Below are 283,668 nucleotides of genomic sequence, written 5' to 3'. Positions count from 1 at the left end.
TAGAATTGTCCAGTTTGAATAATTGGATTTTGGGCTATAGGAGTGTTCTCTAGTTGCTTGGTACTTGGCCCTGGGTTGCATTAGAGCGGTGGAAATACTGGTTTGATTTGTGTGAGATAGAGAAGAAGGAAGTTAGGAATATAGATTTGGGATTGGTTGGTTTGCATATCAAAGGCATGTTTGTGGAAAAGTTGTTAATCATCTTTAGGATTTAGCTTGCCTTGGTAGGCTTAGTCTTTCTCTGGGTCTGTAAGGCCTCAAATACTTGAGCATCAATAATACAGAAAATAAGAAAATATAGTTCTATAACTGGCCCAATGATAAATGGACCCCAAAGAGACAAATACAGAAGCTAAGAAAACACAGAACAAATGGATATCCTATATTAATCTATAAATTATCTTTAAAAAGGAAATAGAAAAAAAGTACTTGTCAGGCCACTTGTGACCATCTCACTTTACCTACACCCACGTGTAAGAAGGATTTTGGGGATTCCCAGTAACTTTTTTTCTCTTGGTTTTATAAGCTCCCATGAAACTATGGACTTCAATAGAAATTTTACCATCTCCTGTAACAATATTTGCCCCAAGCTAGTATATATTAGCTTATTAATATAAAAACAGAAATGCATAGGGGAGACAACATGTAATACTCATTAGCCTCGCCCTAATTTGTTCCCCAGCCTTTCACAAGTGACTAGGGATAATTTCATATTGGTCTCATTTTCTAATTATGTGCTCCCTCTGATTAACCATGACAGTGGCTTATATTATGTGAATAAAGAGACAAGGGGTTCACCTTTGATTTTTTTGGATAAAAACTGCACAAGAAAACACACTGTATTGTTTGGACTTTGTTATATTTTCAAGAAGCCAAGATTTTTTAAAATGTAATATTCCCAAAGAATTTAGTGTTGGCTGAACATTCAAATGGAAAACTAAGTAAAGGAATTTTACATGAATCTGAGAGCCAGTCAAAATAAAGAGCAATGATCGTTTACCAAATGCTGAGAATGTGTATGGAAACTTCTTAAATCTTGTTCATTTTTGTTCACCTGAATTATATACTGAACTCCATTTAATGCTAGTAAATATTTACATTTGGAAGAGGGAAAGGAAATAGCCTAAGGAAAAGATGATAATTTCATACAGACAGCTTTTTTTAATGAATATGTCTATTCTATGAAGTAAATCAAGTTTTAAAAAAAGTCTGTTAGAAGTTTTCTAAATTTCCACTGAATGTAAAACTTCTAGTTTTATAAGCTAGCTTCTAGTGTTAGTGGATTTAAAAAATAAAAGTTCAGTCCAGCCGGGCGTGGCTCAGCGGTGGAGCATCGACTTAGGATCCAGACGATCGGGGTTCGATTCCCGGTCAGGGCACATGCCCGGGTTGCGGGCTGGATCCCCATTCAGGGGCGTGCAGGAGGCAGCTGATCAATGACTCTCATCATTGATGTTTCTATCTCTCTCCCTCTTCCTTCCTCTTTCTGAAATCAATAAAGACATATTTAAAAAAAAATTTAAAAAAAAGTTCATGTAATTCTATTATCTACTTATAAAGCAGCTGAACAGATTAAGTTTCCATAAGAATCAGATCCAGAATCAGGGTAGTGATGCGTAAAAATAAAGCATGGGTATGGCTCATAATGAAAATTTAGAGTATTCTCTGTTTAGATCTCTTGGCTTAACCTCATTAAGACCAGCTACATTTTTTTAAAAATCCTCTCCCAAGGATATTTTTTCCATTGCTTTTTAGAGACAGTGGAAGGGAGAAAGAGAGAAAACCATCGATACGAGAGAGACACATCACTTGGTTGCCTCCTGCACACACCCTGACCGTGCCGGGCCGAGCCTGCAGCCGAGGCACATTCCCTTGACCGGAATTGAACCCAAGACCCTTCGGTTCTCGGCTGATACTCTAACCACTGAGCCAAACTGGCTAGGGCTAGCTACATTTCTTTGTGATGTTTTCAACTTGAGCAGTTAAAATTTGTTTAACAATTCCTTTAAACCAGTTGACTCTTAGGATGCTAAAAATAAAACAGTGCAAAAACTTCTCTTTGATTTGTTTTTACCCATTTGAATTGTGCATTACAAATATCTAGAAAATATTTGATGCTGTGAAGTAGAAAACATCAGGCTAACTTATTTTTCACACTCTAATTCCAGATAGTGTAGACGTCTTTATAGCTGCACATCAGAGCTCAAATTCGTCTTTGTACAGACCATTAACTGATTTGGAAATTCTATGTGGGAGTCGGGAGACTTGAGGACATGGCTTTAAATGTTTAAATAAGTAAATATATATTTTATAATCTTTACTACTGATAATTTTCTAAAGTTTTAACTAGCGTGTGATTTCTCCCTTGTAAATTAGCTAGTTTCTTCAAAATTAGACATAACCAATGCCACTGATATTTTTATCTTTGATATAGTGACAAAAGTCAAGCTACTATGATAGAAAAGCATTTCTCCTTTATTAAAATCCTCCCTTTAACCTACTTTTAATGTGTATTGTTTCTGAAATTTCCATTGTCCTAGGTAACAAGAATTTTATGAAAACATAATTTCTAACTTTTCCCTAATTTATTCACAATTCTAGAATAAATACTATTCTGTTAGTGGCTGTGCATCTTTTATTGTTGTTAATCGCCATCCAAAGATATTTTTCCATTGGTTTTTAGAGAGAGTAGAAGGGAGAGAGAGATGGGGGGCAGAGGGGAGAGACATATCAATCAATTGCCTCCCACACGCACCCCAACCAGGGCTGGGGATCGAACTTGCAACCCAGGTACGTGCCCTTGACCAAGAACTGAACTCATGAGCCTTCCTAATGCGAGCTGATGCTGTAACCAATGAACCACACCGGTCAGGGTGGTTGCATATCTTTTATGCTCAGAGATTTTAAGAACAGGCTTTTAAAAATCAGCTTTCTCTTTTTCTGGAATGAATCTTCTTAATTGAAGATGTTAACAAAATTCATTGTGGTTGTTTTGTCATTTGGATAAATCGAATTACCGGGATTTAACTTCGAAACGCAGTGGTTCCTGAAATATCCTTGTAACCACGTACTGTAGTTAGCAACATTTATATGCCTATCAAGTTTAATATTGTAATTCTTCAACCAATTGAACAAACTAACTTCAGGTATTTTAATTGCCTGTCGGGGTGATTTTTAAGGAACATATTTATTTTCATGTCCAAATTAGAGTTGATTAAACCATAAAGAATTTGAAATGTTAATTGATAATCAAGATGATATGTCCAAATCAATGCACAGGTCTCATTTTTATGTACATGGTTGTAATAAAAGTAGCTTTTTGATGTGTTTGATCAGTATTTTAGAACATTTAATATAAAATAATTTGTATTTATAAACTAATATAGACATCTACCAAAGTTAGAAATTAATTTCAAAGCCAACTTAAAATAAATGTATAAATTAATTTGTCTAAGAAAAGAACTACTGGAAAAAAGATGCAAGCACAACAGAGTTTATGGGCTTGAGAGCCAGTCAAAATAAAGAGCAATGAACCTTTATCAAATGCTGAAAATGTGATTAATTATTTAACATGTCCCTATCAGGTAAAAAAGGGATGCCTAGGTTGACTGAACTAAAAATGAAAGTATTAGTATGATATTATTGAAATTTATGGTAATTTTCTTTCAAACTGGTTTCAAGATTCACTTTTTCAAAAATCTGAATATAGGAAATTTCTATTCTGCATTTTATACATTATAAAACTTTTTTCCATCATATGTACCAGAAAGGTTGGGTTATATTGGTGGGTCTAGTGTTGATCCAGTTCTTCACTAACAGTATTTGGGGAAGAGCAATGACATCAACCCAGTTAAACAGCACGGTGACTAGTTTTCACAACTCTTCAAAAGTTCTTTTACTAGTATGGTATCCATGCATTTTTCAGAACATTATTGTACCTATGATCTCATTTCTACCCCTACCCCCGCCCGTATCTCTATAAGGTAAGTAGGGTAGGCAGCATTATTTTTCAGAAAATACGATCAACAAATTCAGGCTCCGTTGGGTATTTGAATATCATGCAATAAGGTAGTGGCGAAACCAGTACTAGAACTCAGATGTCTCAAATCTTAATTTGGTCAACATCTTTCTGTTACTTTGTGGAATGGCAGAGTTCCCTTATAATTTCCTCAGGTGAGGGTGCAAATGTACTTTCCCAGACAAGTATTTTATGTAGTTACTTGCTCACTCATTCACTTAATTGTTCACATGTTTGTTGAAGACATACAGTATGTGCCAGAGTGTGTTAAGAACTTGGCTCAGCTGGTTTTAGTTTCCCATATGAACTTGGTGCTTCCTTGGTTAGATCTTTGATGGGATGACTGTGATATTTATTGGAGTATTGTTATTGCTGAGACTCTAATAATTGGTAAGTAGGGCTAAAATGTTCTTAAAAACAAGAAATTCCTAAAGTTTAAAAAATTAATGTAATTTATTTGTGAAAAATACAAGGCTTAGGTTTCAGTTGATCAGCACTCTGAGCGCTCCTCCATTCTCTGCAGAATTAACCTCTGTTTTCAATTTGGTGAGCATGCTTCCAGACCTAGCAAGTACCCGTAGATAATACATGACATTGTGAGTGTTTTCAAAAATGGCATCATACAGTTGCTTTATAAACTGCTTTTTTAAGCAATATATTTTAGAGACCTATAGCTGTTGGATGATTGATCTACCTCATTTCTTGTTTGCATTTAGGTTGATTTCAACACTTTTTCCCTTTATAAAAAATTTCTCTGTAGTAGATACTGAGATGCTTAATTGCATTAAAAATTTTAATAGGTGCTGAGAAAATTACCCTCCAGATTGGCTGACCCAATTTTTATGCAGCCCTTGATACTTTTTATTAACCTATACCTTTTTACAAATATATTATAAAGACTTGCTTTGCCAATTTAATAGATAAAAAATATTAGATTATTTAATAAAATTTGCATTTTCTTATAATATATTTTGAAGTTTATTGTCCTTTCTTCTGTGAATTGCCTATTTATTCTGTTTTCCCACTTAAAAAAAACTATTTCTGTAGATTCTTATAGAATTCAAATTCTTATTGATTGTAATATTTGTCTATTAAATACATTACAAATTTTATTTTTAAGGTTTTGCTTGTTTATTTGTGGTGTTCTTTTTATAGAAGTGTTTCACTGTGATGCAAATTTATTAATCTTTTTGTTTGTCAATTTTTGCTTTTTGTGTTTTACTCAAGTTCATAAATATATTTTCTTATATATAGTATTAAAATTTTATTTTGATCTTTAACCCAACTAGATTTTTTTTTTGTAGTATTATGAGACAGATATTTGACTCTATTATTTCAAACCAAATGACTAAAAAAAAAATCTAACCTTTTTCTTTTGGTATAAATTGAGATTTACAAAAAAGATGCAAAGATGCAGAGTCCCTGTATATCCTTCACCCGTGTTCCTGTTTGTTTTCTTAAAAATGTATTTTATTGATTCCAGAGAGAGGAAGGGAGAGGGAGAGAGAGAGTTGAAACATCAGTGATGAGAGAGTCATTGATCTGCTGCCTCCTGCACTCCCCTGACTGGGGATTGGGCCCGAAACCCGGGCATGTGCCCTGACCGGGAATCGAACCCCAATCGCCTGGATTCTAGGCTGATGCTCAACTGCTGAGCCACGCACGCCCGGCCGGGCAACCTGTATTCCTTTAATAGTAACATCATAAATTGTATATTTGTCAAAACTAATAAATTAACATTGATATATTGATTTCAACTATATTACAAAGAGTTTTTTACTTAATAACATGGCTATTTTCTATTTATGAGAGTCTTATGCCATAACTTATTTTTTTCCTTTCCCTGCAAGCAATGTGTAGTTTTAGATATTTAACTGACTTGTTAATTTAGGAGATAGTCACTATCCTCAGAATACTTTTACATTTTTTCCCAGGTTATCAAATTTGTTGGCATATAATTATTTGGAGTAGTTTCTTATGATCCTAAGTATTTCTGTAGTATTAGTTGTAATATCTCTGCTTTCATTTCTGATTTTATTTATCTTCTCTCTCTTTTTTAAGTCTAGCTAAACGTTTGTCAATTTTGCTTACATTTTTGAAAAAAATTGACTCTTAGTATTATCAATCTTTTGTTTTTCCGGTCTCAACATATGTTACAGATTCTTTTGCCAGCTCAGCAGTGATATAAGGTTCTCAGTTGTTTGGTGATTTTTTTTTCCTAATTCAAAGTCTGTTTGGCCTCTTGAAATGTGACTTGATGCTTTTCATTAATTTGGGGAAATTCTTAGTAATTATATTTTCAAATATTGCCTCTTTCACTTTTTATCTCTTTTCCTCTGGTATTCTAATTCCACTTAAGTTGAACCATCTCACGGTATCTTTGCTAGCTCTCACTCCAGTGTATTTTCTGTAGATTGCCTCTTTAACCCTTTTTTCTAGATAATTCCTTCTGAGCTATCTCTCATCCATTGAGGTCTTAGTTTTAGTCATGATAGGTTTTAGTTCTATATTTAGTTCTATATTTAGTTCTACCTAGTTGATTCTTTCATAAATAGGCAATGCTACTTTTAATAGTTTTAGTTCATTGAAAATTTAAGTTTGACTTTTATTGCCATAACTGTAGTAAATGCATTTTTTTAAAAAAATTCTGTCTCTGATAATTCTTTTCTATGGGTAACTGGTGGGTCTGTTTCTGTTGTCTATTATTTATGGAGGTTCTTATTTATGTTATTGTAGCTGCAGATTGTTTGTAAAATTATTAATAGATAATTTACTGTCTAGAATGATGTTATAATCATCTGATATGATTTCCCCTCCCCCCATCTGCTACAGCCAGGCATCCAGAGAGCCAGCAATTCTGGATCATCTTAATCTGATTTCAATGTGTGAGATTTTCTGTGACATTCAGATAATTTAGTGCATGACTGAAGTCAATGTGAAGGCTGTTTTACTGCCAGTTTATCCTTACAACTAGGTTATAGCCTTTTGACATCTCAGTCTCAACTGCAGGTCCTCCAAATTTTGCTAATTCCAAGACGCTGTCAGAAGTAGTTTTAGCCTCTAAACCAGATCAGACCAGCTCAGAAAAGCAATTCTACTCTTTATTCTCCTGCCTGGTTTTCAGTCTATTTTTTGCCCAGTAATTCCTTACTGTTTCATTAGCTCTTCTGTGCTTTTAGAAAGATGTTAGTTATAGTTCATCTCAATTTAAAGAAGTTTTTATAACGAATTTTAGAGTTATTAGTGGGAGATTGGTCTGAAATACCTAGTCCACTATTACCAGAAGTACAGGTCCCTCTACGATGCCTCTTTGGATTGAAATTAAAGTATATCTCTAGGTGGTTTTTTGTAGGAAAAATGGACATAGAATTAAAACTGTATTCTATACCAAGAATTAAAAACAAGTCCCATGGCTATTTTTTGTTGCTTGTTTGTTAGTCCAAATTGAGATCTATTCTTACTCAGAATTTCTCAGAGTGGATGACTATATGTAAATTTAAAGCTTTGTAGAAATCTTCATTTCTGTAAGTAATTAACTTTTAAGGCAAAGTGTGAGTGAGTATATAGATGGCCATGCTGTTTTGATAGAAATAAAATTTGTAACACCTGTTTAAAACTTTGAGGCAGATTTGAAACCCATTTTTCTACAAAACTTTTAAAAGATGAAATAATGTTGTGTCAGAAAATAGCACTGTAGTAACTAGATTATATCTAATAAAAAGATTTAAAAGGTTAGTTCTTACCTAAGGTGTAAAATTTGATTTTATGCCTTCCATTTGACAGCAATCATCCATATGCATTATAACTAAAATATCAAAATCATGATAAACCACTCTAAAAAGGTGTATTTAAGTTTTAAAAATTTTAAAGAAATTTTAACAATTTTTTTTTTTAGGTATAAGAGCAGTAAGTAGTATTGTAAATATTTCCTTAGTTGGTCTTTGAGAGAATCCTGTTCATTAGCTTTTAGAGGGAGAGTATCTTTAAAAAGAACTTAGTTTATTACCAAACATGTGCTCTTTGTTCCCTCTCCTGGGTCACACGGTCACCATATATTTAGATTTCAACAGGGTTTTATGTGATTACATCACTTGGCTTCACTAGAAGAAGTGATTCTACTGATGATTTGAGGGCAGAGGCAATCAGTGAGGAGTGTCTTGTGCAGAAAGGGTTTCTAATATTGCTCAAGTTGTCTTGGTCACGGTGCCTCTGTACATCATGCATTTACATTGGGGACCAATGAGTAGTGAACTGAGTAGGGCATACAAAGAAAGGACTAGCAAGTGATAGTAATTTGATAAAAGCTTAGTTAGTTGACATCTTGGCATCACGAACATATTTACCATTTCAAACAGTCTAAAACCCATTTATTTTTAATAACAAAATATTTGCCTTTTTTGTATTATTTTTCTTCAGAAAAAATTGAAATATTAAAAAACATTTTAATCCTATATTACAGATAATAATGATTCCTAGAGGCCTGAGGAGGGCTTTCAGAACCATGTACTGCTGTAATGGGACCATCTGAATCTTAGTAGAGGAAAAGGAGAAGATAATGGGGTTAGAGGTCCAAAGGAGTTGGAGAGAGTATGTAGCAAACAGGAAGGAGAAATGTTTAAAAACAGCTGTGGATTGTGCAAAAATTGGCAAAGCATATGAAAGAGCCAGATTAGAGAAACTGGGGCGGTCAGCTACGTGTGTCATTTTTGCGGTAGGCTGGAGGGGAATAAAGAATAACAAAGGCAAAGAATATATGCCAACAGATCCTGCAGGCGACATTGTGTTTGCAAATTGCATCTACTTTTTCAGGATTACAAGAAAAGAAAGCCCAGCATAGACTATGAATGGAGAAAATTTGTGATTGATGGAAGTAACTAGATCCTTGATTGTAGAAAGTGGGGCTTTATCTCTGTTAGAGGATGGCTTTGGTTAGAGCTACAGATATGTTTTCTTTTCTTTTTTGCCTCCCCTTCTTAAATTCTGTCCTTGCCTCTTCTCTGAAGTGTGTGGGGAGAAAATATTGTAGAAAAGATAAGAGACCAGGCATCTGAACCAGGGTCTAATCCTCATTCACTAGTTGAGCAGTAAGTCACCCTCTGAGTGGTAGTTTCTACAGCTAAGAAGTAGAAATAATAATAACTATACTATTATCTTACAGGGTCGTTTTAGTATAAGCTAAAATATTTTAGAAAATACTTTGAAAAATATGTAAAATGTAAAGTTTTATCTCACTAAATACTTAAGAAAAGCAGTATTTATTGTCTTAGAAATCTAAGTGTAAATCTTGGCATTCCCCTCTCCATTTTAGTTTAGTTACTTAATCTCTCTGATTAAAAATGTTCTTACTTATATAATAAGGATATAATAACTCCACCTTACAGATTATGAGAATTAAATATGACACTATATGTGAAGAATCTAGTGGAGTACCTGACATACAGTAGGTGACAAATGTGAGCCCCTTCCTTTACATAGTGACCTTAGAAACCTGATTGTTGGTTGATTTTTATGGCTCCACTTTACTCATTATTTATACCTACCTCATTTGCTCTATAATGTACTTAAAAAAATGTTTCTTGCAGCTTTTATGCCATGTACTATAGTTACATGTATATTTTGGACTCGGCTATAGATGCTCAGCTGCCGAAGGATGGAATGGGAACCCGTCGTGTTCACTTTATATCTCCATCATGCACAGATCACGGCAGTTTTGCAATAAATGTTCACTATATTAGAAAGGTCGGGTCAGCAGTTAGGTTCTGAATGAAGCTTCTGTGCTTGGTAGTGTCTTCAGTTTGACTCTTAAGAATGGCTGACATATATGTTACATAATGAATAGTTACTTAGAAAGTCACACATTTATTTATTCATCTATTTTTGGATTTTGTCCTTGTGCACATACATGTAAGCAATGTCTTCAGTGGACACTAGAATAGGTGCTGGGCTTCTTTGTAATGTTGCTGCTTCAAGGCTCTTATCCGTAGATACTCTTTTAAACAGTTCACTTGATTAGATTGGGCCTTCCCAGAATAATCTATTTTGATTAACTTATTATTAATTAAAAACCTTAATTATAGTTAAAAAATCCCTTCACCTTTGCCATGTAACAACATAATAGCATAACAACACAGTAACATAATGTAACAACATGACATGACATAATCATGGGAGTTTTATTCCTACACTTTCGTCATATTATTTTGGTTCGAAGCAGTTACAGGTCCTGCCCACATTCCAGGGGAGGGAATTATACAAAGATGTGAATACCAGGGTTGGGAATTATGGGCTTTCTTAGAATTCTGCTTATCACAATATTGGTATAGGTTTGTGTCTCCGTTTGTAAATAATGTTAACAAACAAGAACTCCTATGACTTGAGAGGTTCTACTTTGTGAATGCATTGAAACTTTGCATTAGAATTGTTTAGACTGAATCCATTACCTTTTAGATTCAACATTGAACCTCAACCCAGAAAAAAGGTCAATTTAAGGAACAATCCAGATGAATCAAACTATTTAGAATAAAACAAATGTCAGCGTTTGCCTTGCTGTTCGATAGCTTCATACCTTTTTGTTTTAGTTGGTAGAGATCAGGAGATAAGAGTTCTTGAAGAATTCCTGGTTTTGCATCTCTTGACACTTAAATCTGGTGATTATTTTAATGGGTAGTAATTTCAACTAAAGTTAATCAGTAAAGCATAAGGGAAACTGGAATTGCATATTATATGATGAACATTACATTTCATTGATGATTGTAAGGTATTGGGGTACTTATAAAATGTTTTTACTATGTGTTTAAGAAAATACTTTTATGTATCTTTTATAAGTGAATATTCAAAATGGAATGTAGAGGAGAACATATACCCTAAGAAAAACTTGTACAAGAATGATTATAGTAATATTTATTCATAATAGACAAAAAGTGGGAAAAGCTCAATGCCCATCAGCTGATGAATGTTAAATAAAATGTAGTATATCAATATAAGGGAATGTTATGTGGCAATAAAGAGGAATGAAGAAGGGGGAAAAGGGGACATTTGTAATACATTCAACAATAAAGATAAATTTAAAAAGAAAAAAGAAAAAAAAAAGAGGAATGAAGTACTGACATGTGTTACAACATGAATGAACCTTAAACACATTATACTAGTTGAAAGAAATCAGTCACAAAACACCACATATTGTATGATTCCATTTGTATGAAATGTCCAGATTAGGCAAATCCATAGTGACAGAAAGTAGATTAAAGGCTGCTTAAGGCTGATGACGGGAGGAGAGTTGGCAAGAGAAGGTAAGTGACTGCTAACAGGCACAGGGTTTCTTTCTGGGGAGATGAAAATGTTTTGAAATTAATTCTAGTGATGGTTATACAACTCTGTGAGCACACTAAAGGCTATTGGATTGTATACTTCAAGGTGGGTTGTATGGTATATGAATTATGTTTCAATAAAGCTCTAAAAAACATGAAATTGCATGGCATTCTACCATTTCAATGCAGTCAAATTATTTACTGCTTTCTTTATCTCTCCTGACTTGGTCCTGAGCATTTTATTGTGTGGCATGTTCCATCTCCTAAGTCATGAGTACCCCAAATTGAAATGTGATTCTGTATTGACGAATTTTCAGTAAGAATCAGTGGAAGTATGTGAGAGCATTATTGTTGTTAGGACTTTGACTATATTTGGTCAAAAGCCATATACAATCCTTTTGGATGAAGGTAAAGGACAAAAGCACTTTGTATATTTATTAAATACTTTACTATCCACTTTTATTGATTTAAATTTAGATATAAGCTCTGATCTATGAGTAAATTTCAGGCACACCCCAAATCACATGTTGTCCATTTAAAATTGTAGCCTGAATGATTTTAATTTATACTGTATGATTTTCTTTTCTTATTGCTGCTTATTAGGATATTTTAATTTAATTGTTTCTCTTCTATTGTATCATAAAAAGTCAAATAAAAATAATGTTTAATGACAATGTTGATGAGACAGAGTGGGTGGAAAGCAGTCTTCTGACTAGATTCTGGATACTTAGCTTCCTTTTGAAAATGCTTCATGAAATTTTCTTAGAGATTTTCTTCAAAGACCTCTGAAAATGTACTGCTTCACCTTTTAACAATATTTGTTTATGGATTTCTGAAGAATTCATTAATATTTTTAGGCTTTCTATTTGCTGGTTTCCTTCCCATTTTGCAGATTGAATTACTCAAAATGCATAGTTAACATGATTTGTCCAAAACTGAGTAAGCAGTAGAAGTGTTGAAACATAATCTTTCAGCAACAAATGATATTTTTTCACAATAAATGAGCATTTTAGTACATCAGGACAGCTTACTTCAGGCAACAGAATTTCATTTAAACTTGCTATGTTCATAAGCTAAACACAGGATCTCATATCTGTTACTTTAAAAAGTAAAGATAGTAGTTTTATGAAATATAATTTATGAAGATAGTTTACTTATTAATAATAATTAAAGTGAATAGTATGTTGACTATAAGGAGTTTCAATTTATTTCTAACTCTGTGACACAGTATGAGTGTGATAAGCGGTAGATACATTCTTGATATCATAGAAAATTGCTAGAGACCCTAGGGGATCAGCTAGGCTCTTTCCTTATCTTTAATAGATTGTCTAAATTGTTTTAGAGATTTTTTTTCTATAGTAAAAAATATTGCTTGAGTGTTCATTTCTTTTTTAAAACTATGTCTAAAATAATCAAACCTCCTTATTCATTGTTTGAGGTAGTAAATACAGAGTGGCTCTCTAGCTTCCTTAAAATTGTAATTTATTATAATTAGTTTGTATTTAAAAGAACTTTCTAAGGAGATGCAGGATTTTGTAAAAAACGTTATCTGCCAATAATCCCTGTAACCAGAAATTATTCTACCCTGTCAAAATAGGTAGGCTGTGTTGCAAACATAATACAACTATAATAATAGTAATAAAAACCAACTACTTCCCACTTGTTCCTAATCCCCTTGTTTCCCTGCATTGTTCCCCTCGGGCGTCTTGACCTGCGGTTAATCAGATTTCCCTATGATTTGCTAGTCAAGTGAAGGCCCGAATAGTTAACAATGAAACCAGCACATTGCAGCCTTGGCCACAGTCGGATCTTTCAAAGCCATATGTATATTTTAAAATTTAGCTCTGGGCCTTAGTACATCCATATTCCAGGAATTGAACCCGGAAATATGGTCAGTAACAGCTACCTGTTGGTCCCTAAACTGAGAAACCATTGTTATCTGTGTATATCCTAAATAAAGCTCCTTAGAAGTAGCTATAGTGTTTCTTAGTGGATATTAATTAACTAGTTGATGAGGAGGATTGTTAGGTTGATAACATTTCTCTTTGACTTATATTTGGGAGGAAAGAGGCGTGAAGCTGGTAGTGTGGGTGGAGCGCGCTGCTCCCTCGCTCTGTGTCTTTGTGGGGGCCCCGTCGCTAACTGATCATTTGCTGTTGCCAGTTAGATGCGGACCACAGATCGTGCTACTCCTCAGTGCCTCGCTTGCCTCTTAGGAAGCTCTCTATCACAGTTTGTTTTCATTGTTTATATCCTGCTTTATTTCTGAAACAATTTTTAACATACTAGAACTAAGGTTTCCAGAGAAAAACAGTCACTTAGTAAACCAATTTAAGAGAAATAGAAGTACCTCCCAAAATATACTCATATCTCCCCGAAACTGAAGCGAAGAATGAGATGTTTACCTTGGCTCATTTTGTGCTTACACCCCCTTGTCTTTTTCTTGGTGGCTCGGTGTTCGAGTTTCATTTCTCCTATGCAGTTACTACGGGTGGCTATTTTCCACCATCTTTGTTCTTTTTGGGTTTTTGCTTTACCTTTTAAAGACCATGTATTTAGTTGTAATGCGAAATGTTGATTATTGTGTCCCATTAGAATGTAATATTACCTAACATTCCTTTTAACATATTTGAATCTAGACTTAATCCCTATTAATGGAGAAAGAAGATACATATGAGCGAGTTACCTCTGTTGTAAGGAATTAAAAAGTTGGAGCGGTGATAAAAAAATTTGTTTTATCTGTACATTATTTTTATTTCTATTTGTTTCCAGAGATGTCGATAGAACAATATAATCTTGTCAGTTTATTACTATATTAGAATATGAATTCTTTTAACAGCTGCTGGTTTAATGAGAGACCTAGATATTTATGCAGAAATGTGGAGGTTGTGTATACATATTTTGTTAATAGGTATTTATAACATTGTGTTTCAACCTCCAAGAAATTTTCTGAGGCAAAGAAACATGATCATGAGGAGCATGTCTCAGTCAGATTTGCTTTATTGCACTAGTAAGATGTTAGGTTTCATTTAGGAAGTATTTTTAATAGGGCCTATGGCCTATTGGACACAGAAAAACTGGAAATAAGCAGCTTTGTGATTGTGATGATTCTAACTCTCATTTCTCTTTTTTGATCTTGCATGTTTTCTTAATAAAATACATGAGAGTTTTGGCTGTCTCTATCACTGTTTTAGTCCATTTGGGCTGCTGTAACAAAAATACCGTAGGCTGGGTGGCTTATAAACAGCACAGATTTATTGCTCACAATTCTGGAGTCTGCAAAGTCCAAGATCAAGGTGTTGACAGATTCAGTGCCTGGTGATAGCCCACATTATGGTTCATAGAGAGCCATCCTCTTGCTGTGTCTTTATATGGTGGAGGGGGCAAGGAGCTCTCTGGAGTATCTTTTATAAGGGCACTAAATCCCATTCATGAGAGCTCTTCCTTCATGATCTAATGACCTCCCAAAGGCCCTACCTCCAGTTACCCTCACAGTGAAGATTAGGTTTCAACATATACGTTTTGGGGGAACACAAACATTCATCTACTGCAATGACGTGTTACAAAAGTTAATATGCAGCAATGAACAGAATAGTTGAAACTTTTGTGTGGTGCTATTGAAATAATACCTAAGCATTACTTGTGCTAGAAAAGAATCAGAACAGCATTTGTGCTTTAACCTTGATAAATTGTACAATGTTGATACAAACCACTGGATATTTGATATCTAATGAAGGAAGCAAAGGAAAGCATTTTTAGAATTTGTAGCCAGAGATAATAACCCATACAGGAGCTGTTATATATTCCATTACAATGTCTTTGTGTAAATGAACTTCCTGTAGTATAGTAAGAGGCTAAGATATCCATTGCTAGAGCAAATGAGATCACTTAAATATGTAGTCCATATTTGAAAACAGCCTTTTTCTATAATACTGCTCTTTTAAAAATGTAATGTAGAACATTAAAAACTTACAAAAAGAATGAAAATATAAATGGGAAACATTGACTTTTTATTGTCTAAATTTAGTGGGGATTTTTTTTTCTTATGGTTTTTCAAATTTTTTTAGAAGAGTTGATATAACATCAGAAAATTATATGGTACCATAGTTGCTTTTATGGGTGAAGTTAGGTCTTTTAGCTGACCTGCTGTTCATATTCATATGGACTTCTTTGTGGACACATTTTTTGGGGTGAATATTTGAAGTTTTGGGAAACAGTTTAAGAAGTAGCAGCAATACCCAAAATTTCTATTTTTATTTCAACATTTATTTCACTTTAATGAATATACTACAATTAAAATTTGAAATATATTTCTATAAAATCTTGTACGACATTTAATATGTGAATTATTTCAGAAACTGAAATAATTTTTCAGTTCTGTAAGCAGAACTGAAAGAGCGTAACTGAAATAATTCTATGAAAGACAGATTTAATCCCAAAATAGTAGCTGCTTTTGATAAATGATACTGTGATAAGTCCTTAGAATGAATTCATTTTCCCCTGGAATTAATGATAAATGAGATAATCATGCACTTAAACTTTCCAAAAGAAGTTATTTTATTTTATTGTACTTTTCAGGACCATATATCTGAGAGACTATGTAGTATAATGATGACAAAGATAGAAGATTAATATTCTAGTTGGCCCGTGGGCTGGGTAGAGTCATATTTTGAGTGGAGCCAGCTGTGGTGTTCTGTGTCACTAACTAAATATGACATATATGTTCTAATCTAGGGTGAATCATTTTGTTTATGTAGTTAAATTCTGTGTATGAGGTGGCAGTGACTTTCACGGAAAGGAGAACTAGAAAAAAAGATAGGGGTTCCCGTGAAAAAAGAAATATTGGCTTCACCATTCATGTTGGATCTGGGGATTTCAATTAAAGGCTAAGTATACAGTAGTAGATACTTTGGATCACTAAACTCTCACAAAAGGACCGAATTCTAAGGTATTTGGTGATGGAAAGAAACATTTTTATTTTTATGAATATTCTCCATTTTAGTATACAAATTAAGGATTCCACACAAATAAACTTCCACATAACGCTGACCCATAGGAAATCTGTTTGTATAATTTGAATGGTAGCTAGATAAAAGTAGAAAGAGCCCAAAGGCCATCGTTTAGGCTAGTTTGTGTGTTGGTGCGTCATGAGCATCCAAATGTTTGCATGTTCTTTTGTTCAAATTCAGGTCTTTCTGTGGAAAACTCTTACTCTAGCCTTCAAAAAGCAGTCATTTAGTAGGAAATTATTTTATTTAAATGACACTGTAATTTTTTTTTTACCTTACCTGCAAATAAATGTGCATGCTTTTAGCTATGTAAAATTTCAAAGTAAAAATAATAAAAGGACAAGCATCATATCCTTGTGATATAGGCAGATCTAAATTGAGATAAAAAGCTGTATTAGTCCTACAGTAATTACTAACAATGAAATATTTTTGAGAATATAAAAATTAACACATAATTTTCTCATGACAAATATTGTACCAGAGAAAATTTCAGAAGCTTTGAAATGATACTCTCTTTGTTAGAGTGCCAGTTCCTTTGGTATGTATTTCCTTTTGTCACCTGGGGCAATTTTTCCAACACGTAACACATGTGATGTTTTTTCTGCCTTTGGAATAATCAGCTTTTCCCTGTGCTCATTAAAGGGAAAAAAACTGCAGCCAAGGTATTAACACAAAGCAAGGTATTAACAGTGCCCAATCTCTACCAAATACCAAGTTTCTTTGTCTATTACCTAATTAACATACTTTAATGAGTTCACCAAGTTTAATGAATACTTCATGTAAAACTAAGCACTTTCTACCTCCTAAATTAATCTGACACCTGATGTAACAGATCTGGCTAGCTATATGAATAATTCATGAGCTAGTATTTCTCAAATAACAAATAATAAAGAATATAAAACATTTAATATGGAAGGAGTTCTTAAAGATTTATGTTATACTTACTTGGATATAGTATAATTCTTTCCAGCATCTATTGAAATGCATGTTCTAGTTAACAATAGCTTGAAAAAAAATGTAATATATGTAGATATATTTCTGTTCATGCTTATGATTTAAAAATGCAATGAATCTTTTAATAGCAAAACTCACTGTTTATAAGTTATATTCTAAAAATAGACTCAGTTACTTGGACACTACTGGGTTGGTCTGCAAAGTCTTACTAGTTTTATGATGTGAATAACAAACATTTTTTTTCATAAAAAAATTGACTTTTGAGCTGTTGAAGATGGAAAGAGTAGTCACAATAATATTGATAATTTTTATTGATTTGTATTGACATATAGTTTGTGTATTTACATCTCTGTGGAGCATTTCATTTACCGTTATATTTTGGGGATGTAATAAGTCTGAGAATTTTAAGCAACATGTCTAAAGGTAACATCTGTGTTTTGGGATCTGTTTCCCCCCCCCTTTTCTTTGGCCTATTGGAAAAAAAAAGAGGAGCAGAGAAATTGTATAATTTTATGATGATATTTTTGTAAAATTAAAAATGTTGGCAAGTATTATGTCCTAGGAGCTGATGAAACAGATGAAAACCAACATCTCTGCCCTCAAGGAACTTAGACTCTAATAGGGAAGACAAGTTAATAAATGATTGCAAGACAGTAAGACAGGGCTTGTAAAAGTGGTTATTATGTAACACTTAACCATGTATGATTCAGCAACAAGAGGAAAGGTGTAGTTTGACACTGCACAAAGTAGAACAGAAAGACATTGTGGCATTCACCTCTTACCATTTCAGCCATACGTTCAGTATAGTCTAGAACCATAAGCTAATGTGGAGTTTTTAAAACATATCAAAATATGCCTGCCACAATGAGTTGATATCAGTTACTTAGAGAAAAAAATATTCAGGTAATACTGCCATCATTCAAACTATTGTTTGCTCTTCTTTGGACTTCTGTTCAGGGCCTACAGCAAAAATGTTTTGACTCTAGTAACAGATTCTCGTGCTTTGAGAGTAGATTTAGTTTTTCAAAAGAACCAAAGATGACCTAGAACAAAATATGTCAAATACGGTAGCTGAATAACAGCACAAAATTATTTTTGTTGTTTAAAAATAAAAATAAAAGATACAACAATCAAAGAGTGCAACCACAGCAGTCAGTCTAATTGTCTTCTCTACGTGTAAACTGACTCCAAAAGCACTTTCAAAAGGTATCAAAATATTTTGCATCGAGGCAGCAATGCTGGTGCATGTTGCTTCGGTGACAGAAACTTCGTAGCTGCGGTATGTATATGTTAGATGACTAATAAATGGCTCTGATTAGAAAACTTTTAAATACACCACCCATCAGAGTAAGGACTGTCAGGTTTTCATGAGCCCTCTTCAGGTATTGGAGTTTTGCATTGAAGAGGAGGGCAGCTGGGGTTGAGGAGAGGAAGAAACCTGAATGTGCCACTAAAGGATAAGTGAAGGAATCAAGAAAATTTAGCCTAGAGAAGAGAGAATTCTGAGAGAATATGACAGCTGTTTGAAATTATCTGAAGGGCTCACACGTAGAAGAATTAGGCTTATTCTGTGTGTCATGAGAGAATAAAGCCAGAGCCGAGGAGCGGGTGCTGTGGAGAAACAGTGCATTTGCAAACGGAGCAGGCAGCCTCAGCAGTGAGTTCCGCATCACTGGAGGCATTCAAGTAGAGAGCATGTGACCTCTTGATTACATTGAGAAGGGAACTGAAATGTTAGATGACAGTGTTTTATCAACCCTGTGATTTTATCCTTGACAGCTGAAGATTTTCCTTTCCAAAATAGACTACTGGTGAAGGGAATTCATAACTTTCTTTACATATGTTTCAGTTCTCATCTCTTGGACTATATTCAGGTTATAATATAGTCTTTGGAGCACATTACTTGATTTTTTTATACACAGAAATATGGATATGTATAATTTTTCCCCTTTTAGAGGAGTTCCTTAAAGATTTCCAAACGGATTGATTTATCCTTACTCCTGGTTATCTACATCTAATTTGTGTACAGAAAAATAAGGCTGCATTTTCACCCTTCAATTTGTTTCGTTTTGAATGTTCTACAAAATGCCATCTTTCACTGTTAAATGAAAGCATTGTGTCATGCTATTAAGTTCTAGCTTTTCATGGTTTATGCTGAGAATTTCGTGTAGAAGGTCTTTCCCTTGCTTTTGAATGAATGAGTTTCCATCTGCTTCAGGTTGAAGCTTGCCTGTTGTCATTATCTATGATAAATTAGCTTCTGAATATCATTTGAAATGCGAGACAAGCTATGTGACTGTAAAACAACTTCCATTATATCAGATGAAACCATTTGTTTTTAGCCCACTAGGTGGACTGTCTTTTATTTTGTGAAGAAACAAGCCATATTCAGTGTCTTTGTTACCAAATTGGGATTATGGGGTGGGGTAGAATTTGTGACCTTTATAGACAAATATTTTCTACTCAGGAAAACTGAAGGATGTATTTGAGTGAAAAGGCACTTAGTCTGTTTCACTTAGTTGAGGTTATATATTAAAAAAAATTACAGATTAGTGTTTTCTTGGACTGCCCCTTTTCAAGCCTAAGTAGATTAATTTGGTAATTAAATGTGCCATGGCTACGTTTGGTGCAATTAGTTTGGTGCACAGGTCTGTTATACACAGTGCTAATGTGAATGACACACTTAGATTCATAAATCATTTATAATGATGGCCATCTTTCATAGTACAGCATGTTCTCAAATATGTCATTTTGTTTAACATCATTTTGTTGTAACATTATGAGATGTTATAGGAATTTAACTCCTGTTTGTATCAATTGGCCTGTGGTAAAATTTGTTTAATTATACATTGTTTCGCTTAAAGTCACAGAACCTATGGATAACATTAAGTGAGGACTTACTGTATTAAATTGGTAATAAGAATATTGTGATATGTAAACATAGGGCACAGTTGATATTTTAAAATATGATTAACCCTCACCCTTCATCTAAAGTAGGCAGAGGACAGTATGTTACTTTTATTTTTATTTTAAAGATGAGGCAACAGATGCTCATTGTTGCTGTAACTCTGTAAAACTAATGTGGTCAAATTTTATTACCAATTAAGGCCTTCAACTAGGCAAGTCAGTAGAACTGACTAGACTCATTCTGGAGCCATGGTTTAAAAGATTTTCCAAAAGCTGAGAAAACCTGACCTCCTTTTCAGGGATGTAAGTGTAGGGTCTGGGGTCAAACGGCCTGAGTTAAAAATCTTGGTTCTACTGCTTGTCCTCTGTGTGTGTCTCGCTGTCTCTCTCACCCTCAGTTTTGTATCCATAAATTTGTTAAAATGCCCTAGCCAGTTTGGTTCAGTGGTTAGAGCATCGGCCCTTGGACTGAAGGGTCTCGAGTTGGATTTCAGTCAAGGGCACATACCCCGGTTGCAGGCTCGATCCCTGGCGCAGTTGGGGCGCATGCGAGAGGCAGCCAATGCACGTGTCTCTCTCATATCGATGCTTCTCTCTCCCTTTCTCCCTCCCTCCCTTTCACTCTCTATGAAAAGCAATAGAAAAAATATCCTTGGGTGAGGATTTAAAAAAAATTGTTAAAAATAATTGTACCTATTACTTGGGTGCTGGTGAGGATTGAATGAGTTAATACACATAATGTGTTTATAACAGTGCCCGGCACACAATAATAAATACTATCATTAATATTTTGGACTCTAGGTTTTTTCACAGCATCTAGTTTTCTGAGAAACAGCCTTTTAAGTTTCTACTATTCAGAGCTCTTCCTCCTTCCCTCCCCCCCTTTCTTCTTCCTTCCACAAGCACTTATTGAGCATTTACTATACTCCGGGCATTGCATATGAGGGGAAGAAATTTTCATTTTCTCTGTTTGTCGGATTGAACAGCCTGCTGGTATAGATAGAGGTCACTTGCTTTGAGCCGTTTAGCCATCCGGAATGAATGAGGCAATGGTATTAGAATGTTTGATCCCTCAACCCTTTTTATCTTTCAGGTTTTGAGTCCTTGCTGCTTTTGGCTAGGTTTTGTTTTATGTTCACATAATTTACTTTCCTATGAACCTTGCTTTCAGATAGTTTTCAAGGTCACAAGATTTACTCTGTCTGCAAAGGGTTTTATACATGCTTCTTTCTACTTGAGTATAGCATTTCCTGCAGTCAGGAAATTAAATTCTGCAGGGTCCAGATCAAACGTCACTCTTCCGTAAAGCTTTCTTAGACCACTCTAAGTGTCAGATGTCTCTTCCTCATCTGAGAGCCTATTGTATTCAGCTGAGCCTCTTACATGGTCCTTGCTGAGTATCCTTTGAATGCAGAAATTATTTTAGTTTTTTTTTGTATTCTTCCTGACAGCATTTGGTACTGAACAGGTACAATAATAATAAATCTTCAGTAAATGTCAGTTGATTTGATGACACAAGACATAATTTCTTTATATTATGCATATCAGTGTAAAATATAATGTAAATTCAAAAATTGTCTGAAAATAATTAAGCTGTTAAATCATTTTTATAGCTTTTCAGATCTTTTTATTTCAGAGTTTAGGGAATTTTTATTTTATTTTATTTTTTTAAATGTATCTTTATTGATTTCAGAGAGAGGAAAGGAGGGGGAGAGAGAGAGATAGAAACATAAATGACGGGAGAGTCATTGATCAAGTCTGCAACCCAGGCATGTGACCTGGCTGGGAATTGAACCCCGGTCGCCTGGATCCCAGGTCGATGCTCAACCGCTGAGCCACGCCCGGCAGGGCTCAGAGTTTAGGGAATTTTTAGCTTTTATTTTTATTTTATTTTATATTTTATTTTATCCTTGCCCAAGGATATTTTTTCCATCACTTTTTCAGAGAGAGAGTGGACGGGAGAGAAACATTGATGTGAGAGAGACACATCAATTGGTTGCCTCCTGCACGTACCCCGACAGGGACAGAACCTGCAACCAAGGTACATGCCCTTGGCCAGAATCAAACCCAGGACCCTTCAGTCCGGGGGCCGATGCTCTAACCACTGAGCAAAACTGGCCAGCGCTTATTTTATTTTTAAATTAAATATATAGGGGTGACAGTGGTTAATAAGATTATGTAGGTTTCCAGTGTACATTTCTGTGATGCGTGATCTGTATGTTGCATTGTGTGCCTGGCTTTTACATTATAATCATAATGCTAGGTACTAGGGGGGACTTGTAGGTAGAGAAAAATGATCTTTGATCTTAAGGTACTTGTAATTCAGAAAGGGGGGGAGCATAAATCAAGGCAGTAGGAAACGGGCTCTTATTTGTGGCAGTGTATCTTGGTGGTGTGTGGAAAACACTACTTAGTTCTGACTGGGTGGATCAGAGAATGCTAAAATCAACACAGTGGCATTTGCACTGGTCTTTGCCTCCTGAAAGCAATTTGGGAGAAGGGAAGGCGGTGCAGACAGAGTGCCCTGATGAAGGTACAGTACTTGGTGGGATGTGCTCAGAAGGGAGGCCGCTGATGTAGCCTGCAGTCAGTTTATTAGAGACCTGATGGCTTTGGGGAAGTGAAATAACATGGGCCAAACTGTGTAAGCATGATGGTCCTGGTGGCCTTTTTAGAGGTAAATGAGGTTTGAATGATATGAAAAGGAAACTAATTTTATAATAAGAAGTTTTTCTGCTTTATGCATTTTTAGAAACTTGAGATATATCTGGAGTGCCTTTAAAAATTTAATGTTGTAAAACCCCCCAAACTTCTATAAGCAATGAAGTAACAAACACCCCCCTCTTTTTTTCAAATTAGAGACAGCAGCCTTTCTGAGCAACAGTTCTTTCTTTGCCATATGGATTTTCTCCATCGTCTTTTACTTTGAGGGGCATTAGAAATATGGAAACCTGTTATGCCGCATTACTTAGCTTTTTGCATATAGATGACTGTGCTTTCAAGATGATGCATAAGCAAGCAGTTCACTATTCAGTGAAATGAATTGTGGCATTAACAACTGAGGTTAATAGGCATTGACCTCACGATCCAAATTATTTGATCTGATTCTCAGTCAGTATTCAACCCAGTGCTAAATTGTACCAAAGTGAATGTCTAATTTTATACTTCTCTAAGCACCATAAATGCTGTGAATGTTTTCTTTTCTTTCTTTTTTTTTTTTTTTACTTTTTTACTTAATTGTAGTGATTTTGGTTATTGTAAAAATATGTGTTACAGAGGTACAAGATAAAAAACACACATCTGAGATGGTGCAGTTTGGAAAATGAGGACAGTTATTTTAGGTTATCAAATAAAGGTCAAACCATCCTGGAATTTTCTGAGTACAGGCCAATGCTTGTATCATCCGGATATGTTAATGTATGTTATTGCACCAGGAACCTGCTTTGGGCAGGGAGCTGAAGGATGAATTGTATACTAACTGATGCACTACACTGTCCAGCTAAGAATGGAATTAGCAACATGGGATTAGTTACGCTTCTTGGATAATGTTGAAAGAGTCCGAGGTTGTATCTGGACTCTTTTCCTAACTCACTGTGTGACCCTGGGATATTAAATAGCTTTAGAATAAAGCACGCAGTGCCTTGATTCCAGTTGATGATGGATTGTCATGAGAGTTAGTTTCATCAGGTCAAGGTGTACTTTGAAATATTTTATAGAAATACCTCAGTGAAATGATAATCACTCTTTCTAGTGTTGGTAGTTATTTTAAAAAGAGAAATTATCATTAATTTTGAATGAATGGCTGGAGTTGAGAGTGGAAGAAGGGAATAAACTTTTTTTTTCAAAATTCTATAAAAGGTACAACCTGGTGAGATTTCCCTAGCAGGGATGAATATGATCTTACTGTAGCAGCGTAAACAAACACCTATTCACTTCTATATTTCGTTACAATGCCATATAGAAACTTAAAAAGGTGGCCTTGAAACGCAAGAATATTGAGTATAAAGCAATTAAGTAGCAATATATATTTTAGGTGATCAACTAGATGTCTCACTTTACATTAGAGCACTTAAAAGTACGACCCTGAGAGTATTATGCTAAGTGAAATAAGCCAGTTAGAGAAAGACAAATATCACATGATCTCACTCATATGTGGAAGCTAATGAACAAAGTAAATTGACAAACAAAATAGATCCAGAGACATGGAAGCGTGCAACAGACTGAGGATTCTTAGAGGAAAGATTGGGGGGGGAGGGGGGAGATCAACTAAAGAATTTATATGCATATATGCATAACCCATGGTCACACACAGTGAAGTCCTGGGGAAGGGGTGGGAGTGGGGAAGAGGGGATCAATGGATAGGAAAAGGGGAACATCTGTAATACTTTCAACAATAAAGATAAATTCAAATAAAAAAATAGAATCTATTTCTAAAAACAGGTAAGTTTCAGATGAATGTATATCCTGTTTGGAAAAGTGTCCATTCAGGTCTTCTGCCCACTTTTTAATTTGGCTGGTTGGTTTGCTGGTGTTATCTGAGTTCTTTAGAAATTTTGAATATTAACCCCTTATCAGGTGTATCATTGGTGAATATCTTCTCCCATTTAGTAGGTTGTCTTTTCATTTTGTTGATAGTTTCCCTTGCTGTGCAAAACCTTTTTGTTTGATGTAGTCCCATTTGTTTATATTTTTCTTTTTGTTTCCCTTGCCTGAGGAGATATGTTTTATTGTTACCTCACATTTAATTTCCTATCATTTCAATATGAATGGCTGCTCATTCAGGTCTTATCCAATCTGCCTTTTTTGCAGTTAATTTAAAATTTTTTAAATTACTTTTAGTTTTCAGTAACAGTTTACATTTAATATTACTCTGTTTTAGTTTCAGGTGTACAGCATAGTGGTTAGACAATCATGTACTTTACAAAGTGGTCTCCCTGATATTTCAAGTACCAACATGACCCCATACGTAAGATTGGGAGAAGAGATGTTACCTTTTTGCATTATTACCCTGAAACTATCTTTTTTAGAAATGAGGATTCTTTTGAAAAATTAGGTAAGTTTCAAGAGGATGATTACATTTAGTATCAGCCAAAAGGAATTAAAAAATATTTTTAAGAGTTATTAATTAGATAAATATTTATTTCATGGTCCTAAGAAGGCAGTGTGGTGTACTAAAATGATGGGGAATGTGGTAGTAAGCAGGTCTGAATTTGAAACCCAGATCTATTACTCCTGGATGTGAGACTGTAGGAGAGTACTTAATCTCTCTGAACCTTAGTGTCCTTATTTATAATACGGGACAAAAATTCCTACTTCACAGAATTGCGTTTAAAGTGCCCGATACCTGGTAGGTACTAAGTAAATGTTGTATTGTAGCAGGTATTTAACAGATGATAACTATTGTAATTATTTCTGAGGCTGCTTCTCCTGCTAAGCACTGTGCTAGTAGCTGAGAATAAACATCTTTCTGTACCAAAGAGAAGGCATTTTCTTTCCCTTTTGAATACACTGTTCTAATGAAAGGGGAGGCATCTAGTTGATCACCTAAAATTATATCACAGATGTTTTGATTTTTATATGATTGGGAATAGATGACATTGCGGTTAAGAGAATAAATATATACATGCCCTGTTTCTATATACTCTAATTTGAAAGAAAATGACCTTCCTCCCTTCCTCACTACCTCCCTCCCTCCCTCCCTCTCTTCTAAAAATATGTAAATACTTTTGTTGAGCACCTACTTTACACAGCTACTGTTATGTCCTGGGAATACAGCAGTGAACAGGACAGAAATGACTCATGCTATTAAAGAGCCTATATTCTAGTGAGACAGACAAACATAAAGAACTGAGGAAACCAACTTTGTTAATTCAAACACTTAAAAAAGAAAGAAAGAAGCTAAATACCCCTAAGCATGACATTTCTTGAAATGGGCAAGCATCTAGTACTTGTTTCTCTTTCCAAGTTATAGCAGCTTAATGGGACTTTTAATAAAAAGTTCTTAACACAGCAGACCTATTCCATTTCAATGATCTTAGGAAAATAAAATCCATTTCAAGATTAGAATTGTGAAGTTGCAATCGGACCAGCTTACTGAAGCTGTAATTAACTTTGTGTGACAGTGGCCTGGGAGGCCAGAGCCTGCATTGTGTGATGAGGGAGCCACTCCCACTTGGCCACTGACTTCATTGTGCCCTTGTGGCCATCTTGAAACCTCACAAGTTTTCTCCCATTCTATTCTTGTATTTATTGCCCTTTCCGTATGCCAAAGATGACCTTCATCATGGTGAACATCTTTCTGATGGGAAGGACGGACCTGACTCCTATCACCCAGTGCCTGCCCAGCTTGGAGGTCTCTGAGTGTCAGATAGCACAGAAGTGGCACCCAAGTGCTCCCAAGACCCAGGTCTTGCTCTGGTAGCTTTTTTCAAATAATAATTTTTCTAAGAATAAACAATAAGCTTCATTACAGTGTGTTTTTATTTTGGAAGACAGAATATTTTTAATACTAAGATGTAAAAGTAAGGAGCTGTAATATATGCCACTCTTGTTAGCTATGTGCCTGTAGCAAGGCTCTTTACCTCCTTAGTGTTCCCTTTTCCTCATCTGTAAAGCAAGAGGATTTCCCTAGATCTCTTCTAAGCTCTTTTTTTTTTTTTTAAATATATCTTTATTGATTTCAAAGAGAGGAAGGGAGAGGGGGAGAGAGAGATAGAAACATTGATGATGAGAGAGTCGTCATTGATCGGCTGCCTCCTGCACGCCCCCGACTGGGGATCGAGCCCACAACCCGGGCATGTGCCCTGACCAGGAATCAAACCGCAGCCTCCTGGATCCTGGGTCAATGCTCAACCGCTGAGCCACGCCTGGTCAGGCCTAAGCTCCTTCTTAACTCCCAAAGAATTCTGTACTTCTATAATTACATGAGCCCCTTTTTCTTATATTGCCTTTTACATGTCTACATTTTATTTATTTAAATATAAAATAGCTATTTTCTGCTCCAATTCACTTTTGACATAAAATCATGAAAAATAGTTAAAGCATATGCTGTTTATTTTTTTAAAATTTGAAAACAAAATTTTGAAATTTTGGCTTTGCTCTTCTGTTCCTATCTTTTTACTCTTCTGTCACAAGTACTTGATTCCTTCCATGAAATAATGTACTTGTTTCTTTCAGATTTTTATTCAAAATTAGAATCCTGTTTTTTTTAATTAAATAGTCTGGGAAAACACCCTTTATGCTAAACTTCTAGATTAGAATTTGAGGGTCAGAGACCATGGATATGTTTCAAGGGCTCCATGAATTACTTGAAATTGTAGGCACAACACTCTGTGGATATGCTTTGTATACTTATGTGAGCAGAGAGCTGTTGTCAGATTATCAAAGGAGACCATATAATCCCACAAAATTAAAAAACTACTTACTGCATCAGGTAGATCAACAAAAGTATTATTTGAGAAAATATTTATGATGCAATCATGGGATTAGGGTGCATAGGAATGATCAGCTCATGTCCCCTCTGAGAAGATTATGGGCTCTATCATGGACTGTGGATGCAAATGCTAAAATGCCATTTAAAATAAAAAGAAAGGTCATTCCTTGCCTTTTTTGTTGGTCTTTTGTTGAGAAGTTTGACATACAAATACCATTTCTTTTCCTTACTCTCTACCTCAAGTCTTATATCAACTTTACACGTATGGTGATGTTGGGTTGTCTTTGCTATCTAAGAACACCAGAAAAAGATTACAAATAGATTTAAGCAGCTATCATATGCTTGAAGTTCAGAATGTTATGTACTTTGAAATACGTCCGTTTAAATGATATGGGCAGAAACTGAAACATTTTAGCCAGAATTACTATAAAGTTTTGGTCAAGCAGCATTTATGATGCATAATTCATTACCCCAGTTATTTGATAGGTGCTATTGCTGTATTTATTCTATGTATGAAGAAATAGGTGACTTGACAAGATTAGACACAGTTCGCCAGTGGTAGAATCAAAAATAAACCTGGATGGCTTCGCTATTGCACAGAGAGAGTAATCCATTTGTTTTGTCCCCCAAATCTTTGATTCTTATCATAGCAACAGAATGCTACTTTTAGAAGAGGTCATTGCTGCCAGGTGGGCACAGGGTATGTCCTGGAGTCACATGCTCCTTCCTTTCCTCATTGGTTCTATTCATGGGGTCTCAAGTTTTAAAGGTTTGCATGGGAGGCATTTTTGCTTATTACCTTCACCCATTTTCTTGCTTTTCTCTTTTTCACTGTGCGTTTTAAAATGTTAACTTTAGGCAGATTAATTTTTCCTTATAACCTGACTTCCATTAGATCCAAATGAATTCCTTTGAGGACCCAAATCTTTCCTAATCTGGTGATTGGCTTAGATAATGAATCTGGGGGAGTGACTGAGTACAAAATGGAAACTGAGCATTGCATTCAAGCTCTGGTTACTTTTCAGTATCTTCTAAGATATGGAGAAAGTACTGTACCTGCTTAAAAACATGCTCATTTTTATAATTTATAGAAAGGAAGCACTGTACACATGAAGCCAGATGCTCATCAGTTTCTCTCGGACATGACTTGAAAAATGAAGGATTATACAGATATTTTAAAAAAATTTTAATTACAATATATGCACAATAAAGTGCATAAATCTTAGGTGTACAGTAAGTGAATGTTCATATATACATAAGTCTGTGTAACCACCATTCTAATGAAGATATACAGCTTTTCCAGTACCTATGAAGCTTCCCTCATGCCCCTTCTCAGTCGTTGTTCTTTCTTACTCAGATTAACCATTATTCCAAGTCTACTACCATAGATTAGTTTTACCTGTTCTTGAGCTTCATATATGTTGAAATCATATAGTATGAACACATTGGTGTCTGATTTCTTTTGCTTATCAGTATGTATGTGAGATTCATCCATGTTCTTGTATATAACTAAGAGTGAAATTGTTAGGTCATGGGATATGCATACATTTGCTTTAGTGCCTATTGCCCTCAAGTTTTTCTAAGTGGTTTCATCAATTTACATTCCCACTAGTAATATATGATAATTCTAGTTGATTTACATACTTGCTTACTTTTGGTATTGTCATTCTTAAATTTTAGCCATCCCTGCGTGTGTTCAGTGACATAGATATTTCATGCATAGTGAGGAATTCATGACTTGTCTATTTTTAGTTTGTTTTTCAGTTCAATAAATATTTATTTCAAGCTTATTGTGTTCAAGGTACTCAAATGTAATTAGTCTAAGCTCATAGTCTAAAGTAAGTTATGTTTTGCTTAATGGAGCATAAAATCATTTTTTCAGTGCATATTTACTTGCTTAGTACTTAACTGTGTGCTTAGTTCTTGGAAAGATACAATAAGTAAAAGTAGAAGCCTAATCCTTGCCTTTAATGATTGTACAGTCTGTGTAGGACACTAAAGACAGCACACATAAATGAGAAATCCAAATTACATGGTAGCATGCGAGTGCTAAATTGTATGCAATAGAGTGTAAGTAATATAGGAAGAAGGAATTGATAATGCTATTCCTTTGGTTACCTTTGGAAGCTGTCTTCCTCAGCTTCTCATATTGAATCAGTGACTACATGAGATCAGTTTTACTTTCTAAATATCTGGAATAGCTTTGCATCTTCTACTGTAACTGTAGGTCAGCATTTTTGGTTTCTTTGTTTGTTGGCGTGTAGTGTATTAAAATTGCCTTGTAAGCCGTCTCTCCACCTTCATTTTGCCTTTCTTTTTTCCATTTTCCTATTAGAATGGTCTTCCTTTAAATTTTAAAGGCTAGGTCTCATCTCTCGAAGTCACTCTCCTACCTAAGATTCTTCAGTTTTTCCCCCATTGGTTTTAGGGAAAATCAACTCTTTAGCATGCTACATTAGACTTGATTATACTCTAGCCCCAGCCAATATTCCTAGCTTCATATCTTGTCATTTTTCTCAGGTATGCCTACAATTTTCTGTATACCCTGAATTACTTCCATCTCCCTGAACCCACTAACATATTCCATGCTTTTGCATATGGTATTTCCCTTTGTACTTCTCTTCCTGAAAGATTTGGATGAAGGCTCACTTCCTTTAGGAAGCCATTTCTGATCCAACATCTATGCGTGGTTTAAATGCTCTTCTCTGTGCTTCATATATTCAGAATCCATGCTTTGTGCTTATAGAGTATTGTAATTGTTGATTCATTTATTAATTTAGACTGTGACCTGCTTGAGGGCAAGGCTTCTGTCATTCATAATTAATAGATAGTCAGTAAATACATAGGTTAGCTGGAATTTTAGCCCCTGATTATATAGTATTTTTATAGATGAACAGAATGAGATAAAGTATTTCTAAGAGATGAAACTTACAGCAAAAGCATGGAGCTGGGGATCAACATTATGTGTATGAGAATAGGAGAAATAAGTGGAGTGGTGTATGGAAAGGGAGGTCTGTGATGGAAGTACTTGACTAGAGGCATGGTTTATGTTGAAAAATACAGGAACAGAGACTGAAGAGGTGGGATGAAGTCAGACTATGGAGGGCCCTGAGAGTCTGATAGAGGCGTTAGGCTGGATACAGAGAGCAAGAGGTAGTCATTATAGGTTTTTGAAGAGGAGAATAATGTGATGAAAGCAAGTTCTAAGTAATATTATTTCATAGCAATCTGCAGAATGGATTTCAGAGGACAGATTAGAGCCAGTGAGATCAAACGGAAGGCTTTCAAGGTAACAGGTGAGATGAGAATTTCGGCAATAGTAATGGCTGTGCAGAAACAGACGAAGAGATAGATGCAAGTAATATTTTAAAGGACATATTGATATAACTTAGCAATAGATTGGGACAATTAAAAAAACAAACAAAAACCTCTCCTCAGTTCAGTGAGAAGCTAGGGTATAGGCTTAACCCAATTTTACTTAAAGAATATCAAATTGCAGCCTCCTCTCTCCTTCATCTCGTGAAGTCTATGCCACTTGCTTAAAAATCCTCATTATTATTTACTACCCACCCAAATCTATTTGTCACCATCACACAGAACATAATGGACTCACAGCCTTTCTTTCCCTGCAGTTGGCTGCTAACCTTCATGCACATGAGTCACATAATTCCTCGCTGTCAGCACTTCACAGCAGCCGTGCAGTTTAAGACTTACTCATCGTGTGGCATGAATCCACCTAGAATCCGAGGCTCGCAGAATTCTAAAACCAGAAAGGACTGCACTGCTCATATTCATTTTTCAGAAGAGAATTTGAGGCCGGAAATATTAAGTGAGATCTATTGTGGCACAGCAAGTTAATTCTAAGTCTTTTGAATTTTAGTCCAGCATACTTTCCATTAAATTATATCATAATGTATTTTCTAACTCTAAATTTCCATGTTCTGAAATATGCTTAACCCCTTCTTAGATAAAAAAGTTGGTGACTTCGCTCCTTGTATTCCTGGACACACTGAACAAACGCCTCATTTTTACCAGGATTCCTATATTCAGGAGGTACTTTACTCCATTAAACACCTTCTCAGTACACATGACTGCTTGTTTGGTGTGCAGGACATTTATAGCTATTTTAATACTCTTTTCTAATATGCTAAGTGCCATTCACATTGTTGTGCAACGATCACCACTGTCCGTCTTTAGAACTTTGCCGTCATCCCATTCTGAACTTCTGTACCCATTAAACATTGACTCCCCATTTCTCCTGCTTCAGTTGCTGGTTATCACCCTTATATGTTCTTTTCTGATTACTATAGGTTTGTTATATAAGTGCAGTCAAACACTTGACTCATGAGAGGTTAAAAATAAAATGAAGTTTCTGTGTGTTGTCTGTTCTTGCATCACGGATGGTGGATTTTCACAAATATAGGCCAAATGTTTGTGATGACTTAACATAAGATACAGGTTTGTTGCATAATCATACAGGGGGCTGAGAGTGTAGTCAGAACTGGGGAGTCATCCTCCAGAGTTGCTGATTCTGAGGTCCAAAAAGAGGCCAGTTAAGGAATCACTTGCTATGGGTGTGCAGATGCTGTAGAAAGAGAAGCTAAGCAACAGGCTCACATCACACCCGACAGCGAAGCAGAAGCGCAGACGGCCTAGGTGCAGGTGTCGACTTGCATTTGAGCTGCTTGTCACCTGGGCAACCCAATTTTGCTAGATCCAGGGTGATTCCCAGCAGGGATTTATTTATTCAGTTATGGTTAATGATTCTTCTAAGCAACACTGGTTAGGCCAGTTAAAAACTAATAATAGCTACCAATGATTATTTACTATGTTCTAGACCCTGTGTGAAGTGAATGACCTATGTCATTTCATATAATCCTCACAGTCATTCTGTGAGGTATGTACCATTACCAATCCCATTTTATAGATGAAGAAATTGAGATTTAGAGAGATTAGTAATTTGTCCAAGATTACAAGGCTAGCAAGTGGTTAAGTCAGTATTGGAGCTCAAGCACTTTTACTTAATAGTGCTTTTAACTACTACACAAAAATTAACTTCCCCTTTTCTTTTTATATCCTGATTCTAATTACATTTACACAGAATTTATCAAGAAATTTATCCATTACTAAGTATTAAAAGATATAATCAGGAAGGTTAAAATGAGAAAAGAATCAGTATTTTATTCAGTGTTAATTTTCTCTTTGATTAGGAAGACTAAAGGACTTCGTACATTTCTACAAAGAGAGGTCCTATACAAGAAAATGATTCCAGGTCAAAGATGCTGCAGTTAAGCCTAGAGAGGATGTTACGAAGTCACTGAATATTATATTTTTCAAGTAATAGTGTTATTACTAGCACTGTTTTCCCTCTCAGGAGATTGTACCAGAGGAGAGGGCTATCGTTTTATTTTATTCATCTAGTGAATATTTGTTAAAATCTACTATTAAGATTTGCAATATTAAGAAAGGCATAGTCCTGCCTTCAAAGAGGTCATAGTCTGATGGTGAGAAAGGACAACCAAATACTATAATATCAGATACAAAATCCTGGGGGCAGAGGAGTTAGCCCCCAATGAGAAGGTGGAGAAAGGAAAGGTAGAGGAAAGAGAATTCAGTTGAATCTGGGGAGCCCAAGGTTCAAGGGGAAATGATTAATCAAGGGGATAAGATAAATAAAATTAAAAAGCAGATGATGGATTTGGAAAAAGATTTACAGCATATGTGATACTCAATTCAAGCATTAATATTTTTAGTATGTAAAACACTTTTATAAACAATTTTGAAATCAGATCCCTTAGACTAGAAAGCGAAAGAGGAAGTTTACAGAGCACATTGTCAATACCCTGTGGAAAAATAAAGTGAACAAGCAATTCTCAAAAGAATTACAAATGGCCTCAAAAGTAGTAGAAATGAGAAATTGGTATAAAATTGAGATATACATTTTCAGTGATCAATTTGTTAGCATTTAAAAGATTAGTCATAACCAGTATTGATGAGGGAAGGGTAAGGGAAAGGGGCACTACCATTCACTTACAGGTACAGATTAAATAGTTCTATTCCTTTTAGAGGGCACCTTAGCAACATGAATTGGGAGCATTAATTTATTCTGCCAGAGAAATTTTACTTCCAGTATTTCATTTGAAGGAAACAGAGAATCAGAAATCTGAGCAAAATTGTATCACAGCACAGTTTACAATAGCAAAATATCAGAAACCATGTTGGTTAATTAATTAGGTTGTCTTTGCGATAGATTGATGTCCTGCCATTAGCATTAGGTTGTAGAAAACTTAAAGAAAATATCAGTAAACGTGCATGATGAATTCGTATGTGGGAAAAAAGGTGACAAAAATCTGTATATTATGATTCTGTATGTATAAGTATTGGATGGATATATATCAAAATGTTTTCAGGTGCTTTTCTCAATGTGTTAAAACTGCAGGTAAGTTTTCCTTTTTTGTGCTCTTTATTTTCCATGTTTTCTGTAATAAACAAGCATAATTTAGTAATTAGGAAAAAAGAAATAGGTATGCTTTTAAAATAATGTCTTGGATTTATAAATTGGTATGATCATATCAGCCAATTTAGCAAATGTCAGTTCATTTATGTAATTAAGTGAATTGTGATAATTTAAAACTTTAATATAATCTTTCCTAATTTCACTACTTTTCCTCTCTAACCTATCATTTTTTCCAAAGAAAATGTCTTGTAGGCTTTTGTTAAGCAATGTCTACACATTAAGAAACATGGTAAGCAGTGTTCATCTTTCTCCCAATTATTTTATTCATAAAATAGCAGTATAGGCCTGGCTGGGTGGTTCAGTTGGAGGGTGGTCCCCTGCACCAGCAGGCTTCCGGTTCCGTTCCAGTCAGGGCGCATAACTAGGCTGCAGTTCGATCCCCAGTGGGGACGTGTTCGGGAGGCAATAGATGGATCTTCCCCCCTCTAAAATCAATAAAAATTTATCCTTGGGTGAGGGTTAACCCCCCCACAGTATGATTATATTTAATCAATGATCAGAATAATAGGAAATGGATTTAAATTATAGTAAGAAAATTACTTTAAAAATTTTTAAAAATTTTTGTTTTCAAAGTAAGCGTTAAGTAGTTACCAAGGAAAAGCTTGCCATTCTCCGTCAAGTCTAAAAATAGGTTAGAAAAATCATCTAAAGAGATGATGAATCTTCAGTGAAGGTTGAAGATTAATCTTCAATGAAGCAAAATCATTTGACTTAATGACCCTTTGCTGTTGCTTATAATTTTGTAATTTTATACCCTTAAAAAAGAATATTTTCTTCATTTTTTGTATCTAGAGTAATTAAAAGTATATTTTAGGGTGATTAGGAAGTTATTTATTATTTTTCTAAATTTATTAACTGAAACTTCTATAATCAAAACTATATTTCAAAAAATTGTGTTTTGGAACTATTTCTTTGATGTTATGGAAAAATAATTTTTTTATTGGGTTGGGACTGACTAAAGTATCCCTTTTGCACTTTTATGTACTTTCCTTAGTCTTCCACTAACAACTAAAGAAAAACTTATTTTCACAATGCTGTTAATGTAATTTAGTGGTTGGCTTCATTAATCAGGAACACGTAAAGAGAAAGTTATGAAAATAAGTAAAATGCTGTCTTACCAGAGATTATTGACTTGCCGGTAATTAAGATTTAGAAATCGTAGACTTTTAAAAGGAAGATCTTTCCAGATGTTATAGTATATTTTTTATTAATGCTTTTGGACAGCAAAGTTTTCTCCTAGTTAAATCAACACTTTAGTGGGCAAGTCAACTATGCAGTAAGTACAGATGGCCCTTGGCAAGATCATGAAGTAAAACAAATGCATCTTTGGACTTTTCACCCTTTATTTTGGTGCATTTCCATTGAGATGCTTTATCCAGATTGTTTTTGGCATACTCTGCCTGAGCACACCATGTTCCTAGACTACTTGAAACTTTCTTGTCCTCTAAAGAAATTAGTGGATTCATGGCATATCCTAATCTTCAAAATGAATTTAAAAGTTCTATCTAAGAAATGTAATTTCTTAATCCAGTAAAATATGGAATGACAGCTGAGGCTGAGAATTTTAGGCACTGTTAGCATTTTTCCTGTGTCTTAAATCACAGTGTGTGAGTTTGCCCAATCCAGCTGCTCTGTGCATGGGACTATTCATGTAGAGCCCAGCTTATTTGGTGTCCTTTTGTACTATGGCAGGTGCCATTTATATACTAAAAGGTCTGGAATCAACATCATAGAATTAATTCTCTTAAACTGAAATATGAAAGAGGTGATTACCACATTAATATAAATATTATATATATATGAATATAGACTATATATGTGCGTGCATAGAGAGGTTATATAAAGTATCTTTTAAATTGTGCTTATTTGTGCAACCAAATACGATGCAGTGAGATATAAATACAAACTTTCCTTGTACATTGAGAAAATCAAAAGTACATTTATACAGATTTAACCTGATAGTTCATTTCCCTTGAAAAAGAGAAAGTTTGAAATCTAATTTTAAAACTGAGAGTCTATGTTCCTATAGATATGTAATTATTATTGTCACTGTTTGAAAAAATAAATAATATAGAGCACTTATGCAGTCAAGTCTATTACTTTAAAGAATAATAAAATATGTTTCCTGCCTTCAGGAGATTTATAATCTCATTGAGGAGATAGCATTTCACTCTTTGTTTAGCAAACATTTATTGAATGTTTATGTGTGCAAATTAAAGTCTTTTCTCTTGAGGAGTTTACAGTCTAAGACGCACAGTCTATCAAACATGCACATAAATATAATGAAACAAGTTTGTAAATGGTAAACTGGCATAATAGTAGTTCAAATAAAATGTCATGTGTTTGGAGGCCACAAGCATAAAAAGAAATATCAATGTGAAGTTGCATAAGCGAAATGCCAGATGAGTCAGGTTAATAATAGAGCTTTGGAGGAAGTTGTATTCACCTAGGTACAGGGCAGTTGAAAATTTCACTTATGAGGTAAGACTTAAATTCTTCTTAAAAAAAAAAAACTATAAAAAGAAGTGAAGCAGACCCTGTGGGGAAGACACTCCAGAAGAGGGACTTGTAAACAGGTGGTTCTAGACATTGGAATGTTATCCTTTGCCTTTGCATAAATTAGCATTTTTCAGAGACTTAAAAACTTTTTATGTAGGTATATAGAAATAAAAAATTATAAAATTATCCAAAAAATATCTATAAGGATAATTATTTTGGTACATTTTCCTATGGACTGAAATTTTGAACACTGAACATATTTGATTCATTTCATTGTGAGATAAATATTTATTGCCTGCATTGTGATAGAATTTTGTTTATGGAAAGTTGTACCCCAAGTATTTTTTAAAATAATACTTTATTAAATTTATTGAGGTGACAGTGGTTAATATGAACATACAGGTTTCAGGTGTGGGTGTCTGTGTTACAAGATCTGTATATTGCTCTGTGTGCCCACCACCCAAAGTCATATCTTCTCCCTTCACCATATATTAAGACCCTCTTCACCCCCTACCCCTTTCCCTCTGGCTACCGCCACATGGCTGTTTGTGTCCATGAGTTTAGTTTTATATCCCACATATGAGTGAAATCATATGGTTCCTAGCTTTTTCTGTCTTGTTTTACATACCATAATGTTTTCAAGGTCCACCCATGTTGTTGCAAATGGCAGTGTTTTATCCTGTCTCATGGCTGAGCAGTGCTCCACTGTACATGCACCACATCTTCTGTACCCCGTCCTCTATCGCAGGACACTTACGTTGCTTCCATATCTCGGCCAGCGTGAATAATGCTACATTGAACGTAGGGGTGCATATGTTTTTGTGAATACATGTTTTAGAGTTTTTCGGGCCTATACTCAGGAGAGGGATTGCTGGGTCGTATGGTAGCTCTACTCTTAATTTTTTGAGGACTCGCCAGACTGCTTTCCATAGTGGCTGTACCAGTCTACATTCCCACCAGCACTGAATGAGGCACCTCAAGTATTTGAAGGTAAGATAGTGAGAGTTCTTTATGAAATGTAAACTTTAAAGCCAACACTTAATATTGAAAGATATGAAACATTACATTAAGGAACCAAATAACTTCCAAACCTAAAAAAGTTTATTAAAACCAATTTGAGTATTAACATTGCTAAAAAAAAAGAAAAAAAAGAAAAAGACTATTCAATCAGGAGAAATAATCAGCAGCCAGGAGAGCGTGGACAAATGAGGCCATGGGGAAAACACTGATAGTGTCCCTCAAGTCCAATGCAGAGAATCGAGTGCTTGGCCAATCTAACAGCTCTAATGACCTATCTAGATATAGATGGGGTATCTTTACTTTGAACTATCAAATATTTGAAATTTATAACTAACCCATCTAAATTTGATTACATTATATTTCAACTTCTGATTACAAGTTGGCTTTCTAAGATGATGGATTGGAGAGACAATGGTACCCACAGCTGTCACATATTATGAATTAATAAATCTTGGTAAACAAACAAAATTGTATTTCTTAGGATGCAAGTTTAAGAGAAATCCAGCTTGGCACATATACTAAGGTAAAATGCCAGTCTTTGAGGACTCTTTGAGACACAGTTGACCTTTTCTTACAGTATTCACTTTATCTACATTCTCCAATAATTTTGTCTAGAACATGTGTGACTTTGAGACCCATCATTTGTTACATGTGACCTGGTATTAGAGCTGCTTAGTGTAAATAAACAAATCAGAACTGTGGAGTTGGGGCAACAAATAAACTGAATTTAGCAAGTAACCATGAAAAACCTCCACAAGGGTTCAGACCCCTCAACTCCCATAAAACTTATGTGTAAACTTACATGCTTGCACTGTTCTTACCTGTGTACAGGTTTCTTTTTCTCCAAACACACTTCAAGTTGCCTAAGGCCAGAGACCATATTTTACTTCTTATAGACCTCATAGGGTTTAAGCAGCATACTGTAAAATGAATAAATTTCAGAAATTAAAGCAATTGTTGAAGGAGTAGAACCTTTCTGTATCTGTGTATACATTTTATAGAAAGGAATTAATATTAGAAGGAAAAGGGAGAAAGAGCACTGCAAGGACCAAGGCTTTATTTACCACAGAAACGTGGGGCGTGACACACTATTTTGTTCGTGGGTGTGGCCAGAATAGTTCAGCTGCTTGTTTAATTTATGTTTCGAGAAAGAAGTATGTTTGATATGTTTGCTAGTTCACTTAATTAATTTAAAACAGGATTTAAAAATCATCTTAACCCAATTTAAAACTTAAGAGGTAACCAACCATTAGCAACAGAAAATGTATGTGCAGATTTTCTCTTTGGAAAGCATATGAATATTTCATTCTGTCAGGATTTTTATGCTTCTAATGTAGGTAATCATTTTAGTTTAAAATTGCTTTTGGATTTGGATGATATTGAGATAGCTTATTGCAAAAATCTTAGTATGTCAACATTGAATAATTTTGTATATCTCTGTGTCCTGTAGTAAAAGTCATTATGGCCTTAAGACTGGATTTCATTAATCCATTTAATTCTCCTGGTATCTGTACACAAAAAGAATTAAATGTGAAATTGTAACTAAGGAAAAATATTTGTGTATGTGAATATGATATAGCAATTACTTTTTGTTCTCAAAGTAATAACAGCGAGACGTCTGAAGTTCAATAAAATGGAGATTGAATAAATATTATAACTTTCAAATATAGAGAAATTAAGATCCTAAGGTCAGCTGAGTAGAGAAGAGATTGCTTTTCTTCTTTCCCTTATTTCTATGTTTCTGAAGTTTTCTGTCCTATGCCACAGATTGCAAGTGATTTTTAGTACATTTGTTATCAGTATTTACTTTTATTATTATTTACAAAATGACTCTCGCTACTGATATTTTGTTTATAGCACTTAATTAGAGGGAAAGAGAATTGTGTTGGTGATTTTTAAGTTTCATTTTCTTGATGTTTTGTATCTGGTTTCATTTTCTACTTTAGGTCTGATTCTGGAGACAAATCCACCCTTGGCCATCCTCTCAATCCAAAGTCCCAGTGATAATAGCTGTTATCAGTTTAGTGTGCTTTCTTAAAGACTTTTGCCTATGTATTTATAACCATTTATGTTTAACAAAACATTTATTTGCTAACATGTAGAGTTTTTCCAGTATTTTGCTACTATATATACCAATGCCATAAACATCATTGCACTTATTATATCTTGGCGCTCTCATTTGTTAGGATATTTTAATAGACTAAATTCCCAAGAGTTAAAAGTTTTATAATTATTACATTTTTTTTTTCCAGTCCGCCTTAAGGAACACCCTTTCATTAAATTTACTGCTAATTTCTGCATTCTACAATCATAAGCACTAAAGAGATCAAGAATTCAGCAGAACATATATTTGGTGACAGCAAATTGCATGGCTGCATGACATTTATGATATGTACCTTATTTGAGTCATTTTTGAAACTGCTCTATTATTTGCCATAAGATTACCACTTTTGAAACAACTGTTCCAAAAAGAAAGGTATATTTTAGTGGTGTGAAAATAACATTGGATTTCATTCTTTCTCTGATTCCCATAAATATTTTCAAGTACATATTAAATTCAGGGAATTATATTAGGTGCAATAAGAAAACAAATCATACATAAATTTTTGTGTTAAGGAGCTTCATAATTGAGAATGAAAAATATGTTAAGGCCATTTGTAGCTCCAGAAGAAAGCACAAATGTTTCTGAGAAGTCAAGGAGGAAATTTAGGATTAAAGAGCTGAGTGAGAGAGAAGGAACACCAAAGCATGTAACCAGGGAAAATTTCATGGAAGATGTGTTTTGTTAAATTGTGAGGGGTAGATAGGATCTAGACCTATGGAAATGAGGGAGAAAGGCATGCATTCTAACAACAACATTTAGTAAGTACTTACTATATTCTAGGTAGGTCCTGTGTGAATTAAACACTTTATATTTTAATTCATCTAATCCTCAAAGAATACTATGTAGATAGGTACTTTATCATCTCCACTTTACTTATTGGGAAACTGAGGTCCACAGAAGTTTTGTAACTTGTAAAATGTTCAGCAGTTAATAAATGGCAGAGACCTGAACTAAGATGAATATGTAATAGTAAGAGCAATGCTAGGGACCTTAAAGTACAGAATGATTGTTGGGTATGGTGAGCTGTTGGGTTTAGGTGGAGTATTAGACAGCTAAAGGAGAGGACTGTTGATAAGACTGGGTAGGTCTGTCAGGGTGAGACTAGGAATGCCATCAAATGCTCGAGTAGAACATTTGTTGTGAGTTTTTGATTAGGTAGCAGGTGCAGCACTTTCAGATAGAGACGAAAAATGTTGCTGGATTTGGTAACCAGCTGGTTAATATATCTACCACATTTGTTCAGGAGTTACTCTGTGTCAGGATTGTGAAGCAAATGCTGCTAAAGGAGAGCAGTGAGGGCAGAGAGAGCCCTTGGATGTGGCAAGGGGAGAGGAACCTGTCGTCTCCATTATGTACTTCCCCCTGCCTTTAGCTTATCAGCTCCTTAAATGATCCAGTAATTCTTCTCGCCACTGAACCAATAATAATAATAAATATTATTTATTGTGCTTATAGACTGGCAGATCGTGTTGGTATATTCTCTTACTTAATCTTAAAGAACAGCTTATAAAAAGATAACATTATTACCGGTATTTTACAGTTGAGGAAACTTCAGCTGGGAGCTTAAGCAACTTGCTCATGGTCACTAGTTGGTGAATCCAAGATTTAATCAAAGTTTTCTAATTCCAAAGCCACTGCAGTATAGATGTGTTATTGCCCCAATTTAACAACAACAACAACAACAAAACATTCTATTCAGCTAGGCCTGAGATCAGCTATGCCATCCTCAGATCTTAAAAACTCTGCTCAATCAGAGTTTTTTTTGATGCTATAACAAGCCTGTAACCATAACTGTATCTTTCTTGGGATGATAATAGCAATATTTATTCAGGGATCACTCTGTGCTGGGCACTGTTTTAACCGCTTTATATGTATCACATTGAATGCTTACAACAACCCTGGTGGAATTATTTTACATATAAGGAAACTGAGGCAGAGAGTGCATAGAGAACCCAAGGTCCTAGAGCCAGGCTCTGAACTCTGTAGTCTGACTCCATAGCCAGTGCTCTTAGCCACATGCCTCTGAGTTCTTTTGACAAGTAAAGGGTGGATTTTGAGGTCTTTTTATTTTTTTAGTCCCCCCTTTTTTTTGCTGCTCAAAATAATATTTACTCACGGTTTTTATTTATGTGACTCATTCTACCTTAGAATTAAAAAGGGCAGTGCCCTTCGCAGTTTCCATAACCACAATTTTAGAAGTATTTTAGGATTGCCAAGATTGCATTTAATATTAGCTGAATCTATCAGATAATTTCACTAAAAAGATCATTATTTTGTTGATTTTTTAAAACAATGAAAGCTTTTGAAGATAAAAATGTTGTAAATTTGAATTTATGTCTGCCCCCCTCTTTTTACTTAGCACTGGGATGAATGGCATTTGGAGAGAATAAATTTACACAAAAAATACTGTCTTTACACCTGGTGTTTTAGAGGCTTCGTGGTCCTCTTGAGGGGTTCCTTAGTTGAAGCTATATCTGACGACTATTTGAAAGGTTTCTTAAGGCTATAAAAATCTGTTTTTCTGTTTGTATGTTTCATATTTTGTATGAATAAAATGGCATTGTGCTGGGTGAATGATCCCCCCCCACGTAGGTTCATTCATTCCACAGATGTCACAGAGCAAAAATAAAGACTACATTCACATTTACAATTATATTGGTTTTAAATTGGTCTCCTTTGCCATCTTCTAGTAGCTTCTATTCAAAAGCTGTTGCTAGGTATATTTCCTAAGGAACAGTGTTATATTTTTGACAATAAGTATAGAAACAAGGAAAGTATTTTTAGTGTGTAAAGATAACTCTATTTGTTTTTTGTTTTTTTGTTTTTTACAAATATATCTTTATTGATTTCAGAGAGAGGAAAGGAGAGGGAGAGAGATAGAAACATCAATGATGAGAGAGTCATTGATCGAGCCCACAACCCGGGCATGTGCCCTGACCGGGAATCGAACCCCTGGATCCCAGGATCCCAGGTCGACGCTCAACCGCTGAACCACGCTCCACCCGGCAAGATAACTCTATTTGGTTTAATTATCCTTAGTTTAAGCCTCTGTCTTACAGAGGTGGGAAACTGGACCTTGGGCCCTGTATACAGGGCCACAAAATCATTTGGCGTGGCCCTGCCAAGGCAACTGCAGGCAGGACTCAAAATTCAATATATCTAAGAGATTTTTTCATGGCCAATTCTTAAGTTGATAATATTGTATGTTCCTTGAGTGATGTTATAAATATCCAAATGACCCTTGGCAGAAAAAACGGTTCCCCCACCCCTGTGACTTAATGCATGCCCAGTTTTCCTTGATTTTCACATTAACTTACCGAGACTATTAATCTACATAAAGTCTGTGAGATAATACCTTGTTCTGGAAAGACAGTGAGGAAACAGGTTTTTATTTTATAGAATATAAGTGGATATAATCCTCTGTAGGGTAATTTGGCAATTTTTATCCAAAACCTCAAAAAGTTCATACCCTTTGATCCAGTAAATTTACTTACTGGAGTTTAACCTAAGAAAATAGAAGATATGTGTAAGGCTTTGTTCACAAAGATGTTCATTACACTATTATTTATAATCAAAAACAGAAAGAAATGTGTCGAAGAAAGGTATTGGTTAAATAAAGTGTGCTGCCTCTCTCTCTATTTGATAGAATACCATTTAGCCATGAAACATTATTATAGAAAATGCTTATTGACTAGGGAAAGATTCATAATTTAATACTAGGAAGAGACAAATAGTGTAATGTAGTTTTAAGTGTATATTAATTAGAAACTAGAAATAAAATATCAATATTGATTATCTCTAATGAAATTTTGTAAGTGATCCCCCCAGATTTTTGATCAGGTTTTCCTCTAAGTTGTTCTGTGCCAATAGGAAGTTCTGTTGTAACTGGTATAATTATTAAAATACAAAGTAAATGTTATCTAATAAATTGTTATATCTTTTATTTTCCTCTATTGTGTGACTCACTGTACAGATTTACTACGAGAACTGGTAGAATGATGATAAAATTAGAAAAAATAGTAGAAAATAAAGATGATATATTATTGAGGTTTGGTATTCAGACAGCTGAAGGTGTTTTTTAATGCAAACACTTTCTCTGAACTGAAATTTAGTGTTGTGGGCCCCACAGAATTTACCCCATCATGCAGGAGTAGTTATCATAATAATTAGATTTTCAATGGGAATAGTCAGTTTCTTCACCATCTATAAGGTCTTATTTTCTGATATGTTTGCTATATATTATATATAATTATTGATCTATGTTCTCAAGTTCAACCAATATTCTTTGTAAAAGTGAAAATAAGACGGTTTTCACTGCCTGTCGAGAAAGAGAAGCAGGTGCTCTGTGGTGCTCTCAGTGCGTCCCATTGTCCTGCTGTTTGTAACAACCCACTGAGATTACACCACGATGACTAAGTGACACAAATAGCGATACAAAGTCATGATGCACAGATTCTTTTTTTTTCATGTAACATGAAGCTGGTGTGAGAAATTATTACCAAACAGTGTGTACCAGTATTAGCCCAGTATAAATAGTGTGAAAACAAAGACTCACACACAGATATAATAAGTGATATACAAGACACATACGAAGTGATTTTTAAAGCATAGATCATCTAATAGAAGTAGATTAGAATATTTTAATGTTAGAGCAAAAATACGAGTAAAACAATAGAAAGACTGAACTTTGAAGCACATAAGAAACAAGCACAACTATAAAATTCTCCTCAGAAACGTTCTCTTATTTTATTACAAAAACATGAACTCAGGAAGTGTGTAATTGTAAGATGAGTCACATTGGGGGCTATCTTTTGAAATTCAACATTTTGTCTGTTTTTTCAGTGTATATTTTAGATGGTTGAGATTGTACTACACAGACATATTGGGGTCTTGTTTTTCATTTATATTCTATGATAATATGCATTTTCCTTAGTCACTAACGTCTTTCGTTGATAGTATTCAGTGGTTACAGAACATTTTTTGTTTTGTATCATAATTTAATTAACCTTTTTCTTATTGTTCCTATTTTTTCTCTTCTAATAATATAGCACCACACATCTCTGTGTGTAAACCTTAATCTGCATTTTCCCTTCAGACAGTTTTTCCTAACTGGAAATACTAGGAAGCATTGAATATTCTTAAGCATCTTCATACATTTTGCCAAATTACTTTGAAAGTTGAGCTAATTTACACTTTTTAAACCAGTAGTATATAAGACAAAATGAATTACTTAAGTTTTCAGAGGTAATCTCTAAAACAAGTTCATTTCCTCCCCTCCCCCCTCCCCCTCCCCTCCCCCCTCCCCTCCCCCCTCCCCCCTCCCCCCTCCCCCCTCCCTCCCTCCCTTCCTTCCTTCCTTCCTTCCTTCCTTCCTTCCTTCCTCCCTCCCTCCCTCCCTCCCTCCCTCCCTTCCTTCCTTCCTTCCTTCCTTCCTTCCTCCCTCCCTCCCTCCCTCCCTCCCTTCCTTCCTTCCTTCCTTCCTTCCTTCCTTCCCTCTCTTTAGGGCTGAAATAAGTTTTCTTTAAATAAAAAAAAAAATGCTTTATGATAAAATAACTAATGTAAAACACTTTAGATTCTCTTGGATATATTTTTGAAGTATTTACTGCTTCTCAACCTAACAAAATATATTAAAATAAAAGTAATTTTAATTACTGAAAATAAGGTATATTGTTACAAAGATATAATTAAAACACATAGTGATTGCTGTTGGGAAAATCTCTGAAAGTAGGAGACAGGAATTCTGTCCATAAGGTCTTATTTCCTGATATGTTTGCTCCATACTATATATATAATTAGTTATACTTACCTGGCAGGGGAGATCATGAGAGAGGGAATATAAGATGAGTCTTCTCACAATTGTCTGACTATTTTATAAAAACTGAACACATACACATGAAAAAGATACACATCACAAAGAGCATGTGATGAAAGTATATTGATTGTCAGAATGAAATCTGATATATAGGAGGTTAGGCACCAGTCCCGACATTTCTCTCTCTCTCTCTCACTTCTCACATTCAATCCCCGAATCCTGGCCCTTTTAACTAAAACCTATACCTGGAATCTATTTCTCTCCATTCCCACTGTCATCGTTATCCCCTGCTCAAAATTCTAGCACTCGTCGCTCTTCCTCCAGTTTCGTTTTACTCAGTTAACTCTCCACTGTAGCCAGGATCATCTAAAACTCCAAAACTGATTATGTTGATGGCCTCTCATTCCCTAAAGATAAACCTCAGACTTTTTAAACGGCTTCTGAGGTTTCCTCCGTAATTGCACTTTGGCCTCCCTTCCTGGCCTCGTCTGTCCCCTCTGTCCTACTTACACTTTATGGCGTAAACTTGCTGTGTTTATCATTCTTGAATGTGACCTGCTCAGGAACTTCTCCGTTTTCACGGTACCCACTCAGGGAGATCCTTTCTGAGCTCTAGATTAGGGTCAGACGCCCTTTTATTGCTCTCATATCACCTCTTAATTCTTCTGTCACAATAAAACATGCTTGTTTAATTATCTGCTTTTGTGGTGGCGTATTTCGTGTTGTCATGTAGCCTCCAGCCTACAGAGTACCTGACACAGAGAAGGTGTTTAATATGTTATATGTGAATGTAGGAAGGGCGATGGTGCAGTTTAGGAGAGCCCTATTGAGAAGATAGGGCTTCCAGAATGAGTACCTCTTTTTATTACAATAAGAGAATAAATACTGCATAGGTAAGATATTTTCCTGCATGTGATTTTTCATCCAAATGTGTCATTGTATGCATTTAGGTAAAAAACTGAACCCTTTGTCGGAACTTGTGCAGTTAGAGAGAAATTACTACTTCTCTAAAGGGACATTGTGGATCAGGCTGTTAAAGAAGCCCAATTTCTTTATTTTGTAAAATGAAAATTGTATACTTTTAGGGTATACTTTCCCTCAGATTTATTGTGATACAATTGACACAACACTGTAAGTTTAAGGTTTATAATGTGATTTGATACATGTATATTTGACACTTATACATTGCTAAATTATTAGTACTATAGTGCAGTTTCTAGATATTTAATAAAATATTGTCAACTATAATCACTATGCTATACATTAGATTCCCCGGAACTTATTCTTCTTATAATTGGAACTTGTACTCTTTTTGAACAACATCTCCCCTTTCCTCCCACCTCCCAGCCCCTGCGAGAAGCCAAATCTTTAAGACTCATTTTGACTGGCCTCCATGATGGTACATATTGTGCTCATCAAATGTTGTGAGTGGGAGAAGGGAAATTATATGGATTTGTTTATTCGTCTACAATTATCTAAAACATTTTCTGTAGAGCACTTTAGCTAACATTAAATTTCATTTAGTTTATTTCACAGGTATATAAATAGTGTTCTTAGGGATACAAATAAAGTGTTAATTAATTTAGATTATCCATAATGTGAAATCTGTTTTAGAGTGATATGTCGTATTTGGTGTTTTAATTTCAAATTCAGTTGATTATAATTTTAGTATAATTTTTGTTGTATTTTTAGAACAATCTTTCGTCATGTGGTAAAGTATATTTTTATATACAATTTTAGAGAATATTGGTCCTCTGTTATCAGGCTACTTTATCATTCTTAAAATTTCCTGATTCTACTATGTTGTGGTAAATGAAAGCATAAGATCCTTGATGAACGCAAATAAGGCACAGTGAGAAATCACAATTAAAATGTCAGTAACTTACATAGATTTACTATGCACTTTTGGAATTTAATACTAGCACATTGTCTTTTTCAGAAGATATTAAATAAACATATAAAAGGTATTTTGATTTGAAGCATATGGTCTAGAGAATATGAAATAAAAATGAAAGTTCTGAGAAAAGTGAAATGCTTTTACTTATTTATCTATCTACTGTTATATACAATTATCAAAGACTGCCAGAATAAAAATTTTTCAGTTTTAGGGACTTCTAATTGTAATGAGTTGGATGAGTGATGATACACAAGGTTTAGAGGGAAGATTCCTTTAAAAGAGAGTACAGCTCGGCCTGGCATAGCTCAGCAGTTGAGTATAGACCTAGGATCCAGGAGATCGAGGTTCGATTCCCGGTCAGGGCACATGCCTGGGTTATGGGCTCGATCCCCAGCAGGAGGCTTGCAGGAGGCTTGCAGGAGGCAGCCGATCAATGACTCTCTCATCATTGATGTTTCAACTCTCTCTCCCTCTCCCTTCCTCTCTCTGAAATCAATGAAGATATATTAAAAAAAATATATAAAAAAAGAGTACAGTTTTTCTTGTTTAGTCATACTAAAGCTTAGTCACACATGGAGAAAACTGCCTAATAATTGCGATTTTAACATGGTATTTGCAACACACACTGACAATTAAATAGAATATTGCTTATTTTTAAAGAACTGACAAAAAGTAAAACTCTCCTTGGCAAGTGACATCTTTATAGTAGCAGAACTGGGAAGCTGGAGGATGTGGATCGTTCTGTTTGATGATGCAGGATTTCTCTAAGCAGCAAGCTTACTATTTTCAGAGAGCATTAGCAGCTTCAGCAAATAGCAAATACAGCGATGTCATCCTCTCTTAGTACGGGGCGTGTGTAACTGCCAAGGGGAGATGACAAACAGTCTATGGGATCTGATATCTTCATGGTGGCTTAAAAAGATGCTGATGGACAGACCTGCTGCTCGTTTTCTTCACTGGCCCTGAAGATGCTGAGACATAGAGATGGCTGTGATTACCTTTTGTAAGACAGAAAATGCACTCTTTAGGGGTTTCTGGGCATAGAAAGGCCATGCAGTCTGGAACCTGTGAGTCTTTTCAATCGCTAAGTCATCAGGTATGACCTCATGAATTATGATTAAACTATTAGATTGCAGAGTTATGGCTTTTTCTGGCTTCTGGTCGTTTGGAATATGTTAATCTATGTAATTGTTTATTATTAGATTTTCCTTAGGATATTTGAATGAGTAATATTTAGGGTCATGGGCACCAGATAAGCAATCTGAGTTTTAGAAATGTTTGTGTGTATTTGAGTTTGTGTTTACTTTTGCTTTTTGGGGGGGAAGTGAGGGTTAAGGAAAATATACTTTGTATGTGATTAAAAGCAAGGTCTGGGGCTTTACAGATTTTTCCAGATTAAACCTGAATGCTGCATCTTTTATTGGGAATGATAAAAGTAGCCCACATTGTTCAAACTGATAAGGATACTTCGTGGCTAGCTGCTTATATATAGTGACATATTAAAATATTTTAATCTGGAATTTCTTAAGCATAAAGATAGATGCAGCCATTGTAGTGTGCAACCACATAGCAATACGAGTGTGATGAGAGGAGACATGGTTATTAGCATCTGAGCTATAAGCTAATTTCCTGAAATGTATGTTTCAGTATCTGAACTGTCTTAAAAGGCATTGGTTTTAATAATTTCTCAGCTCTGTTGAAATGATGATATTCTTGGCCCTCTTAATATCGATATCTGCTAAGGCATTGCTTATAGATGAAAGCAGATGATAAGTCTTTTTTATTTTAAGGAAAGCTTATGACATTTAAGCTTGCTTCAGGTTTTTGACCCAGAGATATTCTGCATTTGTTTACTTTCATTTTCAAAATGAAAAGATTTGACTATTAGACATACTAACTACAAAGAATGGAGCATCATCACAGCAAAGAATTTGGATTTATATATCCATTTTATCCTGAAACTCTTATTTTAAACTATTTCTACCAACCAAGTTATGATACATTTAACTTTGGCTTGCTGTAGCATATTCTCAGAATTACATGTTTGGGAAATTACTAACTGTGCCTGGGCTTGACATTCAGATTATGAAGGAAATATATATATTTTTTAATTTTTTATTATACATATTTCTACCTCAAGTTTAGAGGATACTTGACCAGGTATTCCATATTAAAAGAGCACAAAGAGATAAAATGTTGCAACATTTCTCAACAGAAAGATAGTTTTGTGTTTCTGATTCTGTGGCATGATTAGGATTTAATGCTTTATTAAGGCAAAGTGATATAGTATTAAAAATGAATATATTTATCAAAAGGCTGAAGTGCAAGTCTGAAACAGTGATTTAATTCAATTCTCTATTTTAATTAAAACCACATTGAAAAAAATTATACCTACTGATATTGGCTATAATTTATATGTTATTCAGGCTACTTAGCCAGCTTACATTCTTATTAGTGGGGAAAATTGCCATATTTTTAAGCTTGATTAGTTTTGGAATGATGTGAATATACCTTTTAGTTGCTACAAAACCTGTTTAATCTGTTAGAATTTATTTTCAGTATTTGCATGTATTAGTCACTATGAGTACATTCTGTTTCTTGGCATTGCTTTGGGATTCCACTAAGTATTGGTTTCACAGCATTCTGCTATTTTTCACTGTATTTATGACCTTTCAAAAGAACCAAACCATAAAGATTTTTTCAGTTACTTTCCTTTCGGGGCACTCAAATGAGGATATCTCAAAAGATTTGTAAGGTGAAAAAAATTACTTACTGTTTAGAGTTGTTATTTCTTTTACAAACAAGAGAGGTTCTCTCCATTGCTTTGTCAAAATACATTACATTAAGAAGTAAAGATTGGTTGGAATGTCGCAGACATTTAAATGTAATGTCAAACCATTTTTCCTGTCCAGTAAGATGATCTTGACCTTTTGAACCGTGAAATTAATTGTAAATCTGCCCTGTAACAATTGGTCATCTTCTTTTTACAGTGGTTGTCTCTGTCTGTACCATTTTATAAATGCATTTCATTATACATCATAAAGTTTTCTAAAGGTAAGCTTCCTATAAACAACTATTTGAGTAACTGTTCAATTCAGTAAACATTATGTGCAAGCCGATCATTTGCACAAGACTGTATTTGGTGTTGTGAGAAACATAGAAAAGAAAAAGTTGATTCCTGCTTTGAAGATCATGAGAAAATGTGCATGAGCTATGTTCGCATTTTGAATTGGCCTTCCAAAGGTGGTATGCTACAATCAGTTTTCATTTATAAACCAATCAACCCTAGAATGGCTTATTTCTCTTTTTCTCATGTAAATGTCTTAGTATTAAAAAAACAAAAGCATGAGTTAAACTATATAATCAAGCATTTTATAATTTTAAAAAGCATATTACATTATTTATTTCACCAGGGCATTATAAATTGAATCAGTAAAATAACCTTGTAAATTTTATAAGCCATAGTTAATTTGTTTTGAGAGTGAAAGTGGATATAGCTCATTTGTAGGAGGCAGAAGCAGGGGCCCCAAGAATCAGCTCGAAATAGGAATATGACCGATCCAGTCTAATACCAGGCCAGGCACAGGTAATGATGCATTATGGAAGGGGGTTTTGACTTCATAGGGGTTAAACTGTAGACATAGAGAAGCAAGTTTGGGAGTGTTTGATGCTAACTAGGTCATTTGGGGAGTCCTTTGTATACAACAGGGTGGAGGGGCTAAGATTCACCTCAGGCTCTGAGGAAGGGACCTGGAGGAAGTAGTATGGAGGACGCCCTTAGCCTTATGGCTGTGGGACACCCAGGCACTGCTGTCTTCTCTGTCATAACAGTATCCTGGCAGAAAGAAGCAGGGTGGTGGGTAAAGCATATGCAAAACCTTTGTTTTCCCAGAACCCCTAACTGGGGCATGCTGCCCCACAGTGCCTCCAAAGTTCCTGTTTTCTTGTATTAGAGCAATAGAAAATTGATTTGCAAATTATTCTGGCCTGTATAGTATGATAGTTAAGCACCGGGACTGCCACGTTCACTGTGTTCAAATCTTAGCTCTACCACTTGCTAGCTGTGTGATCCTGGGCAGGTTACTCAACCCTGCTAAGTAATATAGGGATAGTAATGGCACCTACCTCAAAGAGCTGTTGTGAAGACCAAGTGAGTTAATGCATATAAAGCACTTATAAGAGTAGCAAGCACATGATTGCCAACATTAATTATTAACAGACATTATTATAGACATTCAAAGAGAGAGAATGGGTTATATGGCAGGTGTTGGTAATGGTAGTCATGCAGTTTAGTTTTTCCCTTCTCTTTCATTCTCCTTATCAAATAAGAAATGGAGTCGAAAACCTATTGTACACTGAATAAAGATGATTATAAAAAAGGCAAGCAAAGGAAAACAGGCTACTCTGATTAAATTCTAACATTTACTGACTATAATAATTGTGACTTGATGAAAAGTTTCGTGTTTAAAGTGTTTTTGAATCTGCTTACTAAGCTGATTTAAGCTCCTAGTATTCTATGTGTAGATCCTTTGCTTTCCTATGTTATTACCAACTATATTCACATTCAGAAAGATTATTGGGCCTTTGGACAAATTTAATAGCAATGTTGGTTCTTTTTTGGTTATAGATAAAGATTAAAGTTAAAGAGTAAAATAAAGGTTTAAAGAAAATAATAGAGACAAGTTATACAGCTTAGATTTCATGATCTCTGGGTTATTTTTGAAATCGTAAAAAAATACCCAAGACAAAAAACTTCACTGAAAGTTAAGTGCAACTTGTTTTAGTAATTTTATTTTTTAATGAATATTTTTATCTTACATGAAAGACTAAAGTGAAATATGTTAAAAAGACAGTATTGCATATGAATAGAACATTTCAAGTTTCTTTTTGATAAAGTATAATATTTTGAGTCACTGGTGATTATTTACTGTAAAAACATATATTTGCTGAAAAAATTGTCATGCTTCTAAGTACAACTGAATAATTTGGTATTTGGATGAAGTCTAAATACTTAAGTGTTACAGTTTGTGACATCCTTGCATTTTAGTTCTTTTCTTAAGTAATTTTCTCAATGTGCAGCTCTTTCCCCCAGACTGGCACAGGGTCAGGCAAACCTCAGCATAATGCAGTTTGTTAAAGCAAACAATCCTACAAAACCCGACAGTGTTCTGGTCACAGTACTGGGCAAGGATATAAAGACCAATGGGTTACTTCCTTCAGGAGCTCACAGCTGGTGAGTCATACACTCTAAGTAACTACAACACAATGTGGGAAGTGGTGAGTGCCACAGAGATTCATAAGAGAGATGAAAGAAGCACAGATATTCTTCTGTGAGTACAAGGGGCAGGATATTTCCATCTGAGAGGAGAGGAGAGGAGAGGCAGGCTAGATGGGGTGTTAGGTAAGTATGGAAAAGGTAGCATCCGAGGTAGACCTTGAAGACTGGCCAAGATAGAGGAAAGGTCATTTTGGGCAGAGGAAACGACATGACCAAATGTAGGGGGGGCAGAAAGCAAATAATTTGCCTAAGTAATACGGAATAGTTCATTTTGGCCATAGCCTACTGGGGTATTTTAGACTATCACAGGGAAAGTTTGTTGGGACCAGATAGTATAGAGCCTTGAGTATTAGATTATGATTTCTAAACTAAGAACATTCTTGTGCCTGTCTACTTATTCTTGGGAGAAATAAAATAAAATAAATGAAAGAGCAGTACCTATATTTTACAGTCATTTTCAGAGCTCTAACCCTCCTGAGACTTTGGAAATGAAAATTAAATTCCTGAGTAGATTATTAGTAGTTAGTAGACAAGGTAGGGGGTAGAAGCAAAATGAAGGATTTTAATAAAATTCTCTATCAAAATTGCACGTGAGAGCATTTCTCAGTCTATCCGCAACCACTCAAGTCCTAGATCTCAGATCCTAGGAGACCTCCTGCTTGTCCCTGATGTAAACTCTGTTTTATTGTAGGTAATCTGATTTAGCTTTGGCTTTATTTTTGACATTTCCTAGACCAAGGACAATCTAGAGGGATCATTTTAATACATTGAATGCCCATGTCACTATGGTGAATATTTGAATAATGAGGACTTTTTCTTAGGGAAAATTGAAAATAGAAATTGCTATTTATAATCGTGGATGCCATAGAGATATTTTAGTTTTGTTCTTTTTCATTTAGAAATGATAAAATAAACCATCATCGCTAATACTTTTTATATGACCTTTAAATCTACTCCATACACCAGTAGCATTTCAGTATTGCCTGAGGCTAGTTAAAAAGCTGGGTAACATCCAAGAGCAGATTTACGTTAGATGTGACAGCTGGGATGTGACTTTTGTTGTCAGGCCCAGGAAGATGGTATTTGTACAGAGGAATTGTACAAGAATTGGAATTGAATACTCTCATTTAGTACATTGCCCGTTAAAGTATGTCAGAAGTAAAACTCATGTGAATAAAAATGAAACCAGACACGCTTGCTCTCCTCGCTCTATATTTAGAGCAAGAGCAGACCCATAGAATTGGGACTGCTCTGTTTCTTCCTGTAGAAGTCTGCATTATTAGGAAACCCCATTTTCTAGAAGTTCTTGTGAGATTGCTTTTATTTATTTTATTTATTTTTATTTTTTAAAATTCTCACCCAAGGGTATGTTTTTATTGATTTTAGAGAGAGGAAGGCAGAGAGGGAGAGAGAGAGAGAGAGAGAGAGAAGGAAGCATCAATTGGTTGTCTCCCATACCCGCCCTGACGGAAGATCGAACCCACAACCTAGGGATGTGCCCTGACAGAGAATCAAACCCCAAAACTTTTTGGTGTAGGGGACGATGCTCAGACCAACTGAGCCACATGGCCAAGGCGAGGTTATTTTTATTAATCCTTCTGTCTTCATATTGCCTGGGAATTAGCCATACATCTGGTAGGGAGCCTACAAGTTTTCAGTTCTTGTTAAAAATCGTAGACCCATTTCTGGAAAAATCCTTGGAAATTGTTGGGCTTTGGGTTGCTTTAATACTTTTAAACATATTTTCCTCAAAAAATAGATAAAAGACTGTAGTAAAGTGACCCCTTCCCCATCTAAGCCTTTTAAAAATGATATAACAGAAATATAGATCAGAGTAAGTTAAAAAGATAATCGAATATTTATCAAGCTTCTCTTTCTAAAAGACAGCAGAGCTCAGTTTCAGTGCAGTACCTTGCAAAATGTGCTGCATATAAATGTACACCGCCTATTCCTGTGAATTTTTTTCAAACCTTATTCAGTGTAACTAGAATCTGAGGCTGTTGCATAGCCTGGAGGGAAGCAGTATAGCACGGTAGCTAAGAGCTAGAGTTCTGCAGTGGACTCATTTGGATCACATATCTTCTATTTTACTGGCAATGTTTATTTCAGGGATGTTACCTAATCCCTTGTTCCTCAGTATTGTTATCTGTAAAATGGGGATACTAATATGCTAATTTTTAGAATTATGAAAAAAACTTCAGAAAATATAAAACAAGTCTATCCCTTCAAGGGATACATTATCCTATAAATAAAGTATTATATATATATTCACATTATACTTCATTATATATAATATACTAAAAAAGAAACTAAGTACCTTGCCTAAGATCAAAATTACCAACAAAGTAAAGGATGATATAGGATTCAAACCTGGAAACCTAGCTCTAGAGCTCTTGATTTTAACCACTGTGTTATACTACTTAGAGTTATATACACTTGAATTAGATAGCGACGTATAAGTTAGTATATTCTAAATGCCCATTCAGATGAGAGACATCAGTGTAAATTGAAACTTCCATGGAAGATACCACTGAACAGGTATGACTTGGCTTTCATTATACTCCATTCTGCTTTCTCTTTCACTACAAATAATATATGTAAAGTCATTAGTACAGTTCTTGTCATAGGTGCCTAATAAATTATAATTGTTATTATTATCATACTCTTTCTGATAATTTCTTCTCAATATCCCCTAACTGGTGCAGCATACTATTTGAAAACCATGAACCCAATCTATTGTCACGAGTTAAATTACCCATCAGTGATCCTTAATTGTGGTTATGCATCAGAGTCATATATTTAGCTTTTTAAGAACACTGATGCTCCAAGCTTATCTTCGAAGTACTAAACAAAGTCTATGAAGATAAAACCCAGGCTCCTATATTTACAAAAACTTTCCAAGTGAACCTGATGGGCAGTCAAATGGAGAACTGTTGCTTTACATGGTGATGAATTCCAAATCTATAATTCAAATCCACATTTTAACCTCTGTCTGGGGTGTCAGACATTGCATCATGATAGACATTTCTGCTCATTTATCTTATAAATATCTCAAATGTGACATGTCCCAAATTAAACTTATTATTTTCTCTTCAAAGCCTCTATGTCTTTCTTGGCATGATGACCTCATAATCATTTTCAACCTCTTTATCCCAACCTTAGATCCAATTACTCACCAAATTATGTAGATTGTTTCTCCTAAGGAGCCCAAAATGTATCCCTTCTTTCCCCTTTGTCTTGACCTCAGCATGAGTTCACATTCATTTCTCTGCTACACCGGTTCCTTAATTGGCATTTCTTTTTCTTCCCATCACCTATCCCCAAAGCAACCTACTCACCACTCAGCTGCCAGAGTACTGTTTCTGAAATGTAAACCAGAAACAGACATTTCATTACTATAATTCCCCGTTAGCTTCATAATAATTTTCAGAGTTAAGAACATACAATATTTGCTTCTCTTTCTGACTTATTTTACTTAGCATAATGTCCTCAAGGTCTGTCTATGTTGTTGCAAAAGACACGATTTCCTTCTTACTCACATGGCTGAATAATATTCCATTGTATTAATTTTATCCACTTATTCATTGACAGACTGGTTGTTCCCGTATCTTGGATATTGTGAATAATGTGGCAATGAATGTGGAGTGCAGATATCTCTTTGAGACAGTGATTTTATTTCTTTGGATATCCACCTGGAAGTGGGATTGCTGGATCATATGGTAGCTATATTTTTACTTTTTTGAGGAATGAGGAAGTGACATTTAAACTTAGTCTTTAGTTCAACTTAGTCTAAATTCTGCTAGTTAGGAAGAGACAGGCTCTCTCATGCTTTTAAAAATGCTGTCCTCCCTGCCTAAAATGATTTGTTCTCTCATTTCTCTTTGTTTTTGCCTGCCTGATTCTTTCTTATACTTCAGGATTTATTTAGATTGAACATCACCTCCTTTTGAAACATTCCTTTGTCCCTTTAAGTTGTTTTTTTCCTTTTGTTCTCCTGGATTCCAATACTTACCTTACTTGAAGCACAATACATGCTGAATTGTAGTCATTGATTTTCCTGTCTTTACTGTGAACTGTTTAATGGCAAAGGCAGTATTTTTTATTTAGTTATAACCAGCCTTAATACAGTGCCTGACATGTGGAAACAACTTAATAAATAAATTTTTTCATTGAATAATAAGTATGAAATGTTCATGGAAAAATATGGCCTAGGTCACTTAACTAACCATTAGGAACTCATATTAGCTGAGGTGTATAAATAGACTTGAACTAGAATCTGAAGTGTTTGAAGTTAAATTAAGGAATTTTAGATTTTATGCTTAACTAATATAATACCTTTGTAGTGTAGCATATTGGTTAAGAGTATTGACCTTGATTCAAACTTAGTCCCTACCTCTTAGTAGCTGAAGGTTCCTGGGAAAGTATCTTAGCTCTTTAAGTCTCAGAATACTCATCTGTTTTGAAGATTTTTAATGAGTATATGTGTGTAAAGTTCTAGTACTTTTCCTGGCACATTGTAAACCTTACAATCAATGTTAGTTATTATTATTACAGCTACTATAGCACTATTAAAAGAGAAAAAAAAAAGATACAATGAAACAGAAAGATATTTTGTGTTCATGGGTTCAAAAAATCAACATAGTTAAAATGGCCATATTACCCAAAGCAATATACAGATTTAATGCCATCTCCATCAAAATTCCAATGCCATTTTAAAAAAAAGAAAGATAACAAAAAATCATTAGATTTGTATGGAACCATAAAAAACCCTGAATAGCCAAAGGAATCCTGAGAAAAAAAGAACAAAGCCAAGGTATCTCACTGCTTGACTTCAAATTATACTACAGAGCCAGGATAATCAAAACAGCATGGTACTGGCAGAAAAACAGACACACAGACCAATGGAACAGAATTGAGAGCACAGAAATAAAACCACAGGTATATGGGCAAATAATTTTTGACAAAGGAGCCAAAAACACACAATGGATGAAAGAAAGCCTCTTCAGTAAATGATGCTGGGAGAACTGGAAAGCCATATGCAAAAGAATGAAATTAGATTACAGTTTGTCCCTTGTACAAAAATGAATTCAAAATGGATCAAGGACCTAAATATAAGATCTGAAACAATAAAGTACATAGAAGAAAACATAGGTGCTAAACTTATGGGCTTTGGGTGTAGAGAACATTTTATGAATTTGATCCCAAAGGCAAGGGCAATAAAGGCAAAAATAAATGAATGGGGCTCTATCAAACTAAAATGCTTCTGCACAGCAAAAGAAACTGACAACAAAAAAGGCAATCAACTGAATGGAAGATGATATTTGCAAACAATAGCTCTAACAAGGGGTTAATATCCAAAATAGATAATGAACTCAAACAACTCAACACCAAACAAACAAACATTCCAATTAAAAAATGGGCAAAAGACATACAAATGGCCATCAGATATATGAAAAGATGTTCCACTTCACTAGCTATTAGGGAAATGCAAATCAAAACTACAATGAGATACCACCTCACACCTGTTGGAATGGCTGCTATCAACAAGACAAGTAATAACAAGTGTTGGAGAGGCTGTGGGGAAAAGGGAACCCTCATTCATTGCTAGTGGGAATGTAAACTGGCACAGCCACTAAAACAGTATGGCAATTCCTCAAAAAACTAAGAATAGAGTTACCATATGACCCAGCAATCCCTCTTCAGTGTTTTCACCTGAAAAACTTCAAAAAATTTATTTGCATATATATATATGGACCCCTGTGTTCATTGCAGCATTCTTTATGGTGGCCAAGATATGGAGACAACCAAAGTGTGCGTCGGTAGAGGACTGGATAAAGAAGAGGTGGTACATGTACACAATGGAACACTACTCAGCCATGAGACAGGATGAAACACTGCCATTCGTAACAATGGATGGACCTTGAGAATATTATACTAAGATAAATAAGTCAGACAGAAAAAGCTAGGAACCATATGAGTTCACTCATATGTGGGATATAAAACTTAAATTTATAGACGTAGACAACAGTATGGTGGTTACCAGAGGGAAGGGGAAGAGGGGTTAGTAAAAGGAAAAGGGGGTCAAATATATGGTGGTTGATGATGATTTGATTTTGAGTGGGGAGCACACAACACAATATACAGATCATGTATCATAAAAGTGTACACTTGAAACCTATATGACACTATTAACCAGTAAATTTAATAATTAAAAAAAAAGTCATTTGCATACCTATGTTTATTAAAGCATTATTCACAATAGCCAAGAGATGGAATCAACTAAATATCTGTTGGCAGATAAATGGACAAACAGAATGTGGCATATACATATAATGGAATATTATGCAGCTTTAAACAAGAAGGAAATCTTGTCACATGCTGCAAAATGGATGAAATTGAGGACATTTGCTGAGTGAAATAACCTGATCACAAAAAGAGAAACGGTGCATAATTTCACTTAAATGATGTATCTAGAGTAGTCAAACTTATAGAAACAGAAGGTAGAATGGTGGTTGCCAGGAGCTGGAGGAAGAGGGAAGGGGAAAAGTTTTGCAAGATGAAAAAGTTTTAGAGGTCTGTGGCACAGCAATGTGCATATAGTTAACACTTCAGTACTGTTCACTTAAAAATGATTTAGATGGTGAATTTTATGTTGTATGCCTAGGAAGCGTAAAATTGGAACTTCTCATTGAAAGAGATGGGAAGAGCTAATGGCAGCCAGATAGAATTAGAAACACATCTCAAGGCATAGTTTTGTTTTTCATAGATAATCTATTATACTACTCAACCTGGTTTAAACCATATTCATAACAAGTGGCAAAGAACTGTGAAGGTTGCCACATGGGAAATAATTGATACTATTTTATTTCACTTTGGCATAGTGACCTATAGGACATTATTAGGTAACTATTGTGGGGTCCTAAATCCAATAGCAGTTGGTGAACCATGAAGACATACATTGCTCATCATTTAATAAATGCAATTATAAATTGAAATTATGTTTTAGTTAACTTGTTTGATCAAGCCATCAATGACTGTATGAAAATAAAGAGCCATCTTTATTTTATTACGAATGCATTTCTTTAATTGCATTTTCCCCATTGTTTAGGGTATTTTTCTTTTCTTTTTCTATATCCCTTGAATTTTTAGATCATTGGAAAATTTAAGAGCAAACGTTTTGTTGTTGTTGTTCTTTATTAGATATAAAGGGGAAAATAAATAAAGCAGCCCTTCCCCATTCCGTCTCCCACATTTTTGGCATTTGTAAAATTCGAAAAATCACTTTGCTTGAAGTTGCTATTAAATGTAATAGAAGTCAATTTTTTAGAATATTGCTTGCCTAAAATTCCTAGTGATATGATAAAACGTATCACTAATAAGCAATCACTGAGGTTTAAAGGGGAAAAAATCAGCAAACTTTAGTTTTAAAATTATTATTTTTTCACTGCATATCTTATCATTAAAGTTCATCTTTTAATGTTTTATTTATCTTATTCCTCAGTATCATTTTAATTATCTAAAAATATTTTGAAATTTCCTTATTTATTCAGTTCATAATACCTTACATATATTATTTCATTATATTTTTTGTTTTTTCAAATATTAGGAAATATATGAAATATATTGGATTTTTGTTTTTCATATATTAGGAATCTTCTTTCCATTTTCAGGTTGCAAATTATTCAATATTCCAGTCCAATTCACCTATAAGTCTTTAAAATACTGACATTAGGGGCTTATTTCAGTTTAAATAATTTATATAATTGACTGCTGTATATGTAGGCCAACTCAGGACTGTCCTAATTTAAGAGAAGGCTAACTACTTGTGCAGTACTCTAATTTTGTAGATTCTTACAAAGTTGTAAAGAACAAGCCATTATTCAAGATGAAAAAAATAAAAATGCTAATTTTATTTTAAAATGTATATGTATACCTTTATTCTCTTCCTATAATTGACACTGACTCCTACAAGTCTATAATATATCAGTAAAAATATCAGGGTTTTGGGTGGCAGGAAAGGAGAAGGGTATTGATAATATGAGAGGATTATAAATGTTACTATCTTATGCTAAAGCAGAGATAGGTACTTGAATAGAGATAAAAAATGATTCTTACACTGATGTAGAGACAGCTTAATATAAAAATTCAAGTACTGTCCAACTAGAAAGGACCTTAGAGATCAAGGAGTTGATTTTTAAACTCATCTTATTTTTATTTTCTTTATATTTGTTTATGTCCTTTAGTTTCTTGGCTCAGGATTCCTTCTTACATCTCAGACATCCTTTATAGAATAATTTTATTTCTTTCTGAAGTATATAGTTAGGAATTACATTAGTAAGAGTGCTATGGTAATAAATTGTCTCAGTTTCTGTTTCTCTTAAGTGTCTTTCAAGAATGTTAGCTTAGCTGGGCATTTACTTCTAGATTAGCAATTGTTTTTTCCTTAGTATTCTGATGACAGTATTTTACTCTCTTCTGGCTTCTATTTTGATTAGTTTATCATTTCTTTTTATGTGATTTTTTCCCCCTTGCTGTTTTAAAAATGTGTCATTCTGCAGTTTCACATGATATGTGTAGTTGTGAATTGTCTTTTACTTTTAGTGTTTGTAATTCATTGTGATTCCTGAATCCAGTGATTCATGTCTATAATTTTCACCCATTATTTTCAATCTGCACTCTTTCTCATTTTCTCTGTTATTATCTCCTAGAACTCTAATTGGCTAAATGATAGACTTTATCATATTATCCTGCTTTAAAAATTATCATATTTTTCACATTCTTGTCATTCTGTTTTATATTCTATGTAATTCCTTTCAGATCTTTCCCCCAGTTTCTAATTCTTATGTCATTTGTGCAGTCTACTGTTTTACCCATCCATGAAGTATTTAATTTTAAGAATTATGTATATCATTGCGTGTTGTACTTAACATGAGATCTGTAAGCTCTTTGAGGGAAAGAACCATGTCTTACTGAATTTTGTTGCTCCAATAGTAGAAATAATAATGTAAATATTATTTTTTGAGAACTTAATACATGTTTGGCAAACTCAAGAGCTTTATATGTACTAATAAGTCACCTGAGACACAGATAAATTGCAGAAGATGCCTAAAGTCACACAGGTATGAATGAAATGAAACAAAATTTCAATCCAGGTAGTATGTGGCTCCACATACCTCTCGGCATTGATCCAGCACTGCCTTTTGTTGACTTCCTAAATGGGAGCAGCAGCAGAGGGATAGGTCACACGTATAAAACTCGTACCTGAACACGAAACAAGCTCGTGGGGGTGTGGCAGGTGCTTAAGGAATAAGCGGGAATAATGAAGAAAGGCTTATAATAAGACTGGAGACTCGTAGAGCATTTATGAGCTAGCAACATGAGGAGACTAAAGACGGCATGAGGCAAAAGTAAGGAACTGTAGTAGTAGTTAGCATCATTTTCTGAGTACAAAGTTTGGTCAATAGGCAGAACTGAGGCTCTAGAAGGATTTTTAAGAACAAGGTAACAATCAAGTCCAGAATTCAAAACAAATCTAGAGGATCAGGTAGGTGAACAAGGCAGGAACTCAAATGTGAGGTATCACAACCCTTTGAAATACTTTTGACTGATGAAAACTGTTCTTAATTTCTCAAACACTTTTTATTGTTAACCATCAGATGTTAGGCTCTCTAGGAGAGATCATATTCTTTATGTCACAGTGACAGTAAGAAGTACAATGCTGTATGTTGTGATGAAATTAATGCTGAGCCAGAATGAGCTTAGCATCGGAAGGCTTTCTCCCCTGAGCCTTTCAGCCCTGAGCTGGACTCTGGAGGATTTCATGTGAACCAGTGAACTTCCCTGACCTGACTGTACTCCCGGCTGGCCTTTACATGAAGTTCTTACACGATGATTTAGCTTATGCCTTCTTACCCCTATTCCTATGACAGAGGGTTTTACTCTCCAATTCTTATTCTCAGCTCTATTTTTTCTTATATGTGTAAAGACAAAATAACACATTTACTTTACATAAGTAAATGAAACCTAATTGCCACCTCCCCAATTAGATTCTTTAGAAAGGAGCTCAACTGCTTTCATTAAAAAAGCATAGGAAAGGAGACAGAGTGGTTTATTAAGCTACTTTAAAATAAATATATGATTTAATTACTACAGTATATATGACATTTAATTTGTATGACTGGAGGTGCTATAATCTATGTTTTAGAGTAGATACCAGATTTTAAATACCTAATTTCAAACTAATATGCTAGTGAAAATAGATGGGCTCATTTATTTTACGAAAATATAATATTCTAAGTGAAATTCAAAGTTATGCTTGACTTATGATTAGATTTCAGTTCAGCTAGTATTTTATTGAACTCTTATGATAATCTCTGAGCTTATGCTTTCATATCTAATGTCCTATTTAATACAGCATAATACAATTAGAGGTTAAAGCTTTGACCTTTTATATTTGCATAACACCTTAGTTTACATGGTAATGAAAATAAAGGAATGCCTCCAGAATAAATGTGGACATGTATGTTGAATATTAACATAGAATCTAAATGTTAATGTTCAATTTTCTTTATTTCATAATTAAAAATGAAAGGTAATGAGGATATGGGCAAAAAAACTAAGAAGTAAAAACCCTGCATCTATTTGGTAATGACAAAAGGAAACTTTTATAGATTAAATAATGGATTCATATGATGAGTAGTAACATTGAGTCCATGAGTTAATATCAGTTTCTTAATTTCATAATGGAAAATAAAAGGTAATGAGATGAATGAGAAAACCAAGAAGTTAAAATTCTGTCTTTTATTTAATGAAATACATAGTAACAACACATTGTATTAAAGCAGAGTATGTAAATAATGTGGTGAAATAAGTGTGGAAAATACATGGTTTAATGTTAGTGAAATGAATAGCTTAGCTTTCTGTGAAGTATTTTAACATTAATGATAAGTGACAAGTTTGGAGGCTTTGTAAATAATAAACACTTTAAAAACTAGCTCTCAGGTCATGTTTATAAAACACATGTGTCTATGTATTTGTACTACTCTGGTCCTCTCTTTGTCTCTCATTGGCTGAACTCAGTTGGATGCTGGAAAGCAAGGGGTCCTGGCAATGCGACCCATAAAGATACAGAGCGTGGAGGAGGGTGGAGAGTGGATCTGTTATGACTAGTGGAGATTATATAGCACAATGAAGTTTCTGATCCCTAATTCCTAATGAAAACGCAGAAAAAGTGGCTGATTTAAAAAAAAAGTTATGATAAGTACTTCTAGGGAAGAAAATTCTGAATTGAAAATAAACTGCTTTCTTCTCTATTAATACATCCTCAGATGAGATGAGACTTAGCAAAAAGACTGAAAAAGTGAATCTTCTATTTCCTCTTTAGATTCCCTTCTGCTCTTCTGCAAAATTTCATTTTGTCTCAGTATTATTTACATTAGCTAATCAATAGACTACCTTTTGTATGTGAATGGTATACATGCTTTATATAAATACAGAGAAAACTATTTGTATCAGTTGAAAACAGTTCAGGTCGGTCCTTGAAATAAAAATTAAATATTTTATTGTATAGGGGAAAACATCTTATATTCCATATAAAGCTTTCCATTTTGCAATTGTTTTAAGAGACTGCATTGTAAAGTATAGTGGAATAGTCTTCCTTCTGACCTTTGCAGATGAATGAGTGACTTAGTTTTTGTAACTTATCCTAACAACACCCCAGAGGGCAGAGATGCATTCCAATGTGATGTATATTTGAATATGTATTGCACAGAGGATACGTTTGATTTGTAAATGTATCAAGAATAGATTGTAAATAGGCTGAAACTTGCATTTGCCTGGTTCAGTAATATTATATAAGTACTGTATTTTAGTTTTTTCTATGGCTATTACTGCTCAGATCAACAGATTTTTAAAATTTTGCCAAATAGAAGAGCAATGGCCTCTGAATTCTATCTTCATTTTTATTTTTTCTCTCATTCATAGTGTAGGTTTCATTAACTCTGATTTCAAACACTTTGCCCTGACCTTTCTCAGCTCATGTTTTTAGAAAGACAAAGGACTACAAGGTTTAACATGCCCTTCACCTATATACTATGATAGGCTTAGAAATAGGTCTTGGAAGATTCATTCATCTTTAGTCTACCTTTTCATCTCTCCTTTTGTGCTTAGTCTTCATGTTTAAGGCAATTTTTACATAGGTGTTCATAATCATATAAAAGTTGGAAATAATCTGCATTTTACTTCATTCAGTATTTTCTATTTTGTGCATTTCTGCATGATCAAAATGCACTATACCCACCCTTCTCCGCATTATTTTATTGAGAATCAAATCAGTGAGCCTACTGCTTTGAGTGTGTACAGTATGCAGACAATAGAACCTCTGCTCAGCCATTCTGAATAGGTTAAAAAGAAACTGAATGAAAGTTTAATCCACATGAATGTATTTTACAGTTTAGTTTGAATAAAACACATTACACTGAAGCAAAATAATTAGAGTTGTAGTTTACTTAATAATTGCTACTAATTGCTTTCAAGGGATTAGATCCCCAACCCCATTTTTAATGGCAGTGGAATTATGTTACCCTACCATAGCATTAGTGGTGTTAATACTAATGATTTTTATATTTTCCATGTATAGTTCAAAATGTCTTCTTGTTAAGAATTCTTTATCGGAGATAAAAATGCATGTTACTAAATTGAAAAGATAACTTTATTTTCCGTTTTTCATCTCACTAACAAATGATGCCAACTGGATTGTTTGCCTTTGATTTCATGGAAAATTGAATGCTATTTCTCCTCTAAATATTAATTTTATTAATACTATTTTATTAATTTTATTCTTCTCCTTAAATTAACACTTAGTAATCAAATAGAATAGCTATATACAAGTAAGCTTAAGTGACTAAATTAACCCCCTAAAATATTAGATCAGATTAAAAGTTTATTTTCTGTTGTCTATGTCTATGAGTTTTTGTTTGTTTGTTTGACTTATTTGTTCATTTGTTGCTTTCAGTTTTATATCCCACATTTGAGAGGAATCATTTGGTTCTTGACTTTTTCTGTCTAACTTATTTCACTTAGCATGATATTATCCAGGTCTCCATCCATATTGTAGCAATGGCAGTATTTCATAGACACAGACAACATATGGTGGTTACCAGAGGAAAAGGGGTCGGTGGAGAGGCTACTAAAAGCTAAAGGTCAAATATATGGTGTCAGAAGGAGATTTGACTTTGGGTGGTAAACACACAATGCAATGTACAGATGATGTATCATAGAATTCTACTCGTGAAACCTATATAATTTTATTAACCAACATCGCCACAATAAATTTAATTTAAAAAATGTTGGAAACAAAAACCAGAAGAAAATACTCTGAGCTTTTAACCTTAAAAATACCTTTATTAATTTTAATCATGTTGTTATTTCTTTAACAGACATATTTTGTAAATAAGTGATTTTTTATCTCTGAAAAAAGTTTATTTTCTGAAATTCAGAGAATATATGTACTTCCATTTAGTGTTCTTGTTTCCCCCCTCTACAGAGAAATGATGAAGAGGCCGTTGTGGATAGGGGTGGAACTCGTTCTATTCTCAAAACACACTTTGAGAAGGAAGATTTAGAAGGTAAGACATTTTTCCCTGCTTGGAATAGCTATTCCTATCTTTGTTTCAAAGAGAAATATGAAATATGCCTCAATGTGGAGAACTGCATAAACTGATATCAGAGTCGTGGTGGTGGGCAGTGGATATGATTGTTTTGGTGCAGCAGGAATGCCAATAGGCAGACCTGAAAACAAGAACATGCATCCAGCAAAATTTACTGAACCTCTGCTATGTTCCAGGGACTGTGTTTTGTGTCAGTCTTTCAATATTCCTTGTTTCAGTCGAACAAGGGGAATGAAAAGAAAAGAGATGATTACCTGGCCACTATCAACAGCTTGGTGTATTAGCTGCCATATTCACATGTATTATGCATTCTGATGAGTGATATGTCAAATTTTCTCCCTCTAAATCTATGTAGTCTTTTGTTTTACATATATCATGTATCATTTTTCTCTTCTCCTCTTATTACATAAAATCAAGAATATGCAATTTTATTAGCTTCTGTTCACTTCCTATTTTTCTACATTATGTAGTCAGAAAATTCTTTGTCTTAGGGGTGTCTCTTCTCACTCCTTCCTTTCTATACCTATTGCCTCTGTTCTAATTCTTTCCCTTTCTGTATCCCGTGTACTATGTCTTTCCCACAGTCCACTCTCTTTAGTGTTGCTAGTGTTCTTCCTAAGCGTACTTCTGCTTCTAATGGTAAAGTGTGGTTAGCAGCATTGAATCGCTATAGTTAGACCACTTCAGGATCCCGAGTAGAACAAAAATTGTTGAGGTTAACTGATTTTCATTTTTGGTCTCCCACATCCTTGTGGAATTAGTATTATTTAAAGTATAAGATTACAAAAGGACTAATGCATTAATACCCTTGAAATTCTTTCTTGTACTTCCCCTGTAGTACTTGTGTAGTGGATACAGGGGACAGATAAAATGCACAATGCTCAGTAAAATTTGAATTTTACATAAACAATAAATAACCTTTTAGTATAGGTATGCCAGGTAATATTTTTATTTGTCTTTTTAAAATTTCTAAATTTGGCAACCCTAGTAGTGGATGTTATGATGAATCACCAATATCCCTTCTTAAGGATTGAGGCCCTTATTTCCCCAGTTGCCATGGATGTGTCCTGCTGTTGGTTCACACCTAAATTATTCCCCAGAAACTACCTTTACTGAAGGGAGCTGCCCCTTGCCTATGGGCAAATTCAATTCATGGGCAGTGAAGGAGTTTAAAGCTTCCCCCCACTCCCACCCCCTGCCTCAGTTTTGTATAACTTTAAAGGGTTGTCTCAGCTTCAGAGCCTCCTGTGGAATCAACTGAGGCCTCTATTGCCTCAGTTGCCTAATTTGTCTTCTTTCACCACCCAATGCTGCTGCCCATATTTCCTCACAGATGTTATTGCTGACAGCTCTCTTCAACAAACCCTTTGAACACTCCTCAGAGTCTGTTTCTTGAGGAAGCTGACCCACTTATTGATCATTTCCTTGGCCCCTCAACAGTACTAATAGACATATTTGGTAACTGGCAAGAACCTTCACATTGGTTCCTTAGCCTGGGGGATTGAGAACTATTGTTAGTGAGTGAAAAGGCTCTGAAACTCCTTGCCTTGGCCAGGATAGTAAATGAAATTCAGTATTTCATCTGATGGGAAATGGCAGAGATTAGTGTCATTTTTATTTATTTTATTTTAAAATTTATTTTCTTTTATTTCTTTTATATTGTTGACACTATTACAGATATCCCCCTGCCCCTGCCATTCTTGCCCACCATTTTAAAGACCTAAAGTGTGTACTAGTTTGGCCACCACAGAAACTTGTCAAATCCTAGAGGAGTTAGTGGACAATTGCAGAATCAGCCAAGTGGTAGCATCAATTGCAGTTGCTGTATCCAATGTAGAATCTTAGAGCAGGTGAACAGGGCCTCAGGTACAGGGTATGCAGCTGTTGATCTGGCAATTGCATTTTTTATTACTGTCAAGAAGGAGCACCAGAAATAAACATTCCCTTTGGGAAGTACAACAATATATATTTATCGTTTTGCTCCAGGGTTGTGTTAACTTTTCTTCCTTGTGTCATAATGGAGTCCAAAGGGATTTGGACTGAGTGGATGTTCTGCAGAACATCACATTGGTTCACTATATTGATTAAATGAACAAGAAGTGGTAAGTGTGTTGGAGGACTTGATAGGAGGGGAGCATCTCAGAGTCTGTTTTCCAGCAAATCGGATTAAAGGGTGAAAGAGTGTGCAGCACTGTACTGAACCTGAAACTTCAGCGTGGGTAGGTGGTTAGATGGGGTCAGTTTCCACATGGGCCCAATAAAAATAACCAAGTGTTCTTTTCCTTACTCTTACTTGCCGCAGTCCTCCCTCTTCATTGTTCATCCTGGTCCAGCTTTTCTCAGAAGGATACCTGTACTTAAAATTAATGAATGTTTTACTTCAGATGTGACCATTGTTGAATCTTCTGCAGGCATACAAGTAAATTAATGACAAGTCACTAAAAATAGTAGGTCCTATTAATAATTAGATGATAGTAAAGAGAAGAAAGTTAAATAGCTAAACACATGCTATTATTTTAGCCACTTTGACTGAACTGACACATTTCTAGTCAAGGCGATACTGACAAACAACTGGATTGTTTTTTTTGAAATTAAAAAAAATATTTTTTTTATTGTGGTAAAAAATGCATAACATAAAATTGACCAGCTTAACCATTTCTAAGTTTGTAGTTCAGTAGTATTAAGTATATTCATATTGCTGTGTAACTAATCTTCAGAACTTTTTCATCTTGGAACACTGAACCTCTCTACACATTAAACACAACTCTCCGTTTCCCCCTCCCTCTACCCCTTTGCAACCACTGTTCTACTTTCTGTTTCTATGAATCTGACAGCTCTACATGCCTCATATGAGTGAATCATGCAGTATTTGCCCTTTCGTGACTGGCTTATTTTACTTAGCATAATGTCCTCAAAGTTAATCTGTGTTGTAGCATGTGTTAGAATTTCTTTCCTTTTTAAGGCTGAATAATATTCTATTGTATGTAAATACTACATTTTGTTTACTCATCTCTTGATGGCCACGGCTGCTTCCATCTTGGCAATTGTGAATAGTGCTGTGTTTACCATGGGTGTGCAAATGTCTCTTAGAGATTGTGCTTTCACGTCTTTTGAATAAATACCAATGAGTGGGATAGCTGGACCACAGGGTAGTTCTATTTTTTATTTTTAGAGAAAGTGACATACTGTTTTCCACAGCAGATAAACAATTTTACATTTCTACCAACAGTGCGCAAGGATTCCAATATCTTCACATCCTCATTAACAATTGTGATTTTCTGGTGGTGTTTTTTTAAATAGTAGCCATCCTAATGGTTATGAGGTGATATTTCATTGTGGTTCTTATTTGCATTTTCCTAATAATTAGTGATGTTGAGCATCTTCTCATATGCTTATTGGCACTTGTGTATCATTGGAGAAATCTCTGCTCAAGTCCTCTGCTCATTGTTTAATTTTTAATTTTTATTGTTGTTGTTGAGTTGTAGGAGTTTTTAAAAATATATTCTAGATATTAACCTCTTGTCAGACATATAATTTGCAAATATTTTCTCCCATTCTGTAGATTGCTTTTTTACTATGTTGATTGTGCCTGTTGATACACAGAAATTTTACTTTTGATGTAGTGCAGTTTGTCTGGTTTTACTTTTGTTGCCTGTGCTTTTTGTGTCATATTTAAGAAATATTTGCCAAATCCAATGTAATAAAGATTTCCCCAATGTTTCCTTCTAATTTATAGTTTTGGGTCTTAATATTCAGGTCTTTGATAAATTTTGAATTAATTTCTCTATGTGGTGTAGAATGCCTACGTTTTTATTCTTCGTGTTTTTTTGTTGCCTAACATAACACCTATTTTAGCTCACGTTCCTCCCCACAGGTTAATTCCCACCCCAAATCATTGATATATAAAGAACATATTTAGTGACTATTATTTTTCCTTTTTAGCAAGTATTTCTAACATAATACCTGCTATTTTTCTACAGTCTGAGAACATGGAAAAGGTAGTAAAACCTCAGTAAAATTATTGAAGACTTTCTGTTCAAACCTTTTAGGTCATCCCATACCAAATTGGTGCCTTCTCATCTCCTCCATGTATTAGTGATTTTCCTCTAATCCTAGAAATAGAATGCCAATTCTGCCCATACATTGGCATCACCTGACCCCTTGGAGTTTACTTCTCTTCTTGATTTTCTTACTTGATTTTATTCTTGTTGAGGGACAAATCTTCACCCTACACATATTTATATTCTCCCATGATATCCAGCACTTTTTCTTAAACTAGATAGGTGCTAAAAATGTATTGTATTGAATTGCATTTATATATAATTCAATAATATGTCACTAATCATGTAAGAAATTAAATTTATATAATGTAATTAGGTGCATAATTAACACTCATCAAATATTTAATTACCTTTCAAACATTTAACATGTAAATACAGTAGTTTCTAATTATGTTTCACTGTATTAAGTTAAATCTGGTTACATTTTATCCAGTTACTGAAGAATTCATAAATGTAAAACTTTAACAGAAAAGTTAAACTAATCTTTAAATCTGGCCTACAAATTAAATAAAAGTGATAGTTTCTTTATTATATGTTGCTTTTAGCTGATATTAAATACTTTAAAGTCAAGGGTGAAATAGAGAAAATTATACCCCATTCTTGATATTCTTTTGCTCATTTTATTTGAGGGGAAAAAAGTTGGTCAACTAGTTTATTTCCTTTGGGGACAACTTAATGTATAATGAACTGAAAGTCCAGAGATAATGTAATTAAAGCACTACCACTAAGCTATCATCAATGTAATTCTGACTTATCAATGGTAACACCCTCCCACTTTCTCCATTTCAGCCAGTGCATTCCTGAGCTCTTATGAGAACTAAAATGGTTTTCTTACCATAATTATTGTAATGTCCTAAGTGTTTTTACTAAAAAGACAAAGATGAAAAGTGCTGATCCTATAATTATAATACAGTATTTTGCAACCAAAGTAATAAATAATTTGGGGGGAAAAAAGAAAAGAAAAAGCAAAAAATTAGGTCTTGACTTTTTCTTTCTAATCTTTTCTCTCTCAAAGTTGCCACTAGAAGGAAAAAGTGGAATTTGCTGAGACCAACCAAACATGGCTTCACAGAGCAGAGTGGGCTTTAAAGGATGAATAGGAGTTCTGAAGGCAAAGAAGAAAGGATCAGTTATATTCAGGGAATGGCAAATATGGTGTGGCTAATGCCTTGGGATAGTGTGCATGGGGGTAAACAATGACTAGAGATGAAGTTTAAATATTTGCCTGAGGTAGATCAAATAGTGGAGAATGAATTAATGCTTGAATTTACTCAATGAGGTAACTACTGTTATGATCTCCATTTTACAAATGAAGAAGCTAAAACACAAAAGATTGACTTGCCCAGTCCACATTACTACTAGCAAGGCATAGAGCAGGGATTCAAATTCACCTTGTTTTTCAGATGACTGAATGCGGCAAGATAACTTTAATTGGAAGACTGGAGCACGTACTCACTTGATCATGACTATTTAAAAAAGTTGGTACTGTCGTACTATGAAGCAATAAGGAATTTGATAATTCATACCCATGCCACAATAATTATCCAAATGATTTTGCAAACATTTGAAGGGTTTTATAATTATTAATTTCCCATTAGACAGATTCATTCGCATAAATAGGAAAGATTCCCCTCTTCCACTGGAGACTATTTTATTATATCCTCATGTTCCCTTATTTTAAATTCCTGTCTCTGCTATACCACAAAATAAATAATCTTATTGCTTCTTTATTCCAAATCTCTTTCCTTTGAAAAAGAAAGAACCATTTTTCCTGCTCTTATTGGTTAACTTTTGTGCAATTTAGTGTTGACAACAGGATCAAAGTCAACTGATGGGGCAATTCTAAGTCGTATTTGGTCCACTGTAATAATTAGTAGAGTTAATTAATTATACAGAATCTACTTGAAATTGTACATTTTGCATGCCAAACACTTTGGATATTTGAGGATGGGAATTAGGCAGATAGACTAATACTGAGGATTTCAGAAAAAACATAGCCAATAGTAAATTTCATTCCCTAATTGAGCTATCTTTGCCACCTGTGTACATTGTATAATGAACTGTTCTATTTTTTCATGGGTATCCTAAGAACCAAGTGAGAGAATATTCTCTTAAAGTCTTTAATCATGGAATTTGCTTTTATTCCTAAAATTAACTCTTAGGTGAGTTATACATCATTTCCATGTTTTTTCATATTAATTGTTTCACATAATTTTTGTATGTGACCCACGTCGGTTTTTCTGACACATTATTCATGATATTCAGCTTATTTGAACTGAGTGGCAACTTGATATTTAGAGTCTGCTTTTACAGTATATTGTAATTCTAAGTAAATTTGAAAGTTCTGAATTATTTTTCTAAATTTGCACATGGTTTCTTAGATGTTTTTGCATGAGGATAGTAACATATATTCTAATGTATATATGTGGCTAGGAAGTCCTACAAATTGATACTTTCATAACTTGGGGGTCCTGGTTATACATTTTGCATCCCCACCTGAGCATGTCAGCTTTTAGGCAGCCAATTTTAGAATAAGAGCCTATATTGTAAATCTGTCTCCATGATTCCTTATGAGTCAGGCTCTGTTTAATACTATTCTCTACGTGTCAAAGACACAGTACAGTATTTGGGGTATTTGCTATTTATGTGACTTAAGGACATACCTTCTGTGAATGAGGATAACTGTGTTTGTGTATATATGTACATGTAACATTTTCAATCAGTTACTATTTCAGAGATATAATAGGTGAAAAATTCTTTTTCATTACATTAAATATAATCCTATAAATATTAAAAGGGAATTTTACAGCAAATAAATTATTTCTTTATTCCTTAAATATTTTTACTGAAAATATATTTAATACTTTGAAGATAAACCACAAGTTACCAAGCTTCTTAATACAGGGTGGAGCAAAAGTAGACTTAAAGTTGTTCATATGGAAAATAATACAATAATTAATAAATAATAATACAAGAATAAACTCTATGTTTCACATACTCACAACTGTAAGCCTACTTTGCCACACCCTGTATTTATTCTATAGGATTATGGTAACACTATACTTTTGTTTTGAGTTTTCCAAATGTCTGAGACTTATAGGTTCATTATTTAGTTATATAGTTTAATAGTGTGGGAGTGGTCCTATGAAGGTGACATTGTGAAGGAGATAACTTAATCTACTTCATGATTAATTTCTTAAATCTCTATTTCAGTTGCTAATTTTTCCCACTAGGGTGCTCCTAATTTAAAGCTCCTTGGCTGCATGTAATCATAGGCTCCACAGGTTATCTCCTTTCTACAGGATCTTCTCGCAGTATAAGCAGGAGTAGACTACCAATCAGTTAGGACTTTGCTCGTGAAGTCATCATCATTCACCAATGTGAATTAAGTGCTGATGGGATACAAGCACCAAGCCAGGTTTCTGTTTCATGCTGTCCATTCTCCAAGGAGGTTTAGATACCAGTGCTGTCAATAGGGCACTTGAGTCTCCCTTGGAAAAAAATTACAGTGGCCACTTTGTGCATAAGTGTTTACACTTAAAGTTATCAATGGATATTAATGCTGATAATCATAAATATGTATTAAATAATCAAAAGAGGCCATGTTCTTGATTTTTTAAATAACATACGTATAATTTTTTGCAGTATAGGTACCACTGGAACCTTAATAGAATTGATTCCATTTTGGGTACAAGTATTCTAAGATTACTTTTTAAATGCTCGAGTGCTCTCTTTTACATTTTCTCTCAGTGACGTTGTGTACTCCCCCTTCTGCCTTCTCTCTATCCTGACTACATAGTCATTCCTACTGCCTTTAGTGTGCCAGAACTTCTAACAGCACAATGAAAAAAAAAAGATTTTACTTCCTTCCTTTCTCTATCATTTCTACCACTTAATGAGCTTCAGGTGGGAAGATAATAAAGGAAACCAAAATGATTGAAATCATAATTAGGAAAAAGTAAAATTTTAACTTTCTGCTGATAAATTAAGCTTTTGTTTTGTCCCTGTGGCAGGAAGCTTATGAATATTCTTCTTGACTTCTCTAAAAACTGCTTTTAAATTACCTTAGGAGCATTTGTAATGAAACTATTACAGTCTTATTAGCAAAAGATTTCTAATTTCTACCTAAAGTATTTATAATTATACCTATTTTTCTCTGTGCATAGCTCAGTTTTTTTCTTATAATGACAAATTGCCATGATTTATTTAGATGATAGTATAGCAGGAAAGCATTTTATGACATCTCGGTGATTAATACAAAACTATAGTGTCAGCAATGCAGTTAATAACAATATTGATCATGAAAATGAAAGTCATGTTTGGTAAGTTGAGATACTGACTGTTTGTAGAAATGACTTTTCTCCTGCTATCTCACTTTAATTTTCTCTTAAGGTTGATTAATCTGCATTCTATTTAATTATTAAAAAAGCACACTTGCCCTGGCTGGTATGGCTCAGTTGGTTGGGCATCGTCCTGGGCACCAGAGCATCACCTGTTCAATTCCTGGTTAGGGCACATGCCCAGGTTTTGATCCCTCATAAGGAGTGTGCAGAAGGCAGCCCACCCATATTTCTCTGTTACATCAATGTTTCTTGCTCTATCTCCCCTCCCTCCCTCTCTCTAAAATCAATTTAAAAACATAAAAAAGCACTCTTAATTGCCAACTACAGTGGTTCTCTCTTATCAGCCTCTTTGAGTTCTCTATTGCTTTTGTTTTATTAAATTTTTATTATTTTTATTGAGTTTATTGGGGTCTCATTGGTTAATAAAATGATACAGATTTCAGGTGTACAGTTCTATAATACACCATCTGTATATTGTATGGTGTGTGTTCACCACCCCAAGTGATGTCCTTCCATCACCATTTGTCCTTCCCAGTCCCTCTCATACCTCCCCCATCCCCGTTCCCCTCTGGTAATCTCCATGCTGTTGTCTGTGTTATGAGGTTTTTGGGTTTGTTTTGCTTAATCCTTTTACCTTTTTCACCCAGCCCTTCAACCCCCCTTCGCTCTGACAGCTGTCAGTTTATTCTCTATTTATGAGTCTGTTTCTATTTTGTTCATTAGCTTCCACATATGAGTGAAATCATACGGTACTTGTCTTTCTCTGATTTGTTTCACTTAGCATAATGCTCTATTGCTTTTAAAACTTTCGACTAAGCCTTTGTTTTTAGATCTCTCTTCTTTCAACTCTCTTCCCTTGGATTCTTCTCTTCTCAATCATGTTCCTTGGTATTTTTAAACTTTATCCACTGGCCCCTCTTACTCTGTCTGACATTTCTATATTTTTCCCCCAAATTAAAATAGTTTTATTGTTTTAAAAGTTATTAAAATAGTATAAATTCAGTTAGAAAAATCCAAGAAATATAAAAATGTGTAAGGAGGCAAACAAAACAAAACGACCCCAAATCCCTCCACCTGGAAATGAAAATATTAATATTCTGAACACAATAACATAATTAATACAAATGAAATAATTTAATTATATGCATTTTAACAGACGTGTAATGATAACTAAATTACATGTAAATGGAATTATAGTTCATTTTTATCTTTTAACCTATTCTATTTTCATTAAAAGAATTCAACACTTTTTCATGTTAATATAGATATTATTCATTTTGATTGCACTTAGTACTTCATTGCATGGTTGTATGATGCTTTATTTAACCAATCCCCTATCAATGGACATTTTGACCATTTCTCATTTATTTCTTTTAAACAAAGCTGCTGTGAACAAGACTGTATATGTATCTCTGTGTACTTGGCTTTCCTGATAAAATTCTCAGAAGGAGAATCACTGGGTCAAAAGATTATAAAGTTAACACTTTGATCCATGTTTTTGCATTGTCTTCCAGAATTACTGTACTCAAGTATACTCCCATTAACATAATGTGGGAGGTTCCATCTATTTCTTCAAACCTTTGACAAGTCTGAATATCTTTTAAATGTTGGTTTCTCTCCACATGTGTCCTTGATTTTTTCCTTGCTCTTCACACTCTTCCTGGTTGACTCTCTTCCTAGAAAGTTTCTTCCACCTATGAGTAGTACAGGAGTCCACATGGACTCCAGGTATGTCCCTTTGTCATCTCCCGGCTGCTGTCCTTGGGGAATGGGCCAGACTCTCTCCCAGCAGTGGTATTTCCTCCAGATGGGATGGGCCTGGGGGAATGTTATCCGTTCCTGCTTGTCTTCATTTAGGGCACCACACTCCTTCAGAAATGGTTTAGTGACTCTAAGTCTCAAAGCAATTTTAGCACTTTCAAGATATCTGTTTTCTGTATAGAGTCGCCACAGTCATGTGGCCTTTGTTTAGTATTGATTACAAATACAGCCCTAGGGTCAAGTGACTATGACCAGCACTGGTGTTTGCCTTTCTTTCTTTCAGCAAAACACCAGTGCAGTAGTCTAATAGTATCTCTTTGCTTTACACACACACACAGTCACTCACACCCTCTTGGTCTCTTTTCTTTCTTTCGCTTTCTCTCAGTAGAGAATTTGTGTTGGACTTAGAATTCTTTGATATGTTATGATAAATGATGCCTTGTTGTGTTTTCTGACTGTTAGAGTCTCCATGGAATCAAAGATCACATGCTTGTTCAGCTTAATGTACTCGACCTTTTCCCGTGATTGACACATCTAAATAAAATGGCTGTAGCAACTCACTAATTATGCAGCAGCTGTGTCGTATTAGTTGCATGGAAAAAACAGACAGTTCTCTTCAAGAGTAGATAGCTTGACTCCTGCCAACTACATAAAATAGTTTATTAGTATTTTTAATCACAGTAAAATTCCTTTCCATCCCCAAATGCGTCTCTTTCCTTGCCCGTTTTGTAAACAGTATGCTATGACCACAGCCAAATCAGGAGTTGTTTCAGTACTGGTACCTCTTATCTAATGAAAATATTTACAATAATTCTGGACCTGCTCACCAAGATAATAGAGGCAAAATTTAAGTATCAAAACCCAAGATTTGTTAGCAAGATTTGTGCTAAAAAAGCAGTGTTATCTTTAATGAACCCTTTGTTTTTCTGATGTGGGTTTTCTTTGTTTTCCCTCAACTGGCATACAGGTAAATTCTGAATAAATTTTAGTGTTCTGTGCTTATCTCAAAAAGTCTTTTTCTTAGTATCGCTGTTTGATTTCCCCTAATATTTTCAAAATATATTCATATCCCAGTGATCTGTATTTTTATTACTTTTGGGGGTTTTATTATGATATAAAGTTAATTTGTTGAATGTTTTGACTAATTTAAAAAATGCTCATTTGAAAGGCTTCCCTCTTTAAACTAAAATTTTGGCCTTTATCATGAAATAAAAATTATTCCTATATAATCTTTACAAAATAATTTGGATTAATAAATGAGAAATCATTTCAGAGTAATGACATTTATCACTAAGTTTCTTGAATTATTGTTCTTCTTAAGTGATATCTTTGAGAATAGAAAATTCAATTTTAGGTATAATGTTATATTATATAACAATATTATGTAAATATAATGTAATATTAACCTGGACATGTTACTTAATTACATACTGTTTTCCACAGGATCTGAGATTAGAATCTAGACAGATCTTACACCTTTTATAGTAGTTTATTCAAAACGGATCATAGACCTAAATGTAAAAACAAAAAAATTATATAGCCTGTAGAAGATAACATAGGACAAAATCGAGGTGACCTTGAATTTGGTGATGACTTTTTACATACAACATAAAAGCACAGACCATGAAATAAAAATGGATAAATGGGACATCTTTAAAATTAAAACTTCTGCTTTGTGAAAGACACTGTTATAAGAAGGAAAAGACAAGCCACAGCCTGGGAGAATATACCTGCAAAGGACATATCTGATACAGGGCTGTTCTCTAAAATATACAAAGATAAAAATAAAAACAATAAAATGAAAAGTAAAATAAATATAAATTAAAAATCAATAAAATATACAGAGAACTCTTTAAATTCAACAAAAGAAAATAATCCAATTGCAAAATAGGAAAATATCTGAACAGACATCTCATCAAAAAAGATATACAGATGGTAAATAAGCTTTGAAAGGATGTTCAACATCATATGTCATGAGGGAATTGCAAATTAAAACAGTAAGCGTACCACCACACACCTTTTAGAATGGCTAAAATCCAAAACACTGACAACACCAAATGCTATCAAGACTGTGGTTCAATAGGAACTCTCATTCATTGCTGTTTGGAATGAAAAATTGTAGAGCTACTTTGGAAGACAGTCTGCAGTTTCTAACAAAGGTAAACCTAGTTTATCATATGATCCAGCATTTATATGCACTGTTATTTACCCAAATGTGTCTTGACTTTTTAACTAGCCCAGCAAGATTTTGCCTCTGGAAATTTCTTCAGCCTAGTCTTCCTTGCATTTAATATCTTCAAGACATCAGTTCAGCTGTGTTTCTTGGCATCTTCTTCTTACCTGATTATGTTTGGATATGGTTTCAGATTGTTTATTTTAGCCTTGACTTGGCAACTTCTTAGGATGTTACTTCTGGCAATTGCCCATCAGATTCGTATTCCACAAACAAAGGCAATATTCACTGTACCCAACCAACCAGGCCCATTGGACTTGCCAGCATTTTCCATGTTGCCTCTTGTCTTTGTCTGGGAATGATTACCTTAATCAGCAATTGTTAGAAACCTTTAAGGTTTGGCTGAAGTACCACCTCTCTGTAAAGCTTTTATTTGCAACTCTAGGAGATATTCACTGTCTAAACTTCCTCAGTTTTTATTTATTTCCCCATCCACTCAAAATGTTGTCAAGAAGATTACAGATAAACATTAATTTCCAACTGTAATGGCTAATGTTTAGTCTTAATCTTGTTTGAATCCTTTATAGCATATAAACTGGTATCTGCTCCCTTCTTGAAACTCTCCTTATTTGGCTTCTTTGAAAATATTTTAAATTGTGAAATGAAGCATACATACAGAAAGTCACAGAAAGCTTATGTATAAAGTTTAATAAGTATTTGTAAAGCAAAAACTTGTGTCAGGAAATAGATAATTTCTAGCATCACAGAAGCTCATGTGACGCTCCCCAATTATAACTCCTACTCTTTTTGCCAGAGGTTACAATTATTCTGACTTTTATATTGATCTTTTTCTGTGTATACATCCTTGGATAGTTTTTCTGTTTCTAAAGCTTTATAAAGGGAACTCAATAGTATGCTTGTGGGATTCATCTATGTTGTTGTGCATATCTGTAGTTTTATAAAATTACTACTGTATCCCATTGTGTGAATACACTCTATTTATGTGTTCTGTTAATGGATTTTTGGGTTGTTTTGAGTGTTTTGTCTTTATAAGAAGTGCTGCTTTAGATATTCATATATATATATATATATATATGAAAATACACACACATCTACATGCATTTCTCTAGGGTCCAAAGAAATTATTATATCATAAAGTATGGATATTTTCAACTTCAATAGAAAATGCCATACTGTTTCAAAGTAGAGCTTCCAGTCATATGCTCCTGCTAGTACTATAGGATAAACTTGTCCTATTGATCCTATAGGATAAACTTTTATATTGATCTTTTTCTGTGTATACATCCTTGTCACACCAAAACATAGACTTGTCAACCATTTCAATTTTTGCCAAGGTGGTAAGAATATAGAGAGATCTCATTTTGGTTTGAATTTCTATTTCCCTACATTTATTAACCATTTGGATTTTTTCTTCCATTATATGCCTATTCAAGGTTGTTTTTTTGTTTGTTTGTTTGTTTTTTGCCTACTTTCCCATTGAGTTTTCATCTTTTTCTTAGGATTTGTAGATTTCATACTTTGTGGCCTCCACCCCGCACTCTCTTATAATGAATTTTCTGATTTTAATGTGATAAAATTTATTAATCATTTATTTTATGGTTAACAAATTGTTTTCTTACTTGGAATTAAAAAGACTGTTTCCAGACAAAATAGAGATAAAAAGCAGGTGTGTAATCTTACATGTTTAATTGGAAATTCATGACTTCATCTTTTTATTGTTTTTAAGCCTTTGCTGTCTCTTTTTCTGATTCTTAAGTGCTAGTTTTATGTAAGACTCCATCTGAATTCTCTTTCTTGCTCTATATCTTCTCCTTGATTGGTACCTTTCAATTTATTAGAGTAAAGGATTACAATATAGTGATAGTTCAAGTAATTTGAAATTACTAATGTTTAAGATGCCAAAGTTTGTGAATTATTTTAATTATTCAAATTTGTGGTATGTCTCAATATCTGATAAGGTAAGTTCTCCCTTACTGAGCTTCCTCAGGTATTATTGGTTATTTTTCTTTCAAGTTTTTCTTTATACATTTTAGGTTATTTGTTCAAGTTCTGTTAAAATAGTGACATAGAAAATTTGCAATTGTGTCAACTGTATAGATTAATGTGTCTATCTGGGTGAGGGGGATTACATCTTCTCCTCATTGATTCTGATACATATGTCCAGGGGATACCCAGGGCAATAGATCACACTTATGAATGATACTTTTTATATAATTTGGGAGAGCTGAAACCTGATGATATGTAAGAATAAAATAATGTCTTATTTATATTTGTATCTCTGATAACTAGCGCAATACCGCTCAATAAATGCTTCATATCGGTAACCATTTGCTAGGTATTTGCTCTATGCAAGGCACTATGTCATGTGCCCAAGATACAAAATGAGTAAATACGCGGGCTTACCCTACAGAAGATCCATAAGAGAAACACTTCTTATAAATAAATAATTACAAACAAGAGTCGTTCTTTGGTGTATGTGATTAAGGGAAAAAAGTGGTCAACTATATTTGGAGTAAGGGGGTATGGGAAAGTTTTTAAATCCTTGAACTGAGACTTGGGAGATGAGGAAGTATTCATCAGATAGATCGGAGAGATGATGATGTTCCACTCGGTTGGAAGAGTAAGGCAGCATTAAGTAAAAGGAGAGACTGGAGAACGTCTGGAAATTCAGGAATGAAGGGGCACACATGGCCTTGTAGTGTCGGTGGCAGAGTGTATTTAGAAGCCTGGCAAGAGAAATAGGCAGAGGTCAAATATCGTTTGGCTTTATAGGGTACTAAAATCTTTATCCTATAGGCAACAGAAAGCAATCAGTGAGTTTAAAGCAGGGGGGTAATGTAGTCAGATTTTCATTTTTGAAGAAAAGAAAGCCAGCAGTAAACAGGATAGATGAGGTGGGACAAGATTGGAGTTAGAAAAGAAAATGGTAAGAAGAATGTTCTAATGGTCCTGATGAGAGATGATGAGGGTCCAAACTAAGACTGTAGCACTGGGGATATTAAAGAGGGGGTGGATTAAAGAGATGTAAGGGCGAATCTAGTGATAAATTGGATGGGTTCTGAGATGACTAGATAGATAGCGCACTTACTGAGATAGATGATAGTTACTTCTTAGGGAACAAAGGAAAGGATAAATTCCATGGACATGTTGAGTTTGACATGCCTGTGGGAAGGATGTCTGCACTCTGAAAGAGAGAGATCAAGTGTCCTGATATAGATGTCAGAGCCTGCAATATACAGGGTGTCCCCAAAAATGTATACACACTTTGAATAATTATAAAGGCGGTGTTTATTAAAATACATTTCATTTTCAAAATGTAATAGAAATCAGCTGTTAAAGTGTGTATACATTTTTGGGGACACCCTCTATATATGTTATCTATCATCTATCTATCTACTTATCTATCACCTATCCATCCATCTGCCTACCTATCTATCTATTGGATGAAATCGTGAGGTCAAGGACAGAGTTCTGGGGATCCCAATCTTGAATGGGTAAATGGAAGGAGAACCATCAAAGGAAACCACTATATATAAAACAAATGAGGGAGGAGGGCCAAGAGAAAGTTAAGTCATAGAAAAGAAAGTGGCCAATGGTATCGAGTGCCACAGATAGGAACAGTAGAGCTGACAAAACTCCACAGGACTTGGCGTTACTAGGGACCTTGGTGAAATCTGGTTTATTAAAGACTGGTTGTTTCACACACTTAACTGAAAGGAAGGGAACTGATGAGATAACTCATTAGTTGAGGGTAGATAGAAAGTAGAATGAATTTTTAAAACAAGAATAGTATGATTATAAACTATGGTAAATAGACACAGAGAGATTATTAAGACAGTTAATAAATTAATGGTGATTATAAAATATATAACCAAGTAATTAGTATTGTAAATCTTTGTGACAGACCTGTGCTATACCCTAAGATTTACACACATCGTAAACACAAGCACTATGTGCTGGATGGAACTGAATTGAATTTGCATTGACATGTAAGTCATCATCTTCTTTGATCTGGAGTAATTTAGAGCTTAATTTGTGCTTTTACTTTTGATGAAGGTCATCGGACACTCTTTATTGGAGTTCATGTGCCCCTGGGAGGAAGAAAAAGCCATCGACGTCACAGGCATCGTGGTCATAAACATAGAAAGAGGGACAGAGAAAAGGATTCAGGATTAGAGGATGGAAGGGAGTCACCTTCCTTTGGTAAGAGTTCCCTTGTTTTTATTAAATTTGTGACCATAATATGTAATATTATACTTGTTTGTATAATCCAAATTAGCAATAATACCTTGTAGTCATAAAATTGTTTATATTTTTCTAAAATATATTGTGCTGGACAGATTGGGGAGGAGTGGGAGAGAGAAAGCTTGATCTTTATTTTCCTTTTGTGCATCTGCTTTGTGAAGGTGAGAATTGTTTTAGGTGTGTGGTCGAGGAAATATACTTATGTAGTAAAACTTAGTTGTATAAACCCTTGATAATTTATGCCAATAATAGTCATTGCTTTAAGTAGTTTGAAAATCCAGGAGGATATGCTTTATTAAATTCCCACTTATATTGCTAATCTGCTCAAATTTCATTCTTAGAATGTGAAATTTCTACTATTTTGAATGTTCTTCCTTTGAAAGTAGATATAAAATATCAACATATAGTGATATGGTAGTTGTTAATCATATCTGAGAGGCTTGAGAGCCTGTATACATGACATAACCAAGAACCAGGCTTTCAGTTCCCATCTCCTATGACCGTCTTCACTGCACCCAGCTCACCTACTCATCCATGATTACTTCACCTCTGACATCACCAAGGCACTCACCTTGCTCTCTGACCACAGCTTCTCTTCTTATTTCTGACCACGGGTTCTCTTCTTATTTGTTTGTGCAACTATTTGATCCCTCTACTTTTATTTCTGTCCATGTAGTAATTTTTATTTCTTTATCCTACTCTGATTTCAGAACTTGTAATCTTAGTAAAATTTTTGCTAATACTTTATATATCTGTTATAATTTTATTCGTAACTTCACCCCCACTTTAAAATCCATACTTATGTTAGGTTTTCCCCATGGCTCTGCTTTCTCTCTTCCTTCCTAAGTAGGCATGCTCTGCGGGACATAATCATTCAACTGGGTGGATTGTAACCATTTAAACTCATGACTTACGTGGATCTTCAACACTTCCTCCCAATCCTATTGCATTTCTTTGAGTTTTAAAAAAAATGATTTTTTTCAGTTTTCTTCCCCATTCTCCAACATCCCCCCTTTCACCATCACTTAGCAGATGCTTTGTACTTCAGAAGGAAAATATGTCACCAAAAAAGAACTCATTCAACGTCCCTCCTATTAAATATACAGATCTATGTGCTTACATCTGCAACTGTCCTTTTTTCCCTTTTAATACCAATAAGGGAGTTTTTTTTTTTTCAATTGTTTATTTTTTGTTCTTTCCCACCTGGTAACTTATACAATTTACAATCTAAATGTCCTCTTTCGCTCAACTGGATTATTCTCACCAGCTTTTAAACATGATAGAGTCTCTCCTATTTTAAACAGTTCCCCAACCTCCCTCAACCTCCCATTCCTCCATTCAGCTGTACAGCTAGTGGCATATGAAATTTGGGATAACAATTCTACTTGTAATGCAAAGAAAATATTTGCAAATCAAAGACTTGTATCCAAAAGAGCTATAAAGAGCTCTCAGAGCTCAACAGTAAAGAAGCAACCAACCTAATTAAAAATGGACAAAATATTTCAACAGATATTTCACCAAAGAAGACATATGGATGACAGATAAACACATGAAAAACTGTCAACAATAGACATCAGAGAAATGTAAATGAGCGCCACAGTGAGACAGCACTACATAGAATGGCTAAGCCACAACTGACGCCAAGTGCTGATGAGGAGGTGGAAGGAGTGCAGCTCTCGCACACTGCTGCTGGGGATGCAAGAGTGCACACACTCTGGAAAGCAGTTAGGCAGTTTCATAAAGTTACACATACACTTAACATATAACCTAGCAGTCCCACCCCTAGGTACTTACCCTAGAGATGTAAAGACTTAAGTTCAACTCAAAAACCCAGAGAAGAATACTTATCTCAGTTCTCTTCATAATTGCCCCAAACTGGAAACAACCTAAATATCCTTCAACAAGTGGATGGATAAGCAAACTGTGTACATTTCTACAATGGACTATTACTCAACAGTAAAAAGAATGAACTACTGATATACTCATGACACAGATACATTTCAAAATCTCAAATGCGTTCTGCTAAGTGATAACAGCTTGAAAAGGTTATATATCATATTTTTCCATTTATATGACATTTTGGGAAAAGAAAAACTATAAGCAACAGAGACCGGATTAGTCGTTGCTAAGGGTTGCGGGGAGGGTGTGAATGTGACTATGAAGAAACATCACAAGGGAGGTTTTTTATTCAGCATTGGTTTAGTATAAGTGAATTTTATTATAGTCTATTTTTCTGAATATTACCATAAAATATTACATATATAATGAGAGACGTGTTTATGTAAATAGTTTCCATGAGTGTTATAAATAATCCAAAATAATTATCACATTTGGTTTGACTTTTGATAATATCTATACATTATCTACTTACCCTTTTACATATGTATGCTCTTATATTCTGCTAGACTTAATGTAATGCTAAATTTAGTTTTAATTCCCCAAGTTCACTTTAGATGAGTGTGGCAGTGGAGGCAAGGGAGGCGTGAGTCTGGAGTGGTGATGGAGGAGGCGGCCGGGACATTTTCAGCTTGAAGCCCCGGTCATACATGCTCGTGTCTCTGACCTTCCACAGACACCCCGTCGCAGAGGGTCCAGTTCATTCTCGGGACCGAGGATGATGACGAGGAGCACATTCCTCACGACCTGTTCACAGAGCTCGACGAGATCTGCTGGCGCGAAGGTGAGGACGCCGAGTGGCGAGAGACGGCCAGGTGAGGAGTCCTGCTGGAGAGGGACACGGACTAAGGAACTGCCATGCTATTGGAAAGCAGGTTGCCGCTGCCCTGACCTTGCGAACAGCCAGGAGCGCTGCTAATTTCTGAAATTGCTCCTCTGGCCTGGGCATATCCTGTAGTGGGGATGGGTCAGAATGAACTCTGAAGGCGCTAATTATAGTAAATACTGACTCCGGGCCAACAGCAGCTGCAGTCTTAAAGATAAACAGTAGCATAATTTGTGTGTCATCAGGAAAACAATAGAAATCTAAAAGTAACTTCTTTCTTTGCGATTGCTGGCTTGTGCCCAAACTAGTGATATTATATGATAATTTGAGTGGGGGGATTTTTAAAAGGAAGGGCAAACATTATAAGAGGCTTTAGGTATAGTCCTGGATTTATGTACTATTTGGTGAAGATAAAAGTATTTTGTAATGTGTTTCTAGGATAACTATACATTCAAGCATAGTAGTTTTTCAAAATAACTTTATAAAAATTACTTTTCTATCATTTGTGATTAATATGTCTATATTGCATATAGTTGATAAATTGCTGTAAAAGAGTAGTAAGCTAAAATTTGCATTTAATTTTTATTCTTGCTCGTTGGCTCATTTATGTAGCAAACATTTATGAAGTATCTATTATGTGCCAGGTGCAATGGACATAAAACCCTAATGGAAAAAACCTTAGAATTTGCCTTTAAGAATCTCACAGTCTGATTTGAGGATTTAAACAAGTAAACAAAGTTATCAATAGTCTATAATGAATGCTGTGATAAGTATGCACAGCAATTGTGGGCACACCTAGGATTGTCACTTACCCATTGCTTCTCAAATTTTATTGTGAATGCCAATCATGAATCTTGTTGAAATGTAGATTGAGTGGGCCTCAGGCATAGTGTCAGATTCTAGCAATCTTCCAGGTGGTGTCACACCAATGTTTTTGGGTTGAGGACCACATTTTGAGTAGCAAGGATCTAAACCACAAGGGTGAATGGGAGGGAATCAAAATAGTTTCCCACTATCACTTAAAAATATATTTGGACCATTTTCCATGTTATCAGTGCAGATTTATATCATAATAACTGTGTAAATTATATGGATGAACTTTCATTTATTTATTTAGCCAGTTTTGATGGTGATTTAGGCTGTTTTATTTTTTTGCCATAATCATTGCTGCAGTGATTATTTATTCATATGTTTGGCATTATTTTGTTGGTATTTATATAGGGTGAATTTCCAACAGTAGAACTTAGGTACCAAAGAGCAAGCAGAGATTTTTACTTTGGAAAATATTGAAAAATTGTCTTCATAAGTTGTTTTGGTAATTTATACTTTAATTAACATTGTATGAAAACACTCAGTTTGTCCAAATCCTTGCCACGTTAAATCATCGAACTTTATTTTTATAGATGAAAAATAAATCTCATTGCTTTAATTTATACTTCTTTAATTATTAGTGAGATTGAACATATTTTCATATGTTTTTATTAATTAATTAGCTTATTTTAGAGAGAGAGAGAGAATATTATGCATGCATTGGTTGATTCTTGTATGTGTCCCTGACTGGGGATCAAACCTTCAACCTTTACATATCAGGATAACACTCTAACCAGCTGAACTACCTGGCCTGGACCTCATGTTTTTTTTTTTATTCCTGTGAACTAATTGCTTCTTTTCTCTACCCATTTTATGTAAAATCATTATTTTCCATATTTGCCTTTAAAAAATATATATATATATATCTTTATTGATTTCAGAGAGAGGAAAGGAGAGGGAGAGAGAGAGATAGAAACATCAATGATGAGAGAGTCATTGATCAAGCCCACAACCCGGCCATGTGCCCTGACTGGGAATTGAACCCCGATCGCCTAGATCCTAGGTTGACGCTCAACTGCTGAGCTATGCCCGGCCAGGACATATTTGCCTTTTTAAATACCTAAAATTGGTGGAATGTTATTCTGTATGAATTACCTTTTAAATAAAATATTTACAAAATCAATCAATTTCCTTATGATGCCTTCTGTTGCAATATTTTATATATAAAACTAAATTTGAAATAGTTTTTATATGACCTGGTTAATTTCAAGATTAAGAACCTTTACCTTATATTTTTCTTCCAGTTGTATCAAAAACTAAATACTTTGGAGTTTTTAATACACATGACATATGTAATCATCTTCTTTACTTGATAACACAGTAATCTTCACAAATTAGTGATATAACTATTGATATGACTTGTTAATAAGAAATTTAAAGTGCAAACCTCCCTGTCTATGGCCAGAAACATTAATCTTCAACTGGTTCTAAGAAATAGGTGTTCCTGTTTGTTCATTAAATTCCACATATGAGTGAAACAGGAACACCTATTTCTTATAATTACCAAGCAAAATAGAGATAGACTCAGACAAAGAGCAGGCAGACAGCTCCGGTTTTGGGGTGGGGTGTTGGTAGGTGGAGGGATTGAGCAAAAAAGAGAGAGAACTCGTGGACATGGACAATAGTGTGGTGATTGCAGCGGGGGTGGGGAGTTGATGATGGAGGGGGTGTGGAGGTGGAAGAGGGCATAGAGGGGATAAATGGTGATGGGGAAATAAGAATAGAAATAGGTGTTCCTGGATGACTAAAATTATTTCTTTTATATTTTTTCTTTACTCTCATCCCATATAATAAAGCTGAGAAGTAAGTTTGGAATATGTGTTTTGGCGTGAGAAACTCTCTTATTCTAAAAATGCTTGTTGATTTTTCACCTCCCAGATCAGATAGTCATCTGTTCCTTTTAACCAGTAACTTCTTGTAACTTGCCCAGTGTCATATAGCTAGGACGTGACAGTGCAATACTACAATCTAGTCTTTCACTCTGTCACAGTTGAGCAGATAGGGTTTTTATCATGTTCCAATGGATTGGGTTGAACAACGTGTTTATCCTAAACCACCAAAATGTGTTGCTATTTATTTATAAAGAATATGATGGAGGAGGGCCGATGGGGGGGGGGGGGGGGAGAGTAACCAAAGAATTTAGATGCATATATGCACAACCTAAGGACACGTACAATGGTGGGGAGAGGGAGTGGGAAGGGGGATGGGACGGGGTGGAACGGGTCATTGGGGAGAAAAAGGGACATCTGTAATATTTTAAACAAAAATAAATAAAAAAAAAATAATAAAAGTGATGATCCAGTTAATTATTAGTGTACTTGAATATTACTAGATAGGACGTGTGTTCTTAGCCATGCTTCTGGAACCTTATGCATGTGAATGCAGCTGCTTGGGGTTCAGGGAGACATCTGATGAGCAATCAGATAGTAACAGACATTGAAGAGGAGGAGAGATGAATTTTGGCTGAGACAATACGTCAGGGAAGAACAGGACGTATTTACTGAAGACTTAGATATGTAGTGGGTTTTAAAGTGGCAGAAGAAATTTTGTTCTGGTGGCCCTAATTCATTTGTGTGTTTTTAAAATTTTATTTAAAAAAAATTTGTTTTGTTTTGTTTTGTTTATTTTTGTTTAAAATATTACAGATGTCCCTTTTTCTCCCCAATGACCCATTCCACCCCATCCTATCCCCCTCCCCAGTCCCTCTCCCCACCATTGTCCGTGTCCTTGGTGGCCCTAATTCATTTCAAAAAGCTGATTTAGTTAATTCATTAATCCATCTAATTTTCAAATGCAACTTAATTCTAATAAATCATTATCATAACTATTTGAAGCGCTTCACTCTTTTGATTAGTATTCCAGGGGGATTAATAATTTCTCCCTTAATAGAAATAAAAAGCATATTTTATCAACACATTGCACCTGTCATATATTATATCTTGAATAATTCATTCCCACTGTTGTTGCCAAGTAAAACTTGAGCAAAGTTTTAGATTTTGAAGCTAAATTTTTGAATCAAAATTACTTAATAAATGTTTGTGAAAACCAGCTGTTCACTTTTAAAAACCCTAAAAGAAACCATATGACAAGGCCTAATGAAATCAACACAATTAGTATGTTCTGCTTATAAATAACATATAATGTTATTAATAGAAAAGTGCTCAGAGATACCACAGCTGTGCAATTGTGGAGACAACATGCTTGACTCACTGCGGTTGCCCTTTAAAAGTGCTTTCCACAAATGAGCTCAGAAGAGGCCAAGCAGGGGGTAGCAGTTAGGCCTCTGATACATACATGGTAGTGTAGAAAAGATTATTACTTCAAAATGATTTTATTGATGTTGTGAAGCATTTGATATTCAAAATTAGCAAAGGTTCAAGTCATCACGATTTTTCAGTGCAATGTGAGGTGGAAAGATAATATGGGTCAGGAACAGCTAATGTCGCTAAACTCTAGGTTTGGATCTATTTCATTTTCCTCTTTCTCTTTAAAATAGGCACTTTATGATTACATATGTTATTCTCAGGCCCCCACCCTAACCATGTCCCCACTCTAACTCTCCACATCCTCAGCTTTACCCAAAAGAGGATGTTTTTTTCTTGAGAATCCACAACTTCCCCCAACAGTATAATTTTGGATGGGATAGTAACCCCTTTACTTCCTATATGAGTAGAATCAGAGACTAACATTTATTTGGGAAGGCCAACTGAATTAGTGGGAATAGAATAAACAGAAAGAGTTAATGTCTTTGGAAAACATCTATTTCTAATTTGCAGAAGAAATTCATTTTGTAGATTATTAATATGAGTATTATAGAGATTATTATCAATTTAATCCTCAAGGAATTCATGAAACACCTATATTAAGTTGTTGTTTAGTACAAAGAGATTCCAATGTTTTAATCATGGATGAAAACAGATCCAGACATACTGGACATTTCTAAAGGAAATGAAGATATTCTCCTCAGTTTAATCTGCCCTTCCCCCATAGGAAATATTGTGCATTTGGCCTATAATCTTGATTTTTTTCATTGCCCATCACTTCTCATTCATGCCTGTGAGACTCTTGTTTGCTATGGTTTGCTATGCAAACAAATGTCAGCTGAGTTTATTTGAAAACTGGAATAAATTGCAGCACTTTAGGTCATTAACTGCAATCAGGCATTTTGCAACTGACAGCATATTTGGTGACTACAAATCTTGAAACAGGATTTGGTGTGCTCCTGGACTTGTTAATTCCTACTTTGATGTATAAAATGGAATGAAAACAACCCCCCCCAGAAAATAGCTATACTTATATATTTGTGTGTATATATATATATATGTTAATATAGTCTTTAAAATGTTTAAGTATCTTAGAGCTTTGGCGTTATTCTGAAGCTGGCATGAAGCACTGAACCTTGAAATGCTTAGTGACTTGCTATTTGTAACTTGTGGGTTCCTTTTTATGGAAAGGATCTTCCACTGCCTCCTGTAATGGTCGTGAAACCTGTGACTATATCAAAGCATTCATGCATATAACTTATCTGTGGTCATCTTAACAACCAAACTGCTTGGAACTCCCAGAGACTCCATTCTTTTTTCCCCCATAAGGCCAAGGGCCCAGTTTGAAGGAAATTATTCTAAAGGAAAGAATATACCTTTTGGATTTGTTTTTAAAATGTCTTTTCAGATAGACACATAGATCGATGGAGCAGAATAGAGAACTGAGAAAGACTGACACAAATACTGCTGAGTTTTGACAAAAGGAGCTATTATAAATAGAGGAAGATTTGTCTTTTCAACAAATGATACTGGAACAATTACAGATCAATAGGTAAAAAAAAAATTAACTTCAATCTAACTAAACCTTGCAGTATATACAGAAATTAATTGACAGTAAATTACAAATTTAAATGTAAAACATAAAGCTATGACAATTTTAGAGAAAGCATAGGAGAAAATCTTCAGAATCTGGGGCTAGATGATGAGTTTTAAGACATAATAACAAAAGCACAATCCATAAAAGAAAATGTTCATAAATTGGACTTAAATTAAAAACTTTCCTGTTGTGAAAGACCCTGTTAACAGGATTAAAAGACAAACTACAGATACGGAAAACATATTTGCAAACCACATATTTGACAAAAATATTATATATAGAATATAGAAAGAACTCTCAAAGTTCAACAGTATCAAAACAAACAAATCAATTCAACAAATGGGCAAAAATGCAGACATTTCACCGAAGAGGAGATACTATGAAAATTGACCACATAAAAAGATGTTGAACATCATTAGTAATTAGGTAAATGCAAAATAAAGCCACTATGAAATATCACTACACATGTAATAGAATAACTAAAATAAAATAAAAAGTAGTCATAAAGCAAATGGTGAGGCTGTGGAGACACTGGATCTCTCATCCATTGCTGGTATGGATGTAAAATGGTATAGCTACCATAGAAAACAGTTTGTCTGTTTTTTATAAAACTAAACATGCATTTACTATATGTCCAGCAGACAGAGTCTTGAGCATTTATTCCAGAGAAATGAAAACTTACGTTCACACAAAAACCTCTGCATGAGTGTTTATAGGCTCTTTATTTGTAATAGCAACAAACTATAAACAACCTAGATATCCTTCTGTGGATGAACAGTCAAACAAAGTCTGGTGTATCCATCCATACAATGGAATACTACTCAGCAATTAAAGCAACAAACCGTTGTTATGCACAACTTGGATGCACCTCAGAGGCATTATACTTAGAGGAAAAATTTCAAAAGGTTGAAAACTATATGATTCAATTTACATTAACATCCTTAAAATGACAAATATATAGTGATAAAGAGCAGATTAGTGATTGATGGAAGAGAAACAGGGTGGGGGTGAGAATATAAAAGGGAAGTATGAGTGAGATTCTTTGTGGTGATAGAACAGTTTTGTATCTTGATTGTGGTGGTGGTTACTGAATTTATCTTTACATAGTATAAAAATGCACGAGACTACATGCTCACATACCCCCCCACATACATTTTTTCAGGATTCTCAAATTTTAAATTTTTACTTTCAAAAGAGCCATGATAAAATGATGTAGATGTTTTGTTACTTATTTAATCATCTTCACTGTTACCTGGAAGTATAAATTTTAACTGTAATATTCCTTATTACAAAGGGTTTGCTAATATATATAGATCCAGAAGCCCACAAGTATTTTAAGAATGAATTTATTATTAGTGTTATCACAACTCACAAACAATATTATTGTATGGTTTAGTTTATAGCTTTATAGTTAAATAATTAAACAATATAATTCTTTAGTAATGTAGAAACATTTTTCAGGATTTCTTGCTTGAGTAAAATTTTTAAATACAACATTTTGGAAGTGATTTTATATATAGGGAAGATAGAATGTACTATAGTCAAGAAACATTAATTGAAGACATTTTTCAGTTAAGAGAAATCTATAGTCCCTGTCTTCTTTACTACCCAAGAGCCTGGAAACCAGATTTCAAATCTAACAAGGTTCTTCAGTCAAAATTACACCAGAATAAGTGCTGCTCTATAAGCTCCTTTCTTTTGCCCTTTTTGTCTAAAAACAACAGCATATGTGAATAGTATACAAGGTGATAAAAGATTTAATAAAAGTTGTATCCACTCTCTTGGTGCCATGTTTGTGGGTAATGTAAAATGAGAAAGAGAACAGAGAACATTTTTCAACTTGAGATTTGTTTGAGTCAAGGATGAAAATGAACGACAAAGCCTGGATTTCTTTTTATTCCCAGTTAGTCCAAGGCTCTTTCCACAATTCTATACCACCTCAAAATGTCTGCCAAGAGCTTGATCCTTTGAAATACTGACATTCATGATGTGACCATAGCTTTACTTCTGAACCTGGCAAGAAAGATTAATTTATTGTATTTATTAAAATTATATTTGCCCTCATGATTCATTTTAATTAAAATTTTTGGTGCTGGTATGAGTAGCTAAAATGGTAATCTGTATCAGTGTAAGAAAGGCTAAATTCTGTTAGAAAAAATATCCTGCAGTCTTAATAGTTTAAAATCACAAAGGCTTTTTTTGTGTCTCGTGATACATGTCCATCATGGAGCAATGGGGGCTCTGCACATCTGTTCATTGTAGTTGCTTAGAGGCCCCAGCTGGTAGAGCAGCCTCCGTCTTGAACATTTCTGACTTCCAGGACTCGTCAACAGTCACTTGACCTCACTCAGGGAGGCGAGGGAGCTAGATAGTAATATCTACTCTTTACTAAGAAAAGGGAGAGAACCAATTATAGTTGATGAATAATACTCTGCGATGGCCATCATATGATTTATGCAGTATTATGGCCCTGTTAAGGGCTAAAAAAGTTAAAAACCACTAATATGGAAAATTCCTAACTGTGTAGACAAATATTCTCTAAAATTGCTGTCAGTTTTAGAGGTGCTGTCAGTGATTTGGGGCTTAAATATAAGTTTTTTTAACCTTCAAGTGCTTTATAAACTCCTGACAGGCGTAGTTATTCTTCCCTATCTGTGAACTTTTGGCCGGCTTGACTTTTCTCCCCTATTGATTTTCTTTTCACTTCCCCAAAAGTTTTTGCTCCCTGAACACTGAGGACAGATCCATAGCTCTTTATAGTTCTTGGAACTCTGCACATTAATCATCCTGACTAGCCCTTTGGGTCAGTTATTTTTGGCTGATCCACTGTTTCCCTAACTAGTTACTGCAACATATTTGTCCTCTGTTGGAGTTGGATCTTTTGGTTACATAAAACAGTAATATAATATCATATAGAGAATTTGAGTGGTATTGCATGGAGGGAGGAAGTTAGGGCAAAATAACTTAAGTAGAGAATGAGGAAAATGGTGGGGGATGGGGGAGGAAAGGTAATTTATGCTGGGATTCATTAGAAATGTTGGAATTAAACTGGTCCTCTATTAGTATTAGAGGGCAGGTCTCTAAAAGAATGAAAGATTTGGTGCTTATGCCAAAGCCGTAAAATCAGTTTTCTCTTTATTCCTTGCATAATATCTTTAGAAACAATCTTAGATATTACTGTTTATTTCACTCCAAGAGGGCAGTGGTGTCCATTTGGCACCATGAAATCAAGGTTCTTTTATTCTCCGTTCCTGGCAAGAAGGCCCAGGGAATGGGGGCTGAGCTCAGTTCTCGTAAGTTTAGTTTCTAGGATGGGACTGCAATCATCGGATTGAATCCAAACAGGCCTAATAAGTATTTTCCCTATAGAATAGGCCCCAAATTAGGCTAGCTTCTCTAATTGAATGGAGAAATTATTAAGGGACTCAAATACTCAGTTTTAAGGCCTAAAACTAAATATTTCCACTAAAGAAAAAGTATTCTTTTAGATTTTCCTTTGCATCTTTTTTTCAATTACTGTTATTTTTTCATGAAGTACATGTACTCTTTCTTAGTTCTATAACAGATTTATTGTGATCACTAATGAAACATTTATATTAAGGTAACTTTTCAGAGCTAGACAAACTAATACAAATAATATATGCATTTTTTGTTTTAATATGTTATTCAATGACAGAAAGAATGCTTGTTACATGAAATAAACCAAATGACTTGGGCTAGCCTTTACTTACTTTCACAGCCCGTGAAACCAGGAAGCAATGTGAATATCTTTCTATTTCTACTTTTGATTATTATTGGATAAAGCACCATTGATCTACAATGTAATATTCAATGTTCTGATAATATTTATTTGTGTAGGTGGTTGAAGTTTGAAGAAGATGTGGAAGATGGAGGAGAGAGGTGGAGCAAGCCTTACGTGGCGACTCTTTCATTGCACAGCTTGTTTGAGTTGAGAAGTTGTATTCTGAATGGAACTGTGTTGCTGGATATGCATGCCAATACTTTAGAAGAAATTGCAGGTATATATTTTTTTCCCCTTAGCCTATTTCACTCTTATGGCTACAGATGATATGTGTTATTACCTTTTCCTTATAGTTCTATACATGTGTGACCTTTGGAAAATAAATTCTCATGATCAGCGTATGACATCTTAAAAATGTTTTTTCTTACCTCCTTATTTAACAAAATAAGCTGAATCTCAGAAAAATAGAGTCTAACTGGTCCAGTGGCAAGTCTAGAACAAGAAGATAGATATCTTGACTCCCATTTATATTTATTGTTTTCACTATTATTCGTAATTAGACTCCCACCATTAGAAAATTTAAGGGAAAAGACTCATAAAGCTAGAGATTGATTTTTTTCAATATTAAAATATATGAAATAACCAAAATGAAAAAATTTTATTCAGTAAATGGGAAAAATGTTAGTTTAGAACAGAAAGGTATGATCACTTTTTTTAAACTCTTGAATTCCAGAAGATGCCAAGTGATGCAGTTGAAATTAGTTTGTAATTTAATACTGTGACTAGCCCCTAGGGTGAATGATTTGTACTAGAAGCCTATTATGGCTATGTAACACAAGCAGTGTTATTTAGGAAGCATCTTACTATTATTCTAGAAATAGAGGCAAAGAGCTCATGTATCTTTTGGTCTGGAAAACAAACACATTTTAGTAAAAACAAAATAATACAAAAAACACATAAATGAGTTTTGAAAGAATATAAATAAAAAGGTTAATGGTTGGGGGGGAAGAGGGGGACATCTGTAATACTTTCAACAGTAAAGATAAACTTAAAAAAACAAACAAAAAAATAAAAATAAAAGCAAAGCATGTACTCAAGCAGTTTTTAAAAACTTCCCAGTTTGGAAAAAATATAAAAGGAGTTCCATGTGTATGTGGAATTTTTTGTGACGTAGAAAGACTTAAGGGAGACGTCAATGTCCTAATTATATTGTAGAGATGAAAAGGAAGAAACAAAAGCAAACTGTTTTTATCACATAAGTGAGATGATGTTGTATTAGAAAAATAATGTATTTAATTTAATCTTCAGAATAGCCTCATGAAGTGAGTGTCATTCCCATTTTTCAGTGAGAAAATAGAAATTCATGGCCCAGGTTCCATCTGAGGGCCTCTGACTTTAGCCATGTGTCCCTTTTGTTACACTATAACTACTCTCTGAAGAAAGAGCAGGCTTCCAGTGGATGCTGCCCAAATTTTAATGGCAGTTTGATTAATTTAAAAATTCTTTATTTGGTTGTTGGTGCTGATAGACATGCATACATTTCTTCTAGGAATTTGATGGTTTCAGGTCTTATATTCAAGTCTTTAATCTAGGTTTAATATGTTTTTGTATATGGTATAAGATAGTGGTCCAGTTTTATTCTTTTGCATGTAGCTGTTTAGTTTTCTCAGCACCATTTATTGAAGTTACCTTTTCCCATTGTATATTCTTGCCCCTTTATCATAGGTTAATTGACCATATATGTGTGGGTTTACTTCTGGCTCTTTATTTTATTCTATTCTATGTGCCTGTTTTTATGCCAGTACTACATTATTTTGATTACTATAGCTTTGTAGTATAGTTTCAAATCAGGGAACATGATACCTCAACTTTGTTCATCTTTCTCAAGATTGCTTTGACTCTTCTGGGTTTTTTGTGGTTCTGTACAAATTTTAGGATTCTTTGTTCTAGTTCTGAGAAAAATGCCATTGATATTTTGATGACAGTTTCTTTGAATCTATAGGTTGTTCTGGGTGGTATGGACATTTAAACAATATTAATTCTTCCAATCCATGGGCATGGTATACCTTCTCATTTATTTGTGTTTTCTTCAATTTCTTTCATCAATGTCTTATAGTTTTCAAAATATAGGTCTTTCACCTCCTTTGTTAAATTTAGTCCTGGTTATTTTATTTTTTTGATGCAATTGTAAACGAGACTGTTTTTAAATATCTCTTTCTGATAGCTCATTATTAGTGTATAGAAACACAACCTATTTCAGTATGCTAATTTTGTATGCTGTCTTTACTGAGTTAATTTATTAGTTCTAATAGGTTCTTTTTGTGTGTGTGGAGTACTTAGGATTTTCTATATGTGGTATCATCTCATTTGCAAATTCTGACAATTTTATTCCTTCCTTTCCAATTTGGGTGCATTTTGGTTTTTGTTCCTTGCCTAACTGCTGTGGCTTTGTCTTCCAATACTACACTAATAAAAGTGACCTGAGTGGGCATCCTTGTCTTGTTCCTGATCTTACACGAAATGCTTTCAGCTTTTCACCAGTGAGTATAATGGTAGCAGTGGGCTGGTCATATATGGCTTTTATGATATTGAGGTACATTCCTTCTATACCCACTTTGTTGAGCAGTTTTTTTCATAAAAGGATGTTGAATTTTGTCAAATGCTTTTTCTGCATCTATTGAAATGATTATCCTTTGTATTTCCACTGGCTCTATAAAGATGGAGGGAAAATGTAAAAAATAGCACGCACTTATGCCTCTGATCCTAGAGAGACTTCCAGTTGTTTTTTGCCTATTTGGAGGATACTCTAGGACTAGTAAATGGATTTCCTTCACAGGTAGTCTAGGTGCTTTTAATTGCTGTCTTCTTGCTGTGCCCCAGGGCTGGTGAGTCTTCCTGGAGGCAGTCAGTGATATTTTCCCCACTTCAGGTCACTGTGTTGGGGGCGGGTTCTTTTCTCTCTCCCATTCTTCTCAGCGTGGTTCCTCTATCATTAGTTGTGCAGAAGCTGTTCAATTAGTGTCAGTTCTTTAGAAGGAATAGTTCTTCTATATGTAGGTGTATATAGGTGTGTCGGTGGGAAGTGAGTTCAGGGTCTTTCTGTGCCTCCACCTTGGACCCACTTCCCCGAGGTTCCCTAATGAACATTTTAATTAGGAATCGAGTAACTGGATTTTTCATAGTATTTTGAAGTTTAGGAAGCTCTTTGCAGCTTAGAAAGCTCTTTTTAGTAATTCTACACTATCTTTTTGATACTAAAACCAAACTTGGGGCTTAGTATTATTATTGTTATCTTTACTTCATAAATAAAGATACTGAAATTTGGACGGTTAAAGGTCATGCCCAAAGTAAGGATTTTATTTCTGCTACTTATGTTAGTGATGGCATTACTTTTGAAAATGGATTAATCCAAATGAATGTTTGATTGACTACATGTAATGAAGCTGTCAAATTTCTCAGTCTGGCAAAATTAACCTCAGAAAATACCTTATATAGTTTTACTAGGCTTTACATTTCTTAAAACATACAATTTCTTCTGCTTTCTTTAGGAATTTATTCCTACCGGGAAATCTCCCATTAATTTGGCTAAAACTCTCTATTTTATTACCTTAGCTCAGTTTTATTGTCCAAATTTATGCTTCCTTTCTTCAACCCTGCCCCCTTCCCCAAACTCAATTCTATAGAATATGTGAAGGCTGTTAACTGTGTTAAATCTAGCTTTTAAAAGCAAATTATAGTTTCTAAGTCTATCCTTACAAATGGAAGTAGTTCAGTGGAAGTCTCAATATCCCAAATAGCTTTTTAGTATTCTTTCTGCTCTTCTAATTAGTCTGTATTTTCCTGTCTCCAAAGTAGCCCAACTTGAATGTCCCATTTTCAATGTAGATCAGTCTGTAAAATGTCATTCATAAGATGTAAATAGTTTAGAGCTAACACCACATAGAAAAATATTATTACAGATACTTGCATTGATCATTATGACCTTAGATTTCTTTTCAATTATTAATGAAACAAGACTCCCTCTCTTCAAGTAATTTTATTTTGATTTATTGAATTTAAATATATTTATTTCTATCCTCAATAAAATCTCATTTAAACTCTTCTCCCTATAGCTTGTAATTATTTTCTTATTGTTTACTTACTACTATTTTACTTTATGACATGCTGTATTGCTAAGTAATATATCACAGATACCACTTGCAGAGATGGGAATAATGTTTTTATTAACCTATAATTATAAATTTTGTTTTATTTTATTTCATGATAATTTGTGACCATAATGATTAGCAATAAGACCTGAAAATTTCTCTTCACTCTTATTATATTTTTCTATATATTAGGCAGTTACTAAATTATTAGTCACCTGTTTCAGTTTTCTAAAAGCTGAATATAACAGCTTATCTTTAAGGGCTTTAAACCTGAGTACTTTGCAAATGCCCAGGCTCTGCAGCATTAATGTTTTTTAGACATTTTCTAGCAGAAAAATATGACCCAGATATTGCTTTAGAATGATGAAGGATTTTTATATCAATATTCTGATATGTTTTTAATAGACTCTTAGATCATTCTCTAAAGAGATTTTATAGGCTTAACAGGAGAAAAATCCCATTTATATCTGGCAGGTCTGTCAAGAATTCCTGGTATAATTAAAGTAGGATTTTCTTTTGGATAAAGTTAATTTAAAAATGTCTATTTCCTAATGTTTGGGGGAATTTGGAATAAATGTAAACTTCTTTCTTCAAAATATTACTTAACTCTTTCAAATCCAAAATTCTCAAGATATATTTTCTTAGCATTATTTATTCTGATATGGAGATTAATTGTTTTAAAAATTATTCTTAATTAAATTTTATAAAAGGCAATTTTATGGTTTATGTTAATCTCTTTGAAACAGTGCTGTAAAGATGAATAATGGAAATATTCTTTCTGCAGTGTGTATACTTTAACCTGATTCTGTCAATGAGAGTAAGAAATTAAAACTAAAGCAAATGTAGTACCATGGAAAGGTTATTAATCACTGCTCTCAACTCATTAAAATAACTTTTATTGTCTTAAATCTTCATTGAAGTAAAAATCCATAGTTCCACTGAATGTAATATGCAAATTTAGAAGTATGGGAATGTTATACATTCTTTAATATCCTTGGTCTGCAAAGTAAGTATTTTCGTAGTAGTTTACATTTTTAGTATACATTCCTGTTAGTGTTGCCAACCACATTGTAGAATTTAAGCCCATCCTATTTCCCACTCCTCCCCGAACATCTCTTAAAGTTAAGACAGTGGGTTTTTATGACAAAACATTTATATGATAATCTTTAAAGAGTTCAGAGATTTATATAGAATCTGTAAAAATCTCATAGTCTCTAGAGGCTTTCTTTCATTCAGTTGTCAAATGGATTGATCATAATGAAATAATTGCCTGATTTGACTTAGAGGTTATTATGCTAAGTGAAATAAGTCAGTCAGAGAAAGACAAATACCACATGATTTCACTTATATGTGGACTCTAAAGAACAATATAAATGAATAAGAAAAACAGAAATAGGCTCATAGATATGGAGAAATGACTGATGGTTGCCAGAGGGGAGGCGATTGAGGACTGGGTGAAAAAGGTGAAGGGACTGAGAAATACAAATTGGTAGTTTCAGAACAGTCACAGGGAGGTAAACTACAGCATAGGGAATATAGTCAATAATATTGCGATAACTATGTATGCTGCCAGGTGGGCACTGGAAATTTGAGAGACTGAATTTTAGTCACCCATTTCAGTTTTCCAAAAGCTAGATATAATAGCTTATCTTTAAGGGCTCTGAACCTGAGTACTTTGCAAATGCCCAAGCTCTGCAGCATTAATTTTTTTTAGACATTTTCTAGACACTTTGTAAAGTATATGATTTTCGAACCACTGTGATGTATACCTGAAACTAATACAAAATAATATTGGATGTAAAAAAAAAATTAAAAAAGTCATAGTTTGAGTCAAAAAATAAATAATTGCCTGATGAAGATGAAAAATAATTTTTCATTTTCTTAGGCCTTTTTACACAAATGCTACTAGCTTTTCCAGAGCCAGCTCAGTGTGAGAAGAACAGGACCCATCTATCCCTTTTCTTCTTACTTCTCCCACCCAGATCCTGGCATTGTGCTTTGGCAGACTAGACTGTATTATTCAGGCAAGACAGCCTGCTGAGATTGTAGGCCTTGACTCTGAGCCCAAAGCCATTATGGTCCCTTATCCTTTCCTACTTTTCAAGGTTAATGCTAGCTTATATTATAGTGGTGAAGAGAACAATGTCAGTGGTTAGTGGATCAGACTCCCTTTGTTACTTAAATATCACCTCAATATAACTTATATTCTTAAGCAAGATAATTAACTTTTCCAGTTCATTAAGATATTATTTGATGCAGTTATAGCTCAGAGGAGTTTGCTGTGTATGTCTGTATGACTAATGAGCAGATGAGTTTTGTTTTTTTCTATTTGCTTTCTCTTATGTAACTCTTTGAAATAAAGACCTTATCTCTGAAACTTTGGGAAACTAGTGACTTACAGGTTTTTATAGTGCTCAAGCCTGGAAAGACTGTGCTTTAATAGGAATTACATATCATAACTATGTGCGTGGTTTATTACGTGATTCATTTTGCTTCTGATTAGAATATTGAACTGGGGATACACATCACAGATTATAGATGAAACTACCTTACGATGACATACCTTTGATGTTTTAATAACCTACTTTACAACTCCCAAAATGAAGTATATAATGTACATTTGATATACTTTTCAGTCTTAGTAAGGTTTCAGTGTAAAGTCACGTACATTGACAATTTATCCTTTCCTTTATTTCAAATTATTCCAGGAGCATTTATAACTACTGAGCTCCAAAGAACTGAGATGTAGATTTATTATTCTATACTATCATTCATTTTCAGAATTGGGAGGGACTTTGGAGGTAATTATAGAGAATGTTACATTACAGCTGACTTGCGAACACGCATCCTACCTCTTTCCATTTTAACAGCAAAGTGACAGAGCAAAGGTTGGCAAATTATACTCTATGTGCAAATATGGCCCACTGCTTAGTGCTGTCAGGCTTTTGAGCTAAAAATGGTTATTACATTTACATGATAGAAAAATCATAAAAAGATTAATATTTTGTAACATGAAAATTATATGAAATTGAAATTTCAGTGTCCATAGCAAAGTGTTATTGAAGCACGACCACGCTTATTTGTGCACATGTTATCCTGGACTATTTTTGTGCTGTAAGGCAGAGCCAAGTAGTTATGACAGAGATTGTATGGCCCACAAATCCTAAAATATTTATTATTTGGCCCTTTACAGAAAAAGTTTGTCTACCTCTGGTTTAAAGAACTGACTCTAGAGTGAAGGGCAGCTCTTGATTAGTTTAAGCTTTCTTGGGCCCATCTTTTTTGCCAGTGATTGGCTCAGCATAGGCAGGGCTGTGACAGTTGACATAGAATTTTTCCTGGCCAGGGGAAAAAAATAACTTGTTTTGAGAGACAGTCACAAAAGAAGCACAGAACCTATCGGTATGAACAAAGATATGTATTTCCTTGTTGTTCTTGGCAGCCACCTTGACAATAAGGAAAATCAGCCTGAGGTTAAAGGTCACACCTACAGAAGGGGAACTCTAACAGAATCACAGAAAAATGGAACCAAACGCAGCCTATCTTTGATCTTCTTGTTTTGTAAGCCAGTGAAATTCATTGCTTTAGTTTGATTTGGGTTTTCTGTTATTGATAAACCCAACTTTGCCTCCACTTGATATACTCTTATAAAATAAAGATGGAAAATTCAAACCAGGCACCCATAACCTACTTAATGGAAATTGTGAAGGAAATCTTGTACTGGAAGATATTTACCAAGGACCTCAATATTCATTCAGTGCATCATGTGTCTTATGTCCTTAGTCATGGCAACAACATATGAAATAGGTATTATCTCCGTCTTACAAATAAGGACCCTGAGATTATTCAACTTTATAAGGCCACACAGCTAGAATGTAGTACAGTTACCCAAGTCTGTTTCCCTAATCCATTTCCCTTTCACACTGAAGGAAAACATTGTTTATAAGGGGGAATTTTGCTAATTTTCAAATCTTTGGTGTATTCAGTGAGGTAATGGAAGGTGATTCATTGTTCTCTGCTTGCTTCATAGGAGTTACTGTCTCAAAAAACCCCAAAACCAAGTAGAGTTAATATTTGATCATCTAAAAGCAGATTAATTACACTGAGGTTTATAATACAAATTTTCCCAATTCTTTCTTGTGCAACATTTCTACAATGACAAACTTCTAAGAGATTTTTAAAGAATTTATTCTAAGGTGAATAATATTATCTAGAGTATGGATATTTGGACCCAGTGGTTCACTGCTGGCACACTACAGGAGAGTGGTGCTAATCTTCCCGCCTTCCTTCTTCAGATATGGTTCTTGATCAACAAGTGAGCTCAGGTCAGCTCAATGAGGATGTGCGCCACAGGGTCCACGAAGCATTGATGAAACAGCATCACCACCAGAATCAGAAAAAGCTCACCAATAGAATTCCCATTGTTCGTTCCTTTGCTGATATTGGCAAGAAACAATCAGAACCAAACTCCATGGATAAAAATGGTAAATGTTTCTTTATTGTAGTCTTTATGTTTATTAAGGTGTCTGAAATCCTTGTAAATCCTTTATATTTTATTTGAAAATAATCTATTGAAATTCAGATTGTTGTTATAAAATTGTTTCTTTTCACATACATATGTAGTCTTATTATCAAGCATTGGATTGTAGACATTTTAACAAGTATTTAGGTTTCCTGAAAGGCTCATGAAAGAATGCAAGGGAAACTTTGAGCTAATAAGTTATAGACATTCAAATGCACCAAACATAAGGTGAGCATCAATTGCACTCCAAACAGGGTCCTCATCTTTGCCTCATAGCTTGAGAATGTAGTGAAATGCTTTGACTTATGCTCTTTTAGTTAAAATGAGTATGATCATTATTTAGTGTCTGTGGAAAAAAGATACTGGTTTCATGTTGCTCGTAGTCAGTAATTCCATTAGAGGATACGATTGAAAAGACCAGCATTACTTGTGGCTCTATATATATTAAGCCTGATTTCCAGTTCATGGGCCCATTGCTGTTGGCAGTGCTGCATCTTCAACATCCATAGAGCTACTGCACTGACCATCTTCACACACAAACACAGAAGATGCAGACCACTGAGTTCCAGCAGTCATGACTTGCTCCCTATGGTTTGTGCTTCAGATGTTTATCTTTTCTATTTTGTTCCTTCTTTGCATCCATTTGGCCCTTCATCATCTACACTAAGGAAAATGAAGTTATCATGAGGATAATATGAATTTGTTAAACTTCCATCAGTTATAAGAATTACCAATTTTAAAAGATAAATATTAATGAAAAGTAATTTCAAATGCTTTACTAGAAAGATTCTGATTTTCACAAATGAACTAAAGTATGTGTATTGTCAGCATGTATTATTTTATGTAATTTCACTCTTATTTTCAAGCTTCAGAGATGCCTTAAAACAAATGCGTGGAAATGAATTTTCCTCAGACTTTAGTTTATATGGGATTTTTTACCAGTTTTCATACTATTGAATCAAATATACTACACAAACAAGTTGAATAAATATTTTAATAAATCAATCAGAACATACGACCAGTTCTTAATGGCAAAATGATTTCTGAAATACTCATTGGAGTTTTAAAAGACCCTCCAATGACTGAATGTAAGTCATTGTTATATAGAAGAGCCTGTAGTTGTGCATATATTAAGTTCAATAAAAGTGTTATGAGCACTTTATGGTCTATACCAAATTGTATTTGTAAATTTCACCAAACATCTTTAGAAATTATAACTTGCTTCATCTCCTATATTTAAAATATATTCATATTCTAAGTCATAATTTGCTTTAAAATATGTTATACATAAAAATGTCAAAATGAAGCTCTTATATTTTAGACAATATAAATGTAGTACCTTTACTATGTTTGCAATATTAGTATTTATTTAGCATGCTGATATTAAGAAAATTACTAATTTTGACTACGGGCTTATGTCCACATGATTCCAAAGACCTTATTAAACTATTACCATGAGTTAACTCTCAGTGAATGCAAACACATTAAAAAAATAAACACCTGCCTTCACTTCATTATTTTTCCTGAAAAGCAGACTATAAAATATATTCTATAAGAAGGATATGCATTTATTCAAAGATGCAAGGGTTTTGGGCTGTTAACTAGCCATATTTTATATCTCAAATTTCACTGGGGATAATGTTTGCTATAAAATAATTTTATTGCACTAAGTTTTTGGAGGAAAGAGGGTGCTGAATTTACTAGATTAACCAATTTATTGTAATATCATGTAAAGCTAGATACACTATTTGTTACTGCTTTAGACTTTTGTTAAACATAGAGATGATAGAATTATATAGCCTTGAATCACAAGTCCACATACAGATTAAAAATTTTCTGAGAGCCTGCTTTTTTGTCTTGTTCAAGCAACTGCTTAGTTTTTCTGAAAACAAGGAAGTGAGGAGTTCTGAAGTGATTCTGTCACTATCTGCACAATCAGCCTCTACCTCAACATTTACAGATCCCTTTGAGGCATATGTTAGGGTAATAAAAACTAGGAAACATTTCTAATAAGATTCATACATCCAATTAAGTGTTGTAGACTGTGCTGTCAGAAGTGGTTTTCTAAGCCTAAGCCTATAACACCTCCATGTGACTCTGTTTTTCTTCTTCACACACTTTGCACAATTATGTGTATTGAGAATTCTGAAAATATATATAGGCTTCACCAATTTAGAAATAAATTTATCCAGAAGTGAAAAAAGTGTGAAAGACCTTTATTACTAAGGTTCTCAATCTGCCTATGGACTCTAAAAACTGACAAACTCTAGATAAACAAACATATCAAAATTTATAACCATAAAACATAGATTTGGGATTCTGTTTCAAAATACAAAATAGCAATTTAATATTTTTCTGTAGTACAGATAGATGCAAAAAGATTTCAAAATGTACAAAAGGGAATAATAATACTCTTATTATTTAAAAAAAATCTCTTCAGTAGAGTATTTCATGTAAAAAGATTGACTTTTTATTTAAGATTATGGACTAGGGATTAGAGTGAAGATTTTCTAGAAACTTGAAAATGGAAAACAATTTCCTTCCCAAGCACAGGATAGAAATAAGCCCTCTCTTCTTTAATATACTTTTATTTTAGCGGCAAAGCAATTGAGATTTCCTCAAAAATGAACTGATGCTTATGTAGAGTATGAAAAATGATATAAAAGAAGGTTTTTCCTTTCTTAACTGACTTGCTCTTATAATGCTACCTTTGTAGTAGTCCCAAGGGTTAAACATTCAGGGAAGTCAATCTGAGTTTCAAATATGGATCTTTCCTAGTGTAGATTTTATATATTTGTAAGATAGTGATTTCCTTGCTCTTTCTTCCACAAGTGTGAATTATTTTGTTCCTAACTTTTTTAGTGATTTGTGACAATGTATTCAACTTCATCTCCAAATCTACACTAATTTTACTTTTTTTGTATAATTGTTTTCTTGGTGTTCTACACATTCTCTTAAGGGCTAAGATGCAGGATGCTATGGATTCACCATGCATTTTTAATGCCACCATGCTGTGTTTAACTTTCACTTTTCATTAAGCATCAAAACTGTGAGCATTAAATGTCTGATTCTGATGTTTCAATAAAAAGTGACAGTTACATTTGGCAAAACAACAGCAAAAAATAATTAAGAAACAATATCTTCTTTAACATTAGAACCCTGAAAAAGATATGGGTGGAAAAATACTCGAAATAAATATATCAAGAATAATCAAATAATTCTTTGAAACTAGAAGGATTTTCTAAATATAAAAAAATCCTTTTGTGTTAAATGATCCAGAAAAAAATAATTGGCATTTGTATTTATAATTTACGTCATGCATTCCATTATATTTTGAGACATTTAGATTACAAACCTATTATAAAATATAATTACTTTGGTGATAAAGTTTATATTTTAAAAAATAATTTAGGACTCTTAGTTTCTTTAGGTGTGTAGGGTGTCTTCATTCCACAGTGTCTTTTATTAATAATTTTAACTCTAATTCTTTTTCGGAAGATAGTTTTTCTCCTTCCTATTCTGAATACTTTCCAGTTGTATCTTTTATTTAAGATCTCAAAAGGAGTTACAGAGCAGAAGGTCTCTGACTTACTTTCAAAACCATAGGTTCCTGGAGAACATTTAGATTCGGAAGGATGGGATATGTGATGGCTCTTCAGGCCTGCATAGACTCCAGCCCTTAAAATAATGTATGCATATACATTGTGAATGATTTTTATTTATGGCTTTTGGAAATCAGTTTTATTGCTTTGTAATCACTACTTTACAGATGCTGGACTTTTTATTTATAGATGCATGATGTTTTTATGTGTGTTTAGATATTTATATATGCTTTCTTTTTAAATACTGTGGTCTCGTAAGTAAGATACCAAGAATTTAAAAATTATCTCTCATAATGTTCTACCTTTGAAGAAATAATACTAGAATAATAATTCTTAGAATTACTTGAAAGAAAACATAGTAAAAGATTCATTTAGATGACAGAATTAAACATTACATAATGAAGGTATTTGTCATTGTTCCAAAAAAATCAAGATGACATTGTTGACATAATTGATGGGTCTATTCAGAGGTTGTATGATTGCTACAGAGTTTTGGAATGTCAAGACTAGTTTTTAACAACAAAACTATTTCTAGTATGATATATTTAAATTTATTATTTCTTATATTACATTAATTATTTTCAGGCATAATAATTTTTGCAGGTTTAATTACGTGCATACTTCTTATGTTTTTGAAGTGCAGCTCGCTTAATCAACATTTTCTAAATATTTAGCCTTTCTTTCATGTTTTCTATTTCCATAAATTAATGTATTGTTACACATGTTTGTAACTTTGTCATTCATCTTTATATTTCTTTATTTTGCTCTGTCTTGTGTCTGTCTCTAACAGGCTCATCTCATCTCTGTACCTCCCTCATCTCCTACCCTATGGGTACTCTAAATGCGTTGAAGGTTTCTGAGGTAGTGTAACCCAGCTTGGTCTCTAGGGGAACAGTAATGTACCTCCATGTCTTCATCCCAGTTTCCTTCTATTACGCATGATTTTCAGTACAGTGAGCAGGAGCAAATAATGATATGCTTAAGTGATATATTCTCCTATTGGTTTGAATTTGGCCACATAGAAATTTAAACGGTGCTGTTTTACGGTACTTTTGTACATAATTTATTTAAAGAAGAAAACTATAGGTAAGGACTGAATGAGTGAATATAATGCTTAAGGATTTCTTGACAACCTATTTTACCGTTGTGTTTCAATAATAATGATACCGATTTTATTCAAAGTAAAAGTAGTACTTTGGACATAATCTCACGTTACTCCCCTACAACTTTATGGTAAGAGAAATGTCTATGCCAGTTGCACAGTGGACTTAGGGAAGAATTTATAGAGTAGTAAGCAGAAAGGCAGAGCGTCCATATTCTAGTTAGTAGTCATCCGAGTTACTCTCAGTTTTCTCCTGTGCTTGCCCCACGTCTTTTATGATTTGCCTTGGAAAAATTTATGTCTATAAAAACTTTTTATCTCACAGATATATGATCCATACATGGAGGTCCAGGGGACAAAATGAATTCATGATTCAAAGGAAAATTTATTCAAGCAGTTGCTAATATGAATATTACATAATATGCACTTTAATTGATAAGATGGATGACATATGTTAAAATGTATAACATTAAAAATGGTGAACTATTTGAGTTTAAAGGTTTGGGAAAATAAATATATATGGTAACTATATAGGATGATGTTAGGTTTCTCAAATGTTTACACTTAAATAGTCATGAACTCTTCCCAGTTCATACTAATGGTGTCCATTTTTCATCAGTTTCTGAATAATTTACCCTGACTGTAATAAGGTTACTGAGTTAATAAGTGTCTTTTAAAGTTGTTTTTGGATAGTCATCTTCATGCCTCATAACAGATGTGATTAAACATTGCAATGACATTTACTTATAGAATATATTAACATGAACAGTGATCAGTGAGTGAAGAGCTGGTCATATAAAGTAGGCAAAACACGTATGTTTACAAGCATTGTGGCATAGTGATTAGACAAATTATCATAAAAATTAGCATTCATAAAGCTTTTACACGTATATGTGAGTTCTATATCCTAACTTTATACTATTTTGTCTTGGAGGGGGAAATAGCCTAGCAAATTCTTTGCTATTTTTTTAGGAAACATATTCACTCTGTTTGAAGGTAAAATCCTGTACTTGAAAATTGTCATTCTCTGGACTCTAATTGTTTTAGACATTAGTAAGAAAATACGAGATGCTCTTTTAAAACCTAAATTTACTGATTCTTCAGTAAACCTAAATTTACTGACTCTTACTCAGTTACTGCTTGAGTTAATGAAAGTCATTTTGAAATTCAAGCCCATCACCTTCTTTTGAAAGGCAGCGACAATTGAAATAAAGTGAATAAATTAGTGTTTAGATAAAGATTATAGTTGATAAGAGAATGATAAAAATTAATTTATGAGATTTCCAGTAGTTCAGTAGACTTTAATTCATGTGTGAATTTTAGTTTGATAGATAGAGAATAAAATTTTAAGCTTTGTTTAAAGGCTTGTACTTTTTTCAAAATAACCCAAACCAAACTTGTCTATTTAATTTTAAAATAATATTACCTCTAACATTTTTCTGTATCATGCCAAATTTTCAGATACTGCTTTGAAGATACACACATTTAATGTGTATTGTTTCATTTTAACAAATTAATGTATATATTGATAAATAAGTTTTGGAGCACTCTTTAAACTTTGCAAGACATTTGATGTATGATATTTGATATTAAATATATTTAATTATTAGTATTTACTACTATTATTTAACTATTACTGCTAAAATATAAGAGATACCAAATTTGTGGTTTATAGTCCTATATCATAGGCTGGTAATTTTTATGCCTTTTTCCTGATTAGCATACATTCTATGTACATATCTAGAATCCAGAATTAGCAAGGAATTTACTACCGCCTATTATGTCTCTTGCTAGTTAAATACTCTCCACAAAGTCACTATCCATATCCTTAAAATATTCATAAAAAATAGTTTCCAAACCCCATCCTGATTATCAGCTTTATGAGGTAATATTTTGTAAAATTTTCATCATATTAGAACAAGAATATCATAGAACAAGAAATCTCAAAATACATCAATATTTACAAGAAAAAATGCAAGTGTCAATGTTTTAAACATATCACGTGAACTGAAAGTAATGTGTGAAATGTTCTGCTTTATTTTTTAAGTTATAGCATATTTCCTATACAATTAAATTTCTTCAAAGCTGATTACTTTGCATTTGATTACTCTCTTTTTGAGTGGTTTTTTTTTTCTGATTGAATTAAATAGTTGTTCTTCCATGTAGTTTTATACCACATTAAATAAATTTTTATAAGAAGGCAGATGTATGTTTATTTAATTTTTTCATGCCTTGAATTTCACCACCCAATTTTACAGAACAGTCAGTAAATTTATGTTTAAATATATCTAATGTTCTAACTCATGAAAATATGGAGAAATGATGTGAAACTGGTGATCGAAGACATCTGTTAGAAGCACAAATGCATTATGTAAAAGGTTTTTTTAAAATTGCAGTTATTATTTTGGGAATGATAAATTAAATGGCTGCTAATGAACTATTCAAAGTCATAGCTGCACACTGCAGTTAGAAATGGGAGAACGAAAATAATCGCTGCTGCTCAAGTCTGTTATTTCTCCAAAGTTTATATATGTTTTTGGAATATGCTATAATCAGAAAATTTGTGTACATAGTTTGAGGCAAATTTGCTTAAAAAAATCATATTAAAAATCTTCACCAAATGTGTTATTTTACTTTGTTCAGTGAAAGCAAAGAACTATTTCAGATCTAGAAGAATCTTAAGCCCATTACTTTCTGGCAATATAACAATTTTAAAACATAAAAATTGTATCTATTGATAAATGGCCCATTTGAGAGGCTTAATAGTGCACAAAGGAAAATTCTAGTAATAGTTGAAAGTAAATTATTAGTGTTTTAAATCATACTTGGTAATTTCTACGTAGCGAAAGATAAGTGGGATTTCAGGAGAGAAGTGAAAGAAACTTTTATTTGTATATGCACTAGTAGTTTATGGAAGTTCAGATTAGTACCAACTGCAGTAGCTGGAGATGAGACTAAAGGTGAACTCCGAAGAAAGCTGGGATTTAGGTAGGCAGAGAGGAGAACCAGGCAGACACAAGAGGGTGTATTCCTTATGCATAAGACTAATGAGAACAAGAGCAGCAGTTTGGGGTCGGTTATTATAAATATGGTCAAGGCTCTAAAGCTGGGTTGTCATCATTCGTTTCACAACAAAAGGAGCAAATAAGGATGGGGAGAGGTTAAGGAAGCAGAGAGATGCAAGTGAAATTATGCAGACCTAGTTAATTTTTATCATTTAATTGCTAAACATGGAGAGCTTACAGATAAGTTTCAACTGAAAAAAAAAAGTATTGTAATTAGTAAGTAATGGAATTTAATTACCCTTTGCTAATCATTGTCATGTTCCCAGGTCTGCTGTCCACTTAACTAATGTCAGAGTCTTCCATATATCTCGGGAAGAACGACCAAATAATTAGGTTGTTGGTTAGTGTTAATGGAAAACTAATATAGTTCAAGTTGATGGATCTTTTCTCTGCAGACCACTCTCGGTATGTTTGTGCAATCAAATAGCAACAAGCATAAAATCACATCCACAGTGTCTGGACTGTGCGAGGGAAGGTGTGCTAGCGGAACCTCTCCTGTAGAAATATCTAAAAGTTATTGCCAAAGAATTTTCTCTCATTAGTTTGTTTTGCCAGATGCAATAGAAGCTATAAATATGCTGTGTGCTTTTCAGATAAATATTCACCCTTTAAAAAACTATACATTTAAAATTCTTCAGTCTGAGCTTAAATCATAATGTCTATCTTGTCTTTAAAAAAATACATATATTCAGTTTTGGATGAAATGTAAAAATCAATGATATTTCAAAACTATGACTAGTTTTAAATATTTTTATAGGCAATCTTTCTTCAAAAGGAATAACTATTTAGTTATAGAGCTTTAACCTGAGAATTGGTTTACATTTTCTTGACTGAGTTCTCCCATTTCTATCTGTAACTGATAAATAAGCACATTTTTATTGATAGTGATCTATTTATATTGATCCTTCATGCTTACCTCATAAACTCATTAAGAAACTTGAATTAGTCTAGTTAGTTCATGTTTCACTCAACGTGTCTGGAATTATGTAAGTAATTGTTTGTATTCTATAATAACAATCTCTTTTAGCAGGTCAGGTTGTTTCTCCACAGTCTGCTCCAGCCTGTGTTGAAAATAAAAACGATGTGAGCAGAGAAAACAGCACTGTTGACTTTAGCAAGGTAAGCTTTTCTCCCTCTCGTTTAGTTAAGCTGCTGAATTATTACTAGAAATCACTACACCTTTTAAGAGGTGTTGACACAATTTTTTGCATGCACATTTTTTTTGTTACTTAGCCAAAGCTGGGTATTGTTATAGGTAGTGTTAGCATTTAAATTCACACATTTTAGTTACTCACAAAACCAATGTGTAAGTTTTTTGCATAGTGTTTAGGTTTGAGCCACTTGGTATAATGTATCCCTTCCAGTAAAAAGAATAACTGGACTTCATAGAGAATTTAACAGAAGTTTATTATTTGAAATTTTCTTATTTTTTTAAAAAATTATTTTTATTTATTTATGGAAAAGCAAATCATATAAAGTTTCATTTTTGTGATTCAGAGAAAGATGTCAGTGTAAGAAATCACTAGAACATGGTGGAACTGAGCAAAGCTTCCAATGAAAACATAATAAAGCTTACTGTTGAGGGATACATCTAATTGGAGCCAATTCAAATGAAATCACTTAAATTATTCTAAGAAAATAATGAGTCTGAATATGATGGGATTTTGGTTAACAAGTTCCTGACGTTGTGTGTGTGCCCTTGCGGGCCATGGCAAACTAACAAACAGGAAAGAGGAGTTTCAATACTGACCCAAAGTAAAGAGGGTCAGCCATTCTCATCTGAGTGGCTGGCGCGGGGGCTCCTGTTTTGTTTCCCCCTCACCTCAGCTCGGGCAGTGGGAGCAGCGGGAGGAGGTGGGGAGGGGCAGCGGCGGCCCGCTGCCGGTCTCGGAGGAGCGCCCGCCGCGGCCGCCTGGGCGTTGCTGGCGGGCCCGCCGTGGGCATGCTCCCGCTCGGCGCCGGTGGAGTCCGTGGGCGCGGTGTACCAGCTTAAGCCTGTTAATTATGCGTGCAGGGACTGGGAGGCCACCAAAAGGGGCACACTAGTCCATGTGGGATGAAACAAAGGCATGAAAAAGGACCTCCACACCAGCAAGAGAGAGAGGTGAGGGGAAACTCGGGCTCTGTTTCCACGCCGGCTCAAAGCTCATTTCACTGTACGGAGGCATGCGATTCAGACATGAAGCAAGTTCAAGTGTAATCCATTTGCTGTCCCCCAAAATACCTTTTTAAAGCATTGCATCGTCATTCATCTGCAAGTTGGCATAAAACTGTTGCAAACTGTCATACATTTAATTACTTATATTCTTCATTTGGGACAATATCTTAAAAGCAAGGACGGTTCTGGCCCGGGGCTCAGGTGATTGGAGAGTCGTCCTGCACACCAAAGGTTGAGGGTTTGATTCTGCTCAGGGTACCTATGGGAGGCAACCAACTGATGTTCCTCTCTCACGTCAATCTTTCTTTCTTTCTCCTTCCCTCTCTCTAAAAATCAATAAAAACATATCTTTGGGTAAGGATTAAATAAATAAATAAAAGCACTGACATAAGAAATTGCTTATTTATTTACGCAGGCATTAACAGTACAACATGGGCATATATCAAAAACATCTTTTCAACTAAATTACCTTTTAACTTTTTTTTTTTTTTTAAAGATATAACCCTTTCAAACTGTTATAAAATTCAGTTCCACTGTGATCTTCTGCCCAACCTTGTTCCCTAGAAATATAACTATTTCTCCCCGACAGCTTACACACCAAATGCCCAGAATGAAGCATCTTTCTCTTCTTAGCATAAAGGTCTGGAGAACCCAGAAACAGGGCTGTAAATCCAGATGCATCAGAGTATACCTTGATTTCTTTATGGTCCTATTCAGAGGAAAACAAAATTCCAGGATTCTTTATGTTCATTCCAAGTGTTTTAATCTACTTGAGGATTGTCTTAGGGATGTATTCAACCTAATTCCTTCCTCAGAGGTCTTTTAGGTATTTGTAATTTTATTACAGGTAAATTGTGGTCCTTAAGTGTGTCCTAAAACGTGACCTTATGTATTAAAAGATAGTTATAGTACTAAGTAAGGTTTTTTAATGAATTATATATTAACACAAATACAAAAATATAGGGTTGCCCCAGGAATAATATAATATATAATTGCAATATAATAATATAACTAGATAATATATAATTAATCTGTTACCCCCTCAAGTATATAACTACTTCAAGAATAATATAATGTAATGAGTATAGTATAATGGCTACTCCAGATATATGTTAACTATAATTTATTAAATTTAAAATAAAAAGATAAATTTGCTAATCCTAAAATAAAATTCTGTATATTTAATGTGTTTTTTTTCTAAATTACAGATGTCAAGTAATGATATATTAGGTATTATGTAATGCAAAAATAAAATCATGTGTAAGGACCATATATTTCCTTTTATAAAATTAAACTATCTTAGCATACTATGTACTTCTTGATTTAATTAAATTGCATCTTAAGGAAGTTGTTTGTATAACTGCCACCTGCCTGAGGCACAGACTTCAATAGTGAAGACTATGGCATTTTTCAAGCAACAAATGAGTTTATAGAAAGTTTTTCAGTTGGAATTTAGACTTTTCATTAAAGTTATGATAGGTATTATCAATATTTATCAATTATAGATTTTCTTATACAGCTATTTTCTTATTTTAAATTTTGTTCCAGTGTATTAACATTGTATAATTGTTATTTCCATTGGGGGAAAACTTAATTGTTTAATCTTCTAAGCTTTGAAAGACTTTGGGCTAATAGTGTATAGTAATCTTTTGTTGCCTTCTTGAAAATTTACATAATGAAATGATAAAGCATTAATAGTTGAAGACATTTTCAATGTATTTATATCCCCTAGCTAGAAAAATAACTACAAAAATATGCTAATAATTCCCATGAAATATAGCCTCCTAATAGTAAGGTAAATAAATAATTTTATGTCTATAAATTAAAAAGTTAGATTCTATAAATGGAAAATATTTACCATATAATATCCTAATGTATATGGTTTATGAGTTTACAATTTATATTTGGAAATATATTTATAGATTAGAACTTTGGAATTTTTAATATTATAATTTTTATAGGAACTTTTGCTTTATTAAATTTTTCCCCTTTAAAATAGAACATTGGTTCTATTTGATATTTTAAGTGGAGTACTGCAGAGTATTTTTATATTTAATCCTTAGGATAAAATGTATACTCCATATAATGAATTTTATGTTTTGTGACATCCTTGTTTTACACATAAATTTAGTAGTTATAAACCTTCTAAATAGCTGTGCTGAGGTCTTGATTTCAGAAAGCAACATATTTAATGTAATCACTAAAGTCTGGCTATGGACTTTCAAAGGTATTCCTAAAAGTTTTAATTTTTTTCATTTTAAACTTCTTGAAAAAACTATTCTCAAATCATTAAACTTGCAAAAGAACTATATGTCCTAAAAAATATATATATATCTGCCTCACCTATATTTGCCAGAGCTCTTTTTTTTCTCTCTCTCGGCTATTTCCACTTTGATTTTGGGCCCCATTTCATAACACCAGAGCATGAAACCAATTACTAGAGCAGATAAAAATCTTATTCTCCCTACAAAGTGATTTCCATAAAAAGCAACTCAGATGAATTAGAAACAAGAAATAGACCTTGTAAAATTGACTTTACAGTCACCGCTTGGTTTGCACTGAGGCCCTGTGCATAAAATTAATATTTACTCTTAAGAACAGTTTACATTCATTTTTCAGACTTCACCCTTTACTCTAAGCATTTCTTCTTGTTAATGATCACTTTTGTCTTGTGTGCATTCATTTCAGTCACAGACATCTCATATCAGAAATTCAACTACGGCTCTTCAGCCACCCCAAATGTTAATGCTTTTATTCTTGTTTTCTTTACTCTGCCAGATTTAAATTCTCCGATGAGAAATTAAAATTGAAGAATGATCAGGCTAAGTATAGAATGGGAAGGATGTAGGATAAAGATGAAGACTAGAGTCACAATTACCACTACAAGGAGAAACGTGTATATATTTTTTGAAATAGGCATATTTTGAGAATTAATTAAAATGTATTGTGCACAAAATTTAGATAATGCAACCTAAAAATATTTAAGTCTATTGGAAAATACTAATTAAATTATGACTTAAGCATGTTAATTTAATTAAGCACATGCTCTCTTCTCCCTGAAAATTTTAAGATTACAGATACTGAGGAAATTTCTTTTAAAGATACTGGATAGAGAAATTAGAGTATTCAGCTTATTGATGACAAGTTAGAAAAATACACAGGTAAAGGGAAAAAGTTATTCTTAAAGGGCAAAAGGCATGTTTAACTATTGAAAAAAATCTAAACTCTATTTATTGATGGATTACCATATGTGAAGCACAGTACTAGGACATAATTTAGCAAATTTTTCCAATTTTGATTTATCTTATTTTACTTTGTGGTGCTTGCAGGTTGATCTGCATTTTATGAAAAAGATTCCTCCAGGTGCTGAAGCTTCAAACATCTTAGTTGGGGAGCTGGAGTTTTTGGATCGAACTGTAGTTGCATTTGTCAGGTTGTCTCCAGCTGTATTGCTGCAAGGACTGGCTGAAGTCCCGATCCCAACCAGGTAAAAAGTATAACACCATCTCTTGCATTTTTCTTAAACCATTTTGTGTGTGTGTGTGTGACAACAACCAAACAAATAAAACAAAAACAAGGAGTAAATATAATTTACTCTGAGAATTTTTTCTAGAAACGAATTCATGAAATTTGTTTTTTTCTTGTGGTGGAGGAGGGGAAAAATTCTTTAAAACTTACCCAGTTCTTTCCTCCTTCCTCTTAAACTTTTATGTTTGGTAAAAAGTGATAAAGTGTTAGGCTTTTCTTAAAGATTGCATTTAAGTATGGGCTAAAGAGAATCCTGTATATGACTGTGGTCAAACACAAAAAAAATCAAAGTTTCAAGCTTGGTTTATGCTTGAATGAGTAGGCCTCCAAAGTACATGTAAGTGCCACTGTTAGGCTAGTTCCTGCTTAGCTAATGTGCATCATGGTCCTGTGGTTGAATCCAAATCAAAAGCACAAACTTAATTTGCTTATCAGAACTTGTTTCTCATTGAATTATGCATAAACTAACAACTTAGGGATAGTATAAGTTGAATTATAATTATTTATAATTTATCTCTATTTTATAGGTATAAGACTGTCCACAGGCAAAAATGTGCAGAAAAAAATAATTGACTTCAGAACATTAGGTTCCTAACAGTTCACCGGGAACCTTGTTTTCCTTCCTGTCTCCCTCCATCACATGTGATTTCTGTATAAAGACAGCCTTTCACTGTGGTCCTCTGCTCATAGCGAAGCATCTCTCTCTGGGCCCCGCCTTTCCATGGCGGGCGCCTGTTGTTTGATGTGCTTTTCAGATGCTGTTAGTGCGCCTCCTCTTCCAAACATCACATACCTCAGCCAAGGCAAGATGACGTAAGGTTCAGGTGCTGTGGCATCTGGGTTTATAGAGTGTTTTCTCGCTGAACATTTGGCCTTAACTCAAAGCACAGCAGATTACATCACTCTGCGCTTTGATTATGGATAAGACATCCCCAAAATATGGAATAGTTTTGTCAGGAGAGGCCCCATTTTGTAAGAGCTCAGCTAACTGGAATGGGATTCAGTGTTTGAATACCTGTGCCTGAATCTGGTTTAAAGAAGGAACCTGCTTACCATTCAGGTTACAGAAAGAAGTTCATCCTTTTAGGGGGCAACTGAGACTTCTGATACTTACCAACTTTTACTGAAAAAGGGGAAGAATGAACTGAGCACATTAATGGCACCTGACTATGATTAAAGCTAATTTTTCTACACACTATTCTGTAACCTATTCAGAGTTTCTATGAATTTGGGGGTTAGATTTAAGATGTCAAAGTTACTAATTGCAGAGGTATTATTTTAGTAGTTTAGAATTCCTTATTAGTTTTCCAAGCCATGCATTCTTGTTCCACCATTTAGGGTAGTGTCTGATGAACTCTGAGTAGATGATGGCTGTTCCACCATTTAGGGTGGTGTCTGATGAACTCTGAGTAGATGATGGCTGTTCCACCATTTAGGGTAGTGTCTGATGAACTCTGAGTAGATGATGGCTGTTTGTGACCATGAGAATTCCTGTCTTTCAAAGGAGAGAAAAGAAAAATTCCCAGGAGTGAAGTCATAATGGGGTTATGCACCCTCACTTTGAAAACTGTCAAGGTTTAGGTGACCTCATTTCATACTGAGATAGCAAAATATGTGCAGAGAACAATGGAGGGGAAATTAGGGGCTTGGTAGAGCCACTGTATAGGGAGAAACTAGAAAGACTTAACTGGTTAGGAAAGGGAAAAATAGATTTGTTAGACGAATAGAACAAAGAAAGCCATGGGAGGTTCCCAAATATCCTTTCTTAGGACAGAAGGGCTCACCACGACTATAAGAGCAACACAGCAAAGATGTGAGAAAATAATCTTTTAGGACTCTGTAAATAGCCCATGAAATGGAAACCTGAAAAATAACAACACATACATAGGTTAGGAAATTTCTTTAAAGTATTATAGTTGATAAAGCATCTGCCACCACATTAAACTCTTCCACTTTTAAATGTATAGTGTATGTTTCTGTATAGTAGAAATGGACTTGGATTCAGTTTCAACTGACACAGAAACTTAATTTCAGACCTTATATAGGACTGTATAATATATGCTTCATGTAAAAACATGTACAATTGCTAAAGTTTATAAGTAAATGAAGGGTAGAATTATAGTATCTATTTTCATATACCTTACAAAGCTATCAGTCTTCATATTTGAGCATAAACCATTTAACAAATGAATATTGTAGAGTTATATTGCAGAATATAGGGCATTTAAAATTTTCACAATTTCCTCATAGTACTGACCTTTTCAGAGGCAGGACAATCACCAGTCCTGCAAAGTTAGAGCACGTATTGATTTCTTAAAAATCTCCAGTTGTGACTATGAGTTTGCCAGACCTTCAACCTATTTAGATGGAATATCACAGTTCACCTGGTATTTTTATTCCTCCAACATTGGAATGAATAGATCTTTAACTCCCCTTTTTTTCTGCCTAACTGGTTTTTGATTCCTGACAGCAATTTTTTTTTTGGTATTTGATGTACATTTTATATGCACCTATTGTTTTTTGACCATGTGTTCTTTCTTTGTTTATACAGCTGTATTACCTTTCCTCCCTTTTACCCCATTCTACAATTTGCTTATTAGTGAATTCTCTTTTTAACAATTCAGAAAGTTTTAATAAGATTTTTCATTTGTCACCTTACTCCTCTAAGAACTATAGAATCCTTAAAATTCTCACTAACAACTGTGTAGGTCCTACCAGTAACTCTGAGATCAAAATAACCACAGATTCCCAATGCTTAAAAATCTAAAGCATAAGAGGTCAAGCATTATAAAATGTTTCAAAATAATAATAAAATGTGGAAAAAATACAGAAATATTTTACATAGCAATCCCCATATTCAGTAATTCTTTGAGATGAGTGATTCTGAACTACTAAAATAATTTTTGTATTTCTACTATAAAACATTTGTTTTATTTTCTTCTCAATTACAGATTTTTGTTCATTCTTCTGGGACCCCTGGGAAAGGGTCAACAGTACCATGAGATTGGCAGATCAATTGCAACCCTAATGACGGATGAGGTATTTATCCAAGTTCATTGGGAACCTTTTTTTCCACTAGGTACACCTAACTTTTGGAGTTCCTGTGTATTCATGACAATTTACTGTGAATTAGATTTCTCTGTATTGAGTCCCCTTCTACGTTTTCACTGTAAAATTTCCTTTGGAAAAATTTGTTTAAAAGGGGTAATAAATTCACACATAAAAATATAATGCTTTAAAACCTCATATTCTAAAAAATAATTTGTTAGCGACATTTAGAATATATTTATTAATATTCCCCTTACATTATATGTGTTTTCAGAGAAAGCAGCATTATAACTATGATTGCCTATCTTGTTTTGGGCAAAGTGATTTTTTTGGAAAAAAATTTTAACAACTTTATTGAGATAAAAGTCCCATGGCACACAATTCACCCATTGGAAGAGTATGTTGCATTGGCTTTTAGTATGTTCAGAGTTGCATGCAATCACAGGGAGTGAGTAAAATAACTGTAAAGTCTCAAGAAAAAACAGTGACAGTTTATCTGAATAGTATACATGACAATAAAAACCATGCAATATCTATCAACTTTCTTTACAAAGGCTTGTATGTAGTTGTTCTGAACCTGGGAGTGTTTGAACCATTAAAAGAACTATAGATGGATTTCATGGGGCCTGTGATCTCTGTGATACAGCACATGAATTTGTCTTTATAAAAAAATTGTATATAGATTTTATGGACTGAAAAAAAAACTTTCATCAGCTTCTCAAAGAGCTGTATATTTTAAAAATGTAAGATCATAAAAATAAGAAAATAAAATGTAGTGTCATGTAACTGGTTTCTTATATTCCCCAACACCTTATGGAAATTTATTTTTATTGTTTTATTGTTCTTATTACTAAAGAAGAACAGATGCAAAAGATCACAGAAGGGCCATAAATTGAAAATTTAGTAGTAAATAATGAATGGGATTATGCAATTTTAGAATCTCATCTAAATAATTTAATGATGTTTTTACTGACTTTATGACTTCAGATACTTTAAAATCTCTAAAAAGAGCAAATTAATATTGTGTATAACTTTTCCTAGACTTATGAAATCTGAAAAATTGAACTTGTGTTTGGGGAGTTGATAGGAATTATTCTATTGTATCTGTTCAATTTCTGCTTTATAGTTTTATATCAATTTGTTTTTGATATTTACACATAGGAAACCAAAAGCTAGAAGAAACATATTTTTCATCAATTTCAGAAAAGCCAACTTATGGAGTGTATTAGCTTCCTATGACTGCCATAAAAAAATTATACAAACTGGGTGATTAAAAATTATACAAACTGGGTAATGCATTTTCTCATATTTTGGGGGGCCATACTTAATTCAAATTAGGCTAAGGCAACCTCCTAAGATCTTCCTGACATAGTTTCTCTCTGAATCTCTTGAGCAGGAAGCAGGGAAGGATCAGAGTTTCTTTCTGAGTCATTTGTTTCTTAATAAATATCTTAAAATCAATATCCCCCAAAAGCAGCTTCAGGGTGGCAGAATTTTGGCCCTATCACTTCCATCCCCCTTTCCTTTTCTCTTACTCTTGCTTCCAGAAATTTCAACATTCATTCTAGCATTCTGAGAAAAATATATATCTGTGGACAGTCATATATTAAATGAAATTATAATATTTTACATTAAAAACTCCTATTTCTTCAAATTGTATAATCTCACTGGGAAATGGAAAACACTGAACACATTAAGGTTTTATATATTTTTAAAACCTATAAATGAGATTTCTTTTCCTTCTATAGGTATTTCATGATGTTGCTTACAAAGCTAAAGATCGTAATGACTTGGTATCAGGAATCGATGAATTCCTGGATCAGGTTACTGTTCTCCCTCCTGGAGAGTGGGATCCGAGCATTCGTATAGAGCCTCCAAAAAATGTTCCTTCCCAGGTATGTATATTTGAAAATACTGTTAAAAATCCCAGTTTTTCTTGTCTTTTAAATAATCTACCAAACTAGTATAACCCATCAAAAGGATTGAAATGATTTAAATTACAACCTCTGTGATATTGTGCTCGATAATAAGAAATATGTATTTGGTGTTCCTCCTGTTTCTGGCACAGAGCTCCTAGAACCTTTGGAATTTCCTATAATGAGAGCAACAAAAATGTCTTTTGTTATGTTGAGGTGGGTTTTGGAACTCACTTAAGGATGGGGCTGATTGCCAGTGAAGCCAGCCGTGTGATTAGAAGGTTGGAACTTTAAAGTTTCACCCTCTCCCCTCCAGGGAGGGGAGAGGGGCTGGAAATTGAGTTCAATCACCAATGGCCAATTGTTTAATCGATTATGCCTATGTAATGAAGCCCCCATAAAACCCCAGTGGGGTTCAGAGAGCTTCAAGGTTGGTGAGCACATGGAGATTGAGGAGGGTTGTGCACCCGCTGAGGACATGGAAGCTCTCTGCCCTTTCCCTGTATGTTGGTGTATGCATCTCCAACATAGGCTGTTCCTGAGTTATATCCTTTTATGATAAACTGGTATTCTAGTAAGTAAAATGTTTCTCTGAGTTCTGTGAGCTGCTCTGTCAAATTAGTTGAAACCCAAAGACAGGATCTTGGAAACCTGAGCTTGTCACTGGCATCTGAAGTGGGAGTGGGGCTGAGAGGGCGGTCTTGCAGGACTGAGCCCTGGGCCTGTGGTATCTGATGCTATCTGTGGGGAGATAGTGTCAGAATCGCGTTGAATTGTAGGACACCCAGCTGGTGTCTGGAGTATTGCCTGGTGGTGCTGGGAATCCTTTCTTCCCTCCGCATGGAATTGGTACCAGAATCTATTTAACCCCTAAGAAGGCAGAGCCATGAAGTTACAAAGTCTTCCTTGATCTTATCCAACACTCCTCACTGAGAAATTCGGTGTATTGATGATATGCTACTAAATTAAACAGGCCCATACCTCTGGAAAGACTTTAGACCCACCTTAAAACATATTATACTGGAGAAAAATTAAATTTTTAATAAAGATGTAAAATATGGCTTAAGAAAAAGTCCATTACTGTCTTCCTATATTCTGATGCATCACTTTAAAGTTAGCAAGTATTAGGAAAATTCAAAGGTATGGTTTAATCTTATTACATAGAAAACTTCTTATTACTGCTAATCATATTAATGATTAGGAAATTTTTAAATTAAAATTCTTATGTTTATATTACCTTGGCGTGAGTGTATGGCATAAAAATTATAAAAATTCTGCCTATAAAAACCTACTGTGCATTTACTCATTTATATTATACATATAATCCCGAAAGATAGAAAAAAAGATTGTTGCTATTATTTGGGGTAATTTTCTTATTGTAGGCATGACTTTGTTGAGAGTGGTGGCCAAATGTTTGTTAAGCCCACTCCTCATAGTGCCACCTCTATTTCTACTGAATCTGCACCCTACAATTGTCCCAGTTGTCATCTAGTCAGCCTTGTTTTTGGCTCTTGTCCCTGTGGAGTCCAGATGGCCTAATTGACCCACCCCTGGACATAGAAGTTTTCCTGGTTAGCCAGAGATGTGCAAATGAGCAGTTATACCACTAAAACATGAGTGTTTAAAAAAGTCATCTTAAATCTCACCATCAATTTAAGGAAAATAAGCTGACATCTGTCTCATTTCTATATTTTCATTCTGAAAAGATAATTTTCTTTTCTCAGCAATTATAATTTTGTCATCCTATAACTGCAGCCACATAGTTTCAGTTGATCTACTACTAAAATAAAAGAAGTCACTTAAGGGGTAATTTTAAGGGTTATGCATTGTCTTATTTTTGTATTTGTGTGCATCTTTGCACTTACCATAGTAGAAAAGGCAATATAATGCTTCCTGAAGTACTAAGAAACTCTTGAATAGATACTATTTGGAAAATTTAATGAAAATATTAATACATTGAGACTTTAAAAGTCACTTTTTAATACCATTTAGTGTGTTTTTTTTTTAACATCAATTTGTTTTTCAAACATTAAACTGAAGTCAAGCATTTTTGAAAACACTTTGCCTTTGAGGAATGATGTTATTGAGGCAAGTTGAAGCATGGAAGCTCTGTATTTTTAAAATTATTTTTATTAGACTCTATTAGAATTTATTGGATTCTGGATATTGGGAGGCCATAGGAGAAAGAACATTGAGTTAAGAATCAAGACCCCTGGATTCTGCTATTATCTCTTTGTATGACCTTGAACAGACGCCCTAACTTCTCTGTACTGACGTTCTGAGTCAGCATGTGCAATAGAACTTTCTGCAAGAATAGAAATGTTCTATATCTGTGATATATAAAAGCCAAGCCACTATTGAGCACTAGAAATGTGCCTATTGCAACAGAGTAGCTGAATTTTAAACTTTAATTAACTTAAATTTAAACAGTCACATACTTTTAGTGGCTATCATTTTAGACAACATACTTTTGTATGAGTTTGAATTAGAGATATGCTGTATGTTCTGTACATTAGTATTTTTAATGTATGTTATAATTAAATATCATACTATGAAGCTGTTTTATTAGATGGAGCAAAATAAATTCAAGTATATTAAGCACTCTGACTTCATACTTGTTCAAATAATATTTTCCCCTGTGGGATAATTTCTATCGTTTTTATTCTTTTGACATGTATAAATAATGGAATTTTAAGTACTTTTTCCTTTCAGTTAAGAGAAGAACAACCAGTCACCTCAAGCGATAACACTGAAAATATCATTAGAACTTGTATCAGTCATTATAATCACTTCCTTTTGTATACTCTCAACTTCTTTGCTTTTCTCTCAGGCCATTTACTTGCTTGTCAAAACTAAAACCCAGTGTGAATTCAACTCTTTAGTCTGTACCTGCCTTGGTACAGCTGAATGTGGTTAAAGGAAAACATATAATTACACTGACTGATCTCACATAATTCTGAACCATATCCCTCAAGTGGACCCTTAATGTTGCAAGTTCATCAGACTACCTTAGTTCAATCATTCTCTCTAGATGACATTTCACACCTGTTTTCTCACCTCAAACCCTCATCACATCCTTTCTGACCTTCACTCTCAGATGTTGACTTGCTTTCTACTTCCTTAAGAAATATGAAATGATTAAAAGAGAATTTCTCCAGACTCCCCCCACCACACCTATCTGCCTGCCAGCATCTGCACCCACATACTCTGCCTCCCATATAATACTATTGATAGATTATCCAAAGTGCAGTAGATCCCATCTCTTCACACCTACTCAACGACATTATCCACCAGTTCTCCTCTTTCTTCTCTATATCATCAATTCTTTTTTTTTTTTTTTTAATATATCTTTATTGATTTCAGAGAGAGGAAGGAAGAGGGAGAGAGAGATAGAAACATCAGTGATGAGAGAGTCATTGATCGGCTGCCTCCTCACGGCCCCGACTGGGGATCGAACCCACAACCCAAGCATGTGCCCTGATTGGGAATCGAACCACGATCTCTTAGATCCTAGGCTGACGCTCAACCACTGAGCCACACCCGGCCGGGCTATATCATCAGTTCTTTTGTTCTGTATTATATAGTTTTTATTAGCATACAACATTGTTAATTTTCATATCTTAAAAAAAGAATTGTCAGTATTGTTACCGCTGCAACCAAATACCATAGAAGAGTTCCCTGTCCTTCCTGCCTCCAATTTCTCTCCTCCAATTCTCTCTTAAACCTACTCAAATAAGCCTTTTGCCTCCATCACTTCACTAAAATTACTTCCATGAAGGTCACCAAAGATCTCTACAATGTGAAATTTTATGGTCAGCCTCAGTCTGCATTTTATTTAGCCTATTAATCAGCAGCATTAGACAGAGTTGATAACTCCTTGATATACTTTGTTTACTTGGCTCCGAAACACCATATTCTTGGTTTTCCTTGTAGTTCACATGACTTGGTTTTCACTCCTTCCTGGTCTTCTTTTCTGGCTTCTCCTCTTCTCTCTGGTTTCTTTATGGTGATGTGATATAGGACCCAGTCCTTAGTCATTCTCTCTTCTATCTATCCTCATTCTCTTGGTAATATATTCTAATTTTATAGCTTTAAATCTCCCAAATGTATTTTTCACACTGAACTTGAGTTATTTATCTAAATGCCTATCCTGTGTCTCCACTTGCATGTCTTACAGATATCCAAAACTTAACATGTCCTATAGTATTTGAACTGAATTGTAAACTATCTCATTTCCATACCAGTATACATCTTTGCATTCATATTAGAAGAGTCAATATAATGCTTTCTGAAGTAAATAAGAAACTGATCTTTTTTAAAATTGTGTACCATCTGCACCTTCCCATCTTGGTAGGGCTAACTCCACACTTACAGTTGTGCTAATTCCACATTTACAGTAGATCAAACCAAAAAATGTACTGTTTTCTCTTATATCTGACTTCCATTCTGCCAGAAATGCTCTTGGCATTGCCTTCAATATTTATCCAGAATTATACAATTTCTCACTATTGCTATTGCTATTGCTACCACCCCATTTCAAGCTACCATTATAATGCTCCTCAATTACTGATCTAGGCTCCTAAATGGTCTTGTTTCTACCCGTGGCCCCTAGAATCTGTTCTCAACACAGTAGCCAGCGTGACTCCAGGTTAGATCATGCTGCTCCTTTCCTCAGAACCCTGCACAAGTGCCTCATTTCACTGGGAGTAAGAGCCAGATACTTACAATGGCCTTGTAAACCTGCACAATCTGGCCTCCCTTCACCTCTCAGAAGGCATCTTCTACCACTCTCTCCCTTGCTCGCTCCTCTCCAACCACATTGGCTTCTTTGCCCCTTGTTCTTTAAACCCTACAGTCACGCTCCTGCCGTAATTCTGTCCCACTGGCTGTTCTCTCTGCCTGGATATCCTCCAGTTATTCTTGTGGATGACTCCCTGACTCCTTCAAGTTTTTCTCAAATCACGCTTTCTCAATGATCCTGCCTGACCACTATATTTATAATCACCACTCCCTCATCCCCAGCTATCCACCCTGTACCTCAAAACCCCCTTACTCTGCTCTAAATTTTAATTTTTCCATAGCTTTTAATCTTTCTAACACATTACAGAGTTAATTGACTTATTTGTTTATTGTTTGCCTTCCCCCATTCAAATGTAAACTCTGCAAGCCTGATCTCTCCACTGGTCTTAAAGTGGCAGGGCCTAGTACCTGACACAAATGGACTCTCAATGAGGATTTGTTGATTGAGTTAATAAATTGTATAATCTGAGTAGTCAAATGTCTGCTTACCAATTGATTTGTTTTAAAACATCAAAATATGTGTGTTTCTGAACAAAAGTTGATTGGTACTGTTCATACAAACTTCTCTTTTCAAACAGTTTTACCCCCCTTACTACAAAATGAGCACTTCTTGAGGAAATTGGCTCTTTAGACTGGCACATACCCTTCATGGTTTATCATTTGCCTTATCAGTGTATAGACTTTTCCATTCCATTGTAAAACAGTGGGTTAACTTATCCAGTAAGAGAGAATCTCCCAGAAGACCAAATAATATCACTTAGTTTGTGAGACTTGTGGAAGCTAAATATGTTTTCCTAGGTGATTATCAGTTAGTGAGGGTATTGAGGATCACTCTTTTAAAAAAAAAATTTAATTGATTTGAGGGAGAGAGAGGAAAACGTTGATTTGCTGTTCCACTTATCTCTGCATCCATTGGCTGAGTCTTGCATGTTCCCTGACTAGGAATCTAACCTGCAACCTTGGCGTATTGGGATGACACTCCAACCAACTAAGCCATTTGGCCAGGGGTGAGGGTCACTTTTACAGCCCTTTACTAATGTACGCTAATCATTTACCTGTAAAGGCAGTTCCTTTATTCGTTGACAGAAATCCTTTCTTTCATCTTTTCACTTCAGTTCACTTATGTTTCTGGGAAGTGGTAAAAATATTAAGCAATAAACTTTCCTATATTTTGTGCATTTCAAAACCTATTTTTCTCATGTTTTAACCCTGTACTATTTTATCTAAATGTCTCTTGTACATCAGATCCTTTGATAATTCACTTTTGTTCTTCATGTTTACATGTTTACACTATTTTGGAACGGCAATCAAGTAAAAATTTTAATTGCATCACTTACATTTTTGTTTTTGTTTTTGTTTTGTTTTTAACTATTCTTTTAGGCACTTTTGAATATATTGGTATGCTCTAAGTTCACCAATAGCTAGGATTTTTATGGTTTTCAAAAATCTCTGTCACTGACTAAAGTAGGTGGGAAAACAGCACTTATATAAACCTCAGTTAATTTGTCATTGGCTTAATCAGAAGCTCCCTTTTGCAATAGTCTTGGATTTCTATGAGTCAGAAAAGACCATATTATAAATCATTTCTTGGGTAGGAAGATCTCAGCCAGAATCAAAGAGGCAAATAAAGTTAAAAAATAGCTAATGGTAATAGTTAATATTTTTTGAACTGTTGAACTATGCCAGGCATATTACATTGCCATAACTAACACCTCCTCACCCCAGCCTACCCTAGCCCTGGTCTCTCTGTCCCCTTCTCTAGTTCCATTTTTTCATAGTTTTATCTCTACCTGACATTACAGGTAGTTGTCTTCACTAATGGAATGCTATTTCTTGCTCACCTTTGCATCTCTAGCATCCATTACAATAAATGGCACACCCTAGGCACTCAATAAGTATTAGATGAAAGAATGAATAAATTTCCAAAACCCCATTTAATTTTCAGGATCACATTAATGGGTATGAAGCATTAGGAAACTAGATAAGTTGCTGGAGGCCATGCAGCAAATAATTAACAAAGCCTGGGTTCTTAGCTACTCTGCATATTGCCTCAAGGGAGAAAATTGGTTTTGTTATTTATAAGTAGCACCTGATACTTTAAGGCAAAAACACTTCCAACAGGAGAAGAGGAAGATTCCTGCTGTACCAAATGGAACAGCAGCTCATGGGGAAGCAGAGCCCCACGGAGGACACAGTGGACCTGAACTCCAGCGAACAGGAAGGTTAGTGAAAGCACGTGTACGGGGCTTCAAAGACAAAATTCTTGTGTATCAGGAATTGCTGTTTTGAAACCTTTTTGTTTAATACTTTGAATACTTATTTTTGGGGGGTAAAAATGCCAATTAATTTTATTTCTCTGTAGTTACCAATGATTGTCATTACCATTAAGGCAGAAGTGTTTGCACCATTCCATTTTATCTTGTCCAGTCTTTCATTTTGCTGTGTATAAAATGCATTCGCAGATTCTTAGAATGAATAAGAAAACTGTCAGTTGCCCCTTCCAAAAGAGCCCGTCGAAAGCTTCAAGTTCAAGATGGAAATAAAAATAAATACCAAGAACTCAGTCATGTAGACTCTATCTCATTACATGCAAGTAGGATGTATATAATAGCATTTTTTATTTTTACGGTTGTAATTTGAAAGAGCTATATGATTTATTTTTCTAATCACACATTTTTGACGAGATGAAAGCTTCAATTTATTTCTTAAAATGGTTCTTTATGGTTTTTTGACAGCTTGTCTCTCTCCAAGCAATGTGTGAGCAGAAAATCAGAACCCCTTGGGTGGGTCTCCCTTCCGAGAATATGTGCACACAGCCTCCGTTATAATTGGAGGCAACTGCAAGGGCTTTGCAGGACTGGGGCTCCTTTCCCCTCCAGGCCATTTCCTGTACTGTTTTCACTGTGTTTCCTAAGCCCACAGCCCAGTTTCTAACAACTCTGCGTTTTAATTCTCCTCTGTTCGCTCCCTTTATCTCTGAGGAAGTGTCCTGTGACATCTTCCTCAAGTTCCCCACTTAATTTGAGATGGTTCAGTTTTTTCCTTTCTCTTTATTAGAAGCATTATTACTTCTTCTGTTTGCTTTCATGTTTTCAAATGCTGTCTTATTATTTTTGGTGGCAATATTTTCCTCTTTCTCAGATGTGATGTGCCACATAGCTTAGAGTTTTTTCGAAGTTCGTTTTTCCTTACCGCTTCCTGAACCCTCCCAGGTCACCAGTGTCCCGTGTCCTCGCTTCTCCAGCGTTCTTCCACAGGTCCTGTCGCTGACGCGCTGGAAGTGGCCGTTACTCACCTGCTCTCCTGGAGTTGCCAGTGCACATCCTGCCTCTGGGCTGCTCTTGCACTGTTCTCTGTCATGGCCTCTCACTTCTGGATTTAGATTTTTGCTGCTAAAAGCACATTTATTACACAGTAATATAAGAGCTATTTAGACTAATGAATGCTCTAATAAGTACAATGGTCTAACAGAAAGTGCTATTAAACCTATAAATATTAACTACTGATTAATATTTCATAACCGCCTCAAATTCTTTTGGGGATTAGATGGGATGGGATATAAATCATAAGTGAATGACTAGACTAATAAATTAAACCTACTTTGAATTGTGACTTTGACAAGTTAACAGATCATTCAGAAATGATCCCCCAAATAAATATGCATATGTTTTACAAAGCACAGGTGGAGGAACCTAAGATGATTCTTTTGTGTATGAATTTCACAGGTTCTCTGCAAGAGTTTGAGTTTCAAATGCCTTTTTATTTTCAATGGAAATTTACCCTCTCAGCCTCTCCTACTTCATATCCCTGTGATGGAAGTAGTCACTAGGAAAACAGAGTGATTTTCTATCACTCACATAATAGTCACAAAGTTACTAGTATGTTACTATTGTTTGCATGTCAGCCAGAGCAGGGAAATTAAAAATAATAGTCAAAATCTTCAGTTATACTGAAGATGTACATTTTTTAAGGCAAAGTAAATTTGTTTCTCAAGAGCACAGTCATTTTTGAGGTGATTGTTAGATTGCAAATGAATATTCCTTTTTAGAAAAGAAATAACAAAAGTTTAACATTTCCCCGTAATTTAAGTAGATTCAGCATACTGGCAGGATAATGGAACATAATAGGTTTTATTTTACCTCCATGTAGGAACTTAACCAATAGTCCTATTCATTTTCATATGGTATCTTTATTCCATGGAGCACAAAGAGCTTTTAGTAGTCAAGTGTGAAGTCTGCATATTATTTCTAAATGTTCAAAGAATGAGAATACCTGTTCATTAATATCCTTATTCCTAATAGATCAAAAACATTTTAGCTCTCAAATTTTAGGCAGTATTTCACAATTTAATACTATTCTCCCCTCCCCAAAATGCTCTTTCAAGTGTTTCTGTTTGGCTATGGATGTATTTGAAAAAAATAAATACATTTATGCCAAGTAAGGTCATTATTGTCTCGTGAATGACAAACATTGAGATATATTTAGGCAATAATGGGTACAAGTTGATGGTTATAAGGTCCTCCACTTAGTTGCCTTTGCCTAACATTGAAAAGAACTGTGGAAGCTGTCTGTCTCATTCAAAGGCCATTTAGAAGCCTGCCTGGAACTGTATCTGATGAGCGGTGCGTTGTTTTTTTTTTGTTTTTTGTGTGTGTTTTTTTGCAGAGAGAGTAGGTAACTGGAAACTGGAGCCATGTTTAAACACTGCTGCTTTTCTCTCAGCTGATGTTCACTATAGGAGTATACAAAAGCCAGTTTACCTTCCCTTCGTCACTTTCTGCTATGCTAAATAAAATGTAAACAATTAGAAAATACTGCCAACAATTGTGAGTAGTAGGCCTGAGTTTAGGAGTAGGTTGATGGAGTAATGGCACAGAAATTAGAGTAATTCTAAATCTCATTACTTGAAATTTGACTGATGAACAGCTCTGAACCTTGTTTGAACTGGAGGTTTTTTGGTCATTGACAAAATAGTTGGTTAAGAATTGAGGAAACATAGTGGTACAAAGCCATCCCTGTAGATGGTAATAATGCAATGTAGCAGGTTAATATTGGGTATCATCTCAGCTGATGGAAAACCTATACTGGGACCTGGCAACCAAAGCTAATGAATATTTTGCTTTGTATGTTTTTTATATTTGGATTTCACTATTGTGTTTCCCCCCCTGTCTTAGGATTTTTGGGGGACTTATTTTAGATATCAAAAGAAAAGCTCCATACTTCTGGAGTGACTTCAGAGATGCTTTCAGCCTGCAGTGCTTAGCATCTTTTCTCTTTCTCTACTGCGCGTGTATGTCTCCTGTCATCACATTTGGAGGACTGCTGGGAGAAGCCACTGAAGGTCGTATAGTATGTATTATACTTTTCTCTGAACTTTTGACATTAATCAGTTTTTAAGATTCATAGTAGATCAGTGAGGGTTTAATTTTGGATTCCTTTATGTGGAGAGATTTGATGTATGGTCTGGCAGATAACTTCATATGTATTTCCTGGATGACTAGTGGGACTGGTGATCTGGGAGTAGAATATCACAAAGCAATTAATTCTGAGGCTTCCACAAGCTTCTGATCTCATCTCTGGCCCCCATCCTAGGCTAACTTTAGGCTGTGATTCTTACCTCACAGGAGGTCCATTACAAGCCATGCTTCTGTCCATTCACTTATAAAATGTGTAAACTTTCAGTAAGCAAAGGAAAAGCGAGATAGGAAGGTAGAGAATACACACCTCCATTCACTACCATTTATTTTCTGCTGCCTGCCTGCCTCTTTTTAATTCTCCTATCCCACATCTTGCCCAGGGTTGCTAGGATTTCATAGCAATGGAAAAAAATATATACCCATGTATTTTGAGCATTTCCCCTTAGTTATAATGGCCGCCTGTACAGCTTAGATAATGAAATAATTTATATCTCTACACAGAGTGCAATCGAATCTCTCTTTGGAGCATCCATGACTGGGATAGCCTACTCTCTCTTTGGTGGACAGCCTCTTACCATATTAGGCAGTACAGGACCAGTTTTGGTGTTTGAAAAGATTTTGTTTAAATTTTGCAAGTAAGTATTATATACTTTTGGCCCTTAGCCCCTTTCTATTTTTCTACTGTATTTATACTTCCCCCAACATTGAATTTGGAGGTCTGCTGGGAGAGGTGGAAGTGGTTGATTTGATTCAGTTTGTCATTTTTGCCTCTCCATGAAAATAAAGGAAAATGAAAAGATTTGTGTATAATGTTTTGTGATGTTTGTAAAAAATTATATTCAGTTCTCAACACTGAGAACCGCTGTTAGTTTTATCCCCTTAGATGTTCCCGTTAGACAGTTTTGAGTTTAGATACAGGATGTGAAGCTTATTTACTTTCACTTCATGAATTGGACTTATTTCCATCTGTTTAAAATGGTATCGGGTTGTTAAATGACCTTCCTTCTATTATTCCTTTTCTCCTAGAGAATATGGGCTGTCATACCTGTCTTTAAGAGCTAGTATTGGACTTTGGACTGCAACCCTATGTATCATACTTGTAGCCACTGATGCAAGCTCCCTTGTTTGCTATATCACCCGGTTTACTGAAGAAGCTTTTGCTTCTCTTATTTGCATCATTTTCATTTATGAAGCCCTAGAGAAGTTGTTTGAACTCAGCGAAGCATATCCAATCAACATGCATAATGATTTGGAACTGCTGACACAATACTCGTAAGTACCATTTCCCCTGTTGGCTGTGGGGCTTTCCCTTTTACAAATATTGCTATTGTTATAAGAAATATGAGGAACTTACTCAGCAGATAGAGTGCCTTAAATTGATTCATGACCTAAATCCTGGACTCTGAGTGGAACAAGATTTTAAAAGTAATCTAATGAGCTACTCATCTGATACTTGAGTTCTCAATTCAACAGCTCTGCCAAGAATATCTTTTTGGAGTTCTATTTGTCACGAATTCCCTATTAAGTAGATAGTGAACCAAGGTCAATTTTGCTAAATAGGCATTCTTTTTTTTGCAAAATATATATGATTTTTGTTTTTCTTTGAGGCTTTATCAATTTACTATAATCCAAAGGAAAAAGTGAAAATATAAGATTTCCGATTTAGACCAGTGAGGTAAAAGAGATCCACTGGGTTAAATTGTATTAGACTGATGTTTGAAAATATGATAAAAACATAAACAAAAATCACTGAATTGATATGTAATATTGCTTTTGCAACTTATGACATTTATGATAGAAGTACTCAGGTATTGCCTATTGAAGTTAATATACAGTTTAGGATTAAAAACAGGATCAGACCTATTGCTCTTTCTAGTTTTAGTATGCCAGTAGTTTAGAATTTTTCTAAGGCTGTGTTTGTATACTGTATGTGGACATTATATTTGTACTTTCTTTGATTTAACTTGAGGATTTTTTGTTGCATTTGTATAGACATTTTTATATAGCAAGTATTTGAAGCAGTGTTTTTTTTTATTTTTAAATATGTCCCTATTGATTTCAGAGAGAGGAAGGGAGGGGGAGAGAGAGAGATAGAAACATCAATGATGAGAGTCATTGATTGGCTGCCTCGGGCATGCCCCCTACTGGGGATCAAACCCGAAACCGGGAATCAAACCTCAGTCTCCTGGATCATAGGTTGATGCTCAACTGCTGAGCCATGCTGGCCAGGCAAAGCAATACATTCTTTACAAGGCAGTTATAACCTCTATCTCAGCCACCATTGCTCTTATTAACTGCTCAGATATGGCCTCAAATGTTTGAAGATTTATTATCTTTCTTTGTTATTATTAGAAATTGAAATTGTTGAAATTAGACCAAAATAGTGCAGTGTTATAATTTTGTTAAGAAAGATGTAGTGATGTATCTAAAAATAACTGAAAAAATAAAAATAAAAATAAATAATGCCTATTTATTTACTTATTTATTTTTAATTTTTCAATTACAGTTTAAATTCAGTATTATTTTGTATTAGTTTCAGGTTTACAGTATAGTGATTAGACAATCATATGCTTTACAAAGTAATTCCCTTAATGTTTCAAGTACACACCTGGCACCATATGTAGTTATTATAATATTATTGACTATACTCCCTATGCTGTACTTTATTTATATCCTTGTGACTTTTCTGTAACTACCAATTTGCACTTCTTAATCCCTTCATCTTTTTCGCCTAGACTCGAACCCCCATCCCTTCTGGTACCATCATTAGTCTGTATCTATGAGTCTGTTTCTATTTTGTTTTTTCATTTATTTGTTCTTTAGATTCCACATATAAGTGAAATCATATGGTATTTGTGTTTCTCTGCCTGACTTATTTCACTTAGCATAATACCTTCTAGGTCCATCCATGCTATTGCAAATGGTAAGATTTCATTCATCTCTATGGCTAAGTAATATTCCATTGTATATATGTACCAACACTTTTTTCCATGCATCTATGGATGGGCACTGGGGTTGCTTCCATATTTTTGCTATTGTAAATAATGCTGCGATGAACATAGGAGTGCATATATTGTTTCAAATTAGTGTTTTAGGTTTCTTTGGATATATACTCAGAAGTGGAATCACTGGGTCTTAAGGCAGTTCCATTTTTAATTTTTTGAGGAGCTTCCATACTGTTTTCCATAGTAGTGGCAGCAATCTGCATTCCCACCAGCAGTGCACCAGGGTTCCTTTTTCTCCACCTCCTCGCCAACACTTGTAGTTTGTTGATTTATCGATGGTAGCCATTCTGGCAGGTGTGAGGTGATATCTCATTGTGATTTTAATTTGTATTTCTTTGATGATTAGTGACATTGAACATCTTTTCATATGTCTATTGGCCATCTGTATGCCCTCTTTGGAGACATGTCTACTCAGATCCTCTGCCCATTTTTAAAGTTGGACTGTTTGGGGGTTTTTTGCTGTTGAGTTGTGTGAGTTCTTTATAAATTTTGGATATTAATCCTTTATCAGGTATATCATAGGTGAATGTCTTCCCTCATTCGTAGGTTGTCTTTTTCATTTTTTTGATGGTTTTGTTTGCTGTGCAAAACCTTTTTTAGTTTGATGTAGTCACATTTGTTTATTTTTTTCTTTTGTTTCCCTTGTCTGAGGAGATATGTCAGAGAAAATATTGCTAGAGAAATGTTTGAGATTTTACTTCTTATGTTTTCTTCTTGGACTTTTATGGTTTCAAGCCTATCATTTAAGTATTTAATCCACTTTGAGTTTATTCTTGTGTATGGTGTAAGAAGGTGGCCTAGTTTCATTTTTTTGCACATATCTGTCCAATGTTCCCAGAACCTTTTATTGAATACACTCTTTTTTACCCCATTGTATGTTCTTGCTTCCTTTGTCACATCTTAATTGACCATATAGGTATGGGTTTGTTTCTGGGCTCTCTGTTCTGTCCCATTGGTCTGTGTGTCTGTTTTTATGCCAGTACCATGCTGTTTTGATTACTATAGCCTTGTAGTATAGTTTGATATCAGGTAGCGTAATACCTCCAACTTCGTTCTTTTTTCTTAAGATTATTGTGGCTATTTGGGGTCTTTTGTGGTTCCATATAACTTTATGGATTATTTGCTCTAGTTCTGAGAAAAACGCCATTGGTATTTTGATAAGAATTGCATTGAACCTATAGATTGCTTTGGGTAGTATGGACATTTTAATGACATTAATTCTCCTATCCATGCACATGGTATATGTTTCCATATATTTGTACCTTCTTCAATTTCTTTCTTCAATGTTTTATAATTTTCCAAGTATAGGTGTTTTACCTCTTTGGCCAAATTTATTCCTAAGTAATTTTTGATGCAATTGTAAATGGGAATGTTTTCTTAATTTCATTTTCTGATGGTTCATTATTTTTGTACAAAAATGCAACTAATTCCTGAATATTTATTTTGTATCCTGCTGCTTCACTGAATTCATTTATCAGTTCTAGCAGTTTTTTGGTGGAATCTTTGAGGTTTCTATATATAGTATTATGTCATCTGCAAATAATGACAGTTTTACTTCTTTCTTTCTAATTTGGATGGCTTTTACTTCTTGTTGTTTAATTGCTGTGGCTAAGGCTTCCAGTCCTGTGTTGGAAAAGAGTGGTGAAAGTAGACATCTTCACTTTTTTTAATCTTAAGGAAAGCACTTTATTTTTTGTTGTTGTTGTTCAGTATGATGTTAGCTATGGGTTTGTCATATATGACTTTTATTATGTTGAAGTAGTTTCCCTTTATTCCCACTTTGCTGAGAATTTTTATCATAAATGGGTGCTGGATTTTGTCAAATGCTTTTTCTGCATCTCTTGACATGATCATGTGATTTTTAATCTTTCCTTTTGGAAAATAGCATGATTTTTAGTACTTTACTTTTTCTTGGTCTTCACAGATAGCTTTAAACAGTATACTCTTGTTTTAGGACAAGAAAATCAGAGTGGAAACAAAATAACTTTCCCAATGAAAGCAAAATGTGAGGGTGTTATACACAGGGTTAAGAATTGGATGAAGGAGGTGTCAGGGACACTGGAAAGCAGGCAGATGGGAAGAGCAGTTTGATTAGAGTGAGTGGTAACAGTGATACTTGCCTTTTCATTTGTCTTCAGTTGCAAAAAGAGCAGTGTCCCTTGATTTGGATATTTTTGCTAAGATACATACTTATCTCTGCTTGGACATTCAAACCTACTACTTGCCAGACCCTATGCTAGGTGCTAGGAAATCATGAATAATATTCTGTTCTCAAGGAGCTTCCAGTTCAATAGGGAGTGCAGACAGACAGACAGCATAATGAAATAAATGCTATGTTAAGGGGTTGGTACAGAATGCTATGGTACTACATGAGAGGAGCACCTAAGTCAAATTTTGGGTTCAGAGAAGACTCCCTGGATGAAGTGACATAGAAGACCAAAAAATCAATAGTAGTTAGAAAGATGCTGAGGAATAGGGCAGCAGAGTGGTTCAGATGGAGGGAATGACACAGGCCGAGATGCAAGCAGTTCATTAATGCTTTACAATATCTGTCCAAAGTCATACAGATAGTGGTAAACAAGAGATCAGAATTAGGTTTTATGACTCTGATATAATTTTCAGTATACTGATGAATACAGATAAGCTCTGCAAAGGAAACATTATGGAACAAATGAAATAGGTAAAAGCAGAACTATTCTGTTTGAAGTGGTGTGGAAGCAGCAATTGTCCACCCTTTCAGCTGTTCCCTGCACCCTTAGTGGCAGTTGCTAAGGCACTTCAGATTGAGGATTGCAGTTTAAAAATCCCCTAGTCTAGAAAGGAAGAAGCTCAGATAAGCAAGGATTGAGCCCTGGATAATGGTAACAGCTTGAAGGTAGAAGAATGAAACAATTGTAGCCAATAGATAAAAAGTCAGAGACAGAAAACAACAAACCAAACAAACCACATGAATAATATCAGGTTATAGAAGGCAAGGGACAAGATTCTATCAGGAAATCTTTAGAGAGATTTGGTATAGAGATCAAACAATAAAAAAGAGATCATTGTCAACTTTAAGAAACAGTATTGGGTGGAGAGGAGAGGCATGACTGGAAGCCAGTGCAAAAAAATTACGAAGGGTGTAGGCAGTAAAGAAATGGAGAAGGTATGCGTAGGCCACCTTGGTGTCAAAGGAAGTGAAAAACAGTGCCTGCTGGAGAGGGCAATGAGATCACTAGAATGATAATTTGTGATAGAACAGAGTTGTGTGTGTTTAAAAATGAGGACACAGAGACAGAGGAAAGAGACATTAGAGATGATGGAGACAGAGTGGATAAACATGGGATCGTAAAATTCCAGGAGTCTAAAAGTGATGAGATCAAGACAAATTGTGGGGTTAAGTAAAACGAAAGCTCAGGAATAACCAGAGATAAAAAATAGCTTGATTTGTCCATGATTCCTGCCTGTCATGGTGATCAGGATGAGAGGGCACAGGTCCTGACTTTCTTAATGTTTCCATCTCTGCTTTTTGAAAAAAGGTCCCCAGCAGTTTAAGTTATACTTTATCACAGTGTGCATATCTGAAACCTAATTATCTGAAGGCTGAGCAGGAATGTGAGCTAGTCACTGTGTGCCATTGCCCTAGTGCCCTTCCCAACCAAAATTAGTGAGGTAGGAGGTATGGAAAGATCGATTCATCCTGATGGCTCCTGAGGTTTTAATGTCTCTTGGACCTGAAATGGGTGTAAGAGAAATACAGAGAATAGCAGTCTCTGTGGAAAAAGGGGTTACTGTACTGTCTTAAGTTTATTACTCACTGTGATTGACTGGTCTCCTGCACCACTCACTGTGTACATGACTCTGATCAAGTATTGCTATTACTTGCTCTTTGGAAAAACAAAACCATTTTTTTTTTTTGCTCTGCATACAATGCATGTATTTGTTATCATACTTTTAGTCATGTGCATTAAAGAAAATAAATCAAAGTCATTGCTAACAATAATGGCTTCTTTAATGTGTTGTATAACCTCACCTTTTGCATAAAACATTTTGTGTTTCATGAAGTTCACATGATGCTTTTAGTGGTTTTCTGTTCTTATCACTGTGACCTAATCAGTTTTAAGTGTCATTATACTCATGCTCACCTAAAGTTTTCGACTGATGTTGGTGGCCTCATGCTTGCACAGTTTTTATCAGACAACTTCTTAGAAAATCTCAAAGCTAGGATGCAGTACATCTGAGTTACAATTTTTGAAAACTTAATATGCCTATGTGCTCACATATTTTGCTTAGGTGTAAGATACTGAAAAAGAGGCCTCATCTACTTTTTAAAGCTATTCTTTATACTTGGGCCACTTATATTCAGATTTCCTTAAATTCATAGTTTTACCAACCAAATAACGAAATGTCTTTGATTTCTTTAAGACTTTCCTAGTACCTCTGGCATCCTAATCTTATAATGTAGTAATATGTAGACCTTATATTTGAAGCTATAAGCTTTCCTTTCATTGTGCCAAGAGCAAGTGTCAAGATAATCTATTTAATTTCAAGAATACATACATTACACCAGATGATCAAGCTGAATTTGTCAAGTTAGCAATAAGTAATGAGTTTGTAGAAATAACTTTTTCTAGGTTGCTTTGATTTTAAGAAATGGCAAAAATAGAATAAAGCACTCTGCTTATGGAAGATAAAATGTTTCTTCAAATATATTTTAATAATCTAAAGCTCTCAAAGATGGCAAGCTAAGGAAATATCAAGATTGTATTTACTCTTTGCAGTTGGTTGGATCAAAGCAAAGAGCAGGGTCTGACCATAACTCTAGATTCCAATATATTAGCATACTGGAGTTGAATAATATCCAATAATTACCAGACTGTTAGAAAGCGTGATCTCACTACTAAGTCATCAGAAGGTTTTGATTTTGGTTTTGGCCCTTTTTCTATCTCTTTGTTGTTTTATCCAGCTCCCAGCCCCTCTGTATAACTCAGGACAGTGATTTGTTATGGATAAATGTTTTTTACTGCCTGACTTTATATTCAAAGAAGTATATTATTTTTCTCCTTAACTAGATCCAAGCCTCCTTTAAAGCAGAAAATGTAACAGTTTTATCTCCCATAGTCCCAGCATAATACTATAGAAAATAGTAATGCTTGAAACATATTGATTAACTGAATACGTTGTAATATAATTGACATCACCTGACCAATCACGTTTGACAAGTAAAGACAATTGCTCTCTTTTCCAGTATATTTAACACTACTTTTAAAGATTTCAATTAGAAGTTTTGGATAAACTTGAGATGCTATGGGAATCTTAATGTGGGATAAAAATATACAAACTGAATTAATAAAACTAATTCTGACTACGAATTTAGACCAGGTGCCAGCATGGTGAAGAAGTCATCTGGAAGAGAGGCGGGACTGCAGCCTCCACCAGAACTCCAAAAACTGATCAGAGATGTGGGGACAAAGATGATGAAAGGGAGGTTACCATAGCTCATTGCCCTGTTAGTCCTCACTAATCAAAAACAAAAGAATAAAACTCAGATTTAGAGAATCCCCGGTATTTCAACTTTTTAAAATCACCTTTTTACTACATATACACTTGACTAAAATTATCCAGAATTGCCTGCAACATAATTTTATAATTGTATTTTTGTATATTTATTTGTATAACCATTAGATTCATCTCCATAATGCTGGGCCCGTGACTGTTCGGCAGGCACACCTCTGTACCCCTTCTACTAGCAACGTCCTTGGCACATATCGTAAAATGAACATGTTTGTTCATATTTTTACATTTCTAAAATGCTTTTTACAACTCACATGCACATTTAACATAGAGTTTTTTCCTCTATTAAAAAGCTGACATTAAAATTGGATTATCTGACATCTTAGAACCAAATAAATACAATAGTAGGCACTCAATAAATCATTATTCAATAAACAAACTTCTGGCAACCCATCTTATTGTTGATTCTTAATCCAAACACTTGCTATCTTTGCTTTCCCTTCCTGCTTCTGAACTAAATTCTTGTTTTAATGGTAAAATCTTATCTCCAGTTACAATAGTATCCAGTATAAATTTATTATTTACCTGTTTTATCCTCACTGTTCCTAATGGATTATGAGCCTTTGTGTACAAAATTAAAGTATCTTCATCTTTCTGCCTTCAGAGAGCCAGGGGGTTGGTAGATGCCAGTAAGCCTTTGTTAAGTGTCTTCTAACAATGTTACTTCTCAGATCTACCTCCGGCTATTTTCTTTCTCTGTAACTATAGATTTGCAAACCTTAAATAGATTTATCTTTCATACTTTCTTCTCAAATAGCTATGAAAGGGCAGAAATTTGCATGAACATCTCTATTAGAAAGAGAGTACTAAGCAGGGATTGGTGGTTTTTTCTTTAAGATGCACTGAATGGCCACAGGTCATGTGTTTGTATAACAAATACATAGCATTTTGCTTTGTTGAAATGTAATGACCATTCTCAGAGAGAATGATTAGTAGAAGGCTAATTTTATTTCTTCATTTTGATATCTAAAAGAATTTAGCACCGATGTTATAATTTTTTTCAATTATAAAAGCAGACTTTAGGGAGTAAGAGAGGTGGTCTTACTCACTATGAATCATATCACTTGCTGTCATGGGTTGAACTAGGTTTCACCAAAATTCGTATGTGAAAGCTCTAACCCTCAGTGATTATATTTGGAGATAGGCCTTTAAAAAGGTAATTAAGGCTAAATGAGGTCACGTGGGTGGGTCTTAATCAAATCTGACCAGTGTCCTTATAAGAAGAGGAAATTTGACACACAAAGAGATACCAGAATGCACACACATATTGAAAAGACCATGCAAGGACACAATGAGAGCGTAGCATCTGCAAGCCTAAGAAAGAGGCCTCAGAGGGAATCAACCTGATGACACGTTGATCACAGACTTCCAGCCTACAGAACTGTAAGAAAATAAATTTTAATTTTTAAGCCACCAGTCAGTGGTATTTTGTTATTGCAGCCCTAGAAAACTGATATACTGAGTAAACACTTATATATGTTTGGAGTAGTAAGAGCAAACTCTCTGCAAGTCTTTCCCCTTGTTAATGGCAGCCCCATCCTCTTAGCTGTTCAAATGAAAAAAACACACATGGATTTATTTTTGACTACTCTCTCACATACCCAGACTTTTCAACAAATATAATGGCTCTCACTATAAAATTTAAACACTACTTACCACCCTCTCTACCTCCATAATCTCTTGTCTAGATTATTACAATTGCCTTCCAACTGGTGTCCCTGATTTTACACTTGCTCTTCCACAGACTGTTCTCTATGAAGCAGCCAGAATTATTCTCTTACAGCCCAAGTCAGATCATGTCACACTGCGTCTCAAAGCCCACTGATGGGGCTTAAAAACACTGTATGCTCATAAATATGTTGAAAACATAATAAGAACTACTGAAAGAAATATGTCAAAAATTATAGTAACTGGTGGACTGAGAGATTTTCTTTTTGTTCTTTTATTTTACAAATGTCCTATAGTGTGGTTTTATTATTTTGGTAATTCAAAATACTTTTGAAATTGAAAAAAAGAATAGGCATAAAAAATATGGTTGGCTTATACAGATAGATCTTAATTCTCTGATTTTATGCCATATATTAATACGTAACTTGCTACACAGCACTCTGGGGGTAATTTAGTCAATAAAGAGACTTTTTAAAAAATGAATCACAAACCATTACTGCTCAGCACACACACAGGAAGGTACTGATAATAACTACAAAGACAAAAGAGATCATCTGTAACCCAGGTACTAAAATTAGTAATAATGTTGAAGGCAGTTCTACCAAATTATGTTTTCCAGAAGACAGCCACAGGCTCTTCTCATGTAAGGAAGACTGATCACCTCCATTAGTCTTGACAAAAGCAAAGACTTCTGGATGAGGGCATTTAATTATAGTGTTTATCTAATCACTCAGTAGCCATTTACATAAACGTGATGGCTTAGAGCACTCACATTGTGGGGCATGGGGGAGCACCAGTAAAACATAGTGTTTGGTGAAGAGTGTATTTTAAGTCAAACATTTCAACATCACAAGTCAGAATTATTGGCATTTTATACTGGTGTTTTTAAAAATGTAAAAAGTGCAAATACTACCCGCTTGAGACAACAGATTCAGGCAATATGTTACTAAATTACTTAAACAAGAAAGAGACTATTGCTCCTAAGGAATGATATTTACAGTGTTTTTTTGGGCAGCTCTGTTTTGCAGTAGTCACCTATGATATCATTATTCGAATTCATGACAAAGCTGGGTAAGGATATGAGGCATTTTCTTCTGTATACTTCATGAGCAGAAACATTGGGCTCCTTGAGAGTTCATCGATGAAGAGAATATTTCTAAGCAGCTTCTGAGCAATTTTATCTTAACCAGTTGATCCCAAACCTGGGATCTTCACTCCTTATTACAGTACAATCTTTTTAGCCCCTGTGTTTGCACAGTTGCGGATAGTGTCAGGACCATCAACCTCTATGTCTAAAGACAGGAACTGTGTCCTCAACCAGTGAACCTTTGGCATCATAACTTCCATGAATTTCTGCCCTCCAAACCCAGGTTCCACTGACATAACCAAGGCCTCTTCTACCTGATTAGCCCATGGTGTCAAATATTCAACTGTAGCTCCTAGTTTGATGGCAAGTCCAACTTTCATCCCATTCTCCCAGATGTCTTTAATAGAAGCCCGTGGGTATATTGATGGGCTTCTACTGCAGCCATTGGCTTTACCCACTGTTCCAACCTGGACACCATCCTGTGCATGTCAGAGAAAGGACCCTGGTCTAGCTGCTTCTGGTGACTTTTTGCCACAGGGTGACCAAAGGTGATGTTTTGAACATAATGTCCAGGTGCAGGTAATTGGCCCTTGAGGCCAGCAGAGGTGAGTGGCCAGGTCGATGCTGAGGAAGGACAGGCCAGTCTTATAGCTGAATGCTGTGGTACTGGCTCTCAAGAGCCAGGCTACCCCATGAGTCTCCCTGCAAGAGGAAGGCATCATCCTGATGTGTCCCTTTTTTTTTTTTGAGGGGTTAGTACCTTAATCTTTAAGCAGTAACTAAATTTTCTTTTGAAAAAATGATTCGTTTTTAGTAAAGACATGAATTAGAGCTTTTAAGAATTTATTTTAGAATCAATTATGTCTTAAGTAAATGAGTCAAATCTAGCACTTTGCTTTGTTTTTGTTAGTTGGGTGGGTAAGAAAACTTAAAAGAGCTGGTTTGTTTAGTGATTTGCTAAAATATTATGCAAATGATAAAACCCCAAATCTCCATTAATGGGCCTTCTGGTGCCAATGGGATCAAAGGGCTAATAAATGTTTTTATCCCCAACTTCCTTTCAAATAAAACTCTATTTCAAATAAAGTTCTTCCTTTTAAATAAAATTCTGTTACATGTATGCACATGTATATGCATACATACACACTCACTTGGATACATCTACTACAATGCTAGTTCTGTCTTATGATATTACCTTCATAAGAAATTTGACATTTTCCCTATTTTGCCTTTTAGTTACCTTTTATTAACAATAAATTTACTTTTACCAAATTTTCAGAGCATGAAAGTGTTTTCCCATAGTGTTGGGCCTTTTTTTCCCCTGAAGTAAAGTCACAGAAAGATCAATTTGGGGGAATTTCCCCATCATGGAAACATACTACCTCTTATTAGTGAACTAGATTACAGGTGGAGGTTGGCAGGTTAGTATATGTGTAAGCAGAAGAGTAGCAAGACATTCGAAAGCCTGTGACCCTTGCTTTTTTACCTAATGCTTCTCCATTTAACCCTGGAATAACTAAAATTGGAGCAAGAGATTGGAGCAAGACACTGTAGACCCAACTGATAGTGTTTTGGGAGTTTACTATGGGTGTAATCGCTAAGCTTTCACTGGGGGAGGACCCAAGATCAATGCAAGTCCTTAGGTTCTACTTTAAAAAGGAAAGAAAAGGAAGGAAGGAAGGAAGGAAGGAAGGAAGGAAGGAAGGAAGGAAGGAAGGAAGGAAGGAAGGAAGGAAGGAAGGAAGGAAGGAAAGAAAGAAAGAAAGAAAGAAAGAAAGAAAGAAAGAAAGAAAGAAAGAAAGAAAGAAAGAAAGAAAGAAAGAAAGAAAGAAAGGGAAGAGGGAGGGAGGGAGGGAGGGAGGGAGGGAGGGAGGGAGGGAGGGAGGGAGGGAGGGAGGGAGGGAGGGAGGGAGGGAGGGAAAGAAAGAAAGTCATCTTATTTCAAACTAGAGACATGCTACCAGGAGCTCTACTTTTAATTCTTAGTCCCTAGAGCAGTGCCCGCGTGTCTTCATAAGTATGGGAAGGTTGTTCATATTAGTATTTGTCCCTGATTCCAAGCTGGGACTCAGAAATCAGACCAGCTCTTATATGTGTGATAACATGGATTAGGCATCTGTGGGGGCTCTGGAACTTCAGGCCTCACCTTCTCCCTCTCTGTGTGTATAACCTTTTAGGATCCACTCTTTCCTTCATTCCATATCTTCTTTCTTATTTATTAATTTGCTTTCTAATTAATGTGTGCAAGAAAAACTGTAAAATCTACAAAACAAAAAAAATCAACAGTTTTGGGTTTTTTTTTACTCTCCCTTTCATTTGATTTGCCTGTTTGACTCAATATGGAATTATAGGTTCAAAATAATTTTGCCCTGTAACGTTGATAGTATTTCTGAAAGAAAATCTCTGATGCCATTCTATGAAGTAGTATGTCAATAAGTATGTAGTATTAGGGGGAGGATTTCTGAAATTTACTGTAGTTAGTTTCCATGTTTTCAGCTCTACTTCTTACTAAATCCTTTGTTGAATGTGAGCCTTCCTCTGAGTCCAGATCCACTTTGGGATTCTAGTGGGTAGGCCAGATCCCTCCTCCACTGCAGTTGGTGTTTAAAAGTGGATTGCCTAGGTTCAAATTCTGGCTCTGACTTTTCTAGCTGTATAACCTTGGCCAAGTCACTTGTGCCTCTGTATTTTCACATGCATAATACTAGTATTTTAAGGATTATATGTACAAGTACTATTATTCTCGTGTTCTGCTTTTTAAGACATCTTGATTTTCATATTCCATTGGTTTACATACCTCTTTTGTTGATGTTCCCTCTCATGTTTATTTTTATATTATTCCTTTGCTTACTGAATTCTAGGTAACGAGAGAAAATAAATATGTGAGTTCAATCCTCCTTCTTAAATCAGAAGCCAGATCTGATTCTTAATTTTAGTAAATGTTCAGCAATTTAATAGTTTTAGTGTTATTTCTTTTAAAAATAATTTATATCCTTAAAAAATTATGTTTATATCTTTAGTATATTTTCCCAGTGATCAGATGACCCCGAGCCAGAATTAAACAGGAATTTTTTTCCTATGGATTCTTGGCAATAGTAGCAAAACTGGTTTAATGCTGGTCAGAGTTTAAGTCTCTTTAAAGCATTAGAAGCAAAATGAAAAGAGCATCAGCATGTTAGAGAAAGCTTAGTGTTCTTTTTGTGTTATCTCAAGGTGAAAATTAATAGTTTTACTGCATTTTGTGAAAGACTAGAAAATGAACCAGAATTAATACTGATGATTGCAATGATGATAGCATGCACAATTTCAAAACTGTCCAAATGTTTACTGGGCAATTAGTATACATCAAGTTACTGATTTTTCACAATAGCTCTTCAAGGTAGGCATTTTTGTACCCATTTTACATATGAAGAAATCAAGGTCTAGAGTGCTTGATTAATTTGCTCATCGCCACACAGCCAGTAAAGGACAGAGCCTTCTGACACAAAGGCCTGTCTTCTACGACTATGTAGGGCCAATCTGGGACTTAGGGGCCTAGAGCATTGACTAACTTGCATTAATAAATGTCTATTACTGCGTCTTAGGTACTTTTGTTTCCCTTTTGCTATAGTTCCTCCTTCTGTTGCCATGGAGGTCAGTGCAACTATCCCTGGTAGCTAGTGTTTCCGTATTCCATTCCCTTACAGCCCTTGCCACCAACTTTCTCATTAGAACCCTCTGCCCTCTTAGTGAACCCAGCTCCAAGTGAGCCCAGCTGGGGAATCCTCTTACCTCCCTTAGTGAGAGCAGGAGCCATGCTGTCCGTATTGCCAAAGTCAAGTAGAGTTTCTTGCAATACTAAACACTCAACTTTGAGTGTTGAAGAATAAATGAGTAGTGGTAAAAAAAAACAAAAACCAGATTGAGTTCCTAGTGTAAAAGACAGAAGAATGACTGTTGCTTAGGCAGAGGGATTTACCAAGTAGAAACTGTAAGATATTTTCCTATAGAGATAATGTTAGAAATGGTAGTTAGGTCCTGCAATTCTGTTAATATCACTAAAACTGCAGTCCAACTAATTTTCAACTTACGTAGTGTATGTGGGTTAATCTGGGAGCCCAACCACCATTTATTAAATGTTTCTATAAGAAAATGCTGTCTGAAGCACAAATAGCAGGATTATGAATGAATTTTTAGAAACAAACCATTGTAAATTGAAGTTAACTTCTAACACCATTAACTTATTGGTCATCTTTGCTTATGTCTTCTTACTGATTAATAAAATTATAAAGAATATGAAATCAGAAACTATTTTCTATTACATAATATTATCACTATGCCCAACTCTTTATTCTTCTCTCTGCCGCTACCTCCATCTAGCATTCATTATGGTTCTTTATATGTAGTAGTTACTCAAAAACTTTTGCATACTGATTGATTTTTAACAAGACTATCACTCAGAACAAAGAATAGTATGTCCTGAGATACCTAGGGTTCTTGCTTCAATTTAGCTTTAATTTTGAATTACATAGCAAAGTTATTAATGATATTTAGAATATGAATTAAATAACTCCAACTTTAAGTGATGTGGTTTTATAATATTAATAAATATAAGTAAATTATGATAGTAGATTTGGATGTTTAGCATTTTTCCACTTGACTTATAATTTAGGGGCAAATAGTCCCTTTAAAATGTAGAAGGCATCCTGGTTTCAAAGGCCCCCAAAGCCCTGTATTCTAAAATACACTTTAAAAAACTTTCTCTGACTAGGACAGAGAGGGAATGACCTCTTTCCTGGAAACACTATCAAGCAGTCTAGTGCCCTGGTGATGTATCTATCCTGCTTTCTGGAAATAGTCTGTCCTAGAATAATTTAAGATGACTTAACCTGTTCTTAGTTGGAGGAAGGCCGTGGCTAGGGAAGGAGGACCCATTTCGCATTTGTTTTTCAGTATGGTGACCAAAAAATGCTTTTCACAAACTGCACCATTTTACTTTTTCAGGTGTAATTGTGTGGAACCCCATGATCCCAGCAACGACACACTAAAGGAATGGAGCGAGTCCAATATTTCTGCCTCTGACATAATTTGGGAGAACCTAACTGTGTCAGTAAGTGAAACACTGAAAAATAAGTCATATCTTGAATCGTATTACTGTTTGGTGGCTTTTGTTGACATTGTGAGTAAATTGTCACCACTAAGGTAAAATTTTTTGAATGCATACAACTATAAAAGTGATAGTTTTTTCTTAATTGTACTTGTTTCAGGTATTCATCAGTAAACTGGGGTTTTCTGTCATTAGGTTTTTCTAATAGTTAGTAGGCCTGCATTGCTCTAAAAGCACATACACTAGTTTTAATAACTGAAAGCATATTAAGTAAGAATGGTGTTGACCTAAATGAAACCATATGGCAGAACTAAGTCAGCCTTCTGTGTAAAGAAGCCTGAGCGCTTCTACTTTACTCTGATACTGCTCCAGCTGTTCAGAATATGCTGAGAGTGAGGGGCTGGTTGTTAGTAGTTTAGTGTGAAAATTGCAGGCTTTGGGAAGAACAAAAGTCAATTTATTAACAAAATTCTGGCACCTCCCTCAGGAAGGGATTTCTTACTTCCATTTCCTTCTTATCTCCCACTCAGGAAAGAGGATGGCAACATGTTTTTCGCCTTAAATCCTGTACCTTTTAAAAACTTTTTTTTTTTTTTTTTTGCTCATCTCTGCTTTGTGATTTTTTCTCTCACAGCCACGTTTCTCTCTTCTATGGAATCTATTCTAATGTTTGCGCACTTCCTTTTTCATCTGTACTTGCATCCTTTACTTCTGTTTAGTCAAAACTCATAGTTGGAAAAATTGAAAGTGCTCTGCTTTTAATAAATATTAAAAAAATCTGAGCCATGCCCTGGCCAGTGTGGCTCTGGGTTAAAGTGTTGGCCTGAGCGCCAAAGGGTCACAGGTTCGATTCCCCGCCAAGGGCACGTTGGGTTCAGGTTGGATCTGGGTGCTGGCCGGGCGAGTGCGGGAGGCAGCCCATTGATGTGCCTCCCTCACATTGATGTTTCTCTCTCTCTCCCCCTTCTTCCCTTCCACTCGCTCTAAAAAGCAATGGAAAAAATATCCTCGGGTAAGGATTAACAAAAATAAAAAATGAATAAAAATCTGAGTTGTCCTAGTTTCTTTTTTATTCTCCTCAGTTACGAACATGATGAGCCAAAGCTTCTTTCACTTTACCGACTTGTATAAGCTCAAATCCCATTATAACCATCAGCATAAAACTATATGAATTCTAGTTCCTTTATGAAACACATATCATTTAGTAAGTGAGCCAGTTAGTGGAACAAATAAATCTTTTTTGTTGTACAAGTATTATAAAACTCCATATGTGATTTAAAAAAAAAGTTTTTATTGATTTCTAGAGAGGAAGAGAGAGGGACAGAGAGAAATGTTGATCAGCTGCCTCCCGCAGGCGCCCCCAGGGGTGGAGGCCTGAAACCTGAGCACGTGCCCTGACCTGGAGCTGAGCCTCGACCCCCTGGCGCGTGGGACCACGCTCAAACAACTGAGCCGCACCAACCAGGGCTAAATGTGATTTTTAAAAAATTGAGGTATAATTGACATGCAACATTATATTAGTTTCAGGTGTACAACATAATGATTCAATATTTGTATATATTACGATGTGATGACCACAGTAAATCTAGTTAACATTTGTCAACCTACATAGTTACAGAATTTTTCGTGTGATGAGAACTTTTAAGGTCTACTGTCTTAGCAGCTTTCAATTATAAACATGATTTTTGTAAGAACACTTGACCTATTGCCTGTTTTTGTCAATTTTCCGCATGAAATGTTTTCTTTAGAATCAACTTACCCTGTGTTTAAAATTCGATCTTGACCTATATTTAACTACCTTTATGCTTACCTTCATCATTCTCTCTGTAATAAGCCTTCACTTACTCTTGTTTTCTTTTGTTATAGTTAACGCTTATTCTCTTCTATTTTTTCCCCATAGAAATAGGGAACCATTAATACTACATCATGGTTGATCCATCCAGCAGTGTATCTTCCATTATATATTCTTTTTGTAAACAATAAGGATATTACTTCTAAAGAGTCTCTTTCTTGTGTTCTTCATCTTGGTGTTCCCTTCAATGCAGAAACCCAAGAATCGCATCTTTAAATCATTTAACATGATAATTTACTCTATGTGTTTTATATTCTCTCAATAATCTAATGCTAAATAGTAATATTCATTCTATATAGTTGCAAATTCTGAATAATAGCCTTCTAAAAGACTCACAGAACAACTGGTCTGGCTTGCCATGAGTTAATTTTAGATATTAGAAGTTTTAGAGTCAAGCAGAGTACAGTGAACAGTATTTTGCAGTCAACGCCTATCTAGCACTGTGTGTTTTTTAAACTTCTGTACTAGGTGTTACCATTCTGGCAGAAATTTTCATATTATTTTTCATTCATTAAAAGCAGTTTTTGCATTGAATAATTGCTAATCTTGACCAGAAATAACCTTTATCACCAAAGGGAATGCTACATAATGAAAAAATTTTGTAATTTTTAAGTCAATGAAGAGCATTAAAATTCTTTTGTCTTAATTTGTGTACCAGTTTTGTTTTTATTTTTTTTTACAAAAGCATAATCGTAAGTATCATCAACTGTTGCTGGTTTTATCCCGTAAACTTTATCTTTTATATATCCCCATAAAAAAGTTTAGTGGATAAATTTTCTTTGTTCAAAGATTAGTGTGGCTTCACTCGTTTCAAATCAGTTAAACCTGAAAAGGAGTGGAAAATTAAGTGAGTTATCAGCTATTCAAAGTGTATATACATTTTTGGGGGGCACCCTATGTCCCCCCAAAAAATGTGTACATACTTCGAATAATTATAAAGGCAGTGTTTGTACTTCAATTGCATTTTCAAACTTTTAGTAGCATTTTAGGATGAATTTCCTTTTTTCAAAGCTTCCTTTTCAGCCTGGCTGAAAAGAAAGAAACATCAACTGAGCTATCAGCTGTTAAAGTGTGTACACATGTTTTTGGGGCATCCTGTATATAAGAGGCAGGACACAAGTGCCAACTTTAAGTTCTTATTTTATCAAACTTGATTTTTACTAACTTCTACTAATAGAATTACTAATATTTAGAATGTGTTTGAAGAATAATTAGTGGAAATGAGTTTTTTTCATTTTATTTTGTAAGTGAAACCATGTGTCAGACTCATACTAAAAGAACAGGATTTAGATTTGATTTTCACTTCTATATCTCAGGATAGAGATGTAGAAGTGTGTGTGTTGGGGGTTGGGGGACAGTTAGTATAAACCAGAGAATAAGTGTAGAATTTAGTAGATTATAATTTTTTAAATGAACACATTGTCCCCCAAAAGGAAGAAACTTCTCCTCAAATTTGCTTTACATGAAAGTACCTAGGCAAGCTATTGGAAATTTATTATAGATTATAAAACAGTTAAACCATCCTTTGAAATGGCAAGTGGCAGCTATGTTCTTAAGAATTGAGAGCAAGACCCAGCCAAGGCCAAGGAACATTTTATATCTTCACAGAAGACTGAAGATAATCACAAATCTATAGATAATGAGTTTACAGTGGAGCTTGTAGCTCCTTTTTGTATTCAGCCTCTTAGCTTACCCGTTACTTTGCTTAGTAATTGCTCTACTATTATCTCTGAACACAGGCAAGAGAAGGAACTAAAAAATGCAAGGATTCTTTTTGGTATTTTATTTTTACAGAGTTTTGAGAAAAGGAAAATTAAAGCTATAATTAGGGCCCGGAGGATTTTTCTTTGGTTTTTCAATTAGCCAAGTTATTGTGCCCTGTATTAGCTTAACATGGATAACTGGAATTCAGCCTTAGCTAGCAAGGAAGGTATTTGCAGTTAGATTAGAAAAGGGGACAGAATTCTTTCAGATATTTATAAGATGTACTAATAATATTTCTTAAGAATCCTGGCCTTAGGGGTAGTTGCCCCAACTAGTTTTACCGGTTGGTTGTTTAGTTTTGAGTAACAGTGTAGCTATCTGTGGTTTATTCTAGGATCTTTTGAAGGTATTTATTTTCTGTTATTCAAGGACTCCCGGGCCTGAGACATTGTTCAATGGGCGGGCTCTGTGTTGGCGATCAATCCTTCAGTCTATATGTTTCTTTAAGACCTCCCTGTGCCCCGGCACAATTCAGTTTCTGTTCAGGTCCAGAATAGTTCAAGGGCTGATGAGGTCACTGGTTCATTTAAACAATTATTTTATCTGTTTTAAAATAAAATAAATATGTTAGTAATCTAATCTTTAAAATAAGATAAAAAAATTTTAATTTCAAAATATTAATATTTAAAATGCTCAGTTTTTTTCGGAGAAAGAAAATTTTTTTGACTTTGCTGCCACCTCATGGCTAAGGCAGTAATTAGAAATGATCCTTCAGGGGCTTATAAATATATACCAGGAAAAAAAGACCATGGAGAAGTCAGAGCTAATATGAGCTCTATTTTGCTCATGCAGCAACATTTTCTTCTCTGTTCTGTGATCTAAGTTGGAACCCAATCTTTGACTCATAATTTCATTTCAGTAATAATATATCACAGTTTTCTTCTTGCCTTTCTCATCGTTTTTAGTAGCTTTTGGACTAGACAATTTTACCAAATAATTGTTCTTCTTTAATAAGCAATAATTTTCCCACCATGGACACCATATTTGTATCACAGTTCTGCCACCACCAGCAACAAATTACTTAAAGTGTCTGATCCTAGTGATCACTCACTATCAAGTATGTCATACTTTCAATAAATATGCTGTTGGGAACTTAGTCACTATAAGGTTAAATACATATTGATTGGTAAATCAATTAGTTTTCTAGATTTAAATTGAATTTGGAAAAGACAAACATTTTAAGTGGTTCATGTTTAAATTTTACATACTATAAATCCTTGATATTGCTCACTACCTAACCTATACAGACAGAAGTTGTAAAGCGTAGTGTGAGAGCCATAGGTGGAAAGCTTCAGCTTTTCCACTGCAGTTGCCCTTCAGATGTTAGATTTCTGGAAGAACTGTGTCCGTCTTTTCCTAACCGCCCCCTTTGTTTCACTTCCTCTGGCAGGAATGCAGATCACTGCACGGGGAGTACGTTGGCCGAGCCTGTGGCCACGATCACCCATACGTCCCAGACGTTCTGTTTTGGTCAGTGATCCTGTTCTTTTCCACAGTTACTCTGTCAGCCACCCTGAAGCAGTTCAAGACTAGCCGCTATTTTCCAACTAAGGTACTCAGACTGCAATTTTCTTGATGAAAACATAAACCTACATAAAGCACCTAAGGAAGTCATCCATGCCTCAGGACAAGAGAGGGCAGTTGCCGTGATGAAAGGAGCCCCTAAAAAGCGCTCGTGTGAGCAGGCCGCTGGGCTAAGGGTGGAGTTAGGTGAGAGCGGGAGGTGAAGGGAAAACACTTAGACAGGTGCTCATGACCTCCAGGCTTTTGCCCCTGACTTCAGATTCCGAAGATAAGCTCCCACTTTCCCACCTCTGACTCTGGAAATTGAAAGCGCACACTGCATCAGTGATTGTCGCTTTCTTGCCCAGTGAGCAGTGGGAACCTCTTCCAGCCAGACAGATACCTCATTGGAGCCACTGTCACATTCTCTACCTGGGAAAGTCCCTTCAAAACCCATTGGAATATTATTCTCTTTTTCATTTTTGAAGTGTCGGTCCTTTCCCCTAACCCACCACGTTCGCATCGGCATATTTGGAAGGGAAAGTAAACAGAGACACAGCTTAGTTCAGTATTTAACACTGCAAAGTGACATCTATAACGTGCGACTCAGCCGATAAAAAAACAAGAAAAAAAAAACCCCTCAAGAAAACAAGCTTTTTAAGGATGAGCAGAAAATTATAATCAAAATTCCACCCTGGAAAAATGCTTCAAGAACTGTTTCTTCCACAGAAAACTTCTGTTTTTGTCACCTCCTTCCATAATGTGGAAGACTTATTTCTTTCCCTAGAAAATTTAATTTGATTAAATTATGTTTGTGATTTGAAACAATAATCTTCTGCATCCTAATAAAGAAGCCAGGTCTTGTTGATAATTTTTATTAGGATTTAGGATTTTTTGCTTAAAGAGGGCTTTATATATGAAAAATGGCTTTAAAACTGGCTCACATAGAATAACTTAAATTTGCCCACTCTATTGTGCACATTCCTTGCTGCCATACTTATATCCCAGGTAAACTAACTAAAATATTATGCTTCTTCAATAAAATTGATAATTTTATTTTATGGTACTTCAGGCTTATCCTATTAAAATGTTGCCTTTGTGAGGAAAAGTCCTAAAATTCAAAATTCTGGCCATGCAACCTTACTCTGTGTTATAAATATTCGCGCACTTAGCTTCATAATAAACTTAGATTTTAAATAAATATTAAAAATAGCACAATCACCATTCTAGCTATCTCACAATGCCTCACTCTGGAAAGGTTGAATGTGTATCCATCTTAATGACAGAGTTACATAAATATACATTCAGGTTCTGACAGAGCTAATGATAATATTACAGTATGCATAAAATATAATGTTGTGATGTTATGTCATAAAGTGTTTATAAAGTGTGACTCTAGATTATGTTCCTGACTATTCCTTTCTATTTATAGTTTCTTCAAGTGACAAATGTCTATTATTTTTAGGTTCGATCCATAGTGAGTGACTTTGCTGTCTTTCTTACAATTCTGTGTATGGTTTTAATTGACTACGCGATTGGGATCCCATCTCCCAAACTACAAGTACCAAGTGTTTTCAAGGTGAAGTTATCGTATCATTTATTATTTACCTTTTCATCTCTGTAGACCTAATCTTCACTTAGATAATGGTTAGAACCTTAGACCTTGAGGTTTTCATGAAAATACAAAGAAATAAATTTAAATGAGACTAGATCACAATAGGAAAAAAAGATATAGATTAATAAAATGCCCATAGCATGACTAAAATTTTGGCCTAATATTTAAAAAAATAGGAACCCCAAAATAAGAACTTAGAGGCCACTTGAAAATATTTCCTGTCAATTTTTTCCAGTTGAAATATCTTCATATAACACTCCTAAGAGATAAGGGAGCATTTTGAAACTAAGGGAAATGCATTATCTTGATGCAGAATTGCCCAGTGGATAAGACTTGAAAAATAAGTAAAAATAGGTCTGAAACAGAATTCTGACCATGTTACTGACTAAGATTGTGACCTTGGTCCAGTTACTTGAGCTGCTCTGAGCCTTGGTTTTCTCATCTGTCAAACAGAGCTAGGAACTTCCTCATAGAATTATTGTCAGAAAGACTTCCTTTGGATTCATCTCAGGCACCAGCCATGTTTAGAACCCTTCCCTGAACCCTCGATGTCATCAAGTATCTTTTTGCTATTTTCAGATAATGGCCTGTGCATACGTCTAAAATAAGAGTTACACACAATTGTCAACTGTAAATACAGATAAATTTGTAAATATAAATATATTTCAATATATATAGAAATAAATTTGCTGACTGGAAATGGTAAATATTATTTTATTTAATATAGGTATTAAGAGCACAGATTTTTGAGTGAGTCTGTCAGATTTCAAATCCTATTTCCAGCACTTACTAGCTTTAGGATCTTGGGCAATTTACTGGACCTCTGTGTCTCAGTTTTCTTATCTGTTGCCAAGGGCAAAATGAGTTAAAATAGTTAAAGCACTTAGAATGGTGCCTGTGCTTTATAAATGCTTTGTGAACATTAGTGTATTCATTATAGCTCACTTGGCATATCCGTTTATAAGTAGGGTTTTCCTGGTAGCATCTGTAAGATTTAATTTAAATATTGATTAATCCAATTAATAACTGTGTGCATTCTTTTATTTTTCACAGCCCACCAGAGATGACCGTGGCTGGTTTGTTACACCTGTAGGCCCAAATCCATGGTGGACAGTAATAGCTGCGATTATTCCAGCTTTGCTGTGTACTATTTTAATTTTTATGGACCAACAGATTACAGCTGTCATCATCAACAGAAAAGAGCATAAGCTAAAGGTATATTTTAACATTAATTTTAATGTAAATTATTTTGACTTAAATGACATCAATTGATTCATTATACTTTATATTCTGTAGTTATTTATACAATGGAATATTAAAATAATGTCTTCATTTTTATTGTCTATATTCAGGATACTCTGTCTTACAATAAACTTAAAATTAATTATTTTTAGCTAATTAATTAATTAATAGCACTTGGCTGATCTTTTAACTCTGAAACCTTACCTCCAGGACTTAAAATAAAAACACTGCCTAAATTCTAACTTTCTTTACCATGTTTAACATATTTTAATGAAATAATCTATTCTGGTGAAGCACAGCTTTACCAATTTATCTTATATTGGGGATTTTTCTATTTTTTGATTTGAGCCTAAATATGTCTATTAGATTACATTCATTATTGGAACAAATTACATCTTCAGGTATTTCTTATTTTCTTTAGTTATTCCTCTGTCTATAATGCCTATGACAACAAAACCCAGTTATAAATGTTACAGATTGTGACACTTTTGTTGAGTTTTGCAAATTTTAATGACTGTTCTTTTTTACAAAGAGAATAAATACAGATATATCTTATATCCTGACCCTGCCATTTTGCAACTGCAAATAATCAAAATTGTTCACTGGCACACAGTTTGCCTGAGATATGTAATGTGAGTACTATCACTTATAGGAATATGTTAAACCAAATCAAATCGTTGAAGGTTACAGATGATCTAAATCAAACCTTGTGAAAACAGAACATGCACAATCTTGTTTTGTTCTGGAATCATGTACACACTTTAAACTCTAAGAAAAGGTTCATTGTCGGAGCAACAGAAATCATGCTTTATAGGATTTATAAGTATGTTTGTTAGAAAGATTGAACTATTTGATGGGAAATAGTAAAAACATAAATGTAAGAAAGCACAATGATTTGTAATAAATCTTACTGAAAAGGAATTTTCTGTATATATTGGAGGAAATGTGTCTATCTTAAAGAGCATTCTTCCTTTTTTTTTTTTTTTTGTAGAAAGTAACATAAGAGTGCTGAAAACCTTCTTTGAAAGTTCATTCAATTTATTTGTTTTTGTCAAATAAAATCTTAGTTATTAAGGATACATTTTACAAAAATACCTCATAAAGTCTTAGGAACTAGGCCAGTGGTGTGCTGGTACATGTTTAACAACCAGTTCTCTGCATTTAAAAAAGAGAGAGATCTTGATTTATAATGTTTGCTGATTTCCATGGTATGAATACTCCCATCGCGGCCCATTTTATGCTACCAGTGTGACATCAATTGGCAGGAATATTTTTTGAAAATTAAACAATTGGCTCTGATAAACCTTTATGAGCTGATTCCCAAAACATTGCTGAACTATGCAATTCAATGTTGGAAACTTTGAAGCGTTTACAGCCCTCAAAACAAGGAATTCAGACCTCCAAGTTTAATAGCCTACTTATTTAATATCAATCATTTAAAAGTATTTGCTTTTAAAATATTAGCCTTCTGCAAAAGCAAATTCCACCACAACTTAATTATTAAAATTGTGTAGTTGACTAAATAGATCTATAAAATGAGTATAAGTACTTTACGTTGCATATTGTTAGTCTGCTACTCTCTAAGAAGTAGGAAAACATTTTTCCTAGACACCAGTTTATTTTTAAAACTGAAAACATAGTATTTCATTATAAAGTAATTTATGATTTTGGTTTAAAAAATTAGATAATATAGAGTTGAAATAAAAAAGTGGAAAACACTATCATTTCCTTACTTAGACATAAGATAGTTAATATTTTAATATATACCCAAATATATATTTTTATACTACATATGTTGCTTGCATTTTTCTCACATAAGAGCATTTATCATGGTAATCATCCCATGTCAACAATATAAATCTGCATTATCATTTTAAATGGCAGTATCCAAGGTGTCCCAAAAAATGTATACACACTTTGAATAATTATGAAGGCAGTGTTTATTAAAATATATTTCATTTTCTTTATTGTTATTTTTATTTTTTAATTTCAAAATGTAATAGAATCTACATACAATTGTGTTTTAGAACACTCTCTATATATATTTCATTATATTATACATGCTTTAACTTTAACTCTTATTTTAAGAAGAAAATAAATTGTATAAGCATTGTTTCCCTTTCAAAGGAAAAAAAATTTTTCAGTCTTTATAATTAGACAGAAATTCCAGTTTTTGCTGAAAAATTGTTCTTCTAAGGGTTATCAGCTAAGCTGGTGAAAGCAGTATTTTTTTCTAAGTATTAATGGAATCATGTTAAACGAAATATGGAAGTAAGTGAAGATTTGCTGAGGGTGATGCTGTCTTGTGGCCATTCTCAATCGTTGCTCCTTCCCGGCCTCTCAACCTTATAAATCACACAGCACTACACTTCTGTTCTTCATAAGCCTGTGGTAGGCCCTTGACATTCACAGCCTTTGCCAAACTCCAAATCAACAAATAAGATGTATTTTCTTCTTTATATTTCATGTAAAATAGCTAAAATGTAATAAAGCATAAAGCATTCTTTATGTGGTCTTTCAAGTACTTGCACTTACAGAATTAAATGTAGGACAAAAACATTTACTATTTTTTGTCACTAAAATAAACTTGAGGCTATATTAATAAACTATTACATTATTTGTACATTACTTTTTTATTATACAAATAAATGACCATATAATCAAAGATTCATATTTTCACAACTTACCAGCTTGGATTTAGTTAACAATAGAGCAAATCTGCTTAATCAAAACTCTGCTGTGTTTCCCCAAAGAGGAGAAAGAGCGAGTCTCTCACGGCCACTATGCCTCATCTTGCTCGTCGGATATAGACACTTGCAAAGCAAGTTCCTTGCAGTGAAGACGTATTTTATCTACAGTGAACACTTTTTTCTCTCTTTGGCCTATAACTTTTATCTTCCATAAGCTTTGGCATAGTGTGGTCTACTGCTGCTGATTTTCCTGTTAACAATATAAAAAAATCACCTTCTCAGAATAGTGTTTACCCAGAGTAACGGTTTGTTCCGAAGCCGTTCTCTCCTCCTGTTGCTTCCCTGAAATGTTTGCAGTCTCCTGGCTTGGACTTGAACCACATTGTCACGGAAAGACATGTGTTTCTTGAGTATATCCCCAGACCACAAGTTAACCACATTTTTAGCTTTTACTAATTTTTTTTTCTCACTTGAAAACCCATTTTTGCCTTGGGTGGAGCATTTTTAGAAGTAGTTCGATGAAGCATATTTTGTAGTTTCTGTATCAAGCACCTGGTGGATTCCACGTCGTGTTATCCAAGTGTATCTGAGTCAACACCGTCTATCCAAGTCACCTTGGAATTCAGCTTTTCATTCCTTCTCTCTCCCAGACTTACAGTGTAGGTCTTTTCACTTTTTCTTTATCTCCAGTGCCAAAACTAGTAGTTGTTTTTCTTTTAGAAGAATTTTTCATGCCACTAAAAATGGCTTTCGTTATTTTGTGAGTGTTACTGCATACACAGGAAAGCCGTGTTGGCCTGCAGAGGCCAGGCCTGGCTCACTGGCACAGTAACTTACGCCTCCCCCAGAATGAAGAAGCTCAAAATTAGCCAAACTCCAGCTCACTGTATTACCTCATGATCCTTTGAGTTGATCATGGTGGTCACATTGGAAGATATATAAATGTTGAATCACTATGTTGTGCACCTGAAACTAATATAATATTTTATGTCAACTATACTGTAGTTCAAAAATTTAAAAGCTGCAAAAATTTGAGAATGCCAATTATCATCTGTTTTGTATATAGATATAAATTGATACTCTAACATTTTTTACTTGTTCATTTCTTTCCAAGAGAAGTAGGATAGATATAGGTGAAATGAATCCCTTTGAAAAGCATTAAACACGTTCACTTAAAAAAAAAGAGTATTCCCTAAAAGTGGAAGGAGAGATATTATTTTACAGAAAAGAAAGTTTCTGTTCAGATACAACTGTGGGCTTTTCTGCATGTTTCTGTAGACAGTTCAGGCTTCTTTTGACATCATTTTTAATAAACAGCAATACAATCCCAGATCACTTGAGCAAATGAATGCGTTTGCAGCATTCACTTGGCACCACATTCTCTCGATGATTATGGCATTCGATATGTTCTTTTTTGCCCTCTTTGTCAGCCTGGTTCTTCATGTCAATCTATAGTCTTTTATGTGGTTAACTTGACAGATGCAGGAAATTGCTGCCAAGCTTTGAAATGAATTTTTTCAGCAGTGGCATCTGGGTATCAGATGGTCCTCTTGGCTGGCCTCTTGTCTTGCTGCATGTTGGTTTTAGTGGGGTCTGCTGTAGCATCACCTGTTGCTATGCTCCCTTTCCCTTCCATATGTCCATTTCCCGTGATCCGTGGATGGATGTGAGAATAAAAGCTCTGGTTCTGTCTTTATTTCAGAAAAAAATTCTACAGAAATATGTTAGAAGGTGCAGAGTTCTCTCTCTGACAAAAGGATACTTCCCTTTGGCTGGTGTGCTTATCAGCTAATAATTTGGTTACAAAGACCAAGTTTTTAAAGACAAACGAGAGGGAAGAAGCAGGATGATGATTAATTAGTGGAAGTGCCAGAACTGCTTTATTTCTTTGATTCACGTTAAGATGCTCCCATTGTTGTACAACATGATGGGGGGGTGGGGGGTGTATTTTTGCTTTTAGTATATAGTTGTACTTTACAAAGCTAGCTTTTTAAATTTAAAAAAGAAATAATTTCCTAGGGAAGCATTATTTGTCGCTTCCTGCAATCCAGAATCTTATTGTTTACATTTGTATCATATTTTTAAAAACACTAAGAGCCATAGGAAACCACTGTCATGAAGAAGTCCTTCTTCATGTTATTAAGCCATAGTGCACACGGGTCCTGGGAAAATCCAGGGTATGCAAGCTCAAGGCCCCATGTCCTCTGCCCTCTGATGTTTATCTCCTCGCTTCTAGCACCTCTTCCATTCTCTCTCAGCAGGACTGCAGATTTGCACAACCCCAGGGGGCACCCTTCACACTGTACTCCCTCAGAGGCAGGGGCTTCAGTAAGGCCTTCGCTGTTCTCTCCTCATTCCTCAGTTGTAGGACAGCACAGTCCTCTAACTGGTTAAGACATTGTCCTTTAAAGGGACCCAAATTTGAGTTTTATTCTATGCAACTGCATCTTCCAAAATGTTCTGCAAAAGGACCCAAAGAACAAACTATGACCCTGGTGCAGCTTATTCCTTCCTATGCCTTTTTGTTTAAGCAGATACCAGGGCGTTCCTCTTCCCACTCTCCAGCTCTTAGTAATGGAGATCTTTCCTGCATTGCTTGCAAAGAAAATCTTCTAGCATCATCTTCACAAGGGAAACTGAGTTTAGGCATTTTGGTGAACTGGAGCGATGCCCCAGCTAAGCTGACCCGAGGAAGAGTACCACTGAATTGGCGGCAGTGCACGAGGAAGAGGTGGTTGTGTGGATATCTCCCATTGTCTCTCTGTCATTCCTGCACTGTTATAATCTGGCAGGGATAGGCAGAAGGGAAAGGAAGGACAACAGACTTTAAGGGTGTTTTCTTAATAAAACAATTAACAAAGCAAAATAGCAGAAAAGAAACACTACCATGACAAATATGCACCAAATACTCAATATGTTTTACTCCAGGCTATATGAGCTTTCATATGAACTACAAACTGCTTACAGTTTGGTGAAACTGCCTGTAAGAAAAAAAACAACCCAAATTATTCTTCTAGAAGAACTGGTAATGTCTGCTCATGTTCACAAATTTAACAACGGTACTTATTTTTAAATTATACATATTAAATTTGATTCTAAAAGATGTTTCAGTGATGCATATTTGCTTTTTAAAAAGTCAATCTGTAACTTATTGATTGCTTATTGTGTGCCAGTGATTGTGCCAAAAACTATGGGAAATACTGAGAAATTATATGATAAGTTGCCTGCCTTTATGAAACGTACTTTTATTGAGGATCCTTGAAACAAATGAGGACAAAAGAGAAATTTATTGTTCAACTGCTAGAATGTAGCGGTCTCTAACGTTTAATGGGTGTGTACTATATGCCCATTATGGTTCTAAATGATTTGCAAAATTAAATGATGTAATTCTCACAACGACCCAATGAGGCGGCTCCTGTAATCACCACCACCATTTTTCAGATAGGGAAACAGAGGCACAAGAGGTTAAATGATCTACTCAGGGTCATTGGTTGAGCCAGTATTTGATTTCAGGCCACTTGTCTGCAGAAACTAAACCCTTAACTGCCTTGTTATACTACCTCTCACTAAGAGTGGGAATGTGAAGGAGGCCAAGCCCTTAGCTCCTTCTGAGGCTCCGCCCTGCCAGTTCCCCAGGGGGATGAGGGAGAGGTTGGCGCTGCTCTTCTCCAGTTTCAGCTTCTTTAGAGACCTGACCTGACCACCCCCTCCAGGAGAGCGGTCCAGTTCCTCACGCTCCACATGCCCTTTGCATCCGGTTTCCTTTTTTACATTTCCTCACTGGTCCAAAAAGAGCACTTCAGTTTGCAATACCTGGAGGTCAGTGATAGTGGAGTAGGATCATGGAGGAGATAGAAAACACAAAAACTATGATTTTAAAGAGAAACTTAATTTTTCTACTGCTGAAACCGAAACAAATGGGAAATATATACGTATATATATATATAAGCTTAGGTTCCATGATATTATTTTTCCCAGTGAAGGTCATCCATTGAAAGAAAAGAGGGCAATTGAAAATTGAGTGTCTGAGAAGAATTTGTCTTTAGGAGATCTGATATGAGAGGATACTTGGATGTTGTCAGGAAGGGATTTCTGTTCATAATCAGGTCATTCTTAGTTCTGTTGTCACAGTCCTTACTTTGTTTTCTCCGCCTAATGCCTGATATACAATTGGCACTTAATAATTTTTTTTATGAATTAATAATGAGTGAGTTGTGAGTAATATTGTGAATTAACTTGCCCATTTAAGGAAACTATCGAAGTGACTGTATTTGATAATGACTTTACTTATCCAATAAAAGTAGCATGGAAACTAATATAACATTAACCTAGAAATACATGGAATCTGTTAAAGTATGTAGTAGACACTATAATCATAATTGCAATAGGAATATCTGCAACATTAAGTGAATTGTATAACTTTTTATCTTTATTTTGCATTTTACAATCAGTTGTATGAGACTCAAGACAGCATTTTCTTTCTAGTCTTACTGTTCCATGGTGGTTGTGTTATTTGTCTCTATAATAAATTCAGATCCCATGAGAATCCTCTTTTTTTTCTTTTTTTAACAGAAAGGTTGTGGATACCATCTGGACCTATTAATGGTGGCTGTCATGCTTGGTGTGTGCTCCATCATGGGCCTGCCATGGTTTGTGGCTGCCACTGTCCTCTCCATCACTCATGTCAACAGCCTAAAACTGGAATCAGAATGTTCAGCTCCAGGAGAACAGCCCAAATTCCTTGGCATTCGGGAGCAAAGAGTTACCGGGCTTATGATTTTTATTCTTATGGGTTCATCAGTCTTTATGACCAGTATTCTGAAGGTAATAAAATCTGCCTTTATGAATTTGAGAGAAAGCAGAACATAATTTATTATTGTTTAGGAAATTGCACTTGAATCTAAACCATCAATTTGCAAATATATTATGGCACATGATGAAAGTGATGAATTTCTTTATCGTGTTTATATAACTCCCTAACTTAATGGGAGAAATTATGTGCTGTATTTTAAAATCTTTAAATACATAAAAATTTAGTCTGGTAAAGTAAAATTTGATGTGTAAATTATTACTATAATTTTGAAATGGTGACACAGTTGTGGGAAAGAGTCCCTCATTATTTCTGACTGACTTGTGACCTGAATGCACTACAGACCTACATGAAATAACGTTTTTATATATTTTTTGTCAGTGAAAAGCTTTATTTGCAATTAACATTGCCTAGTCTAAAATAGAGATACAGAAATAAGCAATGTTATGGTCATGGCCACGTATACCATTTCATATGTTCCATAAAACTAATAACATAAGAGCATTAAAGAGTAATTATTATGTCATATAATTTTGGCAGATATTTCTAAGCTGTGTTACTTGTATTTTATTATAACTCAGTTTTCTATAATTTGAAAATTCTAGTTGAACTATTTAATCATTTACTTAAGTTTACTTGTATTTAATTATCTCATAAGTATATTTGCAAGAATTGGTTTATATGTTATATAAATAACTATAGAGATAGGATGATGCTGAGCTATCTCAAGAAAGAGAAACATTGAACAATCCACAATTTTACAAATATCTGGTATAATGTAGGAACAACTCGAAGTATTAGCTCCATTCTTCACCTTTAATCCAAATATCTTATTTGAACATAACTTGTGCCTTTTCTCCAATTGTCCTTTCACAGTTTATCCCCATGCCAGTGCTGTATGGAGTGTTTCTTTATATGGGTGCTTCATCTCTAAAGGGAATTCAGGTAAAGTACTTACAGTAATACAGACACATCTATGATGACTTACCTTAAGGTCTATTGAAGCTAAGTGATGTGATAGTTAAGAAAATGATATCATCTTATGAACAGGTTTTAGATCACAATTAATTTTTTAAAAAACTTGTCAGATTTACAAAAGTTAAAGATCCTCATCAGCATTTTAAGTTCATAATCTTAGCATACTTTTGTTTACCATAGCTGTATTAAAATAAAGAAGGTTTAGATTTCACAGCCCTTTTAGAAAACTAATCATAGTACATTTCAAAATATATACCAGTACTTTTAATTTTTGATACTGTAATCATGGTTATGGATATCTATCCATGAGACTAGAAAAAAACTTTGTGCACAAAATACGTTCATGGTTACACATTCTTTCAAAATATTAGAAACAGTCCAGTTATCCAACATCTGTAAATAATTAAGTAATCCATGGTACACTCACTGAAAGGTGATAATTATGATGACAATAAAAGTAACGTGGTAGAAAGGCTTATGGCATAATGCAAAGAGAACAGGAAAAGAAGTTGTATCTACCGTAGGTTTATAAAGCTACGAGTGTTGGTCAGATGAAAAAGGAAGGCGGAGAAATAAAAACGATTGGTTAAGACAGTGAGATCCTGGGTGATTTTTTTCTTTTATGTTTGTTTTTTAAATTGTTATTATTATAATTGTATTTATATAATTATTTTAAATATTAAGCTAAAAATAAAGTTATAAGGTAAGGCAGTTTCCAAGTATAAGGAAAGCCTTATTAATTGTTTAAAGAAGTATTTGTTAAAGAAATATAGTTCTTGTGTTAATTTTCTATTGCTGTGTAACAGATTACTATAAAATTTAGTGGCTTAAAACAACAAACATTTATTATCTCACAATCTCTGTGAGTCATGAATTTGGGAGCAGATTAGCCAGGTGGTTCTGGCTCAAGATGTGTCACATGGTTACTGTCTGGATATGGACAAGGGCTGCAGTCATCTGAAGGTTTGAATAGGGCTGGGGGATCCTGTCTAAGATGGCTTATCACACAGCTGCAGGTGAGAGCCATCAGTTCCTGCCTGGCTATTGGTCGGAAGCCTCTGTTTGCCACATGAGCCTCTCCCTGGGTCACTCAGGTGTCCCCATGTCATGAAAATTAACTTCCATCAGAGTGAGCAATGAGAGAATGACAGGAAATGACTGTGCCCTTTGACTAGTTCTCCAGAGTTGCCCATGGTCAATTCTACTTTTTACTATTTGTTGGAAGCAAATCACCATGGCCAGCTTGCACACAAGGGGAAGGAAATTAGACTTCATCTCTTAAAAAGAAAAGTACTAAAGAATTTGTGGATACATTTTAAAACCACACTAGTGTTTTCTAAATCTTTATAGAGGCTGTTCGCAAATTGTTCCTGCTTTTGTTACTATAGTGGGTTGAATAGTGTTCCCCCAGAATGTGATCTTACTTGGAGTCTTTGCAGATGTAGTTGGTTATGGATCTCAAGATGATCCCATCCTAAATTTAGGGTGAACTCTAAATCCAATCACTGGGGTCTTTATAACAAGAGGAGAATGGAGACACATGAAGATGGAGGCAGGGATGGGACTTTTGCTGCTATAGCCAAGAAACAGGAACCACCATCAGCTGGAAGAGGCAAGGAAATTTCTTCCTTACAGTTTTCAGAGGGAGCTTGGCGCAGCCAGCACCTTGATTTTGGCCTCCACAGCTATGGGAGAATAAATTTGTATTATTTTAAGTCACTGAGTTGTGGTAATTTGTTACAGTAGGAAACTAATAAAGATTTCTACGTAAATTTGCCTTTGAATAATCTTGTTTTTGAACTTAACATTATTGACCTAAAACACTTAAATTTTCTTGAAAAAGAGGATAATTTTGAGGGTTACTTATTGTAAAGTTAGTTTATTTTTGTTGACTAAAAGGAAAATAAAAATTGTTGCTTTTTCTTTGACACAGCCTGACTCACTGCTGTTCAAAACATAAAAGAAAAGACACCCAACAGAATGTTATGAATTTATCAAATTAACAGTTAGGTGGAGCACAGGGTGTGAGATGGTGAGCATCAGTTCAACAATAGGCCATATGAGAAGTTGAAATAGAGAATTTTATTACTCACGGCTCCTGGAGGAAGTACCTGGCTTGGGCCAGAGTGGACGGTCAAGGCAAAATAAAGACAGAGAGAGGGAGATAGGACCTGGGGTACATGCTTTTATTAGGGTCTGTGGGTAGAGTGCTTTGGGGTTCTTGGGCCAAGGTGAGATTGGTTAATTCAAATCAAGACAGCAGGGTTTTGTTAAGTTCCTGGGAGTCTTATCTAAGGGGCACATAAAGGGAAGGTGTGGGGAGACAGGGGAGACTTGGTCACAAGGGCTGCTGGGGAAGTCATATCAGGACCTCTGTTTACTTGTGACTCTATGGGCTTCTATCTGGGGAATACAGTTGCATGAGGGGCTAGTGTAGTTTAAGGTCACTGCAGGCCACTTGGCTAAAGAAAATGGATCTAAGGCAACAATACCACAGAGTAGCTTAGCCACACTCTGAACACTGAGGGCCAGGAGGCACAGGAACTCTTTTCCTGAATGAATAGCCAGCCAGTTTCTGATTTTGAGAGCAGGGAAACCACTTAGGCCTTAGGACAGTGCTGAATGTTAGAACTGAGGCAAAGCTTCAATATGAAGCCATCGTAAGATCATCAAACACCCAAAGTAGATAGGATGAGTCTGTTCCTCCTGACACTGGGTAACATTAACTTGGGAGAGGGAAATAGTAGAGAAGGGTTATGCATTTAAATCTTACTCAAATTAGTTTTAATTTGTTCCTTTATAATTTCATGTATGAAAGTGTATTTTGAAAGAATTGGTTTGGTAAGGCAGATAGGGAAGAGTCCTAAAGAGGTTTTATTTATTTGTTTTGCTAGGTTTTTTGTTTTTTGCCTTTAGCAAAGCTCCATGAGTACTAATTTCATCTGTAATTGAAAAGTATTTATTATTAGGCCCCAGGCTCACATAAATATAGCAGCAGAAGTTTAAGAAACAAAGGAAAATCATTTTGATAGGTTTCAGCAGATTTTTCCCCCTAATTCCACTCACATGATTTTATATCCATGAGGTTTAAAACAAAACAAGAATGTCAAATTTTGCAATTATTTGTGGTGTTAATCTTTCAAATGAAAATTGAGGAAAACATTATCAACGGTACATGAGAAAAATATAATGAGTTTTAAATAGCACAAATGAAACAGCAAGTAGGGTCTCACACTGAGAAAGAATATTAGTGAAAATTTAAGTGAGCCTGGAGCTCAGGGAGTTGAAATCCATATTTGGAATTTTGTGGCTAACTGAGTGTGGAAATTTATATTAGGACAAGATAAATGCCAAATGCAAAGCTCAGACTACATTTATCATGTTGATCATTACTTAAGTAGCAATAAACATGTGCTGAATAGCAACAGTTCAAGGAGCATGTCAGTTGGTTACTCTGTATGTAGTAGGAACCTATATTGTACCTGATTGCTTAGCATTATTAAGAAACTTATCATCTAGACCTCATTGTGCAAAGTGGCAGAAAAAACAGATCACAGTGTTCTCTTGAATGCTGTTTCTGTACTCAGATATATAACCACATCTATATTCATTCCAGCACTTCAGGAGCCTAAAGGAAAGCAAATGTGCCATTTAAACAATAACAATTGAAGCACCCACACAGTGAAGTACACTTATGCAATAGCATAACTTCACAAAGGAGAAATGGTGGCTGAGAAAATGAGTTCTCTAGAAGCTGAAACATCCCATTACAAGTCAGAAGATTGTACTCGACTTCTTCCCTATTCCCACCCCCACTATGTACCAAGTTTTATTTGCTTGTTTAATGACATGTAATTTTAAGAGATATTTAGGATATAGAAACAAAAAGACCTAATGAAATATTTGTGGACAGTATGGAGAAAAATGGACCAGGGAACAATTCAGCACTTAGTACTCTACTTAGAAGGTTTTCAGTAAATGTTTTTGGAAGGTATTAATGAATATGAGTAAATAAATGAACAGTGGATGAGCTAACCTACATATGATTCTAGTTTAGATAACCAAGGAAAGATCATGCAATAGCATAATATTGGGAACACAGAAGAAAGATGGGTTTATGTTGTGTGGGATTCCTGCTACACATGCAAGCAGATTTTGGTGAAACAGGATGTTTTGACCCTAACACTTCACTCCATGGACATTTGTTCCTTGGCATATAAAGTAATTTTGGAATACTTGATGAAAATTGCTTACAGTTTTCTTATAAGTTAGCTAAGAAATAAAATCTAATAGTACTCTTTTGAAAATGCAAAACAGATATTACTGTAGAAATGGCATGAAATAGGACTGTGATTAAAACCACATTCTAAATAGTCACTCCCTGTTGGAAACATTCAAAACTACCAAGTTTGGCCTGAGAAATATTAAACAAAATGATACACATAAAGTAACATGCAGTGCAGTTTGCTACTAAATAAAATGTGATTAAAGATTTACGATTCTTCTGAAATTTAATATATAAAATTTCAATTGAGAAAATTGGCTTTCATAGATAAAAATGACCTCCAAGTCAAAACTATAACAATATTATATAGTAGTACAAAAACAGTTGTACTGTCTTTAATGTAAAATTTAAAGAAAAATGACACTGACCCAGATGAAAATAATTTTTATAAAATACAATTGAAAAATATATGCATGGTTTGATAGTACAGTATAGGGAATTGATGACAAAATTAAATTAACAGAATTTGCTTTGGAAATAATTTATTAACAATAATTCATCTAGGTTAAATCTTTATGGCTAAGATATTTATATTTGTAAAAACAGTACCAAAACCTTGTTGGAGATCAAAGCAGCCAAGTCAGAACAGCAGAGTCAAAATAAGGAGGTCAAAACACCCTACTCAGCAGCTGGAGGTGGGTGGAGAGCTCCAGAGACAGAGAGCTGAAGAGGAGACCTAGGTCCGGGAGTCTTCAGTAAGCATGTTTCAGCGGAGGCCGAGGGCAAGGATGAGCTCTTCCAGGAGAGGAAATGGCAGAGAATGGGAGCCCAGGAAGCCCTGCTGCTTAGGGGGCAAATGAAGGAAGAGATTGCGAGGTGGCAAGGAAAAGTTGCTGCTGCTGTTTGTCTCTCAAGGCTCTCCTCCCCTTGGCAGCAGCATTTGTCATTGTTGCAAATATTTTAAAACTCTTCTAAATTATTACCTGGGTCCATACTCAAGAACATGTGGAATATTATAAAACTGAAATTGTAGTATTTCAGAGTGTCTGCATAACAGTACTACTGTATCCAGATGCCCATATGTCAGCTTAAATGTGATCCAGATGTACAATATATTGGACCACATTAAACACTTACTCGTTAGACTTTTGTTGTTGTCTGTAAAAATCTATTTAGTCTGTTTATCTTTTAGTTCTTTGATAGAATAAAGCTCTTCTGGATGCCTGCAAAACATCAACCAGATTTTATATATCTAAGGCATGTTCCACTTCGAAAAGTTCATCTCTTCACAGTTATTCAGATGAGTTGCCTTGGCCTTTTGTGGATAATAAAAGTTTCAAGAGCTGCTATTGTCTTTCCAATGATGGTATGAAACTTCTTACTTTTTTTCTCTTCCTGTGATTTTCTCATATTGGAAACCCATGAAGTGAACTTGGAACAGTAGAGTCATTCTGAACAATTATTGGAAACCCTTGTATAAACTTGAACCACTAAAACTAGTAACTAAGATTGGGTTTGAGATTATGTAAGAATAGCAGTGATTCATATTAGTTTTTTTTCTATCATTCTGAATATTGGTAGTTGAATTAATGGAAGTTGGGTGAAAAAATGTAAACTTTCAAAATTTAACTTTAAAAATGTACTAGCAAATCTGAAAAGGTGGGAGCTTAAAATTAAATTGCATTAATATTTCAGACAACTTTTCAGATACTTCAAAAGGTAGTGAATCTGAATGACTGTAAATAATTTAAAATCTTATCAGCACAGGTAAGAATGGTTTAATGTTCATTTAAAATAAAACAAACTGTTAACTACATGTATTTAAGAAAACAGTTGGATATATTTTATAGTTTTTAAAATAGCTTCTTTAAATGATTTCTATAATGGGTAAATAACATCATAGCCATTATTCAGAGGATGTGGTAAAAAAGGAAAATGATGAGATTGGGTGCATTCAGGGTGGGATGGTAAAATAAATAACACATACATATAAAAAATTGCTTTATTTTATTTTATTAAATTTTGAAGTTAGATGTTTTCATGTTTATATTTCTACTGTTACATAGAAATATCTAGGTCTACAAATTATAGTTATCTTTAAGAATTGTTTTTTTTCCTTTGAAGTATAAAACTTAAATTATAAAAAAGAAAAGGAAATGAAGGAAGCAGAAGTACAGACAACAGCTGTTATACACGCATATCTTCAAATTTCATTTTAATCTCAGTCCTAATTGAAATTGACTAGCTTTTACTAACAAACTAACATCTGCATCCCCATTTCTATTTTTGCCTTATGTTACACTATTTTATTATTTATTTCAGGTGTTAGCTCTGGTATTTGTAAGAAAGTTGATGGACTTTTTGTTTACCAAACGAGAACTCAGCTGGTTAGATGATTTAATGCCTGAGAGTAAGAAAAAGAAACTAGAAGACGCTGAAAAAGAAGTAAGTCATAGCAAAATAAATATATTATAAAGAAAAAGGAGCCCTTGCACACCATAGCTCTTTGCAAAACCAAATTATTGTGTTTCTCTTTAGACAGTAATTAATAACCACAGGTGGACAAATTTGGAAGATTAATGTTTAAAATCATAAAGTTGAAATTGGAGCACACAGAAGCAGGCATATCTTGCATGAGGAAATCAATCCCCGGTGAAACATGAGAATACTTTGTACTTCATTATCACCCAAATTGTACAGTTTATTTTTCTGATTCCTCCCCTGTGGATGGCAGAAACTTACTGATGCTTAATTATTTCCAAATTATGGTCATTCAATGATTGGTTTATGGTTGAATATGTGGGAAATAAAAAAGAGACCTTAGTGCAGTTGGTATTTTTCTAGGGAGAAAGTTTTAATCATAAAACAATTTTAGTCAAAAGATAAAATGATTTATTCTTGAAATAGATGAAATGCTTCAGAGGAAAACATGCTGATTTGATTTGCTTTCAAAGTTATTTAAGATTTTGCTGTCAAGGTGATTTAAGATTATTGTTTGAGAACCTTTTTGGATTTAATTACTTTCACAGACTACTGATTTATCCTATTCTGTTCCATATATTAAAACAATTTAAGTTTTATGGAGTATTTAAAGTTCATGTGTAAGTGTGGGTCTATTTTGAAGGCTAGTAATCATAATATTTTTTTAAGTATATGAAAACTACAAGGAGCATAAGTGAAAAAAGTGGCCATTACATCATTTAGCAGAATGATTGAACCCATAAATTATAAAACATAAGAACAAAATCTCCACGTGAATAGAAATGAAGATGAAAGAAAATATTTGATGACAATTGTGCATTTTCACGTTTCCTTCTTGTACAAGGTGGTTGGTAAACGTATTCAGTTTCTTATACAGTATATTTTCTCACACCATGGATATATTCCTCTCTTTTTGGGGGGATCTGTTTGCAAACCTTTCAATGGTCTTAGGTTTTATTCAGTCATTAGGTGAGATTCAGTTAGGTCACAAAGTCTAATGAGATTTCTGCACAGATGTTTCTACAAATGTAGCTACATAATATGTCACTGGCCCGGCCAGGCGTGGCTCAGCGGTTGAGTGTCGACCTAGGATCCAGGTGATTGGGGTTCGATTCCCGGTCAGGGCACATGCCTGGGTTGTGGGCTCGATCCCCAGTCGGGGGCTTGCAGAAGGCAGCCAATCAATGACTCTCTCATCATTGATGCTTCTATCTCTCTCTCCCCCTCTCCTTTCCTTTCTCTGAAATCAATAAAGATATATTTAAAAAATAATAATAATAATAATAATATGTCACTGTCTGGTATTTCTTCACTATTCCATGGTGTCCCATCACTCACAATGGATTCCCACATTTAGAAATTGATCACAATGATATCTATCTTAACACTATGAATATTTCCGTTTTCCCAAATATTATAAAAGGCATACTTAGACTCATACTTCTACCAATAATAATATAAAATTAAACTATCATATTATTAAAATCATATTATAAAATTATCACTTTATTTTTTTTCCAATATATTCTTATTTAGGTATGAGAGATTTTTAAAAATAACACATTAACTAGGATACTGTGATAGTCTCTATTTCTTTTTTGAGCTTTAGGTAAAGTTTTGTTGTCTTTGTCAGGTACTGCTCCAAAAAATGTGACATAAATTTGGTGTAAATTAAATGTACATAAGCTAGGCACCAGAATATCGAAATTCTGAAGACTTAGATTATCCACTCTTGGTGTAATTGAATTATTCAGGTTGAAAACAATTTCCAAGAAACTTTAAATTCAAAGAAGGTCATTTTGAATTCCAAACTTATGAGCTTCTGCTCAGTCTTTGATAATGAGAATACTATTAAGTATACTAAAGCAGTAACTTATAAATGTAATTTTACTTTATTATTATTATTTTTTGCTTTGATTTTATATCAAATATCTTTACTACTTCTGTAGGAAAAGGTAGCAACGGTCCTAGCCCTATAACATCCCTTCCGCAAGATTCTCCTTAGGCCATATCCATGCTGTGGAACATTTTTTGCCCTTCTAGAACTTTGTAAAATGAAAAATTATATTTCTATATCACATATGATGTTTAATTTGATAGCAATCATAAATGTATTAGAATTTGCTACTTCTATTTCCCGGAACACTCGCATAGCTGCTTACGTATGGTCCTTGTATGGGTGTGTGCCAGCTGTCTATTGGAATTTATTCACCCCAGTGCTATTTAATGAACTTCTAACCTTATTACATTATAGATCCACTGCACTCCAATGGGTGTTTGCTGTTTTCTGATTATGAAGATAATGATTTAGAAGTAATTAAATATTGCTAAATTTTCTAGAACTCATGTTTTTCAAAAGGATACAAAAATACATTAGAGATTTATCAGGCAAATTTACAGAGGTATCCTTCAGATCTGCATAGGAGAAAAAGTGGGGAAAAGGCCTTGTAATACATTAAATCAGGCAGGTTTACGGATCCTTAAAATTTCAAATAGATTTAATATGATGATACTTTCAGGTGATCCTCAGTTCATGGATAGAAACAAGAGCACCATTAATACAGTGAAGAACTAATCCATAATTAAACATTAAAATATAGGTCTGACCAGTACAAAAATAAATAAATAAATAACTCTCCACCTGACAACAGGAGGAAGAAGAGGAAATTTAAAGATGTTCACTTTCTAACTTTGAATTCATATTAAAAGAGTGTGATCAGATCGAAAATAAGGAGATTAAAGAAATAATACATTAAAACTTAAATTCTGGTTGATTTTAAACTTGGTGACCTGGATCCCGGTATTTCACTCTATTGAGGCTGCGGACTCCGCTGAGGGATGTGATCTCCTTACTGTGGCGTGTCATGCCAAGGCCCGGTTATCCAAGAGATTGTGTGTTAAGGGGGTAAATGGACAAGATCTCTAGAAATGTTAAATTTCTGCAGTTAGTCTAATAGAGTAACTTTGATTTGATCTGGGAAGACGATAAATAGTAAAAATGTCTCAGCTCCCTGAGACTTGAATTTAAAGTAGGTTCACCTTTTGTCCTTTCGATGATACTTACAAGCTTGAACCTTTGCCCTCCAGGGTTTTCCTATCAGTAGCCCACGTCTGGTCTCCTGACATTGAGGAAACATTAGTCTGACCTTAAAATTCAATAATGAGCTAAGCAGAATAAATAGCTACACAGGCCAGTCCAAGGTCGCAGAGCTTCTGTTCCAAATTTTCATGTACTTCATGCATATGCATATGCATATGCTTCAGTTTTTAGAAAGAAAGGATTATAATCAGGATAGAAATGAATATTGGAACCCTGACATTTTGCACATTGCTCTGTGTAAAGGAAAGACTGCAGAATCAAATTCTAGATGTCCAAATGTGCTCAGAGTACCAACAAGCCTTCTTTGCTACTTAAATATTCTCTAGGACATTGTACACATTTGACAAAAGGGCTGCTGTTAAAAGCAGAAAGCCCCAGCAGAATGTTTGCTCCTGGGTGGGGGGCGAAGGCAGTTTGTGTTCGATAAATCCTGGAAATTCAGCTCTGAGCAGTGATCATGATAGTGACACCTCTTGGTTTATGGGAGGTTCATTCTAACATATATGCTATAGGAAAAGGCAAAAAGGGGGCAAGTGAGACTTGTGATCTGTATGAAGCAGGATCATGAGCAAGGCCAAGAAGATACAAAAGCAATATAAAAAGTGCAATTAAACCAATTACAGAGCATGTTGTACTGCTAAGAAAGATCAGAATTGGTTGTGGATTTGGGAAACAAGTCCTAATTATTACACAGACAAATGTTATTTTTAATTGAATCTTAGAGTGAGGCAAGCATATTTTTCCTCAAGCAGTGGGTTTTCAAAGTGTAGTCCCAGGACCTCTGCTGCATGAGCAGACACCTGCAACTTGTTAGAAAGACAAATTCTTGGTCTCTCCTCCAGATTTTCTATTCAAAACTCTGGGGATAGAGTCAATAATCTGTATTAACAAGACCTCCAGGGAATTCTGACGCATGCTAAAATTTGAGATAAGACTTTTCCTAAAACCACAGAACCTGTATTGCCAGAATATACTCTTCTACATCCAAGGTTACTCTATTAGAATTTTTGTATTTTACAATAATCTAGATAAGCCTTTTAGAGACAAACATTCTGAGGAAAAACATGTTGCATCCATCTATTTATATGGATTCTGTGTGGCCTACTCCACTGCCCCTTTCTTTTTTTTTGGCTTTCGTCATTAAAGTGAGTAGCGTATGTGTTGACTCTTCTATCTATTGGGAATTTTAAGAAATACCTCTTAGAGATGTAACATTTTATGGTATTTAAAGTATTGCATATGTGTGTGTATATAACATTATATATAATGTATATGCAGTGTTAGCAGCACTATCTCTTCTGTCAGTAATTGAGGAAGGAAATGGTAAACTCTTATGTTCTTTTGCTTTGTTGTTCTCTTGGATAAAATAAAGGGGTTAAACTTAAATTCTGAAGTCCCTTCTATTTCCTAAAATCTATGAATTCTAAAATTGCTGAATATTTCTCCCTCTAATACTCTAAGAATTTTTGTGAACATTGGCTCTGTGCTGTTTGTACTTTGGGCTATTTGAGTGCTCCTACATAAATACAACTTTACCTGAGAAATGGATATGGTAACAGATGTTACCTATTTCACTAAAGGTAGACCATTTGTTAGGCAACATGGCATATGAATTGTATTTTTTATGCTATCACAAACTATAATTCCGGTTCGTAGTATAATTTTTTGTATAGCGTCCTATTAATCAAAACACCCCACAATTTAACTCCAATTTTATTTTCTACTAATACTCAGCACAGGCCTTTGATTCTAGCCAGGCTAGTTGATCACTGTCAGGCAAACACATCTTATTTATAACCACCTTTTATCCTTGGCCCACATATTATTTTCCCACCTAGAGTTTCTTCCTTCTACTACCAAACTGACCAAATAAGATGGGCTCAGATGCCGCTCCCTCCGTCCCTGCACTTTTTAAGGTGATGCTTCTCATCCTCTGAGAGTAGGGTTTATATCTTTCTTTTCAGGGCTGTATCCCTAGTACCTAGGAGACTAGATGATGCATGCTTAATATATATTTGTTGAGTGGATTCATGAGTAGCTCCTGGATTATTACTCTTATTCATTGTGTACCTAGCACATAATACCTGCTCAGTAAAGGTTTGAATGCTTTTGAATAGATTGGTTTTTAAGCCTCACTTTTTCTGCCTTTTACTGCACATAACGAACTGTCCTTCACTTATTTAGTATCTGAAAAATGCTTTGGACTATCTTAATTAAAAGATGGTGTTCAAATCACAGTATGAATATTCCTCTAGTCAAATTGGCAAAACCCCTCAGATGTTCTTGGGTAATTTGAGCATCCTTTTGGCATCTTCACCATGTTGTAGGTAGGATTCAGCATGTTTTCGATGGATCCTGTGTGAATGAAGTGCTGAATGGAACTCATTTTAAGGTACTTCTGACTTATAAAGCGATGGATACTCAGTTAGCTTTATGCCCTTACGCTCTTTCTTTTCCTGTATGATTGAGATAAACTAGGTTGCAATTGTCGTGATGGCTACTGCCTGATTTGACTGCTGCTCCCCAGAAAGGCTCAGTTTTTGGCTTCCTCAGAGTGCTGCCTGGGTGCAGCCGGCCCTCCATCCCGAGCGCTGGGGCCCACCCAGCCTCCTTCTGGCACGGAAGGCAGCGGCTGCTCTGCCACCTTCTCTTCAGATAAGCATGGCTTGGAAATGCTATCTTTAGAGGTGATGAGTTTTTGTTTGGATAGAATTATGACTAGTATAAAGCCCACACATGCTAACAAGCCACGGAGTGCAAAATAATTATTGAAAGCAATTTGAGAGAAAAGTGGAAAAATCAGCTGGGGAAAAAACAAAATTGTTCCCAAAGCTTTGCTCCAATTTTTTTTTTTTCCTGATAAATTGCATCTTGTGCCTTGGTTTGCTCTACGAGGTCACCTTAGCTCTGATGGCGCTGTTCCTCTCTTAGCTTTTTTGAATTTTACTCTTTTATTCAACCTTTTACCTGGATTTTTGACATTCTGATTTGGTCAGAAAAGATACTTTATACCAAGCTTACTTTTCAGAGGATAATCAAGGAAAGAATTGCATTTTGCTTGTATCTTGGTTTTACTTAAATAGCATTTGGGATCACTGAATGTTTCCTCTTTATGTTCATCCCTGATCATGAAGGTAACCTTTTCTATAGGAAAAATAATCATATCCCTCTGAAAGGATACATATGCTCTGCTCATGGCCTCAGGGGTATGCGCATAAGTTAATATGACATATATATTACGTTCCATATACAGCGACTAACCCATTTGCAAGACATGCCTCATTCTAGGCTACAGATTTGCTCTGCTCAGATGCTTAAATGTGTAATTTAAAACAAATGGTACTATCAACCTACCATAAATTAGTTCTAATAGCACTGCCAAATGCCAAGGGGAATAGGCATAATACACAGGTAATAAAGTACATCTGATGGGTCTTAAAGAAAAACTTTTCTTAAAGAACAACAGAAAAAGAGAATAGAGTTAATGTCTATAATGCAAAGGTACATGCCATTGGTACCACAGCGTATAAATCTAACATAGGGTTTGGGGCAGGCGCTGATAAGCAGAGAAGCAGCGAACTCACCCACTCCACTGGCCTCTCCATTGTTCCACAGCATAGGCTAGGCATAGATATTCTGTATGCAGCATGGCCAACGTCCCAGCAGAGGGGAGCCTGCCTTGGTCAGCAGGTTGGATGTGTAAACAAGCACTCCAAGAGTGAAAATGAGACCTGCCTCTCCATTATATTATATATTCATAGGTTAGTTTAAGACACTCTAGAAAACACTACTTTTTTAAGTCTTTAAGTAACAAGAATTATGGCTAGGGCTCTTCACACTAGGCAACATGCAAGTTGAAGGCCAAGGTCTGCATACAGAGGATGCTAGGAACAGACTTGCATGCCAAGAATAATGACATCAGCCAAAGATCATATATCTCAGGAAGCTGATTTAAATCAGCCAAGCTACTGCTAAGCTACTGAAAGAGGGAAGGCAATGAACCTCTAGATTATTCCTGTTTTCTCTTTTCAGTTCCCATTTGGTCAGAGAGTTAACTCGCTCTTCATCTTTATACAACTCAAAATTCCATTTCTAGACATGAATAATTCTAACATTTTTAAATGGCCCTAAATAGTTCTCTGAACTGGAACATTGCTAATTGATCCATTGAAAATAAATGCATTAAACTGGAGCTATAATTTGCAGATAACTACATTTCTTTCTTTTTTTTTGGTGTATGGAAAGAAGTTGATGGTAACATTATTGAAAACTAAACCAGGACATTTCAGTATGGTAACATAAGATTATCTTCATCCCAAATATATAGTTTTAAAATGATATATAAGAAGAAATAAATATATAAGCATTTCCACCCTTTGGGAAGGGTGGGATATTGTCATTGTAAGAAGAAATCTGAATCATAAAACAAAAGCCTAAGATGCATCCCTAAGTGGAAAACACATCTATCTGTATTTTGGTCCATACAAGAAGGTATCTTTTACTCTCTCTTTCCAAGTCTCTCTACTCTCTACAGTGGTAGTTCTCAAAGTGTGGTCCTCAGACCAGCATAATCAGTGTTCCCTGGAAACTTATTATACATGTAAATTCTTGGGCCCTACTTCAGACCTATTGAATCAGAGAATCTGGAGGTGGGGCCCAGTAATATGTATTTTTACCAAGCCCTTTAGATGATTCTAATGTAAATTAACATTAGAGAGCCATGGCTCTAAACACATCCCTCATTCCCTTTTAATAGAGCATTCTGGGAATATAATTTCAACTTAACAGAGAAAATTATTATCTTAATCATATTTTTTGTCCTTGTAAAATTTAGATTGATTAAAAAAAAATCTACTCGGAAGTTAACCATGTTTTATATTGAGTGACATGAAAGAGATAGTTGTTAGCATTTAAATTACTTTGTGATATGAGACTCTCATTAATTACTTATGTTCTTGGTAGTTGATGCTTTCTTTATTGAAAGGACCTGTGCTAGCATTAGTGAATGCAAACAAAGTGGGAGGTCCTGGGGTTAATGAGGTAGTGAAACATTAATCTGTGTTTCTTCATCAATGTAAAAGAAAGACTCATCAGGTTCACTTTGTATGTTTTACATTTATCTCTCCAGGAAGAACAAAGTATGCTCGCTATGGAAGATGAGGGCGCAGTACAACTCCCATTGGAAGGGCATTACAGGTAAGATAGAAAGGTAAAAACACACAACTTGAGTAATGAAACACTTTGTTATTCACTCTACTTAAAAATTCTGTACTATAGAGGTTTGCTGAAGTTGTATTACAGTAGCAAGAGCTGAAACTAGGTATTAGATTACTCTGTCCTGGTACTGAGTTCTGTCACTAATAGCTATGTGACTGGCCAAGTAGCTTAAAATGAAGGGGAGCAGGTAGCTATTGTTTGAAGTCTTTTCTTCTCATATTTTATAACAGATATGAAAGCTCTCTTTTGTATCCTCTGAAAGTAGCACCTGGAGACTAGTCAAGATTCAGTTCTGGGATAAATGAGCTAAGTATTTATTAAATTGGTCACAGCTAAATAAACTCTGGGAGGTTATCCCTAAAAGACACTTCCAAAGAGATAATCTATTTCCAGAGTTAAAGGATTCAGTTTTACCAATCATTTTTAGGAAATATTTATGTAACTCTAAAATATGCTAATTGTCTTTATGCACAGAGGCATAGCAAAAGAAAGCAAACTTCTATAAATTATAATAAAATTTTTGAAAGTATTTGACCAAAAATTATATAAGGTCTCAAATATATAATATATTCTATATATTATTCTTAAGAATAATATAAGGCAATGCCAGTTTAAAAGCAGAGGAGACTTTTCTCTGAGGAGGAATTTTGTCATAGTATTAAGAAAAAGAGGAGAGAATATTCTAGATCTTTAGGATCTGACTATAAAATCATATTTCCTATATTTAAAAATATATAATTATGTACCACTTAAGCATGAACACAAGTATAGAAAGTGTTTTATCTTTTTTAAAAGCAACATTTAAGTTTTAAAATCCTGTTGATTATTTAGTTGAATCAGCATATTCTCAAGGGTATTCTGTAGAAACCTAGTTTTCATTTGGTACCACTTTCAAAAGGATTATGAGGTTAAATAAGTTTGGAAAATATCCCATACTGTATTCCAGTTTGGAGATTCACAAGGCACATTGGCATATTGACAAATCTAAGTAGTACTGCATTAAAAAAAAAAGTTCAACTGTCTAATCCAACATTTTCCAAACTCATTTGCTCACAAGACTGTCACATAATATCTTTAAAAACTTGTATTCTATATGACACTCTTTTGGGAATAACTTGATCTTATGCTTTGAGTTCCCAAAGTCTAAGTGGATTAGAGGAATTAAAGAACACATGTCTAGATTGGTCAAGGGAAGGGGCCTGCAAAACCCAAGGTTTTGCTTCAGACCTTTGTTGTTTCTCTTAAAAGTTGAATTTGTTGCCCCCTTGTGAACAACCACCAAGGAAAGTCATGTGAGGTCAGCCTTGGATTTCTTTAGAACATTTTTTTTTTTTTCACAGCAGAGCATCTTTTCTATGTATAGTGAGAAGAGTGCTATTTTCTCACTCAATGAAACTTTCTTTGACTTGGCCTATGATTTATCTCAGTTGCAATTTGGTTGTTTTTCTAGCCCTGGGAATGTTTTGGAGCATTATGAATGTCACCTATAATTGGTGCCATTTTAAAATGCAAAAAAAAAGCACCCAGCATGGTATAGGTGCTGATATGACAAGCTCCCGCAGCCATTTGAAAAGACCTCTGCCAAATACACAGGCTGCCACCACTTATTTTACAAATATTTATGGAGTAAGCATGAAATACCAGGCTCTGTTGGGGGCAACAGCAGTGGACTAATGGTCAAGAATCCTTCATGAAGCTTATATTCAGGTAGACTAGAGGTAAGGGGAGACAGAAAATAAACAAATGAACAAATAAAGTAGTATAGTATTTCAGATGATGAATACAAAAAGTGAAAAAGAGGAATGAGGGAACTATGAGGAGATGGAAATAGAAATTTTAAGTAGGATAGTCAGCAAAGGCCTGTTGGAGTAGGTGGCATTTGAACAAAGGAGTGAAATTGCAACAGAGGGAAGAGCAGGTTCAAGGTTGTGAGGCAGCAACCAGCCTATAGTGTCCTAAACAGACAGACAGCCATTGCATTGTGGCTGGAGAGGAAAGAGCAGGAGTGTAAGAGCAGGAGGTGAAGTTGGAGGGTGAGGGTGGGGACAGAGCCTTATAGTCCATCTACTGGGCTTTTACTCTGAGTGAGTGGGAGCCACTGTAGATTCTGAGCAGAGTGAAGTGATCTGTTCTGCTATGCACATTAGGGGAAGAGGCTAAGCAGTGAACATGCAGAACCCAATCCCTATCATTTGAAATGAAGTATGAAAACTATAGTCAAAACCAGTTTTTATGTAACTAGAATATTTTGTTTAGATTTTTTAAACAATTTTTTTAGTAATTGAGAAAACTATTAGATACTTCTTAATTTTTTATTATAAAAAATACTATTCAAAGGCATAAGACTGTCCTGTATTTAGTTTCTATCACTAGATAACTTCAGTTATTTATTTAATGTTTATTATTTCATTTTGGGTAAACTATCTAGAGATGATCCATCTGTGATCAATATTTCTGATGAAATGTCAAAGACCGCCTTGTGGAGGAACCTTCTGATTACTGCCGATAATTCAAAAGATAAGGAGTCAAGCTTTCCTTCTAAAAGGTTTGAATTCTAAAATAATGTGAATTTATACTGATCCCAGTCATTTTATGACATAAATCCATTAACAAAAGTATAGTTACTTTCCATCAAATTTAGAACTAAAGTATCTCAGAAAATTCTTTTGAAAAGTGGGTAGAAATTGTAATGATCACGTTGGTTGGTATGATTTTGTTCTCCCTTTCAAATGAAAAGTTCACTCCAAAACTATGACCATGGGGAGAAATGGTGCTATAAATGGGTCCCAATGCATGACATCTTTGGACATTCATTTTGACCTACTCTTTTGCAGTACGATTTTATTGTATTCTCTTATCACCCACTTCCCAGGAACCTTGTTGATGTCTGACCACCTTTTGCACTCCGCCATGTCCTTTTTAAAACCCATATGGCACATGAAATGGTGATTTTATATTTAGTATATTTCCATTCTCCTATTAAACCCCTTGATAATCTTCCCTAACCTCCTTGCCCCAAAACATTCAGCTCCAAAAAGTTCTATCCAGTCTTACTTCTCTGTACGAAAACGTTACAAACAACTCTGGCAGTTGTGGATGGTAGTTTTAAATGCATGCTGGGGGAAGAGTGTGTCCTTAAATATCAAGAGTCATCATAGGATTTCCAACTGAATTTTCCAGAATTTATAAATAAGGATTCAAACCATCAGCCTTCTTAGATGCTGATCTAAAGAAAAATCTCTATGTTATGCTTATATCACTTCTTATTAAAGAGTGATTGAGGGATTTGGGACAGTGTTTAATTATTAAATTCCTTTATTTTCATGACTTTAAATTAACTTTTTCTACTTAATTTTTATATTACATTTTTTGTCATAAGCTCCCCTTCCTAATCACTCTAGAAGCTGATTCCCCAAAGGTAAGACCCTCTCCCTCAAACTTATTCCTTAATTGTATTTCCTTCTGTTCAATGGTGTCTTCTAGAAACCCAGTCAGCCTATGTTCTCTGTGTGGATTTTGGGGAGGCGAAAGGCATGCAGAGTTGTAGGCTTACATCCAGTACCAGACTGAGTGTTTATGGTGTTCCTATGACGACTCAGCTCTTTAAGAGGATTTGAAACTTGAGTAAACTTTTCCCCCACATGATTTATACAAATACATCATATATAAATAAACAAATCTTACAGAACTATATTTAGTAATGACATCAAATTTCTATATTGGAAAAAGAAAATTTATCCCTTGCATTAAGAGATTGCAAAGCTGGGCACTTCCATTTATGCACCACCATGCTTCCAAACCCGCAAGCTTTATCTGACTTCATGAGAAATATTTGGAAACATGGGCTAGAAAAAAAGTCTACATTATAGTTAGAGAGTAACTCTTGTTGCTGGTTTTTGTCACCCCAAAATGGCATGCTGCTTCAGTGTCATCTCTGTCCCCAACAGCATAAACAGGACAGAGAAGATGTGCAGATTTCACCCCAGAAAGCTGGGGATTCATTCTCTCTCTCTCTGTCTCTCTGTCTCTCTCTTTCAGTCTCTCTCCCTCCTTCCCTCCCTACCCACCCCCTCTCTTTCAACTACTCCAACACTTAAACAGTCCAAAGGAAGTTAATATAAATTACTCAGTAGCCTTTCTCGAAGACTTTTGGTTGATGCCTTCTGTTTTTTAACTGGACTCTAAAATCTTCATGTATTTCTTTGCTTGGCTCAAGCAGAAGTCATATTTTATTCTAAACCATGCTTAATCTTCCTTTCCCAAAGATCCCTGCTACAGCCTGATAGTCATCCTCACAGTAATACAGTTTTCCTAGAAGTCTTGGAAGAAAATCAGAGTTGTGAGAAGGGTAATTTCTCAAACTCTTTGAAATATGTGCTTTTGGACCCTTTAATGTTAAAAATATGGCATTTCTCTGATTTAAAAATATGTGAACTCAAGGTTTATGGATTCAAAATAAATGCCAGACATGGAAATAGGTGGAGAATTTGAGACACTCAAATTTATAGATGGCTTTTCTTCCTGTATTATATGGATCCATAGTACAAACTCTGCCTCTGTTTTTCTTTGGTTCAAGCAAAAGTTTGGGGTTTTTTAATCCTTACCTGAGGATATATTTTTATTTATTTGAGAGAGGGAGAGAAAAACATAGATGTGAGAGTGAAACATTGATCAGTTGCCTTCTGTACCCACCCCGGCGGGGATTGAACCTGCAACCTAGGTATGTGCCCTGATTGGGAATCAGACCAGCAGCTTTTTGGTATACGGGGTGGCATTCCAACCAACTGAGCCACCCGGCCAAGGCCAAGCAAAAGTTTTTATGTCATGATATTTTACGTAGTCCTTAAAGTAAATAGTTAAGTCAGCCCGGCTGGCATGGCTCAGTGGTTGAGCATCGACCTATGATCCAGGAGATCATGGTTCGATTTCCCATCAGGGCACATGCCTTGGTTGCGGGCTTGATCCTCAGTGGGGGGGGGGCATGCAGGAGGCAGCCAATCAATGACTGTGATCACTGATATTTCTATCTCTCTCTCTCCCTCTCCCTTCCTCTCTCTGAAATCAATAAAGATATATTAAAAAAAAATAGTAAAGTCAGTTAATGCTTTTCACTAGACAAACCTAGTTGTTTTAAATATCTATCTAGATTACTTCAGACAGCAGGTTAACTCTAGTGAATGATGTGCTTTAAGCAAGTCCAATTTTAGATAGACCATCTTTTACATTTTGATATAACCTCTTGTTTTTTATTGTTTGAATATATGTTCTAACCAGCATGAGATTCAAACTATTGTGGAATAAAAGTTTACCCAGCTTTTTTTTGTTTACCTTTAGGTGTGATAAAATCTGTAGGTTTCCATGTGAAAAAAATATCTCTTGGTTAGTGGTTAATGCCTTTCATCTTCATAACAGTGGAAACTGACAGAAAGACTGCGGCTTCCAGGAATCCTAAAACTGCCAATACTATTAACAGCTGTACCCTCCCAAAGCCACCGCTTTCTGTTCGTATTTGGGGCATTAAAGTATGAGGACCAGGAATTGTAAAAATTTTGGGCCTGTTAGACTATCCATTGGCAAATCAGGCCTAAAGACCAGATTAGCAGGGTCTGTATCTCTTGAGACCTAAGCTGGCTGCCCCCTCCCTCCATCCCTAGTTTTCCATCTTTGCATAAGCCCTGCAAGCCTAACAGAGAAGCCTAGATACCTTTTGTTGCTGGAGTTTGGAATAGCAGTTCTATTTTCTCCATTATTTCATTCACTTTTCATTGTCAAGAATATTTTATCCAGTTTAACTGAAAGAAGGATCTAAGAACTAAATGCAGACTCTGCCACATCTGTGGGATGTCTAATTTGACCCTAGTTCAATAGTGCCATTCATTCAAGGGACAAGCTCCCCTGCAGCTTATTGAAGGATAGGTGGAAATAGGTCTCATTGCATCAGAATAGGTGAGCAGCTGCTATGCTTTATAAAACTGACACCCAAGATTGATGTTTCTTGGGAAGGTACCTTGCCAGGTACTGGGAAAAGCAGTGCTTGGCTTGCCCTGGTGGCAGAGGCTAGGCTCTGGGCCCACCCTCCCCGCTCCCCCATGCCTCCACTCCCACCACCTTCTTCTATCCTGGATTCTCTTTCTTGCTCTGATTTCATAGGCCCTGTCATGACTATTTGGTAAAAGTTTTTTGTAACAACTATTTTGGTGTCGTTGAAAAATTATAGTTTCAAGATTCTTAGCAACATAGAGGTAGTGGGTCAAGTTTTGCTCTCTTGAAATATTACTTTCTTTTATTTTAAATTGTAACTCCTCGAGGGCAGGGACACTATCTCATCCACCTTCTATCCCTTGTTTTTTGCAAAGTATTATACAATATGGTACATATATTACATTAAACATATATGTCATATGTATGGCATATAACAGATATGCAATATGTGTTTATTATAACAGTACATAATAGATATGATATGTATTTATTAAATATATACTAATATTTAATACATATGTAATATAGGTAATAAATATATGTAATATAATTAATATATACATACTATATTTATCACAATGAAAGTTTAGAATTGATTGGCAATGAGAAAACCCATGTAACAAGGAATAGAGTAATAACCATACAGTAAGAAAATTCAAGTTGATTTTTTATAGATGTTTTAAGGTGGTTATAAAATTTCTGCCTCACGGTGTGCTGAAATATAATACCAAAACCACTGGTTTTAAACAGTTTTTAAAAAGCCCCAATCATAATTGGTTGTTGTTTTGTAACCAAATAACCAGTATGAGCAAAGCAGCACATCAGGAGGAAGCGTGTCTGGAATCAAGTGATACTCTGAGTCTCTTTTCTTACTCTTGGTGACTAACAGTGCACGAGGCATTTGCTCATTTATGAGAAGCTTATGGAGCAGGGCATTGCTCACATAGGAACTGTGCACGTGTGGCAGCCAGCATGTCTCTGTCCTCACAGTCTCCTACAGATAGTATCTGTTGTTCTCTCTTTCAAAAGGCAGGAGTTCACTGGAGTTGGGAATACCAGCCTCAGAATCCTGGCATTCAACCTGCAAGGGAACTTTGTCATCCAGGCCAAACCAATTTACAGATGAGGAAACAGAGTTCTGGAGAAGTTAAATGACTAGCCACAGTCATACAGCTCAGCCTTAGCTTCCAGGAACTGAGTATAATTTTCTGTTCCAAGCCCAGGGCTTCCGTCACTGACCCCTGCTGTCCCTTTTTCATTGACTTTGTTTGGCAGAAGAGACTGGGAGCCAGGTAGAGCCCAAGGAAAAGTTAATTTGGAAAATAGGGTGGCAGACACTTGTCATATGAAAGGAACTTATAGTAGAAGAAAGTGAATCATTTAGATAGAGGAGTTAAAAATACAGAGCTTAGACTCTCAACACATCATGTGCACACTGTCATCTCTTCTCATGGAAGGAGAAAAGAAAAGTGAAAAGAGTTGTTTTGCTCTGACCTGTAAGTAATGTGCGCTGAGAAGCGTGGCAGGCATAAACCCGGGTGCCATAGACACTTGCTCACACCAGCTCTCAGCACTGGCAGCGTGCCACCGATGGCAGAAGCTCCAGCACTTCTTACCTGATGGTGCCGGGTGGTGGTGACAACTGAGAAGGGCTGTTTCTAGCTTGAGTTGGAGGAAAAACAATTTAAAAAACACACTCGTAGAATATGTCTAAGTTATTGACCATTGTAAAAGCTGCACAGGAGGCCCCATAGGAAAAGGGGTTTTAACTGTCACTTTATTACTTAGAGAAGAGTTATAAAACCAAGGATTTCCCCATGAGCCACTATTTTATAAATTTATGTCAAGGACCAGTCATAATGTCTGGGTGTTTCCAGCTCAGGGCCCCAGAGGCCGGCCAGCTGTGGGCTGCCCTTCATATCAGCAGCAGGGAGGAACACAGAGCGACTCAGATATTGGGGCTCTGCCCTGGGCTGGAAGTCATGGGGAGTGAGCACCCTGCCCTTCTGGAAGCCTGTTGGTGTGAGCTTCGTGCATGTGAGCACATTGTTTGAATTCTCCATAAAAACTGTCTATGTGAGAGTAGGAAAATGTACATCAGAAAAGTACTGAAGAAAAAGAAGACAAAAATAGGAGAGTCACATAACCAGCTTGCCCACTATTAAAATTAACTGAAGAATAGATAAAATAGAATCCACTTGGGAATGAGCTTATTCTGGACTGAGTGAGGTAGAACATTGTTCCTCTGATGAAGAGGGCCTCTCTGTTAAGAGACAGCACAGATGTCCCCAGACCTGCAGAGGTGTGTCTGTGCTACTGACCAGGACACAATTTTCACTGAGAATCAGGATCCAGTCCATGCATAGAGGATGGGCCACCTGCAGCAGAGCCCAGAAATGCCTTCTGTGACATCTCTTTTGTGTCATTGATAGTGTCAGTGCTGTCTCAAGATGGGGCATGACTGGCATTTTCAATAATCATCAGTGATTCAATTGCCCAAATGAAAACCATGGTATTAATCTTGCATGCTTTTGGAACTGTATTAAAAATGTCTGGGCTTTGGTTTCTGTTTTATGAATTTCCCCTTTATTGCAGTTTTTGGTGTCTATCTCACTGAGTACAGAGGATTTAATAGTTGCTATCTATCTATGTGTGCTTCACAGCATGAAAGAGCAATGCCTAAGGGCCCTTGTGGCGCTTTGGGGCTGATGGGTTTGTGTCTGAGCAGGCAAATCTCACAGTAGCCTTGCTGGATTGCAGTAATACATTTCTCTTTTTCTCCCCCTGTAGCAGTGAAAGCCGAAAAGAGAAGAAAGCTGACTCACAGAAAGGTGTTGACAGGGAGACTTGTCTATGACTTGATCTTCAATTTATTTTTTACAAATATATGAGAAGAGTGCCACAATTATTAATAAAACTGCTTTGATCATGTATTGTAAATTCTGTCTCTCATCCCAAATCCACCTCCGTCCTGTAAGTAGTGCAATACTTGTTTCATTTTTGTGTTTAAACTTCTGAGCAGTGAGACACACTTGTGAGCATATACAACAGCTAATGCAAGAACCTCTGCATTCCTTGCTGTGTGTTAGACATTTGTAAACACTGGATTCTCATTGTCCGTTTTATGAGAGCAATAGCTTTCTTAAAGAGATAAGTCATATTTACCTAGTTTGTATTTTCCTACTGTAGTGACCTGAAGATACCTGGTAATTTCATTGCGAAGAATTTTGAAAGGTAGTCTTACTTCTTATTTTGTATAGCTTAGCATTTGTGACTTATTTTGAAATATCCAAATCAAAGATTTAGTTGGAAAACATTTTTTAATAATTGAATTTATGCATTTCCTTGATTTAATATGATACATTTAATACTTAAGAATTTATATGTAACTAAAACTTAAATTTGAAAAATATGTGGAAACCTATTCACAACTTGTTTAAAAGAATCAGACATGAATGCAAAGAGTCAAGCAGTGTTTGCTTAAAATTCAAGTTGTGGTTATATGAGCAAATAAATACTGGGCTTGTATGAAATGCTTTAGAAAAACTTTGTAAGTTTTGTGAGATTTAAAAAAAACCTTTATCAGAAATACGCTGTTAAATTTCTCTCCCATTGACAACAAATATTTTCCAAATAAACCTATTATACACATACTCGTGGAATGCCAATGGTGAGTCATTGCACATGAAATTCCACTTCTGTACAGTTCTGCTGCTGCTAAAGGTCATGTACTGCTTCATGCTGCTTCTGAATCATGTTCTAATGTTAGACTGACAGGTCTCCCCTTGAAATTTTTTTCCTACAAAGCTCTTTTCCACTTTTTAATTAAATGCATGTTGTAGAAAAATAATCTTTTAAATGAAAATTTCAGATTCTGTTTGAAAAGTTTCTGCAGATATTTCAGTTCATATGAAATCATCTTCACTAAGCTTATATAAGAGGAAGAAAAGTTAAGAATTTTTTAGCATTACTAAGAATACGGTATTTCTGTTGTTTTAGATGAATGTGAAGTTAATAAAGACTAAATCTCGTAGTACTCTTGTTCCCTAAGAATGACCAGTGATCTTCAGTATCCAATTTGATAATCATTCAGATCCCTGTCGCTTTTCCAAACTATTCATTATGTATTCTGTGTATAAGTGCACATGAAAAGTGGGGGAAAAAATGCTCTTGTGATTAAGCTTATGAGGGGGGAAAAAACAAGAACAAAACCTTCATTAGGTTCAACATTTTGATACCTTCTGAAAAATTCCCCTCACAGTCTTTTAAGGAGCCATTTCTTTTATGGAAACATAAGCCTAAAAAATATACAAAGAATATGCAGTTAACAAAGCCTGTGTTTATAAATGCCAAGGAAAAAATACAGAAACTTTCCATTCCAAATGTGTTGCCTTTGTATATTTTATAATACAGATACTACATTGTAAACATTCCCATTGTTTTATGATTTAGACTAGCCGTCCATGCCAGTCAGTCCCTTAAGCAGCCTACTGTTTTAATATCTTAATAACTGTTCTGTTAAAAATGATCATAGTGAATTAGAACCTTCACATGGTCACCTGTTTCAATAAGCAATCATATCCAATGAAATTCTGTATTTCTGAGTATTTTTATAGCCATTTTGTTCTTGTGTGAATTTTAATGATATCCCTGTTAATTCTAATATTTTGAAATCATATAAAATATAAGAAAAATGTAGTGTTATATATTTCCTTCTAATTTCAGGTTCCTGGTCAAAATTAGTGAATATCTTGAATGTAATTTATTGCAAAGTTTAAGTAATGTGTAAATGTGACTAGGATATTGTGTTTTTCACAACTAAGAACTGTTATGTGGAAATAAATATTTATCCTAACTAATTTTCTCGCACATTTTAAATTGTGATGCATGCGTCTTCTCTTTATTCCCCTGTAGTGTTAATCAGTAAATCAATGTAGAACATTTTGATTGTTTGAACATAATATTTACATTTGACATTCTTGATGTAAAGAAAACTTGGTGAAGTAGACATTTCAAGAGTATTAATACAATTTGAACTTTATGAATAGAATACTTTGAGAACTGTATTAGAAGGTATGTCTTCATTTTCCCAGAGAGCAATAGCTTGGGTACCTAGCCTTGCTCCCATGACCAGTAAAAGTTTTCAAGGTCATTAGCAGGATTTCTCAGTATAGGAACACCTTAGACTTCTGTTTTTACCCCCCATGGCAAAAGCATTTCCTAAAATTCATCTCCTCCCTGTGTTTTACAACAGGTCATGTGGCACCATTACTCTTTTGTAGCCATAGTTGCGTTCAGAACTCTAACGTACGGGTTAATACTTTTCTCCTGATTCGTTAGTTTACTTTGTAATTGCTACTACTTAACGGCCTTTGATATTGAGAAGTTTTTTCCTAAATATAATCTGAATATCTCCTTGATGTAGTTTAAATTCATAGCCTGATAGAAACTTTCCACTGACAAGCCACAAACAACTTACATTTCTACATGATCTCTAAGATCTTATAGAATTTTTCTTGGCTCTTAAAAGTGTGGCTTATTTTTTTCTTAACTGCATTGACCTACTTCTCTTTCTGTTTAACTTTAGCCTAATTTGCTCCTGGGCACTTGACTATTTTACTAACATTGCAAAATTGTTCTCCAAGTTTTCCAATATACCTATCTCATATATTCACCCAATGGAACGAAATGAGATTACAACCATTTAAAAATTTTATGAGCTTAATTTGAATAATATGATGACTCTCTAAATATCTATGTTGAAAAGCTACTTGTACTCAGTCTAATATTTGAAAAATCCCAATATTTAGGATTACTGGTAATACTTTATTTTACAGATCTCTTTGGGTATTTTCCTTAGAAAGCTGTAGCTCACTGATACAACTGTCACTCCAACTCAAGTTTCTGTTGGTGCTTTGGCCACTGTCCTTTGTGCTGGGACTTTGAAAATGGGAATGTGTACTTGCTTCTAGGGGCAGGGTAGACACATATCTATAACATAATGTGATATATACCAAGTTGTATGATTAAAGCAGTAAGTAATTCAAGGATGGAACTTTGAGTAGGGCAGAGTTTGAGGGAAATGTTATATATGAATTAAGATAGGAATGGGGAAGGAAAACTACTCCAAAAACTGCGAAGATTTTCAAACACATGTCTGTATTGAAATAAAAATAAAATAAAAATTAAAGTGTGTGTTATAACTGGAGCCTGACATATTTGATATATAGCATATTTGGAAGCCACCAAACAGCCCAATATGGTGGAGCGTTAGGAAGGTAGTGGAGACCTATAAGAAAAGATAGAAACACAAGTTGAAAACGTTATGAATGATGTTAAATTCTATATTAGGATATTTGAATTTTATCCACTAAGAGTTTTAAGTAATGGAGAGGCATGAATTTTTGGAAAGGTTAGTTTGGCAGTGGAGAGCATTGTGGGGGGAAAGTGGAATCTCTTCCTTAGGGATGCTGCTCTGAGGATGACTCTCTGTGAATGGTCTATAAACTTCTATTAAGACTGAACCCAAACAGGCTCAAGTGTACTCCCTGGGTACTTAGTAAGTCACTCCAGATACAAAAGCTATATTATAAATCCTTTTATGTAGAGCATTCCTTTATATACTATGTTTTGGGTTGTATTTTAAAAAAATGTTCTGAAAAGCATATCAATGGCAATCCTGAGACTATTGAAGAAATCTAAGTGTAGTACGAAATTCAGCCAGTGGCTGGCTCACCTGGGTCCTGAGACCACCTCCCCCTGCCCATCCTGTTATTCTCTTCATTACGTCCATTTTTACCATGGACTTGGCTTTGTATCTGTGTGGTCTTGCCATCAGGTGTGGGTGTAGCATGTCACTTGTTCCTGCCATTTGCTTGTAAGCTCCCTGAAGGTAGGAAGAGCGTTTTATCCCTCCTTTGTAACTCTCCAGAGCCTAGTTTTGTGTTCTGCTCTTTACCCACCCAGCAAAGGCTGTGGACAGAATTATAAGTAAAGTGTACCAGAAGATCTTGTTGCTCAGTTTATTAAGAATGATTAAAGATCCAAAAAGGATTCTCACATGTTAGTATTGGAACAAAAATAAATGCTTATTTTTGAAGGTGTGTCTAGCACCTGTGGATGCAGAAGGCTCAAGTGAAAATCTGAGCAATTTATGGAGTCATCAAATTAGGAGTAGAAGCTAGATAGTTGTGACTAGGAGGAGGGAACAGGGGGAAGGAAGGTGCCAGGCATAGAGATAAAATGCCAGACATAATATATATATGTAATCTTTACAGAAAGGCAAAATTCTGTGAAGTAGGTATTTTTGTTCTTTCAGATTCAGAAACTGGGGTTCAAAGAGGCTAAGTAATGGTCTTTTAAATGTGTTTCTCTCTGTGAGTGGTGGCTCTGAGGCTCTAACCTACGTGCAGGTAACGTCAGCTGCAGTACCCTGCATCTCCAGCAGGAGGTGAGGTGTGAGTGCCTTCCTCCGAAACAGGGCACTCGTTCTAGCTCATGCAGTCAGACTCAGGTTAAGGTGTGTGATATGCCTTCTCAGTTATATTACATTTTCTTTGTCACTCATATTTCTGTGATTAACATTGGAAACCAAAACCTACTCAATGAAATACTTTTTTCCCTTGCTTATGAGTTGCAAATATCATGACTTTGGATAGGAGAAACTTAATGGAAGAGTTAGAGTTTGGGTTGTTTGGTGGGTCACACTTCTCACTATATGTGTGCTTTAAATATCTGACAAATTTGGGTTGACTTTTCAGATGAAAGATTATGTAGATTAAGAACTTTAATTCAGTTTGTTGAAGTTTCAAGTCTGTAATACCAAAAAAGATACCCTTCTCAATCTAACTGTAAGGAAATTATCTTTATTTTTATTAATTTAAATTCTTGAGTTTAAATATTATCACAGAAAGGTGACATGCAGAAAGATGATAAATTTCTACTGAGCATGACATTGGTCTTACTAATACCATTCTCTGAGGTTTTCATGTTGGTCGTGATGTTCTGCTTTATTACCCATGTTCATCTCTCATTTTTAACCATTTGTATCCCTCAGAAATCCTGAGCACACACTCCAGGTCACTCAGGACATATGTAAAAATGTTCTCAGACATTGCTAAAAGACTGTCACAAAGTTGGCAGAACAAAATCCTCTTACTTTAAACTCTGAAAAGACACATTCTTGTGTTTTGGTATGTTTTTCATTTAGATATTATTGAATCTTAAATATTGTACAAATCTAGTAGCTTTACAAATTGGAATTCTCAAATCAGCTTGTAGCAAAAGCAGCAAAAGCCAAGTGGTGGAACTAGTAGCCTCAGGGACAACCTCTGAATAAGAAAGGAACACCTAGAATGACATACAGCCTGACGTGTTAATTGATCTTTCTGGTGGTGACCTTGAGTCCTCCAGGATACTTTGAATTCTATTCTGTGCCTGATATTTTATAAAGTATGGAGGTATGTAATCATTTTTAGGAAGGTTTCCAACAAAAAATGTTCAGAAGTAATTTAAATTATTTTCTAAAAATCTTGATCAAGACTTGAAAAACAAACTGTACCCATGGAAGAGGTGGGACTGTTTCTCCCTTCGTTTGGTGTGTGCACTCCTGGGTGTTGGTGCACTCGAACAGGTTGTTTATGAAAGGAATCTTCACCTCCCTGTGCCTCCTAAAGCTGCAGCGTCAATGACAGGCAAATCTGAACGGCTTATGTTATTATTAGTTCCTGGGTGTTTCAAACTTGCCCTCAGACTAAGTTTATCTCTCATTTATTTGTCAATTTCTTTAGCTCCCTTTTCCAAAACCCTAATTTAAAACTTTTATTGGAGAATAAACCTTCTCCTAGGAAGGTCAAATGAAATCTACTTTAACTTCAGTCACATTATTACCATTTGCATTCTTAATTATGCAAAAAATATATGCTGAGATTGTTTATTACCTCTGGGATCCAGAGAAAACATTTAGCATGTTTAGAAACTAAAGAAACAATGAATTCATATAGTTTTGATATTGTATAATACTTGTACAATAATATCAAGTCAGTCATTGTACTGTATCAGATATTACACAATGGTCTTAATATCTGTTATTTATCTGATATTGTACATCTACTACTGTACAGTGGTCTTATTAATATCTGATGTTGTATGGTATATGGTTTCAATTAAGATAAAAGGAGAATTTCTGTTTAATTTGCTTTTATGACTATTAATTCAGTCCAGGATGTGAACATATGCTCTATGACTACTGTTCTGGATATAGAACTGCAAAGATTGGTCCAGCCACTCACTATGATTAACTCTATCAAGAAATTATAACAAGAGCCCTACAGACTTGAATGTCAGTTTATAATTCCAATGGATGAGTGAGATTTGAGACTTAAAGTGAAGCTACTCAACGGCGTGCTCTGAAAATACAATTGAAGCTGAATTTCACAATCCTCTGTCCATTCCCATGCATGACTCACCAGTTTAATATTAAGTTAACAGATTTTTTCCATTTCTTCCATTTTAAGATATTTATGCTATAGCTCACTCTGTCTGAAATAACTTTTTCCAGCAAATGGTATGAAGCTAAGTTTAAGTTTATAAAATCAATTTTTAAAAAATGAGGCCATTTGGCAGATAATTGAATGATAATTGAGCAAAAATATCATGTTTCCTCAATTATCTAGGCATTACTCTGCTAAGCTAAAGTCAGCATCCGAAATGTATGCTTTCATTAATACAGTTCTGTGACCCACAAATAGTCAAAACCTTAAGTGATTCACTTGATTCTTTTATTCTACTGAGCCATCAGCACTACCAAGATGATATTGTTGATATTATTTGTTCTTATAATATAAGCCTCATCATACTTACCTGGAATAAAATTATAAGTTATTATATAAATAACCAAAATTATTTTTAGGTTAATTTTTTCAAAAGTTATATATCTATAAATGTATGGTAACAAATTATATATGTATTGGATGGAACTCGTATGAACTGCTTAATTTAACACATTTCTATGTATCTATTTTTTATAATAACTGAACTCTCCGTGTTTACAAGGCTGTCTGGGGTAACAAGCAAAATACATGTATCCTTTTTGGATGCATGTGCTCATATGCCAAAGTAATTTAGGTCTGATTCAAGACACAAAACTCATTACCTCTGAAAAAATGAAGGCACATTTATTAAATGACCAGGAGAAATTCTACAGTGTGTAGAATGAGAATAATAATACATCATTTTACAGTTTAATTTTTAAAAACAAGTCCAAGGAAGTAAAAATATTCTTTTAATTAAGATGCTCAAAGAAATAAGAAAAATTGATGCAAGGATTCCTTCAAGTTAGGATTTATGATACAAATATTTTCATCTTTTAACAGGGCAAGCTGGTGTTCACATCTCAGTTCCAAGCTGCCTCTTTCAGGAGGAAACATCAATATTTTTTAAAGTACATTCACCACGCTTTGCCATCGCCCTTGCTGTGTTTTTGTAGCACCTATAGCCATAACTGGCACCTGGGGGCCTTGCATTGTTGACAGTTTCCCTCTCATTTCTTTGGAGTCTGTTCAGCAGCTGTGGTTTTACTCAGAAGTCAGTGCTTTGCATATACGATTTCCTGAGACAGTTTGAGTGAGTTGTCTTTCTCAGAAAACTGTGCCATTCTGGCTGAACAGCCCTCCGAGAGGAGCTACAGGAGCCTGGGCAGGTCAGCGGGCTTGGACTCCAGTTCCCAGCCAGGCCGGGCTAGCTTCTCTCCCCACCCCCTCTTACCCCTGCTTCAGTGGCATCACTGCCCACATTTTGCCATCTCTTTAAAGAAGAGAACAAGATTTGCACTAGTCCAGTTAGAAAAAAATAAAATGCTTCCCAGGAAACCTATGCAAAGCTCCCATGAAAACAATTCATAGTTGTCTCAGTGACTGATGTGGAAATGATTTTAAATAATAAACATAACCAGACTGAATAATTCATATTTCTGTAAGGTAATAATCTGTTGCAGAGACAGAAGTCCCCACTTAGGGTTCTAGATATGAAATTTGGGAACAAAATTAACCTTAAATTTCTTGATTGGAGTATCTTTTTTTAAAGATCATTTGACAGTGCAGTTTTAAGATAATAAAAACAAAATGGCTTTTAATAAGCTATAAATGGCATGCTGTTTCGCGGTCTAAGGTATAGAGAAACACTCCTTTATGAAGTGGGTCATGTGGGTATATATATGTTGGTGGGCTGTGTTGCTAGCGATTCCATGGTCTTCATCAGTATACCACTGGAGAGAGAGAAAGAAAAAGGTCTGAATTAGGAGATCAGTTGTCTTTTTTCCCCCCAATCAATTCAAATGAGCTCTCATGAGCACACAAAGAATAAAACAGGATGTTTTAATTCCCGAATCAGTGTGTGAACTGAAACGTGATCGACAAGGGTGTCTAATCCCCCCTTCTCCCCACCAGAGCTTTTCCAGGGCATACTGTTCTGTCCTACAGAAGGTGCTGAGAGAACTCACTGTGAATTTGGCTTTACTGCACAGTGTTTTAAGGATATGTATATTCTAATAAAAAGATCCAAATCCATTTTCAGATTTGAATCAAAGGACACTTAGAACCATATCAAGCACAGGAGGGAATGTTTATCCCATTAAGCTCACTAGTTTTAATTAAGTGTTAGCAAGTGTCAAATTTCTCCCACACTGTAGTAAGATAAACTGTATTAAAATAAATGAGTTTTTAAAAGGCCATTTTTCCTAATAGATATCAGTAAGGAACTAGAAAAATCTACTTCAGTATTCCATATCTGTGTTTAACGTAAGTGAAGTCAAAAGTCAAATGTGTTATTTGGAAACACTTAGATTTTTCACTGGAGTTTTTTTATCTATATGTCTGACATTTATGTAGAAAGTGTTGATGACCTAAGGCAAAAACTTACCAACTCAGACCACATTAAGCAACTGGGACGTCATTATCAGGCAAATATATATTATGGAGACATAAATCAACTTTTAAAAATTGCTTAATTAAAGTATGTTTTTTCTTTGAAGAGTGAAAAAATAAACCTCAACCTCTTATAACAATCTGACCTGAAGGATATTCACCAGGTGTTTTGGTACCAAATGCCTGTCTCGCTCCTGTACAGTGGGCGCCGTTTGGATTGAGCACACAGCAGAGTGCGTGTGTTAGAGGAGAGTGAGGGAAAGCAGGCTTTTCTAGCTAATACAGACAGGAAAGCATTTTACACAAAAACATTTAGTGCAACACATACACATATATACACACATACGGATGTGTATTTATATATATATTTATATTTTTTCTTCTTAATCAGAAAAGGTCTTGTGCAGAAAATGAATGTCACTTAATACCTAGAAACCTCCTCCTGTATAAGCAACAGCTACTTTAGCCATTTCCGACTTTATGAAACAAGCCTAATTGTTTATTGCCTGTGCTTGTTCAACAAAAGAGAACATGGCAACTGTAAAACCTGAAGCGTGCTGACTATTAATATTCCACTGTGAGAATGGCTGGTAATACATAAGACAGAGATGGATTTTCATATTTGAACTGAGCTGTTATCATGCTGGTTTCACTTCAGAATTACTCTGCCACACGGTTACTGAGTAAGTGATTACTTCTGAATCAAAATAGGGAGAAACTGAACACATGAATAGGAGAGCAGACATGCAGCGGTGTGCTTCTCAGCCCCCAACTCTAATATCATTGAACATCACTGTCTGTGGCTCAAGGATATCACTTCTCCAACTTCTCATTGGCACCATAACCCTTTTAATTCCATCCCTGTCTCCTGGGATGGAACAGGATCCCAAAGAGGAGATACACATCTCTCTGATGTACAGTACCCCAAAGAGGAGAAACCAGACCCCGCCAGCAAGTGCCCGCCCCTAGCACACAGTTTTGCTCTACCATTGCCTGGAAATCCACTCCAGCATCCACTAAGGCTTTGGTGATGTGAGCTGACTGCTGAAAATGAACGTTATCTGCAGGGAGAGAAAGGAAACATCAAGTCACTAATAGCAGCTCCAGTTTTCTGATACGGAAGGGTGGGAAAGGCCTAAGAAGAAAGGGACTGTTTGAAGTTCCAGGACTCAGCATCCCATTTAGCCCAAGACAAGTGAGTTGTGGAAAGCAACACTGTTTTATTGAAGTAGATGTAACAGTCTTGCCCCTCATGCTTTTGTTTTGTCAGTAGTGAAATTGCAAACCTGTCTGTGATACTAAAAAGTCTAATTAACTGAAACTCACCATCTGCTGTTCCATGAATAAGGAGGTACTTAACTTCTTTAAAATTTTCAGCTCTGCTCATGACTGTTGAATTCTGGAATTGGGGAAAAAAGAATGTCATTATTCAAAAAAAGATCTGCCATAAACTGATTTTTCACTTCAGTTTACAAAATAAAATGTTTTCAGCTGGGGCCCCCTTTGATACAAAATATAGCAAACCGATATTCAAGCAAATGCTGTCTCCAGGCATGGCAGGATGCAGAGCCCGCCCTGGGCCTGGGACGCAGGCCTGGAGGGGGGGCCGCATCTTCCTTGCACATGTCGGAAGAGGGTACCTGCCACTCAGGCTGCATGCGAAACCCCTTGAGCTCCAGATCCCAGACTGGCTGTGTCCTGTGCATTAGCACAGGGCAGAGTCTCATATTAGCAATGTATGTTCCATGGGCTTATGCTGTAGTTCAGCCAAAAAGTGTATTGCCATGGCAACCGTGTGTCACATGGTGCCATACATGCTACATTTCAAAGAGCCTGTACATAGCATTTGCAACTAAACATACTCTGCAATATGTCACATGAACTTTGGTCCACATTGCTAGGCTCTGGATGAGAAGTGTACCTCTTTTTGGAGCAGATGTTTAAAACCTGGGCAAGTGTAACATATGGGAGGGGGAACCAGTGTAAAAGATCAAGAAGGGCTTTAGGAAACCAGTGGGGTGTTGTCTGCTTCATTCTGTATTGGGGAAAATGCTGCTGTTGGATCAAGTTGTTCCCAAATCAGCCAGGGAAACAGGACCGAAAACTGGGAGGTCAGCCTTTAGAAGGCTGCTTTGTGGCCTCAGGCAGGACTTCCAGAATGAGGGTGGGGTCTTGGATGAAAAAGCCTTTGAAAACATGGAACTGGTCATCTGATTGTAATTCCTGGATGTTTACAAAGTTGGGATGAAGGTAAAAATGTCGCATAAACATTTTAGTGCCTTTGGGAGGGGATGAGCTGGAGTCTGCCTCGACTGTCTTGTTATGGGTTGGGAGGCGAAGGGTCCGAATTCTCGCTACAGGTTTAAAACCAGCCAGCTGGTCCCACAGCATCTTGGTGAGTCAAACTCAACTTTGCGAGAGCCAGGGTTTGTATTTTACAGATACCGCTGTAGCTATCACCAGCACCAGCTTAATATTTTTGATGGGAATGCTGGTTGTCTGGCGGGAAGCTAGATGGGGCTAAGGTCAGAGTGCTTGTATCTAGTCCGGGTTCAGTGTCAATGAGCTGTGCACCTGGAGACAGGCTGGGCTCTGGGCCTTGTTTTCTGTAAAATCCGGATGAGAACAACTCCTCTTACTCCCTTACAGAAATAGGAGTCAAGAGATATGGCTTTCTCTGCCACCACCCCTTTTAATAGATTAAATTGTTGATGCTGATGTGAGAGCACTGTTGTAACCATGTTCCTGGAGAAAAGACATTCTGTCTACAACTTTGAGGACAGAGTTAACCAACATGTTTCAGTTGACAGAGGCTCCCAAGGTCATGGGATCCTGAAAAGCTTAGAGCGGACGCCCTCCCACTCCTATGCAGGCTGGCTCCACGTGTCCTGACTGTACTACATTCCTGACCCATGTTGAGAATTTACCCACAAACTTTAGGAATAAATACCAAGGGCTCATTAAAAGTCACACTTTTACTTCATTTTTAAGAAGTGTTTTATCTGGTGAGATGTCCCAGATAAATTCATCCATCCATCCATCCATCCATCCATCCATCCATCCATCCATCCATCCATCCATCCATCTCAGCATTACCCCATACAGTCTTCCACCTGTTCATTTTGTTCACCTAGACAATCAATATTTATTTGTGATATGTACCCCCCTAAACAGTAAGATCCATGAGAAAAAGAATCTGTCTATACTGTTCATCACCATATTCTTAGCATCTAATACAGTGCTAAATATTAATCAAATGAATAAATGAGAAATTTAAGTACCTATATTGTACTATTCATTGTATTTGGTCCCAGTTTTGCAGTGGCAGTGGGAACAGCTGGGGTAGGTGTACTAAAATATTCTGAAATTTACTGAGACATGTTTTGCCCATTTTCAACCCATACACTACGCATTAATAATAGCAGCTAACACGTATTGAGTGTTCGCTCTGTCAGTCACTGCTAAGCATCATAACAGATTTATAAAAGCACTGCTCTGTCTAATCCCCATAACATTCCTTGAGATCTTGCTTTTTACATGGAGACAACGAGATTTGAAAGTGAGTAACTCCCACTGGGTTCCATCTGCGGGAAGGGGCAGAGCTGGACGCGAAGTCTGACGGAGGAACCCTTTCTCCTCCTGTGCTGCTGGTGCCTGGTCTCCCAGCAGTGGAGCAGCGGGAAGGAAGCTGTGAACGAACTGCCCCGGAGTGTAGCGCACAGATACAACGGGAACCCTTTGGCTCCTGTGTCCCCAGGCTCCCTCAGACTGAATTAATTGGAGGAGATCTTGGTCTGCACAGCCCTGGGAGATTTGCGAGGCATGTTTTCTGACTTTGCCCATGAGGCAGATAGGAGCCTAATGCAGCAACAGGAGCCTGAGCAATTTTCTGTCCTTCAGAGAGGAAAAAGGGTCAAGCTCAATCTCCCTAAAGGACAGTGTAGGATTCTAAACTGGAGACAGGAGAAGCTGGGGCTTGAACCCCGGCAGTGAACACTCATAACCTGAACCAGGCTCCTCCTGAGCAATCCTTTCTGCAGGTTCTCTTCCCAGGCTGTGCAGAATGTACTGCTGTGAACTCCACCGTGTTCCTGTCCACATTAAGTCTAGCTCTTTGCTCACAGCAGACAGTCAGCTTTGACACCTAGACCTGCCCCAAATACACATCTGTGTCAGCTCACCTCACCTCCAAAGCCTCACAGTCCTTCCCTGCTTGGCAGCTTGAGCAGCAAAAGCTGCTCCTACAACCTCCCTGAGCCATAAAACTGAGAAATGCCACCGAAACATCGAGTAATGGTTAGGAGACATATAAATACACAGGACAGTTAGCAAGGAATGTGACAACTACTGGAGTTTGGACCAAAACAGTTTCTGGCTGCCTTTTTTTTTTCTTAAATGGAGTGAATACAGGCTGAAAGAAGACAATTTTTATAAACAAGTAAAACCCCGAGCCTAAGATAAATGTTGTGATGTACACACTGTAGCTGTGATGAACTAGACATGGTGAGAAATGCAACATACTGAGAAAAAGACGAAAACTGTGATAAAAGTGTCATGATGCAAATTGTTTTACATTAACAATATTACACTACAAAGAAAGAAAGACAAATACTTTAATGCAGCAAGAGAAAAATCAAACAAAAGCTTCCCCTGCAACTGCAAGATAAGTGGGCTGTTGCCAAAGCACACTTCCCCTGCGCACGGCAGAAGCCTCCAGAGGGACCTCTCTGTGCGAGGGAGACAGGCAGCCCGAGCACACTCCCGCTTTAAGGCTCTCAGGCTGTGAGAACAGTTTTCCCCCCAAAAAGATGCAGCTGTGTCCCCTTGCCTCAGGCCCTACCAGACTGAGCATCCTGGTTTCTCAATCAAGAAAGACTCTTAAGGGCCCACTGTATGGTGCACTTTAACCTGCAAAAGCCAACACCCAAAAAGCCAAGGAGAGAAGGGCGTGCATGAATTGAAGGTATGATTAGCAATTAGAAACAATTTAATTGTGCTATTTTAACCCACCCAAATTGGATAATCCCCATTTGCCTGTTGATGGAAACAGAAATAAAAAAAGGAAATGGATGACTAAGTTAGAAGCCGAACAGTCTATCACCAACTACTAAAAAGGAAGCTAAGAGTGATAAATGGGCAAGGATGCAATGGTGGTGCAGTTGGCACCCTCCTAGGCTAGAAACTTCCGGAGAGCCCCGCTGCCAGCGACAGCCTGGCAAAGCGAAGTGGGAAGGATTGGTCCAGTGGCAGTGCCGATTCCACAGCATCTCTGCAAGGAGCTTTTCCTTCAAGCCCCAAGGGGAACCATCTGTAGCTGCTCGTTGGATCATGCTGGTTCCTCAGTTACCTTCCAACAAATAAATCTTTGTATTTTTGAAATAAAAGAGAGAGCTGATAAGAGTGGGGAAGTACTGTGAGAAACAGAAGGTCTAACAATTTTGAAGCTACCCCTTGTGCCACCCAGGAACCATAAGGACAGTTTGCTTCTTGAAGATAATGGTGGCAGCTGCCATGTTTTAAAAGTGCACTTCATGGCAGAGGCACAGGTATCTCATTTAATCCTTGCAATAACCCCATGGGGCAGGTCTGATTATCCCCATATCTAGATGAGGAAACTGAGGTCCAGATAGCTTACGTAACCTCCCCAAGTTCATGCTGCTAGTAAGTGCTAGAACCCGATTTGGGGTACAGGGCTCATTCCAAAGCCCATTCCCTTCAACATCACGGTCTCGTGTCCCTTCGCATCGCAGCCAGACAACTCATCACCACTTCCAGGACCTTGCAGACAGCCCAGTACTTCAGTGACACATTACCTTGGGCGTACCGACTTCTTTATGCATTCTCCCACTTGAATCTGAGGCCTTATAAATAATATTAAATGATGCTATTTTGGGAAGCACCGTCAACACCACAGAAAACAGAGGCCACCAAAAATATTTAAGAAAACATTAATTCAACCCACAATATCAGATGTTTTACTTGTTTACATCTATCAAACAACTGTCCCCAAGAGATGCCAAGGAAAGGGCTCCCATCAACCCAAAGGGGGGGGGGCCCTACCTCGGGCCTCAGCAAGCAACACTGGCTTCTTTAAAGATCACACAGCAGTCAACATTTTATCAGCACTCAACAAACAAGTTAAGGTTTGGCTGAAATCTGAAGGTCTCTCTCCCTTTGGCATATTCTGGGGTAATAGAACAAATGTCAAATCAGTACAAGATGGCATATTTACAGAATTGCACCCTGTTTTGCATAACCTAACGATGCAGCAGTTCTTAAGGACTGAACATTTTAAATCTGCTAGCAGAAGACTGCCAAATCTATGACTGTTTCGCACACTTGCCAGGAGCCTATCAAATTTTGAGCAAAATGCAAAATAAATCTCCTCTACAAGTTAAATCAGTCCCTTCTGCGTGTTCCAGGCTGCCCTCTTCTCCTGGCAACGCAGCTCAGGACTTGGGCCTCGTTTCCCTTGCCCTTGATCTTGCACTTGTGTCTAATGTGTATTCATAAAGCCATTCCCCCGCCAGCCTTATGTCCTGCCCGACTGGCCCCCATTTGGCCTGCTCTCCCCGCAGCCCTTCTTTGGTGCTGTCCCTCGGTTCATAGGACCCGCTTCACAAATCCCCGTAAAACCAGCCCTGTCTGCTGCCACTGGCTGCCTGGGAGGCTTCGCTGCCTAGTCCCTGTGTGCGGCCCACGGAGGGCACCTACGCTCGCCCTCTCCATCTTCCTAAGTCTGTCCAGAATGACCTCAGGTCAGTGCCCTCTCCCTTTCCCTGCCCTTCAGTATCTGTATGTTATATAGCACTTTCGGGCCTGTTTCTGTGTTGGTAAAATCGACATAAATTTAGAGCACTTATCTCAGAGAATCTGAGGGAGAAGTGAACCTAACAGTTCAGGTAAAGAGCTTAGGATAATATTTGATCATAGATGCTAGCACTTAATAAATGAAAAAAATAAACAACTGAAACTAGATGCTCCTGGTTGAAAGGAGTGGTGGGGAGGTGGAACCCTAGCTTCGTGGCCATTTCCCTTCCCCTCCCTACATGCTTGGGAGGTACCGAATTCCTGGAGCTCCACAGTCACGATTTGGAAACCACTAGTCTTTTTCGTACATATGAGGCACTTTGTCTTATTTATGTTCATGCTTTGTTACCTACTCTCTTTTATTTATCTCCCAGAATTTTGTGGGATGTTTTATCTCACCAACAAGGTAATGTCTGAACAGTTAAAACATCAGCAACCTTAAATGGGTGAATGAAAGTCTACCACATGTTAACATTTTTTGTAGATTTGACTAAAAGACCCATGACTGACCATATGAGAGACTATTTGGCAATGTTAGTCAGAAACCCACTCTTCAAGATGTGGCCACAGTCGTTCATTGCTTATTATTGCTACTGGGGGTGAGGGTTGTCTCATGGGCTATCTGATTCCTTTGCTCAAGTCTGTCACCATTTTTGTCTGCTGTGGACTGAGGTTCACTGCAGAAAAAATGTGTACAGAGCAACACTGCCTATTAGCTGTGTTTGTCACCCCTACATTTTGGCTGCCGACTTAGAGCTTCTGGGAGCGTCTCGTTGGAGTCGTCAGGAGATGAACGTTTTCCTTCGAGTTCCTGGTATCCTTTAAACGTGCTCCTGCCTGCGACGTGGCAGTGGTGGGTGATTATCTGCAAAAGGAGTCTGATGGAGTAGCTGTTTTTGTCACTGCGTTGGGTTCCAGCCTTAGTTGCAAGGTCCCCTCATCTCTACGACAGTTTTGTAAGAATAGGGAAGGGCACTCTCTCACGATATAGCCTCAGAGGTGCGCACCTTCGTGAACGCATCATAGACTAGCTTTCGGCAGCGCGCAGGCTGAACAGCTATCCGCGGCACCCTTGACTGTGCCACTAGAATTTAAAAATGGTTCCACCAAGTCCCTTTCCTAGACAGTAAGTAGAACCTTTATTTCACAAAATGTGCTTCTCTTAGTGATGTGGATTCCTCTAAATTCTTCCAAATATGGGTCATCAATGACCTAATAATGAATCAGTATCTCATTTGAGTTTTATTAAAAATAGTATTCTCTTCTAAAGGCTAATACCCTGATGATTCATTAGCTGGAAACACAGACAAAGATCAGGGCCTTATTTCTTTGACATACTTTGGGCATTTCTATCCTGGACATGCTGAAAAAAGTCATTGGCCAGAGTAAATAGGAATCATTTTCAAAATCTGTCCTTCTGACCCAGGAAATGCACAGGGTAGTGAAAGCCTCTAAGAAATTATCTTCTTTGTCTTTTTAAAGAGGGTGGGAGAATGGGAGAGGGGAGAGAGAGAGAGAGAGAGAGAGAGAGAGAGAGAGAGAGGGAGGGAGGGAGGGAGGGAAAGGGAGGGAGGGAGAGAGAGAATAAATATAAACCACCTGGGAAAGAAAAGTAAAAGAAGACAGGGTCCAGAGGGGCAGCTGGGGCCTCGGAGGAAAATAGAATCTTTGAATATATTCTTGCCAGAGACAAAAGCACAGGCTCATTTAAAAAACAAAGGAGGGCAGCTTGATTCTAAAGCCTGCTGTGCACCAAATATAGGCACTTAGATTCAGTTCTCCACTTTCAGAGGAAGCAATAACCAGGGTGGAAAGAATTCTGTGAGTGCATTTGCCTCACTTTCTCCTGCCCACCTTAACGATCGCAGCCCAAATAATTCCTCTGAGTAACACGTTGAGAACCTTTAGCTCCCTGGTACTGGCAGTTTTAATATGTCCATTGCCAGCAATGAATTCCGAGCCAAGAAAACCCGACTCCTGGCGGTGGAAGGATTAAACAGTCCTCGGGCGCCATCTGTGCAGTGAATGGAAGGAGTGACTCCGTGCACCCAGTGTGCGTGTTGCCATTGGCAGTGGGAAGTGACTTCTGTTTACACGGCTACCTCACGCAGCAGGACACCCAAGGGGGGAGGGGGGAGTGGCCACCGCAGCGGGGCGCAGGGCGAGGAAGAGGGGGATCTGCGTGGGAATGAGGAGCCTATGGAAGGACTGAAAAAAAATGAAATGGCAGATTAAATCAGACTATCCTATAGGGGAGGCTGGTTAAAGAGGAAACACCCTGTTGGCGGATGTTCATCTGAGGAAGCAGGTTAGGTGCATGGTCTTCCCTTAGATGTCTGGGTTTGGACTTGACCGTACGCTTCTAGGTTCAAAGATTTTTCAACATGGGATTTTAAAAATGAACATTGGACTCATAATCCACCAGCTTCTAGAGTCAGGGTTAGGGTCCTGGGCAGTACACCTTCACTGTTTCGGGAGATGTCAGTACATTGGGCTCTCGGAGAAAGCCCTCTGGCCACTCAGCAAATATGGTATATACCGTAGGAGGGGTGGTTTTCAGATGCAAGCATCCTGGGAACGGTCATGGACAAGACAATTCCATCTGTAAAATGGGAGAAGTGGTGGAGACATACAATTTTTATAACAATGTTTCCCTTCAAAGGGTTTTAAAATTAAATCAGGAAAAGTTTTAAGATTCATACTTCATACTGGGTAATCCAAAGGATACAAGGTTGAGAAACACCTTGAGTAGCTAATAATACTGCGGAGGGGAAATGGGCGTACAAACCAACTATGAGTCCAAGGCAGGTAAGTGGATTAGAGAGGTCCGAGGAAGATGTCGTGGCATTTGAAAGGGAGAACAGTGCAAGTCTCTTATTAGATGGAGATGGAAAGGAAATGACATTCCAGGCAGAGGGAAAACAGGACAAAGGCACAAATATTCAGAGAACAGTGAACAGTCCAGGTAAACTGGGCCGTTGTAAGAAGGGTGTTGAACGCCCGGTGAAAGTAGAGCACACCAGAAAGGTTCATTAAAGTGTTGTGGGTGGGGGTTAATCTCGTAGCTCCTTGGGGTGTAGGCTAAAGTGGGCAAAGACAGCTAAAGGGAGACCAGTAAAAGGGGAGACAGTCATGTGACAGCAACAATGTGGATATGAAGAAGGGAAAGGGCGTCTGAAGCAGCCTATTGGAGGAGAAACAGTGGGAAGAATTGAGGCCACAGTATCATGTGGGACAATTAGCAGAAATGGGGACAGCTTGATTTGTGCATCTCACTTTACAGGTTGTTACTTTTCTATCTTGACTGGAAAACACACACAAGCACAAAGAGACACATACCTCTCCCCACCTCTCCCCCACCAGCCTTGTTAAATAAAGCTGAAAGTAAGAGGTAAAACTACACTGTCTGTGCTTATGTTGCAAAACTAGAAATGTTTAGTTTTATTGTGTTTTGATCAAATGGCTTTAGAATCCATAGTAAAAACATCTTATAAAAATGTACAACTAATGCTCAAAGAAATGTATCACTATGAAACCGGTATCTTGAGAGTTGTGGCACAGATGAATTGTTCTCCTAAATTATTCTTGTTTTGTTTTCCTTTCTTTTAAATTAATTATTCTGGGAAGAGTTTTGAATTTCCTTTGGAGAATGTAAACATCAGATGATTTGCCTTGTCACCTGACGTTTCAGGGTTTTTGACTAACATGACAGAATCAGGAACATGGTGGATGGGCCACAGTGCTAGAAGGGTCCGTCGTACTTAGACTCACACTTCCATCAGCCTCAGTGTGGCTCTGGCTTTGCGGTGGCATCCACACTAGCACATGGGGCTGCCAGTGATAGTGGCACCCAGGCCATATGTCAAGTGCTACAGCCTGTCAGCCGAGCAACCTGCCCACTGGGTCTCCTGTAGGGCAACCAGCCCGTTGGTTGCTATTGAGTAATTAGGGTTCAAGGGCTTTTCAGGGTATCGCCCAACTGTATCTACTCCTCACCTGCATTAATCAAATCTAGTGTGAAAAAAACTGTACATATTTAGCTATGAATAAGAAAATTATAGGCTTGTACACACATCTTAATTATGATAATACCATAATAATTTTAATATATCTAAAGGTTTAGAATCATCTAGCTGTAAAAAATATGCTGAATTTGACATGTTTTCTAAACTGAAATTTTTATAATTAAAGTAATTATCTGGTGAGGCTTTGTATTTCCAAATGAATGCATATTGTGACCTATATAGCATACGATAAAGACTGTAATTATGCAGAATATAGTAGGGGAAGCTACTGGAGTATCTTTAAACCACCTGTGTTATTTCTTACAACAAGAATTTGTTGGAAATAAAAATATATATATTTTATAGAATAGATACAATTTAAAATGTTCTTAAACCACTTCTAAATGGGTTATAAAATGGATCTGGTTCCTCATCTCTTACCTTGTAATGGTCAAGGTTGTCTTCTGGAGTTGGGAGACCCATGTAACGTTCTGTGTATACTGAGTCTGTGATGGAGAAAAGAAGAAAAGTTAATTCATACAATTAAAACTGTTCTTCCTTTTATTGGGTTACTTTGTGTGCTTTGGTACGTCTTAAGTTTGCATAGGTCTACAGTGTTACCCTCAGAAGTATCTCCCCGGATCATTTTTATTTGGCTTTTTAATGCAGCCAGACACCTGCTCAGACTCCTGTCTTTCCGCACTCTGCCCTAGCCCGCCCCCACACAGCTCTCATGATGAGGGCAGAGAGAGAGCAAACTAGATGAGCTAAAACCCAATCAATCATCCACCTTCAGGGAAGTCAAATGTCAAGTGCTAAGAGGTCAGGAATCTTTATATTATCATCTGATCACCTCAAAGAATCTCAATTAGGAAGTCACTTAATGCCTCAGTTGTCCTGAATGTTTTGGTCCTGACACAGTGTATGTCCTAATTTATAATATGCTGTTACTTTTTGGAACTCTCTAGTAGTGTTCAATTGCTAGTTGCTTACTTAAATCATATTTTGGCAGGTTGAAATTCACTATAATAAAAAAATTCAGTTATCATTTATTTGCTCTATAAACCAGTATCGTCTCAGCTACCCCATTAAAAATGAAGTTAAACATTAGTTTTCTTTCACTTCATGGAGAGGTCTCTGTTTTGGTGTTGTAGCAGTTGAGTATTGTGAAACAGGTTACATTAATATCTGCTGAAATGATATAAGCTCTTTTATCTATATATATGGCAGAAAAATATATCCATTATTGGTTTGGTTATTTTGGGTTATTAAACATATTTTTGCCCTGTTTAAAAGAACTGAATCATATATCTTATCTATCATCTATGACATGTATATCATATCATTTATATATTATGTGTATATTATATAACATATATCATATATAATATATATTATATGCATCGTTATATATGTATGCTAAAATATCAGTGAGAAAATATACTGTAGCTGAATTCCAATATAACTTTAAAAATATTAAATAACTGTTTTGAAAGATGCTCCCTTAAATGACCAGATTACAGTAAGTAAAAGTCTAAGAATAATACATTGCCACTGAGCTATATAGGTGTGGCTTAAATTTCACTGTTATTGTACAAGTATTTTAATACTGATCTCATTAATTCTTTAAATGAGTGTAACATCTAAACCACAAGCTTAAGCAACATTCTTACCCTTTCTGTATGGTTGGCATTGAAGATGAAAAACTAAATTGATAATGAGTGTTAATTGTTCCACATGTTCTCTTTTGACATGCCCTTTCTATGGAAGTCTAAATATTTTCCTCCAAGATTGGTAAGAGCAATATTTTATCATTTTGATTACAATGAGTACAGGCTATATGACACTAAATTAGAAAATACATTTTAAAGGGTACTTTATGAGATATTCAGAAAATGCTCATATCTTTTTTTTTTTTTAATTTAAATATGAGTAAGTTAGGTTGTACATTTGAAAGGGGGGAAAATGTCCTTTAAGGGCAAAATATATCTTTCTTCAAACAGCCACAGACTTCAATTCTTCTTGTCCTAGAACATAATAACCTTTCTTATTATGCTAACCAAATTTGCAAGTGTAAGAAGATGTGACATTTAAAAAATAATATTTTAAAAATGCATAATGCAGTTGTAAACTTTTAGAAATATGCTTTGAAATACCATTTCCGTGGTATCTGATCTGTTATGTAAAATTGTTCAAATTTACACATATATAGGAATTCTAGAAAGTTCCTATGTGTTAGGTTGGTCCATACACATTTAAGGAAGTTCTCTTATCATTACATGTCTCTAAACTCACAAAGTTTGTTTTTATTATTTTATTGACCAGCAGAGGTCTCCAAAAACAAGCCATCCAATAGAACGATTTAAAAAATATATATATATTTTTAAATATGTCTGTTGATTTCAGAGAGAGGGAGAGGGAGAGGGAGAGAGAGAGATAGAAACAATGATGAGAGAGTCACTGATCAGCTGCCTCCTGCACGCTCCCTACTGGGGATCGAGCCTGCAACCTGGGCATGTGCCCTGACCAGGAACTGAATCTTGATTTCCTGGATCATAGGTCGATGCTCAACCGCTGAGCCACGCTGGCCAGGTGAATAGAACGATTATTAATATTGAGCAGAAAAGTGTTACATGGAAACAAATCCATGGTGTGAGGATCAAATCTTAACTATGTTCTCCAGTGTGTGTTTTTTTAACAGAAAGCTAGCAGTGTATTTTTTTACATTGGCTTCTCTTGATTTGGAGAGGCTTGAAAAAAAGCGTTTTCCACAAGATTGGTACAACCATATGTTAGGACATAAAATATTTAATGAGCATATTCATTATCAATGATTGTATCTTTATACTACAGAAAGGACTTGAAGTGGGGTCAGAAGAGACACAGGAAAAAATTCATTTCCTCACCCACCTGTGACTCTTCTCCTCTACCTACTATGGCACTGCTCACTTCCCCCTCCTTGGAAATTGTAGTCTTACATGTGTACGATGCCTGATAAAATAATATTTTATCAACGATGAAGATGACAGTCTAGAGTAGCTTTCACTTACTTAGAGACAATGGAAAAAATAAACCTCCCAGAAGTTTTCTTGTCTCTATTCTCTTCTTTCCACCCAATGCCCTACTTACATTTGATCTTTACCAGAAGAGAAAGGGACACATGCTTTTTTTATTCTGCTAATATATGAAGCCCAACACTCAAGTTAGAATAAAGATAAGGAAGAGTTTCTTTATCTGGAGAAATGTAGCAATAGGGATGTCTGGGAATTTGGAAAGCAGAATTTGTTTATAAGGTTTGTTGGTAAGAAATTTGGAAAGCAGAATTTGTTGGTAACTAAATGTGTAGATAACATATGACACCATCCAGCCTTTCACAAAAGCAGAAAAAGGGAGATTGTTTCATCACGGGTATCCATAAACTATGCGTAAGATAAGAGAGCTTATTCACTCTAGAAACACCGAAACCCAAAAAGGAATGGTCCTGTCGTTGGAATGTCAAGGTCGACACTCGGGACCACTTTGTGCTCGATGGTGACTACATACCATAGAATTCCCACGCCGACACGGGCGCCACGGCGATTCCGCACTTGAACACTCGGCTTCCTGCCCCCAGGACCATTGAGGTTACGTACCCTCCATATGACTAAGGAATGGAAACAGTTATTTTTATGGAGGTAAAGGAATTAAGAACATATGGTGAGCGAGTTGCAGTTTCCACATTTCTCACATCTTTATATACTGTGCCTCTTTAGAGATAGAAAGCATGGCAGAGGAGCTTAAATTGGCCTTAATTGGACAGTATCTAAAGACTACATTTTCAGAGCCCTAGGCCCTTTTCTTAGTACGTGTGAGGGGGAAAAGCACTGAAAAGTTTCTAGATAGTAGCATTTAAAACAAAATAAAAACAATAAACAATAAATCTTTACTGACTTTGACTCATGAGAAAAGTCTCCCTCCCTCCCTCCTATCCTTGTACCTTCCCCTCCTCTCTCCCTTTCCTTCCTCTCTCCCTTTCCTTCCTCTCTCCCTTCCTTCCTTCCTTCCTTCCTTCCTTCCTTCCTTCCTTCCTTCCTTCCTTCCTTCCTTCCTTCCTTCCTTCCTTCCTTCCTTCCTTCCTTCCTTCCTTCCTCCCTCCCTCCCTCCCTCCCCCCTCCCCCCCTCCCTCCCTCCCTCCCTCCCCTTTCTCATCATCATAAACAAAGATGTAAGCTTGGCTAGTAGAACTCATTACCTAGAGGTCTAAGACATTTTATTCAGACCTTTTAGATTAAAATGATAGACAGGATTTTCATCTCCAAATACTTACATACAAAAGATATATTCTCCTGCTCTAGGTTGAATTCACTAAGAAACAGATAGAGTGTCATCAGCCAGACAGCTACTCACCCAGCCCCAAATGGCAATTCGTTCCTCGTCCACAAATCCCATTTGTGAAAATTGTCTAAAATACACGGAAGAGGTCCCCAAATTAGTATTACACTGTGTACAGAAAACTAAGATAAATGCACAAATGTGAAACCCTGACATTTGTTCTCTATTTCATTCTATTAAAAACTAAGATCTATTACTACCAGCAGTCAAATAAACACCTGAGACCGATGTCTATCATTTTTAACTTGAGCCAGATGAACAAGGTTCGCTTTTGTTGGAGTCCATAAAAATCGTGTGTGGTGTGTGTGTGTGCGTGCGTGTGTGCGTGTGTGTGTGTGTGTGTGTGTGTGTCTGTGGTGTATGATTCACAGAAAACAAATCCTGGCAGTTTTTTTCACAGCTTTATATAAAAATTTGCAGCCCAGATGCACTTTTCTTTACATAATTGAATTTAAATCTCTCCAGATGTTTTTCACTTTGACAGAGGCTGCCCTTGCTGTGGAGAAATACAGGGGATAACATCTGGGTAGGGCTTAGAAATGTATCTGAGTTCCCTACCTGAGAATTTAAAAACCATTCTCTAAATGAATCCCTTCTAATGCTGGGATTGATTAGTTAGCTCAGCACCATTAAATCAGAAAGACTCTTTTTCTTGATAGATTAAGAAGTCTTTTTGCGACAAATTGTGTTCAGGATAGGAAACCAGGTAAAGAAAGGAGAAAAATGTTTTATGCTAAAAATGTTCATCTTAGCCTTAAATAAAAAATAACTTATTTACTTTTTGAAAATCTAGCAATTGGGACACAACTTTGTAGCACTGAAGGGTGTGGGAAACCCTTGCTTTGACCTGTATGTGACTTTGAGAATCTGTTTTCAATTGATGATTTATGTCTTAGGCTACCCTGAGTTAAGCAATATTAGCTAAGCAATACTATTAAAAATTTCATGTAGTTTTCAACTCACCATCTTCTTTCTCAGCAAACTTTTAAAACTTAGTATATATATGTACAAAAATGTGCACCAAGTCATGACTGTACAAGTTGATAAATCTTTACAAAGTGAACATATCCTTGAACAAAGGTACAGTGTTTACTATCACCCAGAAGTCTCTGGATTATATAAAAATCTGGATTCTATAAAAATTTCACCTAAATTTGTGCCATGGTTTTGATTTTATATAAATTGGGTCATGTAGAATGTGTTCTTTCTTGCCTAGCTTCTTCCATTCGATAGTCTGTTTGTGAGATTCATCTATGTGGTTGTGTATAGTTCTTTTTAGTTGCTGAAAAACTATTCCATTGTATAAACACAGTATATCTCATTGCATTTTAAAACTGCAGTTGTATATTGTGAATACTCAATTCTGTAATTTTAGGACTGTGTCAGTCAGACTTGAGAGGTCCTAGAAACTATGCCCTTTCTTGCAAAGGACCTATTTGGATAAATAAAAATTTATTTTAAAAGTATTACTGCTTCACTCTTGAACAAACTTGTCTTCTCTTTAATCTAAACCTCTCCTTTTTTGGCTTTAAGGAAAACAGTTAATTTTTAGCAATATAACAGACTCAGGGATACTCAATAAATTGACATCTCTTCAGTTGTTCCTTTTCTTAAAGGCATTTCCTCCACCCATTTAATCATTCATGATTTTTCTACATTTCCTGGTCTATGATTTCACAATATTATTTTAAATCACTTACTTATTATGCTTCTACAGATATCCAAGCATTTGGTTATAGAAACTCAAAGATTACATTTCTCATTTACCAGTTGAATGTAATTGAATGTAAGAGTTAGAGTAAGACCTAGATTCAAATCCTGAGTGACGTTGGCAAATAACCTAACTTAGGAGCCTCCATTTCTTTACCTGAAACATGGAATTCCAACGTCTACCTCCCAAGTTTGCTGTGCAGCTTCAGTGACAATGCAGGTGAAACATTTCCCATGTTACACACACATTAAGGAGTAACCATCATTTATAATTAAAATCTCTCTTAAAAGAGTCAGATCACGTCTATCTATACTCCCACAACTGGAGAGCACAGAATGAAATGTGACTCATATTTCACAAAGCCCTTATAATTGTGAATAATGAGGGTTGTGCTCCACAATTTTCCCAAAATTAGGTGAGGAGTAACCCTCATCCTGCTGGCTGTAGCCACTCCTAGGACTGCATGGCCTTCGCCTTCCTCCAGTTTAAATGAACACTGAACTCCTCTACTTAGCCCTGACTGTAGGGATGGTTTGTGTGCTTCGTTAGATGTTTACCCAAGTGTACATTTACCCCTCAATTTGTCCCTGTGTTTGATGAATTTCGAGTCTCTGTTCCTCAAAGGGGGTAGCACAGATGTCAGTTTCCTTTCTAGAGTCACAGGGATTGTGGAAATACCTTTTTTAAACTTTATATAAATCTATAATTGTTATAGGCAGTTAGACAGACATGAGCAGAGCGGGGATGATGGGCCAGGTACAGAAACTCACCAGGGCAGAAAGCCCCAGGTGCCTAGCAAGGGGCAAATCTGGGAAAACAGGAGCTTCACCCCCAGGGTAACCTTCCCTTCCTTGCATATGCTGGTCATATGGTTTAGACTCCCTGACTTTTTCTCCCTAAAGATAACATCTAGGTCTCAGTTGTGTTTCAGCTCCAGGCCCAGAAAAGCAGCAAAACCAGACAAGTGATGCCATGGCTACCTCAGGACAGCTGCATTGACTAATGGCCCCCTGCCCTGGTGCTGACCATGACCATGAAAGAGCACCCCTGGAAAGCTGATGAATATTCTATTGAGACCCACCCCCTGAGACCTCCCCTAAGATTTCCATCTGCAAGAGAGGGATAAATACACTCAGGATGAAGGACCCAGCACTAGCTCTTCCCCAGGGGAACATGCCAGAGTCATTCAACTTCCCCCTTCTTCCCTCTAAGGGACCTCATGAGACTTGCAACCAGAGGAGCAATGGGCAGTGGCAGCTCATCCTGGGCTAAGCCCCTGAACCTGTCTCCAAGGCCCCCTTCCTCTGACTTCCCAGTGAGCCAAAGCAGCCCAGCCTAGGCTCTCCTGTTGCTTCTTCTGTGCCCTTCCCTGTTTCACTGTCCTAAGTATATTTTTCCTGCAGCCAGTAAATTCCTGCTTGCTTTGCTGCACTTTGTCTCTTGATTTAAATCTTTCCTTTAAGAAGACTAGATCCGAGTTTTTTCGCCTCACCAGTAACATACTGACATGCATTTTTTGTCTAAATATGATTATCTCCAAAAAAATCCACCCCAAGGATGAAAGATTACAAATTCATACCAGGACACTTCAAATTCTTTACACTTTAGGAATTTAAAATATAAATCAGGTGGGGGGGTATCAGATGACCTTTGCATTTATCTCCTAGTCACTCACTTGGCTGCTTCAATTTGATCTTCAACTTCAAATGTTCCCAGTCTTCTGTTGATTGCATGCATGATCTTATCTCCTCGGTAACCACTTCCTCTGCCATCAAAGCTAGCTACTATAATATTTTCTGTGCTTGCAAGGTAAGTAGCCCAGTTGAGTGTGAAGGTGGCATCTGCTTTTTGACTACAGGGGCCTGCATACCTGTGGAAAAATACACACACACATTTTTAGCCTGTATGGTTTTCCTGAGTTGAATGGGGAGTGCTTGCATTTCTATTCCTTGTGGACAAGAAGTGTTCATATTTCCAGACCATGAGCCTGAAATCGTGCCAGCTGCTGAGGTGTTCACAACAGGTCCTCTAATACTTGGCAACATGACTATAATGGCTGTGTGTTTCCTTCAAAGATGCCCATCATTTTCACCTTTGAAGACTGTTATCAAACAGACTTCATTGGCCAACATTTTCTAAGTCATATACATATATATATGTATATGTATATATATAAAACTTGGAAATCAAAAAAATAAATTCTCTAGTAGTTGGGATAAGGGAGTTATGAAAAAATAACGAGGATGACAATAAATGCAGCTTTGAAAATACCTTTTCATCTCAGCTTACAAATATTCCTAGACTAAAGTGTATTCCTAGGTTGGAACTTCCTTAAGGACCTTGACTGCTACATGATATGGAACGAATTTCCTCCACTACTCAGCACCATGTTGTACACTACAGCTCCTAAATCACTGTGGAATGGACCAAAGTATGAATGAACACGATTCTTTAAAACTTCAAAGGAGAAAGAGACAGACTATTGGAAATTGGATGTGTTGTTCAGCATTCTATTTATTAACAAGTTTAACTCCCTTGTACCTGCAACCTTCATAAGCTACAGCCTACTCTACACACAGCAGTGTGCAAAATCTCTCTCAAGCCTTCTTATTTCCCTTTGTTAATCAAGAGGCTCCCCATCACTCGCTCATTGCTTTCCATCTATAGGACTCCTGGACCCAGATCTTCTCCAGTAACTCTTCCCTCCCCAGCCCATTTCTTCTCCTCAGCTGCTCAATGTCCCTGCACAGGTCTGGACAAGACCTGCTTGCAAGCCTTTGCTAACATTTTCCTCCCTCTCCTTAGAGATGGCAGTCAAAGAACTTCAGTTTTACACATATTATTGTGTTACTAAATATTGTAAGCTAAATATTGTAACATTCTAACTTTATATAAAGAAGGATGCAGTCATGCATTTCTGGGGCATGCCCACATTTTTTAACATGTGAAATGCTTTGGTTCTTATAAATTTGGTAAAATAATAACTTCTTTTAATAGCAGTTATAAATCAAGTAGCCTAACAGACCCTAACATTAAACAGCAATGTTTTTGAAAATAGAAAACAAAGATTTAGACAACTAAGGATGTGAAGAGGGAAATCACTGAAAAGAAATGAGCACCGAATTTACCATTTTAAAAAACTTTTTAAATAGGGAGGCCTAATCTTTACTTATTGAGGAGTCAAAGAAGATAAAATGTCATTCTTTTCCAAAGGATCCTTTTTTAGGATTGTGACTAAAGCCTAAAGCAAATTAATGTCACTGTAGTCAAAACTAGGCTTAATGAAAATCAAATAGCACATCTGGAATTTTAAAATACCTCTTTTTTTTTTCTTGGAGCTTTTTTGTTTTGTTTACATGGAACTGTAAATACAATGGAACAAGGCTGTATGTGATTTAATATGTGTACCCTTCCTTCATCTTTTTTTTGCTAGTAGCAACAGAAAAGTGATGTTGCTGAGCTTGAGCTTCAGTTTTCTCTTCTAGATAATGGGCCAAACAGGACCCACCACATGGGTTTGCTGTGTGAACAAAATAAGGCAAATTACCTGGCACGAGGCAGGCACCCAACCCATTTGTTTTGTTTTGTTTTGAATAAAGGATATGAGTCAAAGTAGGACAGGAAGACTGGCATTGTAGCATTGTGGGTGAAGTTAGCGCAATTTTAGAAGGATTAAAGTTAAATCTATTCCTAATAATTATCAAAGATATTTTATAAAGCTGCCGTATTTAGAATTCACATGAGTTCACAGTTACTGCTCAAAGACTTGTGATTTCAGAACTTTCTTTAAGATTTGAAGAAATTTGGATTATAATGAATACTTTCTTATATCACATATGTTCTCTTCACCAAAAAGAGGAATGGAAAATACCAGGCAGTGATATTTCAGGAACTAAAGAAAAACCTGATGTCCTATTAAAAACAAAGACAATCATGGGAAATGTTGTGGCCAAGTTTGGGGTAAGGAAACTGTAAAGCTGTTAATACCCATCTTGCTCATTAAGATGTCCACAATGAAAGGATGAACATGGGGACTTGAGAATTCCTTTGGAATTCCCTTAAAAGTTCAGGGAAGCAAATCAAAACAAAATCCATATGCTATTATGATGAGAGAAGTGCGTCTCCTTTCTCCATTAGAAAGAAGGTAGAAAATACATGTTTGGGTTCGTGACTGCAAAATAGAAGAAGGAAATGGTAAAATTGCTGCACAATGATCCAGGAAGAGAGAAAGGATGTGTTTTGCTTTATTTTTCAGTAAGCTACACTAGGGAGGAAAGAAAAGTACAATAGTTAACTTCTGAATTTTTAGCTCCCTCCTCTTGAATACTTACACATCTATTAGTAGAGGATATTTCTTGGATTTATCAAAATGAGGAGGCAAGATCATCTGATACCAAAATTCTAAACAAACAGAAAGATTAATTAGTGAATTAAGAACAATGATTAGCACGAGATTTTGGATTCTTATCTGTTAGTGTTAAGTCATATCTAGAGTTTAACAATGTGTTAAATTAGAATAGAAAAAGAAAGTGAACTGCTTCTATTCAGCATGTTTTTAAGAAATAAAACCATTCTCTTTCAGGTTAAAATACTAGGTCAGATGAAAACAATAAAGTTGTTTCTAACGTATCTATTAAATACATCCGTGCCTTGTAAGAAAAAAGTGCCTTTTAGAATTGCTAATGTTTTGTTTTTATGATTCTGTTCTATGGCATCTGATCTACTTATCTGGTTTGTTTATGGCTTATGTTCTAAATTTGCCTCCAAAATGTTTTCCTCTTCTTGAATTTCCTTGAAGATGTTTAGGATTTTTAGTTGGCCCCAACTCTATTTTAAAATTCTGATTTAATAACATTTTTCTAATTCTTATTTCCATCCCAGACCCCAAAGCCGAGCTCCCATTCTCAGCTGTGTGCTTCATGGCATGAAATCAGGTTTACGTGGAGCAGACTGTTGTGTATGTTCTATATGATCTTTCGCAGACCTGTTTAATTCTCCCTGCTTGATTTAACATCAGTTCAATAAAATGTGTCCATAAATAATGAACTGGTTTCCTTTGCTCCCAAATTCAGAATGATGAGCTAGACTAATAAATCAAAAACAGAAAAAAATGAGAGTTGTTCCATATTTTAATAAGATTACCTCCAGCTTCAGTAGATTTAACTATTAAATCTCCTGAAAAATTTCCCTATCTCTAGAGCTGCTTCTCCCTTACTTTTATCTTTCCTTCCTTACTTTTTTATCTTTGTTTTTGTGTTTTGTTACAATCATTTTAATTGATGAAAAAAAGATTTAGGAGTTAAATCTTTATATAGATTTCTCTTCAATTTGTATTTTTCTGATTATTGTATGCCTTTTAATTAAATGCTTATAAGAACAAAAATTCTAGCATCTATTAGGTTTCGAACTATGAGTTGATCATGTTTTTAATGAATGTGCCAAACCCACCATTTGATCTCGCTTCTGTTTGAATTAGCACTAATTGATTGGAAGTGTCTTAGTTCCACCTTTTTGAAGATGCACAGTCTGTTGTTTGGGGGATTGAGTCTTTCTAATCCCTAAGCCCATGCCCCTTTGCTCCCTCCTCCCAGGCTCTCCCTAGGCTTCCTTTCCTGGAGTTTGAATGGTATAATCACCTCTCAACTGGAGCCTCCCTCTCTGGCAGCTCCCTCCCTCACTCTCTCAGGTTATCTATCCAATCCTGTGGTCTCCCTGACCCTAAAACCTTCTGGAGCTCCCCACTGCTTACCAACTGAAATAGAACATCACATTTCAGTAGTCAGTGCCTTCTGCACCTGGAAGTCCAGCTAGCTCCCCCAAACTCTAAACCCTTGCCAGTTAAGCCTGGTACAAGGGGGGGCAGCTCTGGCAGCCCTTGGGAACTGATTACAAACTCGGAATCCTGGGCCCACCCTGACCGGAACGTGCATGTTACAAGGTCCGAGGTGACTCACATGCACATTCAGTGTGACTAGCACTGCTCTAGGCAGTTCTTTAGAATTACCCTATATTTTCCAGTGCTTTTCCTACCATTTAAAATTAGATGAGTTGAGTCTTTTCTATTACTGTCCTATATTTTGAAAAAAAATCTAATACTGTCAACAGTAAAATAAAATAAAATAAAAATAAATCCTGATGGATTTCCGCCTCCTTTATGAGTTGTCAGCCCTTAGAAAAAACAAGCAAGCAACAAAAGTGAACAAATTATAAGATTTCCTCCTCATTGTTAGTGGTCCCTGAATATAAGCTATGATCAAGCAAACAGGCTAAGTAAGGACTAGGCTAACTCTTGAGGCTAGAGGGTTAGGAAAAATTCCAAATTTCTCTACTGACATTGAAGGTTCAACATTTTATAGACAACCCTAATTTTTTTATACAATCATCTTATATACTTTTTATCTCTTTGGGTTAAGGTAAAGTACATTAGGATATCATTAAGTTAAACACATGATTAAGACATATTAGGAGAACAGATTTACTATTGAGATGAATGATGCTCTATTTTAAGACAAAAGAATGTAAAACTAGTAGTTCTTGTGACAGAACATTTCATGGGAAAATAATCTTCAATTAGATTTATATACCCTCTGAAATGCATATTTTCAGATCAAGTTATTGTATTTATTTTTATTTTTATTGGTGTTTTCATGAAAAGTTCTGTTCCAGGAGAAATTTAACTTACTTGTTCCATGCAAACTAATGGTCTTCAGTTCTTTTGTTGGCATCTGGATGTCCTGCAGCATTTTATACAAAGCTGTATTGTTTTCCAGGACTCTCAGTTCTAAACAAATAGTCGAGATAGCGGTAATTCATCACAATGTGAAGAATTTGGATTGTGCAAAGCAATAAAGCACAAGCGGACAACTCAATTCACTGATGGCACTATACATGCGTCAGATTATAAACCTTGTGCTCAATGTCACTGTTAAGACACTCTAAAGCCAAAGAAAATCCCACCACCCTAAGTACACATTGGTCCTATTTATACACACTTTCCTAAAAAAACGAATGGTGAAATAAGAGAGCTTACCTTTATCATTGCTGCTGCTATGCAGAGTATAGAGGGGGAGTTTAGGGCCTGTTAACAGAATCAGGGAAAAATACAATTTAGTGTAGTCTTTTTTTTTTTTTTTTTTAAAAAGATACCATATTCTTCACATAGAGCATTTATTACTATTTAACTTTGATAGAATTTTGATATCATTTAACTTTGATAGAATAAATATCATAGTGGATAAGGGGCTTAATAAGTGTTAGCTGTTTTTCCTTCCTTAAAATAAGTGCAATTTGAGTGTGAGCCTGAGAAATATTACCAGAAAGGCACAGGGCTCGGGAGAATGAATCAGGAATGAACTTCTGGCCCTGCTGGTGCCCTGGGCACGTTACCATGCCTGTGCCCAACTTCCTCACTTGTGCACCAAGCCATCGGCCGCAGGAGAGCTGCTGTGATTCCCTGCTCCACATCCACAGTCCTGGAGGACCGCACAAGCCCTCAGGCCCCGCACCCCTGAGGGCGGAGCTCGGAGCGACCTCACCAAGGGGAGGGCGGGTTTCCCGCAGGAGCCCTAGAGCCTCAGGGCACATCTGCACCGCGCCTGACTTGGAAGAGCAATTCCTTCCTGGCACGCAAAAGTGTTTTTCTCACCCTCCCATATCTTCACTATTTATCCCAACTGTGGGAGTTGCAGAGTGGAAGGTAATGCATAGCAAAGCTATGTTGTGAGCGATTTAATTTTCTGCATTTGGATAATATTAATTTTTACCTTGGTCAGAACCACAGTGAAAGCATTATACAGACTTGGGGTCTGAATCCTGGCTAACCTGCTCTGTGACTTAGGACAACATATCTATACTTCACTCTCCTCATATAAAATGAGGATAATATTATCTACATTATAGAGTTTTCTTAAGGATCAAACAAGATCATGAATGTAAAACTTTTAGCATGGTGCTTAGTATAAAACACATGGCTTGGGGGAAGGAGTGTATGGGGGGAGAGGGTCAACAGGGGAAAAGGGGGGAAATCTGTAATACTTTCGAAAGTAAAGATTAAAAAAAAAATAAAACACATGGCCAAGAAATGGTGACTGAAAACAGTCATAGTAAAGAGCCATAAAGAAACCTATGGTAGTAAAGAAAATACACTAGTAAAGAAAGATTCAGATAACTGGTTTGAAGAGCCCTTTTTGGTGAGGAACAGTTCTTTGCAGAATATCCAGATTCTTGTCTTCTTGAGAATTATTTTAGCACAGTGCTTAAGGGAGGGCTGGGGAGACGGAAGCCCCTGTTTGAATTCTGTTGTGCCTTTATTAGCTGTGTGACCTGTGACAGTCCCATTGTCTCTCCTTGTCCAGGTTTCTTCGTTTATAATAAAAACAATAATAACAATAGCGACAGAAGATCGAACAGTGAGCAGGTGCGGTAACAGGCACCATCCACATACATTTTCACATTTAAAAGGGCAAGTGCATAAAATAACAATTAAAAATCCACAGGATGTGCATATATAAGGATGAAGTGCCTCTGCTATACATGAGCTCTGGGATGTGACTGTTTTCAACCTAAAGCAAGCCTCTTGGTTAGAGGGGGAAGGGAAGGTGATTAACTCACCAATTATACGTGAGTGAAAAGGACTTTTATGATTTCAAGAACAACTCAGATTCAAAAGGGGAGAATTGAGCAGGGCAGAAAGAATGTTTCCTAAAGTGGACACAGAAAGACTTCAGGGATGGAGATGCTGAGCCAGGACAGTGGTAAAGAAGGTTGTCCAGAGAGAGGAGGGACCATCAGCTGGGGAGTGGAAGGGGAGGGAAAGCTCACAAGCTGGGCGATGGAGGGAGCTACTTCAGAGAGACATTGCAGGTACCCGCTGCTGCTAATCTGCCTCCCAGTAGTCAGTTCAAACTTACCTGAACATCTCAGTTGATAGTACTTTGCCTCTTTACTAAATGATACAGAATAGTACTGACATCTTCCTGGATCCAGCTCACAACTAAGACACTTCACGTTTGTATAGTTACTAAGCTGGATTCTGTAAAACCAATGTTGGAAATTGTTTGATTAAAGGATAAATGAAGAAAGGAATTGAGTAATCCCACATTCCAAGATATCATCGGAATGCCAAAGCAATCCTCGAAAACTTTTAAAAGTAAAAAATATACATTAATTGGTTCATAATAGCCTCAAACCCCCCAGTGTTTGGAAATATTACAAAACATCTAATAAAGTCATTCTCTTTTGTTGACCTGCAGATTGATTTATAAGGAAATAAAAGCATTTGAGAACAACTTCAGTTTAATATATTAGTTAAGATAAGCCCCCTCCTGCTCCCCAAAAAAGAGTCAAGAAATTGTTCACCAGCTTAAAAGACTCAAGTCAACTTGATAGAGATCTTACTTATAAAGATTTCTTCCTCCTGGCATTTCTTTATATTCATTACTGATGTAATATCTGGGAAGAAAATAAATGAAGTGTATATTAATTATGTTTTTAAGGAAAGTCAAGCACACTCCATTTAACTCAACACCAGCATTAGTGCTCATGTGAGTGCACGTGCATTAATGTTTGCCCTTTGGTCATTCTTTCCCGCCCCCTCGCCCCAGAAGCCACTTTCCCGAATCATCTCTAGATAGGAGATTCTTTTCATTTAACAGACTAAAATATCTGAATGCAGGGCTTGCTCCATTAACTAAAGCGGCAAGTAAAATCTCAAAAGAAGTCTTCTGTAAGAAAAATTTAACTGGACAACGAACCTGAAGTTGAGATCCCATTTATCTGTACTGTTTTCCATATTTTCAGTTTTAAAACACAAACTACTATAGGGCAGCAGCCCCATCTTCTTGAGAGCAGCAAAGCCACTTCTAAAGAGAACCTTCAAAAACTGCTTTGGGCAGTGGCCACATTCTTCTGTGGTAAGACCAATCAAGAATTACAAATGCGCCTGAAATTCTAATGAAAATTAACATTCCCTTGCCCACCAACTCGTGGTAGTTGACAACCTCTGCAAAGCTTTCCGTTTTCCAGAGTAAGGCCGAGACACGGACAGATAAAATAGCGGCTCCAAGCCTACCAAAAATTCAATGCCAGCTGAAATTCAACAAAACGCCTGAGTTTGCTAGTTCAGTATTCCAGGATGGTTAAGAAAAAGAGGCTACAGCTCTTCTAATGTAAAGCAGGTAAGAGCAAGAGGTAGAGATGCTTGGTGGCAGGGTATCAAATCTGCTAAGCATATGTGAAAATCATTAAGGCTTCAGCATGTAAGAAGAAAAAAATACTGAACACATTCCAAACTGACTACTCTTTCTTTGTATGAGATTTTTCCCCTATTTCTGGGCAAAGAGGGCGTGATTACGATGAGTGCGTTTACTCCTAGAATACTCACAGGTAATCGTTGGTAAGGGCTTCTATCCTGATGACTTCCCAGGCTCCTTTTGTAATAAATCTGCAATTCTGATGGGATTTTTTCAAAAAAAGGGGTTGATTAGACTCTCTCTCTAATCGAGGTTCAGGGGAGAATTAAATCATTTCTATCAGGAATTCAGATAATCTCAGGTATTTTTCTTGGGTCTCCCCACCCCATTCACCTTACTCCAGACACCACCGAGAGGAATTTGAATTAGTCTGATGATTTGTACATATTTATTGATTTTTTACCAAATGACTTCCACTTCAAGTCAGTTTAAAAAAAAAAAAAAGAAGCTCAACCTGAAAGGAATTGTGTAAGAATACTTACATCCGAATGTATTTGGAAAAAACAAATGTGTTTGTAGCCCTCATCATTGCTCATGATCTTGTAGAAGCTATTCCCATCAGAGGTAAAATGAGGTTCTGCAGGCTTAAACTAGAAAATAATAGAAAACAAAAAACACATTAAAGCACATTAGTCTCATCTCAGTCCCAACTTTAGTTTTAGAAATTACAACACCTATGCTTAAAACCCAGGCTTCATTTGCTTGCCAAATGAAACCAGAGTGTTTCGAAAGAAAATTCTCCTTCTAGAAAATGCAGACAAAAAGATCTAATTCCTAGAGAATTCTTTTATGCAGAGTAAATGAGAGAATGCACATAAAAAGGTGTATATAGGATACTCAATACATAGCAGTGGTCACTGTTATTCTTGGACATCTCTCTTTGGAGGATAACTGATTTCTGGTCATAAAGGTGTAAAAATTAGCATTAGTGTTTCAGTGTGAAGAAGTAAATTTCCTCAATGTCACAAATGTGCTTTCTTGAAACAGACTAATATTATTTTTGACTATTTCAGGTTGGAAGGGGTTTGTAATTTGAAGAATTTTTTTTTTTTTTTTGGCCTGTCTTTTGCATGGATTTCTTTTTGAAAGTCAGACTTAGAAAGTCTTCAACCATTTCTGGACTACATACCATAAGAAACGTGCCCTATATTTCAATACACAAGCATTCATATAGTTATCATTTTATTATAAGCCTTTTTACTTTGCTGAATAAGATCAACAGTTTACCAAAAAATAGTTGTATGGAAATATAGAACAAAATTTCCATTTTTTACAGTTCAATAAAGATAGTTCTCAGAACAGAATGTAGTTTAAGCAGAAGAGTATCTACCCCAGCCCGAAAGGAATATGTCGCTTTACAACTTCGATTTCCTTACTACATTTGAGAGCAGGTAGGAGATGATCTTTTAAAATCGTTGGTTCGCTTCCCCCTTGATGTTTCCTCTCTCATCAGCTCCCATTTTGGGAATGAAGGAAAATGCTTCCCTGTTCTCTTTAGTGATTCAAAGCGAATTCATTTAGGGAGCAAGCCGAGGCGTGCAGTACACTTGGTGTTCTCATTACAGAGCTCTGAAACACATTCCCCTCTCTAGACCTGTGTTCACAGCCTTATCTTTTTAATACATTTCCCTGTTTCCCCTGGATGGAGTTGTGCCTAGTAGAAATGTGTGAAAAGTGGCATCTGTCTGGTTAAATACAGAGAGGAAAAAACATATTTTTTTCAGAGAGTCGTGAGGAAGTGTAGCATGTCTCTTGCCACGGAGGAAACCACTTTTCGTGTTGGCAAACCTCTCTCCTCTGCCCAACCGATGCCTGAGGAAGGACGTGTGAATGCTCTCCGAGCTCCCAGGCCAGCTGGAAGGGGCCGTGTTCCCGAACCTGGGGGCTCACATCAGTACCCAACGGGATGTGAAATCTTGACATGCTCTGTGTCACTTTGGTTCTCTCTTACAGAGGGCTTAACAGAAGCGATCACAAAAATTAGGTGAGATTCCGTCTTCACGTTTCACACGAGGGGCCACGACGGCTGGAGCTCCCCGGCCGAGCAGCCGTGAGCTTCCTTCCCCGGCCGCAGCCACACGGCGGGCGATCCCGCGGCGCAGGAGCTGGAGGCCTGGGAAGTCGCTGAGGGCCACCGCGCTTTCTTGGATAAAGCGCTGCCTCTGGGACCCACCCAAGTGTGAGTCCACACGAGTGTGATAGCATCCGAAGAGGGCTTCGGGGGGATTGATGTGTATGCCACTGGATTTCGGCTGGATGCACGTAGTCACATCTCCGTCTGCATTCGTGCAGGCTATGGACGCAAACCATGTTTTCTGTTTCTGAAGCACCTGGCTTCAAGTATGAGGCCAATGAGCACATTCGGCCTTCTGGCCGCCTTTCAGACGGGTGCTTTTAACCTGCCCAGAGCTCCAGTTTGCCTAGAGGATGGTTTTTGTTTTGTCCGCTCATCACTATTGCTTCTTGGCCTTTGGGCTAAGATCAAGCATGTGCTTGTCATTGGTTTTCCACTTGTCCCCTTACTTTTTCCAACTGAGCATGTTATATATTCTTTATAAAAAGATATCTCTGCAGGGAGCGTTTAAATATTTTGAGAAACAGGTAAACATGTATCTCTGTTATTAGCAAAAAACATAGGGCCCTTGTTGGGTATATCTACATATCAAATAGCTCTGAGTATCTGAGTCATATTACAGAAAAACCTGTAACAAGCACTTACTCTTCCAACCCAGCCAGTAGTACTCGTTTCAATATGTTGCTGTTTCTAGGGAGGGAAAAGAGACAAAGACAGTGGTTTAAGAAGAAGTGAGATACGAATTCAATTCTTCAGACATAATTTGGAGTAATAAGTAAAATTGCACTTAAAATAATTAAAAACGTTCTCCATTCATATATTTGTATCTGTGTTAGTATTTTTTATATAATTATATAATTTACCTCTCTTACCTAGAGCTCTGCCCTGGGTCCATACCCACCTGCTGCCCTGGAAGCCCTACTGACTGGCATTTCAATTCAACAGGTACAGAACGGGGATAATTTTATTATCTTTCTTCCATCCCAACCAGCTTTCCTTATCATTTTTCTCCTGGTTAGTGACCGATTCACCCAAGCCACAGACGTGGGAATCATTCTAGATTCCTACTCTTCTGAGGGGACAGTCACTCCCTCAACCCCTGTCATCTAGCTCTTTGACTTCTCTTGTCTTTGCCCACCACTACTGCCCTAGGTCTTGGCCTCAGGCCTTCCTTGGTACACTGCCCTGATCTCCTGGTTGGAGACCCTGCTGCTCTTCTCTCCTTCCAGTTAGCTCTCCACCCTCTTTAACCCCGAGCCTATCTCATTTGGCAACAGATAGCTCTATGCCATTATGATTCTCTCCTATTTAAAACCATGGAATGGCTCTCATGTCTTACAAGACATGTCCAAACTCAGAATGGCACCTGAGCCTTTTTCTGGGCCTCTAACTTCAGTTCTCCCCATTGTCCTTCTCTCTCAACCCTTAGTCCTATGTACCCCCAGACCCTGCATGCTCCAAGCTATTCACACTGCACAACCTCTACTCATAGGGCCTTTTGTGCCTTTATCTGCCCAGCATATGACACTTATTCCAGAAGGCTCCAGGTCTCCTCCACATCATTCCCATCCCACTGGGTCTGCTCTCAGTCAAGTTGATCATATTTCTTTGCTCTACATTCCTTGTACCTTCCTTATACCCTGCTAGGCATAATACTTTGATATTAGGATGATTTAATTGTCAGGAAGCAAAGAACTTGGGTTTTACAGTTTGCATTCTGGTTGTTGTGTGCCTTTAACAAGCTCCCTAACCTTACTGAGCCTCAGTCTCCACAGTGTGCAGCTACTGTGAGTTTTCAAGAAATGGTAACTATTATTATTGATTTTTTATAATGATATTCCTTACTAGAACATAAACATTTTGGGGAAAGGCATACTGACTAATGATTTATTCCCTTCCCTTCCCTTCCCTTCCCTTCCCTTCCCTTCCCTTCCCTTCCCTTCCCTTCCCTTCCCTTCCCTTCCCTTCCCTTCCCTTCCCTTCCCTTCCCTTCCCTTCCCTTCCCTTCCCTTCCCTTCCCTTCCCTTCCCTTCCCTCTTTTCTTTTTTCTTTGTCTCTTTTTCTCTTTTATTTTTTAATATCCAGTGCTTAGCACAGAGCTTGGAATGTAATAGATACTGAATGTTCGTTGCATAAAGAAGTGAATGAATGAATCACAATATAGGGTGCCCAAACTTTCTGAGGGAAGAGTCTGTCCTGCACCCAACCAGGATGGGAACAGCAAGGGTGGGATGGGGTGTAGGGCCCATTACCAGAAAAGCAGTTTGTAGAAGTGTCCCTGACTTATGCCAGGAAACCTATACTAGGCTTTACTCCTCCTGAGAGGGATGGCTCGCAAGGGGTTTTAACCCTGATCCACCAACCTGGCTGGTCCTTGTGGTCTCCTGGCTGGACACCCTGCTCCCCCAACCCTGCCCCTCAAGGTTGGATCAACATTTGTATTTGCTTCAGTGTTGCCACCCTCTCAGACTGGTAGTTATCTATTTAAACTCTAAAGCTGTTTATTGCTTAAAGACAGTCATAGTGTAGTATAAATCTGTAGCCTCTTGATGTTTTGTTTCATATATACTCAGCTTGTCATTCCCCATTCCCTGTATTTTCTCTATTGAAATACATTTCATTGACCTCTCAGAGCCCGACTTTCCCAGACTTTTGAATTTTGACATCAAATTCTATCTTCTGGGTTTCAAATCACCACCCTTCCCAAGTGACAGTCTCCAAAACAGTATGACTAGTGAGTGGAGTGAAGTGAAGTAGAAGCACCACCAGATAAGAGATTATAGTATCTAAAAGTTAGTCAGGACTACTGCCTCAGGGTCAGACAAAGAGTTGGAAAGCACAGAAACTCAAACTTCATTTCCTGGTTCCCAAACATTCGCTCTCTCCCGGTTTTCGCACAGCCCTTTGCTGATGACACATGGTTTAGGAGCAGAATATCCCATTCAACCTTACCACTAAGCAAGGCCACAGTCCACTGGACTCATCATAGTCACAAATATCTATTACTGAATAGTTCTGAATCCTCCGGAGCCACTGCAAAGAAATCCTTTCTTGGGTTACCCATGTCACGTCACACAAGTAGTGATCCCTGGAAGGAAAGAGGAAGGGGAAAATAATTATTTCCAGATCTTGGTACAAATAGATATTCTACTCAATGAAATGAATATTAATGGCAATACAATTTTAAATGGTTGTTGAAAGCATTTAATACCATTGTGAATGAAAAGGGTTCTATGGAAAGTAACCTCACAGGGTGATCTGATCTTAAATTCCTAACTGGTCAGGTCGTGGTGAGTAGTCATGCCCCAGGCATATAACTTCTTGGTAAAAGGTTTAGCTTTGCCTTAAGCAAGCCTTGTTCATTGTTTTAGTACATCTAAATTAACATGTTTGAAATGTCTCTTTTTAGACCTCTCAGAAGCAAAACCACCACATAATCTTAACTATCCTGTAATCCAACCACAACCTTGCCTTGCTGCCTCCCCCACTTCGAGTAGCCTTCCCTATGTGCCCTCCGTAATTCCAAATTCATAACAGAAGCTACAAACTGCTAATCTCCAAAGCATTTTTTCCCTCAGTCGGGTGAGATCTTGCTTCCAGCTGTATTTTCTGTTTGACTCAAAATAATTTTTATAAAAATTTTCTACAGGCTGTGTCAACACCATAATATTATGCCTTTTCTTAAAGCTCAAAGGGTAATTTAATTATTAAAAAAAAAATATATATATATATATATATTTTTTAGAGACAGAGGAGGGAGAGGGGGAGAGAGAGAGAGAAACATCAATGTGAGAGAATATCAATTGGTTGCCCCCCACATACCCTGACTAGGGATCAAAACTGAAACTTGTGCAAGTAACATTTCTGTTCAAGGGACGACTTTCAACTAACTGAGCCACACCAGTCAGGGCAAAGTGTAATTGAATTTTAAATGGAAATGAAAAAATCTGACAGAAAAAGAGCAGCTAAATCACATGGCGGTTGGCACAGGTGACTCACATCGTGGCTCAGATGTTTCCAGTCCTCACCTTGGCCTTTGGTGGTGCCAAGGAGTCAGGGGCAACATTTCTCCTCGCCTTTCTCTCTTGTGGGAACATTACCACGAGGCCAGTGACACTGACAGAGTTTTGAGTGTCTTCTGGTAATTTGACATGCTTCTCCAGAAAATTATTCTTATTTGGGTGAAACCTCAGCTGATCTTTTTCTCATTTTCATTTACAAAGGGGAATAAGATTAACTCATATCTCTACAAACTTTGAAAATAAAATAATTATATTCTAAAAAAACCTCCCAAGAGTCAAAACGTGAACAATGTGAAGAAATTAAGAAACCCTTTGGTATTTTAAAATAAATTTATACAAATAGAGATATCTCTAGCAGTGCATCCTCCCCCCACATATACCTTTAAAAGTTTTTGGAAGCCCAGCCGGGTGTGGCTCAGGGGTTGAGCATAGACCTAGGATCCAGGCAACTGGGGTTCGATTCCCGGTCAGGGCACATGCCTGGGTCGATTCCCAGTTGGGGGCATGCAGGAGGCAGCCGATCAGTTACTCTCTCATCATTGATGTTTCTATCTCTCTCTCTCTCTTCCTCTCCCTTCCTCTCTCTGAAATCAATAAAGATTTATTTTTTAAAAAAAAGTTTTTGGAGCTACCTTTTGATGTGTAGTGACATGTACACAGAATTCAGAATTTACTTTTTTCCAAGGACACGGACAATGGTGGGGAGAGGGACTGGGGAGGGTGATGGGACGGGGTGGAACGGGTCATTGGGGAGAAAAAGGGACATCTGTAATATTTTAAACAAAAATAAAATTTAAAAATTAAAAAAAAAAAAAAGAATTTACTTTTCTGCTAGCCTCCCTAACACTATTTGCCCTGGATATTTTATTTGCTCTCCCACAGTGCTTTTGTATAACTATTCTTAAATCACTCCTTTCCATTGTCTGATTAAAGCCTGCTTCCAGTCCAGCCCTGTGGCCCTATTATCTTCCCCATAAATGCCCTGAAACCCTCCCTTGCTCTTTCCTTCACATGCTCCACCCACCCTCCCCTGGTCCCTTAGTGGGCTGCAAGCTCCCTGAGGCAGGGTCACAGCGGCCTCGCTCGCAGGGCATCCCAGGACCTCGTAGAATACCTGCAAGAAGCAAGCACTCACTAAAATTCTGAGGGATACAGCACTGAAGAAAGGAAAAACATCCTAGCTGTCCTTTGTGGCCTCACTAGGTCTCTCCTGCCTCAGAATTCACGTATCACTTCCTGTTTCCAGTCCCTTCACAGACACTAAATCAAACAACAGACATTTATTGAGCACTTACCACTTCACTGACCCCCTTTTACAGCTGGGGACAGGGTGTGCTCGTGCACCAGGGTAGGAGGGCCTCTAGGCTATCCCCACAAAGGTGGCACTCACTGAGAGAAGACCAACCCCTTTCACCCGGCAGCGAAGCACCTCATTTCCACAAGCAGGGACTCCCCTCCACTTCAGTCCTTTGTCTTGCTTATTAAGAACAGATAGTCACTATTTCATCTGCATTGCCCATATTCCCAGGTGCCCCCTTTGGTCACCTGTCCTTCAGTCTAAAATGACTGCCAAGCTCTAACTCCTTCAGGGCTTACTCAAACATCACCTGTTCAGGATGGTTTCTAGGAAACTCCGCCTTCTACGCCACTCTCACCCGTCTTATGGTGCTTATCCTGAGGTGACAGGCTGCAGGGTCTGAGAGTGCAAACTCTTCACATGCCCAGGAGCAAGGGCTCCCCATTTAGTCTAATTCCACATTGTGCCCAATGCAGAGGTGTTAAATGAGGAAATGGAAAGGCAAATAAATCTGACAGGGAATAAATAATACTTGCAAAGGGAATGGAAGAATGAAACATAAGATAGAAAATGAAACTTTTTGAAATTAACTTTTTAGACCAGGGGTCAGAAAAGTTTTAGTAAAGGGCCAGATAGTAAATATTTTAAGCTTCATGGGCCACATTGTCTCTGTTGCAACTACTCTACTCCGCCTTCCAGACACAGTAAGTAAACAAACTGTGATAGGCAGTTAGACAGGAGCAGAGCAAGGACAATGGGCTAGGTACAGAAGGTCATCAGGGTGGAAAGCTCAGGGTGCCTAGCAAAGGACAATTGTAGGGTGGAACCTCGTCCCCAAGGTGACCTTTCCTCCCCTAGCATAGTGCTGATCATTCAGTTTGGACCCCCTGACCTTTGCTCCTTAGAGATAACATCTAGGCCTCAGTTGTATTTCAGCTCCAAGCCCAGAAACGCAGCGAAACCAGACAAGCAATGCCAAGGCTGACCTCAGGACCAGCTGCATTTAATAATGACCCCCTGCCCTGGTGCCGAGCAATCAATTAGTGGAAACCCTGGCCCTGAAAGGACACCCTGGAAGGCTCCTGAATATTCTATTGAGATCTTCTCCTGGGACCTCCCCTAAAACCTCTACCCTTAAAACCCTTAGGACAGAGGACCCAGTGCGCTTTCCCTCCCAGGAGCATGCCAGGGCCTTCCTCTCCTCCTCTCCTTCCCCTTCCCCCCCAGGCAGTCACCTTTACCTTCCTCACTTCTAAGTTCCAAGGGCCCATCTTTTGCCTCTATAACTTGCTTCCTCAGTCCATTTTTTCCATGAATTACTTCTTCTACCTCTGTGATTTTCTAAATAAATGTTCTCTTACAGTTGGAGTCCTGGCTCGGAGTTCTTTCCTAGCCGGAACTCAAGTACCGAGGTTGCTGAACCCAGGTCCAGTGAGACCCCACCAGTCTAACACCTGGTGCCATTTTCACTACCCCCCAAAGTTCCAATGAAATACCAAAATTTGAAGTCCATGTAATTTTTCCATGTTATGAAGTATAATTCTTCTTTTGATTTTTCTTTCCAACCATTCAAAAATGTAAAAATCATTCGAACTTGCAGATCATAGAAAAACGGTCTGGGAGGCAGCATTTGCCCAGTGGGCCCTGGTATGCTCCATACCAGCAGTTCTCACTGTTTTAGATTAAAAATGCTTTGTACATCTGATTAAAATTATATACCTCTCTTGGGGCGGGGGGGCATCTCCACACCCATGCATACAATTTCCAAGGGTTCCATGGACATCCATTAGGGACCTGGGCTCCAGAAAGAGCCTTTCCCTTTCCTAAAGTGTCCTGGTGGGGGAATGGACAGAGGAGGGGGGAAGAAAACTCTTACACATGATTAGTGGATCCCCTGATACTGAACGCTTTATCTACTAACCCATAAATTATACTATCGGGTTCGGAAATCAGCCATAGAAAAGTAACTTCTCCCCATTTGAAAACACTGAGCAATGGAATTTGGGAAATCTGCCAGGAAACTCGCACGCATCTGGCATCTTCCCTGCCCATTTCTAGATCAAAGGTCCATGAACCTGTATCCTCCATTACCTTTGTCACTCCCCATAGCCCAAGGTGCACTCTGCACCCTATGAGTGCCCAGTTAGACAGTTCACCAGCAGGAAGCACAGTAATTTTTTAATTCTAACGTATACACACTTCTCTTCAATTACGGTTTCTCATCAGGATTTGGAATGAGGAGAAGACAGAATAAGGGTGCATATCCCAGCCCAGAGCTGAGATCATGACAGGACCAGATGTCAGTGAGTCATGAAAGAGATATAAGGAAACCAATGGTTCAATGGTACTTTTCACGAAAGGTTGAAGTCTCCTTTTAAAACCAGAAACCCCCAACAAGCAGGATTATCAACTATACTTTACACTCCATGTTGATTTCATTCTGCAAAAACAGAGAGGCAACTATTGAGTAGAATTTGGTTATGTAATGTTGGGGGAGGGGTAGGAGAGGAGCTGGGCAAGCAACTGGACCTCTGCTTGAGACAGTGTCTGCCTACCCCAGGTTTGACGTAGCAGTTCAACCAGCTCTTCTAACTTCTGGAACAGGGTTAGTACAAGGGGAATAGGGAGCAATGGAGTAATTTCTGGACGTAATAATGGGTCACACCCATGTGGAATTTACTAGGTGCCAAGAACTGTTCTGAGTGCTCGATATAAAACTGATGACCACTGTATGTGGAAGGAACATTAGAATTCTTGTTTCGCAGATGAGGAAATGGCAGTGCAGAGAGGGTAAGTAACTTGCCCAAGGTCATGTGCTGAAGAATGCTGGAGCCAGGATGCAAACTGAGCAGTTGGCTTCAGATTTTCTACTCCCAGTCGCTCCCTCTGTAGAACCTCTACCCATCCCTCTGGCAAACAGTGCTAGTTTCACCCTTGTGCTTCTTTTCAGGATAAAATTCTTCACTCTAGGAAATCTATCTATTCCTAGAGAGTGTGTGTAAACTGAATAACTGAATTTGACAAAGCAAATCATATTTGAATGCACTGGGAGAGACCTGCTTTTGAAAGTCACACCACAGGGAATCCCTTGGTAAAGGGACTGTTGCCTTACAAACAGTAGGTATTTAGTAAATGTCTGTTGAATGACATTAATGCCCTTAATTTGTATAAATGTTTCTTTTGGTATATTAAAGATGCTTAAAATAAGGTATACATAACTAACTGGAAAGAATATTGGAGAGAAAACTGCTACTAAGAGAAAGTGCAGACGGTGCAGTGATTAATTCAGCGAATCACCCAAGGAAGCAGGCGTCCTGCCAGTGCTGGCCTTGGGCTCCATGCCACCCTCTGCTCTGACAGGGATGCCAACCCTCCCAGGGCCGCTGACAGATCGCTGAGGAGAGGAATGGGTGGGGTGAGATGGAGCAAATCCGAGCTCCTAATCGGCCTCCTTTCTGGTGGGTGTCACCAGCTTCCAGGGTACTTCTATCTAGTTCATTCATCTCCTGTGTGATAGTCCCATACCCTGTTGTCCATACTTTATAGACCCAGGGTCACCAACTGTTTAGAGGAGACATAGCAGGTCTTTATCTATTGTGTCCCTCAGGAGCAGAGAACAGGTCATGAGCTGGGTGTGATGGGTCCCAGGAGCCATTAAGCAGATGTTGGGTTGGGTAACCTCAGTAGAACTCTCCCTCCCCAGTCCTCCAGCTGCAGGACACAGAATTTGCAAATGACTGGGAGGAGACAGAACACAGGAATTGCTATGCAAGGTCATTTTGAAGACCATCTTTTGTGCCAACTATATAAACTATTTCACACACACAAAGTCACATGTGTAATGTACCTCATCTATCCATCCACCCATACATGAACTTTATCTATTTATTCTATAAACATCAATTGGGTATTTGCTCTGTCTTAGGCACCCTGCTAGGCACTGGTTATATTAAAGATTGGCCCTTACCTATAGAACTCATTACTTCAATTCAGCAATGTGAAGCACTGCTCTAAATAAAGCAGTTAGGAGACTGATGATTTTAAATTATATGTTGTTTTCTCCCAAATATTTTGAGGTCTCAAATTTCCAGCATAAGTAGTCAATACAAAAGCCCAGCTTAACAAATTCAGTCAATTTGAGCTCTGAGTCAGTGAGGGTAGTAGGGAGGCTCACCCTGATTCAGATTCAGGCTTGGGTGCTGGCAGAGTGACCCGGATGCCCTTCTCACTTGTTATCAGGGAAGCACATGCCTGACAAACTGCAAACCAGCCTTATCCTCTTGTAGGATTTCATCTGCTGGAAGCTTGGTGGTGCAAGGTCATGGCCTAACAGGAAAGTTAGTGATGGGCGCCTGGGCGGAGGAGGAAAGAATCCTGGCAGGGGCACGCTCCAGGAACTAGTGACTGCCAGGCAGCGCAGCATAGGGTGCTGGGCAGGTTACTAGGAGGCATAGCTTGCCTAGATTAACTTGGCTTTGCTGGATCTTTGCGTGAGGCCAGAAAACGGAGCATTACCATGTATTAGACCGTTTTCCACAGAGGGAATCTCAAGGGGGATTTTTGTAAAGCTGGGTCCTTACTGGTATTAACAGACCAGAGCTAGATTTGCGGTTTCCCATATAACATATCCTGTGGCATTTCCAAAAAACAATTCTTTGGTAAAACATGTTCCACACAAATATCCTCATTGAGTGAGGCAGCCCTCATTATGAGTGTGGTGTAAAGAACTACAAAGAATAGCTACAAAGAACTACACAGGCAAAAATAAGCCCTTAGAAATACTGAAGTTTCTTGGGCTCAGAGATTTACTCCTGCCCCTTGGAAAGTGATTTCTAAGTGGGGAGGACTCCATCTCTTCATCTGTGAAATGGCCGTGTAAATGACACCACAGGGAGTATGTGGGGATTAAATGAGAAGGAGGCAGACACCAAGCACAGTCCCAGCCCAGAGGAAACACTCAATATATTTTAACTCAATTATTCTATTATTCTGGCCTGGCAGGTGCTGACTTCTCTTACTACCAGCTCCCACACTAACTTGCTGTGTGACCTTGAGCCAATGAGTTTACCTCTCTGGACCTCAGTCCTCTCACCTGTCTCTCATAGTAGTGTTCTGGAGGCCCTGCAGGTTCTGTCTTATCTCCTGAGACTCCATCGGGGGAGGAGAGAGGGTGAGGACTGGATCTGCAGCCTTCCATGTGTTTTTCTGACTCTGCACTGCTGTGTATTATCTCACTTGAACAAAGTTTTCAGGGTCTTTAAAAAAAGTTTGCCAAATACTGGTGAGGTCGAAAGCCCCTTTCTAAATGTAAAGTTTTTCAGAGCAGGTGCTCATGGTTCATTCTCCCCTCAGACAGATATTGGTTGTAGACCAAGAGGTCACATCAGGCCCTGCTGCTCTTTTCTTGGGCAGCCCCGCACTTTCCCATGCGGGCTCCTCCCACTTCAGTGCTCTTTCTTCCCACTGTGCCCTGCTGCGATCCTACCTGTTCAATCTGCACACTCTCCAGGATGCTTTCTTTGGTTCCTGGGGTCATGAAAAACCCACCTCTCCCCCTAGAATGCCTCTAGACTTTTATTTATACTTCTATCACATTTGCTCTTGGAGTCATTTATCAGAATGTTTTATATCTTCTACCTGATCATAAATCTTAGAAGGGCAGAAGCTCAATCTGAGGACGTTTTTGTGTGTAAATAGTGGGTGCTCAACCAATGTTGACTGAAGAGATGGCTGGATGGGACCAAACAGCAGATTTTAGAATCTCCAGGTAAATTTTTATACCCTTGGACAAACACAGGAAAAATATATTTTTAAGTTTACTGATAACTGGTCTCCCCCCACCAGAATAAAAAGTTAATGTAAATATTTCTAAACAAGTCAATGGATTAAGAACTACATGGCAAAGCTGACAGCATGCCTGATGCAGTAAAAGCAACCCCGAGGAAGCGGGTGCTATGTATATGGCCCGACTGACAGCGTCAGGAACCTGAGGGCACAAGCTGAATTTGCACAGAGGGAGGCACCGAGCAGAATGCTTACAAGCTCTTTTCTCCAAGTCAGAAAGATAGGTTTGAATACAGAATCCTACTCAGCCATTTTCTCAACGTCTTAGGACTCCTTTATTATCTGTAAAACAGGCATAAGATAATAGTTGTTGGAAAGAGAGAGTTACTTTGAAGATTAATATAATAAAGCACGTGACAGTGCCCTGTGTCTGACACGTAGTGAATGCTCAGTATAGGCTAGTTATTATTGAAAAGCAACAACAGAACCAATAGAAACAGAAGACATGAATAAGGGACCACTTGATAGCCCTGAATTGCATGTAATATGGTGGCTATCTTTACAGGAAAATAACAAGAGGCTACGGGTGTTCAACACCAGAATTCAAATCACCAAGGATTATTTAAGCAACTGACATCCTGAGGCACATCGGCATCTTGAGGTTCCCTAACCGTCACCCACAGCTTCCCTGAGTTTTTCTAGTTCTTAAGAGGACCTGGAGCCAGGCCGGGCGTGGCTCAGCGGTTGAGCGTCGACCTAGGATCCAGGCAATTGGGGTTCGATTCCCTGTCAGGGCACATGCCTGGGTTGCGGGCTCGATCCCCAATCGGTCCCCAGTTGGGGGACGTGCAGGAGGCAGCTGATCAATGACTCTCTTATCAGTGATGTTTCTATCTCTCTCTCCCTCTCCTTTCCTCTCTCTGAAATCAATAAAGATATATTAAAAAAAAAAAAAAAAAAAGGAGGACCTGGAAAGCCTGTGTGACCTGACCTTACTCCCATCACTCTCCTCTTCACTCGGATGGCTCCGATCGCCCTGTCCTTGTAGTTCCTTTAATGCACCAGGCATGCTCTCTCCGCAGGGTCCTTCACTTGCGCTTCCTCTGCTTGGATACGGTGCCCCCAGCTATCCATGTTGCGAGAGACCCTCCACCCCCTCTCTTCACATCAATGCTCACAGGTCATCTCATCAGAGAGGCCTTCCTGACACCCCTTCCGTTCCCCATCCCCATTACCTTTGCTCTGCTTTGGTTGTCTTCATAACATTTGTCACCACCTGACATTTCATATAGATCTTTATTTGTTTCCCTAGTTCATGTCCACCTTCCTCACCTTGGGCGTAGGTTCCGTGACACTCGGGACTCTGGCTGCTCTATTCATTGTGCAGCAAGATCCCTGAACCTGCCCAGCACAGAGACAGCAAGTGTGCTTAACAAAGAGTGGTTAAGTGAAGGAATGTATGACTGCCAGCCTGGGTGACACCAAGGGAGGATGCCACTGATTCTGCTCATCATTTTCAAAATGTTCCCCCTGGAAGCTATGCAACTACCCATGAATTTAGGTCAACTGTCTTACCCTATTAACATAGAAGCAGGAGCAGTGATTTGTGCAGGAGCTGGTGCGGTGAGATTGTTGGTATTTACAACAAAGAGCTTTACAGTTGGATTCGCAGCTCCTGCCTAGGAAAAAACAATCATGGAATTGGTATTGACAAAAAATATAACATCATTGCACACGTTTAAAACTCCAAAAATGTCTGCAATACAGCCATAAAATTATAACAGACACATTCAAACAATTTAATGTAGGTAAAATGAACATAAGGGAGGGTCATGAAATGCAACCTTTTCATGTTCAGGCAGAAACATATATAGGCCCGAAATATTCCTGTTTAAATAATAAATATTCATAATTTATGTATACTTTATGCAAACAAGGATACATTTCTTAAAATAATTTCTGGTATTTTGCAAATATATCCTGACTCCAAAAGACAAGAAGTCAGCTGGCTGACCATTAGAAAGAATTCCTTGGGTTCAGCCAAAGACACAATCCACCAGGAAAATTCGTTTTCCTGAGCTAAGAGCCAATAATGCTAATTAGGAAGCCGTCATTTTCACTCCAAATTCAGGTTCACCAAGTTGGAGCTTTACAATAAACCATGACAGAAATCTATAAAACCTTTTTACATACACACATAGATCTTCAACTGACAAATTAGTTAGAAATAATGTATTTTTAGTAAGAACATTTTGTGGTTTGTTTGTTTTTTGCCAGTTTCACTCTTCAAAAAATAACATTTCACTGAAAATACATCTCCATATTTAGTCTCTGATCTTTTTTTCGTTTAACTTCCTCTGTCTTCCTAAAATGGCAGCTCTTCATAAAACAAATTGAGAGAGTTGGTAAAAATAAAAATCCTTTTTCCAAATTGCTTATAGCAAAGCAACCCTTTACTGTTAGATTTTCCTATGGACAATACAGTGGCCTTTATTATTATGCTACTAGGAAGAATCGCGGATTCCTTTTAAATCCCCCTCTTCCTCAGCTTACACTGCTTGAGAAAGCTTTTCAATTTTCATAAACATGCATCCGGAGGGGGAGAACAGCCTTGAAAACCAAGACATGACACTATTATTCCAAATGTAGGATGTGTGAAATTAACACTAGTGCCAAATCTATAATAGAACCACTAAAACTAGTCATGTATCTGTTAATTAGTAATACAACCTGATATATAATCAAGCTTTTCAACTTCATCTAGGGCACATTCCAACTTCCACAAATGAGATGAGCTTGTGATTCAATTATAGCCTCTCTTTTCCTCCATTCAAACATTTTCAGTCCCCCTACCTCTTTCAAAAGCATTTCCCCCATCTTTTTCGTCTTGTCATTCCTCAAAGTTTTTGGAGAAATTACAAAACCTTAAATCACACTCTTTCCTAGGATAATAAAAATACTTTAAAATTGCCAGATGCTGTTGACTTCAGCAAGAGTAATCACAGCAAGCTGTTGAAGAGAGACTGACAATATTTTCATTAGCAGGAAAGGATTAAATGAAACCATTCTCTTCCCATCAAATCACAGAACTGCTATATGAATAGGAGCACAGACCTTTGGATATGGAATGTGCACAGTCTTTGGGTACTGCAGTGACTCATCAAAGTACATGGAGAATTCAATACGAGGGACTTCAGTGTCATTAAACTGGGCATATGCTAAAAAAGTGCCGTTTGGAGACCACCACAGAGCAGAGTGAGTATTGAAGATTTCCTCTGAAAAAAGACATAAATTGTTCTGTTACAAGAAGTAGATGATAAATTGGCTTTGGCATTCAAAATATTGTTCTCATTAGCTTTAGTAATTACAGTAGAGTTCAACTAATGAATCGCTTTGCATTTGCTGGGCTTCCAAAATCGGAGTAATACAAATGAATCAAAATAAAATCTTCAAGGATAGATCTGGGTTACAAAAATAAGTAACCCGTTGGATTGTTTTAGAATATTTTAGCACATAATATTTAATATAAGCTCTACATGTTTTTCTTTATCTTATAATCCTCTAAATTTATGCTGCAAAACATACTAAATTTCACATAAGGGCTGATTCTCCTTTATAATTTTCAAACAGTCAACATGCCAACATACTCTCCCCAGCCGGGTGGGTGGTGTGTGGCTCCATGCTATTAAACCAATACGGTGCCCAGAGTTTACTACTCTTGGCACAAACAAGGTGTGGGAAGAATGGATTTAGAATGGCGAGGAGCTCCATGAGACCTCTGCTGAGAAACATCTCCTTCACCTAGCCTAGAAACTGAAGACTCCCTGGGATTAACACCCTCCTCTGATATATAAGCCGATGGGTGAGAAAAGAGGGTCAGAGAGGGATGCAAAGGAAATGAAAGGTCTTGATTTCCAGAACACTGTTGGATTTGTTCTCAAGCTCTGGCAAAGGTTGCTCCTTCCTATGTTTATTATGAAGTCTATTCATGGGACTTCCAACCGCTAGCTCTTAAAATGCCAGAACCTCTTTTATCAACTGGGAATGGAGGATTCAAGTAGACTGGATAGAGACTCCTATCCTTTATGCAGATTTAACCCACAAATCTTATGTTCTGCTGTGAATGTAAAGGTAAAAACAAAAGCGTAGAAACTTGAACCTTAGAATTAAGAAACAATTTATCCCAATAGCTTTTCTGATTCTTGGGGCTTCCTTATAAGTTTTTACAAGTTTCTTCCAAATGCTTATTTTAAATAATAACAATAATAGTAATAGTAGCTACAGTATTAATAATAATAAAAATGCAATAATAAGCAGCAGCATGTAACGAATGCACTAGGCATTGATAAGCAACTGGCATCTATTATTTCAGTTAATCCTCATGATAACTCACTGTGCAGATGAGCAAAGGGAGGCAGTTAGGCTTAAAGAGAGTAAGTAATTTTCCCAAGACCATACAGGCAATGATTGATAGAATCAAGAATGAACCTAGGCTTGTTCGGTGTTGAGTCCATGCCTTTCATTTCCATGCTCTGCTACCCCTTCCTGCCTATTTCAGCATATCTAGAGCAGAAAACCTTCTTCTTGGTAAGGAAGCCTGCTCCCTCTTTGACTAGCTTATACCTGTATCATTGACGTACATTTATGTAGCAGTCTAGAATTTACAAAACGCTTATCTAATTTAATCTTCACAGAGATCCCTGGGTGAGTCTATTCACAGCCCATTTTACAGAGAAGGCAACAAAAGCTGAGAGGGATTGAATGGATTAGATTGCAGGCCTTGTGATTCCAAGGCAAGGAGATTTCCCACTAAGAACTTCTTTACATATTTTGTTGATGTCTCACTACTTGTGGCTCTACTCATTGGCTCTAGTCTAAGATCAAGATGCAATTACATAAAATTAATATAATTATAGCAAGGTTATGGTTTTGAAAATTTCTTATAAGTCCAGGTAGCAGGTAGTGCTCTATGTTTTGAATTGGTAGTTATCTGGAATACAGAACATGTTTTTCCATATCGATGATCTATTAAAATTATTATAAAACTACACCTGGCTGAGAATTTTGGGTCAAGATGGTGGTGTAGGTAAATGCGGTACTTGCATCCTCCCATAACCACATCGAAATTACAATTAAACTACAGAAAAACCATCTTTCAGAACCATCTGAAATCTAGCTGAAAGGAGGTGCTACAACTAAGGAATTAAAGAAGAAGCTACATCGAGCCTGATAGGAGGCACAGAGATGTGGAACAAGCTGGTCACACACCCATGGGCAACAGATAAAAATCAGGACGTGTATCTCAGCTACAGAGGTAGCCCAGAGGAAAGAGGAGTCCCAACCCCACACCAGACGCCCCAACCTAGGGTTCCAGTACCAGGAAGATAAGTCCCCATAACTTTAGGCTGTAAAAACCAGCAGGGACTGTGGCTTTTTAAAAATATATTTTTTTATCGATTTTAGAGTATTCCATCTTCCATAGTTATTTTCTCTATCCCTTCTCGTACTTGCTTTCACCAAAATTCTCATTATCAGCTCTGAAGTAAATTACATTCATATTCAAGAGTGAATGTCACATAATTAACTTCATACTAGGACATAAAGTATTATTATTATTATTATTATTAAATATATCTTTATTGATTTCAGAGAGAGGAAAGGAGAGGGAGAGAGAGAGACAGAAACATCAATGATGAGAGAGTCATTGATCGAGCCCGCAACCTGGGCATGTGCCCTGACCGGGAATCAAATCCCGATCGCCTGGATCCCAGGTCAACGCTCAACAGCTGAGCCACGCCCTGCTGGGCAAGTATTATTTTTTTAAAAAAGACACATTAAAGTAATAATCAATTGGAAAATCATGAAATAAGACAAAGTGAAAACAAAGATATTAAGAGTTAAATCTATTTGAGGGCATGGAATGAGGCAAAGGGCACAAGTTCCAGAGTAGAAGCTCCTCTGGGAGTGACCTTTCACAGTGTGGCACAGGAACCTGTCTGGACCTTGCAGCTTTGTTTGTTCTCTTACTTAAGAACAAACAGACCCTCAAAATGTACTCTCTTTTAATCCCAACAACTCTTCATGGCTGCAGAGGATAAGGTAGACCTGATACATGGAGAAACAGGTGTGTTCTTTTCTAAGTATGGATCCTTTGTAAATGTATAAACCGATTGTAGGAATTTCCCTGTAGGGACCAAAATCCCATTTTTAGAGATAAGCACACATTGGAGCTGTGAAGCTCTTCTGCTTGTGAATGGCTTAGTCATGAACAGGCAAAATGAGATTCCTCCAGCTTATCTTAGAGAAGACTTTATTTAGTGCTAGGGGGTGTCCTTATCTTACACAACGCTGTTCCTGAGGAAGGGTCAGGTCACAGCTAGGGACTAGGCTTTACCCTGCTCACATTGGGAATCCTGGAGGCTGTGCTGTCCACCAAGTGTTGAAGATGTTTTTCAATTTCTAAGTGACTAATCTTAGTATATTTCATTGTAAGTTTTAATCAAACACATTTCTTTCAAAAAATGTTTTTATTGATTTTAGAGGGAAAGGAAAGGAGGATAGAGAGACAGAAACATCAATGAGAGAAACATTCATTGGCTGCCTCCTGCACACCCCCTACTGGGGATCGAGCTGGAAACCTCGGCATGTTTCCTGACTGGGAATTGAACTTGTGACCTCTTGTTTCATGGGTTGATGCTCAACTACTGACCCACTCCAGCCGGGTAAACACTTATTTCTGAACTATGGGAATTTATCTTTCTTTTAAAGTAATTTTTTTTGGTAAATAATGTTATCCATTTATTTAAACTTGACTTGAACTGAGAGACAACCAAAATTTGGTTGTGAAGAAAAACTATATTTTTAACAATGAAAAAGTAATAAGGAGGAGTCTTTAATAATATGAGGCAACTTTGTGAACAGTTTGGAACAGTCTCAAAATGCCTTTTACCTTGGCAACCATAGATATGACAACTGTTTTTCTATTTTCTAAGTCTCTAAAAATGTTTTTATAATATTTCCTAAAACTCTTTGTCCTAAAAGAAAAAAAATCCTTTTTATCATGTTTATTTCTGTTTTTTTTACCCATTTTTTCTTAAACCTTTCTAATTATTTCTTATTCTTTAAAATAAGGAAATTATAATTTGTCCAAGTTCAAATGAACACAAATCTTTTTTAAAACAGGTGTTTTCTTCCCCTCTACTCCCCAACCTCCAAACAATATTTTGGCATCTTTTGGACTGTGTGGGAGTACTTAGGTTACTTTGGTAACTTCTGGGGTAGTAGGTAGGCCTGGTTAGAGAAACATCTGATGTTAATCTGCAGGCTTTTATGTCTCTGAAAAGCAGAAAAGCTACCTACACAGAAAGGCTCTTTGTAGCAGTAGACTGAAGACAACAGGACCATTGAGAGACAATGAGGACATACATAAGCAGCACTAGCTACTGCTAAGAAATTCTCCTGTGAGAGACCTGGTGTTGTGCTAAAAAAAATCTGATGACAGTATTAAAAATGCAACTTTTTTGAATGCCATTGAATTTCTTCCTTTTTAAAGAAATGTTTGACTATTTTTAAAAACTTACAGATTTTCTTATTTCAAAACACTTTAAAGTCTCTACCTTCATAAACCCAGTCAGTTATTCCATTATTTATTACGTCTTCTTTCCCATTCCTTGTGATCCTCTGACTTGGTGAATTTGGTTCATTTTTGACATAAATATCATTGTTCCAAACATATGCCTAGAAAGAATGAAAATAATATTGACATGTAATAACATGGTATAATATATTTTATTCTGAAGTCCAAAAGAATATTTATCATTTATTTTATCCTAAAACAGTATTGGTGTGCAAGTGTAATGATTATCTTAGGCTATTCGATTTGGGCAAAATGAAGAGTCATTTACGCCCTCCCCTTCATATTCTTGCAGTATCAGTGTACAAGCTATAACCCCAATTAATCTTAAAAACACTCTTAATTTATTAAAAAGAAGGAAGCTGACAGCCACCACTATTTGGATGCTGAAGTACATAAGAAGACCTAGAAGACTGACCACTTCTATAGAATGATGTGTGCTTTGCATTTCTTCTTGGGGGAGGTGACTAAGGGAGTGCACTTGCACACTGGGAGGCAGAAATTCAACTACTGAAAACATTCTGTCTTCCTGTTTAGATTCTTTTGGAATTTAACATTCTGTTAGCTCTATAGAACATGATAATATATCTATAGCAATACAGAGAAGGTCACAGAACTAGCAGAAAACAAGTATACTTTAAAAAAAACACACACATCCACAAACAACAGCAAAGAAAAAAAAAACCACAAAAAACCCACAACTAAGCACAACAGAAATTAGAATTTAAGAGCTTTCTGAATATTTTCCCATTAAATAAACAACTTCCTAATAGTAGTTCAGGGACTTTCAGGAACTGTATTTACTATGTTAGACAAGTAAAGTATTATTTTAGGCAATAATATTACATTTGATAAAGTTTTGGCTTCCTAAGTGTCTACTGTGTATCAGAATTAGTAGCTTCTACATATGAGAGACCTGAGCTATTGCTTTTCTGACAATAAAAGAGATTCACTAACCAATTTATGACCCTCTGGTGACCATGTGATCAACTGTGTGTCATTTGGAATTCTTTCTTCTGTAATCAGCTCCCTGGAAAAAAGACAAAAGGAAACAACTACCAAATGAATAAATCACAGTGGGATTTTTGTTTTTAATTACACTAAAAGAACAATATATTTTATGAGGAAGCCACTGACCTTTTATTTAAGTCATAAATGTCATATGAAGCTGTGTAGGAGTGCCTCCATTTCTAGAAAAGAAAACAGACATTTCAGGTTTCTGATATTATTATGCCACTTGCTAAAGGAGCTCAAGATGGGAGACAAGGTAGTATAACATTTTACAATTCTCAAATTTTATCTTTTCTTATAATTCCCTATTTAGATTCTTAGAATTTTGGAATTAGAAAAAAACCTTAGAGACCATCTAGTACAAACTCCTCTGGACTTCATCTATAACCTAACTTTGATGTCACCTGTGCCAAGGAACCTTCCCAGACCGAAGTGGGCTAAACTGCCACTTCCTGTGCAAACAGCATTCTTAGCACTAACCACAGTATGTTAAGTTCAACTGTTTAAGAAGAAGGCAAAATATTTAAAATATCTATAATTCTATTGATGGTGATGATATGGAGAAATTCGTACTTTCCCACACTGTTCATGAAAATATAAAGTATTATAGATATTTTGAAAGCCACCTAGCAATATATATTAAAACTGAAATACATATGAAAAGCAAACCAAATCCAAATAAATCAGAAAAAAAGAAATAAAGGTAAAAGCAGTAATCAAGTAGAAAAAACACAATAGACATAATTCAACAAAGTCAAAAATTGGTTCTTTAAAAGACTAAAAAAAAAATGTTAACATAGTGTGGGAGAAAAAAGGTATGAATGACTAATATCGGAAATGAAAAATGATATACCACAACAGACTATAGACATTAAAAGATTATAAGACTCTATTACAGACATTTTTTTGCTAATAAATTTCAAAAGTTAGAAAAAGGGAAAATTTCTCAAAAAACAAGTTATCAAAAATGAGACATGAAAACATGAAAAATCTGAAGCAAAAAAGAAAAAACAGACTTAAGATAAAATATATATATCTACACACACAGGGTGTCCCAAAAAATGTAGCCATACTTTGAATAATTATAAAGGCAGTGTTTATCAAAATACATTTCATTTTCAAAATGTAATAGAATCGGCTATTAAAGTGTATATACATTTTTTAGAATACCTTGTATATATGATTACATATTTGTTCTTATGAAAAATTGGTTTACATGTGGATACAAATGTAAATGAAAAGAAATTACTTATCTAAATGTCTGCCTTCCCCACCATACTCCTAGAGGAAAGAAATTGTGTCCTATTCACCTTTAAACACCTAGAGCTTGGTCTAATGCAAGCCACACAGCATGTATTCAGGGAAGAAACCCAACTAAAAGAAAAGTCAGATTTTACCTATAAGGATGAAATAGAAGAAATAAGCTAACCCAAGGACCCAGCTGTGCGATCGCAGAGCTGAGATACAAACCAGGGTTCCTGACCTTGAAGAATATTTTCCTCTTATCATTTATCACCTTCTAACCTCTTATGTCAACAAATATTTATTAAGTCCCTACTTTTTTGCAAGTTCTACATTCTTTTTATAATCCTGGATTATTTTGACACACCCCATGCTTGTTTCTGGGAAACTTCTAAGGACAATACTTGCTAGAGCCAAACCATGTGGTACAGGCTAACAACACTGAGAGACTTAAGAAGGTTTGAGATCATTTTAGGATGACAGATATATCCCAGGTTTTGAAAGGAAACCCAACATGTTTGGAATGTTCACTTCATTTTTTGAAACAGACTCATCAATCTATTTAGGATATAAACATTGGCAACTATCCCCTGTGAGGCATTATTAGATAAAACGGGCTCCCTCTTGTTGAAAGGCTCATAGTGGAATGGGGGATATGGACAGATAAATACAAGAAAAAAAACACAAGAGATTAAATGGAAGCGGGTGGGGAGAGGCCTTCCCCACAAATTAGGCCTTGGGGAAGGAAAAAGCCCTATGGAAAAGTGATTCTTGGCCTGAGTTTCAGAGGACTTCCACAAAGACAAGAGGTAAAAAAAAAAGCATCGCAGAAGAGAAAAGTTGAAGCAAAAAGATAGGAAAGATCATGTTTAAGAGCACAGCTTTGGAGCCTTCGAGCTTGAACTCAAGTTTTGCTATAGACTGAACAGTTGTGCCTCCCACCCCTAAATCATGTGTTGAAATCCTACTCCCCGACGCGATGTTATTTGAAGGTGGGGCCTTTGGGAGGTGACTAGGTCATGAGGGTGGGGCCCTCATGAATGGGATTGGTTCCCTTATAAAAGAGACTCCAGAGAGATTTTTTGTCCCTTCCACCATGTGAGGACACACAGAGAAGATGGCCAACTACCATCCAGGACCTCATCAAACACTGAATCTGCCAGGACCTTGATTTTGGAATTCTCAGTCTTCAGACTGTGACAAATAAATTTCTGTTGTTAAGCCACCCAGTCTGTGGTATTCTGTTACAGCAGGCCCAATGGACCAAGACAAGTCTCCAAGGTGTAATGGCAGGCAAGTTTCTTTCTAAGCTTCAGTCTTCTTTTTAGAAAAATGTACATAATGACGACAATTATCTCAGGTGCATGAGAATGCATGTGAAGTACTTAACAGGGTTCCTGGGATTGTCAACATGTGACTGATAGATAATGCTGCTATTTCTATCTCTAGAGCATTAGGCAGTGAGCAAAGATACTAGGAGAACATCCATACCAGGTGGTATGGAACTTGTTTATTTATGTATTCACTTACTTATTTGTTTATTTTGTAGCCACTTAGAATTGATCATTACTTCTTAAAAGTAACTTAGAAGTAATAACTGATCTTTCTAGAAGCACTAACTCAGTCATGGAGAAACCATGGAACAGGATGTAAAGAACACTGCATAGCAGACCTCCAAGGAAATAGAATAAAATTAGACTAATTTTTGTTGTTGTTCTGGATAGGTTTCTTGAGCATTGATTTGTCAACAAATTTATGCTCCACAGAAAATTCTATTGAATATTCTGGGAAGTAAAATAGAAGATATATTTCTCTAATTTCAATAATCTTATAATTTAGTGCTTTGCAATAAACTTATGAAGAAAGTAAAATAAGCTAAAGTGTTAGAGAGTAAATGGTATATTGTGGGAGAACAGAGTGACAGAAGGCAATGTTCGATAAAGTGGTCCAAGCCAGCCTCGACCTGAATTACTAAAAAGAGAGCAGTTGATGAGTGGGAGAGGAATGTTCCAGAAGAAAGCAATGGCAAATTATTTGGCCCTTACATAGAAAGAAAAGTGATGCTTGATTAAAATAAAAAGCTGTGTACTTAAAGGTTCTGAACTTTGGATCATTGGGTTACCTTGGGATTCCATAAATCTACCTAATGGCTATGCTGGATTAATTGGTGTTGAGTAGGCTATATGCATCTGTATTTTTAGAAACCTCCCCAGGTCATTCTAAAGGGTACACAGGAGTGAGAAGCACTGGCCAACCATGGTGAACACAGAGAGAGTGGTAGGAGATGGGTTCCGACAGGCAGAATTGGGTCCAGTCACACAGGCTTCTAAGGATGCTGTATAGAGCTTGAGCTTTATTCTGGAGGTGACTGGAAGTCAACGATCGTGAGGGTTTAAGCATAGGCATGGCATAATCTGATTCAGGTTTTAAAAGGAGCTCTTTGGATACTGCCTGAAAGAATGAATGACAGGAGGATGGGACAGAGTGCAAATAGCAAAAGCAGTTAAATACACATGTAAACTCCAGTGACACAGCAAAGACAAATTACCAATGATGAAGGTCCACCAGGGGAATGCATCCGTTAGTGCACATCAAATGGCACTTACTGAACTTGACTAAAGAGTAAATTCAGCTGGCAGTTACTATTCCATTTGTGGCTTAACCTCACAGCCTTTATATGTTAGTCTTTAACATGGACAAACGTTATTCAGTTGTTCTCAACCCTGGTTGCCAATTAGAATCATCTACGAATTGAAAAAAATAATAGTGATGCTGGCTTCACTCTAGAGACTTCAGATTATTGATCTGAGGATTGAACTGGGACACTGAGAATTTTTAAAAACTCAAGTGATTTTAATACAGAGATAGCAGTAAGAACCACTGAATTAAATAAACAATAACCCATTAATAGGGAACAGATGTGCTAAAGTTGGCATAGGATTCTGATTTGCTCATAGTTGATAAGTTTAGCAGAACACAGTCATCTAGTCTTCATGTCTAGGAAATGGAGCCCAGCACAGTGAATCCAGGGTAAATATTATGATTGGGAGTCACAGCCCCAAAATAGGAAAAGGAATATGAGATGGTTTGCTTGCCCTGAGTACAGCAGCATTGGTGTTTGAGATAAGGTATTTATACTAGTATTCATCCTTTATTCTAGAAAACAAGCAGAGGTGGGATCCCCAGCTTTATATTTTCTTTTCAGTGCAGAATCTCTCTATAGGTTTTTCATTTTTCTTATGTCTCAGAATTTCCTACAGTTAACAATGGTTGTCAAATCTATGAATAACCAAAGAGCTGCAGTTAAAGTTACCAGCGATTTGCAGCCATCCTAAAAGTGAAGAGGATGTGTGACTGAACTGTAACCTTCCTGACCCTGGGAGAATTTGACATTAGGCTGGGTGACTGGAGGAAGCTGAGTGTCCCTACAGGGCTGAGGCCTCCCCTTTAGAATGGTTTGTACGTAGTGGGACCTGAGGGCTGAGAAGCGATCTGGGTCACCTTCCTTCAGAGTCTCTTCTGAAGGAAGAAGAGTTTAGTTTTTCAAAGCAAATACTTATTGAAAGTTTTACTACATGTAAAGCTGAGACAAAGAAAATAAGAGATTATATTACTGGATGTACAAATCAGACATGTAAATTTACTTTTCAATTATAAGTTCTATTTTGCTATGTTTTCAGTATCTATATTATATTACTTATACTTTTTAGTATTTGAAAACACTCACATGCATTCTTTTAAAACATTTGTTGGACTTATCTTTTATGAAAGAGAATGATCACTCCTTCTTTTGATGCTGAATTAATGAGTTTTTAGTGCCTGCTATATTAGTAGGTATCAATCTTAAATATACATATCCTGGAAATCAGTTATAAAATAACATAATCATAGGATTCTTAAAATGACACAATAGGAAAACATTTCTTTTACCTTCAGGTAGTTGTACTCTAGGAGAACAAACTGTCTATCAGGAGACACTGAATAATCATTTATAGAATGTCCAAATTGATCCTGTCAATCAAATAGAAAAAAGAACAATTAAACAATCCCACTTAACTGCCATTATTGAGCACTTACTATGTAGAGGGTATGGTTCTAGACATGTGGTTCCCAATCTGGAAGAGGTGACACATTCCTCCACACCAATGACGATGATGTAAGGTGGATGGTGATCGGGGTTAGAGAACCAGGGAGGGAAGGATTAATTTTACCCAAGGAAAGACAGCTGTGAGGGTGGGAATCATAGAGAACTTTCTTGGTAGGGGGAACAACATGAGCAAAAAAGGTATGCATATTTAGAGACTGTCTAAAGGCTAGGTGTAACCTGAATACAGTCCGGCATACCAGACAAAGTATGAGCTAAGAGAACATCAACTTGGTGTAACCTGAATACAGTCCGGCATACCAGACAAAGTATGAGCTAAGAGAACATCAACTTGGAAAAATAGCTGGGGCTTAAATATAAGAAGCAGAACTATGACTATTTTTGCATATAGATGTACTAAAATCTTATCTGTTTTTTACAAAGCTGCTCTGGTGTCAGAGTGACTGAGATGAGATGAGAGGGGTTGTGTCAGCCCTGGACATGGGCAATGCAGTGGTCCGGTCTACAGTATGGAAATAGGGACACAAATTAGAATACTCACTATCACAAGATGAAACTAGGCCTTGAACCAGGACTCTACAGTGGAAATGGAAATCTGAGAGACACTTGAAATTGCAGAGGGTTTGTTAATTAGCTAAATATGGGGAAGGACAGAGGAATCAAGGAGGGTCGTGACTTGGAGGAGAGCACTATTTACCAAGATTGGGAACTCTGGAAGAGGCACAAGATGCTTTCAGTTTGCTAGGAGAGCAAAGGGGAAGTCACTAGTTTAGCTTGGGATACTGAGTTTAAAATGCCCACAGACCATTCATGTGCAGAAGCAAGCAAGCTATTAGAAATAGAGGTTTAGATCTTGAGAGGTTAGTGTTAAACGTGTGTACTGGAGAATCTTGGCTAGAAAGAGAGTGCTGATGCTGCGGACGGGCATGACGTTCACCGAAGGAGAGCATGCAGTCAGGAGCGGGGCCAGCAAATGAAGACAGAGCCCTGAGGACACTTACATTTAGGAGCATGGGCAGAGGAGGAGGAATCGTCAGAGGAGACTAAAAAGTAGCCAAGGCAGGGAACATTCCAAGAAGGAGAGAAAGATCCACTGTGCCATATGCTGCAGAGAGAGTCCAACAGCATGAAACGATAGTGCTCAGGATTTAAAAGGTTATGAAAAAAAATCCCCAGAATTTCCTTGAAGTGTGAATTAATTATGTGATTAAACATACAAATGTACTGTTCTCCAAGAAAATGGAGCTGCTTCCATCTTCGGCATTGAATAGCAAGATATTATTTTCTTGTTTGTAGAGATATTCGTGGTCTAAAGAGAGAAAATGGCCAGATCAATATTTCAAGTTGCTACTAAACATCTTCATGAGCTACAATTGATGCAACAAAAATTTAAGATTTGAGCTTGCACAAGTACTAAATAAGCATTTCCAAGTTTGAAAAACATTAAGTGATGACTATTACACTAGTATGTATTCACTTTTCCATCATTATAGTCAAGGCTTCCATTCACATTTAACTTTTTATAGTACATATCAAAGAAATAAGCTTTCTTTCCAGCTTAACTCCCTTTACACCCTTAGGTAGAAAAAGATTCTCCCCCATATGGTTTAAAAAAACAAGAATATCTTCTCAGTGCCATAGAAGTGTCCCACAACCTAATTCGAATGAACATAAGCATAAAAATTGGTCCCCTAGCCCCCAAATCCTTACCTGAAACCCATCGCAAGTTGTAGGACTTCGTTCTAATAGTATTTTTTAAATAATCAGTTAGAGAGTAGGTCCTGCGACTATCAGCTGTAGCATCATCTGTTGGTTGAAAAAAGAGCCAAATGTTCAGTAAGATGGACTAACCTAAGTTTTGCCTAAAATAAACAAGTGGATCTCTACAATCTACACTGGTTACAAGATGCAAAAATGCAGTCATAAAATGCAAAGCACATTTTGAGATTTCAAACTGGGTGGATGGAGTAAAAATGCATTTAACCATTTAAAGCATATGTGAGTGTGTGTTTCACCATATATTAGTTCTACATGAGTGACCTTCATTATGAAGGTCTATATCAGCAATGTCCAATGAACATATAATGTAAGTACATTTTCTAGTTAGCCATATTAAAAAATTTTTAAGACAAAAATAATTTTAATGTCATATTTTATTTAGCCCAAGATATCCAAAATATCCTAATTTTCAATGTGTAATCAATATTTAAATGCTATTACTGAAGATCTTAAACATTCTTTGTTTTTCTCATACTAAACCTTTGAAATCCTGTACACCTTTTACATTTACAGCATATATCAATTTGACTAGACACATTCACAATCAATAGCCACATGTGGCCATGCAGCAGACAACAGGAGTCTAAATCATCCTTTCTTGAGGCCCTGAGGTCCTCTTTCAAGCCTTCTCACAATGCACAGACCTGTAAGACGTGCTCATTACCCAATTAAGGGAATCTTTGTTTCTATTGTCACTTTTCCTTTACTTGGTGGAAGTTTCCATGAAACCTTTCCCTTGATTCTGTGACATCTCAGCTCTCCTAATTCACTGACCATTATTTTTCCATCTCCTGCTTTAACTCTAAGGCAGAAATACTCTGACACTGAGCCTTTAGCTTTCTGCGTTTCTCTCTCTATTATTCCTTCCAGAGAACCCCGGAGAATGTGACTTCCTGAGTTTCGGGCATATTTTCCATTTAAATAAATGACAAAATCTATACTTATTACCATACTCTAAATACATTTCCCGTGCTGTGTTGGGCTTTCTTAGATGACTTGTCCCATGCTAATCCTATGCCTACCTTATCTAAAATAATTGTCTTCCTTCCAAAACTAGTTTTCCCCAGAGAATTTATGTGGCTTAAAATTTTTTATTGTGGTTTAAAATTTTAATCCAAACCATCCTCTTGATTCTTCCTGTGAAATCTTTTTTCCAGGTATCCCTGGCATCAGTTTCTCTCTAATCCTATCCCTCCACTGCACCACAACTAGAATGCTTTTTCTGAAGTGCCACTTTCATCCTAGTGATCTCTTCTTTGAAAGCTTTCACTGATTTTCCACTGCCTACAGGAAGGTTCAAACTCCTCAGCCTGGTGTTTGTGGCCTCTACAATCTAACATGAGACTCCATTTCCAGCCTCATTTCCACTCTCTTCTGCATGAACCTTCTCACCTAGTCACACTGATCTGCCTACTGAACCCAACAGACTTTCTGAGGCTTTTCCACCTCTGTTCCTTGTTTTAAGCCACTTCCTGCAATGTCTTCAACTGCTTCCCTGGCTGTCACAATTCCCCACCCTCTAACTCCTACCACCTCTTTCACAAAGGCTTCAATTCTGCCTTCTCTGACTTTTGCCTCAACACTACTCGTTTGGCTCTTGTAACAATAACTTGTGCTGACAACTATTTCTCATGCCTCCCTGCCTACCTGTGTGGTCTACACATCTAGGGCATATAGGGCCTTATTTTTTATTTTACTTTTGCATCAACCTTAGCACCTAGCACAGTTCTGTGCCATAGTAAGAAGTTACATATACAAAAAGTTTTGGGGTTTTTTCTGAGTGACATAAGATATCTTCCAACAATCATAGTCAAGACAATGTGATTCTTCTTCCTCAATCCCAGATCCTCCATTGATGACAAACAGCCTAAAGTATTTTTCCAAATTCTCTACTTCTTCCACATGTATGCAAACATACACTCACAAAAACAGCCACCATTATAACATTCCTACAACTGCAATTCTTACTCTGTGGGGATTGTGAAGCCAGCAGTACCTTCGCTTGTTAATTTTTTTACAGCCTGTGGAAAGGTTATTCTCTTACAAGAGATCTTCTTTCAAAATATATTCTTTTTTTTTTTTTTTAATATATCTTTATTGATTTCCCAGAGAGAAAAGGAGAGGGAGAGAGAGAGAAACATCAATGATGAGAGAGTCACTGATCGAGCCCGCAACCCGGGCATGTTCCCTGACCGGGAATCGAACCCCAATCGCCTGGATCCCAGGTCGATGCTAAACCACTGAGCCACGCCTGGCCGGGCTCAAAATATATTCTTAAGATTTTATTTCTTTGGATCTTAATCTTATCACACAGTCTATATTCTGCCTATAAAACCTTTAGTTTTAAATAGATAAAATTGCTACACTTCACTTTATTACTTAATTTTAAGCCTAGTTTGTTAAATACGTAAAAGAGGTTTTTTTTAAAAAAAAACACCTTTCCTGTTTTTTTTTCTTCCCAAATCAGGCCTGCATTTCACTTCTGAAAGTTAGTAAGATTTGTGTTTGTAAGCAGAAATAGAGCAAATGAATAAAGCCAGCCCTTGGATTTGTCAACATTCAAATAAAAGTAAAGCCTTGGGCCACAGATAATATTATTTGAAACTAATATTGGACTACAAAACTACAAACCTATATTTGTTCACTAAATGGCAATGGACTAGATGTTTGTGTTCCCCCAAAATTCATATGTTGTTAATCTTAACCCCAATGTAAGGGTATTAGGGAGAGATGGGGCCTTTGGGAAGTGATTACGTCATGAGGGTAGAGCCCTCATGAATGGAATCAGTGTCTGTAGAAAAGTGATTCCACCATGTGATGCACAGGAAACAGGCCCTCACCAGACACCAGACACCGAATCTGCCAGTGCCTTAGACTTCCCTGCCTTCAGAACTGTGAGAAATAAATGTTCGATGTTTTAGTCACCCAGACTATGGTAAGTTGTTCGAGAAGCCTGAACAGACTAAGACATATATCCAATAAATAGACATATCACCACAGAACATCTCTCACTGACTCTTGGTTTTGTAAGAAGAGAATGAATTGAGTATCTCTAATAGATCACATACGGTGTATTTACCTAGGTTTCCCAGGATAATACAATTACACCTGGAATATTAAATTAATTGAGGTAAAATTCCCTGTGATGTCACTTGCTGCCCAGAGTGATATTCATCACATTCATAATGTGTCTCTCACTGAGCACTTACCTGCCCCCCTCAGATACTGCTGGGCTCATTTCTATTAGGCCATAGCTTTTCTAAACCCATCCTCTCTACCACACTCAGTCTCCTTTCTGCTCATAATAGGCCCAGCATGATTTTGACATCTGCTGATGTTCCAGGTATCAACCTCAATATAACACTCTTGCTATAACCCATGACACCCATGCCAGGCCCAGCCCGCCCTTATCCAGTGTTAGGTTCACTCAGCTCCTTTACAATGACCATGAGAGTCGGCTTCCATATCCTGGCTACCTAGCCCAGAACAGCACTGCTAAATTGGAGCAAGCAGAGCAACAAATGCTCCTTGTTTTTTTTCCTTGCCATTTGATAAGTAGCACACATTGGAAGACACTTTTGAAACATCTAGCTAAGCGAGTTCTGTGAGATGTGAGTGCCAAGTCCAGGTTTTGACCTTTAGCAAGTTCACAGTTTGCTGCCAAGTTACAACCTATTCTGTCAAAGGCTTAGGGGACGGCTCACGTCTCTCCTTCCTGTCTACTTGCTCACTGACAGGGCACTGCTGTGGTGACAGATGAAGGTCTTTGGCTGCTTGTGTGGTTTTCCTGGTGGGCCTGGGACATGTCGTTCATTTGACTTATCAGTTCAAAGCACTGTGCTAGCCAAGAAGAGCAGTTAATCATATGTTTCCCATCAGCATATATAGACCTCTTAGATTCAAGTCTTCTTCAATTTAAAAATCAAAAAAAGGTTAACGACTTTATGCTTTACTTCTTTGATGAGAGCAACTATTAGGTTGAACCAAATGAAAATGCCATTTTTATCAGTCAAAAGTGGTAGAATAGAAGCTTCTAAAATGGTTCAACCTAAGAATAAATTCTTATAAAAGTGTGTGGTATCCTAATGAATCTTCCCTCACTATGGAATCAAAATCACTTCTGAGTACAAGTAATTCCAGAATGGTGAGATGCAAGTAAGAGAGTAGTGTAGTCCCATGGAATATTCTTGCTTTGATCAATTGTTCCTTAATAGTTACAGGATATTTTGAATATTTTTATACTCAATAATAAACTTTTTATCTGTATTCAGCTTATTATATGATATATAATATTTCTACTTCACAAAGATAAACTGTTTTAGTAAATAAGTGGCTAATGAAATGCACTCTTTATAGCTCATATACTCATAAAGTTGTTAAATACAGGAAAAAGATATATGGTTATAAAGTACTAGTGTTCTTTATGGTAATAAGATATTTTATATTGATGCTAGGGAAATAAAACAAGTGTTATTATAGAATTTGATCGAGTAAAATAGCAACTTGACATAGAGACAGAGGAAGCAACATCAAGAAGGCAGAAGGAGAAATTGACTAGAAGGTTCCTCATTTCCTGTGTTGCCAGCAGCACTAGCAGGCTACCACCCATCTATATTGATTCAACAAATACCAGTAAGGGGTTGGGTCCCTCATGGCTTTGAAATCAGAGACACTGGATTTGAGCCCAAGTCTAATTCTCCCTCCGGGGCTTTGGGAAAATTACTGAGTCTTTTAAAACCTCACTTCTTTTAACCTATAAAAAAGAGAAAAATAGCGTTATCTAGCCCTTAGGGATTTGCCTTGATTAAATGAGATAACATGTGTAAAGTGCTTAGCTCAGGACTTAAAATTCTGGAAGCCCTCCAGATTTGTCACACAGTGTGCTGGGCATTCAGGTTACAAAGATGAATAGAAGAGTCTCTCCCCTGGAGTCCCTAGCAGTGGTGCTGAAGTTAGGAATTTCACTGCAATAAAATAGCCATTCAGTTTCACCATGTTTATATCCCAAAATGATCCTATTAAGAGCATCCCAGTGAGAAAATATCTGGGATAAGTACAATCTAGTTATTTGCTAAGTGCTAATGAACATTACTTTCTCTCTTTGGTATCTCTAGTACCATCCATAGCATCCACAATGGGAGTCAGTTATACGAAGGGAAAATATTGGATTTAGTGGACTTAGAGGATTTGTGAAGAGTGATGTTTTTGCTGCTTACCATAGGCAAGAGGCATTAGCATATAATCACAATAATCAGATTTGCCTTCTCAACAGGAGAAACATCCAGGTACATCAAGTGGCCTCTGAAAATGCATTGCCATCACCTTTTTCTACGGCTGGAACTTGTAAAATGTGGAACTGCATATTCTTAAGCATTTACCCTAAAATCAGAGTGTCAGATGACCAAACTTCTGTTAAGGATGTTATTAATGTATTTTTAAAGGTCTACTCTGAAAACCCAACCAAATGATACAATGCGCATTTCCCAGAACAGCAACAATTTGGAAAAAAAGAAACAATTGAATTGGGGAGGGGGTTGTCTGTCCTGACTCCAGCCTCACCTCCTCCTCTTCCTCTCCTGTCACCCTGCTCCATCTACGGTGGCCTCCTGCTGTTCCCCAGACACGCTGGGCCCAGTCCTTCCTCAGAGACTCGGAGCTTGCTGTACTCTGCCTGCGGTGTTCTCCTCAGATATGCCCAAGGCTCGCCACTCCCTCACCTTCCTCAGGTCTTTATGGATATTAGTCTGTCTTCCCCTGACTAATACTTGCAACCCACCGGCCAAGACCCGCAGTAGTTTACAGTTCACTCTGCTTCACCCCTGCAAAGGGCCAGGAGATGCAGCGCACACAGGAAGCCGGCACCAAACAGGATGTCAGGGCCGCTGGATTCTTTAAGAACTGGAAGTTGCTTTACGATTATCTTTTCTGATTATAGTCACTCCCTCTTCCCTTGTTAGGACTCTTCTGGGAATAAATGAGACCAGTACAAGAATGGCCAAACAATATTTACAAGGCTTTTTATATCCTGCTGCAATAACTGACATTAAGCCAGGGTAGTCCAAAGCGATGAGAAAGAGTCAGAAGGTGGAAACTTCTGAACTGTACAGATAAAGAACCCACAAGACCGTAAAACATGAAGCTGTTTTAGCGAAGTTCTACTTTCTCCTGAACACTACTCAAAAGTAGTTGTAGTAGGACACCAATGAAGGTGTTACAATGCAAGCTAAGAGCGCCTAGTGTGTGTTAGGAAGAAAGCTGATTAGAGAACATCAGCATATAAGGAAGTTGGAAGCTCTAATACTGAATCATTCAAGAACTTTCCGGAAAGATTTATAGGCATAATCAACCTCACTACTCTCTGAGCCAAGTGTTTGCCTTCATTCAAGAAAAAAATGATCATTGGGAAACAAAACTGTAATAGAAATTGCTCTTTCCAGCATTCACCAGGCAAAGCTCTTAAGTGTGAGACAAGTGTTATTATAGTACTTATCTCTAGGGCTGTTAAAATAATAAAAAAAGTTGAAAATACATAAAGAATAATAATTACAAATGCTTATAGTTTTTCCAGTGTGCTGGGCTGTTCTAGGTACTATACATTTAACTTATTCTCACCCCCATTTTACAGGTAAGGAAACTGAGGTGCCAATGGGCATAGATAATAACTGGACTCAAGCCCCATGACTGGTGGGCACCAAGCCACATTTGAACTAGGCAATATGGCTCCAAAGCTTGTGGTTATAACCATTCTTCTCAATGGCCTAAGCACCTGGGAAAGTGACTACACATGGTAAATGCTATGCTGGCAGTGTTTGTGAACTGGCATAGATGAGTTAGACTTTACGAAAGTGTTTAAATTGAAATTAATGTCAACAGGCAAGTTGGTAGTAACATTTGGACCTGGGGCATTTGGTAGGTTACATAAGAACATAATTTGTTCTAGTGCTTCTAAGTCAAAGGGCTATCAATTCTTTCTGAAACGCCTGCAGTATTCTCTCTGGACTGTTATTCAGGATGGAAAGGAAGTTGTACCACCCTCATTCTCTCTTCCCCGGTATAGCCGGTAACTCCTGTCATCTTTTTTTTTTTATACTCATAAAAAGTACTCATGAAAGCTTTATAACAAGCATCTTTTCTTCCTTTTTATTTTTCATGTTTCCAAGATTTAAAACATAACACAATCCTGAACAACTCAGCACCTGCAGTACACATTTCCAAAAGAGTATGGAGCTGTCCTACGAAAACACTCAGTGACTCCTGCTTTACAGCAAAGATCACCACAGAGCTGATTTTTCACTTCTGCTTGTCCCTTGCACCATTCTTTAATCCTTTCCTTGGCTCTCAGAGTGACAAGTGGGCCTGACCTGTGCCTCAGATCCTCCTTTTCTTGATTCCTTAAGGACTTTGCTTTCATCTCTTCTCCCTCAGCACATCTTCAGTTTTTCACTGCTCACTCTTGCCTTTTCTTAAGTACACACTGGGTGTACCGATTTTAAAAACTATTTACCAGACCCTGCGGCTTCCTTAAGCTCTCTCTTCTCAAATAAACAGTCCACATCTGTGGCCTTCATTTTCTCACGGTCCCTCCCTGTGCCTCTTGATCTCTCTCTTATTACTTACAACATTTCTCTCTCCTTGTCACCTTTAATACTTATTTTCTGTACCATATATTTTGCCAATTAATCAAATAATTTTATATCATTATTTAAATATTTAACCTGGACTATCTTATCTTAACTAGACTATAAGTAATCTGGAAGGATGAATTTATTTTGACTTTATCAAACATTGGGCATATGCAGGAGGCAACTAATCGATGTGTCTCTCTTGCATGGATGTTTCTCTTTGTCTCTCTTCCCCCTTCCAGTTTCTCTAAAAATCAATGGAAAAAATATCCTCAGGTAAGGATTAACGACAACAAAGCAATCACTGTATTAGTTTTTTATGGCTATATAACAAATGGCCACCAATGTAGTGACTTAATAGAACGTAGACATTAGCTGAGTTCTGTGGGTGGGAATTCCAGCCTGGCATAGCTGGGCTCTCTGCTCAGGGTCACAAGGCTGAAATCAAGGTGTTGGCTGGGCTGAGTTCTCACCGGAAGGCTCTGGGGAGAAAGCTGCTTCCCAGTTCATGCATGCTGTTGGCAGGATTCAGTTCCACATGGTTGTAGGACTGAGGGCCCTGTTTCCTTGCTGGCTACAAGCCAGGGACTGCTCCTACCTCCTAGAGGCCACCCACATTCTTTGCCATATGGTTGCCTCCATCTTCCAAGTCAGCAGTGGCATGTCAAATCTTTTTTATGCCTCAAATATCTGACTACCCTTCCTCTGAGCAGCCAGAAAAACTGCTTTTAAAGGGCTCACATGATTTGGTCAGACCTGCTCAGGTACTGTCACTTTCTTAAAGTAAGGTATACCATAGAACATAACCTAATTACCAGAAATAAATCCATCATATTCACAATCTCAGAGATCAGGCAGAGATTAGTACATGGGGGGATGAGAGAAAGTTTTGGGAGTCATTTAAAATTCTGTCTATCACAATCACCTTGTCTGTTGAGTTGAAAATAAACTGTAGGAAGTTAAGAAAAAAAATGAGGTTTTTGTAATAATGCAGATGAAAGGTGATGGTGTCTTGGACTAAGGTGGTAGCAGTGAAGGTGGTGAGATATGGTCAAATTCTGAAAGAACATGAAGGAAGAAGTGATAGAATTTGCTGACCAATTGGATACTGAGTGTGAATGAAAGAGAGGAGCTAAGGAGAACTGCATGGATTTTGGCTTTGGCAACTGGAAAAATGGAATTGCTGTTTGCTGAGAGACAGGATGTGCTAAGGTGGAATAAGCTTGGGGAGATAAAGACTTTTGGGAGATGCTACTTGAGATGCCAAAACATCCAAATGGAGTTGTTCGCTTAGTAGTTGCATATATGCATGTAGAGTTCAGGAGAGGGATTTCATCTGGAGATAAATATTTGGGCATTGTCAGGTTGTAATTGGTGTTTAAGGCCATGGGAGTGAGTGAGATCACCTAGTGGAAAGAGGGAAGAAGTTCCAGGATGGAGCCTGGAAAGTCGTTCAAGGTTAGAAGTCAGACACAAGGAGGAACTCCTAAGGAGAATAAAAGGGAACATGTAGCGAGGTAGAAGGTAACTAAGAGAGAGGGGAACCCCAGAAGGAGGTGCAGAAGGAGGGTGGTCAACTGACAGGACATGACATTAGAGACTCAGAGGAAGAGCTGAGCTCTGGATTTAGTAGCACAGATGTTAGGGACCCTGATGAGAACAGAGCTGTTTTAGTGACTGAGTGAAGATAAGTCTTATTCCAGTGCATTTAAGAGGGAGCCAGGAGAGAAACTGCAGACAGTGGTGGTAGAAAACTCTCTGAGGAGTTTTGTGGTAAGGAGAGTAGGGAAAGATTGTCAGAGATGTGGGGTCTAAAGAGGTCCTTCCTCCCTTCCTTCCTTCCTTCCTTCCTTCCTTCCTTCCTTCCTTCCTTCCTTCCTTCCTTCCTTCCTTCCTTCCTCCCTCCCTCCCTCCCTCCCTCCCTCCCTCCCTCCCTCCCTCCCTCCCTCCCTCCCTCCCTTCCTTCCTTCCTTCCTTCCTTCCTTCCTTCCTTCCTCCCTTCCTCCCTTCCTCCCTCCCTCCCTCCCTCCCTTCCTTCCTCCCTTCCTTCCTTCCTTCCTTCCTTCCTGGATGTGAGAGATTACAGCATGTTTATATAGAGGGGGGGAAATGGCGATGCAGCAGGCAGGGGAGGTAGCTGGAGCCCTGTCTTTGAGTAAGTAAAAGGGGACTGAGTCAGTGCACAAAGGAGGGCTGGCCTTGGATAGGTGCTGGAAGAGTTCATCCATTGCCCTGGAAGAGGCAGTGCTGGTGAGTGTGCAGGTACATACAGGCTGGGGGGAACTGGGGAAGTTCTCTTCTGATGGCTTTTGTTTTCTTATGAAAATAGAAAACAAGGTCATCAGCTGAGAATGAGCATGGAGGCGGGTGCTGGAGGCTTAGAAAGAGGAGACACAGGGGAGAGTCCATTAGGAGAGGCTGAGTGAGCAAGTGGGGAATATGGGGGCATTGCCAGGCAGTACCAAAGGGTCACATAAAGTTGGGTTATGGATTTTATTTTCAGTATAGTCAAGCCATTTTCATTTCATTTCAATGAAATCATTTTCATGCAGATTAATTTCTTCCTCCCTGAAAGTTTTACAACAAAGACTTGAGTCATCAATTAGATTTTTGTCCATGTCAGATTAAACAGGAGGTAGCTTCTAGACATTGTGAGGTTATTTTGTTTGCTTTTACTTATTTACTTATTTTATTTTGTTTTATGGCCATAAGTGATTTCAAATGCTACTTTCCTGATCAATTTTTGGAGATTTGGTTTTTACCATGTTTTTTTTTTTAATTAATTAATTAATTATTTTAATGTATATATTTATTGATTTCAGAGAGAGGAAGGGAGAAGGAGAGAGAGAGAGATGGAAACATCAATGATGAGAGAGTCACTGATCGGCTGCCTAACCCGCTCAACCCGGGCATGTGCCCTGACCGGGAATCGAACCCCTATCACCTGAATCCTAGGTCGACGCTCAACCCCTGAGCCACACCTGGCCGGGCTACCATGTATTTTTAAACTCTGTCCATTCTGTTTTATGTTGACTGTTTGTGCCACATTTTCCCATTATGAATTGACATGATATGATAATAATGGCATAATGATAAAATATGACAGTTTATATGTGCTTTTTTGAGAAAATTGAAAGTAATTCCCCTCAGATGTTTCTGACCCACTCTATTGTCTTAGATTAATATCTTAAATGTTGTAAAATCAAATTCTTCCTTTATCACTTTGAATGGCAAGAGAAAGCAAATGCTGGGCTCAAAATGCCCTCAGGATAAAAAAAGGCAGCATCAAAACACTGTTTTTCAATAAACTCAAGTGGTTAGGAAAGACTGAGAAGAGGGGAAGGAGAGAGATATATGCTCAGATTCTTGGCAATAAGAGCTAGCTTGTCATCTATTTTCTTTTCTCTTTTACTATGTATTTATTTATTTATTTATTTATTTATTTATTTATTTATTTGAGAGAAAGACACACACACTGATTTGTTGTTCCACTCATTCATGCATTCATTGGTTGCTTCTTGTATGTGCCCCAACCAGGGATCAAACCTATAAGCTTGGTGTATCTGGATGACACTCTAACCAACTGAGCTCCTATTTTCTTCTGTTAGCGAACTAAATCTTTTTAATGTAATGAAAAAAAGAGCAATAATAAAATATATTATATGCCTATATAAACTACCCTCAATTCTTTCTTTTGCAATTCCTATTCAACTTAGGTAATTAACCTTCTTCTTCCACCTTCCTCTCCTTCCAGAAAGATGAGTCTTGATTAATTTAGTCCAAGCATTTATCATTCGCTTTTTAATGCTTCCATAGCACTTTGATCATTTACTAGAAAGACACTTAGCACTTTTTATCATAGTTAATGTTTATGTTTCCTTTAAAATTGTGAATTACTTGAGGACAAGGGCACTATCTGCCCTTTTTATACCTCTAGTGACCATCAAAATACCTGGCACATAGACAATGCTTAGTAATTCATTCCCCTTGTCAATGACCAGTTTCGAAATGGACAAGGGACACAAATCTGGCCAATAAGACATGAAGGAAAGTCTGCCTGGGGCTGAAGGGCTTCTGGAAATGGTTTTTCTCCCTGATAAAACAGATTAGGAATGAGGAACAGCATCCCCTTCTGCCTGGTGGAACAGCTGTGTGAGCAAATGTGTTGCTGGAGCATCCATGCTTGACCCTGAGAGGACAAGCTGGAGAACAAAAGCCAACAGCAGTCTGAGAATGGCAGAGTTGGAAGATAGAATGAACCTGGGATCTTGAGGATGTTACTTGATCACTGTGTTAACTGCCTTACTTCTGCACTTCCAATTATATAACATGCTAATAATAACATAATAAGAAAACTCCATAGTTTAAACAACCTTTGATTGTTTTTTGTTACTTGAAGCCAAAAATATAATGACACACTCTTCATAGAGAATCAAGGAGCTGTGAATTGTTAAACAGTACACGTCTGGTGAACTGCATGCCTGCGAGCCAGTCTGATGGCTCCAGGATTGGAAAGCATGTATTTGGGCCTATAAATTATTAACTCTTTAAGCTTGGTTGTTTTCTGTGCAGGCTTCCCTGGACAGCATTTATCATTCGCTTTTTAATGCTTCCATAGCACTTTGATCATTTACTAGAAAGACACTTAGCACTTTTTATCATAGTTAATGTTTATGTTTCCTTTAAAATTGTGAATTACTTGAGGACAAGGGCACTATCTGCCCTTTTTATACCTCTAGTGACCATCAAAATACCTGGCACATAGACAATGCTCAGTAAATATGTGCTGACTTGGAGAATTACTCTCTGTTGACATGTGCATGCTGGGCACATGATGCAGAAGGCCCCCCTGAGCTCTGCCATGGAAAGGGGAAGCCAATTCAGCAGGAAGAGGCAGTTAGGTCAGAGGAATCAAGTAGATTAGCTCCTGTCAAAAGGATATAGTTATGAGGGCAAGAGAACATTCTCTACTTTGATGATCCAGCAAGCGTTCAAGGAGTCATCACTGTTTCTACTCTTCCTCCCTCTTCATGTTCCCATTATTATTACTTCCAAAATACACCCTGCCTTTTTTTTTTTTTTTTTAACATCTCCAATGCTACCACCCCTTCCAATCTGTCATCTCTCATCTGGACAGCTCTCCCCCCTCACCCCCACCATTATGTATATAGGATCAGAGACATATTACAGAAATGGAAATAACACCCTGCCACACTCATGCTTAGAGTAAAGAGAAACACCTTTCTGTGTCCCTCTGTCCTCTCCATCACACTATTTTTGTCCTAGCATATATTACTGTCTGATATTTCTCATGTGCTTGCCTACTACCCACATGCCCCATGAATTGTTATGGCCCATGGTAGCAGGCTCCTCATCTCTACTGTTTAGGACCAGATCTTGGTACCTGCATTAACACCTGCCATGCAGGAAACATTCAATACATGTTGAGGAGTTAACAAATATGGCATCAGGCCACTATAGGCCTTAGCACTGAAGAGGTTTAAAATAGAATAAAATAATAAAGAAAACCACAAGAAAATAGAAGCCATCCAGTAAACTCATGCACCTGAGCTTCAGCATGTGGGGCTTTAAAACAACTTAGGAAAACAAGGACAGGAGATTCCAGCCCCACAAAGATGGCATTAAGGTGACAGGAGCCACTCAGCCAGTTTTGGGGGCCCAGTGTGAATTCAGGGAAGGGATAGGTAATAGTATCCACCTGATAGTCACCTCTCAGACCACCTTTTCCTCCATTATACACTTTGAGCCAGTGTGGCTCCCAGGGCACCAGGGTTGAAGTACCTGCTGGCTTTGGCTCTGCCTTAAATTACCTCTGCTTCTTGGGCCTTAGATGCTGAATTATGTGACCTAAGTTCATGGGTCCACTTACTTCCCTAGTGAACCAAATAATAAAAAAATTTGTGCACATTAATGTGTACTCTTAACTAAACCAAATGGTTTATCATTAAGTTTTTAAAAAAACTTCTTAGGAAGTTATACTTTTGAAGTACAATATAAAACTTCAAATACTGTACTTGGCAAAAATAAAACAGCTAACTCAGAAGTTCCAATTTTGTGGTTTCAGTTTACTCTCAGGTTGAGAGACACACCCTCTATCGGAGGTCACAATGCAGCTGTGAAGACTAAAGGTAAAAATATTTATGAGCTACTGATTTACAACAATGAAAGTGTTAGCATCAAGCCATAAAGCAATGATTTATCATTAACTTAGAAAAACTCTCAGCAAAGCATTTTTTATACAGTTATTTATGGGAACCAGCAGGCTCAGGGAAGGCTAGAAGTCAAAAGACTTGGATTCCCAAGTTCTAGTACTTATAAAGCCCTAACCTTCTATGCTTCTGTTTCTTTGGTGTATAAAGTCAAGATATTAATACCTCTCTCTGACATGGATTGTTTCATGGTCAGATGAAATAATACAACATGCATTGGAAATAAAACAAGTATAATTCAGTGCAAGAAGTAAACCTGGACCTACTACTACTACTAAAACAATAAATAATACCAGTCAGAAGTGTGGGATGTCAGATGTGCCTATCTACAGCTTTATATAGGAAAAGAAGCAGCAACAGCAGGTGCTTTTCCTCAGAACATTTAGCATCCAGGGATTAGCAGTCATGAAATTATAATATAGGTATATGAATGGGAAGTTGTAACATTTATGCCAATATGGTATCAAATTTTATACTTGATCATAAGCTAACAGAATGATTTGGGTTTAAGAGCACCAGCTCTAAAGTCACATTACCTAATCCCAACTCTGTGGAATTTAGAGCAAGTTACTTAACTTTTTTGGTGCCAGCCTCCAAGATGGCCCCCAGTAATCACCACTAGTATTCATGCCTTTGCGTAATGCCCTTTCACACTGCATCAGGGCTGCTTTGTGTGACCAACAGAATACAACAGAAGTGATGGTTGTATACCATTAGTCACACTTCTGAGGCTACGTCATAAAAGGCATTGAAGCTTCCCTACTTGGTTTTTCTCTTGGATCCTTCATACTAAGGGAAGCCAGCTGTCCTGGTATCCTATGTAGAGGCCCCCATGCTGGGGAACTGAGGGTGCTAGCTAATAGCCATGTGAGAGAGCTTGAAAGTGGATCATCCGGCCCCAGTCAAGCTTTCAGATGAGACCTTGATTGCAACCTCATAAGAGACCTTGGCCAGAACCACCCATCTAAGCCACTTCCAAATTCCTAACCCACAAAAACTGTGACATAACAAATGTCCGTTGCTTTAAGTTTTGGAGTAATTCGTTGTGCAGTATTAAATCACTAAAACACCCTCTCAGAGTTTCTGAAAATTGTCCGTAAAAATGGAGATCATAATAGTATCTTTCTCAAAAGGTTATTGTAAGGATCAAATAAGTATATTGAAAGCCCTCAGCCCCATACCTGGCACACAATGTTGGCTGTTATTACATCTTTGCATACCTTCTTTTCCACAAGCAAGGTGATCTCACATGCATTTACAGTCACATTCCCTGTAGGCCTCAGCACTTTGTTAAGTCATAAAATTTCAAGTATTCAAATCCAGCTCTAGTCAGTCCCTTTATATTGTCTTTCTCTAACCATCATTTGGGCAAACAGTCTTCCCTTTTTCTCTCTGATCCCTTTTGGAAGGAGCAGCAAGATGTCTAAGAGAGAAAAATCTAAGGCACATGCTATGGCTAGGGAACCAAAAGCCAAAAGAACCAGCCTGAAAAAGACCAACCCACTGACCTTATGAACACTCAACAATGGTTGACAATAGCTAACTGAGCTAGCTGGAGTCAATTCGAGCTTTTACAGAGCTCACTGTTTAGAAATTGTCCCTGAAATATACAAAGCTTTCATTCAGGCTTATTTCTGTGTTGTAAGCCTGGAATAGATCCTGGACTTCCTCAGGCAAACTTCATAGATGTTATCGTTTCTTTCTCTGATTATTCCTGTCTCCTTCACATTTGGGTTTTCTTTTATTACTGATGGATGGGTGAGCAGTCAAATTTCCTATGCACTGAAAAAAAAGTATTGAGGAAATTTACTGCTAAAGCAGTGCAAAGGAAAAAAGGAACAGCTATGTTCCTAACCCATAATAAAACTCAATAGTAAAACCACTTGACAAATAACAAAATGCAATAATAAAACTACTTGACAAATATATTAAAAACTCAGCCTATAATATAATTTAAAGGGGGAAAGAAATATAGAGACCACAAATACTGAGTGAGAAGGTTCTATTGCCACTAAGCCATGAGGATTTCTATAATTCCATTGTGAGTACAATATACTTATATTTTACTGCTGATTCTCTGGGAAACTGAATGTTTAAATATATAATATCCTTTTTAATAGGATATTTTATAAATTTAAAACAAAATACAATCCTTTATTATATATAAAGAAGGAGGTGAACTTTCAGTTTTGCTTAGTGAACAGCGTAATTCCTGACATCAAGGAGTTTTTATTCTAAAAAAAAAAAGGTAATAGTATTTATCAGGTCTTCCCCTCCCCTCCCCTCCCTCCCTCCCTCCCTCCCTCCCTCCCTCCCTCCCTCCCTCCCTCCCTCCCTCCCTCCCTCTTTCTGGGTGTGCCCAGTTCTGCTGAAGTCATCTTTTCATATGGAAACACTTAACCTTCTCTTACACCAACCTCTAAGGGAATAAACTTGGGTTTGATCATTTCTTCCTCCTTACTTTTGGCTGTTTGTTTCTTTGTTTTCCACATAATCTAACATTTTGTTCTGTTTTTCTATCAAAATTTTCCTCCTTCCTTTTCTCTTTTATTCCCTTTCCTTCCTTTCCTTTCCATTTATATTTTGTCTCTCCTGCCTCCCCTCTTCTCTTCCTTCCAGGTGTGTGTTTGATTTTAAAACTAGATTGACGATATGAAGGACATTTCTTGGGTAACAACTCTGGATTCTTTGTAAGAATGCTGTCCCTTACAGTGGCACAGCCCAGGAATGGTATGGCTGATTTAATGATTTAACAAAAATGCTGTGACAAGGCATGAATTGTAAAAAGATGAGTTCCTTTTTCTTGCTAAGAGTCCTTTTATAATCCCAAAATAGACCACGTGATCCTGTGTCTCTGTGTTGACACACAAGGCATTCACCTTTTCTCTGGAAAACCTTACCTCCAGAACCTGAAGTTAACCACTCAAGCCTCCCCAAAAAAGGAGCTTGTTGTGAGAGTTTTGCCCATACTTTCCAAGAAGTGATCTTTATAATCCCAGGGAAGTTTGCTCAACCCTCCTTAAATTATCTTATTGCGTCACAATCATAGGCAAAGATGTGAATCTCAGAAAGTCCCCATCAGAGAAGACATTCTTGAAATATTTGTTCAAATTTCATTTGCAGAAAAACTAAGTACTCTTTAAGGGAAATGAAATGACAGCCCCTCCCTCCCTAGGTTTCATGAGTCACTCAACAAAACAAAGCATGTATAGTTTACCTGTCCAAACCCTGTGAAAGACCCATACCCCTAGGCCATTTCACTGCCCATCTCGAGTGGTTTATCCAAGTACAGAGTTCCATCCCTTAAGGAAAGTTCTGATAAGTACAGTTTTACCCATCCTTCCATTGCCATGGCGGTGCCTCCAAGACGTTTTGGAGAAAAGCAGCTATTCTAGTTACTTTGATTTGTTTGCATATCTGTTTCCCACTAAACTACTATAAACACCTTGATGTGATCTTTATAATCAGAAAATTTAATCTTTGTCTTCCTAGCGACTAGCACAGTGCCTGAGACATAATAAGACATGTGAATATTTGATTGTATGGATAACCCATGCTTTGGCTTTGTGTGTGTGGTTGTTTAAATATACAAAGAATCACTTTATGAAAAAAGTTAAATTTCAACAGTTTACAACAAAGAGTCAAATATAAGTGGACTGATGCCTGCCACTTAACAGTCTAAAATTGTAGTAACCATTGCTTTAAGTAACTAAAGTCATCATCAATAGGTCAACACACTCAGTTATTTAACCTTTGGCACCTTTGCCCTGGCCCTGAAATTGCCAGGCAAACATGGTTTTGATAGCTCTATAAACTAATTCTGAACAGTCACTTTGAAATCTGGATAAGATACCTTTGGTATATACGCACTGTCTACATACTTCCTGGTTGACTACACCAACCAGAGTAGATGCTTCGGTTAGCTGCCCAGAATGTGTAATACTGAAATGAAAGTAAATATTTAAAAGGAAAGTTGGGCCGGATGAGACCCAAACTAGTTATTCTCATGAGCTTGCATCCAACAGTGTGTGTTCCATTACAGGAATGTTGTATGTTAAGAGCTGGGGCGAAACTGGAACAGTAGGCCAAGCTAAAAGAAACGAAGGTGGCTTTAAATGAAAGAACCCACCAAGCATCACTGATCCCCCCCCTTCCCCCCAAATTCTCATGTAGTACTCCAGCTTTAGGATTTAACTCTGAAATGCTTACTTCTTTAACTTCCCTAAGTGGTCAAACAGTTCTATTTTCCTGCATCCCAACTCGGATGGGTTTCCACCATTCCTGAAGGGAAACTCCCTGCGGCCCTGTGCGCTGTCTTTTCTCAAAACAGCATTTTGGGGCTTACTTTCTTGTTCCCCCGCCCCATCCCCACCCCATGGCATTTGAGATCTTGAAACACAGCCTCTTTTCCTTTTGAAGACCGCAGCCACGGGCATGGAGAAATTAATTTAAATTTAATACTAAGACATCCTAAGACTTTCCCCCTAATTCCGGGGGGCATGCGTTGGCTACACAGAAAGCCTGGCCGAGGCTGCGAGGCTCTTGCAGCCTCAACACTGGAGACCCGCGGAGGTGAACCTGATTCCCCAGCCCCAGGGCCCCGGGCAGCCTCACCTCCCACCTGTCGCACTGGCCCCAGCCCCCAGCCCCCAGCCCAATCCCTCGTTCTCACGGTGGTAACACAGAACCAGGTCCTGGCCTCCAACTTCTCTCTTTCAAATGTTAAACTTACTGCCTCTGCTCAGCAGAACCGCGGGCACGGTGATGACGGTGACGAGCGCGGCGGTCCCCAGCAGTCCCAGGAGCACCTTCCATTGTGTCTGCGGGCCGGGGAGAGCGCGGGGTTAAGGAGAGCCCTCCGCCCCGGCCTGCGCGGGGGGTGGGCGCCGGGCCGCCCCGGGGCCGCGGGCTCGGCGGGCGCGCGCGCGGGGAGCGGGGCGCGGGGGCGGGAGGGCCTGGGGGGCGCCGGCCCGAGGTGTTCAGAGCGGCTGCATTTGAACCCACGGCCTCTGAGCGCACTGCCCTTTGCTTCGACTACGCCCGCACGTCAGCAGCCGAGTGAGGGCTCGGGCTCGGGCTCGCGAGCTGCGGGAGGCTCTCCGGGTGGTCCGGGGCTCGGAGCCAGGGTCTAGCAGCAGGTCCCGGGGCGGGAGCAGAGGTCTGGGGAGTCCCTTCACCTGTCAGAGGGCGCACGGAGCTGCTGCCTAATGAGAGCCCCTGGCTCCGTCCTGAGGGGTTTGGGGCACTGCTCGGGGACAGTCTGGTGAGAGGTCGCTACGGCTCGAGCCTGGGGCTGGGGAGCAGCGGGCGCGCCACTCACCTTCATCGTCGGCGTCTCGTCGCACTGAGCGCCGGGAGCGGGCGGGCAGCGGTCCCACTAGCGGCCGAGACGCGCGTCCAGCTCGGCGGCTCGCGGCCCCGGGCTCACTCGGCGCTCCCCAGCTTCGGGCCCGAGTTAAACATTAGCGAGAGCCAGGCTCCCGAGGTGTCAAGGCCGTGGGGCAGGCTGCGGGAGAAGGCGCGTCGCCTCGGGACGCTGGCATCCCGGCCGGGGGGCGCCCGAGAGGCACCTCCCCTGGGCTGTGCGGGAAGCGCGGGGTGCGGGGATCCCGCGACTCGCGGGAGCGGTTGCGAGACCCCGATCGCGGGGAAGCTGGCGCCGGGCATCCGACGGGGAGTCGAGGCCGCCGGCGCCGGGACCCCGGTGCGTTCCGTGAGGAAGGAGCCTTGTAGCTCGGCTCCTGCAACTCCGCGCGCACCGGCACGGGGACCGAGCCCAGAGAGGGCGCGGGGCTCTGCAAACGCACACAGCTCGCTCCTGGCGGCTGGAACTAAAACCCGGCCTCCGTCGCTTGCCCGTGAAAGGTAGGCTGGGAGCAGAGGAGTGTTTAAAGCTTCTGGAAGGCAAAGCGAGAGAAAAGGTGATTGTTCACATATGAATAAAGCTTAGAGGCTAAGTATGTGCATTCACCCTCAGCAGGGAGTTTCTGGCTTGTTGTGCAGGCTTACCTTCTCATCAAGGTGCCAAAAATAATAACACTAACACTTGTGTGGAACTTACTTTCCCCCCAGGCGTTGCTCTCAGCATTTACTGTGTTTGTTTTACAGGAAGGAAGCCTAGGCACAGAGAGGTTGTCACTTGGCCAATTCACGCAGCAAGGAAGTCCTGTTGTCTGAGTTCAGAGCCATGCTCTTAACCACTGCTCCACATGGACTCTGATCTTTTAGTCTTGCAAAGATTTGGAGAAGAGAAAACCGTCAGGAGTTTTCTCTCCCATTATGCCTTGTAGGTATGTCCATCCATCCATCCATCTATCCATCCATCCACCCATCCACCCATCCACCCATCCACCCATCCACCCACCCATCCATCCATCCATCCATCCATCCATCCATCCATCCATCCATCCATCCATCCATCCATCCATCCATCTCCATGTCCCTCCCATTCATTCCATCCGTTCCACTAATATCCCAGCCCATGCAATGTATCAGACTCTTTTTTAGGAGCCAAGGTAGAGAAGTGGAACAAGACAGATGAGGCCTGTGCATTTGGCACTTTCAGTATAAAATACACAAGTACATTATTTGCATTTGGGGCCCCTCTTTGCTCACTCTCTTGAAGATGTGCTACTTTTACCTTCTAAAAGGCCCCCTTCAGTTTGTTGACGACAGCCGAAAAACAAAGCCTCTCTGTCCATAGTTAGTGGTAAAAGATTAACAATGCAAAGTCCTATGGAGCATTAAAACATGATTACGAATAAATTCTAATTTCCAAACTTTATCTCCATTCTAGACTCTGCTTCTGCACTCAGGGATCTTTTCCCTTCTTGACCATTAGTTGCTTATGATACATACATACATTCACCCACACCCCCCTCCAGAGGCTCAAACTGAACTCTGTATCTTCTCCAACACCCTCAAACCACCCTCCTCTGATCATCTATCTCTATCTTCATTAACAGTGTCTCCATTCATCATTCACAAAAACTAAAAACTTCAGTCATCTCAGGTTTTCTCTTCTACTCTCTTGCTGCTTTCACTTGACTACCAATCCCTAGCCAATTCTGCCTTTACAGGCATCTCTCAAATCCATCCCTTCCTCTCGCTTTCAATTGCTGGCAAAAGTGAGTTAATAATGTTACTGGAGCCTGTGAGCTGAAGTTGTGAAAAGAGACGGTCGAACAAAGACCACAGGGCATGGTGCCATATTGGGGGCTCAGCGTCAGCCTCAGCTCTCGCCAGTCTGTACACTCAGCAATGGAGGAAGGAAGCTACAAGTCACATGAGCCTTGGGGTGGGACATCCATACACCTGAGCCTGTGCTTAATCTCCGTGTCCACACCATGGCCCTGTACATCCAACAAACCCTGGGGAGGCTGCGGAGAGGTTGGGTGACATCCATGGAACAGATCGTCTTGTTCTCTGGAGGCCATGACTTGAGACACAAATGTCTTCACACTGGATGCCTACTTCAAAAAATTCTTTCACATATCTCCCTCACCCAGACTTCTTTGTCTCCAGTCTTTCAATCTTGATTTTTTTTCCAGTCTCTAGGAAACAGCTGGTCCACACATTAGCCACCACTTATGAGTCACTGTAACCTTATTTTAGGCCATCTCTCTTTCCATACAAAATGAAAAAGCAGATGTTCTACTCAGAGTTATGTCCACTAGGAAGATTTTTCTTTCTACTGTATTTGATGGCATCCCTGAGAGGGACTATGATGACTTAATGACTGGTACCAACTTTCTTTGCATAAGGTCCACTCTTCTCCCTCTGTTGCTTGATTATTCGGTACTCCCCATGAAACTATAGGTGCGTGTGGAGGGAGAGACATTGAAGCAGTGGAAGGGGGCACCAGGGAGTTCAAATTCTCTGCTCATGCGAATTTCTTGTGCCTCTGGAATACTTGGGCTCATCTCCTATAGCGTATACATACCATTTTCACTTAATAATGGGAGGCTGCTGAACATGCCCAACTATCGTTTGGTGGATCAGGTAACAATCAGTTTATTATGGGTAGTTCAGGTTGTATAGTTACTTGTTGTTGTGGGTTGGATTGTGTCTCCTCCAAAAAAGATATGTTGGAGTCCTCATTCCCAGTATTTTAGAAAGTGACCTTCTTTGGAGATCGGGTCTTTGCAGAAGTAATCAGGTTAAAAAGAAGTCATTAGGGTGGCTCCAACACAATATGACCAGAGTCCTTATAAAAAATGGAAATTGGGACACACATTGTCTTCAACAAGCCAAGGAGAGAAGCTTGGAACATACCCTTCCCTCACAGGCCTCAGAAGGAACCACCCTTGTCAGTCAATCCCCCGATTCCAGACTTCCAGCCACCAGAACTGCAAGACAATACATTTCTGCCATTTAAGCCACCCGGCTGGTGGTGCTTTGTTATGGTAGCCCTGGCAAACAGATGTACTCGGTGCTCCATGAGCACGCTTTCAGTCTCTACCGAGACCTTGTAGAAAGAGGAGCTGAGGGGAGTGGAGGGTGGGCGAGAAAGGTGAAGGGGAACCAAAGGGACAGACTTCCAGTTATAAAACAGACAGGCCATGGAGATGTGACGCACAGCGCAGGGAATGTCGCCAATAATATTGTAATAACATTTCAAGGGGACAGATGGGTACTAAGTTTAATGTGGTGACCACATCGCTAGGTATATAAATGCCGAATCATGCTGTACACCTGAAACTAATATAATATTGTACAACTATGTTTTAATAAAAAAAATTTTAAAACCACAATCAATTCTGAGGAAGAGGCACTGGGGGACATGGGCAGGGCCGAGGGGGAAGATGCACACAAAAATAAAGAGAAAGAGGAGCTGATTTTCATACAGTGAATAGTCGTTGGCTGTTGTAGCCATCATTCAAGGTGAGCCTCTCAAGTTTGGAGGTATTTTATTAAACATCAATAGATAACTAATAAATTAAGATGGCATGGCTTTGTTCTAAAAACCTTAGGCATATCCTCTGTGATTCTCCTATCGGGGCTTGTTCAAGGCTCTATACAGTATCTCTGGTTGCCACAGACACTTTTAGTAACTGTCGTGTTTGCTAGGTCATTGAAATCCCAGTATCAGGGCAGCTTGCGCTGTAGCCAAGGTCTAAGGAGCCCTCTCTTGCTCCAGACTCCTAGCCTTATAGGTTACTGAGCAGATAGATGGGTTGGAGAAACACATCCGTTTGTGGTATGTGGTATCTCCAAAATCCAAAGAGTTCTGGCAAACATTGTCCCCCTTTGCGGTGGGCATACAAGGTGTAGTGACTTAACTTTCATTTTAGTGGGCATATCCTGTCATAGTCTAAACCACTGGATGCCCTGAAATTTCCAAACACCTTCATGGGATTTATTCTCTACTGTGTGGCCACATTTATCTCACTAAAGCATTTAAAGAACTTGTTTCTCACTGTATATCAGGGCCAATTAGCATTATGTTACCGATGTAATGGAGTGATGTGATGTTCTGTGGGATGGCAAGATGATCGAGTTTTCAGTAGACTGTGTTATAGCAGAGAGCAAGAGTTGACTTAGCCCTGAACTGAGATGGTAAAAATGAACTGTTGTCCCTTCCAGGTAAAGGCAAACTTTTTTAGTTGTTCTTTATTAACTTAACTTAAGAGGAAAAAGTGCTCACCAGGTCAATAACCCCAGATACTAGGACGGTATTGTTACTATGCCTGAAATGGTAGCTGAGATTGATCCTTGGTCATTTTCCACAGTCCATTTTACTTTGCATGGGCTGAACAGGCAAGTTAATTTAGTATTGGAGAGGAAAACAGCACTCCTGCATATTTCAGATTTTTAGATTAGTGACACCTCTGTATTGGCTCAGAAATGCAGTATTACTTTGGGTTCACCTTATAGTTGTAGAGGGACAGTACCAGGGGCTTCCATGTGGTGTGTCTTCCCTCAGTCTCTCTTCATGGGTCAGGAGAATAAATGAGCCAAGGAATGCAGGTCACCCTCCCTCCCCACCCCCAGAAGCTGGAACACCCAAGGGCATGAATTCTCCCCTAGAGCTTCTAAGGAAGGCACCTCTAATGACAAATGGACATTAGTCCAGTTGGACCCATCTCAGACTTCTGACCACTGGAACTGTGAGATAATAAATTTGTGTTGTTTTAAGCCACTGGGTTTGTGGTAATTCACCACTGGACCATGGTGGTGTTTTAACTCCATAGGAATTAGTATAAACCGAAGGTCGGTATTTAATAGCTCCTGGGAGGTCTCAACTTGTCCCATTTCACAGGACATTTTCAAACGTAGCTGTAGGTCATGCGTGCTTCTGAGGAAGACTTGGAAGAAGATGTAAGGCATGTACTGTGGCAGCATTGCCGGCTCCTTCCTCAAAGGGATCTGGTGTCCATCTCAAACAAGGCATTCTGGGCCTGTGAACTGGTTTGAGTTTGGAAACTTGACGAGAGGCCATACATTTATATTATACAACTTAAGAGAGATTTCTGCACCATACATTATTTTTATGATTGTTTAAATCAAGCCATAGTTTAGAATGCTGCCCATCTACTTCCTTCTTAAGTATATGATAAATGAACCACCGCGTCAAATGCTCTTATACCAGAGTTATCCCTGCAGCTGTCGGTGGCAATAGCCCCTATTAAGAACCTGTGGCTTTGGGAGTGGAATCACCTAGAGTGAGCTGTTGACCTGGAGGGATAAAGCCAAAAGCACAAAGCATAAAAAGCAGAAGGAATAAATACTTTGGTCTCTTTCTTTTCTTTGTCTTCAGTGCCTTGCTGGTGCTTTTCCTTAACAGAACCCAACTAAAGGCAGAGGGCATAAAAGCCTTAATAATTTTATTATTATTATTTTTTAAATATATCTTTATTGATTTCAGAGAGAAAAGGGGAGAGAGAAACATCAGTAATGCGAGAGTGGTCACTGATTAGCTGACGCCCCCACTGGGGGTCGAGCCTCAACCCTGCATGTGCCCCGACTGGGAATTGAACCACAATCCTCTGCATCCTAGGCTGATGCTCAACCACTGAGCCATGCCCGCCTGGGCTTAATTTTGTCTTAATATAGGATGCTACCTGCAGGGATCAGTCTCCTAAGGCACTAGACAGGGAACAGAAGAGTAAAGAACATATGTGGGAGCCAAATGAAAACTAACCCGACAAGCAGCCCAACGTCATTATGGTACGGATTATTGCTAAACTGTCTCTTCATAAAGATTGGATAAGTTCCAGTTATTCTTTTATCTTTCTCCCCACCTTTCTCTCTATATTGCTTAATAATGTGCCTGGAACACATCAGTAGTCAATAAGTGTAGGTTGAATAAATGAAAAAAATGAAATGATAAATGAAGAGAAAATAACGTCAGACCTTCCTCTGTGTTCTTGAGGACTGTAATCGGGGGCCCTATGAAGTGGGATCCCACACTGGAAAGAAGGGAGAGAGGGAGGATGGCATGGTGGGGGGAAGGGAGTGCTGAGGAAGCTGAACAGGTTTTACTCCTTGCTCTCAGCTCTGGAAGATAAGTAAGTGTTTTTTGTGTGTTTTTCCTCAGTGTGGACACTCTTCCTTCACCTAATCAGGGAACTCTGTCCTACCCGTGGAAATGACTTCCTGTTGCCCCAAGGTCAAAACTCATATCTCACATCCTATTGAGTTCAGTGTCTGTCCAATGTTCCTCTTTCCCTACTAACCATAATTTGGAAGATCATTCTGCTCGCACTTTAGGTAGAACCTACTTAAAGCACAATTCATTTCTACCAAGGGGATTTGTAGATTACAGCTAGCTAGCTAGCTGGGTAATCCCTTGGACTTAGATATATGGAAAGAAGAAACTTCAGGTCAAAGGAATAACTATATGCAAAGGCTGAGTGAGAAAGCTGGAGGAGCTTCAGGGAATATCTGTTAGTTTAGTCTCACCAAGACAGAGTATTCTGGAGAGTATTGAGAAATAAATATCAGTCGTGAACATATTCTTCAGTCTTAAATTCAACATTCAATATAGTAAGAATTCACTGAAAGTTTCTTCCAGAGAAAGGAATCCAATCTGGCATAAACTTTAGCTATAAAAATCAGATAAGCCTGGCGGGGGTGGGGGGTGACGCTCAGTGGTTGAGCATCGACCTAAGATCCAGGAGATTGGGGTTTGATTCCCAGTCAGGGCACAGGCCCGGGTTGCAGGCTCGATCCCCAGTTGGGGGCGTGCAGGAGGCAGTCAATCAATGACTCTCTTATCGTTGATGTTTCTATCTCTCTCTCTCCCCCTCCTTTCCTCTCTCTGGAATCAATAAAGATATGTTTAAAAAAAAAAAAGAATCAGGAAATAGCATACCCTGGATAGGTAAGAAATGGAAGAACTAGAGATGGGAAAAGCGTCAATGAACTTGATGTCACAAAATTCAATGGGCAAGTGCCCTTCTCCCTGGAGCTTGTCATAAAAGGATTTCAATCATGTAGACTTATACTTGTTAACATGTTACTTTATAAAAACTGTTTCCCAACTGTGGTTTGGGGTGTTTAACTTTCCACAATTATCAGTAGTAACAAGGGGTTCTTTGTATGTTCAGTGCTTGATAAAGGTCTTTTCTCTTTGTTAGACTAGATACCAGCCACAGGGGGAGGAGACTTCTCCCCTTCTTTTGTTGATGTGCTCTGGAAATCCTCTGTGTTTTTTAATTTGAAGAATTTGCTTATATTAGCCCCTGACTTAAGAATAACTATATGACATTCTGAGAAAATGTGTTTAAGAGCCTTAGAGCCAGATTTTCACAAAGTGGCTGTGACTATGATGACATCTCCTTCTTAGTGCTTTCCAGGCTGTAAACGTGTGGTGGACATGATGGCAGTGGTGTATGTGTGAGCCTGGGGTTAGTGGCTGAGTGAAGTGGTTGGGCAGTGGTTGCTATAATTTAGAGAAAAGAAATAGCAAAGACCAGTAGAGCATGGCTAAACTGAAAGGAGAGATCTAATTTGCCCTGGAAGGAACCACCTATTCCCTTTTGAGTGCTAGATCACATAATCAGGAAGTCATATGTAAGAAGGTCTCCTGATTTTGTTGTGTGCTGTTTTATGAGTAACAACCATAAGAAAAAAAATACTTCATGTTTGATATTGGACTAGAGTAAAAAATGTCTGTCTTTTTTTTTTTTAAATTGTGGTAAAATATACATAACAAAATTTGTCAGCGTAATCATTTCTAAGTATATAGTAATTTATTGTTTTTATCCAGAATTATCCAAAGTTTATTTTAGTGGATAAACGTACAATTTAAAAGGATTCGTTTTGGACTCTCCTTTTTCCTGGCAAGGTAGTGGAGTACAACATAGCCCTCCTCATTGTATACTTTGGGGACTAGCATCTGGTTTCTGCTGTTTGAGTTTCTCTTCCTGAAGGAGATACAACGGAAAAGAATGACTACATGGGAAATTGGGTCTTCCTAGTGATACCACGTGGGAGCCTTTGCTATGGGTGTATGCAAAGACCTTTATTCTGATGATACTGCTTTGAAAGAAGGGGCAGTAGCTGTAGTATTTCAGAAAAAAACTAAACCAACTGGGAAGAAGTTTGAAGGCCCAGAAACTAGAAGGCAAATGCAGCCCAGGAGGGACGGTCAGATGTTACTTAGCTCCACAGCCGAAAGGTATAGTTTTAGGTGGAAGCAGTTACATAGGTTCTATAGCATGTTTCTCAAACCTACTTTTTCTTTATTCTGTACCCTCCTCCACTGCCCCACTTCTATTTTAGATTTTTTCCAAACTAACCCCCCATGAAACTTAAATACCACAGATATACTGTATGTCTGTTTTCTATATCTGTGCTTTATACATAAGAAGAATAGTGGTGTTTTTTTTTTCCCTCAAGAACTACTCTCTTGGTGACCATATTGCCTCCGCTGAGAATGCGTGCTCTGTGGCTCCGACACAAACGTGGCAGTTACTCAGGATCAGCAGAATGTCATTACTCGTTCAGAGCCCCGATTCCAGCATATGATAGACGGAGTGTGTTCACTCTGGGAAAGCTAACCTCTGAAACCTCAATGCTGAGAGGCCGAGTATGCGAACAGACAATGACCAGACCAATATGACTATTGGATTCTGATTCACATCCTCTACAGCAATCTGCTAGAGTGAGCTGACCAAGTTGTTTAAGAAAAATTCCAAAAGAAATTAAAAGTGTTTTATTCATATATGATTTGCAAATCAGAGAACGTACGTAGCCCTTGGTATGAATTGAAGACAAGTTGTGAGGTGGGGGGTGGGTACGGAGTGAGAACAGGGTTTTTAAAAGGAGAAGAGTTACTAGGGAAATTAGGTTATAAACTTACATCATTCATTTTGGTGGGGGGGCAACTGAACTTTTAATGGTAGGAACAATGGGGAATATAGTATGATTAAGCATTTATCAGCATCTTAGTTTTGGTTTCTTTTTTTTTTTTTTGGTAGACCAGTTCCAGTACCGCGGGTATTGCTTGTCAACCACACAGGGGGTATGATTTATCAAACAGTACAATCAGCACTGGGGGCTGCTTGCTCTGCAGGTGGCTTTTGAGTCCAAAAGGGCAAAGTTATGTCTTGTAAGCAGCTTCAAAACTCAAGTTGCAAAAATTAAATGTTGGGCCATAAGTTATGATATTAAAATTCATAGAAGTCCTCAAAGTCAATCCACCATTGACTTGGTCAATGACTGGAAGCCTCCTTATTTTTTGCTCTTGCTTCTAACTCAGGATCAGCCAGAAAAAGATTAACATGCTCCCCAATCCAATTTCGTTAGATGCTCCACTTAGAGTCAGCCTGCCTCCTGTTTCCCCAGGCCAATCATCGCCAATCAGAGCATACTTGAAGCTCCCCTTGTTTTCACTACGAAGCACTCTCACTCCCCTGCTTTCCTTTGAGTCCAAATTCTAGCTTATGGTGACTTGCTGTATCAAGCTCTGAAAAAACAGCCTTTGCTTTTGTTCTCATTTAGGTGGCCCTGATTCATATCCATACAGGAAATGAGGGTGCAGCCATGGAATAACTTACATGTTTAAAAAAACACCACAGGTAATTCTCTCATTTCTCCCTTTCAGTGTTTCAATAGCAAGCATGGCTCATTCATTGGTATCTGTTTTTTTTTTGTTTTCCAACCCTTCCAAAGGCTGTTATAACATAATTTATCTTGTCTTTTATCAACTACACTATCTTAATAATTTAAATGTGTCCACATTCATTAGCCATTTGACTACAACAGTTAAAATATTCAGAGATGCTTGGAAATGCAGGTAGGAAGTCATTCAATAGGAGCGTTATACATGTAAAGACACTGTTACTGAGTTTACCAAATATACATTAACTTTGACTTTGATGGGGCCCAGAAAAAGGCTCAGTGTTGAAGTGACTACTTCTTGAGGATTTCATTAGATTGTTTGTCTCTTTTAGTAAGATTTTATGTCA

General features: G+C 36.8%; 2 protein-coding genes and 1 pseudogene across 4 annotated transcripts; 1 reads left to right on the top strand and 2 right to left on the bottom strand.

Annotated features, from left to right (window-relative positions):
- The first annotated feature begins 48,494 nt into the window (after window positions 1–48,494).
- SLC4A10 (solute carrier family 4 member 10) lies at window positions 48,495–190,606 on the top strand. 3 transcript variants are annotated; one of them, XM_016196641.2, is made up of 26 exons: window positions 48,495–48,575; window positions 66,301–66,382; window positions 82,840–82,986; window positions 85,601–85,739; window positions 95,339–95,499; window positions 103,666–103,854; window positions 112,689–112,780; window positions 113,676–113,765; window positions 117,149–117,306; window positions 120,299–120,386; window positions 122,144–122,290; window positions 129,233–129,333; window positions 132,286–132,460; window positions 133,030–133,163; window positions 133,555–133,800; window positions 148,825–148,930; window positions 153,934–154,095; window positions 155,512–155,625; window positions 156,715–156,876; window positions 164,166–164,417; window positions 165,280–165,348; window positions 170,799–170,972; window positions 171,929–172,051; window positions 180,316–180,383; window positions 182,833–182,949; window positions 189,177–190,606. In XM_016196641.2, exons 1-26 carry the CDS (start codon window positions 48,495–48,497, stop codon window positions 189,241–189,243), a joined length of 3,444 nt encoding a protein of 1,147 aa, XP_016052127.2. In that variant the 3' UTR covers window positions 189,244–190,606. The 3 variants fall into 3 exon arrangements, with proteins under 3 accessions (XP_016052127.2, XP_087675939.1, XP_087675940.1); XM_087819813.1 differs by lacking the exon at window positions 113,676–113,765; XM_087819814.1 differs by lacking the exons at window positions 48,495–48,575; window positions 66,301–66,382; window positions 82,840–82,986; window positions 85,601–85,739; window positions 95,339–95,499 and having other exon boundaries at window positions 112,692–112,780.
- Window positions 143,890–144,328, bottom strand: LOC148092618 (ribulose-phosphate 3-epimerase pseudogene; annotated as a pseudogene).
- Window positions 190,607–198,430: 7,824 nt separating the features above from the next.
- Window positions 198,431–273,578, bottom strand: DPP4 (dipeptidyl peptidase 4). Its single transcript, XM_087819397.1, has 26 exons — window positions 273,573–273,578; window positions 272,985–273,072; window positions 254,332–254,427; window positions 253,839–253,930; window positions 252,447–252,527; window positions 247,401–247,453; window positions 247,221–247,293; window positions 246,247–246,367; window positions 241,745–241,905; window positions 240,206–240,309; window positions 230,480–230,615; window positions 228,173–228,217; window positions 225,936–226,043; window positions 225,585–225,652; window positions 224,600–224,653; window positions 224,113–224,234; window positions 222,234–222,281; window positions 221,886–221,984; window positions 219,535–219,604; window positions 216,879–217,073; window positions 213,508–213,562; window positions 212,665–212,764; window positions 209,563–209,627; window positions 199,634–199,706; window positions 199,295–199,368; window positions 198,431–198,583 (listed from the first exon to the last, which is right to left on the bottom strand). Exons 1-26 carry the CDS (start codon window positions 273,576–273,578, stop codon window positions 198,431–198,433), a joined length of 2,340 nt encoding a protein of 779 aa, XP_087675523.1.
- Window positions 273,579–283,668: the final 10,090 nt, after the last annotated feature.

The sequence above is a fragment of the Miniopterus natalensis genome, chromosome 8 (genome assembly GCF_054644295.1).
Source record: "Miniopterus natalensis isolate mMinNat1 chromosome 8, mMinNat1.hap1, whole genome shotgun sequence".
Taxonomy (NCBI): Eukaryota; Metazoa; Chordata; class Mammalia; order Chiroptera; family Miniopteridae; genus Miniopterus; species Miniopterus natalensis.
This window is presented reverse-complemented; position numbering and strand designations above follow the sequence as displayed.

What these genes read in the sequence shown, in the direction of transcription:
- SLC4A10 (XM_016196641.2), top strand. Translation starts at nt 48,495, where the DNA reads ATGCACTCTTTAGGGGTTTCTGGGCATAGAAAGGCCATGCAGTCTGGA. An exon ending in CTATTGTCTTTCCAATGATG is followed by an intron (nt 170,973 to 171,928) that starts GTATGAAACTTC and finishes TATTTATTTCAG; the next exon opens with GTGTTAGCTCTGGTATTTGT. An exon ending in TCAAGCTTTCCTTCTAAAAG is followed by an intron (nt 182,950 to 189,176) that starts GTTTGAATTCTA and finishes CTCCCCCTGTAG; the next exon opens with CAGTGAAAGCCGAAAAGAGA.
- DPP4 (XM_087819397.1), bottom strand. An exon ending in AACTGACTGGGTTTATGAAG is followed by an intron (nt 241,906 to 246,246) that starts GTAGAGACTTTA and finishes GTCTTTTTTCAG; the next exon opens with AGGAAATCTTCAATACTCAC. An exon ending in TTTTCCAAATACATTCGGAT is followed by an intron (nt 225,653 to 225,935) that starts GTAAGTATTCTT and finishes AAATCCCATCAG; the next exon opens with AATTGCAGATTTATTACAAA.